General features: G+C 40.2%; 8 protein-coding genes across 12 annotated transcripts; 6 read left to right on the forward strand and 2 right to left on the reverse strand.

Annotated features, from left to right (window-relative positions):
- Window positions 1–32,854: 32,854 nt before the first annotated feature.
- PIKFYVE (phosphoinositide kinase, FYVE-type zinc finger containing) lies at window positions 32,855–110,396 on the reverse strand. Of its 3 annotated transcripts, none has more exons than XM_022567543.2 (43): window positions 110,353–110,396; window positions 106,610–106,790; window positions 104,675–104,824; window positions 104,389–104,424; window positions 101,563–101,681; window positions 100,511–100,682; window positions 94,110–94,317; window positions 92,216–92,305; window positions 85,257–85,395; window positions 83,953–84,110; window positions 82,708–82,819; window positions 81,591–81,738; window positions 80,882–81,049; window positions 75,191–75,250; window positions 73,445–73,574; window positions 72,839–73,019; window positions 72,160–72,234; window positions 68,975–69,082; window positions 65,442–65,582; window positions 64,644–64,770; window positions 63,252–64,411; window positions 61,190–61,290; window positions 59,927–59,998; window positions 59,089–59,260; window positions 56,892–57,070; window positions 55,146–55,259; window positions 54,648–54,756; window positions 54,389–54,543; window positions 53,406–53,496; window positions 49,921–49,981; window positions 48,903–49,040; window positions 47,965–48,085; window positions 47,086–47,181; window positions 45,457–45,540; window positions 44,596–44,693; window positions 42,790–42,954; window positions 41,336–41,395; window positions 40,475–40,651; window positions 39,590–39,693; window positions 38,560–38,688; window positions 37,211–37,472; window positions 36,714–36,788; window positions 32,855–36,141 (listed from the first exon to the last, which is right to left on the reverse strand). In XM_022567543.2, exons 2-43 carry the CDS (start codon window positions 106,779–106,781, stop codon window positions 36,026–36,028), a joined length of 6,333 nt encoding a protein of 2,110 aa, XP_022423251.2. In that variant the 5' UTR covers window positions 106,782–106,790; window positions 110,353–110,396; the 3' UTR covers window positions 32,855–36,025. The 3 variants fall into 3 exon arrangements, with proteins under 3 accessions (XP_022423251.2, XP_089772562.1, XP_089772561.1); XM_089916436.1 differs by lacking the exon at window positions 110,353–110,396 and adding an exon at window positions 110,210–110,339 and having other exon boundaries at window positions 49,921–50,005; XM_089916435.1 differs by lacking the exon at window positions 110,353–110,396 and adding an exon at window positions 109,207–110,174 and having other exon boundaries at window positions 49,921–50,005.
- Window positions 110,397–110,593: 197 nt separating this feature from the next.
- On the reverse strand, window positions 110,594–115,772 carry LOC111172080 (uncharacterized). Its single transcript, XM_089916439.1, has 3 exons — window positions 113,751–115,772; window positions 113,009–113,116; window positions 110,594–111,901 (listed from the first exon to the last, which is right to left on the reverse strand). The coding sequence occupies exon 1, from the start codon at window positions 114,467–114,469 to the stop codon at window positions 114,053–114,055; it is 417 nt and encodes a 138-aa protein (XP_089772565.1). The 5' UTR covers window positions 114,470–115,772; the 3' UTR covers window positions 110,594–111,901; window positions 113,009–113,116; window positions 113,751–114,052.
- IDH1 (isocitrate dehydrogenase (NADP(+)) 1) lies at window positions 114,323–133,966 on the forward strand. 2 transcript variants are annotated; one of them, XM_089916438.1, is made up of 10 exons: window positions 114,323–114,492; window positions 115,511–115,576; window positions 117,917–118,054; window positions 121,440–121,731; window positions 124,354–124,459; window positions 125,753–125,930; window positions 127,273–127,424; window positions 129,845–129,926; window positions 130,373–130,513; window positions 131,214–131,370. In XM_089916438.1, exons 3-10 carry the CDS (start codon window positions 117,933–117,935, stop codon window positions 131,254–131,256), a joined length of 1,116 nt encoding a protein of 371 aa, XP_089772564.1. In that variant the 5' UTR covers window positions 114,323–114,492; window positions 115,511–115,576; window positions 117,917–117,932; the 3' UTR covers window positions 131,257–131,370. The 2 variants fall into 2 exon arrangements, with proteins under 2 accessions (XP_089772564.1, XP_022423248.1); XM_022567540.2 differs by lacking the exon at window positions 129,845–129,926 and adding an exon at window positions 133,029–133,966 and having other exon boundaries at window positions 114,325–114,492; window positions 131,214–131,376.
- A 19,674-nt stretch (window positions 133,967–153,640) lies between these two features.
- Window positions 153,641–164,672, forward strand: C8H2orf80 (chromosome 8 C2orf80 homolog). The gene is given in 6 exon segments (XM_089916440.1): window positions 153,641–154,062; window positions 156,119–156,201; window positions 157,527–157,614; window positions 158,001–158,072; window positions 163,962–164,049; window positions 164,338–164,672. Coding segments are annotated over 6 exon segments (735 nt in total). The 5' UTR covers window positions 153,641–153,813; the 3' UTR covers window positions 164,493–164,672.
- Window positions 164,673–172,318: 7,646 nt separating this feature from the next.
- Window positions 172,319–174,503, forward strand: LOC111172078 (gamma-crystallin A-like). The gene is made up of 2 exons (XM_089915911.1): window positions 172,319–172,612; window positions 174,303–174,503. The coding sequence occupies exons 1-2, from the start codon at window positions 172,319–172,321 to the stop codon at window positions 174,501–174,503; spliced, it is 495 nt and encodes a 164-aa protein (XP_089772037.1).
- Window positions 174,504–202,703: 28,200 nt separating this feature from the next.
- Window positions 202,704–204,912, forward strand: LOC111172076 (gamma-crystallin C). Of its 2 annotated transcripts, none has more exons than XM_022568290.3 (3): window positions 202,704–203,269; window positions 203,376–203,618; window positions 204,555–204,912. In XM_022568290.3, the coding sequence occupies exons 1-3, from the start codon at window positions 203,261–203,263 to the stop codon at window positions 204,825–204,827; spliced, it is 525 nt and encodes a 174-aa protein (XP_022423998.1). In that variant the 5' UTR covers window positions 202,704–203,260; the 3' UTR covers window positions 204,828–204,912. The 2 variants fall into 2 exon arrangements, with proteins under 2 accessions (XP_022423998.1, XP_022423997.1); XM_022568289.2 differs by having other exon boundaries at window positions 203,261–203,269; window positions 204,552–204,912.
- A 15,817-nt stretch (window positions 204,913–220,729) lies between these two features.
- LOC111172075 (gamma-crystallin D) lies at window positions 220,730–222,906 on the forward strand. The gene is made up of 3 exons (XM_089915912.1): window positions 220,730–220,906; window positions 220,981–221,229; window positions 222,343–222,906. Exons 1-3 carry the CDS (start codon window positions 220,730–220,732, stop codon window positions 222,613–222,615), a joined length of 699 nt encoding a protein of 232 aa, XP_089772038.1. The 3' UTR covers window positions 222,616–222,906.
- A 6,283-nt stretch (window positions 222,907–229,189) lies between these two features.
- On the forward strand, window positions 229,190–232,446 carry LOC111172074 (gamma-crystallin F). Its single transcript, XM_022568287.2, has 4 exons — window positions 229,190–229,301; window positions 229,788–229,930; window positions 230,011–230,253; window positions 232,039–232,446. The coding sequence occupies exons 1-4, from the start codon at window positions 229,190–229,192 to the stop codon at window positions 232,309–232,311; spliced, it is 771 nt and encodes a 256-aa protein (XP_022423995.2). The 3' UTR covers window positions 232,312–232,446.
- Window positions 232,447–260,177: the final 27,731 nt, after the last annotated feature.

Consider the following 260,177-nt stretch of genomic DNA (forward strand, 5'->3'; position numbering starts at 1 on the left):
CCTGATTCCTCCAACTCTGTTTTTCGTTCTCAAGATTGCTTTGGTTATTTGGGGTCTTTTGTGTTTCCATAAGAATTATAAAATTTTTTGTTCTGATTCTATGAAGAATGCCATTGGTAGCTTAATAGGGATTGCATTGAATCTGTAGATTGCTTTGTGTGGTATAGTCATTTTCACAATATCGATTCTTCCAATCCAGGAACATGGTATATTTCTCCATCTGTTTATGTCATCTTTGATTTCTTTCATCAGTGTTTTATAGTTTTCTGACTGCAAGTCTTTTGCCTCCTTAAGCAAGTTTATTCCTAGGTAATGTATTCTTTTTGTTACAGTGGTAAATGGGAGTGTTTTCTTAATTTCTCTTTCTGATTTTTCATTGTTGATATATAGGAATGTCAGAGATTTCTGTGCATTAATTTTGTATCCTGCAACCTTACCAAATTCATTGATTAGTTCTAGTAGTTTTCTGGTGACATCTTTAGGATTCTCTATGTATAGTATTATGTCATCAGCAGTGACAGTTTTACTTCTTATTTTCCAATTTGTATTCCTTTTATTTCTTTTTCTCCTCTGATTGCTGTGGCTAGGACTTCCAAAACTATGTTGAATACGAGTGGATAGAGTGGACATCCTTGTCTTGTTCCTGATCTCAGTGGAAATGCTTTAAGTTTTTCACCATTGAGTATGATGCTTGCTGTAGGTTTGTCATATATGACCTTTATTATGTTGAGGTAAGTTCCCTCTATGCCCATTTTCTGGAGAGTTTTTATTATAAATGTGTGTTGAATTTTGTTAAAAGCTTTTCTGCATCTATTGAGATGATCATATGGTTTTTATTCCTTAATTTGTTAAAGTGCTGTATCACATTGATTGATTTGTGTATATTGAAGAATCTTTGCATCCCTGAGATAAATCCTGCTTGATCATGGTGTATGATCCTTTTAATGTATTGTTGGATTCTGTTTGCTAGTATTTTGTTCAGGATTTTTGCATCTATGTTCATCAGTGATATTGGTCTATATTTTCTTTTTCTGTGATATCTTTTTCTGGTATGGGCATCAGGGTGATGGTGGCTTCACAGAATGAATTTGGGAGTGTTTCTCCCTCTGCAATTTTTTGGAAGAGTTTGAGAAGTATGGGTGTTAGCTCTTCTCTAAATGTTTGATAGAATTCACCTGTGAAGCATCTGTTCCTGGACTTTTGTTTGTTGGAAGATTTTAAATTATGGTTTCAATTTCATTACTTGTGATAGGTCTGTTTATATTTTCTAATTCTTCCTGGTTCAGGAAGAATTGTACCTTTCCAAGAATTTCTCCATTTCTTCGTGGTTGCCCATTTTATTGGTATATAGTTGCTTGTAGTAGTCTCTTATAATCCTTTGTATTTCTGCAGTGTCAGTTGTGATTTCTCCTTTCCATTTCTAATTTTATTGATTTGAGTCCTCTCCCTTTTTTTCTTGATGACTCTGGCTAAGGGTTTATGAATTGTGTTTACCTTCTGAAAGAACAAACTTTTAGTTTTGTTGATCTCTGCTATTGTTTTCTTCATTTCTATTTCACTCATTTCTGCTCTGATCTTTATGATTTCTGCTCTGATCTTTATGAACTTTATGATTTCTTTCCTTCTACTGACTTTGGGTTTTCTTTGTTCTTCTTTCTCTAGCTGTGTTAAGTGTAGGGTTAGATTGTTTATTTGAGATTTTTCTTGTTTCTTGAGGTGAGATTGAATTGCTATAAACTTCCCTCTTAGAACTGCTTTTGCTGTGTCCCATAGGTTTTGGGTCATTGTGTTTTCATTGTCATTTTTTTCTATGTATTTTTTTAAATTTCTTCTTTGATTTCTTCAGTGATCTCTTGGCTAAAATCTTCTGAGTCTTGATTTGTGACCCAAGATGTGATCTATCCTGGAGAATGTTGCAGGTGCACTTGAGAAGAAAGTGTATTCTGCCACTTTGGGGTGAAATGTTCTATAAATATCAATTAAATCTATATTGTCTATTGTGCCATTTAAAGCTTGTCCTTCCTTACTTATTTTCTGTTTGGATGATCTGTCTATTGATGTAAGTGGGGTGTTAAAGTCCCCTACTATTATTGTGTTACTGTCGATTTCTCCTTTCATGGTTGTTAGCATCTGCCTTATGTAATGAGGTGCTCCTCTTTTGGGTGCATAAACATTTATAATTTTTGTATCTTCTTCTTGGATTGATCCTTTGATTATTATGTAGTGTTCCTCCTTATCTCTTGTGACAGTCTTTACGTTAAAGTCTATTTTATCTGATATGAGTATTGCTACTCCAGCTTTCTTTTGATTTCCATTTTCATGGAATATCTTTTTCCACCCCTTCACTTTCAGTCTGTATGTGTCCCTAGGTCTGAAGTGGGTCTCTTGTAGACAGCATATATATGGGTCTTGTTTTTGTATCCATTCAGCTAGTCTGTGTCTTTTGGTTGGGTCATTTAATCCATTTACATTTAAGGTTATTATCGATATGTATATTCCTATTACCATTTTCTTAATTGTTTTGGGTTTGTTTTTGTGGGTCTTTTTCATCTCTTGTGTTTCCCGCCTAGAGAAGTTTCTTTAGCGTTTGTTGTAAAGCTGGTTTGGTGGTGCTGAATTCTCTTAGCTTTTGCTTGTCTGCAAAGCTTTTGACTTCCCCATCAAATCTGAATGAGATCCTTGCTAGGTAGAGTAATCTTGATTGTAGTTTTTTTCTCTTTCATCACTTTAAGTATATCCTGACACTCCCTTCTGGCCTGCAGACTTTCAGCAGAAAAATCAGCTGATAACCTTATGGGGATCCCTTTGTATGTTATTTTTTGGTTTTCCCTTGCTTCTTTTAATATTTTTTCTTTGAATTTAATTTTTGTTAGTTTGATTAATATGTATCTTGGTGTATTTTTCCTAGGGTTTATCCTGTATTGGACTCTCTGTGCTTCCCGGACTTGGGTGACTATTTCCTTTCCCATGTTAGGGAATTTTCAACTATAATCTCTTCAAATATTTTCTTAGACCCTTTCTTTTTCTCTTCTTCCTGTGGGACCCCTATAATTTGAATGTTGGTGCATTTAGTGTTGTCCCAGTGGTCTCTGAGATTGTCTTCAATTCGTTTCATTCTTTCTTCTGCTCCTTGGCAGTTATTTCCACCATTTTGTCTTCCACCTCACTTATTCATTCTTCTGCCTCAGTTATTCTGTTATTGATTCCTTCTAGTGTATTTTTCATTTCAGTTGTTGTGTTGTTCATCTCTGTTTGTTTGTCCTTTAGTTCTTCTAGATCTTTGTTAAACATTTCTTGTATTTTCTCAGTCCATGTCTCCATTTAGTTCTTCTAGATCTTTGTTAAACATTTCTTGTATTTTCTCAGTCCATGTCTCGATTCTATTTCCATGGGTGGTGGGCAGGGCCTATGCTTAGGACCCACAGGGCTGGAAAATGCCCTGGGGGGCTGGGGGGAGGGGGAGTTAGTCTCAAGGAACAGAAGGGGCCCAGGCATGCCCCCTACCCCTGGTCTCAGAGGGCAGGGGACCTCACCTGGGAGCCCAGCAGGCTTCCTGGGCTCAAGTGGGCAGGGCAAATGCCCTCCTCTCCTCTCCTTCTCCTCCCAGAGGGCGCCTTCAACCTGCCTCTCCTGATCTCCCCGGCCTCCCTCCTATACCCCCAGGACCAATGCGGCCAGGGAGGAGGGGCGGCCTTGGAGGGCAGGGGAATGGCCTGGGAGCTCAGCAGGCTCCCCGTGCTGGAGTGGGCAGGGCAAATGCCCTCTGCTCCTCTCCAGCTTTTCCCAGAGAGTCCCTCCCGCCTGCCTCTCCTGATCTCCCCAGCCTCAGTGGCGCCAATCCTGTCTGACCTCCACTTCTCCTCCCCTCTCTGTCCCCCCACAACCTACCTGTTCACTTTGGGGTTCCTCCCATCTCCAGGTGCCCTAGTTGTGGGGAGACACTAACTCTGCATCTTTCCATACCACCATCTTGACTCCTTGTACATAACATTTTTTTTTTTAAAGGTTTTATTTTATTTTATTTTATTTTGCAGTACGCGGGCCTCTCACTGTTTTGCCCTCTCCCGTTGCGGAGCACAGGCTCCGGACGCGCAGGCTCAGCGGCCATGGCTCACAGGCCTAGCCGCTCTGCGGCATGTGGAATCTTCCCGGACCAGGGCACGAACCCGTGTCCCCTGCATCGGCAGGCGGACTCTCAACCACCGCGCCACCAGGGAAGCCCTACATAACATTTTTTAAAGAATGAAAAACAGACTCAATAAGAATGTTCAGTTGGGTGGCTTTTGTTATTTAATTTTCTATACTTTCTATGTATTATATGATAAAACATTCTGGAAACAAAAAGTTATTAAATATTCTAGAAACAACAAAACAACTGGGATGACTATCCTTGAACATGTATTTTTATGTACATCATTGAATATTGTCTTAAATTTTTAAATCAAAAATTTTGTAAAAAGATATGCTCAACTTTAAGGCTTATTGTAGATATTTATAAACTGAACTTGTTTATGGTCATTGTGAAGCATTTCCTTACTCTCTTGCTTTCACTGGTATCATTTTTTTAGAATCTTGTCCATTTCACAAAGATGACATGTCCTTATTCTTTTTTTATAAATTTATTTATTTATTTATTTTTGGCTGTGTTGGGTCTTTGTTGCTGCACTCAGGCTTTCTCTAGTTGCAGTGAGTGGGGGCTGCTCTTCGTGTGGTGCGTGAGTTTCTCATTTTTGTGGCTTCTCGTGTTGCAAAGCATGGGTTCTATGTGCATGAGCTTCAGTAGTTGTGGCATGCAGGCTCAGTAGTTGTGGTTCACGGGCTCTAGAGTGCAGGCTCAGTAGTTGTGGCACATGGGCTTAGTTGCTCCACAGCATGTGAGATCTCCCCGACCAGGGCTCGAACCCGTGTCCCCTGTATTGGTAGGCGGATTCTTAACCACTGCACCACCAGGGAATTCCCGACGTGTCCTTATTGTTTTACTTTCATTTTTTAGTTTATTAATAAGGTTGAGTATTGCATACATTTATTGGCCAATTGTGTCACTTCTTTTCAAAACTTATTCTTGCCTCTTGAGGGAAGAAATGAAGTGGCACACAGCTCGAAGGCAGAAAGCCTGGGTTTGAATTCTATCTCTGCCACTTCCTAGCTGTGTAACCCTGGGGAGATTACATAATGTCCTTCCTTTTTCTTAATCTCCTCAATTGTAAAATGGAGAAAATAAGAGTACCTCCCTCAAAAGTTTGTTGGAAAAGTTAAGTGAGTTAACAAACATAAGCACTAAGAACATATCTGGTTCAGCGGAAATGCTCAATAAATGTTAGCTATTGTAATTAGTATTGTTTTATTTACTATTACTATTATTAATGATTTTAGTCTTGTGACCATACTGTGTGAATGGGCAAAGGACTGTGGTGAGTTTGAGTGATTCTTACTTATGTAGAAAAGTATTATCTCTATTTAGAATATTAAGTCTTTTTCTGTTATAAATACCAAAATGTCTTTTCAATTTTGTTTCTGGCTTAATTTAAAACGTCTTAATCAGTGCAGAAGTTTTTTTTTTTTAATTTTATGGATCTAAATCTATCAATCTTTTATAGTCTCTTTCTTAGTTTTTAAGCCAAGAAAGAAATTGCATTCTAAAAATTAGAACATCTTTTCATCAGATATTTTTCTAACTGTTTTTTTACTATTTCGTAGTTTTACATTTAACATTTTAAAGTATTGACTTTTTTAAAATGGTGATTTAACCATTTTCCCAAGTACCTAACCAGTTAACACAGCATCATTTATTAAAGAATCCATCCATTTAATGAGGAAGATATTTTGAAGAAAGGTGGAGAATGAACTTTGCTGATGGCTCTAAAATCACAACTTCGGCTCCACATAAGGCCGCTATGCTAGAAGACGTTTAGAAATTACAGCAAGGTTTGATAGAGCATCTGTCCATTTTATCCAGGGTGGAACCCCATTCATCAAATCCAGATGTCAAAAGCCCCTACCAAACAGTTGGCAATGTTTCTTCTGAGTATCTGACTGTTAGATTTGGAGAGCTATAAGAAATTAGCCCTCTGAAGGCCCAGTCTTGAAGGCTTTCTGGCTGGAACTCAGGAAGCAGGCAGATAGCAGCAGGAAAAAGCCTGGCCATTTAAACACAGTTATTGGTCAGTTACCCCAGAAGAGAAAATGTGCTCCACAAGGAAAGGGCTTCTGTCTGGACCCCAGAATGATGTTCAGTGGTTCGTATGCAAGTGGTTTCCTGTGTGTTTCATCTGGGAAGGTTGTTATTAGTAATAACGACTCGCCTTACAATGTTTGTGTGAGAATTAAACGAGATAATGACAACAAGAAAGTTTTACCAGTTGCACAGAATTACACATATGATAGTAAGTTTGGTATTTACAGAGTACTTTCATGTACACTGTCACACTCAACTTGTAATTGTTAATATGCAAAGCCTATTATAAAATACTTAGTAATTAATTGGTAGCTTAAGAGAAAATAATGAAAAGGAAGCAACAGCAAATTCTAAAATTTTCCTACTGAGAATTAAAGAAAACAATTAATTAATTCAGAGCCCACCTTAGTCAAGATAAAGCCAAAGAAAATTAAGAATTTGAACACTTATGTGCCTGTCCACTTCCTCTCTCTTTTCTTTTAATTTTTTTAAATTTTATTGACGTATAGTTGATTTACAATGTTGTGTTAATTTCTGCTGTACAGCAAAGTGACTCAGTTATATATAGGTATTCTTCTTCATATTCTTTTCCATTATGGTTTATCACAGGATATTGAATATAGTTCCCTGTGCTGTACAGTAAGACCTTGTTGTTTATCTGTCCTATATCTAATAGTCTGCATCTGCTAATCCAAAGCTCCCAGTCCTTCCCTCCCCAACCCCCTCCCCCTTGGCAACCACAAGTCTGTTCTCTATACCTGTGAGTCTGTTTTTGCTTTATAGATATGTTGATTTATGTCATATTTTAGATTCCACAGATAAGAGATATCAGAATGGCCATCGTTAAAAAGTCTACAAATAACAAATGCTGGAGAGAGTGTGGAGAAAAGAGAACCCTTTTACACTGTTGGTGGGAATGTAAATTTGTGCAGCCACTATGGAAAAACAGTATGGATTTTTCTCAAAAAACTAAGAATAGAGTTGCCATATGATCCAGCAATCCTACTGCTGCGTATATATCCAGACAAAACCCTAATTGGAAAAGATATATGCACCCCTATGTTCATAGCAGCACTATTTACAATAGCCAAGACATAGAAACAACCTAAATGTCCATTGACAGATGAGTGGATAAAGAAGATGTGGTACGGGCTTCCCTGGTGGCACAGTGGTTGAGAGTCCGCCTGCCAATGCAGGGGACACGGGTTTGTGCCCCAGTCTGGGAAGATCCCACATGCCGCAGAGCAGCTGGGCCGGTGAGCCATGGCTGCTGAGCCTGCATGTCCGGAGCCTGTGCTCCGCAATGGGAGAGGCCACAGCAGTGAGAGGCCCACGTACTGCAAAAAAAAAAAAAAGATGTGGTACATATATGTAGTGGAATATTACTCAGCCATCAAAAAGAATGAAATAATGCCCTTTCCATCAACATGCGTGGACCTAGAGATTATCATACTAAGCAAAGTAAGTCAGAAAGAGACAGACAAATACCACTTCCTCTCTGTTAAATCTACATTTGCCCTGGCTTGTTAAATACCCAATATTTTTCTTTCATTTCTTGAATTATTAAATGAGAATGTCTTTCCCAATAGCTAACTAACGGCTCAACTCAACCTTCCCTCCAAGACTTCTGCCCTCTGTTCCCTCTTTGTATTCTCTATCTATAGAGGTTTTAAAACTTGTCCCCAAAATTCTTTGAAACTCTTCCCTTCTTGCGGGAAGTGAGGGATAGTCTCTGTCTCCTCCCCTTGATTCTGTGACTGCTCAACCTATAAAATACAGTGGAAGTAAACCTTAGCTTTAAGAAACTGGCAGCTTCCACTTCTAAGGACTCAATTTCACTCTTGGAATTTAGCCTCCATGCTCTGTGGAAGTCCAAGAAGCCCACAGAGAAACTCACATGGAGACAACTAAGGATCTTAGCTCTCAACCCTAACTGATATTCCAGGCAACAGCCAATGCCAAGGCAGCCATATGAGTGAGCCATGTCAGAAATGGATCGTCTAGCCCAAGTTGAGGTTCCTCAGCTAATGCTGTGGGGAGCAGAGATGAGCCCTGCCCAAGTTACAGATTTCTGAGCTAATGAATGGTTATAGTTACTTTAAGTCATTACGTTTGGGGTTGGCAGGTTATGCCGTAGTCATAACCAAACACTACCATGCCATCTAACTGCTACTCCTGTGGTCTCGCGAGCTCACCTACCAAAGTTTATATGGAAGGCAAAAGACCCAGAATAGTCTACACAATATTGAAGGAGGAAAAAAGCCGGAGGACTAATGCTATCCGATTTTAAAACTTACTAAAAAGCTATAGTAATCAAGACAGTGTGGTAATGGTGAAAGAACAGACAAATATATCAACAGAACAGAATAGAGAGCCCAGAAACAGACCCACATAAATACAGTCAACTGATCTTTGACAAAGGAGTAAAGGCAATACAATAGAGCAGAGACAGCGTCTTCAACAAATGATGCTGAAACAATGAGACATCCACACACAGAAAAAAATGAATCTAGACACAGGCTTTACACCCTTTACAAAAATTAACTCAAAATGGATTACAGTCCTAAATGTAAAATGCAAAACTATAGAACTCCTAGAAGATAACATAGGAGAAAACCTGATGACCTTGGGTATGGTGATATCTTTTTAGATACAACACCAAACATCCATGAAAGAAATAATTGGTAAGCTGGACTTTATTAAAATTTAAGAACTCTGCACTGCAAAAGACAATATCAAGAGAATTAGAAGAGGGAAAAAATATTTCAAACGACACATTTGATGCAGGACTGTTACCCAAAATATACAAAGAAGTCTTAAAACTCAGCAATAAAGAACAAACAACCCAATTTAAAAATGGGCCAAAGACCTTGACAGTTACCTCACAATGGCAAATAAGCAAATGAGAAGGTGCTCCACAGCATCATTAAGGAAATGCAAATTAAAAGAACAAAGAGATGCCACTACATACCTCTAGAATGGCCAAAATCTGGAACACAAAATTGAAGCCATGCATGTGTGGGATAGGAGGTATAAGAGAAATCTCCATACCTTTTTCTCAAGTTTGTTGTATACCTAAAACTACTCTTTAAAAAATTAAATCTTGAAAAAAATCTTATCTAGCTGATGGCATAAGATATGAGAATAATTTGGTTCCATTGTTAGTTCACTCGTGACCAGAATTCAATCCTGACCAAGTATTGACTGGTCAGGTGACCTCCTCTGTCCTTTTAACTCTATTTTTGTCTTTCCAAAATCTACTGGCTTTCTCAGAGTTGTCTTCTGTCCAGAATTTATAAGAACTATGATTCTTCTCTAGAAATGACACAGAATATTGGAATTTGAAAAACCTTTCAACTTCTTCCCAATACTTAAATTGCCCCTACAAATCTAAAGCTATATTTCCTCAATAAGAATAATTCAAGTGATGAAAATCTTACTAATTCAGTAGGTAGTGAGATTTACACGGAAAACAACTGATTGGACTAGCCAATACCATGGATTAAATGGCTAAAGATGGCTGACTATAACAATAACTCATATTTTATAGTGTATAAAATTTTTACAAACTTTACAAATTCCCTTCAAAAATTCATACCTTGCAAAATATTTGTGTCAGCAAAATATCCTGGTCCTTCAAACAAGCAAATAGTTAGGTAAACTAAGGGGCCCATTTTAATGATGGTACCCATTTAGATGAGGAAACTGCAACTCGAAAGAAGCTAAGTGACTTGCAGAAGAATACACAGCAGCAAATAAGGACTTAAGCTTTGGTCTTCTATTTTCACATTTATCACTTTTCGTACTATCCTATCCTACCTTTATATGACGCACCATTTAGCATTCGTATAGAACTTCACAGATCTACTAAGTGCCTTCTCCTTCATTTTCTCATTTCTCCCACAAATATAATTTCCTATTAGAATCACATTTTTAAAGATATTCTTCTTAAACTGCAGGATTAGTCACATCTCAGACGGTATGACATATCTCTGACTGATTTATTTTGAGTCTTTCAACACAGGAAGCCATATGCTCCCAAGAATGTACCAAATACCACTAAAAAGAGAAATTTAACCTAGATAAGAAAATGAATGATCCTTTAACTTGGGGATAGATTAGGAAAGAACATTGAAAACTTCGAACTAGTTATTCCTCTAGTTCTTAAAAAGAAAAGGTGCAAAAACCCTTGAAAAAGATAATTTGGCTAAGATTTTTAAGACTTAGGGAGCATAACAGTTTGTTAGCAGTTTATACTCAGTACTTTCTAGACATAGAAGCTCACTGTAAGAAGTAAATGTTGATAAAAACAAAGAAGGAGGACATATTGTTTGTGTCCTAAAGAATTTATATGACAAAGCAAAATATCAACATAGACAAAATAAAGTATTATAAAAGTAGCTACAGGCGGCAGAGTGAGGGAATGATCACTCTGAGGTTTAAAAGGCTGAGGTTACTTTAAAGGTTCTAGGAGGCGGGAAGATATGCAAAGCTCCTTACGTGATATGACGGATGGAGAAGGTGTTTTATGTGGCATGAGCTTACCAAGAAGCTGGATGTATTACATATTATATATTATAAATTTCTAATCTGTATAAGAAACCACGAAGAAAACTGCCTTGTTGGTAAGAATGGGAAGGTGAGAAGCAGCAGGGGCTGGGAGTCCCTCCTTCCGGGCTAAGATATGGAATGTGGAATGGCATGGCAGCCAGTCATACACCACTGCAAAGTTGAGACATGAAAATGTCTTTATAGGAAAAGCATTTTGTTCGCTTTGTGTAGAGCAGTGAGGAGTAGCCAGGGTATTGTGTAAGAGGTCCACGTGCAATAATAACAACACACCAAGCACTGTGTTAAGTACTAGAGCTTCAGACAGAACAATCTCGTCCTGTCTCTGATGTGGTCCGAAGAGGGAGCAGCGGACGCAGTGGAAGCCCACTGCACCCTGTGTGGGTGAGAGAAGGTTTCTAGGGGAAACATGGGAACTGAGTGTGAAGAGTGGCTACGTATGAGTCAACACAGGGGAGGGATGCTGAAGAGGACATTCAAGGCAGGGAGCAAAGTCTGCTCAAAGGGAAGGAGATCGGGGAGAGCGTGATGGAACATGAGTGTGAGAAGGAAGGGGAAATGCAGCTGCAAGTCCTGAGGATGAAAATGACAAGCAGGAAAATACAGAAGAAAGGGCAGAGCTGAGAGAAAACTTGAAAGAAAATATTAACAGGACTTGGTCACCGACTGGCACTGGAAGATAAAAGGGATGATGGGGTTTTAAAAAGTCCCAAGTTTTGCAAGTCTTGGGGACGTAAAGAATGGGCATAGTGTTGGCTGTAATGGAAAGGTAGGAAGGGTACTGTTTTGAGAGGGAAGAGAAGCTAATCCTGACTTTCCTCGTATTAAATTTCAGGTAATATTAGAAATAGAGGTGGCAGATGGGGAAGAATTTGGGGATTGAAGAGAATATGAAATTGGAGAGTGGGGCTAAGATGAGCGCTAGAGCCACATTTAGGAATCGTCCAGATACAGGTGGAAGCCAAGACCACCTGTGCAGGAATTACTTGAAGAAACTCAAAGTGATGAGAATATAAATTATTTTCTCATAGAACTTGTACACACACATCTAATATATAGAGTATAGCATAATCCTGTTGTATGCCTCCTTCAGACGTTTGGAGTATAATTAACAAATGAGCAGGATGTTGGTAAACTAGCTCTACTGACTCACGTATCAATATCCAGTTGGTTTCTAATCTGGAACTATGAGGTCAACACTTGTCAAACATTTATTAAGATGCACTATGAAATGTGCGTTTATTCTCTCCACAAAACTTTTTTGCTTGTATGGAAAAGTTCAAGAGATACAAATATCTGTGTAGACGTCAAATATCTTTTGATAAAAGACTATCTTGATTAGTTGAATTATAATACGCATACACTGTATTTCCAATAAGACATAAATAGGCTTTAGAAATTAAAGAAACTTAATAGAGCCATTATATACTGAACTCTAGCTGACCTGATTTGAAAAATGTTTAAAGTTAAGTTATTGTCTAATCTTTTCAGATCTAATAATTTTCCCTAAATTAAAATAAATCAATGGGATCTGTATAAAAAGTTATAGATAATGTAATAAACCTAATACCAAAATAACGACTAACATAAGTTATTCTGAACCATCCATTAGTGACCTGGGTAATGCTATTTTTAATAGGTTACCAGGTTAAACTAGACATCTAAAAAATAAGGAGGTTTTAATGAGAAATTCAAATTGCTCTTGCCATTCCTGAAAGTAAAAGAATATCCCTTCACAGAGTAAATAGCCATAGCCTTTCATTTTAGGTGGTCCCAAGGATAGGTACTGATGACTAACCCAATAACTGGGCAGATTTTTTTGGCAGGTACTTCTCAGGATATTATAATATTACGAAAGAGAAACGTCTACTAAAGTCAATTCTACCACTTACCTTTTAAGGAATTTGGACCTCACTAGTTAGAATTCATATTTTGTTTTATTTGCAATAAACAAGTACTGTACTAGCCTCTGGACATACAACTGCTATAATACAATATTTATTTTCGTAAGCTATAAAAAGCAACATTGGGCTTCCCTGGTGGCACAGTGGTTGAGAATCCTCCTGCCGATGCAGGGGACGCGGGTTCGAGTCCCGGTCTGGGAAGATCCCACATGCCGCGGAGCGGCTGGGCCCGTGAGCCATGGCTGCTGAGCCTGCATGTCCAGAGCCTGTGCTCCGCAACGGGAGAGGCCACAGCAGTGAGAGGCCCGCGTACCGCAAAAAAAAAAAAAAAAGCAGCATTATCTGCAAAGACAAAATAGGTCAAGTAACTCAAGGAAGCAGTCTGAGATTTAGAAAGAGATTAATTTTCCAGATGATTTAACTGAAGACCTGTTGAAATAAAGTTTTATTTTCTATGAGGTAATTAATGAAGGTTTAAGGCTCCAGAAAAAGTGAGTGTCATTATAAAGGGCTGGAGGAATATTAACACAGAGGTTTGCATCTCTACTTCAGATGCTGGAAAGGAAAAGGTAAGCAGCAAGCCTGCAAACTTTTCTCTGTCAGAGGGAGAAAAAACCCTCAAATCTCTTTGTGAAGATGCTGTATTGGAGGGGGGGACGGGGAATCCCACAATCTTCACTCTGGATGAATTGCTAGAAGGACTCCTAGGACACAGAAGCTATTATATGTGTGGTTACAATTCATTACAAAGAAAGCATACAGATTAAATTCAACATAGGGAAAAGGCACATGGGGTAAAATTCAGAAGCCAAGCACAAGCTTCCAGGTGTCTTCTCCCAGTGGAGTTGCACAGACTTTAATTCTCTCAGCAGTGATGCATGCAAAGCACTGCCAGCCAGGGAAGCTCACCCAAGCATTAGTGTCCAGGGTTTTTACTGACCTCATCTACTCCATCCTCCCCCTAACTCAAGCCAAAACAGATGCTCAAACATAGATCCCTTTTTTAGCATAAACCATCTGGTCAAGTCAGCAAGGTCTCAGGCATACAAAAATACTTTCATCCAGCAGAATATTGCCAGGGCTCAGAGCTTATCTCTCACTAATCACCCAAGGGCCAATCCTGAAGACTTGGCCTTTTGCGGGAATGTGAAGGAAGAGATCCACCCAGCCCTGCTGAGCTAACCCCCTCCTGCACACGTGTTAATGACCAGACTTCCCAATAAAGATACAAATGGTATTTATTAGGAATGGAAAGATAATGGGGAGAGATCTATATCTGTAAAATGTTGTTAGGAGGTTGTATCTTGACTATGTATGCTGCTTATTATAAATAAACTTAGAATTTACAGATTTATGGGTGATATAGTTTGCTACAAAATGAGATGACCATGCAAAGTTAATCAACAGGGTGTGAAGAAGAGATGTTTCATAGCCAGAATTACACCCTTTGTTTGAACAATGTCTCTGCATACATTGCTTAGAAAGAAACCTGTCTGTTTAATCTAAAACCAAAGCTCATTCTACTGCAGGAGAATAGGGACATTTTCAGAGGGACATTTGCTGAGAGGTATCAGACTTCTCGAAGAAAAGACTATTTTATTTGTGCCTGGTGTTTGCCTGATCTTTTGAATCATTAGTCAAGTTTGGTGCTGGTTAAGAGCTAGAATTCAAGAGAGTCTAATTTGAAAATTCAAGCCTCTGCTGTGTTATCACCAGGACATGGGTCAATGAGACAACTCTTCTCTGCTTTAAGACACATTGTTCTAGGCATGAATCAAATGGCACAAGATCAAAATAGCAAATAAATTGGTAATATAACAACTTTGGGAAAGACAGAAGTCCCTTTAAATACTGTTAGCGGAATGTTCTCATCGCATTCCCAAACCACATCCATACACATCCATACACCCAATGTATGGGCTCTAAAATGACTCTCTCTAAATAAAAATATGTCCCTAAAGAAGCTTTTCCTTTTGAACCCAAGAGTGTGATTGTCTTCCTTCTCCCTTTTTCTGTGTCTAAGATTCTGTGCCTAAGATTCTATGTCTAAGGACACACATTTAACTCCTCCACTAAATCACAACGGTAATTGGAAATGGGTGAAGCACTGATGGCAGCTGCTACAAAAAACTAAACACTTCCAACCAACCATCACTATGAGTCCACGGTGAGCTTGTTGTTCCATTTCTTGCATAAAACATGTGTGTGCCTTTCACGGCCATTCCGGCATCAGATCCTTGAAGAGAATTCCAAGGAGTACTAAGTGTGACGTGGACTCTGTATATTGAAAATTAAGAAGCATCACTATTTCGTTACAGATAATGAAGATACATCTGTTATGGGACTTAAAATATTTCATTCTGAGAGAAAAAGAAACTAATATTTTTGAACAAAATGCCTAGGGTAGTAAATTCATTTTTGGCCATGATTTCTGTGGCTTACAGAATATTAAAAATCCAAAAAAACTAATTTTCTATTCTTTGTCTTTATTTTTAGGCTGGATGATAAATTGCTTTCTACTAATAAATCACATGTATTATTACTACTATTATTCATTGAATAATAAATACTTTCAATTAATATCTTCTGATATGTGGTATTTGGAAACCAAGAAAAATATGACTACACTCTCAAAGACAGGACTAAAAGCACATTGTTTATCTTTCCAAAAAATATTTATTGAACACCTACTGTGTGCCAGATGCCTTTAGGTTGTGGCAATACCATAGTTTTTTGGGTTTTGGTTTTTGTTTTTTAACATCTTTATTGGTTTACAATGGTGTATTTGTTTCTGCTTTATAACAAAGTGAATCAGCTATACGTATACATATATCCCCATATCTCCTCCCTCTTGCGTCTCCCTCCCACCCTCCCTATCCCACCCCTCTAGGTGGTCACAAAGCACCGAGCTGATCTCCCTGTGCTATGCGGCTGCTTCCCACTAGCTATCTATTTTACATTTGGTAGTGTATATATGTCCACGCCACCCATAGTTTTTTAGAATCAGGAAAAAGTCTTTCTTCAAGGATCTTAAAATTTTTCTCATTGATAGTCTGCAATAAAACATCAGTGTTTGGCGCACTGTGTTAGAGGTAATAGCAGAGCCAGTTTAACCGTGATTCACGACTTCCCCTTCTGGGTCATGTACAGCCTAGACTTGGCAAGAAGGTGCTATTCCAGGTCTACATACCCACAGCAACCTGCAAACTAACAGGAGCTAAATCCTATTTGCATGCTAGAAATTAAAAGATGCCTTTCATCATCAGTCCTCCAGTGCTTCTGTTATCTTTTGACATTTATGAGAGTTAATAAACTGCCATGGTTTCTGCAAATACAACTGGCAGTAATCCACAATTGATTGAGTTAATTACGCAGAACAGTTGTCAAGAGCTAAAAATAATGTGAAGGAAGAATTTTAATGAAACGGTGCATAATGCTATAGAGCTGCACAAAAGGGTGTAGACAGTTTATTTGCAAATTTTCCCTAATAAACCGCGCGTGTGTGTGTGTGTGCTTGTTTTTAATGTATCATTCTATAAAGTATAGCATATTCCTAACATTCAGAGTAATGGAAAATAAATTTTTAGAAATTCAGTCTTTTCCAATAGCTTGACTGTATAATACTTTCTGATGTTTAAATTCTGATACAATGAAAGCATCTTCTCATGATGAATGCCCATTTATTATTAATCATAATCTTTTTTAAATTTATTTATTTATTTTTGGCTGCATTGTGTCTTCATTGCTACGTGCAGGCTTTCTCTAGCTGCGGCGAGTGGGGGACTACTCTTCATTGCGGTGTACCTGCTTCTCGTTGCGGTGACTTCTCTTGTTGCGGAGCACAGGCTCTAAGTGTGTGGGCTTCAGTAGTTGTGGCACGCAGGCTCAGTAGTTGTGGCTCGAGGGCTCTAGAGCACATACTCAGTAGTTGTGGCACACAGGCTTAGTTGCTCCACGGCATGTGGGATCTTCCCGGACCAGGGCTCGAACCCGTGTCCCCTGCATTGGCAGGTGGATTCTTAACCACTGCGCTACCAGGGAAGTCCATAATCATAATCTTTTGATTCTAAGATAAAGGGGGCAAAGATGTTGATGCTAAGGTTATTTTATTCAAGTCAACATATTCATTAAATGTTCAAATATTCTTTCGTTGCTTTCTTATTATGTGTGCGCAACGCTGCAAGGAACCTGGGCTACAGGATATTCACTGCTTACATCCACGAGTTCTTACCAGGTATCAGACCCTGGGTGGGTAGAAGGATAACCAAACACCAGAAGAAGCAGAGTTTCAGGGATTTGGGCAGTGAATTTGTGTGTGTCGTATTCTAATAGTTTGACCATCATTTTTGACAGTTTTCTTTCTAAAGTCGTGTTTATTTCACCACTTCTACTTTGTCTATTCCAGAGCAGTTACTCTTACTTGATATTTCAAATCACACAATCTGTAAACATGTATTTCATTCAAAGATAGAGGATTTCAGGAGTTGCAATAGCTAGGTACCAACACAGAGTAGGCAGATAGATAAATATGACCTAACAGTTTACCCCAAGTCTTGATGGAACGGGGCTCATGAGTGGACACAACAGAAGAAAGAGATCTCATGGCAGTGTTGAGGAATGGCATGAAATGTTACCCAAGATGAGACCTTCCTGAAAGTATGTATGAAATTCTAACTTTAGTGGTGTTAGGTCCAATGCAATTGGTCTTAAGCTGTTGCAAGTTCATCCTGACCTCATCTACTACTATGTAGCCTATCTCCTCAAGGAGTTTGTGAACTGGCTTTGAGTGCAAGAGCCCTGCACCCAAATCCAGGTTCTGTCAGTGCCAGAATCATCTGTGATCCTAGAATAAGTTATTTAACCCTTAAGCACCAGTTTCCTGCTTTTTGTAAAGCAAAGCAGAGAACAATACCTATATCAGAGACTTGTTGCAATGATGGAATCCGTGACTGAGACAGATGTGGTCACTCCCCTTCAGAGAATAGTCAAGTAAAAAGATTACAATACCTCTAAGTATACTAGTATGATGGTAGAATAAAAAAGCAAAATCTCCCCAATGTCATTTTGACTCAGTCATTTTCATTATGGAAAATGATCTAATTGCAAAGAACAGAGCCACACTTTTAAAAGGGGATAAAATTCTAATATGATTAAGTGGCTCTCATTTCTGAAGCCCCAGGCGTTTGTCCTATAGGAATCAAAGCAGCGGAGTCAGGAGCTCCAGCGATTGGGAAGGCAGGGACAGAGAATGTACCGGCGGGAGACTTTTAGGAGGGTGCGTAGTGTTGTAAGTCAGGAACTGCTTGTTGGATTAACGTTTTAACTTAAAATTCTACCAATTATTAATTAGGCTTTAAATATAGAATATAAATTCTTAAAATTTTTACCTTACTTGTTATGGGCTGAATGTTTGTGTACCCCCAAAATTCATATGTTGAAGTCCTAACCCCCAATGTGATGGTATTTGGAGGTGGAGTTTGGAGCTCTCTTTCTGCCATGTGAGGGTACTGCAAGAACCCTAACCTTGAACTTCCCAGCCTCCAGAACTGTGAGAAATAAATGTCTGTTATGTAAGCAACCCAGCCTGTGGTATTTTGTTACAGCAGCCTGAACTAAAACATTATACAAATAAATTGTTATGCTTCTTAGCAGGTTCTCTTTTTCTGTGACTCTCTCTGCTTGTCTGCCTCCAACTGTCTCACTAAATATTGATTGATGGCAGTGTGCCAAGTGCTCAGAGCTTCACAAGTATCAATTTATTTAAGCCTCACAACTCATTATTGTATTGATGTGGATACAGTCCAGATGTATATGAAATATAGATGTAATTATACAGCTGTCTGTATCTATGTCAATACTGTATCTACAGCCATCTGTAGCATCTGGGTGTATCTACATTTAAATCCATGGATCACAACACAGACTCAATGTGTTACACATACACAATGTATACACACATTGTTGTGAGTTATATGAGCACAGCTCATCAGGGATTAACCTATGATGTCCAGAAGATGAATACGATGAAGGATGTAAGTCTAAATCTCACTTTCTCTTAAATGAGGTAACTGGGACACCTTCTTTGCCAGAATTATGAAACAAATGAAAGATTTGATGATTCAGATCTTTTCAAGGATTCTGTATTTGAAGAGACATAGTAAAATCAAGAGTGGAGAACAGTACATAGTAAAATCAAGAGTGGAGAACAGTAATCTAGCTACTTAAAATGATTACTAACAGAACATGGTAGAAATGAATGCCCAGATTTCTGGGTCTCTGAGTCAGTGTAGGCGTGGTGAGTTTTTTCGTATGTGTGTTTCAGGAGGGAAACACTTGTTTGGTTTAATATGAAAAAACTTCTTTTTCTTACAGAAGAACTTTTTTCTCAGTTTAACTCTATTGTCCTGGTAGTTGGTAATTTTGGCAGTAATTTATCGGTCAAATTTGTTTCTTTATCTTCCGGGTCTAGGTCTTCATAGGTCTTTTACTATGAAGTTGGGAGAATTCACATCAAGGCTGAAAGCCTGATTCCATTTCAAATCCAGAGCCCTACAAATAAATTTGACCCTGGAGATTGACTGGTAATATGTGGTTGAAAATTAGAGAATGAACCACTGCAAAAAAGATTACAGCCCAGGAGAGAGTTGCAGTGTTTCCCGATCTCTACATTACCCTGACACCTCTTAACCTCACCAGGGTTTCTTTCATTGACCACAGAGCTTTATGGAGCAAAGCCTAGAAGTGGAAATGCTGGGTCAAAACATAAAAATATTTTAAAAGTTTCTATTATGTGCATCAATTTGTGCTCCCAAAATGTGTGTTGATTTGCAACCCTATCCATAAAATGTACACAACAATTTTAAAAGTATTAATTTGAGAGGCACAATCGCATTTTAACTTGCATTTCTTTGAATATTAATGAGGGAACATTTTTGACGTGTTTATTAACCACTTTTACTGCTTGTTTTTTAAATGACCTGTTCATGTCCTTTACCTAACAGGCCACCTGAAAATAATCATAGCACATGTCCAAATAAAGAACATGGTTTCTTGGGACAGATTGTTTCTCTGTATTTTTTAAAGAAAGGTATTAAATGAAAGCGTTATTATCACTATCAGGTTAACAATTGTAACTTGGAGAATGACAAGTACACATAAAATTTTTCTATCCAATATTTTAAAGCAAAGGCTTTTATTTCCTTTCTAAGAAGGGAGTGCAGGATGGGATGATTCCCTGAGTCTCAGCACAAAATTGATAGTGAACTGTTTTCATTGTGGATCATGACCACCATCCCTCACACCCAGACTTTAAGTTCAAGCTATTAGCAATCGACATGTTCCCCATTCATTACTTCAACCAAATGTTGTATTTCTAGATTGTTTTCCTGGGACCGTTTACAGTCCAGAAGAAATTTAGATAAAGAAGCCAAAAATAATCACATTTTTCTATGCTGCACAATATGGCCAGAATATATAACATTTTAGAGAGATGTTAGTGTTGTCACTGAATATTGTCTGAGTTTCACAAGGACATTTCAACATTTAAGCAATTCTACCTTTTGCAACAATTCTACCAGGAAATTTAAGGAATTCCTTACACCTTCTAAAGTGCCTTGGGGTCCGTGACAATGTTATTATTTCTCCTTGGCCGTATATACCGCTCCCCTTGTAAACTTCTGCCTTGTAGCTACACGAGAGCAGTTAAGCAGGGATGCCCGATTGTTGGAGGAGGTCATCAAGAGGACGTGACCGATACCTGACATATGAGCTGCACCTGGACAATCGGAGGCTCCCCACCCTCTGCCCACTGTTCCCATAGCCGGAGCCATTTTCAAGGACACAACCTTGAGAGAGCAATGTGTTATTGAGACCATCTGGACACTGAACTCAGATAAAACCTCTATATCAACTTTTAAGATTCTGGCAGGCAGGTGCAGAGATCTACTTCTCGTGGCCTCCCAAGACAAGCTTCATATGTAAGTTCCTTTGCTAATTAAACCGGCCACCTACCAATCTTTGGTCTCTCGTTGCCCTCCATGTCCACGGGCCAGTTTCAGATTTCACCCAGGGAGCGCCTAAGGTTCTGAAGCAACACAGATACACCCTTACTTCATATCCATGATCTTTAAAAAATTTCTGCCCAAAGTTTAAGTATCAATTGGTATATGCTGTACAAATAATAAAAGGAAAATCATCCTTGCTTTATATCCAAATTACACTTAAAAAGAAAGAAAAATATTTAGCACCTTACAATCTCTAACTACTTCCCCTGGAGCAGTTTTCTCACTGATGAATTTCTAGAGAAGATAACAGTGTGCCTGTAAAACAGTCTTGGCACAGGAATTGAGGGTTTGGGCCAGCCCTAGATCTACCCGTTAGTGTGAAACAGAAAGAGTAAACTGGTTAGTGCCCAGGTGCAGCTCTTAGGCAGACTAGACTAATAATGAGTCAGAGCCCCAGGTCTCCCAAGGGGACAGTAATGGGAAGGCAGAGCAAGGAGCTTAGAGCGGAATCAATGCTGAAGGTCCAGCTTTAGGATCCAGGGCACACTAACAGCACAGAGTGAACCTCAGAGAATAACAGAGCGTACTGGTCAATGCTGGGCTGATAAACCCCAGGATGAGTTGGCAGCTGGGGGTGACCTGTATGGCCAACCAGAGATCCGTAAGTACAGAGTAATATCAAAATTTCCTTGAAATAGCTTAAGTTCTTCCTGCCTCTGTCTGATGGTTCAGTAACTAGAGCGGAAAAAGGCCTAAAGTCTGAAGACTGCCTCTAAAGGTGAGGGGTTCAGGAGATCAGACTCAACAGTGAGATGGGATGGGCAGTTTTCCAAGCCAAGTTTCCCATGTACCTGCTCCATCCACATTCTCCGTGTATTACCTGGACAATTCCTGCATTGATGGGGAAGCTTTTTGATTCTCTAAGTTGGTGGATATATAGCATCCAAAGAGCTATCCTATTTCTTCTTTTAAAAATCAAGTATGGTAAAAGCATTTTGGAAAACAGTTGGGCAATTTATCATCTTAAACATATGTTTATCATAGGACCTAGCAATTCTACGACTATGTATTTAGTTAATAAGGTAGCTATCATCACCCCCATTTTATAAACAAGCCTCCATGAAGGGTAAGTGATTTGCCCAAAGTCACAGAGTTAATGAGTGATGGGAGCTGAAATTGATATTTAGGGGCATGTCCCCTCTACCAAGCCTGGCATTCCATTATACATGGCACCTCCTCAAAAAAAAGAAAGAAAGATTTTTATTCCAAGTTTGGTTTAGGAGAAAAGTAGTCAAAAAATGAAACACTTTTTAAAAAATAACTCATTATTAAGCAAACTATTTTTCTGAATATTTCCATCATAGTGATTTTAATAATACCATTCACATGTTTCTTGTTTTATTAAAATATATGAATATTTACGGCTTCCCTGGTGGCGCAGTGGTTAAGAGTCCACCTGCCGATGCAGGGGACACGGGTTCGTGCCCTGGTCCAGGAAGATTCCACATGCCGTGGAAAGGCTGGGCCCGTGAGTCATGGCCGCTGAGCCTGCGCATCCGGAGCCTGTGCTCCGCAACGGGAGAGGCCACGGCAGTGAGAGGCCCGCGTACCGCAAAAAAAAAAAAAATATATATATATATATATATATATATGAATATTTAATATGTCCAATCAATTGTTTATGGTACTGACTTCATAAAAATGGGGCCTATATGATTATTATTAAAAATAGTTCGCTAGAGTTTTTATGGAAATCAATTTCTCATTTCAAGGCTGATTTGGGAAAGAATGAAACATGCCCACTTGGTTAAATATCATGAGTTAAACGAGACTATTATTTTCCTGGAAAACAATTTTACATTCATTTCCAATTTGTTTACTAGCATAGAATATAGGTCTGTAGAACTTATCTTTAGTAATTTCTCTATTCTCTGGATATAAACATGAACCTGATTAGAGAATAAAGAAACCTAAATAGAATAAAGAATAAAGAAAGAATAAAGAAATTACTAAAGATAGGTTCTATGGATCTATAATATTATTCAGCAAACAAATTGGAAATGAATATAAAATTTGTTTTTCTGGGGGAAAAATCAAAACGATTATACACTTTGATTAATATAAATAGGCCAGAATTTTACCTCTAATGTAAGACGGAACCACACAGGGCTTGTGAGGGCTGGCAGTGTATCAGAATAAAAATCATGACTGCACCAAAGAAACTCTTTTATGTCCTTTGTAGTAACAACTAGTTAGACTCCAAAGAGCATAGCTGAGAGGTAGTGTAAGGTACCTCTGAGAGCTGTAAGGTACTGCTGGCAATACTCCTGTTTGAGAGGAAGTAGTTATTATTGAATTTTATTGAAACAGAAATAACTTTTCACCAGAATAAAGGTTATTCTTTATATGTGAGTTATTATTTTCAGTAAGTGAAGATCTGCCAGTGAAATGAGTCAAAAAAGAAAACTAACAAAGAAAAACTACCAAAATTTATAGAATGATAGGTCAGGCTCTGTTTAGAACTTCCATGATCTTAATTTAGCAATAAATGCTTGCCTGTGAATTCAGGCTTAAATTAAATTCATAGGAGCCTAATACAAATCCAGCAACAATCCTTAAATAATCTGGCTACTTTCTTGCCTTCCTGTATTTTTCCATGTCCTTATGAAATTCTTGAGCTTTCATTAAGAGGCCATTATATTTCCCGCATGTATACTTATAGTTTTTTACTAGTTATAACATTTATTCATATGAAAGGTCTGGGTTAATCATTTAAAAATATTTACTAAATGCTTTTAAATAGGAACTGGGAAAAAACCCATATTGTCAGCTGCCCTATAAATTCAGTGCCACCTGGAAACTCCTGAATGGCCCACTGAGTTGGCTTGATAACTTAATTAAATTAAACCAAAACAGATCTGGATTCTGTTAAGAGCTCAAGTCAGTCTTAGGCACTAAGGAAGGATACCAGCTATGCCTATGAGACCAAACATGTCTGAATAACAGTTTTTCCCCCATTTGAATCTGAATTCCTGATTTTATGTGTGCAGACAGACCATTTTTTAAAAAAAGGGGAAAAAAAGCACATGTTCTCAAGCCCCTGAGGAAAGGGGATGCATTAGGTGCTGAAGACAATCATCTGTCAAATGTACCTTAGACACTTGAAAGAGGCATCTTCCATTACAGGGCTGGGAATGGGAGCACATAATAAGGAAAGATGGAAGGGGGACTGGGTACTGCAGAGAACAGAGCTCGTATATGTGAATATGACCAAGGCATGTGCTAAATATTATGAATGAAGAAATAAAATGCTACGTCACGGAGTGGAACCTAGATTTTAATTGATGATGCAGATTTCTTTTTTCTTATTCTTACTTAATTGCCTGTGTGGGCTGGGGAGCAAGTCCAAAAATAATAGCAAAACCCTGTGGGTCCTCTTACGAATCAATTTACAGATTGTAAATGAGCTTCTGCTGATCAATTCTCGCGGTAACATGAAATTTCGACTTCAAACAAGGACAAGTTTTACAACCATATTTAATCTTCAATCAAACAAAACCTATCTGATGAAAATCACATATTTGGAGTCCTAATTTTATTTGTATGTACAAAATGCGTTAAAATCTAACAGCAGGTATTTGGATTTAAATAAGAACTAGTCTAAAATAATACGGATAATAAAATTTCTTCTCAAGCTTGCCGGGTAGGTTTTCTTTGTACTACTTTCTAGAGTGCTCATTTACATTAAAAAGCATAGTAGTTCAAGTTATGCCATTTAACACTATATTATTTTGGCAAAAATGCAAGCATTACTGACTGAAAAACATAAAACAACATGGTGAATTTGGCATGCTGCTACAATGTGTGATATGGCAATGGAGGTATTAATAATTCCTTCTAGAATTATTAGCGCCTAATAATTAGGCATTAGACTCTCACAAGCTGTAAGGAGCCGGCTACTCCCAGGTCACCCAACAGGCATTTGTTACATATGCGCAGGAAAAAAGTGGGAAACCCTCAGACCTATTTGGGCTTCACGGAGAGCTAGAAAAGTCATTCTTATTCACGAGGAAGTGTCAACTCTCACAACTCAAAGGTGTGCCGGAGACATGAACGTCTAGTCATCCCACCAGAAGCCAGCTCTCTCTAACTCCTTCTGCTGAGCCCACAACACTCACGACTCAGCTCCCTCTCAGTTTCTCCCTCTGACGTCCCATCCCGGCTGACACACACAATCCCAGGTTCTACTGCCTTCCCCGGGACATCAAAACGACCAACAGAGAGAATTTGGCTGGATCCATTAGACACTATCCAACATGGAGCATCTCTATTGGACTGAGTCCTCAAATCAGATCACCTCATTGGCTGGTGGGCTCTATGCTTCTAACCTATGTGGCGAGTTGCTTTGGGCGTAAAGAAGGGTTCGATCCATCAGTAAGAGTCATGATAACCAAGTCACATGACAAAAAAACTGAAGAAACTACAGCTAAAAATAGTAGCACTCTGTCCCTAGAGTGCCCTGGCCTTGTCTCTAGTTGAACTATGCAAAGAACTGTTACCGAGGACACAAAAGTGAGTAAGGAGAGATACCTACCTTCCTAGAGCAGTTTCAAACTATTAATATGTTTTTAGGTGGGATTTCATGTTGATCATTTTCCCTGTGAATTAGAATATACATACACACAGCAATTTGGGAAAATGTTGCAAAATCACACAAGAATTGAGAACCAAAATAACATGAAGCAAAATAGCCATGGGTTGATTTATTCCAGGGAAACCCTCTATTCACTCAGTGATTTATTACCACCAGGATAGAGCAGAAAGTGTTGCTGATATAGTATGAAGAATAGCACATGCCATGTTGCTGAGAAGTAGCAGACAAAAATCCCACTCCTGTGGCAGCCAGACTGAATGTGCCAGATAGCATCTTCCCAACTTGGATTAAGGCAGTGAGTATCCACCTTCCAACATAACCAAAGAGCTTGGATTTCTCAGTCATCTCATCCAGTTTCTCCAGTGTCACCGATAATTATATTCACTTCTAATGGACAGAAGGAAAGCACAATCCTCTTAAAGTAAGAAAAATCCTTATCATTTCCACCTCTGGGCATTTATAGATGAACACAGAAAAGAAACAACAGGAGCCCTGTGCAGTACAGATGAGACCAGTCAAAATATAGAATTTACTAAAGGAATCATTTCCAGGATGCTGAGGTGTAGGCTTCTGGAAGCAGCTTGAACTGCATTCCCCTAAGGAGTAGCTCTTTAGTAATATCATGTTGTCGTTTGGCCCTTTAAGTGATATTACTAGAGGGGATGATGACCGTCAGTCTGGGGGGTTGCAGCTGCCAGATGCGTTTTTCCTGGATGAAGTGGCAAGTTAGCAGCAGAAATGACAATCAAATTCTATGTGGAAAAGTCTAGAAGAAGCTGCCAAGTTCTGCTGCCGATAAGCTAAAGGGCAATTAATTATACCTAGACATTCTTGAGCAATCTCGATGTGCAGCAGCGCTTTCAAGATGAGAAGCTAAAAGGTAAAGATGGTGGCAACACCAGGAGTCTGGCTCACGCGTTGTGTCTCCCTGGAGTGTGCTCTGTCCAGGAGATGACATGTGTCTGTGGATAGGGTCACAAACATGCTCAAGGCATATTTTCCCATATTGAGCTAATTAAAAATTTCTCTTCCTAAAAAAAAAATTTCTCTTCCTGGTATGCTATTGTCTACTCTGATTTGTTGCAGATAACAGGACTTCAATTAGGAGAAGAGACTGGATTTTTAAAAAACATTTTTAAAACAGTAATGAATAGAGAACTACCTTTTACTTTGGACAGAGAAAACATTGTATCAATGATCCAACACAGCATTTAGATATAATCGTTATAAAATTTCGTCTGACTTGGCCTTCTGCTTCTGGGCAAGGTGAGATAATAGGGACCAGATTTACCCTCCTGCTTGAAACAATCAAGAAAACCAGGCAAAATATACAAAACAGCAGTTTTCCAGAGGGCAGAAGATACTAGCCAATAAAGGACAGTAATCCTGGAGAAAGAGGAAACAAGTCAGGTGAGCCCTGTTTGTCTCGTTATGCCTGGAAGGATCCTGTTCTACTCCCTGGGGTCAGGAGACAGAGCTGAGAATCCAGGGAGACCAAGACCCTGAGTTTGAAGGGCAGAGTACTAGAGGAGAGAGCTGCAGAGAGAGAGAGCCTCAGAGATCTGCAGAGGATGGGTATCCAGCAGGGCACTGATCTGACATACATGAAGAAACTACCCAAGGCCAGGGAGAGAGCCATCAGAAATGGCTCTACAGTCATCCCTCATTATCTGTGAGGAATTGGTTCCAGGCCCCCCACAGATACCAAAAGCCATAGTTGCTCAAGTCCCTTGCAGTTGGCCATCCATATCCACAGATGCAGAACCCAACTGTGTATCTTCATTTCACTTGCTTAGCTTCAAAATGTAGAGCAATTGGTTCTTTGGATTGGGGAAAGAAAAAATATTTTAATAGGACAGTAAGAACAAAAAAGACCTTCTAACTTAATCTCACTAAAATCAACGTCTCTAAGGTAGGGCTCTTCCTATCCACTGTAGAATCACTCATTTTATTGTTTTTGTTTTGTTTGTTGGTTACAGAAGAATAGCAAAGATAGTATAGACACTTTCCATCTACTACTATTTCTGTACCCTGTTTCTCCTGTACCCTGTTTCTCCTACTATTGATGTCTTACATTAAGTAAAGTACAACTGTCACAATTAATGAATCAATGTTGAAACATTATTATTACTTCAAGTCCACACTTTATTGAGATTTCTCTAGTTTTTCCTAATGTCCTTTTTCTGATAGTCACTCATTTGTACAGTCTTGACTCTACTATTTCAGGGATGCGTGGACAACAAATTTATCAAGCATGTGCTCTGTCAAATGAAAAGCTTTTAGTGTTACCTTCATCTGAAAAAAGAATTACACTCAGTAAAAAATATTAAGCTATTTCCAACTTAAACCTCCATATGAAAACGACATATTCTAAGATTTAACGCACTCTTGTAAAAGAATAACTTAGGACTCTGGCAAAGATTTGGGGGACTTGGGTTCCCCCAGTCCCACTGGTCCCTCTAACGGCTTCATACTGCTCTGCCAAGCAGATCTGTAAATCTTAAGATCAAGTAGTGATACTTCAGAGCCCTCCACTGGCCACTGCTCACTACTACAACCTCATTTTGGTCCATTCTTGACCCTAGCAATCTCCCTGAAAACATCCTCCTCCACCAACACGAGCGAGGTCAGCTTTTATGGCACCTTGCTAAAAGCCACATAAGTGCAAACAATGTCTTAAAGGTGAAAATTTATACAGTTAAAAGTTTACACCCCGCCACACATATTGTGGCAAATTTGAAAAATTTTAAAGTAATAGCAAACAACAACCAATCAGGGCCAAATTCAAGACACCTAACTCCAAAGATGCATTAAAGGGCATTGACTACAGTAAAATTATCTTTTCATAAATTTTATTTTCAATTTAACAAATCAGGAGAAGATATAAAGTTAAAAAAATTTCTTAATTAAAAAAAATTTTAACTTCTTTCAGTAAGGTGAAGACATCAGAAAAAATTCCTAGGGCAGCAACTGGTGATTTGCTCATATATCTCACTCATGACTATCAGTTTCAAATCACTTTACTTTGATCTCTGCCTCATCTTTCTTTTGTTTTGGCCTAAGACATCAGTATACATGTTCTGGAACAAAAATTTTCTTCGGGGGCATAAATTGTTAACAAGAATGAAATCATACCAAGTATCTTTACCAACCACAATGGAATGAAATGACAAACCAGTAACAGTAGGAAAACTAGAAATTTCACAAATATATGAAAATTAAACAACACATTCTTGACCAACCAAAAGATCAAAGAAGAAATCACAAGAGATTAGAAAAAAATCTCAAGATAAGTGAAAATGTAAACACAACATACCAAAACTTAAGGGATGCAGTAAAAGAAGAACTAAGAGGGAAGTTCACAGGTGTAAATATGTACATTAAAAAAGAAAGAAATCAATAACCTAACTTTATACCTCAAGGAACTAGAAAAAGGAGAACAAACTAAACCCAAAGTTAGCAGATGGAATGATAAAATAAAGATTAGAGCAGAGATAAACAAAATAGAGAATAGAAACACAATAGGAAAAAAATCCAAGAAACTAACAGTTGGTTTTTTGGAAAGATCAACAAAATTAACAATCCCTTAGCTAGATTAACTAAGAAAAAGAAAAGAGAAGACTCAAATAAGTAAAATCACAAATGAAAGAGGGGACATTACAACTGATGCCACAGAAATAAAAAGGATCATAAGAGAATACTACAAACAACTATAGGCCAACAAATTGGATAACCTGGAAGAAATGGATAAATTCCTAGAAACATACAACCTACCAAGACTGAATCATGAAGTAATAGAAAGTCTGAACAGATCTATAACTAGTAAGGAGATTGAATCAGTAATTGAAAACCTCCCAACAAAGAAAAATCAGGACCAGGTGGCTTAACTGGTGAATTCTACCAAACGTTTAAAGAAGAATTAATGCTAATCCCACCAAAAAATTGAAGAGATGGAAATACTCCCAAACTCATTTTATGAAGGCAGCATTACCCTGACCTCAAAGCTAGAGAAGGACACTACAAGAAAAGAAAATTATAGGCCAATATTCCTAACGCATACAGTTGCAAAAATCCACAGCGCAGTGGTTGAGAGTCCGCCTGCCGATGCAGGGGACACTGGCTCGTGCCCTGGTCCCGGTGGGTCCCACATGCCGCGGAGCAGCTAGGCCCGTGAGCCATGGCCGCTGAGCCTGTGCGTCCGGAGCCTGTGCTCTGCAACGGGAAAGGCCACAACAGTGAGAGGCCCGCGTACCGCAAGAAAAAAAGAAAAATCCACAGCAAAATACTAGCAAACTGAATTCAACAGCATGTTAAAAGGATCAGACAACCATGATGAAGTGGGATTTATCCCTTGGATGCAAGGATGGTTCAGCATATGAAAATCAATCAGTGTAATATACCACATTAACTGAAGGACAAAAAACACCTGATCATCTCAATCAGTGCAGAAAAAGCACCTGACAATAGTGAATACAGCTTCATGATAAAAATACTCAGTAAACTGGGAATACATGAAAACTACTTCAACATAATAAAGGTCATATATGAAAAGTCCACAGCTAACATCAGTCTCAATGGTGAAAACAGAGCTTTTGCTGTAAAGACAGGAACAAGGCAAGAATGCCCACACTTGTCACTTCCATTCAAAATAGTATTAGAAGTCCTAGCCAGAACAATTAGGCAAGAAAACAAAAGGCACAAAAACTGAAAAGGAAGAAGTAAAATGATCTCTGTTTGCAAATGAAATGTATACAAAAAACCTTAAAGAGTACACACAAAATAGTTAGAAGTAATAAATTCAGCAAAGTTGCAGATACAGAATCAACACAGAAAAATCAGTTGTGTTTCTATACACTAATAATGAACAATCCAAAAAGAAAATTAACAAAACAATTCAATTTATAATAGCATCAAAAAGAATAAAATACTTAGGAATAAACCTAACCAAAAGGTGAAAGACTTGTACTCTGAAAACTACAAAACATTGCTGAAAGAAATTAAAGAAAGAGCAAAAATGGAAAAGCATCTTGTGTTCATGAATTGGAAAATTTAATATTGTTAGTATGTCCATATTACTCAACACAATCTACAGATTAAACACAATCCCTATCAACATGCCAAAGGCATTTTTTGCAGAGATAGAAAAATTCACCCTAAAACACCTCTAGAGTCTCAAAGGACCCAAAATAGCCAAAACAATTTTGGAAAAGAAAAATGAAGTTGGAGAGAGATCTCACACTTCCTTATTTTAAAACATACTACAAAGCTATAATAATCAAAATAACATGGTACTGGCATAAAGACAGATATATAGACCAATGGGATAGAATACAGAGCTCAGAAATAAACCCTTGTTTATAGTCAAATGATCTTTGATAAGGACCACTCAACTGGGAAAGGACAGTATCTTTACCAAATGGTGTTAGGAAAACTGGATATCCAAGTGCCAAAGAATGAATTTGGACCCTTATTTTATACCACATACAAAAATTAGCTCAAAATGGGATAAAGACCTAAATGTAAGACCTAAAACTATAAAATTCCTAGAAGAAAACAGGGGAAAAGTTTCAAGACATGAGATTTGGCAATGATTTCTGGATATGACACCAAAAGCACAGGCAACAAAAATAAAAGTAGACCAATGGCACTACATCAAACTTAAAAACGTTTGTGCATCAGAGGATACAATCAATAGAATCAAAAGGCAACCAATGGAATGAGAGAAAATATCAGCAAATCATATACCTGATAAGGTGTTAATATCAAGAATATATAAAGAACTCCTACAATTCAGCAACAAAAAAATCAAGTAACCCGATTAAAAAGTGGCCAAAACATTTGGACATTTCTCCAAAGATAATATTTAAATGACCAACAAGCATACGAAAATACACTCAACGTCACTAGTCATCAGAGAAATGCAAATCAATACCACAATATTATGTCACACTCATCAGGATGCCTACCATCAAAATAAATAGATAAGCATTGGAGAGGATGTGGAGAAACTGGAACACTTGTGCACTGTTGATGGGATTGTAAAATAGTGCAACTACTGTGGAAAACAGTATGAAGTTTCCTCAAAACGTTAAAAAATAGAACCACCATATGATCCAGCAATCCCACTTCTCTGTATTTACCCAAAAGAATTTTTAAAGGAATTTGAAGACATATTTGCACTACCATGTTCATAGAAGCATTATTCATAATAGCCAGGAGGTGGAAGTAATCTAAATGTCCATTGATGAATAAATAAAGAAAATGTAGCAACATACACACAACGGAATACCTTTCAACCTTAAAAAAAAGTAAGGAAATGCTACAACGTGGATGAACGTTGAGGACATTATGCTAAGGGGCCAAATCCAGCTACAAAAAGACAAATACTGCATGATTTCACTTATAAGGACGAATCTAAAGTAGTCAAATTCATGGTAATGGAAAGTAGACTGTGGTGGTTACCACGAGCTAGGGTGAGGGGGAAAAAGAGTTAATGGGTATAGTTTCAGTGTTTGCCAGAAGAAAAAGTTCTGGAGATGTATTGTGCCATGTAACAGTTCTGAAGTATATGCTTAAAAACAAGATGATAATTTTTAATTTCTTTTCTGTAATTAAAAAAAATAGGTTTAGGGACTTCCCTGGTGGCACAGTGGTTAAGAATCCACCTGCCAACGCAGGGGATGTTCAAGCCCTGGTTCGGGAGGATCCCACATGCTGCGGAGCAACTAAGCCCGTGCGCCACAACTACTGAGCCCGCGCACCTAGAGCCCGCGCTCTGCAACAAGAGAAACCACCGCAATGAGAAGCCTTAGCACCGCAATGAAGAGTAGCCCCCACTCGCCGCAACTAGAGAAAGCCTGCGTGCAGCAACGAAGACCCAACGCAGCCAAAAATAAATTAATTAATTTTTAAAAAATAGTTTTAAAAACAGTCTCTTTTAGCGTTAACCCAGGAATTTTATAAGTAATTAATTTCTGACACGAGACGTCAAGATAGTGGGGACAGAAAACTGGTACTATGCATACACCTTTTCCACCACTGTTGGGGGTTGAGAGGGAGCAGAGCCAGGACGCCTGGGCATCCCTGGGCACAGGGGCCATCCCCTCTGTCCAGCGGTTCTCACTTTCGCCCTGTGAGTCTGGGCATGGTGAGTGGGAGTCGCTGTGCTTACAGCTGCGGATTGCAGCACATTGGATCCACTTCAGGGATCCTGTGAAGGGTGGGAACAACTAACAGTGGAGGCTGCCCTCCAGGTGGACTCAGCCATTCCCCGATGGGCAAGGCCAAGCTTTCTAGAGCGCCCCATAAGGAAAGCAGAAACAGAATTGAAGAGAGGCGGGAGGACAGAAAAGGCCAGGCCCGTACGGGGCAAAGTGAACCCAAGGATTTAGCACCCCCTTTCTGAGACCTAAAGAGGAGGGTTATTTACTGGAGAAAGAGTTCAATTCTCCCGTCGGAAGGGGGAAAGAATGAACAGAAGACAACACTGCTGGGCCGGGGGCACCAACTCCATCTCCTCTTAATTTCCTCAAGCAGATTCAAAACAAAGTGAAGTTGATTCTCAGTTTATTGTAAGTCCTCTTTTTACAGTATAAGTCTCCAAAAGGTCAAGGCAGTTTTATCTCATAAATAACATGTCAATCATATAAAACAGCGGAACCAAAGTAGAGAAATATATACAATATAATACATTAAGTGTTTTCAATATTGTTAATTGAATTTTTCATGTTAAAAGAGGCTATTTTGATTTACAATGTCATTTCTCTAGTTAAAATTAAACCTGTCAAAGACGTAATATACATTTCTTACAAAACAAGCAGAGCAGCATTAATAAAACTGCTCATGATTGTAATTTTTATTTTTCTATAATACAACTGCACCCGTGTTACAAAAACAAACAAAAAAGGCATTGCACTAGATGGTTTGAATACTGCTTAAGTCAGTATGTTAACACTTGAGGAATAATGAATGGCCTGATCTGTTTCACCACCAGGCTCATTTGCAAGGGTTTTCACTCCACCAGCTAAGCAAACTTTCTATACAGGTAGATTATTTTCCTCAGCAGTTTTATGCAAGCCCACGACACTAATGGGTAAAAAGCCAAGGAGAAGCTGATGCCACAAAAAACAATACAACCCTACTATTTACAATACCCAATAAAGGCCAAAGCTAGAAAACCACTCACTGCTGGATCCAGGAAAAAATTATAAGTAGGACATTCTGTAGGAAAATTTGAATATCTATAAATTTAAAATAGTCAATAGACTACAAAAGGGCTTGCAACAGCTTATTCCCCTTATTTTTCTTAGGCTTGGGTAAGAAAAAAGTGAATCTTTTTTTTTTTAAATAAAGTTTTGATGGCATCAAAACACTCACATTTATAAATAAGATTTTTATACAATGCGACATGTCCACATAGCTTTCTTGTGCTATCAATTATTCTCAGAATTCATTTTTTTATTCTAAAGAAGAAAGTATTAAGATTTCTTCCTCGTTCTTAACTTATCATCATCAAGGTTCTCCAGGCCTCAATGGGGAATTCAAGAGAGGTAAACAGCCATTCGTGCCTGACACTGAGTACATAGTATTTGAAAAGCCTTATGTATCTGGTAGTGGCCTAAACAAGAGCAGCAAGAGGCCGGGTGTATAGTTCTACCACTCAAAACAAATTAAATTTTATATTTCCCCTCCATTAAGACAGTTTTAAAAGGACAGATCACCCTTGCAAGGCAACAAGTATTGTTTCAGATTATATCATATTGGAATTTTTTTTAGCCACAAAATTACCTAAGCAGCAGCAGTACTTTAAAAAAAAATCGGTTCTTCAAGTCATGGGCAAGGAAAACAAAATCAACATGACACATTATTGTCAAGAGCTATTCCAATGGAGCATTCAAGCTATACACGTGGTACTGAGACTGAAACAAAGAAACAACGTGATTACAGCTGCCGGAAGACACCTGCCCCTGGAAGTGCTCCTGACTGGGGTGAGGGAAATGGACAGGATAAATAACCCCAAGCCTCCTGACAGAAAAAATAAACAGATGCAAAATATGTTTGCATTCAATATGAGATGCAAAATCCATGTTCCTGACACATGAGAAGTGAATAATGTTCCACATCTTTCAGCCCTGTACAACTCCTTTACTGGCCTTTGATATCAAAACTAAAATCGTCATTGTTTTGTACGTTTTCAAAAGGCACATCACATGTTAAAAAAGAAAAAAGTGCTTATCATCAGATCAGTAGTAAGTCCTTGGTCAGTTTGTTTCTAGTACAGAACAAATCATGTTTCTAAATAAGCACCAAACACCAAACTAATGCTTTCGTTTTCTCGAGCAAACTTTCCATAATGTTCCTATTTTACATACTTAGTCTCTGTAATTGGAATGTAACCAGATTTTTTTCTTATTATGTGAAAGGTGCAATAGAAACGTGCTACTATAGGAAGCCTGAAAAGAGTGGAACCCTTAAAACTTTACAAACCCCAAATTATCCTTATTACGGGAAAGAAACCAAGAGAAAATATTCGGGGTTGTGTTATTTCCTCAAAGACAGTTTAGTACACTTCTGATCACTTTTTAAATAAACAAAAACTCTAGTAAACAATAAGTTTCTCACTAAGAATATCTTAACTGTTAACATTTCTCAAGAGTCAGAACTGGCCTAGAAACTGGTACAGAAAGTTAGAAAACAGGGATGTCCATACTGGAAACTTCTTAATTTTATAGATGCCACATAAATTGCTAGTTATATTGAAAAGGATACTTTACCTTTATAAAAAATAAAGCAAGTGCTTCCCTCACCCAATTTATTGGATCAGGCCTAATTTATTTTTTATATTAAAAAAAAACCCTTCATTAATAATTATCCCTTTGGGGATTTAGTCACTGTAGACTAATTTACTGTTTCCCTGAAAGTGGGAGAAAAATCTAGAGTATGAGCATGTGTAGACAAGTGCAGTTGGGCATATTACTTGCACAAAAGCTGTAAATAAGCTTAAAAAAACAGCTCCAGGAAAAGGCTTAAAGTTAATGGCTGTAGCCTCCCGTCACCCACAGAGAAGTAGAGACAGAACTTGAAAAATATCAAACACACTTGAAAACAGGGAAAGATACAGAACATGACAGGATTCTCAATTTAAGTCAAATTCCTCAGTAAAACAAGAATAGATTGTATCAATCTGTTTAACTGGCCATTAATAAAATAATTCAGAATTTTTTTAAGGTTTCAGAAATTCTGATAAGAGGTAACATTCAATTGTTACATAAGAAACACAAAACAAATTCACCAGCTCTACAAATGCTTTCTAGGTAAAGAATCTGTCCAATATGATGCCAGGAGAGTCATCATCTATGAGACACTGTTTTCTCAACAGGATTGTTAGCAAATATGACAACCCATTTTTTCACCGTATCTCATCTCTAACCATACATTTGTCCTCAGCCCTTTGAAATGTGCCTAGATTTCAGCTTAAGTGAACAAAATGTTCATGCAACGTCCCAGCCTACGGATAGCTCATTTGTAGGTTTCAAAAACCAAAGTGCAAATCCATAGAGTTTTAACCCTTCAGGCTACAGATGGCCTCCACAGCCGCAGAACTGAAAGGGCTTTGCATACAGTGGTGAATGTGATGAAGGAATAAAACATGTAGCTTATTTTTGGTCCTTGGTTCCAGGCCCCTTTTCTTCCTGGTCCATTTCAAAATATGTGCTTTGTTTCAGCAGTTCAGACCCAAGCCTGTCCAGTGGTCTGGTACCATCAGGAAATACTTGTCCATTGCTTCACAAAATCTGGTCCTATACAACTCTGGAGAGACCACAGTCGGCATTTTACCTAGGGTTATGAAAGAGAAGAGGGAAAAGGAAGCCGTTACATAATTGATAAGACAACTGACTTCAACGGCTATGTTCTTTCATGTCAACAGACATAAAATGCCATGGTCTGTAAACAAACACACCACGGCGGGTTCAGAAAGGAGGGAGGGTGTTCACTGTGCCACATGACAAGGGACAGGTCCTTCTTGGTAGGAGTTTTTTTTTTTTTATTTTAAAAGACGCTCTTGCTTAGAGATGAGAGATGTCTAAAAGCACAAATGGCACTGGCAGCTCTCAGAGAACTTAGAGGATTTCAAGTGTTAATTCAGAACAACCTCCTGTTCAGAACTTCTGGCCTTTTTAACTTATCATTTTGAGAACCTCTGGCATCTTAACACAAATTTAAAACCCCATATTTCCCCACCTAAACAATTCCCCTTATTATTTGATCACCTTGGAAATGATGATAAAATCAAAGATAACCACTTATGTTTTAGAATTTTTTTTAAAGTATCCATTTAGTATATGTTAACTGATGAGGAAGATAATGACAACAGTTTAAAGAGTAAACAGAACAAAAATTCTGCTCACCTTGTCCTCCTAAAATTCCTGTTGATTTCACAACCATCTCAAGCTTTTTGTCCCATGTAAATGTTCGGATATAATCTGTTGCAGGGGGCGAGATTAGTAGTAAAGGTTCTCTTAATAAATATAAGCAGATGACAACCGCAATTACCATTACTATTACTTCTACAATAGTTATTGAGTGCTGGCAATACTGCAGGTGCGGACAATATGCCAGGGACTGTCCTAAGGGTTTTTACCATATTAATTCATTTAATCCTCATAACAACCTCATAGGGCTTCATCTTCAAGTGACTTTTGAATACAGATATTTTTGGTAAAAATAATGAAAATGGAAATGAGGAACCTGAATAAAAGGTACCAGAACAGAAAAACTATTATTTTTAAAATTTCAAATGAAAGTTTGTGAAATTATTCAATAAGCTATTACTACACCAGATAGTCTTCAAATTTTACTCTGGCTTAAATCATGAACTATACATAAGGCATGCTCATCAACTTACCTATAATTCCAACTACCAGCTCATTGCTGGTATCATCTTGCCCAACCAGCAAAGAATAATCTATAATGAGGTGGCTAGAAAGGAAGTGGGAGTCGCTACGGATTGAGGCTCTCAGCACAGCTTTGGAATGAGAACGGATATACAGAGGGTTGTCTCGAACCATTTTTAAGAGATTTTCATCCAGCAGGACTACATCACAACTCTCTTTCCCGGTATCGGTTTTTACATTTCGATTCCTAAGTGAACCCTTCAAATCAAAAACCTAGCAGAAAGAAAACTCTCTGTCATTTATGTGTGAGCTGTTACAAATGGTTAATTAAATTAAAAAGGCAGAAAGCTTCCTTGTAGCCACTACAGTTATAAACACTTTAAAATGTAATTTTAAAACCTAATAGCTTATGTAAGTCACTAAATGCATACATTGTAATTGTATAATACATAAAACACATGGTGATGTAATTGTATCATGAAATTAATAGCTAGGTACTCATTTATTGAAATATACTGACCCATTTAATCAGCTCTAAGAAACATTAACAAGTAACTCCAAAAATATATTGTTGAATCATAAAGCAGTTTAAAAAACAGATGCAAACATTCAGAGGAAACTTTTAAGTACTGATACCAAAACTGTGCAATTACTTAGGACAATGTAGAAGCAACAGCATATCTCTAGGAATTTCTGGGCATTAGGAAAAGCAACGCACTCAAAGGTCAGGGACCTGGGTACTAGACCAGTGCGACCTGAAGTGTTATTCAACAGACCACTGCTAGACAGGCTTTCCTGGTTCATGATGACAGAGAGGCTAGTGCCAGAATGTAAATCAATTACATCATTAAACCCACAATTTAGTACAGCAGATGCTTCTGCCATAGCAAGACATTCTCGATGAAGAAAGCAGTGCATTAAATTACATTCTATTGATTAGTACAAGCTCTTATCTCACCACGGACTGGAAACAGCTCAAGGACCAGCACATTGAAGAGTACTGTTCTAGAATCTAGACCAACCTGAGTTCTAGGCATAGCTGTGTGACTTTGATAAAGTACTCAATGTCTCTGAGCCTCAGTTTCTTCATCTTTAAAACTGTTATGTTGCATCTGCCTTCTTTTTCTATAATTCTGTGTTTCTAGGATGTTGGATATGTTAAATTTTAGGACCAGTCCACAATATTCCTCTTTATTCTTTCCTACAGGGTTCAATAACTCAAAAGTTAAATTTTGCCTAGTAACCAAAGTGTAATATTTACTCTCAAATATCATGTTACTCTCTGACTCATTATGTTCAGGAAGCAGAAATACAAAGGGTAAATGCTAGCTAGATGCTTTGCATAGTCCAGTATCCTTACCTGTGCCATCTTTCTCCCATAGAAAAGATTTTCCATGACAAGGAGATCTAGCTTCTTCTCAGTGTTGTTCTGGGAATTCTTATAACCAATTCTGTAAACTCCAAGAATCTTCGCCAATGCAGTGGGCCTCTAATCAAGAAAATAGTAAACTCTTATCAAAAAGGACTATGTATGAATAGTATGCTTAGTGAAATAAGTCAGTGAAAGATAAATACTGTATGATATCACTTATATGTGGAATCTAAAAGTAATACAAATGAATGTACATGCAAAACAGAAACAGACTTAGATATAGAAAACAAGCTTGTGGTTACCAAAAGGGAAAGGGAATGGGGGAGAGACAAATTTTTTGTATGAGATTAATAAACTACTCTGTATCAAACAGATAAGCAATAAGGGTATATTATATACACAGGGAATTATAGCCATTATCTTGTAACAACTTACAATGAAGTATAATCTGCAAAAACACCAAATCACTATGCCGTACACTTGAAACTAATATTGTAAATCAACTATACTTCAATTTTTCAAAAGGATTATTTATAATTTAATACCAATATCTGGATTATTCGTGTATTACCCAAACATGATTTTCTATTAATATGATCAGTCAGAGGACCTTAAAACAAACTCAAACCTTTGAATCTATGAAGTAAAGCACCAATGCCAACAAAATTATTAGATCTTTAACATTCTCCCAAGGGGTAATCGTTCTCAATTTCTCAAACTCACAAATTTTATTATGACATAATTCCTCCAATAATAGGCAATAAACCCATAAATGGAAAAAAAATCTATGTGACTCTTTCATACTCACGGGAGGCTCACTGCTTCATGACAAGTGGGTAATCTCTCTATATATATGTAGGAAAAAGAGTTTGAAATCCCTGCATTCTACCACACCTCAATAGCACAGCAGAGATCTAGTCATGTTCTGTTCACATATTACCACGGAGAAAACTGCCATTAGGACTCTCAGGATGTGAAAAAGCCCAGTAAACTTACAGATCAAGGTTTGGGTTTCTACCTTTTGTTGAACGGCATTTGTAATATAATTGAAGTAGTGTGGTGCAAAGTCAAGGAAAGACTGGACTTCCAGACGAGGCATTTGCTTCAAAATGAATCTATCATCTAAAAGGCAAAAATTTCATGTTTATTCAATTGTAATATTTACTGAGGTATTCCAAAATAAATCATTCTAAAAATCCCAAATGATCTGTTTGCTTCACATTTTTAAGGGATATTTTCTGACACCACTGAGAAGATTTTGATCAGAACACAGTTCTCAAGTAATTGAAGGTTTGGAAGGGCTTCTGAGGATTTATATAGTCAAGAAACCTCTACTTGCGACAGTACCACACCTGAAGTCATAGCTAAATGATCTATTTTTTTTTAACTACCAAGTAAAATGTTATAAATTCCTTTGTTAACAATCCAATAAGTAACAGTTATGAAAGTTCTTATCTAGCACATCTTTCCTGATGTATTTTCTCAAATAATTTCGCTTTCAGTGAGTATGGAAAATGGAATGTGAAATAAAAATGGTCATGATCTTCTGTAAAACTTTGTAGGTTAAGAACTTGGCCTTCTGGTTTTCAGGTCAAATGTTTCTATTTTTATCTTTCTCTCATGAGCTCTGAGGTACCTTTTGAGTCTTCTAGAAGTTCTCTGTTATTATTTACATTTGGAAAACTCAGGACTAGAAAGAATTTAATAAGGATTTGATCAATATTTGTCTCTCATTACACACCATATATTCTTTTAAATATGCTTCTTTCATCCTCTCAAGCATAAAAAGAAAAACATGTTTGCAAAAAGACAGTATCATATTACCTCAGTTCAAGGGGTTCATAAATTATCCGAGGGAAAAAGATGGATACCGCTTAATTAGTAAATGATTAAAAAGACTTACCTTCAGTCGCGTAAAAGGCAGCTCCTGATTTGCCTCCTCGGGCCTGCCACGGAGAAGAGTGAGAAAGGGAACGAATGAAATCTTCTTCGCTGCTGCCCAGAATCACTTCTCGCATCTTATGAAACTCTCCCGCATAGTAGAGACGACAGTAAAACTTGGCGTTGGCATCGGAAAATTCTATAAACAGAAGTGTTTTTTTAAAAAAAAGCTCCTCTGGATCAGAAATACCTTTTCCTTTTCCTTCTTGCTCACTCCCCACCCCCACCAAATGCAATCATTTAAGTTTCTCCACGATAGCATTTTTCACATTAAGTCTACTACATCCCTGTTTATCACAATTCAGTTAAAGTTATCTTCAGGAAGGATTAAAGAGCATCTTATGACCACCCTTCATATTTCTAGAAAAATCAAACAGAAAATAAGACCCATTTCTAATTTTATGCTGGTCACTGTATTTTCATCATTGTACTTTTACATCTTAAATTTTTCTATAGTGTTATAATGCTGGATAATAAATTTTGGCACTCACACGTACACACACAATTCTAGATGCCTTACTAAGGCTCTTTGGCTCTAGATTACACAAAAAGTAATTATTTAAACATCAGACATTGCATTAAATTATAATTTATAAATTAATTGTAATTTTGATTAAATTTATAAATAAATTTCCTTCTAAATTAAATAATGTATATTTTATAAACTAAATTTAGACTAAACAAATGTTCATCAGTACACAGACTTAATATTCATTTCAAGAAGTAGAATATTTATCTAGTGAGAAGCTGGAAGCTTCAAATAATGGAGTTTGCTCAATTATAGTCCTGGTCCCCAAACCAAAGGTATTTATCTCATACTTACGGAGCTCCACGTGAGGATTTGTGAGTTGTTTCTTCTGTGTATCTCCTCCATCTACTTCATCTAAAAGATTTAACATCATTAGTAAAGCCAAAGTTTTAGATAGTTATCAGGTCATTTTGTCTGTTCTTTTTCCCCTGATATAATACTAAAAACAAGTCAATTCATGTTATCCTAGTCAAGTCACTCTCAAGCAAGCATCATGTATACAATTAACTGTGTAAATTACAATAAAAATCTATGTACCTTTTGAAAGATTAATTTTTAGATTAAAATCAGAGAATTCAGATTGAAGAATAATTTTTCTTATAGTTAAGTAATCTCTATGATAGCAATAAAATAACTCAGCTCTAACATCACGACTTTCTGTGGCTTCTTTACCAGAGTTTATGACCAGTTTTCCCTGTGTATGGAATAATGCTTCCCCAATAGTCTGAGATGCTTTCTTTATCATACACTAAGATATATGTACAATATAGAAAATATACTAGTGTCTACTTCAGAGCTTTTTTTTTTATTTGACTGATTTGTCTGGCAAACCTACTGCCAGATCCACTCTAATTATTGCAGAGTTGCGATACATTTTAATATCTAGAAGAACAAGTCATCCACTAAGTTTCACATTTCAAAATTACTTTTTTCAAAGCACCAACGCCTTCCAAGGATCACAGCCCAATAGCAGCCTATAGAATACTTAACGCATATCTTAATTACTGATGAAAACTTACCATGCAGTTCCTATTTTTTAAACTAATAATTCATGATCTAACCCAGGGGTTGCCAAACTATTCCTGTAAAGGGCCAGATGGTAACTATTTTACTCAGTTGCAACTACTCAACTTGCCAATATAATGCAAAACCAGCCAGACAGTAAGTAAATGAAAGGGTGTGCCTGTGTTCCAACAAAACTTTATTAACAAAGACAGGTCAGCATAGTTTGCCAACTCCTGGTCTAATAACCCTGTATTCAAACACAATCAGGTAGATATATTTTTTAAATATCCAAATGAAGGTGGGTATCAACAGCTTCCACCTTACAGAGACTGGAAAAGAAAGGAAACGTCTGAGGGGGTAGTGGGATGAAAACATTTGAATATATACTGTGAGCTACATAGTGAGACACATGTTTTACATGTATAATGTCACTTAGTCCTCAGTAAACCTTAGTCCTCAGTAAACCCAGTAAACCTTGGAAGACACTGCTTTTCCAGTTTACGAGTACAGAAAGTAAGGATTTCTAATTCCACCACACAGTAAGTGATAGCAATGACATCTGAAACCAGTTGGATCCTCCAAGCGCCATGCTTTTCCCACTCTACCCCCACCAAGGTGTGAGAAGAGAGGGAATGCCCTGGTCTCAGCAACAGAAGCATCTACTTCAAGCTATAAGGAACATAACCAACTGAAATAAGTAAATCAAAACCTAGAATAAGCACATTTGGTCTCCTTTAACACACCTTGAGGCTCAATGCCTTGATTCTCCGTTCCCTCCTTGCCCGTCTGCCCAACCTGGTAGTAAGCACTATCTGCTCCACGTAAGGTCTCTCTCTTCTGGGAAGAGAGATCAGGGCTTTTCCCTGCTGTCCCTCGGAAGAAGGACAACATTCCAGAAGCCTTTTTGGCTAAAAATAAGAGGTAACATATTAAGTACAGGTCACTGCAAGTAGAAAAATAAAAATTTTCAACTCATTCCTTTGTTAGCAGTAACCATTATATGAGAGTAATAAATATGAGTAACACTGATAGTCTTATTTGCACAGATTATTATTCCACATGTTTCATGGGATCTTTAGGGGGGCAGTCAAGCACTCTTATTATCAGAAACATGAAAGAAAAGCAATGTTCAGATAGCTATATATCAAAATGTGAGAAATTATATAGAAAGCCTTTTAAAAATATATTTCTAAGGCTGTCAGAATATCTTAAGCAACAAGATTAAGTTAAGGCTGGGTTCTTACAGTATCACAGTATAGTTAATTAAACTAATACAAAACAGTATTCCAAGCTACAATGCGTCAAAGTTAAAGGTTTTTATATCATCTGTCTTCCTACACTTCAACAGAGCAAAATATACAATTTTAGTTTTAGCATTTTTCAGAAATAAGTAGTACAGGATGACCAAAACTATCACTAAAGCTTGCTCTATACTTTTCTTCTTAGTTTTGAGCTTCATCATATCACTAATACATATGATCCTAATCTTGTACATTTACCATTAACAAAACCCACATCAAATGTCGATCATGAAGTGCTTACTTAGGGCAGCAGACACCATTATGGCCTTAATATCCTTAATATCCAATCCCACCTTGTTCCTTGCTAACAGAACTCCAATTTTGTTTGAGGCAGCAATGTGTAGAGTCCCAGGAAATGAATCATGATTTATGTAAGCCAACCAGGACAATGCCGCTTATCACTTTATAAGTCTCCTTTGCAGGAAAGGGTGGCCATGAGACTCACTTCTAACCAATGAGATTGAAGGGGGAAGGGAATTTCCCAATAAAACAGAACAGTTGCAGCTTGTACCTCCCTTCCTTCTGCCTCAAATGCAGGCATTAAGTGGGACGTTTTTGACCATGAGTAAAACAAGAGAATCAAAGAGAAACTACCCCTATGTTGTCATTACAATGCTGAGTAGCTGAACCAATGCTAGCAACTGTCTACCTGCAGTTGCTATCTTAGAAAAATAAACTGTCATTCAAGACCCAATAGTCACTTGAGTTTTCTGCTCCTCGTAGTGAATATTCCTGACTGACAAAGTCAAAGAGATCCAAGTTCAAATCCCAGCTCCCCATTACTTGTGTAACCTTCAGCAAATTGCATTATCTAAGTCTTAACTTACTTTCTGAAAAATGGAGATATGTCAAATAACTCTTATGGGGTTATTATGGGAATTAAAGGAGACAATACATGAAAAGTTCTTTTCACAATGCCAACAATGCTGCAAAAACAAACAAGCAAAAACTGCTGTTATATTTCTTCAGTTATATGCTTTAAACTGAAAGCTCTAGCCAGGAAGGCAGATTTTTTGCATAGACCTATGAGTTTCTAGGAGTTTCAAACTCAATAAACTTAAGGTAAGAATCAAAGAAAAGTGAAATATGTACAAAAGAAGATATACAAAAAATTTTACATCCATACTGTATTTCAAAGACCAGAAGTAATATATCCTTGCCAGATGGCATTTCTTATTTAATGTGTTTTCTTCTTCAAACCACAATTACAAACAAAACTAGGAATTACTTCTCCATTTGTAATCTTACTTGGTTGTGGTTCTACTTCTGCTGTACGGTTTGTCTGTCCTCCACTGATCTCAGGTAATCTAATAGGGCTGCTACTCTTTGGTCTGCTGTCTAAAGTACTAAAATGAAAAACAAAAGGAAAGTTGGTTTTATATGATTCAGACACAAAATAGCAAGTACTCTAATTCCTATATTAATCTACCCCCCACCTAACCCCACCCACAATATCAGAAATCTGATTCATAATTTATATAAACACAGGTTAGCATGGAAGAAAAAGGCTTGAAATGTCTACTGGGCTTAAGAAAAAGCAAAATGATAAAGCTATAAAAGCGTATGGAAAAATATATGAAAGTATATAGGCTCTTGTAATATTTTTCACAAGTCTATCAGAGCTATATTAGCATCCATAAGTCCAACAATGACGACAATTTCTGTCTCAAATGTCTAAAATACTGAACACACTTAAAGAACTGGTTTGGTGGGGGGTTGTTTTATTTTTTAACTGTTAAGATCTTTAATTATTATGGAAATTTCATAAATACTTTAAATTACAAAATCAAGCAGTAGTTTACTAATTTCAGAGTTATTATTTTTTAAATGAAAACAATAAAGAGAACTTAAAATGTTGAAAGTTTAAATCTGCAATACACAATGAACTTCTATGACAAATTATCAGAAAACTGTATCCTAAGAGACTTCTTAAGGTCTTTTGCTATACCTGAATTTTGTTCTATCAACTATTGGCTAAAGGATGAGTGCCACTGACTATATTCTAGAAACTTTTATATTGACAATAAGCTAAAATAAAATTGGAGTAGGAGAACCTAGAAAATGATGACGTAGCTCAATGAAAATAGATTTTAATCAATCGCAGATCACCTGTTTGTTGAAAGCCCTTCTTCAGCACTGTTCCGCAGAGTCACTTTGGACAATTCTTCTAAGGCATTCCGGTATTCTTTACAACTTAGGGTAGAAATAGGTTGAAAAACGTTAAACATTATGGTCTTCTTTTAAAGTAAATCATATGCTTTAGAATAAGCTTTGCATTGTAGAAACACAATCATTGTAAGCATCCATAATTAAACAAACACAAGTTAACTAACAAAAGTTATCAAGTACAAGCTTCATGAAGAAGGTCAATGTCTTCACAAAAATAATACAAAATATGACCCAACACACCAACCAGGCTCAATATCCTAAGTATGATTGTCAAGGCCTCCACACTAACATTTAGATCAAATGCCTTCAGGGGTTGAACAGCTAACTGAAGAGCACGAAACTTCACTGTTTAGTATAATAGAGAGGAAAGGAACTTAGAGTACTTTTCAACTTAAAGGTATTGAACTTTAAGAAAAAGCATATTTTTTTAGTTTGCATTGGCCAAAAACATCCAACTCTTGGACTAGCAGTCTGGAAGCACTGATTTAGATAAATCAGATGTTAGGGAACAAGGGAAGCATCTTAGCATGTATTATTTTTCCAAGACATTAGAAAAAGGTGACCTCAGCTAGAAAACTTGCTTCCTCATAGTACAAAATATATGTTTTTCTTGGTTGACTTTCTTGCCTTTCTTATCTATTAATGTAGTATGTCTAAACCAATAAAAGGAGAAGCAAATACTATTTTCATAAACGTCAAAAGGCAAAGATAAAAAATTTATCATATGGAATCTTCTAAAGGAAAAAAATTCTTCATTATCCAAATAGTAACTCTAAACTACATAAATGCTGAAGCCTATAAATCCATCTTGTTTACCCCTGTATACCCAGTACCTAGTATACCACACATTGCAGACATTCAAATATTTGTTGATAAATGGACAACTTGTAACCAATATTAAAAATAAAATTTTAATTTCAATGTCTTCCAAGAGGAAAAAAATTTTTATTAAACATCTTAGATTCTACTTAAACTAGGTTCTACCACTACCAAGATACCATTAAGATTAAAAAGCTTTATTCTTTTAGACATGATATATAAATATTTTTAAAGAGGGGTCCTTCTTTAAGACACATGATAACTGTGGGCATGTAAATGGGTTAAGGCATAGGAACAGCATTACTCTAAGTAAGGAAACTTTACCTGCTATGTGTGGGAAGCAGGAAGGAAATGAATGAAGAATACAAAAAAGACATTCAGATGATATAAGGCAGATATGTTCCAAGTATTATGTCAATAAATAAAGCAAAGGAAAGGATACAATGGATACATATTATAATACAGAGAATGGTTAAAGGATATTAAGGATTAGTAAATAACTTGCCTAGTTAATTTAATTATTAGGAGCTTAAGAATCATCCTGTTATTATTTGGGTAAAGCGTACATTATCAGATACAAAAAGAATAAGCTGTCACATCCAAAGATATATTCTTTTACTTATATTTAATATTTTACATTTACTTATATTTTGCTCTACTCTATGTAACAGAACTCAAAATACAGCGATTAATAAATACACACAAAATATAAAGATACAACAATAGGTGAAAAAGCCCCATGAATAATACCTGAGAGCAAAAGCAATGATGGAGCTGGGCTCCTTCTCACAGACTGCAATGGGCACTCGTTCATGTTCATACATTAAGTAGTGTTTATCTGGATCACTGTTCAAAATTTTTAAATACATAAATCAGAACAAAATTAGCAGAAAATCACATATACAAACCATTAGCACTACTACAAGTAAATCTCAGGACAATTTTAAGTTAACTAAATAATGCACAATTACAAGAATATAATTAAGCCAAAATGTATGCAGAACTTGAACAAACAGCCAAGGAAAATACATCAATAGAAAGTTTTTGAAGACAACTGAAAATTATCAGAATTCTTTTTCAAATCAGAGAGTTCTGGAATCATCACTCCAAACAAAGCTTTCCACACTGGCAGTGTAGAAAGCCAGCCCTATGTTTTTCCCCACTCTGAGTAAGTCCAGTACAAACAAAATCACACGAAAACTTGTATAGCCATTGCAATTCATCATCACTATTAAAAAAGCATCACGTCCCAGTAAATTACTGGGTCAGTAATATCCTCATATACAATCAGCAATATGTTTTTATGAGATCAATGGATGTAGCAGTATATCTTAATAATATAGATATATAAGCAATTCTTTTCAGAATCAGTACTCTTAAGTATTAAGTAATATTAGTTAATGCTTTTTTAATCCACTCATTTACTATATAATGATTACATGTTCTACAAATTATATTATACCAAAAGACATCTTTTTTACTATGATGAAGTATAATTTTGGATTGAGAAATACATATATGCAGTTAAATAAACATATTTAAGTATGTAGAGAGTATATCTATAGAAAGATTTTTTAAATGAAGTAAAAATAAAACCACCCAACAGCCACTGGCTTTTATAATACTTACAAAGGAAACGGAATAGGGTTATAGCTGTTTCCTGGAAGCAAATTTGCAAAGATGGCTTTCATGGTTGATTTTTCCTTCACCTGGCTGTCTGTGGATCCCAGCAAATGTCCATCAAATACATCTAGAATGAAAAATATTCTACTTATACGTTAATATTCAGAAAGAGTAAAAGAAAGTATAAAGCGTCAACTATATTTCATTTCCTCTTTGGAACACAGACATGTGCACACCATAATTACCAATTATGGTGTAAAATTTTTGATCTAGGAATAATGACTATCAAACAGGAAGCAATAGTGAAGCATACATAGCACTGACCCCAAGTGGCTTGTTTTTTTTTTTTTTACATTTCAACATGTTTGAAGTTGAGATCATCCTGCAACCGATGGCCTCTTATCATCACAGGGCCAGGCGGCAGCCGTGACATAATTACTGGCCGAGCATGCGTGAACTCAGTCACAGCTGTTCCTGTTGCCACTTCAACTCAGTTATGCACACTGTGGCTATTACATCTGAGTTTAATTGCAATTTAAAAGATATTTTTAAAGTTTACGCTACAATTAAGTAGTTGGTGCTTAAACAGAAAGCAAGGAAAGAAAGAAAAAAGGTATAAATTTGCTATTAGTGAAACAAATATTTGTTGTTAGACAAAGGCTGCAATTTCTCTTTCCTTCTTACAAGGCAAAAATCATGGGCTTTAATGAGACTTAAGAAATATCCCCAGAAAGTAGATGAAGCTGAAATAACATTTTGTTACTGAGATATTCACATGTCAAGCAGTGCAACTGAAGAAGGGATATGGTAAAAAGCTACATCTGAAACAGCCCTTTCAATAGTAAAAACTTTAAATCCTAAAGGGCTAAGAAAGAATTGTGTCACAGCACTCAGAGTGTTTGTCTCTATTGGACGAAGTACAGTAAAAGTGACTTGACCTGTACCTTCGGAACTGCTGGTGGTATCAAGTTCTGGGGGTCCTCCCACGGCCTGCTCAGGCACGCCTTCGGGAGGAGTGGGCAGCTGGAGGTGGGGGGAACTGGTGGAGCTCTGACTGGACAGGGTAGCTAAGAAGCGGTCCTCTAAAGAAAAACAGAGTGCAAATGAGTCACTTTAAAACATTAAGTCCATTTCTATCCAACAGCAATGTTTTTAAAATGCCAACTCCTATTTCTACTTCATAAACCAAAGAATTTTAGCTTCTTAAAAGTTACATAGGCCATTTCAGTGCATATTTTAGAAATGGATACAAAAATCCAGACAGGTTATATGACTTGACCCCAAGCAGATCTTAGTGACAGCACTGTGACTGGTAACCAATTTTGGCTCCTATGCCATATTCTTTGCACTAGACCATAATGCCTACCTAAATATTAGTTCATTCAATTTAATAGAGAATGCAATTATGACACTACTGGGGGAAAAAAAATCACATGCTTATTCTCAGGGGGGAAATTCACTTACTTATGATAGAAAAATGCCAAGAATTCTGAGCTGAGCTCTTGTTCTACAAAGATAGTCTAAGTAAATTTCCCTACCAATTTTCTAGGGTAGCACCTAGAAAAGTTATTCTATGAAATACTGAGGAAAAATTAAGTCTGGAAAGGATTTTAGTGATATAAAAAGATAAATTAAACTTTATAAGATTTTTTTCCATGAAACCTGGCAGTTGACTTTATAACAATCCAGACAGAAATTCAGTTTCCTTTTGTCTTTTTGTTCTTTCCCTAAAAGCAATCTTCTCTATTTATCATGTATTTCTATATCCTAACTTATCTTATGCAATGTACTTTATGATAATCTTAAACTTAGAGTGCTACAAACGTTTTAAAGGAAGGAAAAAAAAGTCTATGTCCAATTGCATCAGAAAAAAATTCTCAATATTTAGTAGTTAAAAACAACTTATAGACTAAGAAATGTCTTAAATTCAATGACAGGTGATCACCAGACTCAAGGACCAACCTTTTTCCCCATTTTGAAGTCCTGGAGAAGCATTCCGTGGAGATGCATCCATTGCACTTATCTGTAGAGAACAAAATACTTTGTTCTTAAGGAAACATTAAATTTAAAATTTTAAATTAAAAAAAAAATTTTTTTAACCCAGTGAATCTTAACCATTTTGTCCTCAAGACCCTTTCAACCTCTTAAGAATCATTAAGACACTCAGATAGCTTTTGTTTATGTGGGTTATATCTTCCAATTTTTCCTTATTAGAAAATCAAAACTGAAAAAGTTATAGAACGTACATTTATTAATTCATTTAAAAATAACAATAATAAACCCATTACATATTAACATAAAAAACATATTTTAATTAAAAATAGATTTTTTTTTAAAAAATTAAGAGTGGCATTGTTTTACACTTTTACAATTACTTTAATGCCTAGCTTAATAGAAGACAGTTAAATTCCTCTCCGACTTCTGCATTTAACCTGTTGAGCTATATTATTATGATTGAAGTATATAAAGAAAATCTAGCCTCACACAGATATACAGTTGAAAAAGGGAAGGCTTCCCTGGTGGCACAGTGGTTAAGAATCCTCCTGCCAATGCAGGGGACACGGGTTCGATCCCTGGTCCGGGAAGATCTCACATGCTGCGGAGCAACTAAGCCCATGAGCCACAACTACTGAGCCCGCGTGCCACAACTACTGAAGCCCGTGCGCCCAAAGCCCATGCTCTGCAACAAGAAGCCACAGCAATGAGAAGCCCGTGCACCGCAGCAAAGAGTAGCCCATGCTCGCCACAACTAGAGAAAGCCGGTGCGCAGCAACAAAGACCCAACACAGCCATAAATAAATTAATTAATTAATTAATTAATTAAAAAAGAGAAACCTTGTGGAGCTCTTGAAAGGGTCTTGGACCCCCAGGATCCTTGAACCATACTTTGAGAATACTGTTCTAAACAATAGCTCACAGACCCATTAAAGCATCTAGGAACTACTTATGATTATCCATTAAGCCTAGTAATCTTTGATTACCCACTGGACTTTCACAAGTCCCATTATTCATAGATAAGATACATTTTAAATGACTATCAGCCCTGTGTACAATTTCATTACAAAGTCATTTCTTAGACTGCTACTTAAAATGTTCTTTGATTTGTTCACCATACCAGAGAGACCTCCCTGGGCACCCTATGTAAAATAACTCACCATCACCTACTCCCCTAGCAATACTCTCCATTTCTTTTAATTTTTTTCTTCATAGCCTTGTTTCCATTTGTTTTTTAAATGTTTATTGGTTCATCTGTTTATTGTCAGTCTCATTAGATGAACGTTCCATAGGGACAATAACTATGGCCTTCATTCACAAACATGAATTCCTTGCACTCAGAACAGTGCCTAAAAGCACTCAAGAACTATTTATCAAATGAATGAATACAAAGGCAGTGCTACAGATTTTCAAATCAACTTTTGATCTTTCAAAAAGATAATCATTGGGGCTTCCCTGGTGGCACAGTGGTTGAGGGTCTGGCTGCTGATGCAGGGGACACAGGTTCGTGCCCCGGTCCGGGAAGATCCCACATGCCGCGGAGTGGCTGGGCCCGTGAGCCATGGCCGCTAAGCCTGCGCGTCTGGACCCTGTGCTCCGCAACGGGAGAGGCCACAACAGTGAGAGGCCCGCGTATCGCACAAGAAAAAAAAAAAAAAAAAGATAATCATCTACTGACTGATTTTGTATTTTCAATTCTATGTCTCAATATTATAATTGGAGGTCTTACACCACTAGCTTCACTGTTTCATCAGTAGGCAAACAGGCCACTAGCAGTTTGTGATAGCCGTTAATTGTCCTTAACTACTTGGCAAATACTAATAAATCATCTTCAGTAATTCTTATTCTTACTCTCACCTAAACTTTAAGGAAAAGTGATTCCTACACAGTTATTTATGAGACAAAAAGGAGGAATACAGTTACACAGTGTTACTAAATAACACCAAGATCCAAGGCACTTGAACCCATCATTCCATGAAAATACTCTGCTACAAATACTACACACTTGTACAAAAAGATATTCTCTCAAAAGCCCTCATGATAACAGAATATTAAGCCCTTATAATATATTGACATTAATTCATCTGTTCATGGTTAGCATGGTAAGTAGAATTCTGTGATGGCCCCCAAGAACTCCACCCCCTGGCATACACACACACAATTATTCAACCAAACATTAATCCAGATACTGTTGTGAAGGGATTTTACCATGTATGTAAGGTCCCAAATCAGTTAACCTTAAACTACAGAGATTAACCAGGTAGGCCTGACCTAATCACATGTGTCCTTTAAATCTGTGTCCAGAGGTCAGACACAGCAGAAAAATTCAGAGATTTGAAACATGAAAAGGATTCAATCCACTGCTGTAGGCTTTGAAGATGAACAGAGCCACATGCAAGGAATCAGGCAGCCTCTAGGAGTTGAGAATCGCCTCTAGTCAACTGCCAGCAACAAATGGGGGACCTCAGTCCTATAACCACTAGGAATTGAACTCTGCCAACAACCTAGATGAGCTTGGAAGAAGATCCTGAGCCTCAGGTAACAGCCCTGGCCAAAGCCTTCATCTCAGTTCTGTGAGCAGAGAACCCAGCCACACTGTGCCAGAGTCCTGACACACTGTGAGATAATAAATTTATGTTTTAGGTCACTAAGTTTGGGGTTAATGTGCTGTGCAGCAAGAGAAAACTAATACAGTTAGGAAAGGTTAATTAACTCAACATGCAGAACTAACCTGGTGCAGACCCCTTAAGAAAAGCTTCTCACTTAAGCACAGAGATAAGAACACCCAAAACTCACAGTAAAGTAAATTAGGACTCTATTATACACTCAGCACATCCACACCTTCTCCTTTATAGCATTTACTGCCTCTGTGATACTATCCTCAGTGATGCCAGGAGACAGTAGCTTTTGATAAATGTTTCCAATAAATGAATTATAATGTATTTTATTTCAGGCTAAGATAAAAAAAATTCATCCAGGTCACATCACCAAGAAACCTCATAACTTCAAAACTAAAAACTCCAACTATTATTAATAAAGTATATATTAAGCTACCACTTTATTTTTTTTTGGCTGCATTGGGTCTTCATTGCTGCATGTGGGCTTTTCTAGTTGCAACGAGCGGGGGCTACTCTTCGTTGTTGTGCGCAGGCTTCTCACTGCGGTGGCTTCTCTTGTTGTGGAGCACGGGCTCTAGGGGCGCGGGCTTCAGTAGTCGTGGCTCGTGGGCTCTAGAGCACAGGCTCAGTAGTTGTGGCACACGGGCTTAGTTGCTCCGTGGCATGTGGGATCTTCCCGGACCAGGGATCGAACCCGTGTCCCTTGCGTTGGCAGGTGGATTCTTAACCAATGCACCACCAGGGAAGTCCCTAAACTACCACTTCTAAGTGTCATAAATTAATTATATCTATAACAATACATATAGGCTCAAAGACAAAACTACATTTCATTACCTTGCTTTCTTCCCCTTGCCTCAGTCTTCCAGGACTTGGAGGAACTGAAGGCCGCTTTCTACCCTTTTCTTGCTGGAAAAGGTCCTGCAACCTATAGTTAATGAAAAAAAGGAAAAGAGAAAAGAAGAATATGATTTTCCTTCCAATATCCTGAATAATGTTTATACATATTCTCCTTATAGCTTTGAAACCCCAAGAATTAGATTTTCCTATTTCGAATGCAATAGATTTTAAAGCTGTACATAACTAAGACTAAATTTTTGTTTTCTTTCTAATCAATTAATCACTTGTTACTGATATGACTATAGTAATAAAAGAATAGCAAGTTATAATGAGACAATACAACATAACATAAAAAATACGGGTGTTAAAGACCAACAGACCTGGGCTCAAAGCCAAGCTCTGACAATTAACAGCTCTATAACTTGGGCAAATCCCTTAGTCTCGTACAGCCACAGTTTCCTCTGTAAAATGGAATCAGTATACATACATTGTAGGACTCAAAATCAAATAAAAGAGTGCATGTCCATCTACTGCCTTACTTAGTGCCTAGCATGGTCCAAGTGCTCAATAAATGCTATAATAATCTAACTGAACTTTTCAATAAGCATTAAAGGGAAATATTTCCCCAAATAAATATTTAAATAAAGGTACAAGATACACAAAATAATAGAGTTGAAAGTAATGGCCTAAAACCCAATAATCACTCCATGACATACTAATACAGATAAATTAGGTTCATTAAGCACACACACTGTATTTGCAACAGCAATGAAGGCTATTCTCATCTTTGTTTTTATCTTCACAACCTACACATTAAAGGATGAAAGAGGTGAAGGGTGGTAGTGGCAATAAAAATAAAGCTCCTACAACTTGAGAGTAAAAGGAAACATCCAAATTAATAAGGACATTTACATCAAAAACATGATAGCAGAGCAAATTTTGCAATAATGTAAAAGAAACACCGGACTGCAAAGTCACACCTGTTATTCCAAGCCTGCAGCACTTCGCAGAGGCTTTGTTTCTTGGCGATGAGTGACTCAAAGACCGACTGCAGTTGCTGAGGGGTCTCCACAGAGGAAGACAGGAGCCGTGCTTGCATCTTCTCAGTCCAGCTCTTGAACTCGCTTTCTTCCATCTACAAGGAACAGAAACCACTCCAGCAATCTGAGACACACCCCAAAAGGAACCTCTAACAAGTTCACAGCTAACATTTGGGTTTCTGTCAGAAAAATGAATTACCTCTTTTTGTGCAAAGATATCTTCCATTTTCTCCTCTCTTGTTTTGCTAAATGTATCAGTTTTCAAAGATGCGAGTCTTTCATCCACAGCAAGATATACCTGTGAAACTCTAACAATATAAACATAAACAATATTAAGCACTTTAGAAAAGTCAGAATCAAATTGTCTAATCTCACACAAGTAGAAAAAAGATGTACACACAAAACTTTAACTAGGTCTTATCTAATTAAGAATCACATACAATTTTGCAGAACAAAAAAGGACGTATATCAAAATTTTAATAGTTGTTATGCCTGAGAGCGTTTGACTTCTTTGTTAGTACTTTTATGAACTGTCTACACTTTTCCTTTTTTACATCAGGCATATATAATATACAATTAGAAAAACAGGTTATTTCTGTTTTCGAAGAAAGCTAAAGGAACAAACATGATATTTAAAATAGTTTAGATTTCAGGCAGTACTAAACAAAAACAGATGACCAAAGAAAATAAAACTTACTTTTGAAAGAAGTCCTTCAGATCCTGAAGAAGGGCCACTTTTAGTGGGACCTGACGTTTAATGAATATTTTGGGAAGTGGAACACACACTTCAAGAAGCCGAATGGGAGAATAACTGAGAGGAAAAAATACAAGTAATAGTAGAAAAGTGAAAAATATTTTAATATTTTGAGTAGAGGTGCCAACTAAGTCCTATGAGGTGCAAGAGATCATAAAGTTTCTATGAAATGGCATTTTTAAAACAATCAAAAATACTGAAGGCAACTTTCAGCCATTACAAATACCCTCCCCAGTTTTAAAAAGATTTTGTTTTATTTTTCCCCTGCATTGGGATGTCATCGTTTATCCCCCGAGGCCATCCTCATGTGCTTTAAAAACAAATGACTGGGATATAAACCTCCATGAATGAGCAGAGGGACTCCTTCCTACAATTAGCTTGGACACAGGTATTCACTACCTTCTCAGTTCCCAGGGATTCTTTGTGAGTTTCCTTTCCACCTGAAGTTCATGATGTCTAGTAAATGCTACATCTCACCTAGGCCCTAGGTTCATGGTTAATAGCTCTTGCTTAAAAAAGGAAATAGGGTTCAATTACAAGTATTTCCTATTTGTGTACCTATTTGTGCCTATTATGTGTCAGATGCTGTTTTAGGTGCTGAGATACAGCATGGAGTAAGGGCCAAAATTCTTGCTCTCGTGATTCAGGAATAATAAGGCTTGGGCGATAAACAAAAACAAATACTTAAAACATATCTTACGCCGGACAGTAGGTGCTACAGGGCAAAATAAAGCAGGAAAGGGAAGCAAGGAGTGCCGGGGTGAGAGGGAGTCAGGGCAGGTGAAATCTGAACAAAGACCTGCAGGAAATAAGGAAAAGTAGGCAGATATCTGGGAGCAGGCAGCTCAGAGATGAAGAGCAAGTGCAGGGCTCCCAGGTAGGAGCCTACCTGACATAGCTGAGGTCCAGCCAGGAGGCCAGTGAGGCTGAAGTACAGTGAGCGAGGGGGGGTGTAGTAGGGGGTGAGAAGCCAGAGCATGTAGGGGCTCACAGGCTCGTAAATGGCCTCTGGCCTTCACTCAGGGTGAAACAGACGCCCACTGGAGGCTCTAGAGCACATGAGTGGCCTGAGTTGATTTTCATATAACAGGACCACTGTGACTGCTGTGTTGAGAACAGGCTGCAGCGGGTAAGGCCAAAAGGAAACTGATTGAGGTTAGTGCAATAATCTAGTAAAAGACAACAGAGGTTCAGCCCAGAGTGGTAGTGGTGGAGGTGGTGAGACATGTTCTGGGCATATTCTGAAGGCACAGCCCGAAGGCTTTCTCAAATCATTTAAGAACAAGTGTAAACACCCATTCTTTGAACTAGTGATTTTAGCTCTATCCGGAATATCCGATTACCCTTATGGCTAAGTAATGTCTTAGCAAAAATTCTGATAAGCTCTCAGATGCAAAAACAATGGTTAAGAGTAACACCTGCAGTAGCAAGAATCATGGATCATGACTTGCTAGCTCTATTTGTCAGCTATAAGCTCTCTAAGTTAGGGTGATAATAATACATATTTCTTAAAGGATTAAATAAAATAATAACACTGAAAGCTCTTCACAGAGTATGGCCCTCTGCCTTTGCAAGAGTGGGAATGGGGAACAACACACACCAAAAATTAATTCAATCTAGTAATACTGGAAATGTTATAAAGCCTTCCAGGGAGTATGTGATTGTGACAAGGTCGCTCAGACTTCTTACCTGAAAGATGCCACCATCTGGTTATAGGAGAAATACTGGTGATAATCATGGTGGATGGAGTGACCACACGGCTCAGCATTGGCTCTACGGGTGTACTGGTGCCCATAAAACCTAAGTTCAAGGTATTTTGCAAATGACATGGACCAGGACTCATTGGAAAGAGCAACAACTGGTGTTACCTGAAATTCAGCATAAATTGTTATCTAATCACATATTGAGAATCTCTTTTTTAAAAAACAATGTATTTTCTTCTCTAGTACAAATCTAGTATATTCTGACTACAGAAAACTAGAAGAAGAAAAAAATGCTTCGAGGTGGGTGGAGTTAGGGATGGCTGGGGAAAACTCTCTTGCCAGTAATCCCACTACCACCATCAATATGCTAGTATGTTTGCTTTCTTTCTATACATGAATACATATATGCTTAGCTGGGATGTTTATAAATAAAAATTGTTCCCTATAATTAGCTTCATAACCTTTTTTTATTAGCAATATATCATATTTTCCCACATAGAATATTCTTATACAATTTGATTTTTAATGGCTGCAGAGTATCCCATAATATGGAATTATTTAACCAATCCCTATTGATGTGCATTTAAGACATTACAAGTTTTTCACTATTTTGATGAACTTCCCTGTTGTGTGTGTGTGTGTATGTATGTATATATATACATATATATATATATATATATATATACACTTATAAATATCCATAATTATTATTTCCTTGAAATAAATTAATGAAAATGGAAATTGGTAGGTCAAAGGGCATGGACATTTATATGGTCTTTGATACTTTCTGCCACATTGTGTAAACCAGTACACCTGTTTTGGGAGACAATCTCCAACAGTATCTGAGAATATCAATTTCCCTACTTTCTTACCAATCTCAGGAATTATAAATCTTTGAAATGTAACTTCTTTAAAAACTAAATAAATAAAAACACATTCCATTTATTTTATTTATTTATACTTCTTTGATTATTACTAATGAGTAAAATGTATTTGCACATGTCTACTGGCCATTTGTATTAAATTGCTTTGTCACACCCCTTGCCCATTTTTCTATTATCATGGCTTACAGAAATTTAATAGTAAGTATACTAATATTTGGTCATATATAACTTTTTTGGACACCTAAAAGTTTTCATTTCTGTGTAACAAAAACTGTTTACCTTTTCCTTTCTAACATAACCCCAAAGGCAGAAGTTTTTGTTTTAAAATAAAGTGCATACAACAAACATGCAAGATATAAAGATCGAATTTAAGTTATTCATTTAGTTCACTGGTCAATCTACAGAAGTTCACATATTCTACAACAAGATATTGCCAGCTGTCTAACAGCAACTAAAGGCCTAGAAGAACAAGTATAAGAAGACCAATCATTGCAAGAAATGATCTCATGGCTCTTTGTTCCTACCGAAGAAGGCACTACCTTTGACTTTGCCCTCCTCAACCTCTGATACTGAAATGGGTTGCACTATTATTTTATCTATAATTCCCAAAACATACACTCCAAAATAAGCCAATTAAGATAACAATGAAGTTAAATTTGGCATATGCTCACTGTTAACAATTTGAATAAAAAGTATATATTAAAAACATAATATTGGCACCAAATATTCCCTGCAGAGTTAGAAAAACACACAGAAGAAATAAAACACACGGTTCTTTCCTGCAGAATGTATATGAAAACCAGCAGAGATGAATTAAACATGGTCTCTCATCCGTATGTCTTAAGACAGAAATGCTGACATAGACTTAAACTTACACAAGCAATCTGGCATACTGTAATCACTGTAAGTCTGTCTCCCCCGCTAGAGGACAGGAGCCTGACCTTGTTCTTCCTTCTTTCCTAGGGCCTAGCACAGTACCTGGCACCTAGGTGGTGCTCAATAAGCATTTACTGAATGAATAAACAAACATAATGGAGAACTGTCAAGATAAAACCTCCATCTATTTTACTGGGCATGGTACCCTATGTTTTATATGATGACTGATAAATCCTAAAATGGAATCTTTAGGAAACAAACATTAAAGGGAACATACAGCACTAGAAGGTAAAATAAATAAGAGCCCAAAGACAAATACTAAATCCAAAAAAACAGAGGCCACCCTCCCCCCTAAAAAAGAACTATACTAATACAGAAATAAAAGATACTATGTGATATATTATAGCAACAGGGTACACTTACCTGTTTGCAGATTCTGCACCAGGAATAGGTGAGAATTGTATGCTGATATCCAGGTACTGGAGAATCCAACTCCTTCAGGATTATCTGCACACAGCCTTGGCCATGGACAAAGCGTCGAATGTGATGCACCATGGGGGTATCACAGAACATGCTAGGACACTGATAGGAAGGCCTTTGACAAAAAGAAAGTCCTCACATTAACCACGAAACTGAGGAGCAGTGTATAGTGAATCCTGGCTAAACAGGACCACTGCAGAGAAAGTGCAGCATCCTCTCAAGAGTAAGGACGACTGGTGGATGATCTGCTCGGAGTACCATTCATCCTGCTCAGAGCCTGCAGCTGAACATCCTGCCTTCAACCACATCACAGTGATAGGTTCCACTTGTTAAGCACCTTCTATTTGCCAAGTATTTCTAAAACGTCATCTCATTTTACCTATTAAAACTCCTGACATTTGTGGAGTTTGTTAATACCTATAAAGGGGGCTGGTAAAGATTAAACTACTTGTTCTTTGTCATATTAAGTGGCAGGTGATAGCTCTAAGACTTAAACTGAGGTCCTTAGCTTCTCTTGCCTCTCATTTGAATCACTGTAAAAACAGACATCCTAAAAAAAGTCTGTGGGATTGCAGGGCAATTAGATGGGCAAAGATCTGAGGAATGAACTGGAGAAGACATGCTGGGTTGAAATATGAAAGGATTACTTCTCTGCAAACCCTGGCATGTGGCATGAACAGGAAGGTCACACAACAGTGCTCCAACTCATGTTTATATTTAGGTTGAAATTCTGGGCATCAAAAAAGCATAAATGGAACATAAGGAGAAAATTGGTTCTTACCGGAAACAGTATCTCTCTAAAAATATTCCTAATGTAAGATCATTTTTTCCATAAAATTCCATTGTTACAATCCTAAAAGAAAAGATTTCTTAGAAACATATCATATGAATTACCAGCCAGCAAAAGATATTTCATGAGACTCCAAACTGATACCTGTTAGATCTGCTTATAATACAGTATTAAAACAGGTACTATTCTTTTGTTGTTACAGAACAGGTTTTACCTCATCTGATAAAACAGGTTTGTACTAGCCACACTATAGCATCGTATCCATTCCCAGTCCATTAGTATCCTATGAAACTATTTAATCAGGATGCACAAACTGTAATATTAAATGAGTAAAACTGATTTGAGTTAGGAAGAAGTAGAAGTTTCCTTTACAAAGCCTTAAGCCCGGTCAGTATAAAATGGGACTCCTGTCTCTGCTCTCTAGTCCACACCATTACTGAGCACAAAGAGCAGCAGCTCACATTCCTCCAGGAAAGCCAATTCTTAACTTTATACCCAACTTATAAATGCCCACAAATAAGAGAGTTCAGCTATACATACCCTGTCGAAACCCACATCTTGTATCAAGCCTTGACCTAAACTCCCAGAGAAAATTCCCATGGGCTCGCCCAGCCCCAAGTCAGACTGCTAGAGCTCTACTGATGCTGGAAGAATTCCTGATCTCACTGGTAGAAATAAGTGTTTCTGGTGTCCAAAATTAAAATACGGAACACATTTTGTCATGGAAAGTACTCCAAAAACAAGCAGTTATGTTCTTTAGTACTTTTAAAACTAAACTATGTAATAACTAGGCTTTTGTGACTACCACTGGAAATAAATTATAACATTATAAAATGTGTTTCTATCAATCTACTTAGAATTAAGTTTTAGAATAAAACTTAAGACAAAAGACTGACTGCTTTTATGAAAGCGATGCCTAAAGAAAACCTGCCTGATTTGTACATGTTATCAAAATGCTTAAAACTAGCTTTTATGTATCAACTTTCTCACTTTTATAACTACAAATTTCTCTTCCATCCCTCACATACGTTTTCACTCTCACTAAAGGTACTTTCATTTACTTCTACCCATGAACAAATACAAATTTCATATGTAATTCACAAGTTCAAAAGTTCCATCAATTCACATATGACCAGCAGCATGCCATGCACCTAAAAACAGAGCCTAATGGCTGAATTGTTTTCAGACTTGCTGGAATTCTATCCTCAAGTACAATAGTGGGGGGGTGCAGGGGGGGCGGGCAAGGAATCCTACCACGGACTGACACAGGCACTGGGAGCGTTGCTGGACTGGGCAGAAGAGCTGCTGAAGAGCACGCACAGTCTCTGGTGGTTGGCAGGATTCAGACAGTCCACCTGGAAGAGAAGGAACATCCAGATGAGCACCCGCAAGTCATAACGCACTCCAACCTCAGGCCCGGCTCCAACATCCAACACACTCCACTCGATCTGTAAAGCCTCTGTCATCACTACAGGGGTTTCAGTGAAGATTCAAAACTACAAGACACTAAATATAAGGAAGAAGAGCAGTTAGTTTTTGAGGTAAAACAATCCAAAAGGTTTAAGTGAAACGTAAAAATACCAATAGATGTCTAAACAGCTTGTTTTCTTAAATACTCTTATTTTTACAAAACTATATTAAATTATCTTGGAAGTAAATAGTTAATTAAATATGAAATAGTCTGAATTGATAGCTGGATATAACATCAACCTGTGATACCCAGAAATCTAAATCCTGAGGTATTTATTTATTTGTACTTTATACCTGTTTTTGATCATTACAAAGGTAACACCTGTCTCTGCTGAAATTCAAACAGTACAGAGGTATATGAAGAAGTTCATGAAGTACTTAAAGCCTCTCCTCCTTTGATGCTGCCCTACCTCCCAAATTGACAAATTTGACTGTATGGTTAAAAACCATGTACTTTCGCTAGCTCATACATATAAACACACAAAAACACTCACTTAAGTATACACAGGTGATTTTGGTTTTTTACAAAAATGGTTTGATGCTACGTATATTAAAACACAATTTGCTTTTTTTTTCTTTTTTTTTTTTTGTGGTACGCGGGCCTCTCCCGTAGGGAGCACAGGCTCCGGAGGCGCAGGCCCAGCGGCCATGGCCCACGGGCCAAGCCACTCCGCGGCATGCGGGATCCTCCCGGACCGGTGCACGAACCCGTGTCCCCTGCATCGGCAGGTGGACTCCCAACCACTGCGCCACCAGGGAAGCCCCAATTTGCTTTTTAACACTAGAAAATATATCATGGGTTCTCTCTGGGTCATTAAACGAGATCCAACTCATCCTTTTAACAGCAAACAATTAGAAATAATGCTTCAGTAAACACCCTTGTACATATATTATAATAAAATGTAAGCATCCTTATACCAAATGCTTACTTACCTGCAGAAATAAGTTATAAAAGATGGGAATCCTAAATCAAAAATATATATGTACTCATGTAAATTTAAAAGACCACCCTATCACTTTTAATAAGTTTACATAAATGTATATAAACATAAATTTATTTAGTTTATTATAAGTATTTTTCCATACCTCATTAGTCATGGCTCTTATCACATTCTTTTTTGCCAATTTCATGTATTAAAAACGGTGTACCATTACTAATCATTCCCAGACTTGTGAAAGCAAACATCTTTTTGTTTTATTAAAAAACTGTATTTCCTCATCTAGAGATAAATTTGTTCATTAGTTTTATTACCACCATTATCAATAATGTATCCATGAATAAATCTTCCTTATTTTTTTAAAACACATCCATTTCCTACAATAAACTTCCAACCCTTACTGTCCTGCTCACTGCCATTAAAAGGATCAAGGACACATCACACTAAACCCGAGTCATCATGCCAGAAATTTTAAGCAGCTCCACGCTGCCGCCCTACCTCAGAGCTCCTCCTGAGTTTACTGTGAACTTAGCCTGAAACCCTCAAAATCCAGTTTCATTACATTACACTCCTATTTCATACTTTAAAGCAACACATAAGCCGAAAGACCTAGACAAAAAAAGCATAGAGGAAATATTTAATAAATCTGCATGCAATTTGTCATATTTGATTATTTTTACCCTGCCATAGCAGAGATTTTCAACACATTTTTTTTAAAGACATGTATGTTACGTAGATTTATTTATTTATTTGGCCGCACCTCAAGGCATGTGAGATCTTAAGTTACCCGACCAGGGATAGAACCTGCGCCCCCTGCAGTGGGAGCGCAAAGTCTTAACCACTGGACGACCAGGGAAGTCCCCAACACATTTTAAATTTACACAAGCACAAAAAGTGGACTTGCTCACCTTTGTTGACCACACTGCATCACTTGTAATCAACCCTTTCTCTTCGTCACCTTCACTTTTGCTTCCAGATTTGCCACTTGAAGTACCCGATGCATCCTTAGAATAAGCGAAAGGGTCTGAATTTTTTTGCTGAATTCTTCCTCCTCTGGCCCGATAATCGGCCAGCATTCTCCCCAGGCTCTGGCTATCACCCAGGTGCTCGGCAATTCTGGTGCTCACTAGCTCGTGTGAGGGCAGGACTTGAATAGACTTGGCCTGAACACTTCCATTCATGCCCTGAAGGCCAGAGAGATCCCTGAGCATCTGTTTCTTCCGCCTGCTCTCCATTTCTTTGAACTCTTTATTGAGGAGAGGAGACCAGTAAACCTGCTCCGCAAAATAATCTCGGGTAGAGCATCTCATCCCCTTTTCAGTTAAAAGGAAGGGCTCCCGGAATGTGATTACTGGGGAGATACAGAGGATCACATCTTTCAATTCCTGTTTAAAGGTCAAAGAATAAGTCTTTCGTTTATCTTCAGAGGAGGTAACTTCCTCAGTAATATACAGGCCAGTGTCATCCTGTAGAGGGTCTCTAAAGGCTCTCATCTGGCTTTTGCGATCCTGTAGCTCCTCTGTTTGCTGCAAAGCCTCTGGCTGCTCACTGCCTATGGCATCCTGTTGGTCATCTATATGGAGCGGCAGCAATGATTCTGGTACCGATGGAAAGAGAGCACAGGGGGCACCTGCTGGGCAAGCTGCTGTGGCATGCTCTTGATGCTTTGAAGAGGCAACATCCTGTGGCACACTTTTAGTTTCCTGATCACCCTTCTCAAACAGAATCCTTGATTCCAGCAAACTGCTATCATCAGAGGGCAGAAAGTCCGGAGGGAAGTCAGGCTCCCGGGGGAGGGGACTTCCGCTGAATGGCTCTTGTGCAGCCCCTTCATCCTCCTGTCCCTCAATCAGAGAATGGAAGGAGGGGTTTGGTGTTAATGTAGGAGGCATAGCAAATTCATCCATGAGGAAGGAGATTTCTAGTTGAGAATGATAAGCTACACAGATCATAAATATTAGGATCTCCTTAACTCGAGCCAGCTCGTAATCAGAGCCTCCTCTAAGCTTGATTGTACAGCCCAAGTGCTGTGGACAGCCTTCAAAAAACATCAGTGTTTTGGTTTGTTCTACAAATAAACACAAGGTTAAGAAGGCTTAGGTGGCAATCCAGAAGTCCAGACAGAATTCACCATCTTAACATCAACCAGAGAAAAACCCTTAAGTAAAACAACAGTTGCCTGTCCTCATTTAACCACTGCTAATAGCTATTTCCTACTAAGTCACCCTTGTAGTACTGATGAATTTACTCATGTCCTCAGGTCCCCAATTACAGGTAAATCTATACTAGAGATCACTCACCATTAGGCAACTGAAACATCTGCATGTAAAATTTGTGACAGGTGCCCAGGTGAGGTTTTGTAAGCAGCTGGTCCATCGACATCACCAAATCACCTTGGGTCATCCGACTGATTCGTTCTAAAACTTGCTAGAACACAGAACAACATTATATTACGAAATTTGACACAGAAGAATAAAATTCTTAGAAAATTTAATATGAAAAAATAATAGGAACATATGAAAATGCCCTCGCAATGAATTTCCTTGATTTTAATAATTAAATGACTTCTACTGACTCTAGATTAGTCTACACTTAGAAATCAATATGAGCCTACTAAAATAAACCATACTCATATTAATGACATTATCAAAAGACATTTAAGCATCATGCACTGGCAAAAGGTACTGATTCAGGAGCGGAGGGTGGGAAGCTTCCAGGAGGGTGGGAAACCTCCAGAACTGACCTCTGTTCTGAAGAGGGTAACTTTTCAAGGGAGAGAACATTTTCTGCTACAAAATGAAGTCTCCACAAATACTACTTATTAACTAATGTCTATTACACCTTTGGTCTTGTAGAACCTATGATGAGCATTATATAACTCGTATGAGTGCTATATGAATCGTACTTTCTTCCAGCCTGAGTTCCTCCAGTCTTATAAATAATGAAATCACTGCCATGCCTGTCCTACTTTCAATATATATGGCACAGCAAAAAAATAAATAATTAAAGATCCCTGCATATCTACTACACATGCATATAAATTTACAAGCCGTGATTATTTTTAAATGATATAAAAATAGAAAAATAAGAACACTCACTGATTTTACATTAATGACCAAAGTAATGCCATGTTCCAGTAACATATCCTGGGCAATTCGAGATACCGTTTTCTCAACTAAAACCAATGTGGGCCGAACATCAACTATTCGCTGAACGTAGTTCTTCAAGAATTCCCTTTCCTAAGTAAGATAAATCAAAAATATTATGTGTGGTACAATTCAAGATCTAGACATGTAAGAATATCAGGATAGTTTGACTATTAATATCAAACTCAGCCTAAGTTTTCTTTGCCCACAAACCACTACTAATAAATATTTCCTACTAAGTAAACACTGTAGTACTGATATGTTAACTCATTTCTCAGGTCCCCAATCTCAGGTGAAACTATGCTAAAGATCACTCACCATTGCTATAAGCAAATTAACTCAAACACAACCGAGAATATTTTTCATCATTCTAATCTGCCGATTATGCTGAAGAGTTTCAGGAGAAATTTCATTCTCCAACTCACTACCTTTACTTTGAAGGATTTTGAATTCTTAATAACCTATGACATAAAAGCCAAGAATCCAATTAGCTAGCTCTCAAAGGTTATAAATAAATTAATTAATTAAAAACCCTAACCCTAAATGAAAGCAATTTCTAAACGTTTTTAATATAGTTATGAATTCCCCCTTTTACATTCTGAAACTAACCAGAATAGCTCTTCTTTTGGGTATCTGAATAAATAACTCTCTAACAGATGCTATTTCAGCTACTTCCTAATTTCAATCTCCGAACAGATAATATTCCACCTAGAACAGCTATAGTTAAAAATTAAAACATTTTTAATACAATTTCATGACAAAGGCTTACTCTCAAAGCAAATGAATATTGTAAATAACAACCAGAGTTAAAACAATATAATTCATTAATTGTTTCATAAAATTTCTGGGCTCAGAGAGGTGACAATGGAATGCGGGAGCACGTCTGTCACTTCTGCTCCCTATGCCCAGTGCTTTCTGAGTAAGACTGTATTCATGGTCAGTGCCACCAGCAATGGACGAGCCTATCCCCTGCAATGAACCTGCCCTGTTAGATGGAGTATATTTCTTCTCACCCTTCTCTGTTTTACTGATAGAAATTGTACATTTTCAAATTCTCCCATTATTAACAAAATGGAATTTTTTTCCTTGAAATGTGTTAATTTCCTTCTCTGCTTACTAAATTGTTATTTAATGACATTTTAAATGATTTTATTTGTGCAGCTCTAATAAAGAATAACTAAAATAGGGCTTCCCTGGTGACTTAGTGGTTGAGAGTCCGCCTGCCGATGCAGGGGACACGGATTCGTGCCCCGGTCCGGGAAGATCCCACATGCCACGGAGCGGCTGGGCCCGTGAGCCATGGCTGCTGAGCCTGCGTGTCCGGAGCCTGTGCTCCGCAACAGGAGAGGCCACAACAGTGAGAGGCCCACATATCGCAAAAAAATAAATAAATAAAAAAAAAAGAATAACTAAAATAAGTTGATTTTTTTTTTTTAAGTTTCTGGCCTCTGATATAGGGATAGCAAATACATTTCCTCTCAGTTCCAGCTCCAGTCAACTATTACGATTACACATGAAGCACCATGCTAAAAAGGGGTCCTGGGAGAGGCTCAGCAAGGAAAGAGTATCAGAAGGTAGGCCAGGAACACAATGGAGCAGTGGCAGACCAACAGATCTTGAGGGCTGACCTTGTGAAGACAGTATGGCACCACAGGCTAATTATCTCTTTGCCCACTGTTTCTCATCCTCCTTTTTTATTTACCTTTCAGCTTGTTCTTTGATTGGTTATTCCACAATGAGTGGACCAAAAAAAAAGGATTAAAAAAAAGTCATATCAATTGATACTTTCTATCAATTCAAACTAAAAACTTTAATAGGTCACTTAAAGATATAATAAACTATGTTTTATAGCACTGATGAACCAGATGCTTTAAATTATATGAATTAAATTTAATGTTTACTAATATACATTGCCCAGAGCATACTTCTCTAACATAAAGTTTTTAGTCTGTTAACCTGGTCGTAAGGATGGAGTTAAAATAGAGCAGATAAATTTAAGTATAACTTTTTTGTAACTAAGTATCTGTTGATTCTGATTATTAGTTCATCAACTCCAAGACATAAAATTGTACACATTTTAACATCTCTGCAATTAGGATGCATCTTGCAATCCATGTGGTTGTGATCTAAACCTAGAAAAGTCTTTCACTGACATCTTCAGTGAGATCAAGAAAAGTCCCAGCATCACAGTACCTTAGATTCCACGAACGATAATTGTTTCCCCTTTTTCCTTATTTCAGTTGTCATTGAAAAGTCATAGTAAATAAGAGCTAGAAGGAATGGTATAAATCTAGCTGAAACCCCTCACTTTTACTGATACATAGCTGAATTCCAAAAAGGAAACAGTCCCAGTTAACAGAGTTCCTTAAGCAAGAGAGCAGAGTTTCATGACCCGTGGTGCCTTTCACCACAATTAAGTTTTTTCTGTTGCTGTCTATGAATTCAGAACAAAAGTGATTGCTCTTACCACTCTTGAGAAAATGTACCTATCACCTAAGAATTTTCAAGCAATGCTTTTCCTAAATGTTTCTGGAACTGAATGTAAGTGTTTCTGCTATAATAGGAATACACATTCCTGAAAACTTTGCATTTTGAACAACTACAAATTAATTAATAGCATTTATGGGAGAAAAGAGGTTGGGGCAGACAACTTTTAAAACCTATGTAACTTCATATTCAGAGCACTAACAAGAATAAAAATTGGTACCTTGACAGAGAACTTGGACGGCCCAGACAGGCAGCTCAGTGTAGCTGGAGGTGGCCTCAAGGGAAATTTAAAACGTACAAAAGCAAGTGCAACAGTACAATTGGAAATGGAACTCTGAACAGTGAACGCCTAAGAGCCATCCAGGACCAGGGGCGGCATCTCTCTAGGGAGAGAACTCTTGGAAGAGGAGCTCACTTCTAATTTCTTAAAATAGAACTAAAAGGGTTCCTGCCTTTATAGGAGCTGAGCTGAGGCTGATTTTCTTTCCAGCTGAGGGTTATAATCCTACCACAGTTATTCTGGGCCTCCACACTTAAGCAAAACCAGGCAGAAACTGACACAACTTCCATAGGATGTTATTGCCTTTTACCAACTGTGTGTAAGCTACTCAGTGTTCTAGAAACACGTGTTTTAGTAGAACAGACCTATTAAAAAATCAGGTATTATCATTGGGAACCTGATTAAGTTAGAGAAATCCTTAAAGTAAATCCATGACCCAGGTGGGAAGGAAAAACAGGATTTGGATTGTCACATTTTCTTCATATATTCTCAAAAAGTCATGTGTTGCCTTTAACACTTTGAAACTAAAAATAGTGACAGAGGTTTTGGTAAGCTTCTAAAGTGTGATACATAAAAGCACCTTTTATAATAAATTTTTTTAAATGAAACAGCAGCAATTAAGTTTGTCAAATTTAACCAGCTGGAATGCGTTATAAGAGCTGGCAAGCATCATAGCACACAAACATCCCTCCAGATTACTGTTTCAGTAAGTTCTTACCTGAAGCACAATAGGATCAATGCAAGTAAATTTAGTTTCTTCTCTGTAGAGATACTCAATGGAACACTTCAACAGAAGAATTTTGGGGTTTTTAATAGAAGAATTCATCTAAAAAATAAATGAACAGTTTGTTAAAACTCTGAAGTTTGCACCTTATAGTCCTCCTTTAAGCACAACTTTAAATTCACACTGTTCATAATTCCTCTTAAATAGATGATCTCATTATATTCATATTAAAATACTCTCATTTAGTTCTTTTGTGGTATTCTCTTACTTTTTTTCAAAGCAAATTATTAGTTTAGGGCTATGCAAAATTCTTCAAAAGTTGGCTTCTTTTCTACTAATGCTATTTTACCTAATCTTCTATACTCTTCACTTTTTTTTTTTTTTTAATTTCTAATGTTGCAAGAAAAGCTATCCAGCCCTGGGTAGGGCAGAGAGGGGCTTAAAGACAGTCTACTCCACAAACTCCCACAAATCAGCAACTCTGAAGGCAGAATTTAACTTTTCTGAAATTCAAGAAGGGTAGATGAGGGAGAAAAGATTTAAAACACCTGCTGAATATATTTTTAATGGAGTAAATTTCCAAGCAGTCATAAATTTGCAAGCCAAATTGGGTAATAAGAAGTTAAAACAGAAAACCTTAAAGCATATCCTGAAGCAGTGACTCAAACAATATATCCTAACCACGCAACTAAAGCCACAAGCAGAATAGCCAGGGTCCTGCAATCGAAGTTTCTGACTGACCAAGCTTATCAGGGCCAAACCGGTAAATGGTCCTGAAAACAGTGACTCATCAGCTGGGAAACTACATTCAGGGCTCTTTTAGCAACTACAAATTAAAGACTACCTCTAAATATGGTCAGTGGAGCAAGATAGTCATTCATGCATATGTGTCTACCACACCCACATAGCAGTTTTTAATTCCGGAGATGAGCACAACATACCTACCTCTGAATTCAACAAAGACCCTTTAATTTGATTTAAAGTACTACTTTGGGGACTTCCCTGGTGGTCCAGTGGTAAAGAATCCACCTTGCAATACAGGTGACTTGATCCCTGGTTAGGGAACTAAGATCCCACGTGCCGCAGGGCAACTAAGCCTGCGCACCACAACTACTGAGTTTGCCGCCTCAACTAGAGCCCGAGTGCCGCAAACTACAGAGCCCACGTGCTCTGGAGCCCACGCACCACAACTAGAGAAGAGAAAACCCGCATGACACAACAAAGATCCCGTGTGCTGCAACTAAGACCTGACACAGCCAAAAATTAAAAAAAAAACTTTAAAAAAAAAATAAATAAAATAAAAAATAAATAAATCTTTAAAAAACTAAAGTACTACTTTGATGGGTAAAATGTTTTAATAAGACTCTATGTAGAAATATGAACTCTGGATCATTGCTATAATATCAAATCCAAACATACTTTTATTTCTCTTTGGTCACTAACAACTTTCAGGAGGCTTAATGACTTACAAAAAAAAAATTATTAGACTCTGCTTAGAAAAGAGTGAAAACAGGACTGCAGTTTCTCCATCTAGTTGTTCAGGCTTGAGATCTGCCTGAGGTCTCACTGTAACCAAATCAGGTGGGGCCAGGGTGTCTCTATGTTTAATAAGTTCCCTTAGTGATTCTGAAGCACAGCAAGGTTTGAGAACACTGTACAGATCAATGGCTTCTCAAAATGTGAGAACCCATAAACGATACTGGAAACACCCAGAGTGCCTCCATTAAAAGCAGTCCCAGATGAATGGGAATTGGTGCAGCCACTACGGAAAGCAGTATGGAGGTTCCTTAAAAAAATAAAAACAGAGTTACCACATGATCCGCAATCCCAGTCCTGAGGATACATCCAGAGAAAACTCTAATTTGAAAAGATACATGCACCCCAATGTTCATAGCAGCACTATTTACAATAGCCAAGACACGGAAGCCGTCTAAACGTCTATCGACAGATGAATGGATAAAGAAAATGTGGTACATATATACACAATGGAGTACTACTCAGCCATAAAAAGGAATGAAATAATGCCATTTGCAACAACGAGGATGGATCTAGAGATTACCACACTAAGTGAAGACAGACAGAGAAAGACAAATATTACATAATATCACTTATATGTGGAATCTAAAATATATGACACAAATGAACTTATATAGAAAACAGAAACAGACTCACAGACATAGAAAACAAACTTATGGTTACCAAAGGGGAAAGGAGTGCAGGGAGGGATAAATTGGGAGTTTGGGAATGGTAGATGCAAGCCACTGTGTATAAAATAAATAAACAACAAGGTCCTACTGTACAGCACAGGGAACTATATTCAATATCCTGTAATAAACTATAATGGAAAAGAATATGAAAAATATATATATGTGTATAAAAAACTAAATCACTTTGTTGTACACTGGAAACTAACATAACATTGTAAATTAACTATACTTCCTTAAAAAAAATTTTTTTTAAGTAGTCCCACCCTTCCCGTACTCACCCCCCAATTCCCACCCCCCTAAACCTACTGAATGAGAATTTCCAGGGTTTGGACTTAGGGATCTACATTTTTAACAAGGTCCACAGGTGATCCTGATGCACACTACACTTTGCTAATCAGTAGCCTTCAGAATAAAGTGAGATACAAAGCCCCTGCCTGCTTCCTCCAGCCCCATCTCCTGCCATTTCCCATCTTGCACCTTAGGATCTCAGAGTTTCCTTAGTCCACCAGGTTATTTCACCCTACTCTCTGTGCTAGTGCTAGAAAGAGCCTCAGGGTTGACGGTAGAGATAAAAGGGAAGAAGGATAACAGAATTCCAGTGATAATTCTGAGCTCAGCCCTATGAGGAAGAACAAAGTTGTCAAATGGTAGGCCTCTGGAAGGACTCCAGTCTGTTAGAAAATCCTGTCTCCCTGAGATGCAGTGGGGTGAAGGCAGAAATGATACCAGTGTCCTGTCAGCCTGCTGGTTGGGAAGCCTTCTTCTGTCTGATGAGTTCCCACTGTACAAGTCCCAATCATCATCGGCTCTGGGAGACTCTCCCTCAACCCCCAACTCTCCCTACGGGAGACACTGCTAGTCACCCCTCAATGTCCAATCTCCTTTTCTTCCATGATTAAGGTACCCCCAGCTTGTTAGCTTGGCACACAGTCATAGTTTGCTGAACTTCACTGTTGAACTGAATCACATTACCTTTTTATGTGCAATATTCTTGGTACAAACAAACCCATTGACAACCACAGAATCAAACTTCTTTCCACCTGGGATCTAATGAAACAATTAAGAAAACAATAAAATTCAATGATACATCCTTAGAATCCAGTCAAATGAATTCTATTATTTATTTCCAAATAAGTACAAAAAGTTCCAGGATGCATTTCTTCCTTTCAACCAATAATGAAAGGCCTCTTAGCATGATCATCAACACTCTAACATACTACCTGGTACTTGATGCCAGATGTCAATTAAGACCACTATTAAGTTACATATCATAGGCAAAAAATACAGGCAAAACTCCACTACTCTCTAAATAAAGCAATTACCCACTGCTTTTACTCAGAACAGTGACAGTAATCTGTAGGAAGAGGACTTCTCATAGATGACCCATCAAGAAGAGGAAGCAAGAAAGTTTGGGTTCCCAACTCATTGCAAGCCCAACTTACCCCCCACCCCCATTCGCCTCTCACTTCCTAACAGTGGCTTCTATGACCCTTAAGTGCACTGCTAACAAATAGAGCAGGCAGAAAAACTTCCCCCTCCTCACCTAGCACCCCTCCTGGTAATGACCCTTTCAGATTACCATTAAGAGACAAATTATTATCAGGCCCATCTCATCAATTCCTAGCATTAGGAAAGCATTAGCAGAGCTCACTTTTTTGATGTGGACAAACTGACGGACATCCATGTCATCATCCCGGTTCTTGACATCAGGTCGGACTGTCTGAACAACCTGGCAGACTAGTGATACAATGATGTCCCTCCAAGATGGTGACAATGACTCACTGTGGAGCAACTGCTGGAGTAGTGCCATCATGTGGTTGTGATTAGCTGAGCTACAAAAATGTTACAGGAAAGAAGTCTGCATAGTTAATACTGCCAGAGACAACAGTTTTGAAGATACAACACAGTCTACAAAGAAATAAGCACACTAATTATGGCTCACAGATGAGATTTTCTCGGTCAATTTTATTCTTTCTGCATATCTGCACCTTAATGATTTCTCACATAAAGAAAATCTGTGAATATCCTCAACTAAGATGACCCATTTAATATGATTAAACTTTAACACATAAATGACAATGGGGACAGACAAGGACAATTTAGGACACTTTTTTATAAGAAATTTCATCAGAACAGGCTTTATTTCCTAAGTAATGTTAGTATTTTTGACTCTCTAAGGAAGAACTATGCACATGCCTATCAAGTCACTGAAGATTATAAAAATGGAGAATTAAAATTAAAAAGCTCACTGCCTTACAGCAACCTCTCCATGGCTTGTTTCTCTCCATTCTCCTCCCTCAGCAGCTCCAGGTTGTTATGATGCCAACCCAAAGGTGTGAAAGGCAGCTCTTTGGATTTTTCCTCAACTCGACGGTTAAATAAGGATTCTAAGTGTAAAATAAGAAATTATACTTCATTGTCACGTTTTATACCATCCACTCGTAGATTTAGAAATTGCCAACTTAACGTTTTTACATTTTTTAAGTTAGCCAATTCAATTGTTGGTGTAAAAAAAGCAAGGACATGTTTAAATTCGTAAATAAAAAAATGAACTCTGAGTTAGATCATCAATATTCTCAACAGACAAAATCAGAGACAGAAGTGTGAAAAGTAAATTTACATAAGCAACCAGGACTCTCAAGAAAATAATTATAAATACAGCTTCTGAAAAGCAAATGAGATTTTTTTTACACTCTTTTTACTTATTTGGGGACATTAACAAAACGAGGTGCTTTATTTTTCCTATAAAATCACAAACTGAAAACTGCATTCAATAGAAGTCAGAATGCAAGCAGAACATGTGATAGTGTGGGTGCTGAACTTTAAAGAGAAAAGCTCAGCCCTTATATGTCTGAACTAGTACATGACAGTATAGAAAGTCTACTCAGACAATCTTTTTAGTGTTTCTTTTTCAATACAGGAACAAAAGGCTTTCTTTTTAATTGGCAAAACTTTTACAAGTCAGACCTAAAAATTAACTGTAAAGAAATTAAAACACGGTAAATAGCAATTTATGTAAAATTTTGTTAATGGATCAAGACCAAAAAAATAACAGATAATACTACATGCTTTGCAAAAAAAGATGCTCACTAAATGTTGAAAAATGTGATTGAATAAATGGAAAGAAAAGAGGTGAGAAATGCTTACAAAAATTGTCAAATCTTTCCCCTCTTAAAGCAAACTAGACAAACAAAAAAACTTTCAACTAAACATTCCAGCAGCTTACACAGTAAAGCAAGTGTCCATGACAAGTGAAGTACAAAAATGGCACATTTCAATTATTTAAACCCCTGGTCTATAAACATCTAGTTGAACCAGATGCTTGGAGGTGAATTTAGAAACACTGCTAAGTTATGACACCAGCTGCAAGTGGCTGCCTTTGTACCAGTTTGCCCTACCTTCTCTCTTTTATGTGAAACCCTCCCATTATCTGAGGCCTAAGCTGTAGAGTGTTATGGACCAATTAAGTAAGTGTGTCTTCACTCCACAGCAAGCTAAGTAGGGTCACAGTTAGAAAAGGCTTGTACTTCCTCTTGTCTCCAGGGAAATGATCAGCATTATCTCTTTATCTCTTCTGTCCACTTGTCTTCCCAACTCCCCAGGGCAAGCAGCATCCTCAATTGGATGAGATCTGCCTATAGGCTTTTTGATAAGCTTGACAATCACTGATGATACGTATATCAATACTTAATACTATACTCATGATATAGGAAAGCATAAGCTATTCATGCCTTTAAATGAATAAAATTCAAAATCTATTTAAAAGCTTTTAAACAATTACTTTTCAGATCAGAGACCTTCTTTCAAACCAAGTCCAAGTTTACATTTTTGGTTCTCAACACTCTCAAAGTTACTACACATATTAAAACCTGTGTTCCCATGATACTACAATAATCAAATACATTGTCAGTACCTAGTCTGCACCTATCAATGTGCTAAGCCCCAAGTATATCCCCATGAACAAAAGAGACACCATCCCATGTATAGCTTTTGATAAAATTACCTTTGATGAAGGCGTCACTTATTGAGAGCTGTTGTCCTCCATTGTCAGAAATCAAATACTCTGCATAGCAGGGAGAGAGGAGAGAGAGGAGGAAGGAAAGGAGAAGCTTATGACTATAACATGCCAGCATAATTATACAGAAAACACACCCACACACAAAGTATTACCCATACTAAACCCATCAGTACACAGCCAAGTCACGAAAACTTTGGGCTAAAATGATGCTTTATAACTTGTTCTGCACACTTCATACTAAACTTGACAGACTTAAATTAATAACTCAACAGAACCTTGAAACAGTAATGACAGATAATCTTTAACAGATCATTTTTCCCTTATCAAAACTGAACTTGTTTATGAAAACTGAGATTGTCAGTAATTTTCATGACAAGCCTAAAAAGTTACTTTTTCTCATGTACAACTGTATTATTTAACAATGAGTTCAGATAGAGAAGCCACCTCATAACACAATATAAGGTGGGGTTTTTTAAATTTCAGAATATAAGCTATAAAATAAATTAATACAAAAGTGACAATGGCAGGGAATAAAGATGTAACTCGTAAGGATTTATATTAGTTTTTAGAGTTTTAATTTTCAAAAATTCTAACCAAATACTTCCAAATAGTTGCTGAAAGATAACTTCTGAACACACTGTGAATGTGTTCTTTTAGAACTTTTAGAATAGTAAATATTTTTCTTACAAGTGAAACTTACTCTTTACTTCCCCATGACCTTTTCTCTAGGTCTGTGACCAAGCATAGCTCAAATGAGGTTCTTTCTACCGTGCAAATTTAACCACAATGCATTTTAAGCCCTTTAAGGTAAAGGTTCTCCACAAAATTCTTTGCAGGTAGAGTTTATTTATAAACAAATAGGCTTCAAAAGTCAATGTGTCTATAAGCCAATATGCTCATTCTTCAAACAAGAAAGTGGAGGAAAAAATTTAGAAAGTTCAAGTGTGCCATGTCAGATACAATAAAATCAAGTATTATATGGACCAGTGAAAACAGATGTTATACTTTATTCCTATACCTCCCGCACAGAAATTAATAATGTCTACCCCATTCGTTCAACTAATGTAGAGGCTTTACAAGCTTTACTCTTCATACTAAAGGATATATATACATATATATATAAAATTCCAGAAGCGATGGATTTTCCCCATTTTATTATGAAAAAATTTCAAACATACAGAAAATCCTGTATACCCTCCACCTAGACTGAACAATTGTTAATGATTTGCCATATCTGATTTCTCTCTATATGTGTGCTTTTTTCCAGACCATTTGAAATTATACATATCATGACATTTTACCACTAATACTTCAGCATGCATCTCTTAAAAATAAGGGCATTCTCCTCTATAGCCGTAATATTTACACACTTAAGAAAACTGACAATTTCTTAATATCATTGAGTTAGTCCATATTCAAATTTATCTATTCCCAAAATGCTTTAATAAATGTTTTTTTCCCCCTCAAACCTGGATCCATTAAGGTTCATACATTACATTCTCTTTATTCTCTTTTAGTCCAAAGTAGACTTCCTACTTTTTTTTTTCATGATATTGAATTTTGAAAGAACCCAGGCCAAATGTCCTGGTGAACATCCCACATTCTGGATTTGATGGATTGTTTCCTCATGGTGCTGTTTAAATTGCTCTTATACCCCGTTTCCCTATAAATCGGAAATTAGGTCTAGAGGTTTGCGGAAGCCACGATTTTCACCTTCTTCTCTAGGTTCTACTTGCTAACTTTCCAAGAATGGTTCAGAATCCTGCGTCCAACACAGAATAAAATATATTTTAATTGCATAACTCTCCAAGACCAATAATGAAAAATTAATCAAACCAGAAGATCGCATTGTCTCAGTTTTACAAGTTTCTGAAAATGAGGGGTTTGCTTATGTAACATAAAAAACATGACCAGTTTTCTGTTTGTTTGTTTTTGTGGTACACGGGCCTCTCACTGCTGCAGCCCCTCCCACCGCGGAGCACAGGCTCCGGACGCACAGGCCCAGCGGCCATGGCTCACGGGCCCAGCCACTCCGCGGCATGTGGGATCCTCCTGGACCGGGGCACGAACCCGTGTCCCCTGCATCAGCAGGCGGACTCCCAACCACTGCACCACCAGGGAAGCCCGACCAGTTTTTTTTTAAGTATAGCTATTTCAATCAATTTTATAAATTCAAATTTCCTCAGCCTTAAAAGCTAGCAGATGATCCCAAAGAAAAGATTTAATAAGTATTACCTTTAACTTTAATGGAAAGATAAAAAGCACCCATTCTCATTTTTATTTAAGAGAAATGAAAACCAGAAGCAGAGGAAGTCTTTCACTTCCCTAACTAGGTCACTCTGACGACCTTTATTTTCTGGTAACCAGAGTTCCTTGTAATTACAGTGAAGAAAAAAATAATTTATTGTATCTCAACTTCACAAGAAAAATAGAAAAAAGAAAAATTCCTGTTAGTATGCTAAAAACTAACAAGAGAGAACTGTGAAAGCCAGAAATGTTTATTAAGGGATTTATACGGTCCTCAAATACAGGCTCTCAAGGTTGCAAATGACCTAAGAGGTCAATCTAATAATTACCTTCTTTCTGGGGTAGGTGGGTGTGTGAGTGTGAGTGTGTGTGTGTGTGTGTACACATATACAACGTAATATTACTCAGCCACAAGAAAGAATAAAATCTTGCCATTTCTGAAAACATGGGTGGAACTAGAGGGTATTATGTTAGGTGAAATGAGTCAGAGAAAGACAAATTCTGTATGATTTCACTTATTTGTGCAATCTCAAAAACAAAACAAATGAAGAAACAGAACAGAAAAGAAAGAGAGTTACAGATACAGAGAACAAACAGGGGTTGCCAGAGGGGAGGGGGGTGGAAGGAGAAAAGAAATAGGTAAGGAAGATTAGGGATACAAACTTTCAGTTGCAAAATAACTAAGTCATGGGTGTAAAATATACAAGGTGGGGCATATAGTCAATAACTATGTAATATCTTTGTACGGTGACATACTGTAACTAGGCTTAACTGGTGATCATTTCAAAATGTATAGAAATATGGAATCACTATGATGTGTAACAGTTGGAGGTCAATTATACTTCAAAAACAAACTCAGAAAAAGAGATCAGATTGGCAGTTACTAGAGGAAGGGGGTGGGGAAGGGGAAATTAGACGAAGGCAGTCAAAAGGTAGAAACTTCCAGTACTAGGGACGGATGTACAACACAATAAATACAATTAACACTGCTGTATGTCATATATGAAAGTTGTCAAGAGAGTAAATTCTAAGAGTTCTCATCACAAAGAAAAGAATTTTTTCTATTTCTTTAATCTTCTATCTATGTGAGACGATGGATGTTCACTAAACTTATGCTGCACACGTTAAACTTACACAGTGCTTTATGTCAATTATATCTCAGTAAAACTAGAAGGGAAAAAAAACAACAACGAGGCATCCTCTAACTCTTCATTATTTTGGACTTCACGTCCTCTTAACAGAGAGTGTTCTTTCCTGGTTAAGATTATCTTGACAGAGGTTAAAAAAAAAAAAAAAAGGTCAATTAATATTGTATCAACTTCTCCAAATAACTGGCCTAATTTTTCTTTCTTTGCATCACAATTTTAAAAATCTTTCCCAAGATATCCTTGGCATTTCCTCCAATCTTCAGTGCAGTCTGGACTTCTGCTATCCTGCCACTTTTCTAAAAGCACTGGGCCCTCTTTCAGACTGATCCTCATATGAAGGTTTCCTCTCACAATTTTTCTAGAAAAAAATTTTTAAAGGTTGAGATCAGAAAGTTGCCAGAGGAGTCATGATGGGTTTTTTTTTCAACTGCAGGTGCTGCCCCTTTAATTTTCCTTATAAATGCAGTTTGAGGTTGTACTGTAAAAACGTCATATCGGAGCCTTCTATTCCCATTCTTCCCCCAGCATTATGAAGTTAGGTTTCCTAAAGCAAGTGCCTGACTGTGCTCAGCAGTCCACCTTTTGCTATTATCAGTTGCGCGATGACAGGTCACTTTCTTCATGACTTTCAAAAGTTCCTTAACTTTGCAAGAGATGAAATCACCAGCAAGTCAAAAATGTATTTCACACTCTTCTTTCAGCACAATGAGATTGCCAACAGAAGTGTCCAGAGAACAGATACCCTCCACAGATCATCCCACCTCTGAACCACATGGCATTTATGTTACAAAAATCCAATATCCTCCATGTGACCACAGTCTACAGTTAATTCTCCCACAAGTGCCACGTCTGCTTCACTGTCCTTTCATACTCACCCAAATGTCTGCCATCATTTTTCCAATTTCTGCTTTGAGGATTCCTATAAAGATGTGTATCTTACTTGTGCTCAATGCTAGTCAGGTCTCCTCTTTTCTCACACCCTCTCTAAGTTTCTATTCTTAAATAAGATATACCTATTACTATAACCCTTAAATGCCATTTTACCACATCTTGATGATAGTGGCTAATATCGACAATTATGAGAAATCTGTTGTAGAAATGTGAATTTGTTTCCAATTATTTTAGCACAGATGTTTACATTCAAAAGCTTCTATCTTCTGATAATATTCTGAGGCTCAAAGTAGGCAGCAGCAAAGAATTAGGCAGGAATTTCACATCTAAGTAAGGAGACAATTCAAATTTAGAGTGCTAAATATTAAAAATTCAAAGTACAGGTGAAATCATGGAATAAATTGCTTCATCTGTAGAATAATGATTTTTCAGTTACTGTAACATAATGAAATGCCACAGTTACTTATTACTTATGTTTTTTTTCCTTTTCTTGGCCACACAGCATGTGGGACCTTAGTTCCCTGACCAGGGATCGAACCCGTGCCACCTGCGGTGAAGTGCGGGGTCCTAACCACTGGACCGCCAAGGAATTCCCAATTATGTATTTTTTATTTATTTACCTTTACTAATGCCACTTTAGAGCTAAAATTTAAATTTCCTTTTAATTATATCCAACAAAGTAAACATCATCATCGATTTTTAAAGAAAGCATTTCATTTCTATGTACTGCTATGTTAGATTTTAGTAATGGTTTACCTTATTTTTCCTTTTATACCGAATTTCTTTGAATTATTATTTTTCAGTAGACTAAAGCCTCAAATAAGACATCTAAAAGAATGAATGTGTTTTGTATTAAAGAAGAAGCCTTTTTATAAATAGAGCATATGCACAATAAGCATTTTAGATTAGAGTAGAAAGATGTTTTGGAATGTGTGAATGCTTTTCACCAATCTAGTTCAAGCATCTGGAAAGGTTTAGTGGAATACTATGCTACTGGGTAATAGCATAAGCAAATAAGCTTTAAAATATTAAATGAAGAAAGAGAAATGAATAGAGCAGAACATCCATGTTATAAATGCAAAGAAATGCCACCTTGGAAGTTGCACATTATGCTAAGGGAAAAGCAGTCAGATGTAGTTTCCTTTTAAAGACTACAAGCTTTAAACTGGGTGTGGTGGTACTGAGGTAGAAAACAAGAAATAAAAGGAACCAGAACCAACCAAAAAAAAAAACAAACATGTGGGGAAGAGGTGTGGGGAAAATGAGAAGGGGTGGACCAAAACCCATACCAAATCCCCTCAGCCATAGGGGTCAGAGGAAGCCAGAAGGACAAGCTGGCTTGAGATCTCTCCAGCCTGTGTTTGGATTGCAGATGGTGACTACCTCCTACCTTTTTGGTCAGCAGGGTGAGGGGGCACATGTGGGTACTTGGAGGGCTTCTTGATATGGAAGTTCACGTTGTCCAGCTCCACGTTCAGGCTGATAGAAGCGGCTGAGTCACTGTCCACTGTGGACTGGAAACTGCTTACTGATGTGCGCTTGCTAGGACTGGCAGAATCTTTTAGTGTTGGGGAGGGGAAAGAAATATAGGGAGAGGAGGGGAGTAAAAATGGGTTTCATCAGGGTATTGGAGGAAAGGAGAAAAATGTTTTTTTTAATATACAAGCCCAATGTGCAATACCAAAATGGATACAGTATTTTCATGTACTTCTGTGCAGACTTAATAAAATTTGAGCAAGTTAAATATAAAATGAATTTTTAAAATGAAGAAATATGTTGGAGGTTCTGCAGAGAGAAGGTCTGATATCATAGTGAAGAGGTGAGAAAGTTGTCTACTGCAATATTAGCTCGGAGTTATTTTTAAGCTGCTGCAAACTAAAGACTATGGCGAAATCTGAAAACACCAGTAGCCTAACAAGTTGGTTTCTTAAGAAAATACTGTATCTAGGACAAGGATTGCTGTCAGATGTTGTTACATTTAGTTGGAGCCATAAATCTTAAAAGTAGGACTGTTTCAACTACATAAACAAAACACTCATTTTATCATACGTACACAGTAATGATTCATAAAAACTAAAATGTCAGAAAGTGAAACTCACTGGTCAAATTATCGTCACCTTCTTCAGCTATCTGCTCTGTGTCGCTGTCATCAAACTTTATGTCTTTAAACCAGGATGGCTCAGAGTGTCCTTCCACAGAGTTCACTGAGTCACTGTCCGGAGAAGGGGTCTCGGAAAATTCTGTACTCTGAAAGGGTCAAGACAGGATCCAAGCAATTGACCCTCAATGGCAACAATGTTGAGGCTGTCACACTACAAATAAATTCTAGCCCAATATTTGTACAAGGCTAACCACTAAGTAAATTTATGTAAAAATAAGCAAATTAATAGAAGCTAAGTTGTAAACCAGCATCATGCTGGCAACTCCACTCTTACAATTATAATATTTATGAATCAGTAAGCTTAAAGGCAGCATATTACGAACAAAACATAATATACAGATTTTATAGTGTTTCATTTCATCTTTTATTCCTGAGAGTAAAGACAGCTTAGAATTTATCCTAACCCTGTGCCAACATCCTGGAAAACAACTGTTAGATTTTAACACATAACACCACACTAGTGTTTTGGGTCATTTGTCTTTTCTAATCAATCATTGATTTTTCAATTTTAGTTCACAAAGGTGTTACTGAATATTATTTATATCAAATTAACATAAACCAAAAGTGAAAGTATATCTTTTTTAAAAGTTCTACCTTCAAGTAATTTCCAATTTCCTAAGTAAAAAAAAAAAACCAGAAAAGAGAATATTCACCGTTTTACCATTACTATACAGTTGAATACTGCTATAGAGTCAAAATCTATTGCAATGGTACCATTAAGTTTTTTCAATTGTTTTACTATATATCCTCCCTCTTAGTCCTAAAAATACAGACATAGTAAAACTGAAAAGCACTGAAGATAAATGACAAGCAACTACAATATCACAAAGCCAAGCTTAAGAGAAGCCACACCAACTGAACAGTGTTTGATTCCAATGGGTTTTTTAATCACCACTACCTATCAAGTAAAAATGTTTAACTTTCCTCAAATGGCAGGGAAAACATGTTAGAAAAGTGTATCTTTGGGTAATTCAACTAGTTTTTATTCCCACTGATGAAGAAGACTTGGCAACAAAGCTCACTATACTCTCATTGGCGGTACCACTGAACACTACCTGCAGCGGTCTGTACAGCGCATACTCATCCCTGAAGAGCTGGTCGTGATGACTGACACAATCCAGCCAACGTCCATCCACCATTGCCTGTCCAATTGCTATAGCTTGTGCCCTGAATCAAGACCAAGAGAAAAGAAAACTTTTAAAAGTCAGTCAGAATAATTTTACAAGTACAAGATGAGACACAAACTGAATTTTTTTTCCATTCTAATCAGAGTTGGAATTTCAAATGGTCCTTGGATAGGTGAGGGATAAAACAAGAGAGACTTGAAGCTAAATTAAAAGATCTTCCCATGTACCATAGTAAAGGAGAACTAGTCCCAAGAAAACCTAATTTCAATTACACAAACATTTACAAGTACTCAGTGCATGCATACCCCTGTACTTACTAGGAGTAAAAAGTGTTGAGAATAGCATGGCTCCTGTCCTCAAGGAGCTTACAGTCTTTGATGAGAAGACAATACCAAATATTATAAATATAGATATAAAATGTATATCTATATATATACATGAAATAGACACTTATTAACACATTACATTTATATGGCAATGTACCAAACACATTAGCCCATATTATTTCATTCTCACAGCTTCTTCATAGGATCACAAATTGTCCTCATATTAGAGCTGAGAGGTCAAGTCTCTAAGAGATTGAATAACTTGACGAAGGGCACAAAACTAAAAAGAGATACAACCCAAACTGGAACCCAGGGCTTCACTGCTTACAGCTGTTTCTTCTCTTCCTACATACTTGTTTCTTCTAAGCAAGCAGAAAAGCCAGGTGACGCATTACCCTGAAAGGCAACAAGACCTGTCTGTCTCTTTCTCACAAATGATTTGTGAGGCAGGGTAGGACACTCCAGGTGTGGTTAATGGACCCAATTCTCAAGACAGGTTGAAAGTTCAGATTAGGGAGCAGTAGCAGGAGAATCTACTGTGGCCTTAGGATCTAGCTGCATTCCCCAATCCAGCTTAACTAGAGAGCTCTGGGCTTTGGGAATTAACTGCACATTTCTGCTTTTAATAAATAATGTGAACTGTGACCCCATTTGGCTCCTTGCATCTATTCTTTACTCATTACAACTCAGAAGGGAGGAGGGTTGAGTAATTAGCACCCCAAACACCAAATGCAGAAAACAAGCAGCACCCCACTCACAAGAAATTTGCTCCCTTTATATCTACATGATATGTCATTAAAAATAAATTCATAAATAATATCAAAAAGTCTTTCTTAAGCTCCATTACCTTGTAGCAATGTGTCCATTTCGGATTAACCAGTTGACTAACTCCTTTCCTACAATGCAGTTGGGATGAGTTCTCAGCCAGTAGCGGTGATCCTGAAACTCCATTCCGCTACTGTGATGGCAAATTTTTTTCCACAGATCTTTTAACTGAACACTGTCCTGAAATCACATTATGAGGAAGTAATTACTCCTGAGAGGATGCTATATACCTTTTCAGACTGCTTCTTGTGATTTTTAGATTCATAAAAGGAAACTCAATTCAGATTTTTTTGTCATAGCTAACTTACATGATTTAATAGAAATGACACATGCATGGGGAACAGCTTGAACTCAGCTCATCTAATTGCAAACACAACTTTTTCTCTTGAGGAAAAAAAAAACAAAACTATCCCAAATAATTTTTTTTTTCAGTCAATGGCACATACTACAGTCTCCTGATTATCTAAACACAGAATGTCACACCCCTCTTTGGAGACAGAACAAAAGAGAAGGCGGGAACAGTGAATCACATTAATCTAAAGTAACTTTCTGTAGCTTTTACCCCACCCAGATTCTTACCATTCTCTCATATACCCAACTGCCAGGTGAATTTCCTAGAGAAAGGCCATCAGGGAATTACTCCCTGCTCAAAAAAACCTCAACACTGCTCAGCACCTACAGGTTCAAATCTAAAACTTATAGAGACTGAATTCACCACCTTCCACCAAGTAGCCCCAAATAACTTTCCATTCTCATTGCCCACAGAATTGAACTTAATATCCCTCCCAACATCTCCCAATTAATAGACCTCACTTCAGTCCACAAAAAATGCCATGCTTATTCTCATCTCTATACCTTCTGAATTATAAACCTGAGGACAGAAGCCATATCTTCCATTTCTTTGAGTCACTCTTATGATTGAGCACAGTATTTTACAAAGATAAATTCAATAAACAACTGATTACTACCTACTTAAACATATAATATTAAATGTCTGAAAAGTATTCCATGTATATAAGAAACATGTTCCAAAGTTTAAACAGCGATCTGGGACCTAACTCAAAGTTAAGCTCTAGTATTATGTAAGCATCTGAATTCTGATTTTGCCAGATGAAAGCAGTCAAGAAAATATTAATGTAGCATATGAGCATGGAATGCTTGACCAATTTCAGGTCATCCTAAGAAAAACTTAAGCAAATTATTTCCTCTATTTAATTTATATGATAACTGGCTATTTCATTTGTATTTGTCTTAAAAAAATAATTAGTGAGATAAACATTCTTTATGCTCAAAAGTTGCAATGGGTCAAAGACACTAGACCAGTACCAGAAGAATTTTGCGTTCATCCTCAGTGGTCTCTGTCCTAACATATGTTCGGTTAGCCTGGGGACTGACAGATGTCTCATATGATGGTACCATGGGAGACCCAGATCGATCCAGTGACAGGTTAGTAATGCTGGCTGATCTGGAAATAAAAACAGAAAGTGAAAACACAGTTGTAAGTTCTTCATCAATAAACAGGATTACAATGAAAGTTCATTTTTAAATAAATGGTTACTTGCCAATGTTAAGGGCACTTTTAAAAGTAGTTATGATAGTTATGTATGATACTATCATTGGGGAAGCTGGGACAAGAGTATCCAGAAATTCTCTGCACTATTATTTCCAACTTCTATGTTAGTCTGTAATTATTTCAAATTAAGTTTAAAAGAAAGTCATTATGGACCTAAGTGTCCATCGACAGATGAATGGATAAAGAAGATGTGGCATATATATACAATGGAATATTACTCAGCCACAAAAAGAAACAAAATTGAGTTATTTGTAGTGAGGTGGATGGACCTAGAGTCTGTCATATGGAGTGAAGTAAGTCAGAAAGAGAAAAACAAACACCATATGCTAACACATATATACGGAATCTAAAAAAAAAAAAAAAAATGGTTCTGAAGAACCTAGGGGCAGGACAGGAATAAAGACGCAGACGTAGAGGATGGACTTGAGGATGTGGGGAGGGGGAAGGGTAAGCTGGGACGAAGTGAGAGAGTGGCATGGACATATATACACTACCAAATGTAAAATAGATAGCTAGTGGGAAGCAGCTGCATAGCACAGGGAGATCAGCTCAGTGCTTTGTGACCACCTAGAGGGGTGGGATAAGGAGGGTGGGAGGGAGATGCAAGAGGGAGGAGATATAGGGATATATGTATATGTACAGCTGATTCACTTTGTTATAAAGCAGAAACTAACACATCATTCTAAAGCAATTATATCCCAATAAAGATGTTTAAAAAAAAAGTCATTATGAAAAAACTACAGGAAAAAAATTATAGATTTAGTTCATACAGCAGTAATATCTCAAATGAAATAAATACAAACTCTTCTTAAAATGCTGAAAATTAGGGTGTTTTCTTTTTTTTAATTGATGAATACAAAGCATCACAGTCTAAATGCAGAAAAAATCTTGCAGATCAGGCATGGGAAATTATGGCCCACAATCCAAAAACTTTTTGCATAACCACTGAACTAACGAGTTTTTTTTTGGTTGAACATCTATAATATTCTGATGACAAGAAACCCCCTAATTTTCAACCCCAACTCAGCAAAATCACCCCCCGAAAAAGAATTCCTTTCTTCTTATTAGTAGACCTATGTTAAAAATATTGTCCTCAATTATTATTATATTTTGAATTTGATCAATAGAAAAAGTAGTGAAAATTTATTTCCTCTCTTGGTATATAAGTACTTACAAAATATCCTTTTTTTTTTTAACACAGGAAAAAATTGTATTTCTAAGTTCACAGTCAATCATTAGGTAAGTGTAATATCAATAAGTTACCAGATAAGTGACTTGCAAATGAAATATCAATAGCAGCAAGCAAGCTTTTACTTATAAATAAATTTTAACTAGAAATTTAGTTAGCTTCTACACAGAAAAAATGAAACTCAATTTTAGCTTCTATATAAAGGATAAAAGGCAGAAGCATCTACAATGTGTTCAAGTCCCTCCCAGGATGTATTTTCCCTCATTTGGTCTCACAGAATCCTACTGAATATGTACAACTAGATCCATTCTACAGATAAAGAAATCAAGAGTCAGAGATTAAGGAATTTGTCTAACTCAGCTAATAAATAACAGGACTGCCATTCAAACCAGGTCTCAGTTGAAAACCTATGTTCTCCTAGCATAAAAATACTCATAAAATAATTTAAGAAATTATTCACAGGTCTGTAACAGGTTTAGGCAAAAAAAAATCATTCTTAATAAGAAACCCTGATATCAAATAAATATAGTCTATAAACAAGGCTTTTTAAATAACCAGTTCTTCATGGGTTTTTTTTCCTCTTTTTTTTTTTTCTTCTTCATGACTTGGCATGTTCTTTTAGTGAAAAGTTGCCACTATGTCTTATTCAACCAATTAAAGTCTCTTGTCCAATATGTGCTTTATCCATGCATTCTTCTTCTCTAAAAGTCCATCATCCCTACACATATTCTGATATAGTGGCAATGAAAGTAAAAGAAAATTAGTCAATTTTGTTGTCAAATATTCAAATAAGTAGCCTAGTGGTAAGAATGCTAGCTAAAATTTTATTTAGAGACAGTACTCACTGACTAAATTACATCTTTCCTAAAGACATACATCAATATTAGCACTAATTCAAAACACACAGAGATATACTGTAAACTAGCACAGCTATCTCTACATTTGTATATGTGCCAACAGGAATCTTGGAAATTGTCCCATCTTTTAAAAAACTGTCTTGACTTCACATTCTTCTAGTGCATTCCCCTGCTTCAGTATAACAAAACTCGTCTCCAATTCTTCTTCCACTTTCGCCAGATCCTCGAACAACCCACTGAAATGGTCTATACCACTGTTATTGTTAAATCCCATAATCAGTTTTTACTCCTCATCTCATTTGACATATCAGCAGGATAACTCCCTCTTCCCTGAAATACAATACTTTCTTCACTTGGCTACTAAGACAACACACTCTCCTGACTCCCTTTCACCTTATCACTAGTCTCTCCTTCTCAGTCTCCTTTTCTGGTTCCTCTTCAGTTCCCCAGTCTCAGTCCCTGGTCCATACTTCCTCACTTTCCACACTCACTCTTTTGATGATCTCCACACAGGTTCATAGTTTTAAATACCATCCACATGATAACAACACCCAAGTTTATATCTCCGACTTGTACCCCTCTCCTGAACTCTATATGTATACCTCCAACTATTTGATATCTCAGTTGGATGTCTAGAAGGTATATCAAATTCAACATGTCTAAATGTTCCTCCCCTCTTCCCCATATCAATAAATGGCAACTCTGTCAAATGCTCAGGCAGGAACAAGGCAAGGATGTCCTCTCTTAACACTTATTTTCAAAATCATACTGGAAGCACTAGCTACTGTAATAAGAAAAGGAAATAAAAGGAATACAGAATGGGAAGGAAGAATTAAAACTGTCTTTCTTCACAGATGGCATGGTCATCTATGTAAAAATCTGAAAGAATCAACCAAAAAAAACTCCCAGAACTATAGCAAGGTTGCATGATGCAAAGTTAATATACAAAAGTCAGTCACTTTCCTATATAACAGCAATGAATAAGTGAAGTTAAAAATTAAAACACAGGGCTTCCCTGGTGGCGCAGTGGTTGAGAGTCCGCCTGCCGATGTAGGGGACGCGGGTTTGTGCCCCGGTCTGGGAGGATCCCACATGCCGCAGAGCGGCTGGGCCTGTGAGCCATGGCCGCTGGGCCTGCACGTCCGGGGCCTGTGCTCCGCGGCGGGAGAGGCCGCAGCAGTGAGAGGCCCGCGTACCGCAAAAAAAAAAAAAAATTAAAACACATTGCCATTTACATCAGCACCCAAAAAAATGAAATACTTAGGTATAAATCTCACAAAATATATACAAGATCTGAATGAGGAAAACCACAAAACTCTGATGAAAGATATCAAAGAACTAAATTAATGGAGAAATAGTCATTGTTCATGGATAGGAAGACTCAATATTGTGAAGGTGTCAGTTCTTCTCAACCTGATCTACAGAGTCAATACAATCTCAATCAAAATCCCAGCAAGTTATTCTGTGGATACTGACAAACTGATTCTAAGGTTTATATGTTGAGGCAAAAGACCCAGAATAGCCAGCATAATACTGAAGGAGAAGAACAAAGTCGGAGGACTGACACAATCCAACTTTAAGACTTACCATAAAGCTACAGTAACCAAGACAATGTGGTACTGGTAAAAGAACAAATAGATCAATGGAACAAAACAGAGAGCCCAGAAACAGATCCACATAAATATAGTCACTAATCTTTGATGAAGGAGAAAAGGCAATACAATGGAGCAAAGACAGTCTTTTCAACAAATGGTGCTGGAACAACTGGACATCCACATGCAAAAAAATTAACCTAGACACATACCTTCTACCTTTCTAAAAAATTAACTCCAAATGAATCACAGACCTAAATGTAAAACGTAAAACTAACTCCAGAAAATTACATAGGAGAAAATCTAGATGACCTAGGGTATGGAGATGACTTTTTGGATACAACACGAAAGCATAATCCATGAAAAATTGATAAGCTGTACTTCATTAAAATTAAAAACTTATGCTCTGCAAAAGACAACAGCAAGAGAGTTAGCAGACAAGCCAGAGACTGGGAGAAAATATCTGCGAAAGACCCATTTGACGAAGGACGGTTATCCAAAATATACAAAGAACTCTTAAAACTCAACAATAAGGAAACTCAGTTAAAAAATGGGCCAAAGCCTAGACAGACACGTCACCAAAGAAGGTATACAGATGGAAAGGATGGAAGCATATGAAAAGATGTTCAACATCACATCGTTAGGTAAACGCAAATTATGAGACAGCATTATACACCTATTAGAATGGCCAAAATCCAGAATACAGATGACACCAAATACTGCCAAGGATATGTAACAACAGAACTCCCATTCATTGCTGGTGGGAATGCAAAATAGTACAGCCATTTTAGAAGAGAGTTTGGCAGTTTCTCACAAAACTAAACATACTCTTAACCACAGGATCCAGTGATCACAATCCTTGGTATTTACCCAAATGAATAAAAAACATATCCATACGAAAACCCGCACATGGATGTTTATGAAGCCTTATTCATAGTTGCCAAAACTTGGGAGCAACCAAGATGTCCTTCAATAGGTGAGTGGATAAATATAACCGTGGTACTTCCAGACAATGGAATATTCTTCATTGCTAAAAAGAAATGAGTTATCGAGCCATAAAAACACAAGAAGGAAACTAAAATGCATATTACTAAGTGAAAGGAATCAACCTGAAAAGATTATATACTGTATGACTCCAACTATATAACATTCTGGAAAAGGCAAAACTATGAAGACAGTAAAAAGATCAGTGGTTGCCACGGGTTGAGGCAGGGAGGGAGGGATCAATAAGCAGAGCACAGAGGATTTTTAAAACACGGAAACTATTCTGTACTTTACTATAATGGTGAATATATGTCGTTATATATTTGTTTATACCCACAAAATGTACAACACCAAGAGTGAACCCTAATGTAAGCTACAGACTTGGGTGATAATGCTGTGTCATTGCAGGTTCGTCAGCTTTAACAACATGCCTCTCTAGTGTGAGATGGTTATAGTGAGGGAGGCTGTGGGGAGCAGGGGGATATGGGAACTCTCTGTACTTTCCCGTCAATCCTGCTGTGAACCTAAAACTGCTCTACAAAGTGAAGTTTATAAATTTTTTTGAAGTAAAGGATGATGTCTGCAACTTACTCTCAAATAGTCTAGAAAAAAAAAGTAACAAAGCAAATGGGCAAAATGTAAGTTAGTGAACCTTAATGAAGAATATATGAAAACTTATTTAACTCTATTACTTGCGACTTTTTTGCAAGTATAAAATATTTTCAAAATAAATAAAAAATGAAACTCGCCAACGGCTTCCCATCTCACTCATTAAACGACAAAGTCCTTACAATGAATTGTAAGAAGGTTCTACTCCTGGCATACAGGACTCTTTGTTATTCCCTGCCAGGCATGTTCCCTATCAGGAATTAGCGATTCCCTGTTTGCCTGGTAAACTCTTCTACAAAATTTCCACGTGGCTTACTCCCTCACTTCCTCAAGTCTTTGCTTAAACATCACCATCTCTGAGGTCTTCACTGACCACACTATTCAAAATTCCAACCTTGGGACTTCCCTGGTGGTCCAATGGTTAAGACGTCGCCTTCTAATGCCAGGTGGCGGTGGGGGGGGCGGGGGTTCAACCCCTGGTCGAGGAGCTAAGATCCCACACACCTCACCACCAAAAATCCAAAACATAAAACAGAAGCAATATTGTAACAAATTCAAAGACTTTAAAAATGGTCCACATCAAAAAAAAATCTAAAAAAAACACAAAAATTCCAACCTCCTCCCCTATTCCTTATGTTTTCATATGCTTTAAATTTTTGTTTATTTGATTCACTGTTATACAAGTACCTAGTTCGTAGGTACTTATTAATTACTTGTTGAAGAATAAATTCAAAGTATGTTAAACCATGGTGAGTCAGATATCTAGTTCTTCAGGTTTATAACCACTTACCAATTGATTTTGTAATGACTATTTTTGGTGGGGAGGTGTGGATGTTAGTAACACTCTAGTAAGTTGAAAAGGAGAAGGAAGTGTGCAGGTATAGAACAGTTATGGGCTATTATTTCAAGGAATTTGCCTAAGAAAATAAATTGAGACTACAGATAACTAGAGGTAAAACACAAAGGAGGGGTTTTGTTTGTTTGTTTTTAATAGGTAAGACATGAGTTTAAATGCAGACAGTAAGGAGTCAGCAGAGAAAAATGAAAGATAAGGAACACTAATAGGGTAACTAGTAAAAACTAGTAAGGGATGAGAACCAAAACACAAGTGGAGAACCAGAAGTAAAGAGAAAGGATGAGCTGCAACTATAATCAAGTTGGTAAGTGATGTTAAGAGTTGAGGACATCCTCGTCTGTTATCTCCCCTCTTCGTTGTGTAACTGAAAGAGAGGTCACCTGTTAAGCGTGAAGAAAGAAGGAATGAAGTTTCCGAGATCTGAAGCCAATAGAGAATAGTAGAAAACGGCCACTGAGAGAATGCAAGTGACAGCTAACTAGCAAAAAGGAAACGATAGTTTAGTTCAGCTTTTAGACCTAAGAAAGTGTATAACAATCAATCCCCTCCATTTTATGTCTGTTCTTCTCATTACTATAAAAAAGAAAAACCAGACACAGAACAGTGTTTTCATTTGGCAGTTTACCTATTTCGAGCAGGAGATTTCCCAGCGTCCTCTTGAACAGATACAAGTCTTGTTGAAAGAGCATTATTTGAGGAGTCTGGATGAATCAAACTATAAAGAAAATAAGAAAATACTGAGATGATTTAAGAGAGTTACAGGCAAATCCAATTTCAATAAAATGCTTTAACATTTAAAAGCAGGTTGTTTTTCTGCAATAATGAGCTTATGGGTCATTTTTGTTCTCTTCTTTTAGTTGAAGTGGAAATAGGATGGGTTTTGTCTTAAGGATATCAAATACCAAAAGAGCGATAAAGAGAGTTATATTAAGTATAATGGGTGTCAATAAAATAATAAAATTGGCTGGATGAGTGACTTGTAGAACTCCTTCTCACATCACATATACAAAACTGAAGTGCTTTGAGGGGGGCCGGAATCCTGAGTTCAAATATTTTATTCTCAGTCCCCATAACTAGGTGGAATAGCACTGCAGAGTCACACAAACCTAGGTCCAAGTGCAGGCTCTACCTCTTACTAGTTGTGTGACCTTGGGCACGTTACTTAATCTCTCTGAACTTCAGCACCCACATCTGTCAAAAGGAGAAAGTAGTGCCTACCACAGAGATATGATGGCTAAAAGAGAATGAACATTAAACTATTAGCACAGAACCTAAAGTTATTCTGCCTTTGACATCTATCCGGCATCTCCCAGGAAGCTTTCAAACCTGGTTTGTTTTATTAAATCACACTTGCCAATTCTGGGCTCACACAACAGGGCCAGGCATCCACATGGCATTGCTTACTGAAGTAAGAAGTGAAGAATCCCTCTCCTTTCTTTCTTGTTCATTAAATGCAGAGTCAATCTTTAAAACTTATAGAATATATGTAAGGTATAAAGAATCAGGATGCCACAAACACCAATGCACCCATGGAGCAATTTAAGAAAAAGAACATTACCGTCGACTTTGAAGTGCTTGTTCGCCTGACCCAATCCCATTCCCTTCCCTGCCCTCAATGAAACTACTGTTGTAAATTTTATATTTATCATTCTCCTCCTTTTCTTTAAGTTTACCATGTTTGTATCCCTAGATAGTGTATTCATTTGTATATTTTTGAACTTTCTATAAATAATCACTGGCTATATCATATGTGACTTTCTTTTCTCCTCCACATTATATCCCCGAGATTCATACATGTTGAATGTAGGTATAATTCATTCATTTTTTACTTTTGTCTAAATTCATTGGTTACCTATTAATTCCTCACTCCATTAAGAGGTAACTGAGAAAATAACAGAAAGATGCTACTTAAAACTTCAAGCACTTTGATGTGGCCATATTTGGTACAATGCATGAGAAAATTATTTAGCTAACGAAAAACAACCAGAAACTGATGAATCTAGGATTCTAATTCAAACAGCTCCAGGTAAAGAAAGAGTAACATCCTCCACAACCAGACAGTGTAGCATATTTAGACATACAAGAAAAGATGAAATGTTCCTCAGGAAGGAAAAAAATCTAATTTCATTTGCAAATATTATGAACACAAATCTTATGAGCATCCTCCTTCTCAAAGAAGGCTACGTTAGAAATTATTAATGGAAATAACTTCTGTTGTTTATTAAACAAATATTATCAGGATCATATATACGCCACACACTGTTCTTGGTGCCAGGTGTAGAAGAGCAAACAAGAAAAAGTCTCTCCTCTTGTGGAGCTAACATTCTAATTAGTCAACATTATCACTATCCACAAACATCTTCTGTGATCCTTCCTAAGGCAAGCTGAGAAAAAAGGAGAAAATGGTGTATTTCCAGGAAACAATTCAAAGAAGTTAAATGTTAACTTAAAGCACCCTTAGGTCACAAGACTATCAGTATTTATCAAATATAAATAAAATTACATGTAAGTGACAGTACCTTTGCCAGGCAAAATCATCCTCTAAAAATATGTTGCGGCTGGCTTTTCTACTCCCTACAGGTGTTCGGGGTTCACTCGGATCAAGTACAGACACAGAGGAAGCAGAATCTGAAAGAGCATTCAAGTCTTCACCAATGGAATTACTGTCTGTGGAATAAGCATAACTTAAGGCTATTTTTCTACAGTATGTACAGGCTCGGAGGTCCCCTAGGAGGAAAAAAAAAAAGAAAATTAAGTAAAAGATAACTAACATATTACTTACCAGAACACATTAAACCCTTGGGTTACTAGTTAATCTAATAACAGGAACCATCCTCAAGTAAAGACTACCAAAAAAGACATCTTTTAAAAGTAAAGTAACTTTGTTAGCTCTGTTATATATTTTAAAAACCATCATTATGCAAAATCCATCAAGGTATCCAAATTACCTCAAATATTTATAACAAGAAAATATGACTCAAGGTACTAGAAAACTCTGCTAAAAGAATATTCCTCAAGGTTCTAAAAATGAAGTAAGGGATCTATCAGAGACAGAATGTTCAAGAAAAAAAATTTTTTTAATTGAGTATATAAACCAATACAAATAGAAGTAACACTTTTTCCCTGAATAACAAGTAAGGAGGAAAATGTTATTTAGCTATCTATATGAAGCCATGAAGAGTGGTCTCCACAAGGGGGCACAGTTTTAAAAACAAACTAACAAAATTGGCTTACAAGCAATATGAAATATAGGGGGGGAAGTATAAAGGAAATTCTTATAGTGAAAGTAAGGGTGGAAATGAAATATTCTTGGGAAGACAAACAATAAGGCTATTTAATAATTTTAAATGCATCTTTTTTCAGGATGCAGTCCTGCCCAAATGTAAGTTTTCATTTCTACCCTTTTTCTGTTACAATTTTTTGTGTGATTCTATAACAATTTAGTGTACTAAAAAAGGAGATAATTAAACTTTACTAATAACATGTTATGTAACAATTCTACTGTAATTCTTTTTACCATTAACATTAGAGAACTGAAGTGACATGAACAAAAGACTTCTGAAAGTCAACTGTACTGTGTTTTTACCATAATTACTACCAAGTACAATAAAGGGTCTTTTATTTTTCATTTTAAGAAAACTATTACATAGTACTCAGCTTTATTAAATTATGCATGTATTTTAAGCAAAGTTAAATATCACTTGTTGTGTTACTCATTTTTAACACCATGATTCAACAGATGAATCTAAAGAACGATATCTCTAATCAAGAGCCCCCCCAAAAAAATTGAATTCCAGTCCAGGATAAATGAGAGTGCTAGGACATACTACCACCAGCTGACCAAAGTAGAATTGTAGTAAGGAGATGAAATTACTTCCTGCAGAAAGGTTCTTAAGTTGACATAACAAAGGCTTGGTTCTTACACTGTAAAGGAAATCTCCCTTCGTCGTTCAGCTGTTAGAATGAAAATGATCAGATCAATAAAGGGAGCCAACCCAGACCAGAAAAGTTCTCATTTCCTGAAGAATCCTCACCAGCAAGGGCCTACTGAGCGCATGCCTAAATTAAAGGATGTGGTAAAAAGGTCGATGAGACACAGCCCTGCCATCAAAGAACTGGGGACAGGAGACACATATAATCAGAAAGTTGCACAGCAGATACAGAGATAGCACTGCTACACCACTATAACTTAACATTCATTGATCTGTTTCTATGTGCCTAGGTATTCTAGGTATTTATTCGCAGCCTGGATATACAATTGTGCCCAGAATTCATTGTCCCATCTGCAACGGTTAATTTTATGTGTCAACTTGGCAAGGCTGATTATTTGGTCCAACAATGGTCTAGTTGTTACTGTGAAGGTTTTTTTTTTTAAGACATGATTAATATTTACCATCTGTTGACTTTAACCAGATTACCCTCCATAATGTGGATGGATCTCATCCAATCATTTGAAGGCCTTATGATCAAAGACTGAGGATTCTTAAAAAAAGGAAAAAATTCTGTCTCAAGTCTTATTTATTATTTTTGGCTGCGTTGGGTCTTCGTTGCTGTGCACGGGCTTTCTCTAGTTGTGGCGAGCAGGGGCTACTCTTTGTTGCGGTGCACGGGCTTCTCGTTGTGGTGGCTTCTCTTGTTGCAGAGCACGGGCTCTAGGCACATGGGCTTCAGTAGCTGTGGCTCGCAGGCTCTAGAGCGCAGGCTCAGTAGTTGTGGTGCACGGGCTTAGTTGCTCCATGGCATGTGGGACCTTCCCAGACCAGGGATCGAACCCGTGTCCCCTGAATTGGCAAGAGGATTCTTAACCACTGCGCCACCAGGGAAGCCCTGTCTAGAGTCTTTAAGACAGAAATTCTGCCTGAGTTTCCAGCCCGCTGTCCTATCCTAAGAATTTCAGACTTGCCAGCTCCCTTAATCACTTGAGCCAGTTCCTTAAAATAAATCTTTCTTTCTATATAAATGTGTGTGTGCTGGGCGGGTGGCAGGGAGGGGCGTAAATACCCTATTAGTTCTGTTTCTCTGGAGAACCCTAATACAAATTTTGGTACCAAGAGAAGTTCTAGAGCAACAAAATCTTAAGGTTGAATTTTCTGAATTGGTTTTTGGGTTTCTGGAATTGGTTCTCTAAGTAGATTTAAAGGCAATAAGGACTCTATTCCCAGTAGTAAAGAGAATGCTGATAGTCCACGGTGTGATGGGGCAACAGAGTCACGTAAGTATCACCTATGGATACTCCTAATCAAATACTTATAAGAGGCAAAGACCTGACTTACCATGTACTGCACATCTTAGAGCATTTTTGTCAAACTAATGAGTATGAGATTAGCTGCTCCTAATTGCACTGGACAAAAAGGGAAAAGAATGACATCAGGAATTCAGATTCCCAGCTCAAGAACTGTACAACGTACCTCAAAGTGTCTATGTCTTCCCTGAAAGAACCATATACAGCTGCAGAACTGAGATTGCTGAAAATCAAACCAAGAGTCTCATCATGCAAGTGACTGAACCACAACACACACTGAATCACTTAACCTTACGGTGTGTCTATTAAAGTTAGGGCATTGATTAGAAAGGAATGAAATCCTGAAAACTGGAAGGGGATATTTGGGGAAGCTGGGAACACTGAACTGCCAACTTCTACTTAGTCTTCTTTGCAAGTAGAAGTAGCCTTTCCACCCTGTCTGAGATTAACCCTGCTTTGCCTGAGAAATTCACAATGGCCTCCCATGAGTTAGCTGCCTTGCAAGACCCTGCTTATTCTCCTCAGGACCCACTCCCACTACCCTCTTTGCTTCTAGGCCTATAAGACTCAGGTCCCCTGAAAGGAGAGTTACAAAGTGTGACCCATGAGGAAGTACACTACACTCCAAAAGAACTACATGATTTTTCCAATTTAGACAAACAGAAATCCAGGGAATATGTGTGGGAATGGCTACCAAGGGTATAGAATAATACTGGAAAGAACATAAAGTCAGATCAAACTGGATCTATTGATATGGACCCACTAAGCAGAGATTCTGGATTTAATGTTATAGCTCAAGGTGTTCAAAGGGGCTCTAACAGTCTGGTTAATTGGTTGGTTGGCTAAAACATGGACCAAAAGTGTCCTATACTAAATGAAGTTGAAATGCCAGAATTACCCTGGAATGCTATAAAGGAAGGGATCCAAAAGCTTAGGGAGACTGTTAAGAGCAGATTTACCATGTAAGATCTGCTCGCTTGCCCCAGGAGGATCCAGGGGACATACCTTTCACCATGACTATGAGAAAAAAAATTTGTGAGGGGAGCCCCAGCATCCCTGTAGATCTTTGCAGTCACCCATTATAGTGGGAACTGCTGGTGCTAAACTGGGAAATCTAAATGCACTGGGGACCACTGGATCCCAGGTTGGCAGGGGCAGAGTGGTGGCATTTAATCGACAAAGACAAGGTAGGCATGTTACCAGAACAGACATCAGTGTCAAAGCTGTAAGCAGAATAGTGTAACATATACAGAGATCTATGACACATCTGATCATGGTGTTCCTAAAAGTAAATGGGCAGTCTTCTAAACTCTTACTGGATTTGTATAAGAAAAAGAGTTCTAGATCAAGTGAACAAAACTCAAACTTGAATCAAAAAGAGTCATGACCCCTCAACCAATTCTCAGACTTAAGCCATTTACAGACCCAGAATTCCTTGAATGAAGGGAGGCTGGGTCACCTTGAGGAAGGGCCCCACTACACTGCCAAAAAATGTATACTGTTTATCTTCCTAAAAGGCTTCCCCAAAGGACCTAGAGCCTTTCACCAGAGTGACAGTGCATTGAGAAAAAGGTAATAGTCAAACGTTTAGGAGATGACTGGACTTTGGCACTGAATTAACACTAATTCCAAGAGGCACAAAATGTTACTATGGTTTCAAGTCAGAGCAGGGGCTTACAGAGGTCAGGTGATCAACAGAGTTCCAGCTTAGGTCCATCTTACAGTGGGTTCAGTGAGTCCCCGAACCCATTTGTGGTTATCCCTCAGTTCTAGAATATATAACTGGAATAAACATACTCAGCAAATGACAAATCCCTACATTTGTTCCTGACTGGTGGAATGAGGGCTATTATGGTAGTTCTGGCCTCCAGAACTGTGAGACAACAAATTTCTGTTTGTCCTAACCCATTCAGTTTGTGGTATTTTGTTAAGAAAGCCCTAGGGAATCCATACACCAACCATATTAACAAGATAGGATTTTACCCTATAGGTAATGAGAACTCTGAAAGGGTTTTATGCAAGGGAATTTGACATGATCAAATTAGCATTTAATAGGATACTGACTAGAGTATGAAAAATGAATTCGAGATAGGGAAAAACTAAAGGTAAAAAAATCTTTTAAAAGCTGCAGCCATAATCTGGATGAAAGATAACTGGGGTCTGAACTCTGAAGAAGTTTAGGTTAAAAAAAAAAATCTTTTTTTTTAAGTGAGTAAGGCCAAAAGGAAGATCTACATGATAATAAAAATAACATGAGAGAGATACTAACAGTGTTCTCAGAAGTCCCTGGTAGTTCAGTGGCTAAGACTCTGTGCTCCCAATGCAGGGGGCCTGGATTCAATCCCTGGTCAGGGAACTAGATTCCACGTGCTGCAACTCAGAGTTCACATGCCACAGCTAAAGATCCCACATGCCGCAACTAAAAGATTCCCACATGCTGCAACTAAAGACCTGGTGCAGCCAACATAAATAAATATTTTTTTAATTATATACACACATACACACACACACACACATATATATATATATATACTTTAACAAAAAAGAAGTGTTCTCTTTTTGGTAACTTCTGCCCACCTTCCACTTCCACGCCCTAATCACTACACACACCGTTTAGTTTTTTTCTGCTTCAACAAATAATTTTAAATCTCTGTATTACTAAAATTTAGGGAAGAATATGAGTAAATGCAATTTGCTAAAGCACAGTGTCATGTAACTCAAGGGATATCTGTATTTTGTAAAATAAAAACCCTCATAGGGCTTCCCTGGTGGCGCAGTGGTTGAGAGTCCACCTGCCGATGCAGGGGACATGGGTTCGTGCCCCGGTCTGGGAAGATCCCACATGCCGCGGAGCGGCTGGGCCCGTGAGCCATGGCCGCTGAGCCTGAGCGTCCGGAGCCTGTGCTCCGCAACGGGAGAGGCCACAGCAGTGAGAGGCCCGTGTACCGCAAAAAAAAAAAAAAAACAAAAACAAAAACTCTCATAATAATATAAATTAGTGATCACTCCAACCAACTTGTCTAATAAACATTAACGGGGCTTACCTGGTGGCGCAGTGGTTAAGAATCCGCCTGTCAATGCAGAGGACACGGGTTCGAGCCCTGGCCCAGGAAGATCCCACATGCTATGGAGCAACTAAGCCCGTGCGCCACAACTACTGAGCTTGCGCTCTAGAGCCCACGAGCCACAACTACTGAGCCCACGTGCCACAACTACTGAAGCCTGCGCGCCGAGAGCCCATGCTCCGCAACAAGAGAAGCCACGACAATGAGAAGCCTGCGCACCGCAACAAACAGTAGCCCCCACTCACTGCAACTAGAGAAAGCCCGCGCACAGCAACGAAGACCCAACATAGCCAAAAATAAATAAATAAATAAATTTATTTTTTAAAAAATTTAAAGAAAAAAAACAACAAAAAAAATTAACGGTCCCATGGTTTTTTGGTAGCATCTATGATACACTGTCTTTTACTCATGTTATTCATGAATATCCCCATCTACTTTATTATTTGACTATAAGGTCCTTAAAAGCAAAGCCATGTCTCCCTCATATTTGTGCACCCCATAATTCACACATGATGTCCAAAATTTAAAAATGACTTAACATGGGTCCTGTATTATAACTATCTTATTGTTATGATCTTTAAAAATTGTAAACTTGTCAATACAGCTCATTTACCTGTATAACCCATAAATTTTCCAGGGATTTCTTGATTGCAGCAACGACTGCAGAAAATCTGCCCACATAGTCGGCAGTGGTGTCTGCGTCTAAAAGTGGTAAATTTCTCATTACAGTCATAGCACTCTTTACACTGGCTATCTGGCATCCAATATTGCTTCAGGTCACTATCCTGTAACAATAAAAATGTGTGAAGGCTTCTTGAAACTATTGATTATTAAAATGCAATGGCAAATGCAATGCTAATCAAAATCCTAGAAAATTTCTTTTGCAGAAATTAACAAGCTATTTCTAAAATTTATATGGGAACGCAAAAGGTCAAAATGACCAAGACAATCTTGAAGCAGAATAAACTGAAGGACGTATAATGTCAGCCATTAAGATTTATTCCAAAGCTACAGTAATTTTAGACAGAGTATTAGTGGGAGGAAAACACGGAGCTGTGGAAGAAAAAGGAGAGCCCTGGACATATATGGACCCACCCTCACACTTATAAATGGATTTCTGACAAGATCTGTAATGCAGTCAGTGAAGGGTTGTCTTTAAAAAAAAATGGTGCTGGGATTTCCCCGGTGGTCCAGTGGTTAAGACTCTGAGCTTCCGCTGCAGGGGGCACGGGTTTGATCCATGGTCCAGGAACTAAGAACCCGCATGCCATGTGGCGCAGCCAATAAATAAATAAATAAATAAATAAATTTTAAAAATTTTAAAAATGATACTGGGTCCAACTGGACATCCATGGGGAAAAAAGTGAATCTTTATCCGTATACTTCACACAAATAATAAAGCTTCTTAAAGAAACCATGGGAGAATATTTACTACCCCGGGCTAGAAAAACATTTCTTAAACAGAACACAAAAAGCGCAATCCATAAAATGAAAAAAATTGATAAACTAAAATTAGGAACTTATAAGTAAAAAATATGGTGTCCACAGGTGAAGTTAGTATTAACTGAACTTTCTTTCAAGTGGCATTGTACCATTTTTAGTGAGTCCCACATGGTCCCCAGGTAAGTGCTTAATAAGTAATCTTCTAAAGCCTCTAGACAGTACCTGGCTCTTCCCCTCCATGATTTCCTTGAGGCGTTTTAATACTGTGCTGAGGCTTCGGAGCTGAACAGCTGTACGAGGGTCATGACCTCCAAAGGCAGGTTCTGCCTTCCTTCTGGTATCTGAGTCAGATTTACAAAACAAAAAACAAAAAACACTACCTTAATAGTCTCTAGTATCAATGCAAAGTTCCTCCTATTTTTAGCATATATCAATGCTTACATTCTCCCAGCCAGTGACACAGACTGAGAGTTAAAACTAGGCTTTATAAGGGTAAGAGGCTGTTGGAAGTGTTTCTTATTACCATGTGAAACACTGCTTCACAAGCAAATGAGGGCTACCTGAGACAAACACTGTCTGTGACCACTGATGATTTTAAGGCCTGGATGGGAGCATCACTTAACATGGCCCAAAATTCATTAATGATTTCTTGGGCCCTTCGGTCCTGCTAGAAATTCCTGCGAGAAATTTAACAGAAGGAAAATCAATCCCTGTGTGTTACCTAGCCCAGTCTCTACAGTCAAACAGGTCAGCGACAGGGTTGAACAGTTCAGTTCAGTCTGCAGACCACAAACCCAAAGGCTCGTGGAGTAGATCATCAGAAAGGAATTTAATAGCCAACCCCAGAGTCTGACAGACTTCAGAACATCCAGGATGGTAATTTATCCACAAACTTCCCTTCACCGATGTCCAAGCAGACTTCTCTTCCCCAAAGAATTGCTAGAACCCCAATGCAACCCTTCCCTGCCACCTCCCTACTCCTACAGTTCCAAACTAGATGGGATCACTTGCTCTTGAAACAGCAATACTGAAGCCAGTCCTCTCAATAATAAAACACACCCATGTTCCAGCTTTGTGTCCACCAAAGCTGTCATGTATCATTTCCTTATTTTAGAGCAAGATTACAACTGAAGTTTCTACCTATTCCTGGCTCCAGCAGTTATTAAAACTAAGGATGAAGTAGAGGTGGCTTGACAAAAAGGATGAACATCCTTATTAGCTTAAACTCATTACCCTAATAACCTATGGTAAAGCAAGATGGAAAACAGCTCTCTCTATATCCTTCCCAAACTCACTTGTTTGCTAGATTAGATTTAGGTGTTCTTTGTTTTGGTTGAGTGGGAAAGAAAAGATTACAAAAAAATGTGAAGTTGGTATAAATTGATGAAGAATTTTCCAAGATATTAATTACGGAAATAATTATCTAAACAGCACCTATGTTAGAAAACTTTATTTCTATAAATAATATCTTAATTTCAGCAGATACCTCACTGTTATTACTAGAATAAAAATGTATGTGTATTAGAATGAGCAAATTGTTCTTGAGTCTCTGTGATAAACCAACGCTCCATGATTTACAAATTGAAAAAGGAGACAGATGAAGCTGTTAGAACAGTAAGGCTGTGCTCCCAAGCACAGGCAACAATTAGTTGTGAAGCCCCTTGCATTTAGCCACTTAGGAGTATGAGAAAGTAAAAACAGCATCATCCACAGAAAAAGCAGGAGCAAGACTGTTCCTGGAACCAACAGATGATGGTTTCATCATGGATGAAGATGAAAGAAACATGAGAGAAAATCTGGTCTAGCACTCTGTCCTCAAGCAAATCATCTTAGTTGCTTCTCTTGTAAAATGAATATTAGAAAATTAAATAACTTCCCAAGGTCACAGAGCTAGTAGACTGTGGAATCACAGCCTTTTAGTAGGAAAAGATGGGTAAAACAGTCCCAGGCTTGTGAAACTCAAATGCCTCCAGCAGCTAAGGCAAAATCAAAGAATCAAGTGGACTTGATAAAAGACAGTAAAGAATGGTGGGGATTGCAGCAAACTAGACATTACAAGCTCCACCTAGTGATATTTAAATTCAAGTTTATCAAAACATCAAGCCAAGGTTTGGTAGGCTGTCAGTTTGTAACCCCTAAATGATTAGACTCTAGTCCAACTCCTCAATTTTATAAACAAATAAATCCTATGCTTGACTCAGTATAGGATTTAGTCAAAAGAGCTCCCTTAACAAAAATAGGAGTGTTGCCACAGGCCAGGTTCAAGACCTAAGGAGAGTTTAAGGTTAAAAGTGGGGATGGTCTCTTCCTTCCATCCATTTGGAGTAAAGAGCTCATTTCTCTCTTCCTACCTTCTGATTCTTCCTTCCAAACAGCTGATATGACGCAGGCTGAGTCCCTTTGCCCTGGGAAACCTACAGAGGTGATACAGCCAGCTCCACTCCAGTCCTTAGCGTGAAACTCTTCTTCTGCTTGGTTTCTCCTTCTCCTCTGACCCACCAGAAGAAGGTTCTGAGCCAAGTCTCAACTAGCAATAAAATATCCTTCTGCCAACAACCATTACCTATGCCCGCCTGCTTTTCACTCGAAGACCTCATGGGGAAGACTAGCCAGACAAGGCAGGATCTGACATTCACGGACACCTGATTTCCAATGCTACATCCCTTTCCCTCTCTTATGCCACCTCTCATTGCCTTTCTCCTGCCACCTTGAGTTGGGCAAACCACTGCACTGAGTTTAATAATCTAACAGAAATAAAACATAAAACAACTCACTTTATCTAGTCTGTGGATTCAGGCTGATCCCAATACAGCATGAAAATGAAGGACATGACCACGTAGCAGACCAGGATGGAGAACAAACAGGCAAGAGGAGCTCAGCTTATCCAGCCACAATGACAGCTTGCACCCCGACAAGGACAGAAGGCCAAGAGCAAGTGGCAGCCCGCTAATGGAACTGAGAGACTTCTGCAGCCAGAGGCATGCACATCACATTACACTGGCCACCCCAAGAACAGATGCAGCAGCCAGTCACAAAGTTGAAACTAACCTGTGTTCTCCTGGGGGTGTCGCAAACTGTCCTCTGCTGAAACCCAAGCAAGTAATTAATCAAAAAACAGTCAAAGAAAGCTCTGCTTTGCCTAAAGTTCAATGAAATGTTTAAGAACTCTTGTTTAGGTATCAACAGTTATCCAGGTAACAGTTTCATTAATTCTCAAGAGTACCTGACTATCCCAAATAGAAAACAAGTTAAGTCAATAAACAACCTGCAAAACACAATGACTATGGGAAAAGTCTAATACACAGAGAGGAATGAAATGAGAACAGTGTCATACCTAACACTGAAGATCGCCGCTGAAGCTCCTCATTAAGCTGTTTTTTATAAGGTGTAGGTGATCTCACAGATTGTGTCCTTGAAGGGAGCTGGGGGCTGGTCCAACTTCCACTCAGAGATGGTTGCTCTCCCTGACCCCCTTCTCCTCTCTCTGCAGCGAACAAAAGCTTGGAATTATTGGAAAAACTAAGACTCAGAGTTCAGCAAAGAGAAGGAAATAGATGAGAATTTTTTAGGAAAGAATGTGTACTTGTATTACATGCCTAAGTAAACATTAGGGTTTTCTTAAAGAAAAAAGAGAGAGAAATTCAAAGAAGGTGGCAAAATTACATCCTTGGTATATATGACCTTCACTTTGTTTCACTTTTTTTTTTTTTTTTTTAATATTTATTTGGCTGAGCCGGGTCTTAGTTGCAACATGTGGGATCTAGTTCCCTAACCAGGAATCGAACCCGGGCCCCCTGCACTGGGATCACAGAGTCTTAACCACTGGACCACCAGGGAAGTCCCTGTTTTACTTTTCATTAGAAATTTCTTGAGCATATTTAAGGAAACAGAATGCAAGCTCTACACAAAGGCAGTGATTTTTTTGTTGTTCTGCTTTATTTATGGGATAGATCCCTTGTACTATTAAAATAGTGCCCAGTGGATAGTAGGTGCTCAATAAACATATGCTAAATAGAAAGACTACTGTCATTTAATGGCTAAATGTAACATATCCTAGACAGGATCCTGGAAAAGAAAAAGGACATTAGGTAAAAACTGAAGAAATATGAATAAAATACTTACTTCAGTTACTAATAATGTATCAATAATAGTTCATTAATTGTAATAAACGTACTCTACCAATGTAAGATGTTAATAACACAGGAAACTGGGTGTAGGGGTATATGAAAACTTCCTGTATTATTTTCCTAATTTTTCCATAAATCCAAAACTATTCTAAAAAATAAGATTGTTGTGGTTTCTTTAAAAAAAAAATTATTGTCTTCAAAATGGACTAACAGGTTTTACAGAGCTTTCAACATGTCTGTTAATAAAAGTCAGTTAATACTATTAAAATTTCTACTGAGTTAATTAAACTATTAACCCCCAAATTCGTTACAACTAGAGGGATTACTTTCTAACACATTTCAAACAATACAGCTAAATATAAAGCAAAAGATGTAGGCCATGTTTTTTTTTTTTTTAATTCTTCTAACAAGTAAAAAATATATTACTTAAAAAGAGCTCATTTTAAAATTATCTTTTCACTTGGTGTCATTAAATGTATACCTTAACAGGTCAACAACAAGCCTGCTGACAGCTTTCAATTTTTGAAAAATATGAACCCTTCCTCCCATGTGCTGGTCCTTTAGTTTCACTGCTTTAATTAAAATCTTTTGGGGGCTTCCCTGGTGGCGCAGTGGTTGAGAGTCCGCCTGCAGATGCAGGGGACACGGGTTTGTGCCCCGGTCCGGGAAGATCCCACATGCCGCGGAGTGGCTGGACCCATGAGCCATGGTTGCTGAGCCTGCGTGTCCGGAGCCTGTGCTCCGCAACGGGAGAGGCCACAACAGTGAGAGGTCCGCATACCGCAAAAAAAAAAAATTTTTTGGCTATTAACCCCTAAAAGAGAAAAGTCCATTCTATGAACTTAAGAAAACTGAGATATATTAAGAAAGGAAAAAAAAAAGAATGCTAACTTCTCTTTAAAAAGAGACCTCCTTGTAACATTTAGTTTTCAATTCTGATCTTCAGTTGCCAATAATTAATAAGATTAAAGTGAAAATTCTAGCTTTCTCTTCTTATGCAGTTAACTCCAGTGACCTATGATTATAAAGCTACCTCCTTGTTAATATTTCACTTTCTTGCAAAGACACAGCATGAAAGTTGAACAAGAGAATTTCAGAGAATCAAGATGGTAGGGTCTCTGATCTTTAAGAATAAGTCTTACCTTTGTTAAATCGAAAGAGATTTACAAAAGAACTATAGGCGGATTTAAAAGGAGGTTCGTCCTGATCAGGAGTCAAAGGTTTAAAGTGTGTGAGGTGAGAAGGACTAGTAGGAGATCGAGGCAAATCATCAGCAGAGTCCAATGTAGGGGACGTCTTATCATCTGTGGCCATTTCATGAGTCTAATAAACAAAAGAAATAAGCAAAAGTAAGTTCCTCAGGAAGCCCAAAGGTTGATTCCAAACAGCATCCAAATATCTAGAAATCTGACTTCAAACATTCAAATCTAGCTCAGCATACACTCCAAGTTAAGACTTGAAAACACTGAAGTCTAGATCATAAGGAAGAGTCTCAGTTATCTAAAACTAGGAACATATAGTCAATCTCATTTTCAAAATTACTATTCAAATACAGAAAAATACCAAAATTATTAAAAATTTGAAGGTAAGGCATAAATGTGAGCAGGCAAAAAGGAAAAAAGAGGATTTTCACATGATTTATATAGTTTTCATTTTAAGACTTTTTTGGAAAAATAGCTTTTTAAAGAGGAAAACTGGTTTTACACAAGCATACAAATTCCTCAAAGTTTTATTTTACTTATTTCAATGTTTTCTTTCAAAAAAATATAAAAAACGAGTATTTCCAAGAACAGGAAACGAAATAGTCATCCCTTAACGACATTTCTGTATAACCTCAAAAGTTACCTCAAACTATGCCTCATCACCTATAAGAACTATCCAAATCCACAAGCTGACTGATCCCCATCATATGTCTTCCTAGGCACAGGAGCCTGGTTTTTCTCCTTTTAAGCCTCAATTCATATAGGCATTAAAATGAAGATCTTAACAGGCTTTTCTTTTTAACAACCAAAAATTATAATTCAACCAAAGCTGTAAAGCTAACCACATCACCAGATGCAGGTAACAGAAAAGCACTGATGTCTATTTTCTGCCATATTGATTAATACTTCAAAGAGAAGACCATGAATTATGCATAACTCATTAAAATGCTATAGCTTGTAATCTAATTTATATTTACAAGGAGGACACTACACTCTTACAAAATGCTTTTTTCACTTTCAAAATCCTATCTACCATCTCATTTCATTTTTCTAAAAGCCTGAAAGATACAGAGCTGGGCTTATTACTACATTTTACCTCTGAAGCAACCAATGTACACTGAACCCAAAACAACTTTCTCGAGGGGCACGTAGCTAGTCAGTGGTAGAGCTGTAACTAGATGCCAAGTTTTACCCCAGAATTACTCTTTATTTTTTCCTGCGGGCAGCATTTTATTTAATTATTTCTTCTTTTAATTAAAGAGATATTTCGAGCTTGCATTGGTTTTGAAGGCAGACACTCTTGGTTTCAAATTCTGACTCTGAAATATCTTCGTTGAGTAAACTTGGGTAAGAGCCCTGTGAGATATGTATTACCATCTTCATTTTACATAGTGGAAACTGAATCTTAGTGTGATTAAGTGGGACAGTATATGTGAAGCACTTTTAGCAAAGTGCTTGCCCATAAGAGGCACAGAATTAGTCTTTAGAGCAAAATTATCTTGTAGCTCTTCCCAGACTTTCAATTCTGGTCTACCTGAATTCTAACTACTCAGGACACTGCCAAATTAAAACGTTAATTGATTATTAATTAAACAAAGCAAAAATAAAACCACTGATGAGGAGAATTTCGGCAACAAATGTTTATTGGAATGGAGGGAGGGGGAAGAAAAAGAGGAAGGAGAAGAGGAAGAAGAGGAGGAAGGGGGGGGGGAGAAGAGGAAGAAGGAAAGAGGGAAAGGACACGTCCTTCTAAAGTGTCTTGACAACCCATATTCCAGCATAAGGGACTGGGAAATCAGCTGGTGATTGATCAAGTGTAAATTCAAAAAGGTAAAAAGAGGAAAAAAAAAAAAGAGGGTCCTGGAGAGAAAGAATAATGTGATAGCAGTAACAACCTGAAGGCCTCAGAGAACATCCTACATTCTACTTTGACGCAAGTAATGTGAGAGTTAGCAACCTTCCTAAAGAGTCTTAGCATCACACCTAAGGGTCACCCATGTAGAAACTTTTATTAGGTTTTGAAGACGTGAGGATAAAAATTACCAAGAAAACACCCACCAGTGTAGTTTCTAAAACAATACAATCACACAGTTAATAACTACATAATAATACCAGGACTCTGAAAAAACTACCTTACAACTCTTATTCTGTGGTAGCTTAATAACTAACTGTCTGTGATATAAACTAGGATTCTTTCCTATCTGAGAGGTAATTAGAAGCATTCACTTACTCATTCAAAGACCTCTCATATATCACCAGCACTCTGCCTCTTCTCACTTGAATGCGACTAGTATACGCAGACCCACTCAGCACTATCAAAAGCCCTGTCAAGAACTGAAATTTAGAAAATAAGCCTGCTCTACCAGCCAAACCAAAATTTTAGCAAACAGAAAAATGCAAGTATCAGTTCAGTCATTTCTAAGTACAGTGTTTTTTTTAATACTCAAAATATATCTAACAATGCAGGACAGCTGAATACTAGAAATGTTAGTTTCCATCTACAAAGATTTTTTTTGTTCAATTTTTGATCAACGTACCAACAGATGGAGGTTTTCTAAAGGAAAACCATATGATCCATATTATTCTTCCCAGAAAGAAGAAAAAGAGAAGACACAGGAAAGTAGTCTTGCTCTGCAAAAGAAACTTAACCTGCCCTTCTTTGTCACAAACTCGAATCTAACGGAAAGAAACTAAGAACTTTTTTGTAACAATCCTGATAGTGGGAGTGCCAAAAAACAAGATTCAAATAAATCAGAAATAAGACACTACAATATACCAAGAGACCACCTCTACTGTCAAGGATGCACTGAATCAGTACGGGATAATATAATAAATACACCAGATAAACAGGAATAACTTGACTAAAACAGAATTCCAGCATTTCTCATATTTCTTGAATGCCTTAACAGTGACTTCTACATAGAACATAAGACCCCTAATTCCTAAAAATATTCCACTCTCATCCTTTTGTTGGGAACGTTCTAAACAAGGGGAAAATACTAACTGGGAAATCAAGTCTTCTCAAGAGACTTTTAAACATAGGTACAAATGGAATAGCCTCAAAGAGCAGAGGCAAGCATTTAAGGAAGTATATAAACCCTACTACCGGTACCGTTTCTGCAGATGAGCAACTTTCTTGTCCCGTCTATGTATACACCTCTGAAACACAGGCTCGGAGCTTATCCATCAGAGGGAGGAGGAACTGGACTATGCACCTCCGAAATAAGTTCAAGTACACGGGACAAGAGAGGACCAAGAGAACTTCAAATGCTTCCAAGGAAACCTCTTCCAGAACAGCCCTACCCGGCTCCCTTCCCCACTCGCCAGACAAGGGGCAGCCGGGGAATCAAGGGAGCCGCCTGAATGCGGGCACAGGTTCTCTGCCCTTCCTTGCCCAGCCTCGGCCGCAGCCGCGGTTGCGAAGCCCCAGCTCTCGCCTTCACTTCAGACTTCCCCTCCGCTCCGGCCCCAAACCTTCCTAAACCCGCCTTCTTCCCCACTCTCAGGCCCAGCCGGCCGCGCGCCAGCCCCCTCCCTTACCTGCGCCTCCCGCCGCGGCCCCGCCGGCCACCCTCCACCCCAGCCCCCGCTTCACCGGGCCCAAGCACAGGAAGGAAGCTTCAGAGCCCAGCACCGCGATTCTCAGGCAGCCGGCGGTTGCGGCAGGAAGCAAAGCTGCTTACATGGTTGCTGCGGCTTCTCTCGTCCGCCCCCCCCAGGATCCGCCCTCTGTTCCTCCTCCCCTCCAATCCGTAACTCTCCCGGGCGCCGGCTCCGCCCTCCCTGCTCCGCCCGCACGACGTTCGGATCAGACGCTCAGGCAGAAGGAGTCCAACCCAGATAGAGTCGTGCTCAACACCTTGACCGAGATTAGGCCGCCTCAGCCTTCCTAGAGGAAGCCACGGCGACTGCGCGCGTGAGCGTCAAGTGTGCGGGGTCACCGGATGGGTGCTGGCTGGACTGCGGTTACCGTATGTGTCCGATGATATGGGCACTCATAATATGTTACCGCGCTCAGCGTTCTTACGGACTGATACTCGCTTGCATAACACTTGTGCCTAAAGCGAATGTTGTTATCAGACTTGGGTGACTACGCCAATAACTAGCCAAGTTACCTTAAATTACCAATTTCTTTAGGCTCCAGGCCTCTAATCTGTAAAACGGAGCTAATGATAGTACCCTTCACAGATAGTTTTTTGAAGATTAAGTAAAACATTGTACGTAAATGTTTGTAGACATTTGGCACAATGTCTAATCCGGAATAAGTGATGTTAGCTCTATAGCTATTTTTTTCACTCAAGTTTTGTGTTGCAAAGACTGGCGCAAATAAAGTTACCAAGCCCCGTATTGCTCAGCCTGGCTAGCATTAGCCATCATTTTGTCCTGCTAGAGTGTTTTGCCATTAGCTGAAGAGAACATACCAAAACCTGCTGACAGGATTGTGGGACTTGGCAGGGGCAGTCAGAAAGGAAGTGAAACCCAAAGTGAGGTGCTGTTTTAGTTAAATTCTGCAGACCCATTTCCCCCAAGAGTTTTGGCAAGTTCCTACCCATTTCTCCTTGAGCTGGGTCTTTTCAGCCACTGGAGAGTAGCATCGAAGCCTGAAGGCTGATAGCAGTATCAATGCCAGTCACCACTCTTAGCTGAGACCCTCAGCAATCTCCCTAGGAGTCAGCAGTCAACTTCCTCTTCCATTCTTCACTACTGCTATTCCGCACCAACACCATCTTTACTATCATTCTCAGCAAGAGAATCTCATCTACCTGAGTGAAATAGCCGAGGTGCTGGGTGCGATCCCTAACTACCTAACCACCCCAATCACATTTACCTGCATTCACATCCACCCTGGCCTGACTCCTGCCCTCATTTCTGGGAGAAAAGAGCCTCTTCTGCTCAATCTTCCCAGCTCTCAATCCAGTCTCTCCTCTCTTCCCTGGGAGTGTCACCAAGTCCAAGCTCCAACTGCTGGCAGCGCGACAGGCCAATAAATCGAGAGACGAGGTGTTGGGGCAAGCGACTTTATTCAGAAACCCAGCAAACCAAGAAGATGGTGAACTCGTGCCCCCAAAGAACCATCTTGCCTGAGTTAGAATTCAGGCTTCTTTTATACTAAAAGGGGAGGGAGTGAAGTCAAACATTTCCTGGTTCCAGTCAGCCTCCATAAAAGATGTGTTAATTTCTTCCTCCCTGCAGTCATCCACAGGTCCGCCTGGTCAGGATGTCTCCTGTGAGCTAAACAAAGGTATTTTAGCTTAATGCTCATTACCTGGGAGGCAGGATTCCCAGAGATGGGCCATTATGTATAATTTAAGCTTACAGGCGACATTTCTTTAGTGATTAACTCATAATAGAGTACAAAGTGTCTTTAACTCATAATAGAGTACAAAGCGTCTTCCCTATTACAGAAGTTTGTGCCCTCTCTTCAACCTCTCTTTTTCCAATGACTCCTTCCTCCTTAACCCGTGAACGTGCTCAAGTCTATGCCTTCCAGAAACAAAGACAAGCAAAAAAATTCCCCCCTCTTGTAGTTAGCCTGGTGATGTTAATATTTCATAAACATACAATAAAGTATAAATTAGACCAAGGGATCACATGAACAGAATAGATAGCCCAGTAAAGATCGCCCACTGTACAGCAAAGTGATTCAGTTATACAGGTGTATACATTCTTATTTATATTCTTTTCTAATCTGTTTTATCACAGGATATTGAATATAGTTCCCTGAGATATACAGTAGGACCTGGCTGTTTATCCATCCTATACATGATAGTTTGCATGTGCTAACCCGAAATTCCCAATCCCTTCCAACCCCACCCACTCTCCCCCTTGGCAACCACAGGTCTGTTCTCTATGTCTGTGAGTCTGGAAGACTGGTGTTCTAAATGAATCCTCACATGGCATCCAGTGGAAAAGCCAAGCTAAATTCAAAAGAACCAGAATGTAAGCAGTGAGTTTTATATTCAAATTGCAAGCAGTAATTTAATTTCAGCCAAACATCGTTTGTTACATTTAATTAATGTTGACAATGGTAATATATTTTTTATAGTTTTGCTTCTAGTCATTTTGTCTATAAGTTTGTTATTTTATAGTTGTATGAGAGCTATCAGCATAAGGAGCATATATCTGTATATATTAATATAAGTCACTGCTCGGGATCTACAAAAAAACTTTTCAGTTGAAAAGTACTTCCTACATTACTGACTTAGGAAACGCTTTTTTAGATTTTTAGAAAGGTAACGCTGTTACCTTTCCTCCCACATTGGCTTAGAGCCAAATTTGTAGCCCCCCCTTTCGGCACTGTTTGGGATTTGATGGAATACATTTTGTGATTAAACTCACCTTGGTTCTGTACAATTTCCTGTATTTATTCTGTCTTTTCCTCACCTATATTCAATGTCCTTTGTCGTGCTATACTGTATGTATCTTGAAGGTTGCTCTAAATCCTTTCTGGAACAAGAATGAATATAAATAATTTTAGCAGTGGACAAGGGGTAATAACGTGAGCCTGATATAATATACAGTAAATTTACAATCTCAGGTGATTTGGAGTCTCAAATTAGAGATGAAAATACAAGACCATATACCTCTATAATCAGTTCTATAGGAATAAATGGAAGTGACCGCTACTTTCAGTTAATCCATCTCAATAATCAACAAGCGCGAGGCTGCGTATGCTTTCCTTCTTCCTTTTCTCTTGGGAAAAATACCAGTGCCCTCTAGTGACCAAAATGCACCTCGCATAGTACCCTTCATAAGAGTAATAATAATAACCCGATATTAGAGATAATTTTAAAAACTAAACTTGGGGGCATTGAATCCTGGACCAAGCATGCGATTATCCTACAAATCACGATCTAAAATACTTCTCCCCCGCCTTGCATGTTTTCAAGAGTAAGGAATACACAAAAAATAATCCCCTGCAGAGGACAGAATTTTTTTTTAATCCACTGTTCTCTAAGACTTCCGATCTTTATTTGAACTTCTCTGGAACCCAGATAATAATCTCATTATCCTTATCTTCTAATGCAAATGACGACAGCGTTTATTTATAGTACTCAGTAGTAATTGAAATTATAGATACCGAAGCTCTAAAGACTTAGTCATCGGCGGTGGCGGAAATTTACTGTACCATGCCTGCTTGTGCAACTGTTCAACCCTTTGCAGTCCAGCTGCGCGAAGCCCCCAAAGCGATGTCACGCTTGCCCAGGGCACTTTTCCTTCTGTCCAAGCGCGTTCCAGTCTACCACACAGCCGGGGCGCGCAGGGAAGGGGATCGGTCCGAGCCGCGCCGTCCCCGGTTTGCCTTTATTGCAGACGTGGAAACTCACTCCGCCGGGCCCTAGGTTGTTACAAAGCCCGGGGGGCCCCTTCGCGGCGGAGGATTCAGAAGACCAGCCCAGGCGTGCCCTGCTCCCCAGCCTGCAGGTGGCAATCTCGTCCTTCTGCCGTAGAGCAGTGGCGGCCGACTCCAAAGGCGCTGCAAGCCCTTCCCCACCTCGAGCGCTTGGAATTCGCCGCGGAATTCGACCTAGTCTTCCGGGACCCGCCCCTGGCCCCTGGCCCCGCCCATCTCAGCGGGTCAGCGCGCGGCGATTGGCGACGGGGCAGGGGCGGAGCTCCGGGAGGTGGACTGAGGGGGCCGGGCCTGGGTCTGGACAAAAGCCTGGAAGCGCGACCGTTCCAGCTCTCGGTTTCTGCAGAGGCCGTGTCAGAGGCCGAAACAGCTGGAGCACAGCTGGGATTGCCAGAGTGTGCGCTTGTGGGGTTAACCGTGTGAGGGCTGTGGCGTTCCCGGGTCATCGCCAGCGTACCTTCTCCTGCAGGTAACCGCAGGCTTCGAAGGGCGTCTCCGGCCCCTGGCTTTTGTGGGGAGGCTCTGTCAATAGCTGGAGTGGGAAAAAGGAAGGAAGCTCAGATCTTGGGTATGGTAGGGGCAACTTAGCGGCGAGTCGTGGTCGCAAGGCAGGGGAAAGAAATCCAGGTATTGGGCGTGGTTTTGGAAATGGGGAGGAAGAAGGTGCTGGATGCCTGGATGTGTAGAAGGCCCGCTCTTAGGAAAGGGAGGACGAAAACCGGGCGGCGGAAGGTTGCATGCCATGACAGACGGAAGGCCAAGTCTGCAACAGAAAGGAAAATCGGGGTGGGAGGATGCAGGGACGCGTGGAAGTCGAAGTCTTGCGTTTACGGGGAAGAAAACGTGCGGCCTCGGGAGCTGGAGGACTTGGGAGTGTGCATCGACCTTGGGCTGCTGGGACTGGCGGTGCGGCGAGCTGGATGCGTCCGCCTGGGGAGCCTGAAGGGGGGCGGCGAGGGGCGTTCGCTAGGCCACCTGGTGGCGGTCGGGGGCGGAGTGAGAGTGGAGGAAACCACGCCGCCGCCAGCTTCTCCAGTTCTGGAGGAGGCGTCCTTCGGCCTGTTCCTGGCGCCCGGGTTTTAAAGGTCCCGGCACCTGGGAGGGAAGAGGCGGACGTGGAGACCTGGAAGGAGAAACCGAGCCAGCTTCGGATGCAGCCCTCTTGCACAGTGGCCACAAGGACGCATGCAGGCCATGAGCCCGCTGGTCACAGCGTCCCCTAAGGACGTGCAAAACCCCAAGACTAGCTAACGGACGACGAACCCGGGACTCCCCACGGACGCACCCTCCAGTGTGTGCAGAGATATTTACTTTATTTGAAAGGTGCCTGCGGACCTAAAACTGCCCTTTGCCCCGCCTGGTACACTCAGCACTGTACTTTAAACCAGACAAACCGGGTTGCCTGGCCCGTATTGAAATCAGCTAAATTCTCCTGACAGGAGTGCCTTGTACCTTACCTTTCTCTTCCCTTTTTTGATTTGTTTTAGGAGATAAACTGCACTCAGCTGAGTCTGCAAGATTGAGAGGAGTTGGGGTGATTAGAAATTGTAAAGGTGAGAATTAGCAATTTCTCCCATTCTTTAATATGGCAATACTGAGTTTAATTGGTCTTGGAGGTCTTGGAAGTGGTCAGAGCCACTGCAAGAGTGAGTCAGGAATATTTCCAACAATAAATTGCACTTGCTTCCTTGTTTCTTTCAGTCTAGACTTCTCTGCAAGAGACTTTGGTTTTTTGGGGGGGTTGCCCAGAAATTAATGTAGTTTATGAACTCAGCCCCCCAAAAAATGTGGCTAAAATTTTGGGAATAATGAAAATAAAATTAAACAGGGTGAGCAGCTCTTTTTTCTTAAACTACTTTGTATTAGTCCAGGTTTACTTTCTAGCATTGCACATGTGTATCAGGAGATTGGAATTCAGCTGCTTTCAGAATAAATGAACTGGCTTGTTGGAAAAGGCCTTCCTTCTGAAGCCAGGGTTTGGGTGGAGACAGAAAATCTGAGGGACTAGGGTAGAAAGTGAATTCAGTGGTGTCTAATGCTCACTGCATGGAATTCAAATCTAGGAGAAATAAAATAGTGTCCTACATTGTAGTAAGCCAGGGTCTACAATAAAGCTTCACTTTTTTAGTGAAAAGATAGTAAAAATGTAATGGATAAGTAACGTGAAGAAAACATGAAATGTTTCAGTTATGCATTATGAAATATAGAAAGATTACTGCAGAAAGTGTTTGTTTCAATTGAGAAGAAAATAATTAACTAAAAAACATTGTCACTCATTATTGAAATTTCAAGTATGATGTATGACCTTTTATTAACTGTATTTGCCGTCAAAGAAAATTAGCCATCATAGCCCTTGCATAATACTATGTAGGAGTATGGCCTCAGAAATGTATCAAAACTAAGATAAGTTTGCTGCCTCTTTTTGTTTTGTTTTAAATACAAGGACAGATGTGACAGTGGGATCAGCATGACTAAATCATACACTTTAAGCTGTACTTTAAATTATACTTGAAATTACAAATGGGAAGTAGCTGACTCATTCACACCAGTTTGTTCACTTTTTTATTCTAGTTGAGTTCCAGATGGTTCCCCAGTAATGGTCTAGGGAACCTCCTAAATACTAATAAGCAGGATCCCAGAGTTAGAAATTGGGAAGTGAAAATGGGCCTAGGGGTTAGGAATATGTCCTGGCTTGTGGTGAGGAACTGAAGCTCACAGTCTACTAATCATTACGTTTTAAAATTTAAAGACCAAGTTACTTTCGCTTAACTTTTTAAGAAATACTGTTTACAGGCCTCTTACTTCATATTTTTTTTAGTCAGTTCTCCTGACTTCCAGTCCTCAGCCATAACTTAAAAGAATAAAAGCAATCTGCAGTTATGTTGCTAGGGAGAAAAAAAGTTTCCATTAGAGCACCATGAAAGGGAACCTTTAGCAGGCTCAGGGCCTCCTCTGCCTCTCAGGAAACACGCCTTTCTTTAAGCCTCATCCAAAGGGTGTACCCCTGCCCTCTCTGGGAATCAGATTGACTTGAATCTGGCATCCCCCCACATCCCAAGAAGACACCTCTTCCTGGAACAATTCCAATCCCCTGTCCCACCCACTGGCAGCTTTGCCCACTAACCGCCAGAAGAAGAGTCCAGGAGTTGGGATACCGAGGACAGAACAGGGGCGTGTCCTGGACAGTAGTCCTTCTCTATACGTACAGATTTCTCTGAGAAATCACTTTGTATTCAGTGTGACATCCCCAATATCCGTTATTGTCTCTAGGAAAATATAGTTCCACCTGGAATTCTTCATATTTCACTTTTAAAAGGACTTAAAGTTTCTTTAAAATGGGTCGCTGGAACTTGTTGAATCTCCTCAAGGATAGTTGTTTTAACCAAAACAGCCTCTTAAAAGAGGGGAAATAGTAGCACACATCATTCTGCTCCTCTTGAGGGCCCAGTAGAATGAGGAGTTGGATAGAGGTTTTCAAATAAACATGATATTGTGGAAATAATCTCATTTTATAGGACAAACCAACAGTCAAGAATAATGATTACATTATTAAGGGCATGTGACCGGCTCAGGCTCCCCGACCTTCCAGCCGACCCTCCAGCCGGATGGCCTTGCGAAAGCTTTTTTTCTTTTAGCAAAGTAGAATGGAAAAATAATTTCCATCTTACAGGGTTGTTGTGAGTGTTGATTCAGAAACCACACAAGAAGCATGTAACACAATGCTTTATACAGCAAACGTATTCGATTCTAATGGTTAATGTAATTGTTATTAGCTTTTTATGCAGTCATGCTGTTATGAGTTGTTCTTTTAGAAGTCACCAAATTGTATTTTGTTTTTACATGGTAATGAGGCAAATGATGAGCTATGTGTCTTATCATTTTTCCTCTTGAAGGTTTATTGAAGTCAAAATGTCTCAAAAAATCCAAGGCGGTTCTGTAGTAGAGATGCAAGGAGATGAAATGACACGAATCATTTGGGAGTTGATTAAAGAGAAACTTATTTTTCCCTATGTGGAATTGGACCTGCACAGGTAAATGAATCACTCTGCCAAGCAGCAAAGTCAGAAAGCATGTGTGATTTCAGGTTATAAGTCACTTTTTTACATAGATACCACTGTACCTTGTGTATAAAGCTTTTGGTGAGCTTATAAGCAAATGAATGTGTAACTGGTGTGCCCCTGGTGCAGAAAGCCAAACTCTTGACAGTAGGTGTTTGCAGCAAAGTAAGGGGTTATTTGCAGGGCGCCAAGAAGGGAGTGGGAGACAAGTCTCAGATCCACTCCAAATTGGTCTTTGAGTTGGGGTTGTTTTTAAAGGGGAAGAACTGAAGAACTGAGAAGCTTGTGAAATTTCTGTGACATTTCTTAAATGTTAGTTTCAGTGGGTCAGGATGTGTCCTGTTTACCTTCTCTGGCCAGGTGGTTCATGGCTTGGGGGTCTGTTAGCTCATCTTGACCTGGAGAAACATTCCTTTTCATTCCTTGTCTTTTTCATTCCTTGTCTTTTACCCTTTTCATACAATTGTAGCACAGAAAGAATTCTTGACGTTATCTAATACAACCCTGACCTTTCAGAAGTTCCGTAAACCATTTGTGTCCTGGAGATTGGAGCCTTTACCCTGTATTAAAAGTATTTGGGGGGCTTCCCTGGTGGCACAGTGGTTGAGAGTCCGCCTGCCAGTGCAGGGGACACAGGTTCGTGCCCCGGTCTAGGAAGATCCCACATGCCGCAGAGCGGCTGGGCCCGTGAGACATGGCCGCTGATCCTGCACGTCCGGAGCCTGTGCTCCACAACGGGAGAGGCCACAACAGTGAGAGGCCCGTGTACCGCAAAAAAAAAAAAAAAAAAAAGTATTTGGGGACAGATATGAAAATCTCTGGCATTCTTTCATTTTTCTTCCCCCTATGTTTTTCATACATTTGCTCATGCTCTTTGTACATTTGGACTAGGTAGAGACAGAATTTTCACAGGGGTGGAGAGGCTGAAGACTGGCAGGGTAATATGTTGAACAACACATTTCAGCCAAACTATTGGCAACTGTAAGCGTGTTTGCCTTGACCCAGAATTATTCCTCAGACTGTCCTGAGGACCTGTTATTTGCTTGGGTGTAGACATTTAATTCACATGTTGTCATTAAATGCCCTTTTTAATTATTCTAAGCCTAAGGTGTGGATAATATCTATATTGCAGCCATGAGAGGGAGGGAGCAAATATCTGCAGAGGTCCACCAAACACACAGGAAATGACACTATAAAAACATCATCCAGGGACTTCCCTGGTGGTGCAGTGGTTAGGAATCCGCCTGCCAATGCAGGGGACACAGGTTCAATCCCTGGTCTGCGAAGAACCCACATGCCGCGGAGCAAATAAACCCGTGCGCCACAACTACTGAAGCCTGCGTGCCTAGAGCCCGTGCTCGCAACGAGAGAAGCCACTGCAATGAGAAGCCCCCGCACTGCAACTAAGCGGAACTAGAGAAAGCCCAGCCAGGAAGACTCAATGCAGCCCTAATTAATTAATTAATTAAAGTTAAAAAAAAAAAATCATCCAAGTGGTTAAAGAAGCATTTTACAAACACTTTACATGATAATAGGTGAATTTGCAGAGCTCTTCCCAGTATAGTAGCTGCAAAGGTGCTTTTGAGCTGCTTTAGTATAGAGGCATAAGGAGGTTTAAAGGACAGTCATTATGCCTAGAAGGCAAAGAGTCACTGGCTGAAGACTAAAGAATTTTTGGAGACTTAAACAAGTGTAAGTTGTTCCAAAATTGCTATTATTATTACATGATTGGCTCTTTTTGAGGGGAGTGGAGTGACTCATTTGTTTTATTTTCTGTTGGCTAGGCAGTAATCGAGGCCATTTATTCATTCTTTTCGCTTAGAAATGTTAAGAAGAGAAGCAAAAAATCCACTAATTTGCTGGCAGGTTCTTCTGATGAAAAATGTTTCCTACGAACATAAATACTGCTGACCACATTGCTTGTTTGAGTTAGGAGTAGACATTTATAGATATTGAGCACTCCCTAAACCATAAGATAAGAAAGTCAGTGGCTTTGTAAGTGTCCATGAAAAAAAAATTAACCAATAATCGATCTAAGAAAGAAATGGAAAATTTTATTCATGCCAACTTGAGGACTATAACCCAGGAGACAGTCTTTCAGAAAGCTCTGAGGACTGTTCTGCCCGCTAGAGGTGAAAGAGCAGTTAAGGAAGTTTTTGAGTAAAGGGTTGTATTGACCCAAATGATGTATTGACAGTTTACACACAATCCACATCTGCGTGTACAAAGCAAGTAGTGGGTCATCATGACCCCTTACAAGACTAAGAAGGAAGGGTATCTCCTAAGGAGGCCTGGTTAATGCAAATGCACGATACACCATCAAGGGGAGGGAGGAAGCCAAAACAGTCAAGGCAGTTTGGAATTATTATTTGGAAATACATTGTAAGATTGGATTCCCTTTTGCATTTCCATCACAAGTTGGGATATCTAAGGAAAGGAAAATACAGGAACTGAAGCGAGAAATCTAGAGGCTTAATGGTTCAGCAAGTTTTGAAGGGTGAAAAAATTTGGAAAACTTTTAAAGCCTTGGCGAACAAAATAAACTGTTCATTACTGTTTTGTTTTTCCTGCTTTTGGCAAACTATTACATACTTTAAATAAAGCTTTACAGTCTTTTTCTATACTTCATGGACAACCAGCATTCTTTCCTGCTCTGAATAACCTGCAGTCTGGGTGTTGGTGTGTATTAAGCTATAATTCACTGGGGTCTATAAAACCACTGCTGGATTCCATTACTTATTCTATAAACTGCAGGCTTGTTTCCAGAAGAAAGAGATTTGCCCAAGATTTAGGGAAAGCTTCTTCATATGACTAACTGTCATTAATGAAGGGGTCATTAGCTTTTTTTGGCAGTGTCCGTCTCATCTGTAACTCCAACACTTCAGTGCCAAAATACTAGAAACCCTCTGACCCCTTTATTTGTAGAGCACAATATTTACTAAGGGAAAATTAATGTTTGGGCTTGCATTCTTATGTTAATCGTGCGGAAGGCAGTCTGCAGAAAGGTTGCTGGTGTGCTATTATTATTGCCTCTATGGTGAAGAGCAGGCAGCCCGGCAGAGCGCAGTGGTTTCCATTTAGTTTCCTTCTAGACAGCTTCCCACACACGGGGAGGCATGCGTGGCCTAGCAGTCCAGCCTTTCTTGGTGCTTTTTTAGTTGGCAGCCATCTTCTGTGTCTAGGATACACTAATGCTAAAACTTGGCAGATTTGGGTACATACGGAGTCTTCACTTTCTGCAGGGCAGGCCCTGCATGCCATCACCATGCACAGAGTGGTGCATGGGGATAGAATAGGAGTACCCTCAATCTCCTGTCGGTTTGCCTGGAAAGTTACGCTTACAATTTTTCCCTCCCAGCTATGATTTAGGCATAGAGAATCGCGATGCCACCAATGACCAGGTCACCAAGGACGCTGCAGAAGCTATAAAGAAATACAACGTTGGTGTCAAGTGTGCCACCATCACCCCCGATGAGAAGAGGGTAGAGGAGTTCAAGTTGAAACAAATGTGGAAATCACCAAATGGCACCATCCGAAATATTCTGGGTGGCACTGTGTTCAGAGAAGCTATTATCTGCAAAAATATCCCCCGGCTTGTGAGTGGATGGGTAAAACCCATCATCATAGGTCGTCATGCTTATGGCGATCAAGTAAGTGGTGTTGGCATAACTTGATTTTCCATATTCTTTTTTTTTTTTTACATCTTTATTGGAGTATAATTGCTTTACAATGGTGTGTTTCTGCTTTATAACAAAGTGTATCAGTTATACATATACATATGTTCCCATATCTCTTCCCTCTTGCGTCTCCCTCCCACCCTCCCTATCCCACCCCTCCAGGCGGTCACAAAGCATTAATCATTAGAGAAATGCAGATCAAAACTACAATGAGATATCATCTCACACCAGTCAGAATGGCCATCATCAAAAAATCCATATTATTTTTTCACGGGCTTTGACTGCCCAGCAGTTCTGATTTATATGTGCTTTATTCTTATCTTTATTTTATCTTATCTACTCCCATTAAGTGAGGTACAGAATTGAGAAATGAATGTATGTATACATTTAGATAAAAGTAAATACAGATAAACTTAAAGATGGGTACCTGTCTCAACACAAATGATGTTTTTCAGGCATGTTTTTTTCTTCCTTATCTTTTTATTAGATTAAACCATATGATGTAGACATTTTTATTTAGATAATTTCCTGTGGTTCGGCCAAATCAGTGGCTCAGCCAAACCCTGTGGCTGTACAGTAAGGTCCCTTTACAGGTTTTTTGGTGTTTGTTTTATTTTGCTTCGCGTTTTAAAAAAATTTTGTTTGTTTTAATTCCAGTGCCTGAGTCCCACCCTATACCAGCTAAATCTGAATTCCATGGCATTTTAAAGCTCCCCAGGTGATTCTAATGTGCAGACAGAGTTGAGAACTACCAAAGATTATATTAAACATGATCGTTTCATGCATAAAAGGAAAAACTGACTCAGTAGTTGAAAACAGTCTCTTTAAAACATTCACTTCCTGCTTGGGAAAAAAAAAAGTACAGTTTCTGTACTTCTATACAAGTAGGCTTGTTGCCAAATTAAACAAAAATTGCCAGCTAAACAAAATAAAAGTTCTGTGTTGAAACTGAAGTTTTAGACTTTCATAGAAAGCAGCTTATGTATTAAAAGAGCCTTAAAAACAAGTCTCCCTGATGCTGACACCCAGAGGCTTTGATGTAGCCGTCCTTAAAAATAGTATGGGTAGAGCAGACCACTCTCCGTTCCTGGGGGCAGGGTCACCAGGTCGTCCTTGAGGGGTAGTTCACTTTGTTCTACCGTGTGGCTCAGACTATCCCTTCATCCTGGCCAGTCCCTTCACAGATACCTCTCAGAGGCCCAGGAGAGGGGATGTAGATGGGAGTGCTACAAGCTCGCTAATCCTGGGAACACCACTCTTAAGTTCTTACGAGTTCAATGATGTCCTTTTCCTTTTTTTTTTTAAATTATTATTTTGGCATCAATCACCTGGAAGAATGGTCATTCTATTTATTAAAGTCTAGATTGAAAATTCCAAACCTCTAGAAAGCATTTATTGTACTTTGGTGCCTCGGTTTCTGCCTTTTGAGAAATGGGAATCAATTACCACCCATAGTGAAGGACTTTATATGTCAGAAATATTCTGCATAGAGTAGATATTTAATCTGTATCGTTATCTGACAGCTTTTCTGCCAGCTGTTATTAGTATTATTCTACACAAAACAGACAAATAGATTTGGCTGGCATCGGCTGGTACCTGACCCTGAAAGTATTCTAATCTAAGCCATTGAAGAAGATACAAGGCAGCAAAGATTGACATAAGCCTAGTGTGGGCTGGGCACATTTTCCATACCAAAGGTAGCAGTCCTCCACAGGCCCTTTCCTAAGGGTCGTCAGCCTGTTGCAGCTGCTTTCAGAATGATTGCTTCCTGTGGACAGGTCCTGGGCTGGGCATTAGTAGCAGTGATTACCATGAAGAGACCGAGTCCTGAAGGTCCAAGGACCAGATCCCGAGTCTTTTGACCCTAGATGCATTATTTCCACTACATCACAGTTCCTCCCTTGTAAGATTGATGGAAGAATCAGATGAGGTAATAAGGGATACAAGTTAATCACTTAAAGTATGTCATATAGTGAGAACCAGGCAGCATTCTCATCATCATGTTCAGTGCTACAGCTAGTATATTATCTCCCTATAGGAAGGCTTCCTTGACCTCCAGGTTATAGTCATTCCTCTTCCTCTGTCTTCCAATAGCATTTTTTTTTTTTTTTTTTTTTTTTTTTGTCGTACACGGGCCTCTCACTGTTGTGGCCTCTCCCGTTGCGGAGCACAGCCTCCGGACACGCAGGCTCAGCGGCCATGGCTCACGGGCCCAGCCGCTCTGCGGCATGTGGGATCTTCCCGGACCGGGGCACGAACCCGCGTCCCCTGCATCGGCAGGTGGACTCTCAACCACTGCGCCACCAGGGAAACCCTCCAATAGCATTTTTTATCTGTGCCCCCTTTTGACATTTGAAAGCTCTAATGTTACTTCTTTTTTTGTCTTTGTTAGGTCTTAAGCTTCATAAGGGGAAATACTTTGTTATTCTCTTTCATACCCATATCTGTACTCAGAAAACTGCCCCATGCATGGTAGGCCCCTGATAAATATTGATTTCTAATGTGTACTACCACTAACTAGCTAGGACAGTTTTGGGTTTTTGTGGGGGGTTTTTTGTTTTTGTTTTTTTAATATAACTTTTTTCCCCCATACAGTACAGAGCAACTGATTTTGTTGTCCCAGGGCCTGGAAAAGTAGAGATATCCTACACGCCAAGCGATGGATCCCCCAAAACGACATTCCTGGTACATAACTTCACAGGTATGTGTAAGTCCACCATGAGCTACATCTTTCATTTTTTTAGCAGATCGTTTAGACAGCGTTATTACTGGTTTTTTTTAAAGTTCTGTGAAAATTGTGTGGCTGCCTAAAAATACAACCTGAATCTACAGCATTTCCATAGGACTCAAAATCAATGCCATGGCTTCCTGTGGCATTGCTAAAGGCATAAAAAGAACTAGCCACTTAATTGGAAATGCATATAGATAATTGGAAATGCAAGTAGATAATTATGCGTCTCTCTTAAAACATGGAGGGAAGGTTGACAGGAGTCTGTTGTGCACAAATTAAACATTAATAGCCCCAAATCGCCTGTCATGTAATCCTGCCCTTTGGCTCTGGTAGGGTTTGTATTTGAAAATGGCTGCATTATTTATTTGCTGAAGTTTTCTTCTTGTCCTTCTGAGTATTTGTTCTGTGAAAGTGGAAAGTTTGTTTTTTTTGCCTCTTCTTTCCCCCCCCCCACCCCGTCCTGCTGCTTCTAAGGTCCATTATGGCAAATCCCTCCCAAAAGCTGTTGAAAGAACAGAGGACCCTCTTTCTCCACTGTTAAGGTTGTTAAAAGCACTCACACAAACAAAACCTCAGAACTTACCTAGCTGTTGTTTTCCTTGACTCCTCTAAATCATATCATTTTAATGGACTCTAGTTCTGCCAGTTTCAGCAGCTCTAACATCCTCAGCCCAAGCTGGCTCTGGGCAGTGGCACAGATTCAAGTTCTAGCTTTCAGTAATAACAAAGTTCAAACACTGAGAGCTGTGAAACACCAGTGATTACATGGAGTGTAATTATTTCTACCAATGACAGAATGAACTTTCAGTATCCTCCAGGAAATTACAAGAATTTTCATCCAGTATTTGAAATGCAAAGTTTTCTCAGTAGCTAAGGATTGAGTTCACACTTAGAGTTTAGAAAACATGCTTGAAATTTTTAAAGTATGAAAGGAGACTTTAAAAATTATTCAACTCTTGAGTATATTTCTGGTTCGTTTCAGTAGCTTTTGGTATTTCAAGAACTTTAGGATCCTGAAGACCATGTTTTTCTCTTTGTTGCCCTTTCATGTTGCCCTTTCAGAACAAGTTAGAATGTCCTTACCTAGAACTGACTTTCCTCTGATTATGTGTCTCAGGAGCTCATGGAATATTGAAGTTTGAAGCCTGGACTCAGACATGAGAGCTGGGAATTGAGTGTTTTGGGGGTGGTGGGTGTATATAGACTTGTTACAACTATACCCTGTTTACCTTTCTTTTTTCCCTCATTGTTGTCCCCCCACAGAGGGTGGTGGTGTTGCCATGGGGATGTACAATCAAGATAAGGCAATCAAAGATTTTGCACACAGTTCCTTCCTGATGGCTCTGTCTAAGAATTGGCCTTTGTATCTGAGCACCAAAAACACTATTCTAAAGAAATATGATGGACGTTTTAAAGACATCTTTCAGGAGATATATGACAAGTAACTACAGTTCTTTTTCTTTTTTGTCACATAAGCTGGCATTTATAATATAGAATTTGTATGCTTATCCCTTTGATTGTGGGACAAATTGAGTGAAAACCATCACTATCCCATTCAGATAAGGACAAAACTGAGATTTAACAGGAGTGAAACGAAACTCTTGAATTGCTTTTAGAAGGGAAGTGTGTTCTCAGATAAAATCCCGACGTTTATTTTCTTCAGGGCCAGAGTTATTTAATGTGTGAGTAAAGGTACCCTGTTAGTGATAGAAAGTTCTGATTTTTCATGGGTGTGAGTTTGAGTTTGGGCCCATTTCCATTCTTTCTGAAGCCCACTGTTAAGATTTAAAACTGCTTTTGGGGGCTTCCCTGGTGGCGCAGTGGTTGAGAGTCCGCCTGCCGATGCAGGGGACACGGGTTCGTGCCCCGGTCCGGGAAGATCCCACGTGCCGCGGAGCGGCTGGGCCCGTGAGCCATGGCCGCTGAGCCTGCGCGTCCGGAGCCTGTGCTCCGCAACAGGAGAGGCCACAACAGTGAGAGGCCCACGTACAGCAAACAAACAAACAAATAAACAAACAAACAAACAAACTCTGCTTTTGGGAATTCCCTGGTGGTCCAGTGGTTAGTCCACGCTTTTACTGCTGAGGGCATGGGTTCAATCCCTAGTCCAGGGAATTAAGATCCCATAAGCCGTGGGCCAAAAAGTTTAAATTAATTAATTGATTGATTTTATTAAAAATAAATAAATAAAACTCTGCTTTAGTGGAGTCATTTGAACTTAAGTCTACATTTATAACAACCTTGAGTTCAACAATACCTGAGCACTTGTTGACTTTTAAGATGGCGTCCCTCCCGTTTAGATACAAGCATTCAGGCCACGGCTAGGATTTTAGGTATCTTTCCTGAGACATTTTAATTCCTCCTTCTACTACCTATCTATATCAAACCTAGAAGCTGTCCTGGTTTCCTGAATGATATTGAGCAGTAAAGTAGTCTTTTTCTCCCCAATTACATTCTTAAAGAAAGCTGAATCTCATGAATCTCATTAGTGGTGTATTGAAAACTGTAAAAGTAGTACTTGGAACACTCCACCGCCTTGTTTAATTCTCACATCTCTGCAGAGTGGATGAAATCACCCTTACAGAAGGGGAAATTGGGGTTTCACAACTAGAAAATGAGCGGGCAGAGATTTGAGCCCATGTCTGTCTGGTTCTCAAATTTGTGTTGCTTCAACTAAAATGTGCTGCTTCCAACCCCACCCCGACTCCTTTGGAGAGGCACATGGTATCCCAACAAAACCAGTTTTCTTTGTCTGTTGTTCTCTTTTCTTTCTTGTTTCTTAGGCAGTACAAATCTCAGTTTGAAGCTCAGAATATCTGGTATGAGCACAGGCTCATCGATGACATGGTGGCCCAAGCTATGAAATCAGAAGGAGGCTTCATCTGGGCCTGTAAAAACTATGATGGGGATGTGCAGTCGGACTCCGTGGCCCAAGGTAAGGAGCTGGAGAACCAAGTGGAGGTGGGCTTGGCCTGCAGCAGACAGGTCGTGCCCTGCTAGCTCTCTGGTACAGGAAGGGGGATTCTGTAGCCCTTTGCTGCTAAAAGTCATGAAATGCTAATGCCGCAAGGCATCCAGGTCCATCTTCTTAGCTGACAGATGAGGAGATTAAGCTCAGACTGGGTAGGCGACTTCTGGCAGGGACGCACAGGAATTAACTCGTGGGTTGAGACTCCCGGCTCCAGCCTCAGAGGCTGACATAGCTTATGTCTCAGCCCTTTCCCCGCTTGAAGCTTCCCTGCCTCCAATGGTAGCCCAGCGGCCCGATCTGAAAACCACCCCCCACCCTTATCTGCCTTCTGATGAGAACCTGAAAAGCTAGGGGACTCGGGCAAGGAGGGCCCAGGGTTGTCTCCTAAGCGAGGGGCCTCCCTCCGAGAGCCCATTCATCTGGAGACAGTTACAGATCGTGCCCCTTTTGCCAGCCTTGACGGCTCTTCTGTCACCCTGTAAGACACATGTGTTTACTGCTTAGCTTGAAACACACAGAATTGAGCAAAGAAGCCCCGGGCTCTTCACAGAAATTCCAGGAACCAGGAGCTTCATGCCAGAGATAAGGACCAAATGAGCAAAAATGCTCCCTTCCCTGATTTCCTCGGCACCAAGTTGCCCTCGAACTTCAGTTACTCAGGGTAGCTGTGTAAACTGAATTTCCCCCGATGAATGTTTGTGGTAGCTTTAATTATGTTTGCTTTTCCCCAGGAAGTACTACTTTTTCTTTCTCTTATGAAAAGTTAATCATCTATCAGTTTGAAAATCAGTAAATCTGCCTGGTTAAAGATAACTTTTATGTCAGATAAATGAGTTACCCAGTTCTCCTTCTTTACCCTCCTTCTGTTTCTCTTACGTCCTCACAATCGTTTATATTGAATGCAGCAGAGGAAGGAGTGTTGCTTTGTGGTGATTCTGTGGTGCGTAAAAAAGCTTCCTGGTAATCAGAGTTCTTAGAAAGGGACCCAAATCATTCCATCATTTCTAAATGTCCTCATGGCAATAAGAAGAGGGTAAAAAAAAAAAAAGAAGAGGGTATCTGGAGGGATATCTCCAATGTAATTGTCAAGTTATGGAGGTTCAAAGGATTTCAAAATAGGAATGTGGAATTGCAGTGTCCAGCAGTGCACCGATAAGATGCCTGGAACCAAGGCTCTGTGAGCAGCACCTGTAGATAAAGGTGACCTCAACGCTCAACGTAGCTAAACAGATTAAAAGGCAGCCGAGCTGTTCTTTTTTTTTTTTTTTTTTTTGGCGGTACGCGGGCCTCTCACTGTTGTGGCCTCTCCCGTTGCGGAGCACAGGCTCAGCAGCCACGGCTCATGGGCCCAGCCGCTCCGCGGCATGTGGGATCCTCCCAGACCGGGGCACGAACCCGTGTCCCCTGCATCGACAGGCGGACTCTCAACCATTGCACCACCAGGGAAGCCCCCAGCCGAGCTGTTCTTACGTTCATTCTTCTCTAGAGGCATGAACTACTTTAGACTCACACCAAACATTTTATTTCTGTCCTCAGTTTTGACAGTGGTACCAACTAGTGTCTCCTAATATAAATAGATAGACACATTCACCGTGGATATGGCCCTAAACGTCTCCAATCAATGAATATTTGAGACTCTACTAAAGCCTCATACCAACACAGTGATAGGAAAGGAGCTGCTACTTCAGCACAGAAATTGCCATTGTACTCAAAGATGAGTTTAAAAAGGGTTTATTTACCAACTCTCAAACAAACAAAGTAGCAGCCTATTATAAATTTGCATTATTAACTCCACAGGTGTTATTGGGAGGTAGCAAAAATGGAGAAAAGTGTTCTTGGAATTCGAGTGTAAAAAAAGAAAAAAGAAGAAAAACCAATTGTATGGACTTAAAAGTTGTAATGTGGTTCTCTGAATAGGAAACCACAGAATAGAGTCGTTCTGGGGAGGCTGTGAAAGAGAGCAGGGGCGAGTGGGAGGTGCTTGGACCCATCCCATTCTGTGTTTTTTGTTGTTGCTTTTTTAAAATTTATTTAATTTATTTATTTTTGGCTGCGTTGGGTCTTTGTTGCTGCGTGCAGGCTTTCTTTAGCTGTGGCAAGCGGGGGCTACTCTTCGTTGTGGTGCGCAGGCTTCTCATTGCGGTGGCTTCTCTTGTTGCGGAGCACGGGCTGTAGGTGCGCAGGCTTCAGGAGTTGTGGCTCACGGGCTCTGGAGCGCAGGCTCAGTAGTTGTGGCACATGGGCTTAGTTGCTCCACAGCATGTGGAATCTTCCCAGACCAGGGCTTGAACCCGTGTCCCCTGCATTGGCAGGCGGATTCTTAACCACTGTGCCACTAGGGAAGCCCCATCCCACTCTGTTTTTAATCAGCTTTCTCTTCCCAGTCCCACATGAGCCTGTGAGCAGCTTGATGGCAGGAGACAACTCATTAATCTTTATTTTCCTGGAACAGCAGAGTATCTGCACGTAAGCATGACAGTAATATATTGAGCTCTTACTCTGTGGTGGGTACTAGTCTAAGGAATAGGAATATGTATTCTTTTCATATATATTCACGAACATATGCATATTCATCTCGTTCTCACAACAACCCTATGAAATAGGTGTTTCTACTATTCTCATTTTACAGGTAAGAAAACTGAGCCACAGTAGTTAGGGAGTCACGGAACTAGGGTGGAATGCAGGCAGTCAGACCATGAGTTCTTCATCATGGAGCAGGTGCCTCTGAGGTAGATAAGTGAAGTAAAAGCACAGCCTTTTCTGAAAGGCAGAAGAATTATTGGTGACTCCATGTGCTCATGTTTATTTTGCTCACTGAGACCTGTCAAGACGAAGTCATTTTCTCTCATCTCTGGGAGACCCAGTGCTCTTCATGCAGTTGAATCCCATACTTCATGTTCTGCCACTCATAGGTTATGGCTCTCTTGGCATGATGACCAGTGTGCTGGTTTGTCCAGATGGCAAGACAGTAGAAGCAGAGGCTGCCCATGGGACTGTAACACGTCACTACCGAATGTACCAGAAAGGACAGGAGACATCCACCAATCCCATTGGTAAGATATTGTTTGCTGCTACATTGATTTCCAACCAGAGTAGAAATCTCCAAAGGGGCTCAGATGTGTTCCTTTGGCTGCCCAGTGCCTTGTGTATAAAATCATCACCAAACAGCTGATTTGCTCTACTCATAAGAACTGTTTTAATATGTTTCTTAAAATACACACAATATATGCTTTTCCAGTTTGTGGGAGAATATTCATTACAGAGAAGAATGTTATCAACAAGCATTTTCCTTTTCCTCTGCTGCAGTGAAATGTCACATGTAGCTAAGAATCTAAAGCCACATTGTTAGATCCTTTTAACTAGGTTTTAGGGATAGCACTTTAAAACAGATTATAGCCTGGAAAGAGGAGAAGAGACCAATATAGACAAGAGGTAGAAGAGATTGTGACCTTTTCCAAATTCATAAATGCCTTAAGCGTCATGTATTCCTACCCTGAATATGTGCTTTCTTAAAGGTCTAACAAAATCCAAAACATTTCCTCTACAAAAGTGCAGGTTTTTTGAAAAGTTTCAATTTGGTAAAATGTTTCCAACTTTCCTAAAACTTACAGCTCATGCAGATAGCATCCAATGAAGTCAGTTACCTAAACAAACAAACAAAAAAAATGTTCTATTTTGGGGAACTGAGGCACTTGGGAATATTTCTAACCAGTGTGATTGAAGTGTGCTTTTTTTTTTCTCCCTCTCTTTTAGCTTCCATTTTTGCCTGGACCAGAGGCTTAGCCCACAGAGCTAAACTTGATAACAATAAAGACCTCAGCTTCTTTGCAAAGGTTTTGGAAGAAGTCTGTATTGAGACCATTGAGGCTGGCTTCATGACCAAGGACTTGGCTGCTTGTATTAAAGGTTTACCCAAGTAAGTATAAGATGCCCTAAGCTCTGTGGTCAAATTACCATTTATCCTCACTGGACTCAAAATATCAAGTGCTTTTTGGAGTTGCATGAATTAGTATTTGTCATCTGGTTCAGGAGTCAGCAGACATCTGTAAATTGTCAGATAATAAACATTTCAGGCTTTGTGGAACATACGGCAATTATTAAACTTTGCCTCCATGGCAGGAAAGCAGTCAGTGGTGACACAAAAGCTAATGGGTGTGGCAGTGTTCCAATCAAACCCTGTGTACAGAACTGGGCTGCAGCCCAGACTGGGTTCATGGGCCAAGCTGTAGTTTGCTCACCCCTGATCTAGTTACAGTCAAGTGGGTGGCAAGGTTCTGCTTAATTTAACAAGAAAATTATAGGCATTTAGAAACAAAGGGACCCCCAAGACTATTTTATTCTACCTCTTTATTTTCTTCAATTTACAGTAAGAAAAGTAAGCAGTGCAGGTATAAGATGTCCGGTTTATCATAGTCCCTTCCTTAAGTATCTGTAACCAGCAGTCAGATACTTGAGGGCCCATGTATCGCCCAGGACTTTTTTGAGAACGTGGTAGCCTGTATCCCAGCTGGGTCAGCTGCTGCTCAGGGATTCCTCCCTCAATCAAAGTTGGCTACTATGACTCACATCAAGAAACAATACTAAAATTTAACACCAATCCCATGTCCCATCCATGTGTCCTCAGAGATCTCTGTTAGGGTCAGTATACCTCAGTAATGGGGATACACTCCATCACTACATCTTTCTTATCTTAAATTTCCAGCAAGAATACAGTGTTTGAAATGTTCCTATGGGTGTGTTACTTCCAAGCCGATTTGGGTAGGCACCTATTAGCAGGATTAGATAGCCAGTCCATTGTCTTTTGCTTTTTAAGTAAGACAAAGGTAGAAATAAGAGCACTAAAGCTTTTCTTTTTAATGTGAAAAGAAGTGATGAAATTGTCTTTATTTTCAGGTTATAAATTATATATCTATAAAATTCAAACAATTCAACAACAAAAGGCTAAGGTAGCCGGATACTAGATAAATAAGCAACAACAAAGTAGCTTTTCCCTACACCACCAATAAACAAAAATGGAAATGGAAGAACCATCACATTCACAGTGGGAGCAAAACTATTTTTTTTGAAATATTTGAAAAACATATTTGAAATATTCTATTTATGATAGCATCAAAAAGAATAAAATACTTAGGAATAAATTTTTTACTAAAGGTTTTTTTTGAGGACATGTGACATTTTGTGGGGATATGAGTAAAAGCATGACTATACCTGGATATGTTCTATTATTTTTAAGAATGAGGAATAAGAAGTGGGATGATTTCAGTGTCCCAGGCATTAGTCTGAATGAAGCTCTGGGGCAGTTTCACCCTCAAAGCTACATGGCCAGGAACCTCCTGTGAGTGTGTGTGTGGCCCAGCCTCTGCTCAGACTGCCTTGTAACCTGGGTTAGCCCCTTGAACCTTGAACGCAGTCATCGGCCATAAACTTATAGCTTGTTCACATTAATCAGTTTTCTTCTAGAAATAAATAGAATGTTACTTTAAGTAGCATTTCTAGGACTTTTCCTCTACCTGCCACCAGATCAAAGACAAACTAAATTTCCTTCTTTTCTTTTTCCTCTGCTATTAGTGTGCAGCGTTCTGACTACTTGAATACATTTGAGTTCATGGATAAACTCGGAGAAAACTTGAAGACAAAACTAGCTCAGGCCAAACTTTAAGGTCATCCCTTGTCTTTGGAGGATGTGTGTTTTTGGTAACTACGTCCACTGGTTTACAGTTTTCTCTATAACACTCAAGAGTAAAGGCAAAATCAATTCTGTAATTTGTTTAGAAGCCAGAGTTTATCTTTTCTATAAGTTTACAGCCTTTTTCTTATCCATACAGTTATGCCACCTTTGTGAATGTGGCAGGGGACTTTTTTAAAATTTTATTTTACTTTCTACTAGTAGCCTAGGAATTACTTTTAGTGTCCATTTGTACTCACTGTCACTTTTCTTCATGTTCTGATATAAATGACCAAAATGAAGAGTGCTTGAAAGGGTAAACTATAGCCACAGTACTATTCCCTAAAATTGTATCAAGTAGAAATTCATTCCCTTTCCCACTTTTCATGGCCTGTGGCTCTGGGTGGTTTTGATTTAACAGATGTCCCATTATGTGAGGTAGAAGCTGTACGTTAAACTCGTGTATGATTTGGAATGAAAAGCATGGCTGTAACTAAAAGGTGTTGAAGACACAGTCATCCTTGTAAAGAGCTCTAGCTGAATGTTTCAAAAATACTACATATTTTTGAGCTCACTGAGGAATCCAGAATAAATACTAACTAGGGGTTTGTCCTCTGTATTTGTCTCCTCCTCCTTGCCTTGTGAGGCCTAAGTATTATGCTACCCTGAGCAGCATATTTCATCCACGTGCAATACTACAAGCTGCACCTTGCTTGGACTTCTGCTGACCTGTTTTATTTCCTTTATATAAATGTGATTTTTCAGAAGTTGATTGTAAACACTATTCTAGTCCTGTTCTTAATCGAAACTATCAATTTTAATTAAAATTAAGTGCTAATGACTAGTGTTCTGAGTTTTTATTTATCAAGTATACTTCAGTTGCCAGGCTAGGTCTTAACCATAGGAATTTGATTTTAAAAAGTCTCTGTCGGGCTTCCCTGGTGGCGCAGTGGTTGAGAGTCCGCCTGCCGATGCAGGGGACACGGGTTCGTGCCCCGGTCCGGGAGGATCCCACATGCCGCGGAGCGGCTGGGCCCATGAGCCATGGCCGCTGGGCCTGCGCGTCTGGAGCCTGTGCTCCACAGCGGGAGGGGCCGCAGCGGTGAGAGGCCCGCGTACCGCAAAAAAAATAAACTATCCATTTTAATTAAAATTAAATGCTGATGACTAGTCTTCTGAGTTTTTATTTATCAAGTATACTTCAGTTGCCAGGCTAGGTCCTAGCCATAGGAATTTGATTTTAAAAAGTCTCTGTCAGGCTTCCCTGGTGGCGCAGTGGTTGAGAGTCCGCCTGCTGATGCAGGGGACACGGGTTTGTGCCCCGGTCGGAGCGGCTGGGCCCGTGAGCCATGGCCGCTGAGCCTGCGCGTCCAGAGCCTGTGCTCCGCAAGGAGAGAGGCCACAACAGTGAGAGGCCGGCGTACCGCAAAAAATAAATAAATAAAATAAAGCCTTCATAAAAAATTTTTTTTAAATAAAGAGGAGGAGGATGATGAATGGCGAGCAATCCCTAACAGGTGCAATTTAAGGTGTATTACTTACTTTATGCCCCTTGTATTATTTACTTGAATTACTTGTATTATTTATGCCCCTTGTGTTATTTACTTTATGCCCCATCGGCAATTTTCATTTATAGAAACTTTCTCTGAGGTTCACCATCCAACCTGTTGTTTTCAACTTCCTTTCTTCCATTTCGGAACCCATAGGCTTTATCAAATACTTAAGCTAGGGTTGGTGTCACTGTCATTCTTTTAAGAACTCCCAGTGGTGAGGTCAGGAGAGTGTCAGGGCCAGCTGTGGTACTTTGTAAAACAGGTCATTTGTAAAGCAGGAGTTCTTGATTCTCTAGCTATTGAGATATTTGTCCTAGTTTTCAGGCAACTCTATGATATCTTCCCCAACATCTCCTGGATAAAATGCACATTTGCATTCAAAGCCACCTTGTATGTGAAAACCTTAATGATAAAGGCCATTAATCACAGATACATCAGGAGAGATGCTATCACAACATTGTTACAACTGCAGCAGGGAAATATAGCTCAGGTTTTATATATATATATATATATATATATTTTTTTTTTTTTTTTTTGCGTTACGCGGGCCTCTCACTGTTGTGGCCTCTCCCGTTGCGGAGCACAGGCTCCGGACGCGCAGGCTCAGCGGCCATGGCTCACGGGCCCAGCCGCTCCGCGTCATGTGGGATCTTCCCGGACCGAGGCACGAACCCGCGTCCCCTGCATTGGCAGGCGGACTCTCAACCAGTGCGCCACAAGGAAAGCCCTCAGGTTATATTTTAATGGTGTTTTGTGATAACTCAGATAAAGAGTTCAAATTGATGATGCAGAAACTGTTCCGTCGTCTGTGTGGGTGTGGGTGTGGGTGTGTCCCCAGCACCCCTACCCTCCTCCCCCTGTCCCACACATCGTTTTTTTCCTCTCTCATTTTTTTCTTTCTGTGTAGGGATTAAGTATTACAGACAAGGTTGACTGGGCTGAGTTAGTCATAGTGAATCCAGATTTCAGGGCAACCTCCAAAAACACCCGTACAGATCACAGGCAAGGACTAAAACCTAAGGGTTAATGATTCGGCATTTTCCAAAGTCTGAAGTTCTAAGTATTTATCCAGATGCTGCCCAAGGGCTTTATTGCTGCAGTGCCTCCCTGCTCTGCCAGGCAGCTATAGTCAGCACTTTTGGGTGAAATGGCCCCTCCTTGGTTTCCGACCAGGCACTAACTCTGGAGGGAAATTCAGACTCCTTGGGGGTGACCTCAGGACACCATGCTCCTCCGAATCAATTCTGCCTCCCCTTCTGTCAATTCTTCCTTCCAAAGGTTGTCTGCTGTCCTGACCTGTAGGTGCAATAACTATGTGGTCAGGAGGTAGGAGTAGGGTGGGAATTATAATTTTTTGTTTAATGGTGCACAGTGAAAAGAGGGCTTTGATTTAGCACACTGTGTGCTCAAATTGGGGAAAGGGAGAAGGCCTTTTTTAATGCTGTGTATTACAAAGTGGGCTTCCAACTAGCTGAAATGTTGTTCAAGCAACAGACATTTTCCATAAAAGAATGTTCTTCGTCCCAAGGAGCAGATTAGCACCCACAAATACTTTTAACCCATATAGAACAAATAAGTTACTCCCTCTGGGGTTGAGGTAGAGGGGGGGTAACTTAATAGAACCATCATTTATTTTTAGAATGTACACTTACCCCACAGGCAAACCACAGGGTAGAGGTCATACAAGGATGTGCTCAAGATAGAAGCCACTCCATTGCCAAGTTCTTGTGGCTTGCTCTCAGTCTCTGGGGATAAGTGGGTACAAGTCATTTAGTGTCATTCTGGAATTGACCCAGAGCTAAATGGGCTATTTAATATCTTGCTTGTCCTTTTGTTATAATTTGGATACACAGTAATAATAACTGGAGCTAACATTTATGAACCTCATTAAGCACTGCCCTAGATTCTTTACTCGATTACTTGTTTCATGCTTGCAATAAACTGTCGTGCAGTCACTATTACTTTTTCATAAGTAAATAAAAAACCTGGGGCACAGAGGTGCCCAGGTCACATTGATGGTATTCTGGTCATCTTTTGTCGCCTAATGAGTTATCTCAAACCCTAGTGGCTTAAAGCAATAATATTACTTTACTGTTACCTCGCTGGAGGTTGACTAGGCTCAGCTGGGCAGTTCTTATTTAGAGATTCTCACCTGGGGTCTCACACGTGGTTGCAGTCAGATGGCAGCTGTGGCTGTTTCCCCACTCATGTGTCTATTGACTGGGACCCCAGATGGGGCTGTCATGCAGAACCCCACAATAACCTCTCCATGTGGCCTGGACATACCTATAGCATCGCAGCTGGGCTCCAAAAACAAGCATCCCGAAAGGACCGATGAAACCTGTACGGCCTAAAAAAACAAACAAAAAAAACCTTTTTATATTGAGTTAATTATAGACTAACAGGAAGTTGCAAATATAGTAATAGAGTCCCGTGAACCCATCACTCAGCTTCCCCCAGTAGTGATCTTCTGTAACTGTAGGCCAATATCATAACCAGGAAATTAACAATACAATTAACTAGACTGTGAACTTACTCCATTTTACCAGTTATTATATGCCCTCATTTGTGTATGTGTGTGCCTGCACGTGTGTTCTGTGCAATTCGATTTCACGTTAAGATGCATGTAATTGCCACCACAATCAACATACAAAACTGTTCCATCCAGGGACTCCCTTGTGCTATTTCTTTATAGTCACGCCCACTCCTCCCCACCCTGATACCTGTCCCTTGGCAACAGCACACCTGTTCTTCAACTCTATAGCTTTATCATTTCAAGAATGTTACATAAATGGAATCGCACAGTACGTAACCTTTTAAGATTGGCTTTTTTTCACTACACATAATGCCCTTCAGATCCATCCACTTGTGCATGTATCAATTGTTAGTTCCTTGTGTTGCTGTGTAATGGTCCACATATGCCTTTTAAGACCTAGTCTTCAAAGTCACATAGTTTTACTTCTATGATAATTAGAGACCTGTCCAGATTCAAGGGGATAAATCTGCCCCCTTCCTTGATAGGTAGCCCCCTTGAGCATGAGGGGGCTTCCCTGGTGGCGCAGTGGTTAAGAATCCACCTGCCAAAGCAGGGGACACTGGTTTGAGCCCTGGTCCGGGAAGATCCCACATGCCACGGAGCAACTAAGCCTGTGTGCTACAACTACTGAGCCTGCGCTCTAGAGTCCGTGAGCCACAACTACTGAGCCCGCGTGCCACAACTACTGAAGCCTGTGCACCTAGAGCCGGTGCTCCGCAACAAGAGAAGCCACCGCAATGAGAAGCCTGTGCACCACAATGAAGAGTTGCCCCCGCTCTCCGCAACTAGAGAAAGCCCGGGCGCAGCAAAAAGACCCAACACAGCCAAAAATAAATATATAAGGAAAAAAAAAAAAAGAAGAAGAAGAGCAAGAGGAACAGGAGGACTGTGTGTCCATCTGGGAAAATGTAACCTGCCACAGATGGTAAGTGGCAAAGATGGGATTCAAACCCAGGTAGTTTGACTCCAGGTCCCATATTTTTAGGGTGACAACATGGCCATTCTTGCCGCAACAAAGGGAATGAAATCATTACAAACTTAATTGAAGAACAGGCTGATAAGCATATTTTAAATATGCAACATTCGTTATATTTAAAGAATTCGGAGACAATTAGGAAAGGCTTAGCAACATTAGAATCCTATATGTTTGCTGAAAAAAAAAATGATGATAAGAAACACTTAGGTAAGCATCCTGGAAGTAAAAAGACATATATTATAATTCCTTTTTCATTTTACAGAACTTCTGATCTCTTAGCTTTCTGTTGACTGGAAATACTCCATGAATGTTTACTACTTAGGAAGATCTCTAACTGAAGTTGGAACCTAAAAAGCCCTATCTTAGAGGTAGATTGTCCAGAATACTTTTCTGAGAGGAAAGAATTCTGGAACCACAGCACAGTTACTGCCCCAAATAAGTTAATCTTCTGTCCTCTCTAGGACTATCACTAGCCTATAGGCACCTTTGAGTGAATTAGGAGAAGACAACCCTTCCTCTGGGCAGATGCAGCCTGGCACCAACTCTCATAGCTTAGCCTTTGTTGATGTGAGATAATAGAAAATGTATATATTCATCTCTGCTCCCAGTTCCTGGCACAGAGCTCCTAAAACCCTTGTAATTTTCTAAATAGATACACCAGGAGCATCTTTTATTCTAATATGGGTCTTTGACCCTGCATCCTGACACGAAGCTCCTAAATCCCTTGGAATTTCCTGGATAATAGGAATGTATTTTGTTCTAATGAGGTGACTCTTGGTGGGCTTCTGGATGGGACTGGTCATCAGAAAGACCAAGCCATGATTAGAAGCTTGAAACTTTCTCCTCCACCCACCCACCCAGTTCTCTGAAGAAGGGCTGGAAATTCAGTTAATGTTCAATCATGCCTATGTGATGAAACTTCCATAAAAATCCCCAGTTGGCACTTTTATGCTCTGAATAAACATAGCAATCAGTTGAGCTCTACCTCCTGCCCTGCAGTGGTAAAGGGTAAACCTAGGATGATAATTCAAATCTCTGTTATTCCAGGGTTTGGGTTCATCACTAAGCTGCATCCATTTCTCTCTCCAAAAGACAAATAAAAGTACTCTCATTTTTATGGCTAAGTAATATTCCATTGTATATATGTACCACATGTTCTTCATCCATTCCTCTGTTGATGGACATTCATGTTGCTTCCATGTCTTGGCAATTGTAAATAGTACTGTAGTGAACATTGGGTTGCATGTATCAATATCTTTTCCAATTAGGGTTTTCTCTGGATATATCCCATTTGCAGCAACATGGATTGACCTAGAGATTATCATACTAAATGAAGTAAGTCAGACAGAGAAACACAAATATCATATGATATTGTTTATATGTGGAATCTAAAAAAAGATACAAATGAACTTATTTACAAAACAGAAAGACTCAGAGACTTCAATAACAAATTTATGGTTACCAAAGGGGAAAGGTGGCAGGAGAGGGATAAATTAGGAGTTTGGGGATTAACATACACACACTACTATATATAAAATAGATAATCAACAAGGACCTACTATATAGCACAGGAAACTCTACTCAATAATCTTTAATAACCTATATGGGAAAAGAATCTGAAAAGAATGGATATATGTATATGTATAACTGAATCACTTTGCTGTACACCTGAAACAAACACAACATTGTAAATCAACTATACTTTAACATAAAAAAAATTAAATTTAAGAAAGTACTCTTAAAAACAATCTACAGAACCTACCAACTTTTCACTTTAAGTTAGAACCTTGGAAGGAATGAGACTAAGCTCTGTTCAAATATGGTAACAAAAAAGTTGGATTTAATCAAGCAAATAAATCAGAGAAAGTAAGGAATTAGAAGTGAAAAGGAAAGTTAGAGAAAAAAGCCTTTCACTGATTTTTTTGGATTTCCCCTCAGATTGTCACTTGTATACTACTATGTTATACTGATTACAATAGTGGGTTCATTTATTCCAAATTCCGAGGTGAAGAGTTTACAGTACAGTATTTGTCATCTTTGTCATCTTTCTGAATGACGTTCTTTATAGAACCCCCTTTCAGAGCATTTCTCAGCATAGTACATGCCTTTAGAATGTAGCATAAATTCTAAAAGAAATTGAGGAGGCAGGAATAGACTGGGATAGGACTCCTCATTATATAGAAAGACTTGTTTAAGCAACTATCGTCACTCAAAACCTAGAGCCCCTGTCCAGTCATTTACTCTAGCAAATCCCATGCTGAAGAACATTCTCAGCACTGGCAGGGTGTCTGGGCACCCAGTCCCCCACTCCACCAAGCTAGACAAGGCTACAGCAACACTCCCAATCACCCCTGAGTTACGGTGAGTAGATGCAGAGTCCCTGGGCCCTCCTGGACCTTGGGTGCTACCAGGCTAAGAGCAGCCAGAAGTAAACCTGGCCAGGCAATCACAGAGGTTTCTTTTATGCTGAGGTGAATGCTAAAGAGGAACAGCTTCAATAACAGCTCTGTTTGACACCCATATGACATTCCTGGCCTGATCCCGTGAGTCTGTGGCATCACCACTTCTATACATCCAGAGCCGCCATTTAAAAATGTCCCAGTCTTGATGGTACGCCAGTGGCATACAGATGGGTGTCCACAGATGTCCTCAAACTTTTTTTTTTTTTTTTGCGGTACACGGGCCTCTCACTGTTGTGGCCTCTCCCATTGGGGAGCACAGGCTCCGGACGCGCTGGCTTAGCGGCCATGGCTCACGGGCCCAGCCGCTCCGCGGCACGTGGGATCTTCCCGGACCGGGGCACGAACCCATGTCCCCTGCATCGGCAGGCGGACTCTCAACCACTGCGCCACCAGGGAAGCCCTTTTTTTCTTTTCTTAATTAATTTTTATTGGAGTATAGTTGCTTTACAGATGTCCTCAAACTTTGTAAAAGCTCCATTTCCAAACATATTTCTCTATTAGTGCCTTTATCTTATCCTCAAGAATAGGAGGTTATCTTTGAATTCTGCAGAGAACCAAACAGTGCTTGTTATGAGGTAGCAAGTTTTGGCTGATTTACAACCCCAGTAGAACAAATTCTATATCTAATCACGGCTGGGCATGATTGCCTCCCCACCACCTTGCATATCCTTCCTTTAGAATAATTTTTGTACCTTCCGAGCTAACATCTGACAACTTTAAAACTAAGGAACATCTTCTTTGCATTATCTAAAACAAGATTGGCAATCTTTAACCTTGGTGTCCAAATTGGCCCATTGATTTAGGACACAGGTCATCAAAAACAGTCACATTGGGCTTCCCTGGTGGCGCAGTGGTTGAGAGTCTGCCTGCTAGTGCAGGGGACACGGGTTCGAGCCCTGGTCTGGGAGGATCCCACATGCCACGGAGCAACTAGGCCCGTGAGCCACAACTACTGAGCCTGCACGTCTGGAGCCTGTGCTCCGCAACAAGAGAGGCCACAATAGTGAGAGGCCCGCACACCGCAAAGAAGAGAGGCCCCCGCTTGCTGCAACTAGAGAAAGCCCTCGCACAGAAATGAAGACCCAACACAGCAAAAATAAATAAATAAATTACTAAACTCCTACCCCCAACATCTTCTAAAAAAAAAAAAAAAAAAAGAAAGAAAGTCACATTCTCTCTAGAAACTACTATCAAAATCTAGGGCATATGTGAGAATATCACCGGGTGTGGGTCATGCTACCTTGAGAGAAGCAGGGAAAGAGCTATAAAGAGAACCCAGAAACAAGGAAATGAACAATGGATAAGAGGGAGAGAGATTTTCACCTTTTCCTCTCCTCCACCCCTGCTCTTGGCTCTACTAGGTTAGGGAGTCTTCTGTTGCCAGATTTAATAAATAAAAATACAGTCTGTCTAGTTAAATTTCAGATAAATGATGAATAATTTTATAGTATAAGTATAACTCTGTGGAATATTTGGGACATACTTATGCTAAACAAAATTATTTACTCTAACTGAAATTCACATTTGACTGGAGCAAACTGTACTATGGTGAGAACAGCAAAGATTTTGAAACAAGGCGAACATAGATTTGAATTCTGCAAAATTGCTTATTATTCGTGAGCCTCTGGCCATGTCATGTAGCTACTTTGAGCCTCAGTCTCCACATCTTCAGATGAAGAAACGACATTACTTCATAGAGTTGTCATGGGGATCAGAAACAAGCAAATGCTGCAGCTAGCGAGTGCTCAGCAAGATGATGTCCTCTGGTTAATCCTCTTAAATTGTTGTTATACCTTCTGCTTCATTCTTCTTTCTACTTCTGATCTAAAATACATCTAAAATCCAAATATTTTTACAGCCTTCTTCTCCCCCCACCCATTACCACTCCACTTCATGTAATATGGAGAACACATATTAATTTTCCACAGCTTTTTTCCCCCACTACAGATAATTTATTGTCATAGGAGCCATAAAGTGTCCTAAAACTATGGCATTTTCATTTGCAGCAACATACTAAGTGAAGTAAGTCAGACAGAGAAAGACAAATACCATATGATATCACTTACATGTGGAATCTAAAATATGACACAAATGAACTTATCTACGAAACAGACTCACAGACAGAGAACGACTTGTGGTTGCCAAGGGGGAGGGAGGTGGGGGAGGGAAGGAGTGGGATTTCGGGGTTAGCAGATGCAAACTCTTATATACAGAATGGATAAGCAACAAGGCCCTATAGGGAACTATATTCAGTATCCTGGGATAAACCATAATGGAAAAGAATGTGAAAAATAATGTATATTTATGTGTAACAGAATCTCTTTGCTGTACAGCAGAAATGAACACAACATTGTAAATCGACTGTACATCAATAAAATAAACTAAAAAAAAAGACAACTATGGCATTGTAATTCCCTGGCTCAAGATAGGCCTGGAGGGTCCTGCAAAGTTGAGAGCTGGGACTATTGCAGGGACAAGAGAGCACAGTGTGTTTAGAGGGGGTTACAGCACAGAATACCAGCTATCCGTGTTATTCCTTAACCACCGAACAATAAACGAAGCTATTCACTGGAGAGAAGCTACGAGTTTAGTAGGTCTCTCTTCCTACGTAAGCTCTGGAAAAGCCAAAGGGAATGATTTTTAGGGTTAAAAAATGGTTTTGGCTTCTCCCCCCTGAGTCGTTTAGGAGGACAGACAGGGTTGCAATCCAGATCAGATAATTACAACTGACCTACTGACAGCTGTAACCACACTTAGAACACAAACTGCTGCTGAGGGGAGGAAGTGTGCTTGGAAAGTTTTATTAATAAAGCATAGCATTACGAAAGAAACCTCACAGACATGAAAAGAAATGCTTACCTCAGAAACCACAAGCGTACAAATCCTGTCCTCCATTACCTACTGGAGCAAACTCTACAGCCCAGGAATTGAAGGACTGCTTTCAATAGCTGAGGGGTCCAACGTACTCTGGAAATTTTGCCAAAATCTCTGTCTGCTCACACAAAATCCTGGTGATGCCCCATCATACAGGGAGACTCAGCTGACAGTGAGACTGATGACTCCACACAATGTTGGGGGAAAGTAAATGGACACAGCCATTCTATCAGCTTCTGTCAATATTTAAATGCACCCGTCCCTTAATTCAACAATTCCACTCCGAAAGATCTCTCTTAAGGACATGCTTATTCACAAAGTTAAATATGTATTTTTAGAAAACTGTCTCTGCGAAATTGCTTATTGTAGCAAACAATTAGAAATATCCTAAATGTCTCTCAATAGAGGAACAAGTGAATGTACGACAGTGTAGTTTTACTGTGAAATATACGCCGCGGTTAAAAAGAATGAGATATGTTTATATATCCTAATAAGGAGAGCTTTCTAAGGCATATTTTAAGAAGGTGGGAGAACTGCAAAAAATATCAGTATAATCCAATTATATTAAAATAAACAAGTGTTTCTGTATTTACCTGTGTATGTAAATGCTTAGTGTAGTGTCTTGAGGGATGTGATAGCACTGACAACTAGAGAAAAAAGATTACTGGGGGAAATGGAGGGACGTCCCCACACATTGATTCAGTATACCTCTGTGCCATTTGAGTTTTTAACAAGGTGTATTTGAGAATTAGTTGTATCATTTTAACTACTCACTCTTAAAAAGAAACGTAAAAAAATTAAATTCACTACTTTGAATATTCTCCCCAAATCTTATTTACTTACCTAAAAGCTCTACTTTTTGAAACGAATCGCAGAGAAAATCTAAATTGTGTACCTGCGGCAAATTCACATGTATCTAGGATTTCCTGAGCATATTCGCCCAGGATTCTGGCATTTAATTGCTCCAGAGGTGGAGGAGACTCAGAGAAAGAATTCACACCCTGGATCAAGTAAAAATACTCGGGCTTTGGTCAAGAATTCTGCAGAACCACCCAAAAAGAGGAGAGGGGTCGTTTGTGAGTACACATGGATAATCACGAGGGTCCTCAGATTGCCCTCAAACACAGGGAATTATAACAAAGTCGTAGAGGAAGAAGGCTATTTAAAACACTAACCAGGGCTTCCCTGGTGGTGCAGTGGTTGAGAGTCCGCCTGCCGATGCAGGGGACACGGGTTCATGCCCCGGTCCGGGAAGATCCCACATGCCGCGGAGTGGCTAGGCCCATGAGCCATGGCCGCTTGGACCTGCACGTCCGTTGCTCCACAACGGGAGAGGCCACAACAGTGAGAGGCCCGCGTACCACAAAAAAAAAAAAAAAAAAAAGTCTCCCTCAGATTAAAGGTTAGTGTAACTGCAATAATGGAGCATTACCTAGGATGTCCCTAGGTCTTTCACATGTCAGTGTTTCCCAACCTCATCTGCATATTGGAACCCCTGGAGAAATGTAAAGAATATGGATGGCTGAGTTCTACTCTCAAAGATTCTGAGTTAATTGTTCTGGGGAGTTTTAGAGGCGCCTCAGGTGATTCTAAAGTACAGCCAATGTTGAGAACCACTGATGCAAATAGAATCTTGGTCTAATTCTGCAATCCCAGGTCCTCCAGACTTGCCCAGATATGCTCAGGCTTGTCAAAATCCTAGGGTGAGCATAGTCATAGCTTTGTTACCCTTCAATGTCTGGTCTCTTGTGTTCACAGAGAGGATTACTAAAACTCATCTTATTTATTTATTTATTTATTTATTTGGCTGCACCGGGTCTTAGTTGCGGCACGTTGGAGCTTCGTTGCGGCATGTGGGATCTGTAGTTGCGGCATGCGAACTCTTCTTAGTGGAGGCATGCGGACTCTTAGTTGCAGCGTGTAGGATCTTGTTCCCTAACCCAGGCCCCCTGCTTTGGGAGCGCGGTGCCTTAGCCACTGGACCACCAGGGAAGTCCCTTTTCTTTTTTTTTTTTCATGTAAAACCTGTGAGCTATGCTCACATATGCTGGCTTACCATACACTATCTAGATGTGCACGCAGGGATTTTTTCCCCTACCAAATGCAAATGCTAAAAACACTACCATCTGGTCAACCCCTGCTGACCCCCTAATTGTTCAACCAATAAGGGCAAGAACATTCTTAAAAATGAGAGCAGAGATTTTATCTGTTAAATGTGTTCAGAGTTCTCATTACCTTCAGAACATAAAACAATTTCCCATTCCAGATAATGTTTAGTGAATGCATGATAAGCACAAAGCGTTATTATGCATCTTATTTGAGAAGCACAAAGATATTGATAGAAAACACGATGTTTACACTGTAGGAGCTTACCACTGAAATAAGGAGATTCAACATAAACCACTAAGAGAGTACTTTTAAAGAGCAAAGGATGAATAAATACAATTAAGATGCAAACACTATGATATTAATGACTACCATCTGTGAAAGACCTCTAAGTGTCTCAGGTCAAAATATTTTTTATATATAGAAAGTTTTTCTAATGTTTGGAACAACCTGTGAGATAGATTCTCCCTGTGCTTTAAAGAACAGAGAAATAAAGTGCAGAAGTTAAGTAACTTACCCCAAATCACAGAGTTACTATTCCATTATCATACTATGTAGTAGTATTATTCTTCAGTAATTTAAATATACATTTTGATGAAGACAAAAACTTCATACCAACATTCTGTGAAAATGTAATTCCATTTCCACAGTATCAAGTCAATATATTACATGCAGCTATCATGACTATTTTAGGAATTTTAGAAAGTTTAAAGAAGACATTAAAATGTCCAGTGAAGATGCAGGGCTTGGGAAGTCAGAGCTGATAAAATGACTTCCCCCAGCAAACCATCCCCCTTTCCATCCGTGGTTTCCTTATGTATAAAACATGGATACTATTTTTACACCTGCCTCAAGGACATGCCATGAGAACAGAGAATTTCCTCACTGAGGTGTAAGAGTGGTTTTGTTTTGATTTTAATGTCCTGAGATGAAGAAGTTTGAGAGGTGGGTTTTCTCCCAAAGCTAAAGCAGCCAAGGTGGAGGGTCTCACATTTTCCTGGGTTCTTCCAAGGCTGAATGTGTCCTCCATAGGGGTTGCGAGGAGGGGGCAGCAGCCTGGCCCCAGCCAGAGGCCACCCTCCGTGCCCGGCAGGTGGTCCTGGCATTGTGGCAGGACAGGCACACTGCTAGCATTGCCTTCACCAATGAGTCTTTTTTTTTTTTTTAGAAGTAAAGAATATCTGGGCTTTTTAAAATTATTATTTATTTTATCTATTTATTTTTGGCTGTGTTGGGTCTTTGTTGCTGTGCACGGGCTTTCTCTAGTTGCAGCGAGCAGGGGCTCCTCTTCACTGCAGTGCCTGGGCTTCTCATTGCGGTGGCTTCTCTTGTTGCAGAGCACGGGCTCTAGGCACGTGAGCTTCAGTAGTTGTGGCACGAGGGCTCAGTAGTTGTGGCTCATAGGCTTAGTTGCTTTGCGGCATGTGGAATCATCCTGGGCCAGGGATCGAACGTGTGTCCTGTGCATTGGCAGGCAGATTCTTAACCACTGCGCCACCAGGGAAGTCCCACCAATGAGTCTTGGCAACAAGCAGCCACCAGGGAAGTCCCACCAATGAGTCTTGGCAACAAGCAGCCCCTGACGGACCACTGAGCACCCGAACCTTCTCTCTGTCTCCAAGGACCAGAGCCGGGGAGGGGAACACTGAAGTTGACGAGTACTTGGCTGAGTTGGACAAGCTTCAGCAACCTCAGCTGGGGGGTCGGGGAATGGAGGTGGGTGTGGGTGTAGGGTTGAGGGGAGGGGGAGCGCAGGGGTGAAGAAGCCTAGCAAGGTCAAGGCTAAAATCTTCCAGGAGTTGCCCTGAGGAAGGAGCATCTCCTGAGAAGGAAATTGTGGAAAACGTAATGAAGGAGACATTACCAACATGGAATCAATAAGCTGAAAAATAACTTTTAGTTTATTCTAATACTTTATTTATAATTTCAAATAAATTGTAAACAACTACACTAGAGGAAAGACAATTTTCTTTCCAATCTCTCTATAGAAAATAATTATTACAAAATCTTTGTCACATCAAGAGGTAATCAAAGAATATGCAAGAAAAAAAGATTTTAGGGTATGTTGGTGAGCTAATAAAGATAATACTGAGTTTTTTTCTTTATTTTTAATGTTTGTGGTATTTGTTAGCTCTTTCAAATGTGTAACTTGTGGTGATTAATAGTTCTAAATAAACATTCAATCTTGTATTCACATTTTTGCATTCCTTGTCTTAAAGAGCGTCCCCAAATTGTATAAACTTCAGGCTCACAAAACCTGGAACGTCTGAGTGCAATATAAATTCAATGTGGAGTGAACAACTAGTCTATAAAAATCCAAATCTAGAGTGTTACTGTCACTGATAGAACACCTGAGATATCAGGTAGATGAGAGACTTGGACGGTGGAGAGGGGTGGAAAAGAGAGTTAAGTGGTAATGATAACAGACACTCAGGACTAGATGGGGCAGAGTGACAGTCTGCCCCTGTCCAAGGGCATAGAGGACACTCACTCACAGGCCACTGTTAGGAGTTTAGATCTTACTCTAAGAGCAATGGGAAATCATCAGCAAGCTTTAAGCAAGGGAGGAAGCAAGTGTGTGTGCAGGGAGACCACTTAACAGGAGAGAAATGGTGACAGTTGTTCAGGATTTCCCCTGCCCCATGTCTATGGTCACCAAGTAGAATCAGCCTACCTGTGAGGAGCCCGAGGTTCACTGGCTCCCCCAGAAATCCTCGCTTGGTCAGTTGACTCCTGAGTCTGCAGCCGAGCACTACAAAAACCCCTGGGGGAGGTGGACGGCTCACATGCTCTCAGCTTTCCATGAATCATTTAGATGGGAAATTGAAGCCTGCTCAGATAAAAAAGATCTGTGAACTTCAGGTCGGGATCATACTCCTGTCCCAAATCTATGACTTTTTCTCCCCCTTCAGGGAGTGTGGGTGTATTTAAAAAACAAACTATTTTCATTCAGTCACCGTTTCCTAGCAACCAAAATAAAAGCATCTATTTTCCGGATGCCTGTGAGCCCCAGCCCAGTGGATGCTCAAGTAAGCCTCCAGAAGCACGGAGAGAACAGAAGCATTGGGATCACTCGGTTGGTGAGAGATTCTGAAAGGGGAATCTGTTAATAGAACACGGTCTGAAGGACCGGTACCATAGATGCCGGGGTGCAGAGCGGGGACCTGTAGGGAGTGTACAGATTTTCTTCAGGGCATGATATTCCTATAGAAAATGGGGGCTGTGACTTCTGGGGGGGGTTGGTTTCTATGAAACAGCTAATGCATGAGGCAGCTGACATCTTTCCAGCAGCTCTTTTATGTGTATTTCCAGCCAGAGTCTTGTTTTCATTAAAATTCTATAGACAGAAAAGAGGGGCAACTGGCTGAATTCAAATCTAAGCTGAACAGAGTCTGTGCAAATGGTCCTCTTTCAACCAGGCACAGAGACTCGATGCATGGAAATCACTGAACTGGACAGCTGGCAGAAACCTCTTCAATCATTCAGTGCTTTTTTTTACAGAGGAGGAAACATGAAAACACAGAGAGGAAAATGAACTTGTCCAAGGTAGTCTCAACAGGGTCTCCTAACCTCCAGCCTAGTGGGAATGGAAGATGCTCATATTTTAAAAATCTTTATGAGAATTCCCTGGCAGTCCCGTGGTTAGGACTCTGTGCTTTCACTGCTGAGGGTGCGGGTTCATTTGCTGGTCAGGGAACTAAGATCCCGCAAGCCGTGTGGTATGGCCGGAAAAAAAAAAAAATCTTTGCATATTATGCCACATTGAGTGGTAAGGGGGAGGAAGAATGGGTCTAAGAGGAAGCTGTCCCAACAACCAAGAGACTCACATTTTATAATTGGTGTTTCTGAAATTCAAAGGACTGGCTCAGAATTACAAAACAAGAATAGGTTAGAGCAAACGCTAAATCTTTTGCTTTTTAAAAAGGAATCTTGGGCTTCCCTGGTGGCGCAGTGGTTGAGAGTCCGCCTGCCGATGCAGGGGACACGGGTTTGTGTCCCGGTCCGGGAAGATCCCACGTGCCGCGGAGCGGCTGGGCCCGTGAGCCATGGCCGCTGAGCCTGTGCGTCCGGAGCCTGTGCTCCACACGGGAGAGGCCACAACAGTGAGAGGCCTGCATACCGCAAAAAAAAAAAAAAAAGGCATCTAAGCTAAGGAAGTGCCACTCCCCCACCCCAGTCAAGGAATTGAGGTAGGACAAATGTTCTACCAACAAATGTTTTTTAAATTTTTGAGTTAGAAGAATGATAACACATGCCAGCCTTTATGGAGTTGTGGAATGTTAGGGTGAAAGGTGCTCTGGGTGCTGTTAACCAGGCGCATCACATTTTAGATGACACCTGAGACTGGGGTGCAGAAGAGCCAGGAGGCTTGGCCACAGCCATGGCCACAGCAGTCAGTGGTGGAGTGGACTCCACATTCTGACATCTGGCCTCCCCAGGTGCAGCACTTTTCCTTGTCTAGGCCACCAGGCAACCTTTCTGGCTTGTGGTGTCCTCTCCCAACTGATTCTCCTGTAGGGCGCAGCATTACTCTCTTTATAGTTAATCCATTCCTATGGAATGCTCTGACTTTATTCCCTTTTTTACGTCCCATCCAAGGCATTAGCAGATGCAGCCACAGCAAGAATGGTCCAAAATAATTAAACCAATTCGGTGAAGAATTTATTTAAATCAGTGGCATCCTGTTTCCTCTCTGATTATTGTTGGAGAGCTGAATCGAATGAAGTTTAATGTTTATAAGCTACAATTTAAAGAAAGTTTCTAAGGCTTCCCTGGTGGCGCAGTGGTTGAGAGTCCACCTGCCGATGCAGGGGACATGGGTTCGTGCCCCGGTCCGGGGAGATCCCACATGCCGCGGAGCGGCTGGGCCGCTGAGCCTGCGGGTCCTGAGCCTGTGCTCCGCAATGGGAGAGGCCACAACAGTGAGAGGCCCGTGTACCGCAAAAAAAAAAAAAAAAAAAAAAGTTTCTAAAGTTTTTTTTCCCAACCATTTCAGAGTAGTGATTTAAAAACATGTGCATAATTTCAAAAGTATAGAAGGTAATATAATGAACATCTATGGACCTATCATCCCAGCGACAACAAATGTTAATAATTTTCTTATATGTGTATTAGGGTTCTCCAGAGAAACAGAAACAACAGGAAGTGGATATATACATAAAGAGAAAATTAATTTACTGAATAGGCTCATGTGATTGCGGTGGCTTGACCAGTCCAAAATCTGATGGGGTAGGCTGGCAGGACTGAGACTCAAGGAAGAGTTGCAATTCAAGTCTGAAGGCGGTCTGCTGGCAGAATTCCCTCCTGCTCAGGAAAGGTCAGCCTTTGTTCTTTTAAGGCCTTCAGCTAATTGGATGAGGTCCACCCACATAATGGAGAGTAATCTGCTTTACTCAAAGACTACTCATTTAAATGCTGATCTCATCCAGAAAATACCTTCCCAAAAAGAATCAGAATAATGTTGGACCAAATATCTGGGCACAGTGGCCCAGCCAAGTTGACACATAAAATTAATTAACCATTACAACTTGCTTTAAATCTTTTTTAAGAAACAAAACATTGCAGGTAAAGTTGATATCCCGTTTATACCTCTCCCTGGGCACTCCATTCAATAGCGATGATTTCTAAAATTAAGTCCTTTTTGTGACTCCAGGCCCCCTTTGACCCCATCACCTGAACTTCAATTTCTGGTTCAATGTGGGGTTGAGAATTGAAGGTATGGCCTCACCTTTGCCATCACCACACGTTCTTACCGGGACCTGCTGGCCATAGGAAGTTGTACCTGGGTTCTATAGAAACCTCCATCATGAGCCAGGAACCAGGTAGGTTCACGGAGAGTCACTATGTTGAATGCACACAGAACTCAAACATAATCAGATCACAAGCCATCTTTGCTTGGATTTTTCTGTATAGCTAGTCTCATCCACGATTACATGAGCTGTGTCTGTTTTATTGACACTTGCAAGGTTATGGCAAGAATAAGCAAATGATGAATATTGGAAAAGTGTGGAAGGAATAAGAGGTGTCAGATCAACTCAAGGTACAGTGTGCTGGCCTCCAGACAGCTTTCTGACCTGGAACCTGCTGGATAAGAGGCCTGCACACTCTCGGATCCCTTCCAGAGCCTAGGACTCCATGACTGGTATTAGGAGTGATAGCATCCCTAACTCAAATTCTCTCTGATTTGCTGCTGTAGCTTCTAGGTTCAGAGAGGCTGGGTCTTTCCAAAGGAAAACAGGTGCAGTGTAGCTGCAGATCCCTGCTCAGCTGGATAAGCCTTTAATCATGGAAAGAAGGCTACTAAAGAAGGAAATGAGAAAACTCCTGTAAGTCTGATTGAGAATAACTTACATTTACTGCACTGAGCATTTGGTGGGGTTTATGTCATAGATGGTCTGGATATTGGCAGTGGGGTAAAAAACCTAAGGAAGAATCTGCTCCTGGGCTATAGGAGAAAGCCGGATGATCTGGCCTCTGTCTCCTGCCCAAGAGGCCTCACATGTGGTGCAAAGCAGGATGCTGAACCTCTTGGGAGGATGTGTCTGCCAGCAGCGTGCACATCTGAGGCATCCCCATTCTAGAGTCTAAGATCTGAGCCCACAGTCCCCGCCTGTGCTGGGCAGGGTATGCCTTTGAAAGGGCCCGACTGGTAAAAGATATAGGAGAGATTTCTGGAAAAATGTACCCAAGGGCCCAGCATTTAAATTGCAGACTCTGCTTCTTCTATTGTCAGGCTTATTGATTAAATAATTTATCTCCATTTTCTGCCCTCCGAACTTTGTTTTAAACACATAAAGAAAACATTAAGTTTTCCCATGGAAATTTTTTTCCTCCTGTGGTAGCTTTTCTTTGACTTGGTACTTTGTTAAGAGGTTGGTGAAAATCACAGATCATATAAAAAGAGGAGAAAAAGGTTATTATGTTCTATTTCATGATTATAGGCACAACAATAATACCCTTTTATTAGAGATCTTATCATAGTCTCCATTAAATGTCCTTTCTCTGCCTACTAAGGTAATTATCTTTTAACAAGTTCTTTAAGAAATGCTGCAATAGGGGCTTCCCTGGTGGCACAGTGGTTGAGAGTCTGCCTGCCGATGCAGGGGACACGGGTTCGTGCCCTGGTCTGGGAGGATCCCACACGCCGCGGAGCGGCTGGGCCCGTGGGCCGCTGAGCCTGCGCGTCTGGAGCCTGTGCTCCACAACGGGAGAGGCCACAACAGTGAGAGGCCCGCGAACCGCAAAAAAAAAAAAAAAGAAATGCTGCAATAAACTATGTATGAATTCACACATGTTTACACGTATGTGTTTGGAGGTCAACATAATAAAGAACAAGCCATGATTAGGAATGCCAGTTCCTCTACATATCTCATCCAAAGAACTGGAATTTCAAAACTGATATAAATATAATTTTTTATGTACATATAGTTTAATTTTACCCAAAGAATCTGTTTAGGCTACTTTAAATAAAGTGTCTTGGAATTACAAAGCAAAATTTCAAGAATTTTTATCCATCTAGAATAGCTTAATGACTCAGAAGAAGGGCTCTTAGAACCCCAAAGCAAATTTATTCCCAGCATAGGAACTTGCCCAAAGTGTTTGGTAAAGACCTTGACAAACAGAACTGTCCTTATGTAACATTGTGAGATCGACCTTGGAGACCCCAGAGTCCTTTTGCCTATATCCATTCCCTCTTCTTGACTTTCCCAGAGTAGTACTCCTTTCTGTTCACCTCCCAGGGCCCTTATTCTACCCTCCCCTTATTAAAAGTCTGTTAGGAAAGGATCTGATAAGGATACACTAAAGTGGAATCACTAATATGTTTTTACACATAACTCCTCCTAACGGTATTTGCATTCTAATGGGCAAAAAGCCTTCAGGCAAAAGAACACATCTGTATGGAATATCATATATCTGGAAGTTATCAACTTTGGACATCCTGCCTGAATTTAGCAAGGGCAGCAAGGGAATCTTTCTTTTAAATAGTGGGTCTCAATCCTTTCGGTTTTGTAATATCTGTTCTGCCTTTGGGGATTTATCATACTCCCTGCTTTCCTAGAAATTCGGTTCTATGTGAGTTTAATTTTACAATAAATGTGATTTGTTCATGATGGTTAGACACTTTAAACCTGCAAGGTAGCAGAATTTAAATAGCAGATTTAAATATTCATTTAAATCAAAATGAATATTAACTCAGCTACCAGAGCCATCGGTGACTTTGCTTGTATTTGGTGGAGGAGGGAGGGATGGGGAAGGAATGTTCTTCTGCAGACCGTGCTCCCATGTCTTTCCCTCTGGTTCAATCCTGCTCTCTTGCTTTTAAGGGGAGATTATATTGGCATCAGACTTCGGGAAAATGAATTTGACCCAAAAGGAAGAAGGCAACTCACCTTTCTAGATGATATGGTAAAGAAAGGCATGCTGCCACGAGTCACATCTGTGTCATACGTGTATTATGGGGACAGAACGGGGATCTAATATCTATCACAAGCAAGGCTAATCTTGATCCCCCCAGAATGTCCTCTTCCTCATCTTCTCAACCTAGGATTCTCCATGTGGTCTCTTCAACTCATTAAACTGAAAGCAAGAAGAATGAGAAAATTAAAGTCATGAGACTTTTGCTCTTTATTTACTATTAGGAGAGAAAAGATTTAAAAGCAAAACGAGTACAAGATTAAATGTGACAGACATGATGTTAAAAGCTTGTTGACAAGATTAACTGTTGTGTAGTTCTCAAATATAATTTTTTACCATTTATGGAGAAAACCAAATAATTGAATAATCCTAAAATCCTTTCTTATTATATTATACATGTTGAAACTCAGATTCATACTATGTAATCAAAGTTCACTTCACATAAATTAAGGAAGCTATGTAAAGATCTAATCCAAAAGAGATTAGTAAACCCTCAGCTTTTTTATGCTACCCATTTACTATTCTCGCACTAATGAGGAAGAAGAAATCACCTGTCTCTCCCTGCCCCCTCCCCTTCCCTCTCTGATTTCTCTGGAGCGGAGTGAGCAGTTAAGGCTTGGTGTTCTAAACTACTTCTCTGTGCACGTATTAAGTGGAGAAATTAAATTAATTAGATAAGTGCTTCTCAAACTTTAATGAGGTCTTATTACAAGACCGTTTTGATTAAGGGGTTCAGGGGTGGGGCTGGAAATTTGCATTTCTAATGAACAAACAGGTGATGTCAGTGCTGCTGGTCCAGGCATCAATCTTTGTATTAGGCTTCAACAAGTGAGCACGGTCCTTCCTTCCTTCCTTCCTTCCTTCCTTCCTTCCTTCCTTCCTTCCTTCCTACCTTCCTTCTTCCTTTCCTCCTTTCTTTCCTTCCTTCCTTCTTTCCTCCCTTCCTTCCTTCCTTCCTTCGTTCCTTCCTTCTTTCTTTCCTTCTTTCTTTCCTTCTTTCCTTCCTTCCTTCCTTCTTTCCTTCCTTCTTTCTTTCCTTTTCTTTCTTTCTTTCTTGCTTGCTTGCTTGCTTTCTTGTTTTCTTGCTTTCTTGCTTTCTCTCCTTCCTCCCTCCCTCCCTCCCTCCCTTACTCCCTTCCTTCCTTCCTTTTCACTTTGGTTCAGTCCCTGAAAGAAATAATTACATTGTTTACACAATGTTAGAGTTACATAGAACCTTAGAACCCATCTACAAACACAGAAACAAAACTGACCTTCCTTTTACTGGGGCTGGGGGTGGGGAGAAGAAAAGGAATGTTTTGATAGACAAATGGCAAAGACGCTTAGAAATTATCAGGAAAAGGTAGTGGGGAGGATAGGAATGAACATGGAATTGGTCCTCAGCTTTTTACTGCATATAAGACTCTTAGAAAGTCACTTGGTCTACCTCCAGTTCTCTGCTTCCGCTGGACCCTCCTCCTGGGAGGTCCTTCTCCACCTGCAGACATTCTCCTCATGCCCCAAGCCCCAGCTCCACTGACACCTCCTCTCTGAAGCCTCCCGGGATTCCCCCAGCTCCTCAGATGGACACTCCACCTCCCCTGCGACCCTGGGCACTCAGTTCTGATGTTCCACAGAATTAGAAATTGTTCTCTGTGTCCCTCTTCCTCTATCTTCCCCTTTTCCTATTTTAAAATTCAAGGAAACTGTGGCCCAGAGAACAGCAATTGCTCACCCAAGGATATGGTACCATGAGTTGTTGGCAATACCTAGATTTGAACCCAGGTTCCCTGATTCCTAGTTTAGTATTCCATGAATCTATCTTTTCATTTCTGGCTCGTGTGCGCGTGCACGCACACACACACACACACACACACACACACAGCTCTACTGTGAGGTAAATGTAATGCCTGAAGAACACTAGTTATTTCTGCCTGAGCATCAGGTTACTGGACACAGCTGGTGATCCTCACCTTTGTGGACATGACAAACGAGTAGAATAGGCTTAGCAATGCCATTGTCATTGTGCCTAGCACGTGCTTCGGCCAATTTCTCAGCCCATTCCTTTGCTGTCTGTGCTTCCTGCTTCCAGGCACACTATGACTTGGCCATCAATGTTGCTCTGCAGTGGCTGGATCACTCAGAAGACTTAACTTGGCTGGAGTGGGAGAAAGTGTAAGTTGAATAGTTTTTTTTCTTTTTCTTTTTTTTTTTAACTGTGAGTAATGACAGAGGAAGTTCACCACAAGGCACTCAGATTTGAAAATACTATGGGGTACGTATCCCCTCTAACTAGAAACCTGAAGAAACCCTCACAGTTGTCGATTCGAGGAAGTCATATACATGCTTACATATTTTGCATCTCTGTGAGCTGGTTTCTGTCAGATGCAGATCTTTCTTGCATAGAAGGTTCTGCCTTAGAAATAAAACTGTGCTTTATTGTGTACGTGCCTTGACTTTTTTTTAAAAAAAAAAGATCAGTTCTGTGGGTAAGGCTGCAATCTTTTCCTAAGAACTATTAAACACAACTTCTTAAGCATTTAACCAGATGTGCACCTGAGCTGAGTGGCTTGAATCACCACAGTTTGAATCTTTGCCGGGATTATTGGCATCTTCTCCCATGTGTGCCGAGCAGGCCCACTCAGTTAGGAAGAACATGAAACTAACGAGGCCAGGATTGAATCGCTTGTTCTGGAGGCCAGCTGTTTTTTCTGCTCTGTGACTTTAGAACACACACCTGGTGCTGAATGGTTGTATCAGTATTTAGTTGTAATAAGCAGAAAATCCGGTTTAAACGGACTTAAGCAAAAAAATAAATAAATTTAAAAAAGGAGAGAGGGAGGAGAGATTTATTGCCTCTGTATCTGGAAAGTCCACGGCTAGGTCCTCATTAGGCATGGCTTAATTCAAAACTCAAACCAGGTCATCAGGCTCTACCTCTTGGCTATTTCCTCCGGATGGACGCTATTCCTAGTTTCAGCCCACTTTATCACGACATTCAGGCCAGGGGAGAATGGACTTTTTAAAAATCACAGAATTGTGTCTCAATGGCTCTGTTTGCTCTGACCTATCTGGGGGTGCTAGCTAATTTAGGCCACAGTGTGTTTTCCATCCTTGGAATCTAGGGATGTCATCAGCTTTCCTGGAAGCTTACAGGCTTGCAGGAGGTTAAGGCAGTCACCCCCAAGCAAACTGCCACAAGAAGGGGAAAGGATATAGGTTGGTGAAACCACAATTTTCCACCATAGTGGCCAGTCCACCAGGATTGGATAGCTGCGGAAATGTGGATAGATGAGGGCAAATCCGTCACACTGTTGGAAGATTCAAAATTCAAAGTGTACACTTTACTGATGTTGGATTAATCATATCAATTTTGTGAATAGCATAGCACACAGCCATTGGTAATTACTTATTACTTATGATTATTGTCACAACCTTAGCAGGTGTCAAACAAAACAAGAATAAACCCTCCATTCTTATTTATTCATATTCCCCCTTAGGAAACTGCCATTTCGGGGTAGACCCATATATCCAAACCACAGAGAACGAGAAGCAATGATTTTATCGTCTTATGCTGGAATCTTAATGGTAAGGAAAAGAACATTATTTGCATACATGGAGATTTTGTATCTACAATGTGCATTTTCATATTAATGAATATTTATTTTACTTTTTCAACCAATGTTTCTAAATATGTAGAATTTACTAATTAAATTTTTATTTTTAAAGATTAATAAAAAGACTGACTTCTATATTGTATTGTGAAAACATTTATTTAAGGGGAAAAAATAACACATGGATAATTGGTATTAGGATACTCTGATTTATCCATTTGTTTAGAAGACATTTATTTGGTGCCCACGGTCTCCAGGCATGGTACTGGATATATGGGAGCTATAATAGCTTTGTTTTATAATAAAAGAAAAGCCATGGTATGATAATACATTTTTGTTATTATCGTTGTTGTTTAACAGAACAGCATCCCAATTGAGGAAGTCTTTAAAATTTATGGAGCTGATTCTTCTACCAATTCTGGTGCTACCAAGGTAGGGACGACCTGAGACTATCAATATAAGGGATTTTTAGAGAGAATTTCTTTATTTTATGAATTCATAATGTTGCATTTCCAGGCATGAAATAACAGTTTTATATCATGATGGATAAAACCAGATGTAGCCATATCTTACTTGGGTAATAAATGTAAGATGCTTTCCTTAGGTAGAGGACTATATTCATAATACCAAATGCATTTTATGGAAGGCCAAAGAGGCAGCCAATAGAGCACCAGGCTTAGAGTCTAGATTCTGCCTCTGTCTCTGATTAACAGAATTTCTCATTTACACCTTTCATAATGTGGATCTGGTAAGTCCAAGCGCTCCTCTTGTATGATGTACTATAACTTCTAGCACTAGGACAAGATCTACAACATTCGCTCTCATGAGAAATTATCTAGTTTACTGCTGCCACATTTCTCCTGCCCACAAGACTACTTGGAAGTCAGTCTAATAGAAGCACTAACGATCTGGGAGTCCAGAGACCCAGGGTGAGTTCTGACTGGGTCCCTTTCCCTCTTTGGGCTTCCATATACTAATCTTAAAAAAACAAAAACAGAAACGGAGTATTCTGAATGATCTTTACAGTCAGTTCAGGTTTTGCTGTTTATGAATGTATGAACCTTTAGTAAACATTTAACATATGGGCTTCTATTTAGAGGTGAACTACCGATCCCTTTAGATACTTCTAGAAAAGGGAAGAAGAAAGGGCAGATGGGGTGGGGTTGGCAGGGATGTGTAGTGGGAGGGAGTCAGGGAGGGAAGCAGGGAGAACCCACACCCTCACATGAGGACTTCTACTCACACAGCAACTTTCAATGCCCCCCACCAGGATTTGGAAGGGAGGCGAGGTCAGGGGCAGGGCTACAGCCATAGGAATGCCTGCATCCTTTGTTCTCTTACCTGCAGACCATACTGCAGACAGTGGGATCCTATAAAGTAAAAAGTCCACCAGGGCCAGCTTAGGAGTCGAGCATTTCCTCAGAAGTGTTGTAACTGAATCCAGTGGCCCTCTCACCTTAATCCGTATGTAAGCTGGCCTGGTCCTGAGACTCAAGTTCCCTTGATTACAGAGGAAATCAGCACCTCCTCTCTGATCACTCTGGTTTCAACTCTATCCATTCATTCATTCATTCATTCACTCACTCATTCATTCAATATAGTTGTAGGTGCAGGGATACAAGGGTGGGTGAGTCAGAAAAGATGACTTTCTCATGGATCTCATATCTCGGAGCTGACATTCTACCTTGGCTGAGGTATAAGCCACACCAGACTCAGTGCTCCTCAGAGACCCAAGCTGTTCTTGGCTTTTAAAGAAATCCCAGCTCTTCTGTGTTCTTACAGAGACAAGCAAACCATGCTGCTTCATTCCTGTTCGTTTTTTCTGCAGCTTTCTCCCTTCCAGGCTGCCCCCTTCTCCCCTTTCCTCAAACCCTCCCCGCCAACACATACATATAAATATCTGAGCCCAAGCTCCTCTGCTTCAGACATTGTGTTTTCTCCCCCTTCATCTTCTGTGCCTGGGAGAGGTCTAGAGCAGGCCGTAGGCACCTCTGGTTGGTTGGTCTCAGCTCAAGTGGCCAGAGAGCAAATACAGAAAATCACATCCTGGAGGGAATGGCACTGTGAACCCCTCCAGTCCTAGCTGGGTTATCCATCAAGAAGGTTTGCAAACATGGGTGTCAGAGTAGCTCAGATGAGCCAGGTTCATTAAAGGGGCCAGAACAGGAAGCCATACTGTTCAGAGCGGGCTGGCCCGTCTCTATCCATCCATCCGGCCTTTCATTCATTCATTAAAGAGCCTTTATTCAGCACCTTCTCTGTTCTTCACAGTCTCTGTCTTCACAATCAGTTACCAATAACAAAAAGTCCAGATGTACAGGTAGACTACATAATGACCAGTTCTGCAGGGAAATAAATCGTACCCTCAGAGAGGGGGTGTTGTCGAACTCAAGTTCACGTGCCTGGTGCACAGTGAGACCAAATGACCGAAACATCTAAGTTTGGAGCAGAGCAAGGTTTATTGCAGGGCTGAGCAAAGAGAACGGGGCAGCTTAGGCTCAAAAGACCTGAACTCCCTGATGGGTTTCAGGGAAGACGTTTCTATAGGCAAAGTTTGGGGGGAGGGCTACAGAGTATGTAACCCTCCTCTGATTGGTTGGTGATGAGGTAACTGGGTGGTGTTCTGGGAATCTCAATCATCAGCCTTCTGGTTCCAACCAGTCTGGGGTCCGTGTGCTTGTGCTCAGCCTGAAGTGACCTCCTCCACCTGGGTGGGAGCCTTAGTTCCCATAGAAGAACTCAGAGATACGTATCAGATTGCCATGCCCATCCCCTGAAGAGGAACCAGGACCAGCCCCCATCTCTGCACTACTGCTCTCTCTCTCTGCGTTCAGTCACTCCCCTAATTGGTAACTGTTTGAATCTGCCCTTTGGAACTCAGGGAATGTCTGATGCTTTTTTTCTACAAACAAAAAATGGGGGACATGGAAAGGCTTTGGCCACAGGGTCCTGCTCGGTTTCAGCCCCCCCCCTTTTCTTTGATACTCCTCAATCTTGAGGGGAACAGGTGTTGGACAAGAAACGGAATAATGTTTTGGATAGAGAGGTTAATCATAACTCAGCAGAGGATCTCGGTTTTAGGGGGACTGGGTTTCAGGGGCTTTCCTTCAAAGACCTGAGTTTGTTTATTGTTACAGAATATGAGTGTCCTATACTTGAAAGGCCATTTGTGTAAGGGTTAAGCATGAGAATCCTAGAGCCAGGTAGCCTGGGTTCGAACCCCAGCTCTACCAGCTATCAGCAGATTAATCCTGGGCAAGTCTTCGAAGCTTTATCGGCCTTGATTTCATTTGTAAAAACAGGGACCAGAAGATGAGTTTCTGTGGGAAATGAGGTGAGTTGTATCAGTAAAGCCCTTAGTGGTTGGCACATGGTAACCTCAAAATAATAGCTATGGTTATGGTTAAGGTTCTGGTACCCAGGGGGAAGGGGGTGTATCTAATTTCCTCTATATTCCTCTAAATCAGGGTTTCTCAACATTTTGGGTCAGATAATTCTTTGTTGTGTGTGTAGGGGGTGGAGTCGGGGCTGTCCAGTGCATTGTGGGATGTTTAGCAGCATCCCTGGCCTCTACCCATTAGATGACAATAGCTTCGCACTCCTGCCCCGTGATGTGACAACTAAAAATGTCTTTCAACGTTGCCAGATGTCCACTAAGAGGCAAATTCACAACTAGTTAAGAACCACTTCTCTAAATATTCAAAAATTAAATAGCTCATCAAGCATCCATTGTGTTATTAATACATTATAAACCTTGCCTATTTTAGATAACAAATTCTCACAAAGGGTATGAGATGATGTGAGATACAGACATAAGCATCTGAGGATCATCTACCCCTGTGGACCTCACAAGCTCCTCACTGATTCAAGGATGCCAGCTCAGGTCTTTCTCTTGTGGCTACACGTCGGCTCTACTCAGGCACCCCCTCCACATCTTAAATTAGCAGGACCTCTTAATGGAAACGGAGCATTTCAAAGATTAAATTGTAAGAGCTATTTTAAAACAGTCCTTTGGGATTTAACATAACTTCAAAAAAATGGTTTTAACTAGGAGGTGTGGTTGTTCAAAAAAAAAAAAGTTATTGACAAAGGTTCCTCTCTAACTGCTTCATGTATATATGAATCACTTTTGATTCCTTCGGATAAAATGTCTCCTAAGCAACAGCTAAAATCCTTCCCACTCAAGAGCTTAAAGCCCTGTTGAATACTAATCAGATTATGTAGAATTTCTGGCCTCTGGAATTGGCCACTTTGGTACCACATGGGTACTGTGTGTGGGCTTGATGGCTTTCTTCAGGACTATTTGCTGCCACCTAGTGACAGAAAGGCCTCCTGGACTCAGAATTGTTCAATTCTGTTAAGCTTCGCGTTCTGCTCCCGATAAGGGAGCTGGTTTTGGCTGACAGGGAGCCATTTTTCTGCTGAGGAACATGGACCCATAGGGAAAAAAAATTTAACTAAGAACTTCACACAAGTGAGGGTAAAAGGGGCATAAGTGAAGTAAAAGGAGCATAAATCTTCCTTCAACAAATAAAGCAAACAATAAAAATATTCTTCAGCTCCCTTTGACACAGAAAGAGGGGAAAAGGAAAGGGGGGCAGAGAGAGTGAAAACTGGTGTAACAGAGAGAGGAAAAAGACCAAGGCAGGTAACTAGAGAACATCAGAATCTCTTCTTTCCACACCCTAGTGTCTGACCATCCATCATTTCACTCTATCCAGACTTACATCCAAAGCAAGCTCTTCAGAGGCCAACAGACTGGCGTCTAGTCCCAGCTCTGTCACTTGCTAGCTGTGTGGTACGCTGAAGATCTCAGTAAGTAACTTTGAAGTAAAAAAAGAGCACATGATTAACTCCAGCTTTAGGATTTCAATGTCATCCTACTTGAAAAATAATTTTTCTTGTAAACCACCCAGGAAGCCATATTAATTGCTTGCATGAATCATCAGATTATCAGGAGTCATAGATATGTGAGCTGGAAGTGACTTTAAAATCCTCAGGTTCTCTCTTCTCCAGTGGACAGGGAAAAGCCTGTCTTTTTTTTTTTTTTTTTTTTTTTTTGGCCATGCCACGCGGCTTGCGGGATCTTAGTTCCCTGGAACCCAGGCCACAGCAGTGAAAGTGCCAAGTCCTAACCACTGGACCACCAGGGAGTTCCCTGCAAAAGCCTGTCTTGAGTCTTCTAAGGGTAGAAAATGCATCAGGGATGCCATACGAGCTGGTTCTCTTTCTTACACGTGGCATGTATCACGCTGCAGGGCTGTTATCATAGCCCCACCCTTGCTCCACACAGATACAAAGCCTCCTTGTAATTACTTTCTGTGTTTTAGGGTCATCTTTCTGAATAGATTACATGCTTCTTGAGGTCAGAAGCCATCATTCATGCTTATGTTTAATTCTTTACAATGCTGGATATGACACAAACTCTCAATAAATATGTTTGCCATTTGAATAAAAGGCTGAGGTCAAATCTAGACGTGCCCTGCTGAGGTGGCTATAAGCTGTCCTGTCTATAAAGACAGCACGACTTCATTTATTGTTTAATCCAAATTTTCTGTCCTTTCTGTGTGAGGTGGCGGTGGCCCAGTAACTTGCTAGCACGTTCTCTGGTTTAGTTGATTAAACTTATCACAGTGTGTGGGTACCCTGATTGCCTGATAGTTTATTGGTTTTTTCTCCTCACTCAGCCCTGGAAAGGCAGGAACCTTGTCTGTCTTACCAACCACAGCTCCTAAAACAGGGCCTGACCCACAGCAGTGCTCACTGGAAACTTGCTGAATGAATGAAAGGCTGAAGGACAGACAGTCCTAACCTTGAGGAAGTTTCCAGTGCAATGCAGCAGACAGCGGGTTATAACTATTGCACACTGGGGGTGTTCTACGTGACGACGTGTTTTGAATTCACAGAGGAGTGAGTCAATAATTTGGCCTTAGGATGGGATTGGGGGGTGGGATGCCAGCGCCCGAGAGGGGAGGTGGGGAGACATCGGGGTCAGTTTCTCAGAAAAGGTGATGTCTGAGCCACATCTTAAAGGAAAAGTAGGAGCCTCTAGGCAGAAGAGGAGGAAAAAGCTATTCCAGGTAAAGGGAACCATGTGAAGAGCATCATTGTGTGAAAGAACATTCTAGGCAAAGCATGGCAACAAAAGGCAGCGTGGGAAAGTGCATGACCCATGAAACATGATCCTCAACTGCTAGTAATGTGTCAGGACGGCGGGTTGGGGAAACAGGCCGAGCCCTGAAACAAGTGCTATAACCAGCAGCTGTGGACAGCACGAAGTGGGTGCAGCTTTTAAAAGTAGAACTGTTTTTTTTTTTTCAGGTTCCCAGAGCTCCACCCTTCCACCTCTCCTTGCACCCTTTTGCCATGTTAACAGCACCCAAAGCAGCAGAATATGCCCGCAAACAGAGTAAGCCTGTTTACCTCCATTGCTTAGAAAAATTTAAGTAAAACTAGGAGATGTACTTACAAAGTAAGGTCAAAGTTGTTATGGTAACATCTTTCTGTCTGGTGGAATTTAAAAGAATCAGGAGCATTTATGACTTGATTTCCCTCCATCATTGAAATCAGGGAAATCATTTCTCAGAAATTTTGGTGATGGAAGCAAAGCACCCTAGAAGGGAAGGATGTAAAACTGAGGTGGACTCATTTTAAAAAATGTTTTTTATACAGACATGATGACTACGTGTGTCTCTAGGTGTCAAGTTAAGAAGGGGAGCAACGAATCAAAATGCCACCAGCAGCTCTACAAAGGAAGCAAATGTCACAGAATGGAAACCATAAAATAATTTATCTTTGGACACACAGCCAAAGAACAAAGTAGGTCTAAAAATGCAAACTGAACCAAACTGATACCAGGTGTTTGGGGAGTACTTTACTTATATTGTGGCTAAAAGTCTAGCCTTTGGGAGTTAGATACTCTGGGTTTGAAACTAAAGCCCACTGTATAATATACCAGCTGTATGATTTTGGGCAAGTTGCTTAACCTCTCCTCCTCTGCAAAATGGGAAGAATAATGGTACTTATCTCTTAAGGTCGTTGAAATGATTAACTGATATTATGCATGTTAAGAGATTAGAACAAAAAAAAAAAAAGAGGGCTTCCCTGGTGGCACAGTGGTTGAGAGTCCGCCTGCCGATGCAGGGGACACGGGTTCGTGCCCCGGTCCGGGAAGATCCCACATGCTGCGGAGTGGCTGGGCCCGTGAGCCATGGCCGCAGAGCCTGTGCGTCGGGAGCCTGTGCTCTGCAACGGGAGAGGCCACAACAGTGAGAGGCCCGCGTACGGCAAAAAAAAAAAAAAAAAAAAAGAGAGAGATTAGAACAGAGTAAATCCTAAATAAATACTGACCATTATTACCTTCTTAGCATTTGAGAAATACTATCCACAGTTAATCAGCTATTATTCTGTTGATTCAAATAAGTGTGTTGAGGAGAGGATTTGTATTAATATCTGTGTCAAATGTTCCTATTCTCGGTCCCTTTCTCACTAATGAAAATTTTATCTTTGCCTGCTTTGCATCTCTGCTGCTTCTGCCCTGCCCATCTAATTCCTTTGACGTTTATGCTTCAGAATTCAGAGAATGGTCAGAGATGGACAGGGCTGGAAAGTAAGGAAAAAGAAAGGAGGGTTCTTTGCCGTTCCAGCTCTGCGTTCTCAATTGCAATGTGCAAAGTGAAAAGGAAATTTTAAAAGTCAGAGAGACCAAAGCTGAGCAGGGAAAGAATCAGAAAAGTGGTACAGACTGGCTGGCTGGGATGTTTTAGGGTTTTGTTGAATGAGAGACTCTGGGTCAGCTGGAGGGTTGTAAGGTAGGAAAGGGAAAGGGGAATTTTGAAAACAGAACCACTGGGTTATGAATTGGGTTTGCTTCAAGAAACACAAGTGAAAACTGAAATTCCTTTTTATGTAGTTCGGTTGCAATACTATGCATTTTTAAAATGTGAATCTCTGAATAGACTGGGTCACACAGGGCTCAGGGTTTATTCAGATTTTCTGAGGCAAACTATTGACTGATTAGAAATGTAACCTTATCATAGCAAATGCTTTAAGAACTGCCTGAAATCTTTAGTCACATCAGGGCTTTAATACGTGTTATTCTAGTAACAAAAATCATGCTATTAGGAAATATTTATGATATTGAGTTTTCTTTTAAAGGTCTTTGTTATAATGAGATTTGAAGGTATAGCTTTTCTAGAACTATATCTTTGTTACTTAAGATCCTTTTGAGTAAGATGATGTTACTTTTTAAGATGTCAGTTTGGGGATAGCAAGCTTTAGAAAGTAAAACAGACAACAGAAAATCAAAAAACAGTAATAACTCCAGAAATAACATACACGTACATGCACACACATACACACATACACTGATAATCTAGACCTTAAACTTAATCATGAAAAAATAGATCTGTGAGACAGGGGTTCATAGCCCCCTGAGGCTCATCTATGCACCTATGTACTGAAAATCTGGCTCTCAAGATTACTCATTGGTATGTTATTTTGAATGTATAATTTCATTCCTTGTATGTTTTTTTCCATAACCGTTGAAGACTGTTGGCTTCTTGATGGAAGCAGATCTTTTATTTCCTTATTATTTCCTATATGTGTATAAAGTGCTTTGCAGGCAGTAATATTCAGTAATTATTACTGATTAGTGAATTGGCAGTAAGTGAATGGTCCTTAGGTGAGTGCTTTCAAACCACTGTGCCCTACCCATACTGCCTGAGAGGCTCGTTTTAGGGACCAACCATTTCTATAGGCTAATCGATGCTTGTAAGCCCAGGAGTGTCAAAAGAATAAGTGCCCATTTTGCAGTAGGATCAGATCCTGACATGAATTCCTCTCATAAGGCCCCTTCTTGACAATCAAACAGCAGAAACCACATTCGTGAGGGTTTTTCATGCTTTATTATTTGTGTACTTTAGGCATCTCTTCCAACTCTTGGGTAATGTACTTAATAGTTTTTTTTTCTTTTTTTAAAATTTTTATTGGGGTATAGTTGCTTTACAATGTTGTGTTAGTTTCTATTGTACAGCAAAGTGAATCAGCCATATATATACATATATCCCCTCTTTTTTTGGATTTCCTTCCCATTTAGGTCACCAAAGAGCACTGAATAGAGTTCCCTGCGCTACACAGCAGGTTCTCATTAACTATCTATTATATACATATTAGTATGTATATGTCAATCCCAATCTCCCAATTCATCCCATACCTCCTTTCCCTGCTTGGTGTCCATACGTTTGTTCTCTATGTCTGTGTCTCTATTTCTGCCTTGCAAACCGGTTCATCTGTACCATTTTTCTAGATTCCACATATATGCGTTAATATATGATATTTGTCTTTCTCTTTCTGACTTACTTCACTCTGTATGACAGTCTCTAGGTCCATCCACATCTCTACAAGTGACCCAATTTCATTCCTTTTTATGGCTGAGTAATATGCCATTGTATATATGTACCACATCTTCTTTATCCATTCATCAGTCTACGGACACCTAGGTTGCTTCCATGACCTGGCTATTGTAAATAGTGCTGCAATGAACATTGGGGTGCATGTGTCTTTTTGAATTATGGTTTTCTCCAGGTATATGCCCAGTAGTGGGATTGCTGGGTTATTTGGTAATTCTATTTTCAGTTTTTTTAAGGAACCTCCATACTGTTCTCCATAGTGGCTGTATCAATTTACATTCCTATCAACAGTCCAAGAGGGTTCCCTTTTCTTTGCATCCTCTCCAGCATTTATTGTTCGTAGATTTTTTGATGATGGCCATTCTGACCGGTGTTAGGTGATACCTCATTGTAGTTTTGATTTGCATTTCTCTAATAATAAGTGATGTTGAGCATCCTTTCATGTGCCTCTTGGCCATCTGTATGATGTCTTCTTTGGAGACATGTCTATTTAGTTCTTCCACCCATTTTTTGATCAGGTTGTAGTTTTTCAACTATAATAGTAATACATGCTTACTGTAAAAATTTCAAAAGTACAAAATATAGATAATGAAAAGTAAAAGAATCCTCACTTTCCCATATCCTTGTCCTACTCCTCAGAAGTAACAACTGTTAATAATTTTCAATTCAAATATTTGCCATACATGTACATATACATATACATACACGCACACCTATCTAGTTTGTTAGAAATAACAAATAAATAAATAGTTTATTAAATGTATGAAAAATACGCTTTCACAGTTTATTGTTTGAAGAAATTTTTCATGTATATGTTTAAGCTTCTTAGTCTTTTCTTTTGTGGCTTATGGATACTGTATCATGTCTTTTAGCTGATGAACATTTTTTTTAACTGCAAGATATCAATGCCTTATTCAGAAATTTCGATTCCAGTCACTGAATTTCTTCAATAAGGGAAAAAGAGAAATTATTTTTTAAAAATCCAGGTATTCTAGAAAACAGTTTTCAAGATTTCTTTTGTACTGTATTGGTATTAGTAGCTTATTTATTAGTCAAAATGGGTATGAGCAATGCCATATCCTTGGAAAGGCAGAAAAAGAGTGAAAGACAAATAAGAACAAAGAACAAGGGCAACAAATAGAAAACATTAACAAATAAGATAGATATTAATTCAACTATATCAATAATCATTTTGATCATCAAAGGTCTAAATGCACCAATTAAAAGACAGAACTCAATAGCCACAGACTACTGTATCTGGAAAGCACAGAGCATTCCCATCACTGCAGATGTGTTAAAGATGTATGTTAAAGAAAATATAGCAAATATGGCAAACTTTTTTTTTAATTGAAGTACAGCTGATTTACAATATTGTGTTAGTTTTAGGTGTACAGCAAAGAGATTCAGTTATACATAAATGTAGCAAACTCTTAACTGCAGAATCCAGGTGGTGGGCATATGTATCTTCATTGTACAATTCTTTCAATGTTTCTGTATGAAAATTTTCATAATACAATTATGAAGAAGAAAAAAAGAAATTGTCAGAGTGGATCAAAAAACAAGACCCAATTATATGGTGCCTATAAGGCACCCTCTTAACATAAAGACATATATAGATTAAAAGTAAATGGATGTAGGGAATTCCCTGGCAGTCCAGTGGTTAGGATTTGGTGCTTTGACTGAGGTGGCTTGGGTTCAATTCCTGGTCAGGGAACTAAGATCTTGCAAGCTGCACAGCACAGCAAAAAAAAAAAAAAAAAAAGTAAATGGATGGAGAACAATAAATCACGCTAGAACTAATTAAAAAAAAGAAAAGTAGCTATATTAATTTCAGACAAAGCTGACTTAGAAGCTAGGAAAGTTATTAGGGATAAAGAAGGGCATTACATAATGATAAAGGGGTCAATTCTCCAAGAAGACATAACAATCCTTAACATGTGCGCGTCGAACAAGAGAACATCCAACTATGTGAGGTAAAAACTATTAGAATTGCAGAGAGAAATCAATGATTCCATTTTCATAGTTGGAGACTAACACTTCTCTATCAGAAATGGAAAGAGGGCAATGTAAGTTTAAATTCAAAGCAATATATAAGAAATTCAAAATAGTATGGTGCAGGCACAATACACAACTGCTGAGGGGCAAAGAAATGATTTGCTTTGGTCATGGTTAGTGAAAAGAAGTATTATTTTTATTATTTTTTTTAATTTGGAAATAAATTTTCAAGCTTAGAGAAAAGTTGCAAAAATAGTACAAAGAGCTCTCATATACATTTTACTCACATTTGCTAATTGTTACCATAATATTTTGCTTCATTATCTTTACCATTTTTCTCTCTCTGTCTCTGTCCCACTCTTTTATTCTCTTCTCTCTTTGTTTCTCTTTCCCTCAGTATATATTTTATTTTATTTTTTTTTTTTTTTGCGGTACGCGGGCCTCTCACTGTTGTGGCCTCTCCCATTGTGGAGCACAGGCTCCCGACGTGCAGGCTTAGCGGCCATGGCTCACGGGCCCAGCTGCTCCGCGGCATGTGGGATCTTCCCAGACCGGGGCACGAACCCATGTTCCCTGCATCGGCAGGCCGACTCTCAACCACTGTGCCACCAGGGAAGCCCCTCAGTATATATTTTATACTGAGTATATACAACTTTTTCTAAGCCATCTGAAGTTATATACACCATATCACTCTACCCCTATATACTTCAGAGTGTATTTCCTAAGAATAAAGTCACTCTCTTAAATAACTACAGGATGGTTATCAACTTCAGAAAATTTAACATTGATACTTTACCATATAGGTATCAATTTTGTCAATTGACCAATACTGTCCTTTTTTATATATTTTTCCCTGTGTGGGATCATATATTGTATTTAATTGAGAAATATAACTCAATTTCCAAATGTCTGAGAAAAATTCCATGGAAATTCTTTTGCACCCACTTTTATTTTAATTCATCTTTGTCAGTAATTTGGTATCTGATATTTGACCTTAACTTCTATAGATTGAAAGTTAATATCTGTGTCCATGTTAAATTGATGTGCTTGATATGAAAATTATCTTTTTATTCTACAGGTCACTTAGAAACTTGGAATTGCACCATGGGAGTTCGTAATAAAGTCTCTGGGAGAAGAAAAGTCTCTGCATCATCTTAAAATTGCAACTCTTGCTGGCATATTTTTCTTTGCAATTAGCTTTTGATACAAAGTGCATTGAAGTGTTATTTCGGGTGTTGAGCTTTCTTAGAATCACATTGTTTGGCCATATTGTGGTTAAAAAAACAAGTATGTATCTTATGCTACTTCATTATGACTAGAAGATTGTTGGTTGGAGGATTTGGAGAATATATACTATTTCTGTGTCAGAGCAGACTGGCTTTGTAGGACATTTTACAAATGTTTAGCACTGAACATTTCAGAATGGTGGAGTAGGAGGCAATTTTCCAAAGTTTCAATCCAAATTAAATTAACCTGTCATCGATTGCCCTTACTATGTTCTCACATGGAAATATTTTAACTCATTTCAATAAAGCCTTAAAAGAAAAACAGGTCCAGGCTTTCTTTCAGTAGAATATAAGGAATACTAGGAAATGAGAATGATCTGGTCTTTCAACATATTTCCAAAATTCTGATTTGGCACATAGTTGAGCTTATAAATACATGTAGTAACAATCTGACCAAATGAATGTAAGTATAAATTATACCACCTTATGGTTTTGATGTGTCACCTTTCTGCAGAACAGTTTTCTTTAACATGTGCCAAAACTGGTGTGTGATCTGTTGACTTTTGCTGGAAATGGTGGTGTATTCCGGTGTGGTTTGTAGCTGGGGAGCCCAATGCAGCCTTTCCCACACTGGTTCAATTACAGCTGTAACTGAAGTTTACAGTACACCTGCCACATTAGGTATATCCTCTGGTCCCTGGGTATACTGTCTAACTTCATAGGACTCTGCCCAGTTTTCTTTTGTCTAGCTCTGCTACTTGCAGGGGAACACTTTTTCTTTGTGGCTATTAGTTTCTCTCCTCTTAGCATCTGCACATTTTCTTTACATGCTGCCTGAGGACTTTTACAAATGCATTGCGGACACATTGCCAGCTGTAGGTGGATGTCCCTCCATGGGTCATGAACCATGAAGGTGTTTGATTTCATCTTTCTACATACACACGGGATGACAAAAGAGTTGGGGATTGGGGTCATCCTCTACCCCTGAATATCTGAAGAGCGCTTCTAAATGAATAGGTTGGCAGCAATGGGAAAAGCTTTCAAGCAGTCACCTGGGTCCTATGAAACAGTGTTGCTTCAGGGAGGGAAAACTCAGGAAAATCACGATGCTAGTTTTTTTTTTTTTTAACATCTTTATTGAAGCATAATTGCTTTATAATGGTGTGTTAGTTTCTGCTGTATAACGAAGTGAATCAGCTATACATATACATATATCCCCATATCCCCTCCCTCTTGTGTCTCCCTCCCACCCTCCCTACCCCACCCCTCTAGGTGGTCACAAAGCACCGAGCTGATCTCCCTGTGCTATGTGGCTGCTTCCCACTAGCTATCTGTTTTACATTTGGTAGTGTATATATGTCCATGCCTCTCTCTCACTTTGTCCCAGTTTACCCTTCTCCCCCGACACTGTGTCCTCAAGTCCATTCTCTATGTCTGCGTCTTTATTCCTGTCCTGCCCCTAGGTTCTTCAGAACGATTTTTTTCTCTTCTTTTTCTTTTTTTTAGATTCCATATATATGTGTTAGCATACGGTATTTGTTTTTCTTTTTCTGACTTACTTCACTCTGTATGACAGACTCTAGGTCCACATGATGCTAGTTTGGAAAACAAAAAGCATCCCTAGAAGCTGGGCTGAGAGGAGAGGGGAATGGGAGGATTCTGTATATTTTCCTACTCCTGGAGCGTCTCAGAGAGTCTTGGGAGACCTCTTGCTTTTTAGCCCAAGGAGAAGTGTTTAATCTCAAGAAAAATTTTGCTATTTACAAAATTTGCTGCTTTTCACCAGTAACTCAAAGTTATACATTTACAAATTGATTTTATTTTTTCAACTCATGAAAGTAATATATATTTATATAACAACAAATTAAAGCAATTGAAAACAACAAAAAGGAGAAATAAAAACATAAAATTAAGACCTATAATCTTGCCATTCATTGATAACCATGATTGACATTTGGGCTTATACATACACTGTCATAATCTTTTTTTTCCTACATAAACATACGTCACAGCGTGCCTGCTGGGTGTCTACTGTGGGGTGAGGGGGATGTACCTCCCAGCTGACTCCCTGCTGTCACCTTGCTTTCCATCTGCAGATCACCTTCTACGAGGACCGGGGCTTCCAGGGCCGCCGCTAGGAGTAGAGCAGCGACTGCCCCAACCTGCAGCCCCCTACTTCAGCCGCCGCAACTCCATCCGGGTGGACAGCGGCTGCTGGATGCTCTATGAGCGCCCCAACTACCAGGGCCACCAGTACTTCCTGCGGCGCGGCGACTACCCCGACTACCAGCAGTGGATGGGCCTCAACGACTCCGTCCGCCCCTGCCACACAGCTCCTTACGTGAGTCTTAGTTCAACACAACTCATGTGAAAGCATCGCTGATCCATGGCCATAAATTCCTGTTTATAAAAGTCAGTTTGTTTCAACTCAGGACTAGTGTTCACGGTGAAATAGCAAAGCCCAAGTCTCAAGCATTTAACAAAAAATTGATTGCCTTTACTACGCTCTCATATGGAAACATTAAAACTCATTTCAATAAAGCAGTAAAAATGGGCAGATTGTTTTTAGGCACAAGAAATCACAACAATATAGCTTCTAAAGTTGAATTTGGAAGTGTCTAGCTGATCCCTAATTTCTAAATAAAAACTACCTTGTTCAGTAAAGAAAAAAATCTATCTAGATCATTATTTCTTAATGAACACTGACAGACTATGGGAGAACAACATAAGTATAATGTATTCTGACTGTATTGGAGATTATTTTCAATACCTTCTTTATGACCTACGGGTCTAGAAACTAGAACAATATGTTTCACTTGCAGGTGGCTCCTTGTATTCAGTAGTCATTATCAACTAGTTTTTTACAAGGGTCAGAAAAAGATCATTAATTAGGATTTCATGGGACATGGTCCTCACCAAAATGCTGCTTAATGTTTTTTAATCATGTGGAATTTGTATTTCTACATTCTGATCACACCAAATTATGTGTTATGACAAGCAGATTCAAGAAGTGAAACCAAAATTCGGCTGCAAGAAATTTGCAGATGCAAAAAGAGGTACAAATAAGATAGAAATTTCTTTGAGGCAAGAAACTCAACTTACAAGTGACTTGGCAAAATGTTGGACATGTGGACTCAGAGTAAATATGAATTGTTGTAAATGATGAGTGCAAAAGTGACTTAAAAACAAGCTTGAGGGGCTTCCCTGGTGGCACAGTGGTTGAGAATCTGCCTGCCAATGCAGGGGACACGGGTTCTAGCCCTGGTCCGGGAAGATCCCACATGCTGCAGTGCCATTAAACCCATGCGCCACCACTACTGAGCCTGCGCTCTAGAGCCCTTGAGCCACAACTACTGAGCCCACGTGCCACAACTACTGAAGCCCGCATGCCTAGAGGTGCCCCTGCTCACCGCAACTAGAGAAAGCCCTCGCACAGCAACGAAGACCCAACACAGCCAAAAATAAATAAATTCCAAAATAAAAATATTTAAAAACAAGCTTGAGGAGCTCAGCTCAGTGCTCTGTGATGACCTAGAGGGGTGGGATGGCGGGGGGAGAGAGGTTCAGGAGGGAGGGGATATATGTATACATATAGTTGATTCACTTTTTTCTACAGCAGAAACTAACACAACGTTGTAAAGCAATTATACTCCAATTAAAAAAAAAATACAAAAAAACAAACAAAAACCAAGCTTGATAGGATTCAGTGATACACAGTCATAATGGTAAAGGGAGTTAAAATCCTCTCTGCAGACTCAACTAAATACAGTTGTTTTTTTTTTTAGAAAGGAATCCCTTTTATTGACTTTATTTCAATTCTTGTTTCTTCCGCAGGATAGACCCCTGGTCAGGTCAGTTTTATTTTAATACTCTCCCTAATTTGTTAGAACAACCATGTAAGGAAAGGATACATATATGACAGGATGGTTTGAAAATCCTGCTTCATGAAGCTGCAGGCTGATTGAGTCACTTTTACTGACATCAAGGATGCCCACAACTTATTTTTCATCTTTGGTTTATTGTCACAACAGACTAGCTCTCACAGGATAAAGCTGTATGAGAGACATGGCTACGGAGGCCTGGTGTCCGAGCTCACAGAGGACTGCTCCTGCATGCATGACCACTTCCAGCTCAATGAGCTCCACTCACTCCACATGCTGGAGGGCTGGTGGGGCCTCTGCGAGATGCCCAACTACCAGGGGTGGCAGTACTTGCTGAGGCCAGAGGACTAAAGGAGCTACCACGACCGGGGAGGCCTGGATGCCAAAGTCGGCTCTCTGAGATGCGTAATCAATTTGTACTAGGCTGTGTTTTCCTTATTATAATCCACATAGAGTTGCACTAAATATACAGATTGTGTTCCTGGCACTAAGTGATTCTTGTTCATCTTAAATGATAACTGAATTTTAATAAATGGTGACCCTTGGCAACTTATCTGACCCTGAAGGTCAAGTGTCTTGAATGTCTACTTACTTCCTGCTGGTCAGGCAGCAGTAATTATGAAGTCCCCACTCATGTCACGGGAAGGAGGGAGAAACACTGTCTGCCTCTATGACCCACGATCTGAGGGAGAGAGGAAAGAAACAAAATGAAAAACTATGAAACCCATATACAGGAGAAAATATAGAACCAGTTGTGGCTGGGATACCAAAGACAAAGGATTGCTGGAGAGGTTAGGGCAGCTGAAGTTTCAGATAAGATTAGTCAAGAAAAGCTGAGTGAAAAGAGAAGTTTTAAGTGGAATTCCCAAAGTAGAGAAGGTCAAGTACGCATGATGAGGTCATCTGGGAGGAGAAGTGTTAAATTAAGAGTTAAAGGACCTGGGGCTCGTTGCAACCAGAGAAAGCCCGTGCACAGCAACAAAGACCCAACTCAGCCAAAAATTAATTAATTAATTAATTTTAAAAAAAAAGAGTTAAAGGGCCTGAGTTGTTATCCTGCCTCCGCTACTTACTAATAAAATGCCCCTCAGTCTCAGGTAAACTAGGACGGTTGGTTACTCCACTTCCTAGCTTATCTCTTCGAGCAAGTCATTTCTCATTCTCTGTACCTAAATTGCCTTATTGAAAACTACAGGCGATAATAAATTCCTGTCTCACTAATTTCCAGGATAACTATGATGAAAAGCTGGGGAAAGATTGTGAACACACTTTGTTATCTTTAAATGTTTGTACAAATATAAATGTAAGAAATTAATGTATTCTCAGGGTTTCCTCAAATTCAACAGTACAGTATAGTCATCTTTATTTTGGACTCCAGTATGAACTTTTATCAAGATTCAATTATGGAAGACTCAACTATGCAGAGTGAAGTAAGAATATTTATTATCCTGCATACCTCTGACATTTCTTTCCACTAGAGTAGAGCTGCTCTCCCAGAATGCTAATTCTTTTCACAAATTTACATAAGCAAAAATAGTGCTCTGTCTCAGTTAACTTCTTTATAGAAATTGAGAAGCTAATTTTAAAATTCATATGGAATTGCAAGGGACCCAGAATAGCCAAAACATTCTTGAAAAAAGAACAGAGTAGGAGTACTCACACTTCTTAATTTCAAAACTTACGACAAAGCAACAGTAATCAAGACAGCAGGGTACTGGCACAGGGTAGACATAGAGATGAATGGAATAGACTTGAGAGTCTAGAAATAAACCCATATGTCTATGCTCAACTGATTTTTGACAAGGGTGCTAAGACCATTCAATGGGGAAAGAATAGCTTTTCAACAAATGGTGCTGGGACTACTGGATATCCAAATGCAAAAGAATAAAGTTAGACCTCCATTTCATACCACATATAAAACTTAACTCAAAATAAATCAAAGAACTCAAACTATAAAACTCTTAGAAGAAAACAGAGACATACATCTTTTTTTTTTTCTTTTGGCGGTATGTGGGCCTCTCACAGTTGTGGCCTCTCCCATTGCGGAGCACAGGCTCCGGACGCGCAGGCCCATCGGCCATGGCTCACGGGCCCAGCCACTCCGCGGCATGTGGGATCTTCCCGGACCGGGGCACAAACCCGCGTCCCCTGCATCAGCAAGCAGACTCTCAACCACTGTGCCACCAGGGAAGCCCCATCTTTGTGATCTTTTATGAGGCAATGATATCTTAAATATGACCAAAAGCACAAGCAACAACAATAAAAATACTAAATTGGACTTCATCAAAATTAAAACCTTTTATGAATCAAAGGATACTATCAAGAAAGTGAAAAGACAGCCCACTGAATGGGAGAAAATATTTACAAACTTTTTATCTGGTAAGAGTCTAGTATCCAGAATATATAAAAACTCTTAAAACAACAACAGAAAGATAAACAACATAATTTAAAAATGGGCAAAGGATTTGAATATACATCTTTATGAAGAAGATATACAAATAGCCAAGAAGCTACTGAAGATGTTCAGCATTATTAGTCATTAGGGAAATTCAAATCAAACCACAGTAGGGTAGCACTTAATACCCACTAGGATGGTTATAATAATTTAAGGGGAAAAAAAACAGAAAATAACAAATGTTAGTAAGGACGTGGAGAGATTGGAACTCTCATAAATAGCTGGTGGGAATGGAAAATGTTGCAGCCACCTTGGAAAACGGTTTGGTATTTCCTCAAATAGTTAAATAGAGTTATATGACTCAGCAATTCCACTCTGGTGTTTATACTCCAAAGAATTGAAAATGGGTGTTCAAACAAAAACGTACACATGGGGACTTCCCTGGTGGTGCAATGGTTAAGAATCTGCCTGCTAATGCAGGGGACACGGGTTCAAGCCCTGATTCAGGAAGATCCCACTTGCCGTGGAGCAACTAAGCCCGTGCGCCACCACTACTGAGCCTGCACTCTAGAGCTGACGAGCCACAACTACTGAGTCCGTGTGCCACAACTACTGAAGCCCGCATGCCTTGAGCTCATGCTCTGCAACAAGAGAAGCCACCACAACGAGAAGCGTGCACACTGCAACGAAGATTAGCCCCCGCTCGCCGCAACTAGAGAAAGCCCGCGCCCAGCAATGAAAACCCAAAGCAGCCAATAAATAAATAAATTTATTTTTAAAAAAAGTATACATGAATGTTCATAGCAGCACTATTCACGGTGGCCAGAAGGTGAAAACAACCCAAATGTCTATCAGTGGATGATTGGACAAATGAAATGTGATATATCCAAACAATGGAATATTATTTGGCCATAAAAAGGAATGATGTACTGATACATGCTACAACATGAATGAACCTTGAAAACATTAGGCTAAGTGAAAGAAGCCAGTCACATAAGACCACATATTATAGGATTCATTTATATGAAATAACCTGAATAGGCAAATCTAGAGACAGTAAGTGGATTCATGGGTTGCTTAGGTATGGGGGATGGGTGGATAAAGGAATGAAAACTAAAGGGTACAGGACTTCTCACTGTCGGATGAGCATGCTCTAAAATTCACTGTGGTGATGGCTGCACATAACTGTGAATATACTAAAACCATTAATTATACACTTTAAATGGGTAAACTATATGGTATGTGAATTATATCTCAACAAAGCTGTTTAAAAATAATAATGCCTGGCACAGACCCTTAAGTAATAAATAATCGTTTAGAATAAGATTCCTTCTTGCTGAAGGAACATATGGTATAAATTATAAATATGAAGATACACATATTACTAAACTGCTGTGGCTCTTACCAATACCAAATATACAGAAGGATTTGTTTTGCCGCTAGCTTAGTTAAACCATAGTGTGTTGTCCTTTGTTGGGTGACTAATGAAATATGAGCTCTGCTTTTTTTTAAAAAAATGTAAAACCCAGGTGAGATGTCTCACTGAAAATAATTTTAAACTGAGGTTTTGTTTTGTTTTGCTTTAATCTAGTGAACTTAAGGGTTTAGAGAACAGCCTTTTATCTAAGAAAGCTCGGTGTGCCACAAGTTTTCTTCTCTATAAAATAAGGGGTGTGGACAAGAGGAGCTCCATGTTTCCTTCCAGCTCTGATTCTTTATAAGACTGTATTAGGTTTCAACGTAGAGCATCTCAATGGTTACCAATGTAGGCCTTGAGGTCTATGGACATGGTTTCTGGCTTGACCACCTAATGGCTGTGTGACCTTGAGCAAGTTACTTATGCTCCCTAAGCCTCAGTTTTCCCACTTGCATGTTCTTATGAGGAATAAATGAGATGCCTCCTGTAAAGAAGCTCAATAAGTAGTAGTCATCCCTCCATCAGTTTTACCTTGTTATGCTATATACATGGACTTCATAAAAAAGGGAGGGGGGCAAAGTAAATTAGCTATTTTCTAAAAAAAATTCTCTAATTCAAGGAAATGTGAACATCCTCAATGTCCTTTTAATAGTCACCCATTACTGCTGTCTTAGAAGGCTGCACATAAATCAGTGACTCAGGGATTAAGGAACCCTTTGCAGTCAGTTAATGCTGAGATCCTAGAGCCAGGCTGAAGAAATCAGCCTGGCAGCAATCAGTCAACTGAAGAATCCACTAGAATTTACCAGAATTCCTGTTAAAGCCAAATATTTTCAAGGTTGGTAGGGAGAACAGGCTACTTTGGTGCTAGGCCCTTTACAAAGTAAAAAAAAAAAAAAGAACGACATTTAACCTACTATGAGAAGTGTATAATTAGGGAGAATATAAGCTATGCACATCTGGAAGCATAACCTCTAAAACAAGTCATTGTTATATGCAGAAACAATCAGTTTAGGCCTTCAAGGCTGACAGACCTGAGTTCAGTTCCCAGTGCCTCTACTTACTAGCTGTGTGTACCTTTTTGAATTTGTTTCTCATAGTGATCAGTACGTGATTAGACTTGGTCGGCTGGGGACCCTGGCTTGGAATGGGTGTTCAGAGAGCCTCCTCTGGCCTCCTCCAGATACAATCTTCCCCACAGGACAGGAATGTGTGGAACAACAGGGACATGCCCACACGTCTTCTAGACCACACTCCTTATACCTGGAGCTCCAGAATTTCCTCCATTTACACCCTTGCTTCCAAAATCTAAGAGAGAGTCTTCACTCACCCACCCAAGGACACTGGTACTCAAAGGGCAGCTGTTTGGGGGGCATGGTCGGGATGCGGGGGTGGAGCTTGGACATGTGAGGGAGTGAGAAGGGAGGAGGGCGGTCCATGGGGTGGTGGAGGGGGCCTCTATTTATGCTCTTGCCCTGGATCTCTCAAATATTTGGGGAAGTACTGATAATAATTGTGCTGTGTTAGCTACATGATGTACTCTATATAAGATTCCTGGTACAATGTCTAGAACACACTAAACACTCTTCATACAGTAGGCTATCATTATTAACTATTATTATTTCCATCATCATGAGCCAAGTGAGTGCTGTAAAGTTTGCTACAGGTTCAATCCTACCTACTTAAGTGAGAGCAGATGTGGCTTCCTTCAGCAGGGTCATGTCAATGATGTGCTGATGAACTCAAGAGGTTTCATCTGGGAGACACATAAGTGGTTACCAGAGAAAGAAGTCTGCAAACGCTTCAGGAAAACCCAGCTGACAAACTAAAACATTGGTATGGGGGAAGGCAGGCAGGGAGGGTAATGAACTATTTCCACAGAGCCTTCTAACAGGCCCCAGGTAACTTTAATGGCTCTTTTTTTTAAAAGATTTATTTATTTATTATTTATTTTTGGCTCTGTTGGGTCTTAGTTGAGGCACGAGAGAGCTCTTCGTTGCAGCACGCAGGCTTCTCTCTAGTTGTGGGTTTTTCTCTCTCTAGTTGTGGCACACAGGCGCCAGGGCACGTGGGCTCTGTAGTTGTGGCACACGAGCTCTCTAGTTGAGGCACACGAGCTCAGTAGTTGTAGCACGTGGGCTTTGTTGCCCCGCGGCATGTGGGATCTTAGTTCCCTAACCAGGGATCAAACCCACGTCCCCTGCATTGTAAGGCGGATTCTTTACCACTGGACCACCAGGGAAGTCCCTTAATGGCTCTTAAACGAAACTTTTTGATTTTGGAAGAAACCAGGGTTATATTAGATCCATTCAAATATTTTGACATGCAAGTCTATGTATTTTGATATATGAGTTTGTTTAACCATGAGTTCCTAAAGAACTTTAAATGGTTTATTTTTTTTTAATTTTTTAAAATTTAAATAAGACCTGTCTTTTTTAAAACAAGTTTTGCAGTTCTTTTTAAAGGAAAAAGAAAAAACTTGTATATAACTTTAAACTTGGTATTCAAATATTTGTGCTAAAAGGCTCATTGGCTCAGTCCCTTAATCTCCCACATATTTTAGACTGGGGTGTTGGCTGATACTACAAAGAGACAGAACAAAGCATGTCTTGCAGCATCCGGGACCCAATGTCTTATTCCATTGACCCATCCATCTTCTAAAATGCAAGGAAGTGGCTGGGAATCTCATTATTTTTCTTCGCAAAAATGTTGCTCATCACCTTTTCTTTCATTTTTGTTCTCTTTCTCAGGCCATCTCTCCTTTAGCAGTTAAAGGTAAGTTCTGAGACCTTCACGGGAGAGCTCTAGTGGTGCTCTAAACACCTCCCCTCCCCTCAGGAAGGCCTCCCTGCTGCCAGCCTACACCAGCCTGCCCAATTTCTGGGCCATTTTTACCTCCCTTCAAGTTTTCCCAGGTCACCAAGGACCAGACAGGAGTGGAGGCTATCAGAATCAGGGGACGTGGTAGAGGACTGAGTGGGAGAGAATGATAGCTGTGTCTCTGAACATCCACATAGGTGACCTCATGTGGGCGAGTTATTGTTTTCCAAAATAAAATCAGAATCATTTGCAATAAAATGGGCATCACTTGCTTAACTGTTTTTCTTGTTTCCAGGACTCTATCCATATAATTAATTAGTAAATAATCATAAGGGATAGAGAAGTGTGACATGGCCCTTACCCTTAAGCTTATTACCTTGTTGAAGACACTAAACCAGGCTGGGAAAACTGGACAGCTACATATAAATGAATGAAATTAGAACACTCCCTAACACCATACACAAAAAATAAACTCAAAATGGATTACAGACCTAAATGTAAGGCCAGACACTATCAAACTCTTAGAGGAAAACATAGGCAGAACACTCTATGACCTAAATCACAGCAAGATCCTTTCTGACCCACCTCCTAGAGAAATGGAAATAAAAACAAATGGGACCTAATGAAACTTCAAAGCTTTTGCACAGCAAAGGAAACCACAAACAAGACGAAAAGGCAACCCTCAGAATGGGAGAAAATATTTGCAAACGAAGCAACTGACAAAGGATTAACTCCAAAATATACAAGCAGCTCATGCAGCTCAATATCAAAAAAACAAGCAACCCAATCCAAAAATGGGCAGAAGACCTAAATAGACATTTCTCACAAGAAGAGATACAGATTGCCAACAAACACATGAAAGGATGCTCAACATCACTAATCATTAGAGAAATGCAAAACAAAACTACAATGAGGTATCACCTCACACCAGTCAGAATGGCCATCATCAAAAAATCTACAGACAATAAATGCTGGAGAGGGTGTGGAGAAAAGGGAACTCTCTTGCACTGTTGGTGGGAATGTAAATTGATACAGCCACTGTGGAGAACAGTATGGAGGTTCCTTAAAAAACTACAAATAGAACTACCATACGACCCAGCAATCCCACTACTGGGTACATACCCTGAGAAAACCGTAATTCAAAAAGAGTCATGTACCACAATGTTCATTGCAGCTCTATTTACAATAGCCAGGACATGGAAGCAAGCTAAATGTCCATCAACAGATGAATGGATAAAGAAGGTGTAGCACATATATACAATGGAATATTACTCAGCCATAAAAAGAAACGAAATTGAGTTATTTGTAGTGAGGTGGATGGACCTAGAGTCTGTCGTAAAGAGTGAAGTAAGTCAGAAGGAGAAAAACAAATACGTATGCTAACACATATATATGGAATCTGGAAAAAAAAAAAAAAGGTTCTGAAGAACCTAGGAGCAGGATGGGAATAAAGACGCAGACATAGAGAATGGACTTGAGGACACGGGGAGGGGGAAGGGTACGCTGGGACGGAGTGAGAGAGTGGCATGGACATATACACACTACCAAATGTAAAATACATAGCTTGTGGGAAGCAGCCGCATAGCACAGGGAGATCAGCTCGGTGCTTTGGGACCACCTAGAGGGTGGCAACTATTTACATATCATTTACACTGTATTCACAAGTACTTACGCAGCATTTACGCTGTAGTAGGTATTATAAGTAATCTAGAGATGATTTAAAGTATATGGGAAGATTGTGTAGGCTATATGCAAATACTGCTCCATTTTGTATACGGGACTTGAGCATCTGCAGATTTTGGTATCCACAGGAGTTCTGGAAGCAATCCCACGGATACCAAGGGACGGCCTGCTTTATTGCTAGTATTTTATTTGATCCCTAAAATGTGTTAATATAATTGTTTGCCTCAGGGCTCTGTTACTGCTGCCACCAGTTTTGCAAGAGGTCAGGATGAATTCTACAATGTCACATGACATAGGCTATGAAATAGACTGGGGCCAGCCTGTAGCCACCTATACTCTTTATCGTCCCATGGAGGGTCATGTCAGGGCCTGGGTATCTGCTGGATACTGTGTTGGTTCTATTCCGATAGAGGGACTCCTACTCACTGTGGGTTCCCCTTTTTATAGGAAGAGCCTTAGGTAGTAAACCTATTACATGTTAACATAAATAACATATTTTATGAATAATAACCATATTTTCCAAAGCAAAAACAATGAAAAGACTGGAATTGCTTTACATTTTACCAAATCTCTTTAATGACATATAGCCTCTGGAAAAACTCCACTGTACACTTGTGAAGGAATAAGAGTGAAAAGGGCAAATAACATCTTGGTATTGTTATGAAAACTGTTCTGACCATATGAACCCCTTGAAAGTGTCTTGGGGACCTTAGAGGTCCCCATATCACACTGTGAAATCCATACTATCAAGATACCCTGTTGTCTGGCCTGGTATCAAGATGCTCTGTTGTCTGGTGCTGTCTAGCATCTCAAAAGTCTGAGGAAGTAGAGGGTGTTGTACCTTGAGGGTTTCTACATCACTCCTTACACTAACTCAAATCACCCTTACCAAGTGAACAAGAGTTTATCAGGGTGAAGAGAAAAGATAGATCTTAGGACATTAGAAGGAGGCCAGGGACCCCAAAGAGCGAGCAAGCCTCTGGGCAGCCACCAGCAGAAGGAAGGATGTAGGCTCCAAGGGAGATGTGAGAAAGGAAGGCCACAACAATCTGCTTTCAATCACAGAATCTTGAATTAGAATTATGCTTTATGCTTTTCAAAGCATTTTCACAGATTACTTGATTCCCTCTTCCTTAAGATTTCTTATTATTTAAATTCTGGTTTTCAAGAAGTATTTTTGTTTTGTTTCGTTTTTAAACACCAGTCCCTGAGCAGAACACATGGTTTAGTTTAATTACCTTTAAGGAGTCAATTAAGCAGACTAGGCTATAAAATAAAAGCATGAGGATAGAATTTCGCTCATCCTTCTACGTTAAAGACTTTTCATTTTGGTGGCAACAACAGCTTTTGTGAATTAGAACAACCCGAACCTACCAGAAAGAATAAGAGTAAACATTCAGCTAACCGCAGTGACCAGGGGGAGGGAGGGCGGAGAGCTTGCAAATCCCCTTACTCACCGAAATGGGCTCCTTTTGTGTGATTTCCTGCGGAGGCAGCAGTCAGGGCTGCTATTTATACAGCGGCCCTCCCCCTAGTCACACACAGCATCCAGCGAACACCTCCTGCTTCCTCTCTCCAGAATGGGAAAGGTAAGTGCTGGGTACCTGATGCTCAACCTTTGCCGGGTCGCGGCATCTTCAGCGGGGCTGCAAATCGCTTCATGCTTCCACATCTTCCATTTTGCAGATCACCTTCTATGAGGACCGGGGCTTCCAGGGCCGCTGCTACGAGTGCAGCAGCGACTGCCCCAACCTGCAGCCCTACTTCAGCCGCTGCAACTCCATCCGGGTGGACAGCGGCTGCTGGATGCTCTATGAGCGCCCCAACTACCAGGGCCACCAGTACTTCCTGCGGCGCGGCGACTACCCCGACTACCAGCAGTGGATGGGCTTCAACGACTCCGTCCGCTCCTGCCGCCTCGTCCCCACAGTGAGTGTGGCTCTGTCTTTGCCTTCCTCTCTTTGGAAATCAAAGCCATTAAAAACTGTCATCCTTCAACCAAACGGTTCCAACTGGAGAGCAGAAAGGGGGAGTGAGCCCAGTGCATGCAGTCCATTCTAGAAGGGTGTCCCAGATAACAAGCCATTCTTCATGAACTCTGGTGGTTTTTTTAAAATCACATATTCCCAGTTTTTCATGTTTTAAACGGAATCAAAAATGAAAAGACTCATTAACAAAAAGCAGAACATAGAAGAGACTGAAGTTATCATCTGTTCGAGATATAATTTCATTTTTTTTGTATTGAAGTATAGTTGATTTACAGTGTTCTGTTAATGTCTGCTGTACAGCAAAGTGATTCAGGTATACATACAGACATTCTTTTTTTTATATTTTTTTCCATTATGGTTTTTCACCAGACAGTGATTATGGTTCTCTGGGCTATACAGTAGGACCTTGTTGTTTATCCATCCTATATATAACAGTTTGTCTCTGCTAACCCTAAACTCCCACTCCAAGATATAATTTCTAAAAGTGGTCATTGCAAGCCATATCAACTCAGAAATCCAATATATCACAACTTATAAATACAATCTGGTTCTGTTTAATTGGTAAAAATACTTTTGTTTGCTTTGGCTTACTTTTCTAATTGATTATCCTCCTAGAGAAGACAGGCACCCTGGCTTCTATTCTGATTTTGTAGCCCTATTAGCTCACCTAGAGGTAGAAATTAGAGGAAAGGCCACATCCAAAACTAAAGTTTGAGATTCAGTCTTTCCTAGAGAGTTCTTAGAAGAATGTGTAGAAGTGCGGGAGCATGAGATATGGTGTCATCCAAACAGAGCTGCAAGAAGACCATTCCTGCTGCTGAGGGAATGAGGAAGTGAAGGGTAGGAGGCCAGAAAGGAAGCTTAAGAGTCACATAGGTGGAAATTTGAACTGAAAATGAAGTTATGAAAATGGAGGTAGGGAAGATATGTCATCTTACTTTTATGCAAGAGCTTAATAATCCATAGTATGCATGAAAACCAAAACATTAGTCTTACAGAAAATAGCTAAATGTTGATTCCTTTATAACAAAGGTAATATATCAAATGAGGATTCACTTTCCAATGATGCTCACTTTTCTCCTTTGAGAGGGATGTTCTCTAATAAGAAGCACTAAAATGATCAATTTTATTGTAGACAAACCTAAATTCCCAAGGACACAGACTGGTGCATAGCAGTTGAAGAGCTGCTAAGTTCTGTTCCTAGCTTAGCCCATCCACCATGAGATTCACGGGTGGGCGTTGGAGACCAGGAAGGCTCCTTAACTCTGCGACATGGTTGTGGTGAAAGCAGACTTGGACTAAGGGAACTTTAATTTCTCTCTATTTGTGTTCACTTACTTTTTCTTCTCTGTCTTCCACCCTAGCACTCCGGCACTTTCAGAATGAGAATCTATGAGAGAGATGACTTCAGAGGACAAATGTCAGAGATCGCAGACGATTGTCTCTCTCTTCAGGACCGCTTCCACCTCAATGAGATCCACTCCCTCAATGTGCTGGAGGGCTCCTGGGTCCTTTACGAGCTGCCCAACTACAGGGGAAGGCAGTACCTCCTGAGGCCAGGGGAGTACAGGAGATATCTTGACTGGGGGGCGATGAATGCCAAAGCTGGTTCTCTAAGACGGGTGACAGATTTTTACTGAAGTATTTTCATTCTCCACTTTTCTCCTTTAGAATCTAATAAAAGATTTAGCTTGTGTTTCTGGCACTAATAGAGTCCTGCCTTTCTTTTTAATCTATTAGGCCTTCAAAAGCAATAATGGCACTTGACCAGACATGATAACATATGTTTTCAAGATGGGGAACAACCTCTTATAAGGGGAAGTGAGTAGAGGATATTATTGCCAGCATTTTTTTAAAGGCTAGGCCATGTGGGCTCAAAGTTCAGTTCAACTGGGCTCAACCCATTTGTGGTTAATCTTACAAGTTACAATAATAAACAAGTTACATAAATAAAGTTACAATAATAAAGAAGTACTTATTGAAACACCTCAAGTTATCCCTCCAGGTTATCCCCACCATCTTCCCTATATAGTCCAAGTCTTAATTGATAAGGAAAGCCATTCTCATCTAGACTCTTACTTTAGCTCCATAAACAAACAAATAAATGAACTGGTCCTCTCACCTACTGCACTCCTTATCCTTCTAACAGCCTCCATCCCTTTTCTCCCATTTCCAATACCTCATACCTCCATGAGATTTTCCAATAGAATTCACTGTCTCTTTGCTGTATGTGCTTTGTACAAAATTTTCAGGATTTTTACCATAAACCATATGCACATAGGAAAACTCTGCCTCCTATCTTTTTTTTTTTTTTTTTCTGGCCACGCTGCATGTGGGCCTTAGTTCCCCTACCAGGGATGGAAACCACACCCCCTGCAGTGGCAGCATGGAGTCTTAACTCCTAGAATGTCAGGGAAGTCCCTGCCTCCCATCATTTTAATAGGAGTAAAGTACTGTGACCATATAAGAAAAATAAGGGACTTCCCTGGTGGTGCAGTGGTGAAGAATCCTCCTGCCAATGCAGGGGATACGGGTTCAATCCCTGGGGTGATAAGATCACACGTGCCACGGAGTAACTAAACCCATGCACCACAATTACTGAGCCTGAGCTCTAGAGCCCGCATGCCACAAGTACTGAAGCTTGCACGCTCTAGGGCCCGCATCATGCAACAACTGAGCCTGCATGCTGCAACTACTGAAGCCCATGTGCATAGAGCACGTCCTCTGCAACAAGAGAAGCCACTGCAATGAGAATCCTGGGGACCACAATGAGAAGTAGCCCCTGCTGGCCACAACTAGGGAAAGCCCGCGTGCAGCAATGAAGACCCAATGCAGCCAAAATAATAATAATAATAAAGAAAAATAATACTAAATCAAAAAAGGGCATTAAAATTTTCTGGAGAAGTTTGCTTGTTTGATTGAGTTGTTTTCTTTTTTAAAAAAACATAGATTAAGGTCACTAATAAAAAATTACAACATAATAAATTAAAGAAATTAAAAATAGGTGAATGAAATAATTGGGTTGGAAGAAATGCAAGACTGAGAGGGAGAGATGGAGCCAGGAGTGAAGTTTGAGCCCAAACTGGGTGCTATAAAGGCACTTTGGTGGCTGAAGTTAGAACCAGATTTGGATCCAGCAGCCAAGACATAGAAGGAAACATGATCAGTTCCATGACTGACAGAGTCCATAAGACAAATAAATTAATTATTCAAGACTAGCCTAACCATTCCCAGTACTGAAACCTAAAAGAAAATTTTCTTGTGGGTCCTAGTAAAGAAGATACTGAGAAACAACGTCCTCAGTAACATCCTGCGATAATTAAATATGGTTCTTAGGACTGTTTCTTATAAATTTCCCCAGTGAAGCTGACAGCTTCAGGTCAAAATTCATCTGAAGTACCCTATCTTTTGAGATTTTAATAAATGGCTCAAAGCTCATCTCACAGCAGGTGGGAGACTTATGTACCCACTTCTTCCAACACACATATACCCAATGTTTCTTGGAATTCTGGAGAGGAGACGAGTTGTTTATGCTTTTGCCAGTTACTCTCCACTCTGAACTCCTGCCTTGTCATTGAGTGGATCCACACTGACCCAAAGTGGGGACATAGTGCCTTTTCCTTGAACTCCTGAACCATTTCTCACATAAAGCATTAATGTGTGCAGCCAGCTTTGCTAAAGAGGTTGTGAGGGGAGAGATGCAAGTTTAGATCACAATAGCACAACAATATCAAGTTTAATATTGGATGACCCTGCTCTAGTCTGCAAGCTCCAACCTGCTGCTGGGTGGCCTGGTCTTTCCCTTCCTTGCTCCTCTCTTCTCTGTCCTTAGATGTACCCACATGTTTGTTCATTCTCTGTAGAGTCTCCTTCCATCTCACACATCAAGGGCTCCATATCCACCACCCAAATGGCTTATTACCAGGACAAGCATATAATTTGTTGCTTATCCTGAGTCATTTTTGAGAGTGAGTGTGTTCTATTAAGGATTACACTGGAGCAAGAGGCATGAAGCAGGACCATTCAAGGCAAATTGGGGCACATGGTAAGGCTCTTTATAAAGGCTCCTTCCCTGGAAAATAGATTCTTGTATTATTTGATATTAAGTGTTCCTAAATCTCAGTTCTTTAACTTTTAAACTCCCAAAACTAGTGTTGGCTTCCTGGAGACATTGGCTAGGGTCCTCTGTTTGCCAATAATAATACAGCAAACATGAATGAGAAAGCCAAAAGCTTCTTGGAGTGCCAAGTTTTACATTATTTGTCTAGTAGGCATAAACTCACAGGCATCAGACATGGAAATTATGTGAAACACCTGAACTGAAGGCACATACAACTAGAGACCCTGGATCTCATTGATCAAGTTTGCAAGTTGCTTCCCTTCCTGGGGCACAGGCAAAGAGAATGCTATCCACCCTCTAATCCCAACTTAAAGAAAAGGTCAACAGTGGGGAGTGGCTGGGCGAAGACATTATGCCCAAACTAACTCCTAATCTATCCTTCCTCCTTCTCTCTATCCTCTTTCTAAACACTGGGACCTTGAAGAGATGAGTGTCTGAGGTGAAAGCAGGGAAGGGATACCCTACAGGATCCCACTAACCTTCTCCCCATGAAGATGAACCAACAATTCAAGATAACCCTGGTATCATCCTACATGCCCTACACACGCTAGTATTTCCTATATATCCTAGCTTGTTATAAGTCCAGATTTTAAAGCTATTTCTTCCTTTTTTTTCCTCTTTTCTCCCTTTGAATCCACAGTGTCTTCTGGACTAACCTTATAAAAGTTCCACCAAGCACAGAAACTGAAGTAGCAGCTATTCCATAAAAGTGTCAAGACCACACTCTATTGAGCTACACCCTCAAAATATTCTCCTCGCTATGGGTTCCCTCTCCAGTTTCCCTTCCCCATTTTCAAGGGGTAGGTCCTGATGTAAGCAGGTGTCTTATTCTATTCCCTCTGGACTTTTGGAGTTCAAATTCTTCTTTGTGGGTTTGTTAAAACAAAACTGACAATCACAACCACCTTTTGCTTAAACAAGAAGGCGTATTGTTTTTGTTTTGTTTTAATTTTTATTTTTGTTTATTTATTTGGGGCTGTGCAGGGTCTTAGTTACAGCACGTGGGATGTTTGTTGCAGCATGCAGACTTCTTTGTAGCAGCATGCGAACTCTTAGTTGCAACATGCATGTGGGATCTAGTTCCCCGACCACGGATCAAGCTCTGGCCCCCAGCATTGGAAGCGTGCGGTCTTAGCCATTGGACCACTAGGGAAGTCCTGAGACGTATTGTTCTTGTTGATGAAAAATTAATCAGTCAATTTAAGAAAGAATTGGAAAATTTTATTCGAGCCAAACTTGAGGATTATAACCTGGGAAGAGCACCTCAGGAAGCTCTGAGAACTGTTCTGCCTGTTAGAAGTCAAGACACAGTGTATATATAAGTTACTGAGACAGAGGGATGTACATTAAATGACATATTATTGCCAGTTTACATAATCCAGATTTAAGCGCCATCATGGTGGGTCACGTGACCCTTTACAAGCTCTAGAAGGAATGTTGGACTTCTCTGGTGGCACAGTGGTTAAGAATCCACCTGCCAATGCAGGGGACACAGGTTCGAGCCTTGGTCCAGGAAGATCCCACATGGCACAGAGTAAATAAGCCTGTGTGCTACAACTACTGAGCGTACGCTCTAGAGTCCTCCAGCCACAAATACTGAAGCCCACAAGCCACAACTACTGAAGCCCGCGCGCCTAGAGCCCGTGCTCCACAACAAGAGAGGCCACAGCGATGAGAAGCCCGCACACCATAATGAAGAGTAGACACCGCTCGCCACAACTAGAGAAAGCCTGCACACAGCAAGGAAAACCCAACACAGCCAAAAATAAATAAATAAATATTTAAAATGGAAAACCAAAAAGAGGGAATATTATCTTTTAAGGAGTTGCCTTTTTGGTGCTAGGAGAATGTTGCTGTTTATGGTTGAGCAGGCATTCTTGATGATGGGGGAGGTCTGGTTGATGTATAATGCAGAATCATTATGGGGGGGAGGGGGGGGGAGAGGGGAGGCCAAAGGGCAGAAAAGAATTTTTATCCTGAAATTTTTCTTGCTTTACCATAAAATATGAATTTTATTTCACATTTTTAACATGAAAATTCATTTGTTCCAAGAGGAATGCCATAGGAGTTAAGCAGAGGTGGGTCAATGATTGCCTCCTGTTTTCACGTCAGTTACTGAATGGCCATCAAAGACAAGCCGAGAAAGAGAACCAGAGGCTGGTGCTATGATGGTGATCTCCGGGTCCTTACCCAGTCTCCTTGTTTGGGAGAGTTTGGTCTACATGGCCGCCAACCAAATGACCTCTTCTCATTTAACCAAGCACGTATATGATACAAATGCTACGTTAATTATTAATACTAGGAAGCAAGCATGTGGGTAGTAAGGTGGACAGTTGATTGGACCTCAGACACTAGCAAAACTCTGGAATTGGACACTGCTGTTGTAACAGTAATTTGGCATCTCAGGAGACATAAAATTAGAATTACGAAGGAGCAGAGGGCTTAGGGGACAGCACAGTTCTGTTTTCTCTCTTTTGCTTACTCATCTCGCCTATTATAAATGCCCATTAAATAGATCAAATGCAGGGTGCTTATGTCATCCTACACATTGAAAGTTGCAAATGCTGAACTTTGATGCGAGTGTGTAGGCCTGTTTTGCTGAGCCTTTGAAAGAGGTCCCGTGGACTATTACAACGATGAATTTCAGACGAGGGAATAACGTTCATATCCCCCAGACACTTATTGAGTAAACTTTACGGGCCAGTTCATTTTTCCAGTTAGTGAGAATACAAAAGTAAAGATGGATGGCAGGGCGGAGGGGCGGGGAGATAAATTAGGAGTTTGGGATTAACATATACACATTACTATACATAAAATAGTAAACAACAAGGACCTCATATATAGCACAGGGGACTATACTCAATAACCCATAAGGGAAAAGCATCTGAAAAAGAATAGATATAAATATATGTATAACTGAATCGCTACACCTGAAACTAACAAAACACTGTAAATCAGCTACACACACACACACACACACACACACACACACACACAAGGAAAAGAATGGAAAAGAAAAGAAGAAGGAATAAATCAGAGTAGTGTTTTTCAAAGTTTGGTCAAGAACGACCTGCTGCTGCCAGATAACAATACAGATTCCTAGAGTCCTTTCCAGATCTAACGATGCAGCATCTCAGAAGAGGGTAGAGCCTGGCAATTAGCATTTTTAATAAGCACAGGTGATTCTTAATGCACCCTGGAGTTTGAAGAACACTAGATGATTTCTAAAGTTCATTCCAAATCTACATTTTTACCACAAAACAGCTTTGTGGTGGAGACATTTTTCAGGCATCTTTGAGAGGACTGAACATTTTTGAGAGAGACAATTGGGCTGAAGTCATCCTTAATAATGTCTCACTATTACTAATATCAAACGTTTATTCAGGGCTCATTTGTGCCAGGTATGTGCCAAACACATTAAACACATAATCCCACTTATTCAGGTCAATGTCCTTTAGCCAAAAGCCACCAGACACACCTGTTGTGAAACAAAGGGGTTTGTTACTGGTTACAGTGACGGAGAGAACATACACCATGGGGAAGCATGGACTGTCTCCGTAAGAGGGTTAGAAAGAACTATGATAGGACTTGTACTTTGGTTGGGTGACTTGGGGAAGTGCCTAAAAAGGCAGATGTTGGACTTCCCTAGTGGTACAGTGGTTAGGACTCCGCACTTCCACCGCAGGGGGTACGGGTTCAATCCCTGGTCAGGGAACTAAGACCCCACATGCTGCGTGGTGCGGCCAAAAAAACATAAAATAAACAATAAAATAAAAAGCAGGAGTTCACTAAATTGGATGTTGTCAGACAGCAAGGGTAATTTTATAATTGGATATCTTAATAGTTCTACTCATGGGGAAGGGAGCAAAGAACAAGGATTAAGCTGCAATTGATATAGAAGTAGCAGTTAATCATTTTTGCTGAGAGAGGGCCTGTGTCTGGTGTTTTGTGGGTGGCACATTCGCTTTGTTTTTGCCTATGCTGAGACAAAATTACAAAATCGCCTTATTTTGTCTCATTTCATCATGGTCTCAGGGTAACCTGGCCTCAGTTGGTATTTTGTGAGATTGTTTATGTCTAATAGGGAAATATGGCCTAGCTCTGAGGGCCAGACCAGCTTTCAAATATTAGAGGCTGCAGGCCCTTTCTTTCTTTCTTTGTTTCTTTCTTTCTTTCTCTCTTTCTTTCTTTCTCTCTTTCTTTCTTTCTTTCTCTCTCTCATTCAACATACTATATCCCATGAGATAAGTATTATAAAATAACTCCTGCTCTGAGAGGTTGTGTGGCTTGCCAAGTTCATGTGGCTACTAAGTGGACATTCTGAGTCCACGAGGCTTTACTGCCTTCCCCTGGTAAAGTGAAAGCAATCTATAAAGCAATATACTTCTCAGTCTTGAACCCAATGGTCATAAAAACCTTTCTTTTGGTTCTTATCACAAGTCGGCTACAATGGGCTGGTTTCCAGTTATATGAAGCGTACTCACCAAAGAGGAAGTTAAAAGCTATGCCTTAAAGCATTGTCAAAACTAGCAAAAATGAGAATCCAGATTTGTGTCCTGTACTGGATTGACAAGTCCTGTGAAGAAAGCAGTTTTAAGATAGAGTGGTCTCCGTGGTCCAGGAAAATCAGTGCTTGTGGCATTCTGCTTCACCCACAGCCTCTCTGGAATTCTGGGGCACTTCCATAAAGACATGGATTTTTTCCCCCAAAATACACAGGGCATAAACGAATCATATGTATAGAGATGTGAGTTTCAGGTCAAAAGTTCACACTGATGTGCTGATAAATTTATAAAACACTAAGAATCCAAATAAAAGCAACTCTAGGGACTCATCCAGAGCCCGAACAGACAGCGTTAGAATATACCAGAGAATGAGGGCAGACTAGACAGGCATTTCCACTGAATGCAGCATGCAAAAGGGATCCATAAAACCCCCTTACTCACCCCCAGGGCCCCTTTTGTGTTGTTCTTGCCAACACAGCAGCCGTCCTGCTATATAGACCCGCTGCGCTGCCGGGGCCCCATCACACTGAACTCACATCATCGTGTCAACCAGCCATGGGGAAGGTAAACGGAACACAAGTGAAATAAAATGGAGCGGGGAAAAATGCCTCTATACAAGATGCATTATGGGGAGCAAATGATTTAATTTTGAATTATACTTCCTTTGCAGATCACCTTCTACGAGGACCGGGGCTTCCAGGGCCGCTGCTACGAGTGCAGCAGCGACTGCCCCAACCTGCAGCCCTACTTCAGCCGCTGCAACTCCATCCGGGTGGACAGCGGCTGCTGGATGCTCTATGAGCGCCCCAACTACCAGGGCCACCAGTACTTCCTGCGGCGCGGCGACTACCCCGACTACCAGCAGTGGATGGGCTTCAACGACTCCGTCCGCTCCTGCCGCCTCATCCCCACAGTGAGTGTGGCTCTGTCTTTGCCTTCCTCTCTTTGGAAATCAAAGCCATTAAAAACTGTCATCCTTCAACCAAACAGTTCCAACTGGAGAACAGAAAGGGGGAGTGAGCCCAGTGCATGCAGTCCATTCTAGAAGGGTGTCCCAGATAGCAAGCCATTCTTCATGAACTCTGGTGGTTTTTTTAAAATCACATATTCCCAGTTTTTCATGTTTTAAACGGAATCAAAAATGAAAAGACTCATTAACAAAAAGCAGAACACAGAAGAGACTGAGGTTATCATCTGCTCGAGATATAATTTCTTTTTTTTGTATTGAAGTATAGTTGATTTACAGTGTTCTGTTAATGTCTGCTGTACAGCAAAGTGATTCAGGTATACATACAGACATTCTTTTTTTTATATTCTTTTCCATTACAGTTTTTCACCAGAAAGTGATTATGGTTCTCTGGGCTATACAGTAGGACCTTGTTGTTTATCCATCCTATATATAACAGTTTGTCTCTGCTAACCCTAAACTCCCACTCCAAGATATAATTTCTAAAAGTGGTCATTGCAAGTCATATCAACTCAGAAATCCAATATATCACAACTTATAAATACAATCTGGTTCTGTTTAATTGATAAAAATACTTTTGCTTGCTTTGGCTTACTTTTCTAATTGATTATCCTCCTAGAGAAGACAGGCACCCTGACTTCTATTCTGATTTTGTAGGCAGTAGCTATTAGCTCACCTAGAGGTAGAAATTAGAGGAAAGGCCACATCCAAAACTACAGTTTGAGATTCAGTCTTTCCTAGAGAGTGATGGCAGAGTTCTTAGAAGAATGTGTAGAAGTGCGGGAGCATGAGATATGGTGTCATCCAAACAGAGCTGCAAGAAGACCATTCCTGCTGCTGAGGGAATGAGGAAGTGAAGGGTAGGAGGCCAGAAAGGAAGCTTAAGAGTCACATAGGTGGAAATTTGAACTGAAAATGAAGTTATGAAAATGGAGGTAGGGAAGATGTGTCATCTTACTTTTTTGCAAGGGCTTAATAATCCATAGTATGCATGAAAACCAAAACATTAGTCTTACAGAAAATAGCTAAATGTTGATTCCTTTATAACAAGGGTAATATATCAAATGAGGATTCACTTTCCAATGATGCTCACTTTTCTCCTTTGAGAGGGACGTTCTCTAATAAGAAGCACTAAAATGATCAATTTTATTGTAGACAAACCTAAATTCCCAAGGACACAGACTGGTGCATAGCAGTTGAAGAGCTGCTAAGTTCTGTTCCTAGCTTAGCCCATCCACCATGAGATTCACGGGTGGGCGTTGGAGACCAGGAAGGCTCCTTAACTCTGTGACATGGTTGTGGTGAAAGCAGACTTGGACTAAGGGAACTTTAATTTCTCTCTATTTGTGTTCACTTACTTTTTCTTCTCTGTCTTCCACCCTAGCACTCCGGCACTTTCAGAATGAGAATCTATGAGAGAGATGACTTCAGAGGACAAATGTCAGAGATCACAGATGATTGTCTCTCTCTTCAGGACCGCTTCCACCTCAATGAGATCCACTCCCTCAATGTGCTGGAGGGCTCCTGGGTCCTTTACGAGCTGCCCAACTACAGGGGAAGGCAGTACCTCCTGAGGCCAGGGGAGTACAGGAGATATCTTGACTGGGGGGCGATGAATGCCAAAGCTGGTTCTCTAAGACGGGTGACAGATTTTTACTGAAGTATTTTCATTCTCCACTTTTCTCCTTTAGAATCTAATAAAAGATTTAGCTTGTGTTTCTGGCACTAATAGAGTCCTGCCTTTCTTTTAATCTATTAGGCCTTCAAAAGCAATAATGGCACTTGACCAGACATGATAACATATGTTTTCAAGATGGGGAACAACCTCTTATAAGGGGAAGTGAGTAGAGGATATTATTGCCAGCATTTTTTTAAAGGCTAGGCCATGTGGGCTCAAAGTTCAGTTCAACTGGGCTCAACCCATTTGTGGTTAATCTTACAAGTTACAATAATAAACAAGTTACATAAATAAACAGTTACAATAATAAACAAGTACTTATTGAAACACCTCAAGTTACCCCTCCAGGTTATCCCCACCATCTTCCCTATATAGTCCAAGTCTTAATTGATAAGGAAAGCCATTCTCATCTAGACTCTTACTTTAGCTCCATAAACAAACAAATAAATGAACTGGTCCTCTCACCTACTGCACTCCTTATCCTTCTAACAGCCTCCATCCCTTTTCTCCCATTTCCAATACCTCATACCTCCATGAGATTTCCCAATAGAATTCACTGTCTCTTTGCTGTATGTGCTTTGTACAAAATTTTCAGGATTTTTACCAAAAACCATATGCACATAGGAAAACTCTGCCTCCTATCATTTTTTTCTTTTTTCTGGCCACACTGCATGTGGGCCTTAGTTCCCCTTCAAGGGATCGAACCCACACCCCCTGCAGTGGAAGCACGGAGTCTTAACGACTGGATGGCCAGGGAAGTCTCTGCCTCCCATCATTTTAATGGGAGTAAAGTACTGTGACCATACATGAAAAATAAGGGACTTTCCTGGTGGCGCAGTGGTTAAGAATCCTCCTGCCAATGCAGGGGATATAAGTTCAATCCCTGGGCTGATAAGATCACATGTGCCACGAAGCAACTAAGTCCGTGCACCATAACTACTGAGCCTGAGCTCTAATGCCCGCATGCCACAAGTACTGAAGCCCATGTGCCTAGAGCCCATGCTCCGCAACAAGAGAAGCCACCGCAATGAGAAGCCGGGGCACCACAATGAAGAGTAGCCCCTGCTGGCCACAACTAGAGAAAGCCTACATGCAGCAATGAAGACCAATGCAGCAAAAAGAAAAATAATAATAAAGAAAAATAATACTAAATCAAAAATAGGGCACTAAAATTTTCTGGAGAAGTTTGCTTGTTTGATTGAGTTGTTTTCTTTATTTTAAAAACATAGATTAAGGTCACTAATAAAGAATTACAACATAATAAATTAAAGAAATTAAAAATAGGTGAATGAAATAATTGGGTTGGAAGAAATGCAAGACTGAGAGGGAGAGATGGAGCCAGGAGTGAAGTTTGAGCCCAAACTGGGTGCTATAAAGGCACTTTGGTGGCTGAAGTTAGAACCAGATTTGGATCCAGCAGCCAAGACATAGAAGGAAACATGATCAGTTCCATGACTGACAGAGTCCATAAGACAAATTAATTATTCAAGACTAGCCTAACCATTCCCAGTACTGAAACCTAAAAGAAAATTTTCTTGTGGGTCCTAGTAAAGAAGATACTGAGAAACAACGTCCTCAGTAACATCCTGCGATAATTAAATATGGTTCTTAGGACTGTTTCTTATAAAGTTCCCCAGTGAAGCTGACAGCTTCAGGTCAAAATTCATCTGAAGTACCCCATCCTTTGAGATTCTAATAAATGGCTCAAAGCTCATCTCACGGCAGGTGGGAGACTTATGTACCCACTTCTTCCAACACACATATACCCAATGTTTTTTGAAATTCTGGACAGGAGACGGGTTGTTTATGCTTTTGCTAGTTACTCTCCACTCTGAACTCCTGCCTTGTCATTGAGTGGATCCACACTGACCCAAAGTGGAGACATAGTGCCTTTTCCTTGAACTCCTGAACCATTTCTCACATAAAGCATTAATGTGTGCAGCCAGCTTTGCTAAAGAGGTTGTGAGGGGAGAGATGCAAGTTTAGATCACAATAGCACAACAATATCAAGTTTAATATTGGATGACCCTGCTCTAGTCTGCAAGCTCCAACCTGCTGCTGGGTGGCCTGGTCTTTCCCTTCCTTGCTCCTCTCTTCTCTGTCCTTAGATGTACCCACATGTTTGTTCATTCTCTGTAGAGTCTCCTTCCATCTCACACATCAAGGGCTCCATATCCACCACCCAAATGGCTTATTACCAGGACAAGCATATAATTTGTTGCTTATCCTGAGTCATTTTTGAGAGTGAGTGTGTTCTATTAAGGATTACACTGGAGCAAGAGGCATGAAGCAGGACCATTCAAGGCAAATTGGGGCACATGGTAAGGCTCTTTATAAAGGCTCCTTCCCTGGAAAATAGATTCTTGTATTATTTGATATTAAGTGTTCCTAAATCTCAGTTCTTTAACCTTTAAATTCCCAAAACTAGTGTTGGCTTCCTGGAGACATTGGCTAGGGTCCTCTGTTTGCCAATAATAATACAGCAAACATGAATGAGAAAGCCAAAAGCTTCTTGGAGTGCCAAGTTTTACATTATTTGCCTAGTAGGCATAAACTCACAGGCATCAGACATGGAAATTATGTGAAACACCTGAACTGAAGGCACATACAACTAGAGACCCTGGATCTCATTGATCAAGTTTGCAAGTTGCTTCCCTTCCTGGGGCACAGGCAAAGAGAATGCTATCCACCCTCTAATCCCAACTTAAAGAAAAGGTCAACAGTGGGGAGTGGCTGGGCGAAGATATTATGCCCAAACTAACTCCTAATCTATCCTTCCTCCTTCTCTCTATCCTCTTTCTAAACACTGGGACCTTGAAGAGATGAGTGTCTGAGGTGAAAGCAGGGAAGGGATACCCTACAGGATCCCACTAACCTTCTCCCCATGAAGATGAACCAACAATTCGATAACCCTGGTATCAGCCTACATACCCTACACACGCTAGTAGTTCCTATATATCCTAGCTTGTTATAAGTCCAGATTTTAAAGCTATTTCTTCCTTTTTTTTCCTCTTTTCTCCCTTTGAATCCACAGTGTCTTCTGGACTAACCTTATAAAAGTTCCACCAAGCACAGAAACTGAAGTAGCAGCTATTCCATAAAAGTGTCAAGACCACACTCTATTGAGCTACACCCTCAAAATGTTCTCCTCGCTATGGGTTCCCTCTCCAGTTTCCCTTCCCCATTTTCAAGGGGTAGGTCCTGATGTAAGCAGGTGTCTTATTCTATTCCCTCTGGACTTTTGGAGTTCAAATTTTCTTCTTTGTGGGTTTATTAAAGCAAAACTGACAGTCACAACCTCCTGTTGCTTAAACAAGAAGGCATATAGTTTTTGTTTCTTTTTTTCAAATACTTATTTTATTTTTGTTTATTTATTTTGGACTGCGCCAGATCTTAGTTATGGCACGCAGGATGTTCATTGCAGCATGTGAACTCTTAGTTGCAGCGTGCATGTGGGATCTAGTTCCCCGACCACGGATCGAACTCTGGCCCCCAGCATTGGGAGCATGGAGTCTTAGTCATTGGACCACCGGGGAAGTCCCGAGACGTATTGTTATTGTCGATGAAAAATTAATCAGTCAATTTAAGAAAGAATTGGAAAATTTTATTCGAGCCAAATTTGAGGATTATAACCTGGGAAGAGCACCTCAGGAAGCTCTGAGAACTGTTCTGCCTGTTAGAAGTCAAGACACAGTGTATATATAAGTTTTCTGAGACAGAGGGATGTACATTAAATGACATATTATTGCCAGTTTACATAATCCAGATTTAAGCGCCATCATGGTGGGTCACGTGACCCTTTACAAGCTCTAGAAGGAATGTTGGACTTCTCTGGTGGCACAGTGGTTAAGAATCCACCTGCCAATGCAGGGGACACAGGTTCGAGCCTTGGTCCAGGAAGATCCCACATGGCACAGAGTAAATAAGCCTGTGTGCTACAACTACTGAGCGTACGCTCTAGAGTCCTCCAGCCACAAATACTGAAGCCCACAAGCCACAACTACTGAAGCCCGCGCGCCTAGAGCCCGTGCTCCACAACAAGAGAGGCCACAGCGATGAGAAGCCCGCACACCGTAATGAAGAGTAGCCCCCGCTCGCCACAACTAGAGAAAGCCTGCGCACAGCAAGGAAGACCCAACACAGCCAAAAATAAAAAAAAATTTATTTAAAAAAGAAAACCAAAAAGAAGGAATGTTATTTTTTAAGGAGTTGCCTTTTTGGTGCTAGGAGAATATTGCTGTTTATGGTTGAGCAGGCATTCTTGATGATGGGGGAGGTCTGGTTGATGTATAATGCAGATACACAATGCGGGGGGGGGGGAGGCCAAAGGGCAGAAAAGAATTTTTATGTTGATATTTTTCTTGCCTTACCATAAAATATGAATTTTATTTCACATTTTTAACATGAAAATTCATTTGTTCCAAGAGGAATGCCATAGGAGTTAAGCAGAGGTGGGTCAATGATTGCCTCCTGTCTTCACGTCAGTTACTGAATGGCCATCAAAGACAAGCCGAGAAAGAGAACCAGAGGCTGGTGCTATGATGGTGATCTCCGGGTCCTTACCCAGTCTCCTTGTTTGGGAGAGTTTGGTCTACATGGCCGCCAACCAAATGACCTCTTCTCATTTAACCAAGCACGTATATGATACAAATGCTACGTTAATTATTAATACTAGGAAGCAAGCATGTGGGTAGTAAGGTGGACAGTTGATTGGACCTCAGACACTAGCAAAACTCTGGAATTGGACACTGCTGTTGTAACAGTAATTTGGCATCTCAGGAGACATAAAATTAGAATTACGAAGGAGCAGAGGGCTTAGGGGACAGCACAGTTCTGTTTTCTCTCTTTTGCTTACTCATCTCGCCTATTATAAATGCCCATTAAATAGATCAAATGCAGGGTGCTTATGTCATCCTACACATTGAAAGTTGCAAATGCTGAACTTTGATGCGAGTGTGTAGGCCTGTTTTGCTGAGCCTTTGAAAGAGGTCCCGTGGACTATTACAACGATGAATTTCAGACGAGGGAATAACGTTCATATCCCCCAGACACTTATTGAGTAAACTTTACGGGCCAGTTCATTTTTCCAGTTAGTGAGAATACAAAAGTAAAGATGGATGGCAGGGCGGAGGGGCGGGGAGATAAATTAGGAGTTTGGGATTAACATATACACATTACTATACATAAAATAGTAAACAACAAGGACCTCATATATAGCACAGGGGACTATACTCAATAACCCATAAGGGAAAAGCATCTGAAAAAGAATAGATATAAATATATGTATAACTGAATCGCTACACCTGAAACTAACAAAACACTGTAAATCAGCTACACACACACACACACACACACACACACACACACACACAAGGAAAAGAATGGAAAAGAAAAGAAGAAGGAATAAATCAGAGTAGTGTTTTTCAAAGTTTGGTCAAGAACGACCTGCTGCTGCCAGATAACAATACAGATTCCTAGAGTCCTTTCCAGATCTAACGATGCAGCATCTCAGAAGAGGGTAGAGCCTGGCAATTAGCATTTTTAATAAGCACAGGTGATTCTTAATGCACCCTGGAGTTTGAAGAACACTAGATGATTTCTAAAGTTCATTCCAAATCTACATTTTTACCACAAAACAGCTTTGTGGTGGAGACATTTTTCAGGCATCTTTGAGAGGACTGAACATTTTTGAGAGAGACAATTGGGCTGAAGTCATCCTTAATAATGTCTCACTATTACTAATATCAAACGTTTATTCAGGGCTCATTTGTGCCAGGTATGTGCCAAACACATTAAACACATAATCCCACTTATTCAGGTCAATGTCCTTTAGCCAAAAGCCACCAGACACACCTGTTGTGAAACAAAGGGGTTTGTTACTGGTTACAGTGACGGAGAGAACATACACCATGGGGAAGCATGGACTGTCTCCGTAAGAGGGTTAGAAAGAACTATGATAGGACTTGTACTTTGGTTGGGTGACTTGGGGAAGTGCCTAAAAAGGCAGATGTTGGACTTCCCTAGTGGTACAGTGGTTAGGACTCCGCACTTCCACCGCAGGGGGTACGGGTTCAATCCCTGGTCAGGGAACTAAGACCCCACATGCTGCGTGGTGCGGCCAAAAAAACATAAAATAAACAATAAAATAAAAAGCAGGAGTTCACTAAATTGGATGTTGTCAGACAGCAAGGGTAATTTTATAATTGGATATCTTAATAGTTCTACTCATGGGGAAGGGAGCAAAGAACAAGGATTAAGCTGCAATTGATATAGAAGTAGCAGTTAATCATTTTTGCTGAGAGAGGGCCTGTGTCTGGTGTTTTGTGGGTGGCACATTCGCTTTGTTTTTGCCTATGCTGAGACAAAATTACAAAATCGCCTTATTTTGTCTCATTTCATCATGGTCTCAGGGTAACCTGGCCTCAGTTGGTATTTTGTGAGATTGTTTATGTCTAATAGGGAAATATGGCCTAGCTCTGAGGGCCAGACCAGCTTTCAAATATTAGAGGCTGCAGGCCCCTTCTTTCTTTTCTTCCTTCCTTCCTTCCTCCCTCCCTCCCTCCCTCCCTCCCTCCCTCCCTCCCTTCCTCCCTCCCTTCCTCCCTCCCTCCCTTCCTCCCTTCCTTCCTTCCTTTCTCTTTCTTTGTCTTTCTTTTCTCTCTCTCTCTCTCTCTTTCTTTCTCTCTCTCTCTCTCTCTGTCTCTCATTCAACATACTATATCCCATGAGATAAGTAACTCCTGCTCTGAGAGGTTGTGTGGCTTGCCAAGTTCATGTGGCTACTAAGTGGACATTCTGAGTCCACGAGGCTTTACTGCCTTCCCCTGGTGAAGGGAAAGCAATCTATAAAGCAATATACTTCTCAGTCTTGAACCCAATGGTCATAAAAACCTTTCTTTTGGTTCTTATCACAAGTCAGCTACAAGGGGCTGGTTTCCAGTTATATGAAGCGTACTCACCAAAGAGGAAGTTAAAAGCTATGCCTTAAAGCATTGTCAAAACTAGCAAAAATGAGAATCCAGATTTGTGTCCTGTACTGGATTGACAAGTCCTGTGAAGAAAGCAGTTTTAAGATAGAGTGGTCTCCGTGGTCCAGGAAAATCAGTGCTTGTGGCATTCTGCTTCACCCACAGCCTCTCTGGAATTCTGGGGCACTTCCATAAAGACATGGATTTTTTCCCCCAAAATACACAGGGCATAAACGAATCATATGTATAGAGATGTGAGTTTCAGGTCAAAAGTTCACACTGATGTGCTGATAAATTTATAAAACACTAAGAATCCAAATAAAAGCAACTCTAGGGACTCATCCAGAGCCCGAACAGACAGCGTTAGAATATACCAGAGAATGAGGGCAGACTAGACAGGCATTTCCACTGAATGCAGCATGCAAAAGGGATCCATAAAACCCCCTTACTCACCCCCGGGGCCCCTTTTGTGTTGTTCTTGCCAACACAGCAGCCGTCCTGCTATATAGACCCGCTGCGCTGCCGGGGCCCCATCACACTGAACTCACATCATCGTGTCAACCAGCCATGGGGAAGGTAAACGGAACACAAGTGAAATAAAATGGAGCGGGGAAAAATGCCTCTATACAAGATGCATTATGGGGAGCAAATGATTTAATTTTGAATTATACTTCCTTTGCAGATCACCTTCTACGAGGACCGGGGCTTCCAGGGCCGCTGCTACGAGTGCAGCAGCGACTGCCCCAACCTGCAGCCCTACTTCAGCCGCTGCAACTCCATCCGGGTGGACAGCGGCTGCTGGATGCTCTATGAGCGCCCCAACTACCAGGGCCACCAGTACTTCCTGCGGCGCGGCGACTACCCCGACTACCAGCAGTGGATGGGCTTCAACGACTCCATCCGCTCCTGCTGTCTCATCCCCCAAGTGAGTTCAGCTTGATTTCAGTCATGCCACCTGAGTGTCCTCACTCTGTTAGTGACGGGTGTTAGAGCGAGGAAAGTTTTCCTTTAAATACGCCTTAAGGTTAAGTGGGCTTTGGGTAGCTGCCAAAGCCCAGATAGATCCCGGCACAAAAACAGCAGAGAATATAAGGAAGAATTCACTTAGGGAAAGAGTCAGTTTTGTTTTTAATCTTTGCTGCCATTAGGTCAGTCAAAGCTTGTGTGTGACAAATGTAATATCACAATGGGATATAAAAAAAACTTGCAAGTGGGAAGCTGTTTAGGCATAAGAAGGCAGTATTTCTAACAAATTAACTTTTACCTATAGTAAAGGAATTGATAATGAACAAATTAGATAGTTTCCACTGCAGACTAGTAAAAATGGAAAACTCTGTTGTTAATATAGGCTATTCAAAGCTATCTTCCAATTTTGGAAAAGGTAATTTTTCTTAATTTGGAAAATCAGTTGAATTCTGGTTTCAGACTATTTATATAAATTTTCCACCAAAGGATGTGATTTTTTAAAATTCTGTTTTAGTGGTAAATTTATGTGTATATGTATATAACTTTTGGAGATAATACTCATATTAAAATATAGGCAAAATACTTATCGTTTTCCCCCAAAATGTAGGTTTATCACCTAGGAATCGAGAAATTATGGAATTAAGAATTAGGAATCAAGATATTTGAGCTTGTGATGGATTCTAACCCAGACCTTGAACTTCTTAAAAATTCCACCTCTCACACAAGAAGTAGAAAATGAGCATTTGTTAAATGCTAGTAGAACACAGATCCATACGAAGCATTCACAGCAATTTCAGAGTCTCAGTTTTGACACTGACAACCTCATGCCCCAACCTGCCAAGTTCATCTCTTCTTTGGTTGCTTTTTCTGCTCTTTCTCTTTGTGGACCAAGCAGACAAGCTCCCACAGGCTGCGGCTGTATGAGAGAGAGGATCACAAAGGCCTCATGGTGGAGCTGAGCGAGGACTGCTCCTGTATCCAGGACCGCTTCCACCTGAATGAGGTCCGCTCCCTCCACGTGCTGGAGGGCTGCTGGGTCCTCTATGAGATGCCCAACTACTGCGGCCGGCAGTACCTACTGCGACCCCAAGAGTACAGGCGCTACCACGACTGGGGGGCCATGGATGCTAAGGCCGGCTCTTTGCGGAGGGTGGTGGATTTATACTAAAATAGTTTCACACTACCATTTTCTCATTTGGAACCTAATAAAGTATTTAGTCTGTATTGTTGGCAATCGTTGGCTTCTGTTTTTCTTTCATTGCGTGCCAATTAATTCACCTGTAAATACTCCCTCTTAAAGGTTGAGGAGTGGATAAGAGGAGGTGGGGTCTGTTCTAGAAGAGCATCAAGGTAGAATGAATTTTGAACAAGGCTCAGAAGTGGGGGTGGAGAAAGGAGAGAGCCTGTCTGAGAAATAAAGGCAGATCAAAGCGAGAGAAATGGGAGAGGGTAACTGGTGAGAAGGGAGGCATTCAGCTGAGGGCCTAAGGAAGAGCATTCCAGGAGTTTCCATTGGACCCAAGAAGTAGTTGTAAGCCACAGAGTCACAGATGAGTGGTGAGGGCAGCTCATTTGGAAAAAGCCTGATTCGACTCTATAAGGAATTATACTTCTGTTTTCTTTCAAGCACAGTAATATATAACTAATGCCAGGGCTGCCATCAGCCATTGCCATACTTTTGGACTCAGCTGAAGACCCTCCTTCTTATTCTAAAACAGCTCCCGACCAGGGTGCACCTCTTGGCCAGTATAGCTGCTGGACCAAACACTGAGTGAATTTTAGAAACTGCACAGCTGTTCACAGTGCTCAGCTAATGCAAATAAATTAATGAGATACACATTAATATTTAAAATAGATTTGCCTGATATAGTGTACCACAAACAATAAAAAGTTCTTTGCTACAAAAAAGCAGCCTCAAATTTAAAGGCACATTGAAGAAAGACATAATTTCTAAAGCCCTCTGATTGAAGTAAAATCTGCTTGCTCACAAGGGAAGCCCTGCATATTAAAAAAAAAAAAATTGAAAATTCTTTCATCAGTAGAAAATTAGTTTATTTTTAACTTGAAGTGTTCCCTCCAAAGTGATAGTCGCCCATAATCTTACTACTTTACATATCCTATAAAGAAAGAAGTGGAGGGGTCCCTCTGATCCCACACTTCATCGCTAGCCCTTCTGCACATTTGGTGGGTACGCTTCTTGAATTTTCCCTCATTTATATAGATATCTCATGAAACACATATTTTTATTTCTTTACAAAAATGAAATCATGCTGTACATATTAGTCTGCAACTTGCTTTTATCAATAAAATGTAATGTGGTATGGACATCTATCTAGGTCAGTACCTTATTCTGTTAATGGCTGCATTGTGTTCCATTGTTGGAGGTTCCCTAGATTATTTAACCATTTATTCACTGGTGATTGGGCTTTTCCAATTTTGCTTTTCCAAACAAGGCTGCAACGAATATCGTCATACATGTACCTTTAGCGACACATGCCATAGTTTCTGGAAGATAGAGACCTAGAAGTGAGACTGCCCACTCATAGTGCAAGTTATTTTTTCTTTTAATGGACTGCCCAATTATTAGCCACCAAGGAGTTAGTTATGTTTACACTTCTTTGAGTTAGGGGCATCACCATTTACTGAGCACCTACCATAGGCTTGCCGTGTACAGCACTGGGGATGAAAAAACAAACAAAACAAACAAACAGAAGGCATTGTCCCTACCGCCACAGAACTCTACACAGAAATAATACTAAATACTGACACTAAACAATAAATACATAATCACTTTTTTTGGTCAAGTACTTCCCAAGTGCTAAATAATACATATGTAATCACTTGCTTATCAAGTACTGTTGCTAAGAAGTTTTAAGGCATCCCATGACGCATTTCTAGGGGGAAAAATGGAGCAATATTTATTGACATATTTCTCATGAGATGTGTTTTTATTCCTTAACATTTGGGGAGGGAAAGTGTTTTCTTGGCATGACATACACATTTAGAACTTAATTACATACCTTACCTTTCTGTGACATTTTTTTTTTCCTGTTTTGGAACAACACCGCCAATGAAAACAGTTTCCTGTGAATAGGAAAAAAACTGTTTTTGACACAGCAGACAAAATGTTGCATCGCAGGAGTAGCCAGTTCCAGCCTTTGGCCTTTTGGCTGGGGAACGGGAGACCAGGAAGGCACAGGTCACTGTTTCTCTACCATGACCTCCTCCAGCTGACCTCCTTTTTTCTCGCCCCTCCTCCCACCTCACCCCCACCTCCACCCCCTAAATTTCTGCCCCTTTATTCCTTTCTCGAGCCCACTGGTCTTGAGGTACAAGCCTCCATTGGAATCCTCCAACGTCTCTCCTGTCCTTCAGGAGAAATTTTAACAATCCAGAACTACAAAATCTGCCTTTTTCTTATGCTAAACACGCTTAAGACGCACATATAGCAATTCTAATAACAATCCAAACATTTTATAAATGTCTTATTTTCTCTCTCTTTTTTTCTGTCACACAAAATCACAGGGAGCTTGCAACCCAACAAGAAGTGGACTTTTTCTTCTTTAGAATTCCAAAAGAGAAATATTGAGGAACCAGGTTCCAATCACTTTTACAGTCAGTTTTGTGCCTTTACTGGTGAATCATACATCTTTAGTAAAGGATTCTGAGAAGAATAAAGATTCATTATAGTTAATGATAGTGGTAGCAGACAGGGATGAAAATGCTTGAGTAATTCTACTTTACTTAAAATGAAAATGTCATGTGACACAAGAAGAGTATGATAGTTTTCTAGTATAAGCTCCATTTGATGGACATTATCTTGAAGTTGAAAAAAAATCAGCTCAATCACATTAAAAGCTTATATATTGGACAAATTAAGCCTTTTATTTACAACACTTATGAAAAAATGGGGGCTAAATTAAACTTAGTAACACATCCAGGGGGATGGGATGAATTGGGAGATTGGGATTGACATATATACACAATTGATACTATGTATAAAATAGATAGCCAATGAGAACCTACTGTATAGCTCAGGGAACTCTACTCAATGCTCTGTGGTGACCTAAATGGGAAGGAAATCCAAAAAAAGAGGCACATATGTGTACGTATAGCTGATTCACTTTGCTGTATGGTAGAAACTAACACAACCTTGTAAAGCAACTATACTCCAATAAAAATTTATTTAAAAAACACCCACATCCAGTGTCCCACAGTAAGAAGCAAGGATGGGACTGTAGCATGTCCTTTACTGCTATGCTTATCCTAATGTGGGAAGTTCTACGCAGGGATAACTTTCTTTCTTTCTTTCTTTCTTTTTTTGTTAGATCTATTTTACTGAAGAATAGTTGATTTACCATATTAGTTTTAGGTGTACAACATAGTGATTCAGTATTTTTACAGATTATAGTCCTTGAAAACTTATTACAAGATAATATCTATAATTCCCTGTGTCGTACAATATATCGTAGTTTCTTATCTATTTTATACATAGTAGTTTGTATCTCTTAATCCCATACCCCTAATTTGTCCCTCCACCTTTGGAGGGATAATTTCTGGAATAACTCTAGGATAAGATTTTGAAGTATCAATATTATTAAAAAACAAGACCCCCCTAAAACTTGCTCATATTTTCACATTTTTAAAATCGAGGGGTTCTTAATAATTTAGATTTCCCAGACCAATTTTCTTTAAATAGGACTGCCGATTTTTATTTTGCCAAGCAAGGACATTTGAAATTAAAAACAAAACAAAAATTCAAACCTAAGCATTATCCATTATTACATCATTTTATATTTTTTAAAAATACATTTAAAAAAGAATATTTCAATCCTCTCAAATACACAAGTTTCTAATAAAATGTGGTTCAGAGCAAGAAAGAATTCTTGAGAATATTGCTTTGATTCATAGGCTTTTTTATTTGGCAAAAACTAGTAGAAACTGAGCAGAGTTTGAAGACTCTTGTCTGAGGTTGCAACTCAATACCTTCAAGCGTCAGGGAGATGATATAAATACAGGCATACCTCACAAACACTGTGGGTTCAGTTCCAGACCATGACAATAATGCAAATATCACAATAAAATGGGTTACATGAAATTTTGGTTTCCCAGTGCATATAAAAGTTATGTTTAGGGCTTCCCTGGTGGCGCAATGGTTGAGAGTCCGCCTGCTGATGCAGGGGACACAGGTTCGTGCCCCGGTCCGGGAAGATCCCACATGCCGCGGAGCGGCTGGGCCGGTGAGCCATGGCCGCTGAGCCTCCGCGTCCGGAGCCTGTGCTCCGCAACGGGAGAGGCCACAACAGTGAGAGGCCCGCGTACCGCAAAAAAAAAATAAATAAAAAAAATAAAAAATACTTTATTGCTAAAAGAGGCTAACCATCATCTGAGCCTTTAGCAAGCCATAATCTTTTGGCCTGTGGAGGGTCTTGCCTCGTGCTGATGGCTGCTGACTGATCAGGGTGATGGTTGCTGAAGGCTGGGCTGGCTGCGGCAGTTTCTTAAAATAAGACAATGAAGTTTGTCATATTGATTGACAGCTCCTCCTTTCACAAACAATTTCTCTGTAGCATGCAATGCTCTTTGATAGCATTTTACCTACAGTAGAGCTTCTTTCAAAATTGGAGTCAATCCTCTCAACCCCTACCACTGCTTTATCAAGTTCATGTTACCAAGTTCATGTAATATTCTAAATCCTTTGTTGTCATTTCAACAATCTTCACAGCATTTTCACCAGGAATAGATTCCATCTCAAGAAATCACTTTCTTTGCTCATCCATAAGAAACAACTCCTCATCCATTAAAGTTTTATCATGAGATTGCAGCAAATCAGTCCCATCCTCAGGCCCACTTCTAATTCTAGTTCTTTTGCTATTTCCACCATATCTGTGGTTACTTCCTCCACTGAAGTCTTGAATCCCTCAAAGTCATCCAGGAGGGTTGGAATCAACTTCTTCCAAACTCCTGTTATTGTTGATATTTTGATTTTTTCCCACGGATCATGAATGCTCTTCATGGCATCTAGAATGGTAAATTCTTTCCAGAAGGTTTTTAATTGACTTTGCCCAGATCCATCAGTGGAATCACTATTTATGGTAGCTATAGCCTTATGAAATATATTTCCTAAATAATATGACTTTAAAGTCGAAATTACTCCTTGATCCATGGGCTGCAGAATGGATGTTGTATGAGCAGGCATGAGAATAACATTAATTTCATTGTACATCTCTATCAGAGCTCCAGGGTGACCAGGTGCATTGTTATTGACAGTAATATTTTGAAAAGAATCTTTTCATGGAACAGTAGGTCTCAACTGTGAGCTTAAAGTATTCAGTAAACCATGTTGTAAAAAGATGTTCTGTCACCCAGGCTTTGTTGTTCCATTTATAGAGCACAGGCAGAGTAAATTTAGCATAATTATAAAAGACTAGGATTTTCAAAACGGTAAAGGAGAACTGGCTTCAATTTAAAGTCACCAGCTGCATTAGCTCCTATAAAGAAACTCATCCTGTCCTTTGAAGCTTTGAAGCCAGACATTGACTTCTCTTGTCTAGCTATAAAAGTGCTAGATGGCATCTTCTTCCAATATAAGGCTGTTTCATCTACACTGAAAATCTGTTGGTTAGTGTAGCCACCTTCATTAATTATCTGAGCTAGGTCTTCTGGATAACTTGCTGCAATTTTTACAACAGCACTTGCTGCTTCACCTTGTACTTTTATGTTATGGAGACAGCTTCTTTCCTTAAGCCTCATGAACAACCTCTGCTAACTTCAAACTTTTCTTCTGCAGTTTCCTCGCCTCTCTCAATCTTCATAGCATTGAAGACAGTTAGGTTCTCCTTGCTCTGGTTTAGGCTTTGGCTTAAGGGAATGTAGTGGTTGGTCTGATCTTCTATCCAGACCACTCAAACTTTATCCATATAGGCAATAAGGCTGTTTCAGTTTCTTCATTAGTGTGTTCACTGGAGTAGCACTTTTAATTTCCTTCAGTAACTTTCCCACTACATTCACAACTTGGCTAACTGTTTGGGGCAAGAGGCCTAGCTTTCAGCCTGTTTTACCTTTCAACTAGCACATGCCTTCCTCACTAAGCATAATCATTTCTAGCTTTTGATTAAAAATGAGATACACGTGACTCTTCCTTTCACTTGAGCACTTAGAGCCTACTGTAGGGTTATTAACTGACCTAATTTCAATACTACCGTGTCTCAGGGAATAAGGAGGCCCAAGGCGGGGAGAGAGATGGGGAATAGTCTGTCGGTGGAGCAGTCAGGACACACAACATTTATGGATTAAGTTCTCTGTCTTATATAGGTGCAGTTCATGGTGCCCCCAATTACAATAATAACATCAAAGATCACTGATCACAGTTCACCATAACAAATATAATAATGATGAAAAAGTTTGAAATATTGTGAGATTACCAAAATGTGATACAGAGACTCTAAATGAGCAAATGCCGTTGGAAAAATGACCCTGCTAGACTTGCTCAATGCAGGGCTGCCACAAATGTTCAATTTGTAAAAAACACAGTATCTGCATAACTCATCAAAGCAAAGCACAAAAAAATGAGGTATGCCTGTAAGTGAAACAACCTTCTTTAAGATGACAAGGAGTAAGGCTTCCTGGAAGATGACGGAAGAGTAAGACACGGAGATCACCTTCCTTCCCACAGATACACCAGAAATACATCTACACGTGGAACAACTCCTACGGAGCACCTACTGACCGCTGGCAGAAGACCTCAGACCTCCCAAAAGGCAAGAAACCCCCCACGTACCTGGGTAGGGCAAAAGAAAAAGCAGAGACAAAAGAATAGGGACGGGACCTGCACCAGTGGGAGGGAGCCGTGAAGGAGGAAATGTTTCCACACACTAGGAAGCCCCTTCGCGGGCGGAGGCTGCAGGTGGCGGAGGCGGAAAGCTTAAGAGCCGCGGAGGAGAGCACAGCAACAGGGGTGCGGGGGGCAAAGCAGAGAGATTCCCGCACAGAGGATCAGGGCCGACCGGCACTCACCAGCGCGAGAGGCTTGTCTGCTCACCCGCCGGGTCGGGCAAGGCTGCGAGCTGAGGCTCGGGCTTCGGTCGGAGCACCAGGAGAGGACTGGGGTTGGCGGCGTGAACACAGCCTGAAGGGGCTAGTGCGCCACAACTGGCCGGGAGGGAGTCCGGGAAAAAGTCTGGACCTGCCGAAGAGGCAAGAGACTTTTTCTTCCCTCTTTGTTTTCTGGTGCGCGAGGAGAGGGGATTAAGAACGCTGCTTAAAGGAGCTCCAGAGACGGGCGCGAGCCGCGGCTAAAAGCGCGGACCCCAGAGACGGGCATGAGACGCTAAGGCTGCTGCTGCCGCCATCAAGAAGACTGTGTGAGCACAGGTCACTATCCACACCCCCCTTCCGGAGAGTCTGTGCAGCCCGCCACTGCCAGGGTCCCATGATCCACGGACAACTCCCCCGGGAGAACGCACGGCGCGCCTCAGGCTGGTGCAACGTCACGCCGGCCTCTGCCACCTCAGGCTCCGCCCTGCACTCCGTGCCCCTCCCTCCCCCCAGCCTGAGTGAGCCAGAGCCCCCGAGTGAGCGGCTCCTTTAACCCCGTCCTGTCAGAGCGAAGAACAGACGCCCTCAGGCGACCTACACGCATAGGCGGGGCCAAATCCAAAGCTGAGCCCCTGGGAGCTGTGAGAACAAAGAAGAGAAAGGGAAATCTCTCCCAGCAGCCTCAGGAGCAGCGGATTAAATCTCCACAATCAACTTGATGTACCCTGCATCCTTGGAATACATGAATAGACAACGAATCATCCCAAATTGAGGTGGACTTTGAGAGCAAGATTTATGATTTTTTCCCCTTTTCCTCTTTTTGTGAGTGTGTAAGAGTATGCTTCTGTGTGAGATTATGTCTGTATAGCTTTGCTTCCACCATTTGTCCTAGGGTTCTATCCATCCGTTTTATTTTTTTTCTTTCTTAATAATTATTTGTTTATTTTAATAACTTTATTATATTTTATCTTACTTTATTTTATTTTAGTTATCTTCTTTCTTTTTATCCTTCCTTCCCTCCTTCCTTCCTTCCTCCCTCCCTCCCTCCTTTCTTTCTTTCTTTCTTTCTACTTCTACTAATTCTTTCTGTCTCCTTTTTCTCCCTTTTATTCTGAGCCGTGTGGATGAAAGGCTCTTGGTGCTGCAGTCAGGAGTCAGTGCTGTGCCTCTGAGGTGGGAGAGCCAACTTCAGGACACTGGTCCACAAGGGACCTCCCAGCTCCACATAATATCAAACGGCAAAAATCTCCCAGAGATCTCCATCTCAACACCAACACCCAGCTTCACTCAAGCTACAGTGCTGGACATCCTATGCCAAACAACTAGCAAGACAGGAACACAACCCCACCCATTAGCAGAGAGGCTGCCTAAACTCATAATAAGTCCACAGACACCCCAAAACACACCACCGGACGTGGACCTGCCCACCAGAAACACAAGATCCAGCCTCATCCACCAGAACACAGGCACTAGCCCCCTCCCCCAGGAAGCCTACACAACCCACTGAACTAACCTTAGCCACTGGGGACAGACACCAAAAACAACGGGAACTACGAACCTGCAGCCTGCAAAAAGGAGATCCCAAACACAGTAAGATAAGCAAAATGAGAAGACAGAGAAACACACAGCAGATGAAGGAGCAAGATAAAAACCCACCAGACCTAACAAATGAAGAGGAAATAGGCAGTCTACCTGAAAAAAAATTCAAAATAATGATAGTAAAGATGATCCAAAATCTTGGAAATAGAATGGACAAAATGCAAGAAACATTTAACAAGGAGCTAGAAGAACTAAAGATGAAACAAGCAACGATGAACAACACAATAAATGAAATTAAAAATACTCTAGATGGGATCAATAGCAGAATAACTGAGGCAGAAGAACGGATAAGTGACCTGGAAGATAAAATAGTGGAAATAACTACTGCAGAGCAGAATAAAGAAAAAAGAATGAAAAGAACTGAGGACAGTCTCAGAGACCTCTGGGACAACATTAAATGCACCAACATTCGAATTATAGGGGTTCCAGAAGAAGAAGAGAAAAAGAAAGGGACTGAGAAAATATTTGAAGAGATTATAGTTGAAAACTTCCCTAATGTGGGAAAGGAAATAGTTAATCAAGTCCAGAAAGCACAGAGAGTCCCATACAGGATAAATGCAAGGAGAAATACGCCAAGACACATATTAATCAAACTGTCAAAAATTAAATACAAAGAAAACATATTAAAAGCAGCAAGGGATAAACAACAAATAAAACACAAGGGAATCCCCATAAGGTTAACAGCTGATCTTTCAGCAGAAAGTCTGCAAGCCAGAAGGGACTGGCAGGACATATTTAAAGTGATGAAGGAGAAAAACCTGCAACCAAGATTATTCTACCCAGCAAGGATCTCATTCAGATTTGATGGAGAAATTAAAACCTTTACAGACAAGCAAAAGCTGAGAGAGTTCAGCACCACCAAACCAGCTTTACAACAACTGCTAAAGGAACTTCTCTAGGCAAGAAACACTAGAGAAGGAAAAGACCTACAATAACGAACCCAAAACAATTAAGAAAATGGGAATAGGAACATACATATTGATAATTACCTTAAATGTAAATGGACTAAATGCTCCCACCAAAAGACACAGATTGGCTGAATGGATACAAAAACAAGACCCATATATTTGCTGTCTACAAGAGACCCACTTCAGACCTAGAGACACATACAGACTGAAAGTAAAGGGATGGAAAAAGATATTTCATGGAAATGGAAACCAAAAGAAAGATGGAGTAGCAATTCTCATATCAGACAAAATAGACTTTAAAATAAAGACTATTACAAGAGACAAAGAAGGACACTACATAATGATCAAGGGATCGATCCAAGAAGAAGATATAACAATTGTAAATATTTCTGCACCCAACATAGGAGCACCTCAATACATAAGGCAAATACTAACAGCCATAAAAGGGGAAATCGACGGTAACACATTCATAGTAGGGTACTTTAACACCCCACTTTCACCAATGGACAGATCATCCAAAATGAAAATAAATAAGGAAACACAAGCTCTAAATGATACATTAAACAAGATGGACTTAATTGATATTTATAGGACACTCCATCCAAAAACAACAGAATACACATTTTTCTCAAGTGCTCATGGAACATTCTCCAGGATAGATCATATCTTGGGTCACAAATCAAGCCTTGGTAAATTTAAGAAAATTGAAATTGTATCAAGTATCTTTTCCGACCACAACACTATGAGACTAGATATCAATTACAGGAAAAGATCTGTAAAAAATACAAACCCATGGAGGCTAAACAATATAATACTTAATAACGAAGTAATCACTGAAGAAATCAAAGAGGAAATAAAAAAATACCTAGAAACAAATGACAGTGGAGACACAGCTACCCAAAATCTATGGGATGCAGCAAAAGCAGTTCTAAGAGGGAAGTTTATAGCAATACAATCCTACCTTAAGAAACAGGAAATATCTCGAATAAAAAGCAAAACCTTGCACCTAAAGCAATTAGAGAAAGAAGAACAAAAAAACCCCAAAGTTAGCAGAAGGAAAGAAATCATAAAAATCAGATCAGAAATAAATGAAAAAGAAATGAAGGAAACGATAGCAAAGATCAATAAACCTAAAAGCTGGTTCTTTGAGAAGATAAACAAAATTGATAAACCATTAGCCAGCCTTATCAAGAAAAAAAGGGAGAAGACTCAAATCAATAGAATTAGAAATGAAAAAGGAGAAGTAACAACCGACACTGCAGAAATACAAAAGATCATGAGAGATTACTACAAGCAACTCTATGCCAATAAAATGGACAACCTGAAAGAAATGGACAAATTCTTAGAAATGCACAACCTGCCAAGACTGAATCAGGAAGAAATAGAAAATATGAACAGACCAATCACAAGCACTGAGATTGAAACTGTGATTAAAAATCTTCCAACAAACAAAAGCCCAGGACCAGATGGCTTCACAGGTGAATTCTATCAAACTTTTAGAGAAGAGCTAACACCTATCCTTCTCAAACTCTTCCAAAATATAGCAGAGGGAGGAACACTCCCAAACTCATTCTACGAGGCCACCATTACCCTGACACCAAAACCAGACAAGGATGTCACAAAGAAAGAAAACTACAGGCCAATATCACTGATGAACATAGATGCAAAAATCCTCAACAAAATACTAGCAAACAGAATTCAACAGCACGTTAAACAGATCATACACCATGATCAAGTGGGGTTTATTCCAGGAATGCAAGGATTCTTCAATATACACAAATCAATGAATGTGATACACCATATTAACAAATTGAAGGAGAAAAACCATATGATCATCTCAATAGATGCAGAGAAATCTTTCGACAAAATTCAACACCGATTTATGATAAAAAACCCTGCAGAAAGTAGGCATAGAGGGAACTTTCCTCAACATAATAAAGGGCATATATGACAAACGCACAGCCAACATCGTCCTCAATGGTGAAAAACTGAAAACATTTCCACTAAGATCAGGAACAAGACAAGGCTGTCCACTCTCACTACTATTATTCAACATAGTTATGGAAGTGTTAGCCACAGCAATCAGAGAAGAAAAAGAAATGAAAGGAATCCAAACCGGAAAAGAAGAAGTAAAGCTGTCATTTGCAAATGACATGATACTATACATACAGAATCCTAAAGACGCTACCAGAAAACTTCTAGAGCTAATCAATGAATTTGGTAAAGTTTCAGGATACAAAATTAATGCACAGAAATTTCTTGCATTCCTATACACTGATGATGAAAAATCTGAAAGAGAAATTAAGGAAACACTTTACCATTGCAACAAAAAGAAAAAAATACCTAGGAATAAACCTACCTAAGGAGACAAAAGACCTGTATGCAGAAAATTATGAGACACTGATGAAAGAAATTAAAGATGATACAAACAGATGGAGAGATATACCATGTTCTTGGATTGGAAGAATCAACATTGTGAAAATGACTCTACTACCCAAAGCAATCTACAGATTCAATGCAATCCCTATCAAACTACCAATAGCATTTTTCACAGAACTAGAACAAAAAATTTCACAATTTGTATGGAAACACAAAAGACCCCGAATAGCCAAAGCAATCTTGAGAATGAAAAACGGAGCTGGAGGAATCAGGCTCCCTGACTTCAGACTATACTAGAAAGCTATAGTAATCAAGACAGTATGGTACTGGCACAAAAACAGAAAGATAGCTCAATGGAACAGGATAGAAAGCCCAGAGATAAACCCACGCACATATGGTCACCTTATCTTTGATAAAGGAGGCAGGAATGTACAGTGGAGAAAGGACAGCCTCTTCAATAAGTGGTGCTGGGAAAACTGGACAGGTACATGTAAAAGTATGAAATTAGATCACTCCCTAACACCATACACAAAAATAAGCTCAAAATGGATTAAAGACCTAAATGTAAGGCCAGAAACTATCAAACTCTTAGAGGAAAACATAGGCAGAACACTGTATGACATAAATCACAGCAAGATCCTTTTTGACCCACCTCCTAGAGAAATGGAAATAAAAACAAAAATAAACAAATGGGACCTAGTGAAACTTAAAAGCTTTTGCACAGCAAAGGAAACCATAAACAAGACCAAAAGACAACCCTCAGAATGGGAGAAAATATTTGCAAATGAAGCAACTGACAAAGGATTAATCTCCAAAATTTATAAGCAGCTCATGCAGCTCAATAACAAAAAAACAAACAACCCAATCCAAAAATGGGCAGAAGACCTAAATAGACATTTCTCCAAAGAAGATATACAGACTGCCAACAAACACATGAAAGAATGCTCAACATCATTAATCATTAGAGAAACGGAAATCAAAACTACAATGAAATATCATCTCACACCAGTCAGATGGCCATCATCAAGAAATCTACAAACAGTCAATGCTGGAGAGGGTGTGGAGAAAAGGGAACCCTCTTGCACTGTTGGTGAGAATGTAAATTGATACAGCCACTGTGGAGAACAGTATGGAGGTTCCTTAAAAAACTACAAATAGAACTACCTTATGACCCAGCAATCCCACTACTGGGCATATACTCTGAGAAAACCATAATTCAAAAAGAGTCATGTACCAAAATGTTCATTGCAGCTCTATTTATAATAGCCCGGAGATGGAAACAACCTAAGTGTTCATCATCAGATGAATGGATAAAGAAGATGTGGCACATATATACAATGGAATATTACTCAGCCATAAAAAGAAACGAAATTGAGCTATTTGTAATGAGGTGGATAGACCTAGAGTCTGTCATACAGAGTGAAGTAAGTCAGAAAGAGAAAGACAAATAGCGTATGCTAACACATATATATGGAATTTAAGAAAAAAAAATGTCATGAAGAACCTAGGGGTAAGACAGACCTACTAGAGAATGGACTTGAGGATATGGGGAGGGGGAAGGGTAAGCTGTGACAAAGCGAGAGAGAGGCATGGACATATATACACTACCAAACGTAAGGTAGATAGCTAGTGGGAAGCAGCCGCATAGCACAGGGAGATCAGCTTGGTTCTTTGTGACCGCCTGGAGGGGTGGGATAGGGAGGGTGGGAGGGAGGGAGACGCAAGAGGGAAGAGATATGGGAACATATGTTTATGTATAGCTGATTCACTTTGTTATAAAGCAGAAACTAACACACCATTGTAAAGCAATTATACTCCAATAAAGATGTAAAAAAAAAAAGATGACAAGGAGTAATGGGTAGTATGGTGAACTGTGGAAAGAATGAACCAACCTAAAGCATTACCAAAAACATCTAAACACTGTGTCAGCCAAGCGAAATACATCTCCAAGTCCACAGCCCTCAAGGCTGTTCTTATTTCCACATTGGTGTGAAAACTGGGGAGATCCACCAACAATGGACATCACAGTAGTTTCCAGTGAATCCTCCCCCACCATGAAACGCCTTGGTACCATGTAATCCCTCGAAACCCAACCATAGAGCCTGGGTAAGTGAGGAGAGGAAATCCCAACAATGAGTAAAGTTAAATTTTCTCTCCATCCCAGTGGAATGAGACTTAGATTCATAAAATATTCTGAGTTACAGAAAATAAGGAAAGTGGTATTTCTTATACACTTCATTTTGTAGACTATTTACACTAGCTACACAAATCATTAACCCTGCGTGCAGCAAAATCTGAACCTGAACTAGTCTCTTTTTTCTTCACTTTTGTTTGAAACCATGTGAATATTTATAGAGTGACAAAGGGTTACTTCCTGGACCAGAGCTCAGGACAACAGGGTGTTTCTTCTCTCTTGTTCTCCCTGCAAAGACAGTTGCCATCATTCATTCCAGGCAACTGGTGTAGAGCGCTGCTTCTGTGCCACAGGTGCAAGGAGTGTCAGGTCTCAACCTACGTTCACTTAGCACACTAAGTACAATTTGGGACTTAGGTTTTATACACATTTGTCACTCCCAGAATTTTCTGTAGAGCACTGAAATTAAGCCACATTTTGGCCCACAGCATTCACATTTCAATTCTATGAGAAGAGTAGGGGGTTTTCCCGATTTCTGTCTCCAGGCTGAAATAAAGCCTTCCCTCTTCCCGGTTAATGAAAAAGCCAAGCCCAAAGTGCCCTTGTTTTGGTCCTCCAGTTGGATCCTAAATTTCGGCTGTAGCTGCATGTCAGCTGAAGTGGTGGTCCCCACTGGCACCCCCATGCTGCTCCTCTAGACGCTCTCTGGGACTCTGCATTAGGGTTCTCATGTTCTACTGTTTTCACCCATGAACACACTCCCCACAGAAACAGCTCTGAGCAAAATGATGGTTTTTTTAAAATTTATTATTATTTTTCATTCTTTTTTTTTCATTTTTAATTAAAATGATTTTTATTCTTTAGATTCTGGCTGCATATATTCCACTAGGCTAACATAAGTAACTCTGCAAATACATGCCTTTATATACTGGATAACAAGAACTGAAACACCATATTATACATAGTTGGTGTCTAATTGATAAACATCAACTTACAAAGATTTATGACCCAAAGGAAAGACAAAGTATTTCAATGAGTCAACATAGGACTGTGACTAATTCTTTGAACATCAAAGAGGCTAAAGGCATAGGTCATCTTCCCCTCCAGCGCTCTTTCCAGTCCATCAGACTATCCTCTTCCAGGCTGATAAATACTTTCTGAAGTCTTCCTAGAGTCCAAGCTTCTAGATGTTTATTCCTCCCTCTCGCTACACCATTCCAGCTACAGCTCCTCTTTGTGTTCGTGCAATTAATTTCCTCTAAGTCAAAAGCTTTGTGTACTCTTGTTCCCCATAGAACAAACGTGTATCTAGATCCTGCCAGAAATGCGTTTCTTAGGAATTTGGTTTTCTTTTATAAATAACCTAAGAGGTAATCTGATTTTGTATTTTAAAAGTATTACTTTTTCTTATTTCCATAAGCTTTTAGAAATTTCCCTTTTCGTTCTTCTTTCTGAGATTAATCATCTTAAAACTATTCTCCCTTTTGAATTACAAGTAACCAAGATAAAACCTCCAATCTTCAGTCTACTTCCACGTATGACTGCAACAAAATCAAACCAAACACTAAAGATCTGCGTTTACTGTTTTTTTTTTCTTTTTTACCACCCTGAAAGTTTGAAATTTTGTGAACCTTCTTGGTAAAACATTCCAATTTCTTGCACCCTTTAATGAGGAAGCTCTCTTAAAAGACTAATTTGAAATTTTCAGTATTCAGTACAGGTCATTTCCTTCTTATTAACCATTAGTATTCAATATTATGGCACATACTTCTTACAGATCAATTTATATTTGCCGTATTAAGACTCTGACTTTTTTGCTCCACCGCTTTTTTTTTGTTTTGTTTTTCCCTAACCCATACAAATAAAAGAGTGGACTATATATGAAATGGCTGAAGTTCTACTTCTATTATTAAATAGACAATGTCCCAAATTACTTTTTTTTTTTTTTCCAAACTGTCTCAATAGCATCAGCTAGAGATAGAAACTCCAGAGAGAATGGGACCAAAACCCACAATGAGCCCCATGGACTCTGACAGCAAAGAGAAAAAACAGTACACGAAAATCCCCTCCTCATCCAGGGGCCCCTTTTGTGTCGTTCCTGCCAACGCAGCAGCCCTCCTGCTATATAGACCCGCGCGCCCGCCCCACCGCACTGAACTCGCATCCCCGCATCCAGCAGCCATGGGGAAGGTGAGCCCCGCGCCGGCGGGAGGGGCCCGCAGCCGGGCTGGAGGCCAGGCCTCTGAGCCCTGTCCTTCCCTTCCCTGCAGATCACCTTCTACGAGGACCGGGGCTTCCAGGGCCGCTGCTACGAGTGCAGCAGCGACCACGCCAACCTGCAGCCTTACTTGGGCCGCTGCAACTCAGTGCGTGTGGACAGCGGCAGCTGGATGATCTATGAGCAGCCCAACTACCTGGGCTGCCAGTACTTCCTGCGGCGCGGCGACTACCCCGACTACCAGCAGTGGATGGGCCTCAACGACTCCGTCCGCTCCTGCCGCCTCATCCCCCACGTGAGTCCAGTTCCATATCATTCTGGTTCACTTTGGACCCAGAATGGATAGTTTCAAGCAAAGGTTAAACGTTTGGAGTAGTGATCATTTAGAATAATTGAGAGTTTGGGGAAAAGGTAAGCTATGGTATATTAGTTAAATATAATTTGCCTTGAACAGAAGTAAATTGTTGCCCAGGTACCAGTTAATCAACAAATATTTATTGAGTAAGAATGTATCCGCTGCCCCGGGCATGTATAAAATAGAGGTCCTGACCTGGAATCATTTACAATGGAGTTGTAGAAAAAACACTAATATCCAACAGAAGAATAATTAGGTGCTAGTTAGTTTCTGAGCTGACAGGAGTTGAAAAGGAAAATTTTACAAGGGTTCATTCTTGTAAGACTCTTTCTCCTTTTTGCCTCCCAATTGCATGTTTTGGTTTTCCCCACCTGTACAAATAAAAGTACTTTTTCTCAGTAGAGAGCAATGCAGAGATTTTATACACAGGCTACATATAATTCATAGGTGTCTTAAAACACTAAGGTTTTTTAAAAATTAGTCCTTGGGCTTACTCATTTTTCTTTCCCATTTTTCCTCATTCTATTCATAAATTACTAAATGAAAATCAAGTATGTAACTGAGAGATTTCAGATGTTTCACTTTGCTTTCCACAGAAACAAAAGCATCTAAGCCCTTGGTGATTTTTCCAAGATTTATTTTAAACTCAATGTAGAGTAATTCATTTCATAAACGGACTTTACTGTTCAAAGACACATGCTTGAAAATTTTAAATAATTCTTCAAAATGGCAAAAATAGTAATAAGCTGTTAAAGATTTGGGTTTCTCTATGGTACAGTGTCCTCAGCGTGATTAACAGTTCATCCTGGGAAATATCTGAATATATTAAAGAGTGAGATTTCCTTCTTAATTTTTAGTCACACTTTATGATCTTGGAAAGGTACTGAATCTCCACCTTTGAAAATGAAGAGTATACAAAGATTCAGAAATAATTCATTTTTACCATATATTTGAAAATGGCTTGAGCTGGTCCTCACCAAACTGAATGGCATGAATGTGTTGGAATCATTTCATGGTTTGCTTTTCTCCTCTTTCCACCTCCGGATGGGCCAGGCTGGCCCTCACAGGATCAGACTTTACGAGAGGGAAGATTACAGAGGCCAGATGATAGAGATCACTGAGGACTGCTCCTCTCTTCAGGACCGCTTCCACTTCAATGAGATTTACTCTCTCAACGTGCTGGAGGGCTCCTGGGTCCTCTATGAGTTGCCCAGCTACCGGGGAAGGCAGTATCTGCTGAGGCCGGGGGACCACAGGCGCTACCATGACTGGGGGGCTGTGAATGCTAAAGTGGGCTCCTTGAGGAGAGTCATAGATTTCTACTAAAATAAGTGCATCATTTCTCAATCTGGAAAGTAATAAAATATTTTCTGTTTTCCTGGCAATGGTTTGCTTGTGTTTTTCCTTTTGTCCTACATTTATTATTTTATTTATACACTCACACACACACACACGCACATACACACGAGGTGCACGTGGAAATCAAGGTGTATGATCTACGGGTAACAAAGAAAATTCTCACAATAGAACTATGCTTTCAAATGAAGCAGAGCTTTACAGTTTACAAAACACTTCATAATACATTATCTTATTTGATTCTCTGGCCTTTAAACACATTGCTTCTTCAAACTAGAGAGTGAGATATCTCTTCAGTTTTTCTTTGAGGAGTGAGGATCTGAAAGCTGAGGTTCAGAGATAGTGTGACCCACTTCTTAAATCAGGGATTCTGAAGCTGGCTACAATGGGCTTTAGAAGATTTTTTAATTCCCTAAATTGTATGCAAAATTGAGTTCACAAATCTCTGGCAGGCGGACTTTTTTTTTTTTTTCTTTCCCGTTTGATTTTGATGCTGAACTGGTCTCTTGACACTCTCCGGACATTGAAACATTCAGTGGAGGAATGCTGATGGGGAGAGAGGAGATGGTTCTGGAAAAATTCTTGCCTTCCTAATGAAAGGGAGCAGCTGCCCTGGTGCCACAATTCCCTCTTATTTCAGACATGTTACACTCAAGAGCTGACAAGTACGAGGGAAATGTCACAGTTTCAGAAATGCTGGCCTTGATGTGGTCAAGCCCCTGAATCAATGTTTATTAGTCAGGGCTCTCCAGAGAAACAGAACCCATAGGATCTATATAGATATAGATGAGGAGATTTATTATAGGAATTGGCTCATGTGATTATAGAAATTGAGAAGTCCCATTATCTGCAAGCTAGAGCATCAGAAAAGCTGGTGGAATAATTCAGTCTGAGTCCAGAGGCCTGAGAGCCAGGAATGCTGATGTCTGAGGGCAGAAGGAAGAGGGAGTTCATCCTTCCTTCTCCTTTTTGTTCTATTCAGGCCCTCAACAGATTGGATGGTCTTCTCTACTCAGTATACTGACCCAAATCCTAATCTCTCCCGGAAATACCCTCACAGACACACCTAGAAATAATGTTTTACCAGCTATCTGGGCATCCCTTAGCCCAGTCAAGTTGACATAAAATTAACCATCACACAATGCCAGCAACCCTTTACCTTGAGACTTCTTGTAATGGGAGTAAAATAAACCCACATTTGATTATGGCACCACCATTGGGTGTTCTTTTATTTGTAGTTCAATACACATTTCTAGCTGACACAGAGTATATGTGACTTTTTCCGAGGTGACTGTTTAGGACTTTATTCAGAGTCTCAAAGAAATTCCTAATGGAAAATGCCCCCCGCCAAGAAGAAGGGAGGGAGGGAGGGAGGGAGGAAAGCAAGTCACTACAGCACAACGAAGTGATGTGGTGTTTAACATATTTCAGACCTGGAGGTCATCTAACCTAGATCACTCATTTTATGTAAGGTAAACTAAGGTTCAATTCTAATTTCAAACAGTTAATAATAGAAGTGGCATCAGAATTCAGAACTCACAGCTCAGAAAATCAGTGCTTTTCCATTGTGGAATCAGGAAGATGCTTGTCAAAATAACGACAGCACCAGCTTACAGATTCTTACCATGAGGTAAGCAACCAACCAACACGGAACTGAATTAAATATATAGGATAATCCAAAGCTGCATTCTCTGTCTATATAAATGCACACATGATACACACACAGTTATATATATTTATATAACTGTATACATATACTCTCCATATGTGTGTATATCTGTGTGTTAGTATATTGCCTGTGTAAGGTTATAGGGAAGTATAACACTATATTCACTTACATTAGTTCTTCTACTGCTTGTTTTCTTACTTGCACTCTCATTGCTAGAATCTTAGAAAGGAGTGGCGACTACGTTTGTACTCAAAGACTGATCTGATCAAGTCATTTCCCTGAATAAAAACCTTTGATATTGCTCCACTGCCCACAGGGAAAAATTCTACCTTTTTCAAGAAACTGGCCCCAGCCTACCTACTTCCTCTCTTATTACCTGACCCCAGTTGTCCTTTACTCCATCTCATCCAAGTCATCCAATCACGTTAAGTAATCCAATCACATCCAATCTCATCCAAGTCATCCAATCACATCCAATCTCTGAGTTTGCTCACATCTTTTCCTCACCCGGATTACTTTTCCCCACCTTCTACCCAGTAAGCTACTCATCTCCAAAGCTTGATCAGAATTCACCCCAATCACTTGGCCAAAAATGGATCTGAATCAGTTAGCATACATTAGACTGAAAGTAGCCAAAACATCATAGCAATGGATAAACAATGTGGAAATCTATTAGCTCACATGATAGGAAGTCCTAGGGTAGCACGGAATTTAGGAATGGTTAGTTCAGCAGCTCAACAATATCGTCAGGGCCCCAAGTTTTGTCCATCTCCCACCATATCATCAACCTGAAGCTGGTGTCCCTGGAAACCATAGCTGCTAGCTGCAAGCAGGGCAATACACAAGGAAGGTTGGGTGAAGGAAATCAACCGACAAGCTTTGCCTACAGCACAACTGTGCCCAGAGCACCAATTCCCAAGATTAAAGAGGACCTTGAAATATTATCCATTCTTGTATGTAAGCTTTGGTGGTGTAAGATAGTCAGAATGGAATGAATAAAGGGAGAAAGAGGAAGAAAGCCCAAGAAGGGAAATGTAAAAAAAATTTTAAGACATTAATTATATTAATTATTCCCTTCTTAGAAAGTAAGAGGACTATAAGTAAGTTAAAATAAACTCTGTTTTAAATGCTTTTTAATTCCCTTTCAACCACGAGGAGTTATCCGATTTTAATGTTTTCTTACAACCACAGTAGATTTTGTGTGTGTGTGTGTGTGTGTGTGCTGCACTGTGCGGCTGGTGAGATCTTACTTCCCCAACCAGGGATTGAACCTGGGCTCTTGGCAGTGAGAGTGTGGAGTCCTAACCCACAGTAGCATTACTGAAATCAAGAAATTAATATTGAAAAAATTCATACTGATTCCCTTCTTTTCTTGTTGCTCATGGAAGATGCTTTAAATTGTAGTAAAATATACATAACATAAAATTTACCATTATAACCATTTTAAGTGTACAATTCAGTGGCATAAAGCACACTCACATCATTGTGCAACCACCAGCACTATTCATCTTCAGAAATTTTTCATCATCCCAAACTGAAACTCTGTACTCATTAAACAATAACTCCCCATTCCCACCTGCCCCCAACCCCTGGTAACCACCCTTCTACTTTCCTTCTTTATAAATCTGACTATTCTAGGTATCTCAAATGCATTGAACCATATAATATTTGTCCTGTGTCTGGCTCATTTCACTTAGCATAGTGTTTTCAAGGTTTGTTCACGTTGTGGCATTTATCAAAATTTCATTCCTTTTTAATCCTGATTAATATTCCATTCTATGCATATACCACATTTTGTGTACCTATCCGTTCTTAAATGGGCATTTGAATTGCTTCTTCCTTTTGGGTGTAATAAAGAATGCTGCTATGATCATTGGGGTACAAAGAGCTGTTCAAGTCCCTGCTACCAATTCTTTCGGGTATATGCCTAGAAGTGGAATTGCTAAATCATATGGTAATTTGATGTTTAATCTTTAAGGAACTACCATACAGTCTTCCACAGTGGCTGTACCAATTTACATGCCCATCAGCAATGCACAAGCTTTCCAATTTCTCCACATCCTCTCTAAGACTTGTTGTTTTCTGTTTTGATTTTGCTTTTTATACTAGCCATCCTAATGGGTGTGGAGTAGTATCTCATTGTAGTTTTGATTGCATATCCCTAATGATTAGTGATGTTGAGCATCTTTCCATGTGCTTATTTGCCATTGTATTATTTTCTTTGGAGAAGTGTCTATTCAAGCCTTGTTTTTCAATTGGGTTGTTTTTTTGGAGGTGGGTGTTTTATTGTTGTTGAGTTACAGCAGTTCTTTATACATTTTGAATATCAATCCTTTATCATATATGATTTGCAAATACTTTCTCACATCCTATTGGCGTCCTCTTCACTCTGTTGATAGTCTCCTTTGATGCACAAAAGTTTTTATTTTGATGAACTCCAATTTGTCTATTGCCTATGCTTTGGTGTTATATCCAAGAAATCACTGCCAATTCTAATCTCATGAAGATTTTCCTCTATGTTTTCTTCTAAGAGTTTTATAGTTTTAGTTCTTTAACCCATTTTGAGTTAGTTTTTGTGGTGTAAGGTAAGGGTCCAACATCATTCTTCCGCATGTGGATATCCAGTTTTCCCAGTACCATTGTTGAAAAGATTGTCTTTTCTCCATTGAATGGTCCTGACAACCTTCTCAAAAATCATTTGACCATATGTGTAAAGGTTTGTGTCTGTGTTCTCTATTCTATTCCATTTGTCTGTATGTCTATTTTTATGCCAGTACCACACTGTTTTGATTACTGTAAATTATGTAGTAAGTTTTGAAATGAGAAAGTGTGAGTTCTCCAGCTTTGTTCTTCTTTTTCAAGATTGTTTTGGGGGAGTCCACTGGTGGTCTAGTGGTTAGGCTTCAGCGCTTTCACTGTGGTGGTCTGGGTTCAATCCCTGATCCAGGAAATGAGATCCTGCAAACCTCTCGGTGAGGCCAAAATTAAATAAATAAATAAAAATTAAAAATGGCTTCACACACACAAAGATAGATTGTTTGAGGTATTTGGGATCCTTTGAGATTCTATATAAATTTTAGAGTGGGTTTTTCTACTGCCACAGAAAATAACATTAGAATTTTATAGGGATTGCATTATATCTGTAGACCACTTTTGGAAGTATTCATATCTGAACAATATTAAATCTTCCAATCCATGAACACAAGATGTTTTTCCATTTATTTATATCTTCTTTTCTTTTTTTTGTTGTTTTTTTTTGTTTTTTGTTTTTTGGCGGTACGCGGGCCTCTCACTGTTGTGGCCTCTCCCGTTGCGGAGCACAGGCTCCGGACGCGCAGGCTCAGCGGCCACGGCTCACGGGCCCAGCCGCTCCGCGGCATGTGGGATCTTCCCGGACCGGGGCACGAACCCGTGTCCCCCGCATCGGCAGGCAGACTCTCAACCACTGCGTCACCAGGGAAGCCCCTATATCTTCTTTTCTTCAGCAATGTTTTGTAGTTTTCAGTGTATAATATACTCATGTTAAAATTTTAACATATGGTGAGCATTTTCCATATCATTAAATAAATTCTTTGAGAACATGATTTTTGGTAGCTGTGTAGCATCTCATCAAAGAGATGTTCTATAACTTACCTAATTAATGCCTTATGTAGACATTTTATTTGTATCTAATTTTTTATATTATAAACAGTGGTCTGATAAAACGCCACTGTGCATACTATTTTCATGTACCTTTAGCTATTTCCTTTGGACAAATTCTTAGAAATGAAAGTATTAGATCAAAGAAGTGAAAATTAAGAAGGTTTTTTTTGCAGGGGAGGAAGGAGGTGTCTTTTTTATTGTGACAAAAAACACATAACAGGGCTTCCCTCGTGGCGCAGTGGTTGAGAGTCTGCCTGCCGATGAGGGGGATGCGGGTTCGTGCCCCGGTCCGGGAGGATCCCGCATGCCGCGGAGCAGCTGGGCCCGTGGGCTGTGGCCACTGGGCCTGCGCATCCGGGGCCTGTGCTCCACAGCGGGAGAGGCCACGGCGGTGAGAGGCCCGCGTACCACAAAACAAAACAAACAAAAAAAACCACGTAACATTAAATTTACCATCTTAACCATTTTTTAACCACAGTACAGTAGTGTTAACTACATGGATGTCCTTGTGCAAAGATCTCTAGAACTTTTTCATCTTGCAGAACTGAAAGGAGGTTTTAAAATATTCATCCACAGTGATCTTTAAAATACAGTACTATGGTTTGAATGTTTTCCTCCTTTCTACTTCTCTGTAGTTTCCAATTTTCTATAAAATTAGAATTTTTAAAAGAAAGAATGTGAATCAGGCTTATTAAATTTATGTGTTTCAAATAAAATTGTTCAGGGCAAACAATTTATTAGCATTAGACTTAAATAGCAAGAATCCACACTAAGGAACGAGACAGGTGTATCACGGTTACATCTGTTTGAGGACCAGCTCCTCCTAAAGCAGTGGTTTGCAACCAGGGTTGATTTCACTCCCCCAGGGGACATTTGGCAATGTCTGGAAATATTTTTTGGTTGTCATAACCTTGAGAGTAATGCAAATAGTATGAGGTTGTGAAATCCTGTTCTAAAGAGTGGAGCACCAGAAGCTGCTGGGGGGATGGGGGGTGGGTGGTAAGGAAGGAAGACTCTAGCGCCTGGAACCAGAGCATTAACTAGGGAGCAACCAGGCTTGCCCAGGGCTGGGGAAGGTAGAGAAGGCAGAGTCTTCCCAAGATTGTAGGATTTTAAATCTGTTACATTTGCATGTTAACTTGAATTTTCAGCAGCTAGAACTAATTAACCTTAGCACCTGGTTTGCAAAATTATTGGTTAAATAAAAAGTTACAGTGTGACTAACAACCACCCATGAGTCCCCTCATGAACTCCAAAGTTGCGGGCTTCCTGCCGGTGGGCCGGAGGCAGCAGCTGAGTCTGGAGGCGGCCCTGGTCCAGTCTTCAGGGAGCAGAGCCGAGCCAGGTGCTTAAAGAGGGCTTCCTCGGGGTCCAACCCCCGTCACCTTTCCTCCGGTGTGTTGCCTGCCGCACCCGCTCATCAGCGGGGAGTCTGGTAGGAGCTTCTCTTAGAGGAGAATCCCATCCTCCTTCAGACGTCCTGCGGAGAAGGCAGGTGCCTCCCACGTCCCACGTCCTCACACCAAGGAAATGCTCTCTTATCTAAACGCCTCCCGCTGGAGCCCATCCTGACCGCTGACCCGGTCACTACCCGGTGTTGTTCCTCAAAAAGAGATCATTTCGAAATTCAAAAAGGTGAAAAAATGTTTCATTACAAGCATTAACCCCGTTAGGCGCTTTTGCTCGCTTCCAGTCTCCTGAATAGGCTTCATTTAAAGGCCCCAGAGGCACCAAGTGACAGTTTTACGCGGGTCATCAGTTCGAAAGCTCTGGAGAGACTAAGAGAAAACATACAATAAGTCCCCCGTCCACCCCCGCCGTCATTATATAGAAGAGAGAGAGAGGAAATCCTCCTCACGCGGGGGCCCCTTTTGTGTCGTTCCTGCCAACGCAGCAGCCCTCCTGCTATATAGACCCGCGCGCCCGCCCCACCGCACTGAACTCGCATCCCCGCATCCAGCAGCCATGGGGAAGGTGAGCCCCGCGCCGGCGGGAGGGGCCCGCAGCCAGGCTGGAGCCCAGGCCTCTGAGCCCTGTCCTTTCCTTCCCTGCAGATCACCTTCTACGAGGACCGGGGCTTCCAGGGCCGCCACTACGAGTGCAGCAGCGACCACGCCAACCTGCAGCCCTGCTTCGGCCGCTGCAACTCCATCCGGGTGGACAGCGGATGCTGGATGCTCTATGAGCAGCCCAACTACCAGGGCCAACAGTACTTCCTGCGGCGCGGCGACTACCCCGACTACCAGCAGTGGATGGGCCTCAATGACTCCGTCCGCTCCTGCCGCCTCATCCCCCACGTGAGTCCGGTTCCCCTGGGCCTGCTGTGCCCTCGGGTCACACCAGTGCTCCAGACACAGTGGTCAGGCTGCAGGACGGTGGCCTTCTTTTGCTGGCTCTAACCGGGTTCTCTTTCCCTTTATTAATGTCTTTAAGGTTTCTTTCCACCGAAAAATTGAGTGATGCAATGCTCTTAATTGAAATTGTATTCTCCTTTGCTAAAATTAAGCTCACCTCTACTGGGCAAAAGTGGTGCACGGCATTAGTTTAGAGCGTCTGTGCCACCGCTGAGGAATAAGCAACAGGTGAACTCCTCACACCCAGGTGCCCTTAGGCTAGTTACTGGGCTACTTCTCTCCTTCTTCATCTGTAAAGCGGGGTTAATAAGGGCAGTTGGTTCATCGAACTGTGATGAGGTCAAAAGGAGATTGCCCAGCACATGGCAAACTACCCCCTCCTCCAAATATTAACCATTATGAATATCAAGGGTCCCTCAAGTTCTGCTTTTTGATTAGGCAAAACAAATAACCAACAATGTGATTCTAGTAGCACCTGCAAAGCCCACTGCTACCCAAGTAAAGCCCGAGCAGCCTGGAATTCCACAGTTAGGGAGACTTTAATTTGCCTATGACAGAGTCCTGTGGAAAATGTACCACTCGGGAAATTTGAAATCCCCTCAGAGGGTTGAAAGCCTTGATAGGACCCAGACTGGCATTAGGAGCCTGGAAATCTGGGCTTTTACTTTCCAGCCCTCTTTGATTACAGCCTGAAAGCTCTAGTCATTAGTTTCTCTTAAAAGAAGAAGAGACTTAGAATGGTTGCTCCACGTGTGTCAGGCTGTTGTGAAGATCAAATTAGATAACGCACACGTGAGTCTTTTGCAAACCATGGAAGATACCTTATTAGCAGTTTTTTATACCTCAGAATGAATTGCTTATGAGAACCTTTCCTAACGAGGATTCAATGGTGGAAGAAAGAAGAAGGAATTGAGTGGGTACCTGCTGCGAAGGAATAAGCAGATAAAAGAACAAGTGCTCAGGAAGAGACAGACAGGATTTGCCCAGGACTGACAGCCTGCCCTTACATTTTTCTAAAGGTTTTATAATCTATTGATCTAGACAGGCCTCCTTCATGATCTTGAGCTTCTATTTTTATTAATTACCTAAAAGTGTTTTGCCAGACCATATATTAGAGGTGAGAACTGAAACCTAATCGTTACGATGGCTCTTGCTTCTCAGGATTTTAGAATAGCAGGACTCAAAGCAGAAAGGAAGGGATTAAGGAGTTGCCTGGGCTGGACTGCCACCACCTGTGCTTCACTTTGGGGAAAGCAATTCGACTTCCTCTCTTCCCAGCCTCTTCTAATGCTATCGAGATTGAAAATAATGCCTTTTGCCAGGGATATATTTGTCTTTTTATTTTAATATCTAATTATTTTTATATCCTCCAAGGAGAGCTCCAGACCACCGTTTAAGTCTATAAAGGAGAGAGCACAAATTATATATAAAAATTGTCACTTAAGAATGGTACTAAGTAGGTACTAAATATGATTCATGTAGGTTGTGGCCCTAGAAAACTATGGAGCACCATGAATATCTTGATCTGTGTGAATGGCACCCTCTTCAGTTTTGCAGTGTGCAATCTACCCAACTATACCCAGTGGCCCTGGTGTTGGTTGTCTTTTTAATTTGTCATCTTTGATATAGAAAAGATTTAAAAAATGCCCATTCCCCCAGCAGTGTGAGTGATTGGTTGCTAAAGCCTAGGTTTTCTGACCCTTCCCATCTGCTGATTGCTGAACCCAGACCAGCTCCCACCGGCTGAGGATGTACGAGCGAGAGGACTACCGAGGCCAGATGGCGGAGCTCACGGAAGACTGCTCCTCGCTCCGCGACCGCTTCCACTTCAATGAGATCCGCTCCCTTCACGTGCTGGAGGGCTGGTGGGTCCTCTATGAGATGCCCAACTACTGCGGGCGGCAGTACCTAGTGAGGCCGGGGGACTACAGGAGCTACCACGACTGGGGGGCCCTGGATGCCAGAGTGGGCTCCCTGAGGAGGGCCGTGGATTTCTACTGAAATATTTTTACTCTACCGTTTTCTCCATCTGGAAGCTAATAAAATATTTCCTGTGTGTCTCCTGCAGTTATGTAGCTTTCTTTTCCTTTCAGATTCCTTGGAAAGAAAGGCTCAGCAAAAATAAAGCTGGGGATAACGTGGATTTTCTTACATGTATCAGCGGAAAGGGTGGTGTGGGGAAGCAGTTAAGAGGACAGGCTCTGGAGCCAGAATGCCTGGGTCCACATCCACTTACTAGCTATAGGCAATGGAGCAAGTTAGCACTTTTAACACTTTTGTGTCTCAGTTTTCTAATTTGTAAAAAAGGGGGTAATAATACTTTTCTCTTCATAGAAGTTAAATGTGGCTTAATTAAGTTAATAGCCATAATTCTCTTACAACGATGGCAGGCACAAAGCAACTGATATATAATAAGAACTTACAACATAAGTGTTCCTTAGTTATTACTGAGTATCTGGACCTTGTACATTAGTGTTTTCAAAGTATCAGTAATGGGTTGAGGATCACCTGCGACACCAGTTAAAAGACAGAATCCTAAACCCCACCCCACAGGTGATTCATATGCAAATGAAATTTAAGAACTGCAGTTCTAAATCTAGTTTCCTGTACTACAGAATTACATCCGAAAAGACTGAACACCTCCATTTTTAGACACTGGGCTCTGTACCAGGAAACAATGAGCAGAAGTGGGTCCTTGTCTCCAAGAGCTTACAGTCTAGTGAGGGAGCAGAATATCCAACAGAATTTTTAAACTAATTATCCCAGGAGCATGGTTGTTGCATGTATGTCTACACGACTGCGGGAGCATTGAGGAGGAAGAAGCCCAAGATACTTGTCAGAGTATCTGAGATGCTCCTACTGCAACTTCATCCATCCCTAAGAAGGACTTTGAATTCCCACCACCACACTGAGAATTATCAAAGACGCGGCTTATAATCAAGTATCAAAGACCCGGCTCCAAAATTCTTCTGGTAAAATTTCTAACAGAATGCTAGGAAAAAGAGATTGAAACAGATGATCATACCGACATGACAGGCAATATAACAAAGGGATTAGAACTCTAAAATATGACTGCAGTTAGACTGCATTAGTTCGAATCTCAACTATATCTTGTATGAGCCAGGCAAGAGTCTCAGATCGGGTTCCCCCAGACACAGATCATGAACCAAGGATTCAGGAAAAGTGACTTATGGAGAAGTGCTCCCACAAGGAAAGGTGAGGGAGTTGAAGAAGCAAGATGGGGAAGAAAATGCCAACTTAGCCAGATCCCTTGGAGAGCCTCAGAGCATGGATCATACCTCCAAGTTTCTCCCGCCTGGAGACAAAGGATCTGGGGGCTGGTTATCTGACAACAGTCCCCTTTGCCATTGAACACAGGGCAAGGGAGACACAAAACTCCCAGAGCCTTTGGACTCTCCTCACTGGCTGGTAAGGGGCAGTCATCAGAAGGTTGCAGGGCAAGCGTTAGCAGCAAAGCCTGCCGAAGCTGGGCACTCAGAGCTGCAAAGAAGGCCTGAAAGGATCTGGGCAGAGTGTACCTCGTCAGTATAATAGGGATAGTAAAAGTCCCTCCCTTGCATGGTGTGAGGTTAAAATGATATAAAGCCTGTAAACACCAAGTACAGTGCCTGGCACATGGTAAGTGCTCACCAACCGTCTACAATTATTATCATCAGCAGCATCATTATTATTATTAAGTTCTATGGATTTGGGAGAAATGCATATAAATGTTGTGGAAACACCATAAACTAATCTTGTCCCACAGGGAAGAAAGCATGGCACATACGAGGGAAACAATGAGTAATTTGAGTTGACCAAAATATGAAGAGCCCAGAGAAGTAAGAGAGAAGGTGGTCTGATAGTTAAGGCCAGACCTGGGAGGGAAACAGCATTAGTCATCAGACCTTGGCTGAGACAGAAGTGATATTGTCAGTAGGCTCAGAACCAGCATCTAGAACCTGAGCTCTAAAGTCAAAAGCATTTTAAAAAATAAAAGGAGAGCAATGGAACAAGCAAAATTATTTCAAATCCACATAAGCAAAAACCAGTAAAGGAGAAGCATTAGTACAGAACACTAACACTGCTTCTTCCTCCACAAGCAACGTGACCCCATTCTCCTCCAAGAGGCCGAAGCTAGCTGCCTACTCAGACCTGTGAACTGGAAAATGTGATTGTGTAGGGGCTTCCCTGGTGGCACAGGGAGCACGTGTTTGAGCCCTGGTCAGAGAAGATCCCACATGCCGCAGAGCAACTAAGCCCATGCGCCACAACTACTGAGCCTGCGCTCTAGAGCCCATGAGCCACAACTACTGAGCCCGTGTGCTACAACTACTGAAGCCCACATGCCTAGAGCCCATGCTCCGCAATAAGAGAAGCCACCGCAATGAGAAGCCCGCACCGCACAACAAAGGGTAGCCTCCACTCACCGCAACTAGAGAAAGTCCACACACAAGCAACGAAGACCCAACGCAGCCAAAAATAAATAAATTTTTTTTAAAAAAGAAAAGGTGGTTGTGTAATAATCAACACAAGCTATTTAAAACCTTTACATTTTCACTGCCACTCCTTCTCACATTACCTTTCATCAAAACTATTCCAATAACTTCTTAACTTAGTTACTTTCTCCTCGGCCCTTCCAGCTCTCGTTAAAAAACAACTTTTTTCTCTAAGAACAAAACTAGTATATTGAATACATTGTTTGGGCATATGTGTTGCTTCTGTTAGGATTAATTGCTAAGGTTATTTGAAGAAACTTGAAAATAAAAAGAAAGAGGAAGGGGAGAGGAAGAAAACAGAGAGATACTAGCGGTGAGAGAATGGTGTCTCAGGACAGGTTGTGGCATTTATGGAGGTGAAAAGTGGTGAGATTCTGAACATATTCTGAAGGCGGGGCCAACAAAAACTCTTGCTGGATTCAATGTGGAGGTGAGAGAGAGGTTTGGTCTGAGCAACTGGAAGGAAGGAGTTGCAGTCAACCCAAACAGGGAGAACTGCTGAGGAGCAGGTTTGTGGAGGAAAACCAGGAGGTCCCATTTTGGACAAGATGAGTTTGAGGTGTCCGTGAACATCTAAGTGGAATTGTTAACCAGGCAACTGGTTATACTAACCTGGAGTTCAGGAGAGAGGCTGGGCTGGAGATCTACTTTTGTAAGTCATTGGTGGGTAGATGGTATTGAAAGTTATAAGCCTGAACAGGATGTCCAAGGGAGTGTGTGTAGGTGGAGAAGCCTGGGGTGCACTCCAGCTTTAAGAGCACAAGACAAAGAAGAATGTATGGGTCAGGGAAAGCTAAATGCTGTAACAAAGAGCACCAACAGTTCAGTGACTTACACAATGAAAGTTTTATCTTTCATTTAAAAAAATAATAAAATAAAATGTTAAACAATAAACAGAGGTTTTTTGGTTTTGTTTTTAACATAATGACTTTTTAGCTAGTTCTTCAGACCAGATACATCCAGAAACATTGAAGTCAGCAGGAACAATGCCAATATAATTAGAGAAGTGGAATCTAATTGTTTTATATCACTTTTAATTTTTTGCCCATTATACTAAAAAGCACTACATACAGATTCTTCAAGGAAATTTGGAAAATTGTAATGAATACTTAAAAATACCAGGATGCCCTGTATACATCTATAAATCTCCTTCAGTTTGAACATAAATGTGATTATGAATAAAGCTGTTATAAACAAACAAACAAAAAATACCAGGGTGCCTATGCACCCACATTTAGAATTACTAAGAGAGAGAGATTAAGGACTTCGAAGCTGTGGTAGGCAGAGCGACAGAGGCCTGGCGCACAACTGCCTAGATTTACTTCCTCTTAGATGAGAGCACCACCCAGTGCTCACCAGAAGGAAGGCAGTTATGGTTTAAAAGTTTGTCGCAACATCACAATTACTAAGAGATTATTTTGCACCTTTTAAGTATACTGTTATGCCCTGTAGGCAAGATAAACTTATAACTTAGCCGAAGAGCTTATTAAGTAAGTGTAAATTGTACTCAAATAGCAGTGTTTGAGAGCTTTGTGACACAGCATAGGTATTTCCTAAGAGAAGGTGAAGAAAGTCACGTTGGTTGGTCTGTGTTCACCGGAGCAGCTGTGGCCCTTCGGAGAAGGGAATCCAGCATTTGTTTGTGCCTTTTCACAGAGCTTATGTCTTCTCCTCCATCTCCCAACATCTGACAGATCCATTTCTAATTTATGAAACTTTGAGTTCATGGGTAAGATAGATCCCATACCCTTGTTCAAATACTTCCTTCACTTTTACCTTCAAGCTCAACACCTATTTACTTATGATTTCTCAACCAACTCTTTTTTACATCCTTTACATTTTTTCTTACCATTGTATATGAGTAGTTCTTTTACCAGAATATTGATTCATCTCTTTTAGAAAACAGGGACAGCTATGCCACATGTCATTGGCTGACTTCCTGTGTCTCTATCCCTCTCTCAGTGTCTACAGACATATATGGTTGTTCATAATCCACTGGTCTTAAAATGTCTCAGATCAATCTAGGTGTATTCAGAGATGATGAACAGCGTGTAGGGCAGCTCCTCTGCCCATCCTTGCATTTGAAAGCCACGACCTTGGCTCTTTAGAATAACACCCAAGCTGGCGTCTTGAGGCTGCTTTGAGCAGTATCCTCCAAACGATGTTTGTCTTTCTGCCTGAATCATCCCACTGCCAGCTTATGCTGGTCTCAAAGGTGGGAATTGGGAACTGTTGATAGAGTGCATAAATATAGCTCCTGTTCTCATAGCCTTTGGGCTTTGTTAAGAGTTCCAGAAAACTTTCACCACACGTACCACATGAAAGGGGACCGCTGCAAATCAGCCCAGATCCCAGAGACCCACCAGGGTCTACCACACTCCCACTTGGAAACTTCCCTGTTCCCACTGACTCAGACTTTGTGGCCACCTGCCTCACCCTCTCAGGGTCCTGGCTTGGAAAATAAGATAAACCCTGTTGTACCTCATCATCTTTTCTTTCCTTGAAATCAGACTAGTCCATTCTAAACTAAGTCTCACCAGATTCTTCACCATGGTTTCCAGGTCCTACAGCTCACTTTTTGCACCTCTTTTGTTCTTGAAAACTCTTCCTCTTTAATACTTACTTAATCTGGTTTTTTTTTTTTTTAAAGAACTTTCCTTTTATTTATTTTTATTTTTTTGGTCGCACCACATGACATGTGGGATATTAGTTCCCCAACCAGGGATCGAACCCGCACCCCCTGCACTGGAAGGGCAGAGTCTTAACCACTGGACCGCCAGGCAAGTCCCTTAATCAGGCTTTATTTAAAATGTTTCTTTTCCCCCTTCATCCTGCATTATAATCCTCCATTCAAGGATTCACAGTACTCAATTTTGCCTTTAAGAAGCATCAGCACTAAAAAAAAAAAAAGCGGCAGCAGCACCAGAATTCAACTCAACAAATTTAAATTAACTAATAATCATTACAACTTTTAAAATGTTTCAGCTTTCACAGTTAACAGTTCACCATAACCCTCTAGCTGGTTTTCTGTTAGAAGCATTGCTCCTGAATTCTCTAGAGCTAATTTTGGGAATCAGACTTAGATACTAACATTACCATCCACTAGTTGTGAGACATCAGGCAAGCACTTAACCTCTCAACTGTAATGGGGCTAATCATAGAAGCCACATCATGGGGCGTTTGTAAGATGTAAATAATAACATAATGCTATAAAATGCCTGACATATAGTAACTCATTAAATGTTAACTATTGTTGTTACATTTTATTTATCTTTTTATTGTCCTAAGTATTGTATTTTGTACTTGTTGTGGACTTTAAAAAATTATCAAGAAGCCCAAAGCTTGGCTAAAAATAATGTAATTATAAGAGTATGTAAGGGAGCTATAGTACCTAGAATACAGGAAATAATAGATCTACTGTTCTCCAAACTAGTCAAATAAATTTCTCATTTCTAGGCAATACATTGTAAAGGTATCATTACTAACATCACATTTTCTAAAGAGGATACCAGAATTGTGAAGAGTTTAAAAACCATCTCCTAAGAGTAAAGAGACTGGGACTACTGAAACTGTAGAGAAAAAGTATTTTCAGATATTTAAAAGGATCCCATATGAAAAAGAGCCCAGACTAATTTTCTGAGTCCAGTACAGAAGCAACACCAATGGGTATAATTTATGGGGAGACTGCTATCAGTCTCACAAAAAAGACTTTAAAGTAGGTAGAAATAGCGGCAATGTAATAGGCACAGGGTAGTGACTACCCTGTTCCTTGAGGGGCTCAGGCATCCACCGAATAATAGAGTGTTTCTGTGCAGGTGGGAATTGAACTTAACTCTGAGCATCCCTTCTTACTCATGGGAGTTTATTTATCCAATTCTAGGGAGGTGGAGTAGATGCCTTCTGTTGCAAGTGACAGATTGTCAACTCAAAAGAGTTTAAACTGGGCTTCCCTGGTGGCGCAGTGGTTGAGAGTCCGCCTGCCGATGCAGGGAACACGGGTTCGTGCCCCGGTCCGGGAAGATCCCACATGCCGCAGAGCAGCTAGGCCCGTGAGCCGTGGCCGCTGAGCCTGCGCGTCCGGAGCCTGTGCTCTGCAGCAGGAGAGGTCACAACAGCGAGAGGCCTGCGTACCGCAAAAAAAAAAAAAAGAGTTTAAACTGAAACAGGATTAGAACTAGGAAGTCACAGCTGTTTCATGCCGAAATGTATTCAAGGGTTCAAGCAATGATATCCTTTCCTTCGTGTGGGCTTCATCCTTAAACAGGCTTTCCAATGAGATAGTTCACAGGAATCCAGGATTACCAGATCACTAGTGTTCAAAATCCCCATCTCTCTCCCTGAACATTTAGATCAAGTCTCTTAAAAGGATTCCTGTTAGTCCTGCAGGGGTGAGTTGCCAGCCCTGAACTATGAGTGCTTCCTAGAGGGTGGCATGTTCTAATTGGCCAGGCTTGGTCACATGACCACCATGTGTTGGGGAGACAGGACCTTGGGATTACTAGCTCTACCTGTGGAGGAGCAGTTCTCAAAGAGAAGAGATGTAGGGCTGACAAGAATAACAGATATCTGCTACAACGGGAGGCTTGAATACGTAGATGTGAACATTTATGCCTCCAAAGTCCCTGGATGATCCCAAGAAATCCTCTTCTTCTGTAAGGTATTATCCATTATTCACAGATGTAAAGTATGGACAAAACCTTATTTTCCCTTTTGTAAACGTTTTTCTTTATAGGTCCATATTTTTCTTCTCTAAGAGGTTTATAAGAATAAATGACTATAATTACCAAAGTAATCTAGAAATTCTTTCCAGGAATAACTATTGGAAAGTAGGAGTCAGTTGGGTTCAATTTGGTGCAAATGAACCACAGATGGAAATATGAGTTTACATAGGCTTAATTTGACCTTTCTTTACAAATTCAGATTAGTGGAGGAAACCATTTATAAGAATTAGTTCTTTGAATTGTGACTGTCGTGAATTTGGTTTGGGGCTACCCATTGGTTATTGATTCTTTCCTTCCCAGGAACAACTATTGCTTTCCTGTTTGTCTCATTTTGTGTCCTGGGAACTTTGTTGACTTTTGGAAAGTCCATAATGATGGGGACTGATAGCCAGGGGGACCAACCTGTAATTAGAAGTTTGAAACATCCAGCCCCACTGCCACCAGCCACCTGTGGGGAAGGGAGAGGTGGTCAGTAATTTCACCAACCATGTCTATGTAATGAAGCCTACTTAACACCCAAAAGGACGAGGTTTGGAGAGCTTCCAGGTTGGTGAACATGTGGAGGTGCTGGGAGGGTTATGCACCAGGCAAGGGCATGGATGCTCTGAGCCCATTTCCCCACACCTTGCCCTATGCAGCTCTTCCATCTGGCTGTTCTGCCCAAGATTTTTAAGTGACAACAAATGACATATATATAACTTTAGACTCTTTAGAATACTAAATCTTTCCTAAGAAATTTTCAGAAACAAAAGAGTAGCCACTTCCTGTGAAAGAAACGAGTTTAATAGCCATGATCTTATCACCAGCTATTTTTAGCAAAAGTCTTTTCTTTAAACCACTACTTATACTCCTTAAACAAATTAAAACTAAAACCTCTTAAAAGTCCTTTTATTAAAAAATATCCTTTCCTAATAAACCTGTAATCTAGTAAATAAACTGTTTCTCTGAGTTCTCTGAGCCAGTCTAGCAAATTAACGAAATTCAGGGAGGAGGTTGTGGGAACCTCCAATTTATAGCCAGTAGGTCAGAAGCACAGTTGATAACCTGGATGCGATTGGCATCTGAAGAGGATGCAGGCAGTCTTGTAAGACTGAGCCCTTAACCCACGGGATCTGATGCTATCTCTGGGTAGATAGTGTCAAAATTGAGTTATATCATATGACACCCAGTTAGTGCTGCAGAACTGCTTGATGTGGAGGATGGGGGGAACCTCCACACGTTTGGAGACCAGAGTGCAGAGCATTTGGAGTATTGTGTGTGGTGTAGGGAAAACAATAGCGTGTTTTTTCTTTATATCTAAGCACCTTTCTCCAATAAAAGGAACCACGGCTCCTAGGAGAAGTGGTTAATTCCAAGACAGGAGCAGGGAAAATAAATATGAGTATGGAACATTTTGTGGTACGAGAAAATAAGAAAATACTAAAAAAATCAAAGGGAGAGACACAGGCGCCAACCCAATGGTGATCCTAATGACAGAAGCTGGAACCATTTAAACCATTATGTCTCAGCTTGTCCTGGGCTAGTGAGGATTCATTGTAACTGCTGCCCTACAGGGAGCTTTTTAACATGGTGACATGGTGGGAAGCAGCCTCTTCTCTACCCACTTCCTCATTGGACGTATCAGTTTTAATATCTCCATTAGCTCAGAAGCAAACAAAAAAATTCCCCATGAGGTATAATACACATTATTATAATTTTAGAGATAAGACTTAATTGGCACTGTTCAGACGAGTCTCTGCTGATGCTTTATGACAGGAAAATATTGAAATTCTTTAAACATCTGGAATACACATCCAGACATGGACAGCTGACTTGGTGGCACTGTGTAATGTAACTCCCGCATCAGTGACCAGGGATCAAGCACCTGCTGAAAGGACAACAGCGTTGGAAGGCTGTCCTGCTACTTTGACAATGTCTCTCTCTGCCATGTAGCCAATAATAATTGACAACATTTACAGCGTTTCCAGTGTGGCAGGCACAGTGCCAATCACTTCACATCCATTTGCTTGTTCCAATCTTTTCACAACAGCCATATGAGTTAGGTACTGGCAGTATCTGCATTTAACAAGGATACCAGTTCATAACAGTTAAATGATGAATCCAGCGCCACATACAACTGGAAGGAGCAGAGCCAGGATTGGAAGCCAGATTTCTCTGACTCCGGAATCCTCGCGGTTCACCATTAGGTTATACACCTCTGCCTCCGGCAAGATAAGGACAGGCTTTGACAAAGGAAGACTTGGCGGGGGGGGGGGGTTGGAAGGGTCAGAAACATGTACAGTTGATCCCCAGTATCTGCAGGGGATGGGTTGCAGGAGTCCCTGGGGATACCAAGATGACCAGATGCTCAAGTCCCTTCTGTAAAAAGGCTGGCACGGTCGGCCGACCTCATCCGCGGGTTTGGCATCTGAAGACTCAACCAGCTGCTGGTTGAAATTGGATGCCCTGGATGCAGAACCTGTGGATGTAGATGGCCAATTGTAGGTTTACGGAAAAACATCGATGTAGAAGTGGACTCAAGCAGTTCAAAACTGTGTCGGTCAAGGGGCGACTGTATACTATTGCCTGGACGTGCCATTTGTAGCAATAATTTACTTAAAGGTTGTAATCTCATCCTAAATGAGGAGAAAAGAGGCAGAGGGAGAGGCGGGAAAAGGGTCCCACCTAGAGGACTGGAAACAGGAAAAAGGGATCTTTGAAACTCAAAAGCAACACTCATGAAACCAGACTGGCCATAGTAGCTTCCGTCATTTTAGACAAGGTCGCCAGCAAGACCATAAAGAAGGGTGTGACTGGGGGGCTCCCTGCTGCCAACGGGCCCCACAGTGAAAGGGAGTTCGCAGGCCTCATAGTGAAACGGAGCAGGACCCTGTGGTCTAGCCCCCCGTGTCCTCAGCCTGCCTTTTGTCTGTGGAAAAGCTTCAGCCAACGAATAAGTTTAATCAGAGAAATGAGAAAGTACAGAAACAAAGGAAAACAGTCCAACAAGACTGAATAATCATAGTTCAGTCAGCAAACACAGTCAAGGACCTTCAGCTCCTCCTCAAGGGCTATAGAGAATATTCTGAGCCATATCCTGTGAGCTTGTGAGCTCTTATAGATACTAAAAGCCCCACCAGGTGGAAGAAGTTAACTACGTGATGACCAGATTGTAGTCAAGACATAAACTGCCACAATTCTGAGAATTAACCTCAAGAAAATGGGAACAAACCAACCCTGGAACTGAAGATTAACTGTACTTAAAACAATCAAGATGATGCTGGTCAGATCACTGCATTTCCAACTTCAACGTGACGGTCAGAGCTGACTGTGCTGTTTCTACATGTAGCCTCCTCCCTCCGTCTATAAAGGCTCTTGCCCCCTGCTTGTCTGGGGGGACGCGGTGGGGAGTCGGCCTTTGGACAAGAGTCCGCCCTCCCCCGCGGTTGCCGGCATCCAAAACAAAGCAAACTTTCCTTTCCACCAATCTTGCCTCTTTATTGGCTTTTGAGCGGCTAGCAGCCAGACCCCCACTTCCAGTTACAATAGTGGTTTGTCCTCCATGACAATCCTGCCTTCATTTGGGGAGGAAGGGGTTTGATAAACCACCACAGATCTAGGGCACGATACCATAAGTCACTGGCAGGCTCTTCTCAAAAAAGACTATTTGTACAAATTAAACAAGGAAGAGAATGAAAGCATGGAAAGTGCTGCAACATGCCGGTAAGTGGCTCTCCATCAGGAAACATGAAGGATGCTCTCCAGGAGGGAGATCAAGATGGCAGAATAGAAGAATGTGGAACTTACCTCCTCCCACAAAAGGATCAAAAATACATCTACGGGCTTCCCTGGTGGCGCAGTGGTTGAGAGTCCGCCTGCAGGGGACGCGGGTTCGTGCCCCGGTCTGGGAGGATCCCACACGCCTCGGAGCGGCTGGGCCCGTGAGCCATGGCCGCTGAGCCTGCGCGTCCGGAGCCTGTGCTCCGCAGTGGGAGGGGCCGCAACAGTGAGAGGCCCGCGTACCGCAAAAAAAAAAAAAAAAAAATACATCTACGTGTGGAATAATTCTCACAGAGCACCTAAGGGTGCTTCCCAGTGTTCCTGTTAGGGAGCAGAGGAAACCTGTCTCCCTGGGCTGCTGATCAGAAAAGGAAAACGAACGCAGGATGGCACTTCAGTCAAGCATCCTATTAGTAACAAGGGACTTGAGTCACTTTACCGCTTTAGAAGAAGCAACGGGACTAGCTCATATCTGTGAAAGTGGCCTTAGACCCCTTCTGCAATACGGAGATTTAGAGATGGGGGTGGTTTCCCTGTGAAACTTTAAAAAAAAAAAAAAAGGAAAAGAAAAGATCTTATCGGCCCAGGACTGAAAACCCGTCTGGGTAGCACGTGATTATTATTCATTCCCTTGAGTTGAAAATAAAAAGGGCTTTTTTTTTGCTTTTTAATAGAAGGGCAAGTGTACCTAGATAGGTGCAGGAAGGACTGGGAAATCCAAGATCAATCTTTAGCAGACAGAAAACAAAAGGAAAAAGATCAACTTGGAAGTAGAGCCTGAGAAGACACAGGGGCAGAGCTGACACCACTCTGGAGGGCCGGCTGAGCTCAGGCTGGAGCAGGTAGCCTGGAGCTGGCCGCAGTCACGAGGACAGGAGCAGGGAAGGGTGCCCCACTCCAAGGGAAGGCTTACTGCATATGCCACCAGGTTCCAGAGGGAAGAACAAATGCTAGTGGGTTCTCATCTGTGTTCCCAGAAACCAGACAAGAACATGGAGGCAGAACTTTCGGAGCAGTGCCTGATGCTGCGTCAATAAAAGGGATGATGGGAGCAAAGAAGATGGACGCTGAGAATTCGGCTAGGTGCCAGGAACCCACAGCCCCGAGGATGCTGCTTCGATCCGGGTTTCTGTCCCGGAAGGAAACTCAGACAAGAAGTGAGGCCAGTCAAGCCCTACTTCCCACTAGAGGGACAGACAGACTGGTGGGCAGAAGTAGCCTGAGGTCGGGTGGAAAGCTGGGATTTTGTTCACCACTATTGCTTCTGAAACTACTGGCCATAACACCTGTTGGCTCCTGAGTAGTCAAGCTTCCTAACGTCTTAGCTTGCCGACCTCCTCATTGGCTTAATGATTAGAAGGGCAGAGCCTGCAGGTCACAGGTATTGCTGGCAGCTGGGGAAATTAACTAAGAGGGATACTGAGAAGGCTAAGGTCAATATGGGGTCAGACACAGGTTGAGACCTGCCGTGCCAGCCACAGAGTTAATGGATAGTTCAAAACAGGTTAATTGAGCGCTTTTTATGTCCCGGGTCCCAGTGCTGCTGAGTTAAGCAGAGAAATTTTGGAGATGGTAAGACAGTCACTGCCATCAAGGAGACAGGGGGAAGGAGCTAAGGTTGCTGGAGTCCCCGCTCTGTGCCAATCACTGTATCAGGTTCTGGGAATACAGAGGACCAAGACGGGGCCTTTCCCCTTCAGGAGCTCAGAGTCTAGTAGGAAAGCCAGACCCACAATTAATTTGATGCAGTAAAATGTGGTTAACTGGGTAGGAGCTGAGGATGTGAAGGGCTACAGAGGCACAGAAGAAGAAATATGTGAGTTCTTCCTGGGTAAGTAAGGAGAATTCCCGAGGAGGATTCTCTGTCTCCTGGGGAGATAACATTGGAGATGGGTTTTAAATTATAAGTAAGAATTTAACCATTGAGAAAGAGCAGACGGACATGATAGCAGCAGAACAGCACGAGAAAGGCGTGAACACACAGAGGCGTGACAGGGCACGGTGTGTTGGGTGGACAGTGAGAAACCCAGCATGGCCAGAGGACAGAATATAAGGAGTGGGTGGAGACAAAGGCCAGAGAAGACACTAAAACGGTGGAGTGGGATTGCTGGGTCATATGGTAGTTCTATTTGTAGTTTTTTAAGGACCCTCCATACTGTTCTCCATAGTGGCTGTACCAATTCACATTCCCACCAGCAGTGCAGGAGTGTTCCCTTTTCTCCACACCCTCTCCAGCATTTATTGTTTCTAGATTTTTTGATGATGGCCATTCTGACTGGTGTGAGATGATACCTCATTGTAGTTTTGATTTGCATTTCCCTAATGATTAATGATGTTGAGCATTCTTTCATGTGTTTGTTGGCAATCTGTATATCTTCTTTGGAGAAATGTCTATTTAGGTCCTCTGCCCATTTTTGGATTGGGTTGTTTGTTTTTTTGTTATTGAGCTGCATGAGCTGCTTGTAAATTTTGGAAATTAATCCTTTGTCAGTTGCTTCATTCGCAAATATTTTCTCCCATTCTGAGGGTTGTCTTTTGGTCTTCTGGAGGGGTGTGATAGGGAGGGTGGGAGGGAGGGAGATGCAAGAGGGAAGAGATATGGGTACATATGTATATGTATAACTGATTCACTTTGTTATAAAGCAGACACTAACACACCATTGTAAAGCAATTATACCCCAATAAAGATGTTAAAAAAAAAACACAAAAACGGTGGGGTGGAGCAGGGTATGAAGTGCTTTCAGGTAATTGGAGACACTGGAAGGCATTCAGCAGGCTTCATGCAATTGGACCTGCATTTCCTTAAAGACAAAGGACAGGCAATTGGGAGGAGGGATGGAAGCAGGAAAGCCGGGGAGCCGCAAAGAGCATTTACAGAGAACTGGGCCAGCTCGGAGTGGAACTGCCCCATCAACAGCAGGCAGCTGGACATAATCCCTGCCTCCCTCCTTGGGAAAAGGAGGGGCCGGGTGGCCAGAACTTCCAAGTTTTCGTGAAAATCTAAAACTGTACATTCTGATGTTAACAATCCACCCACCACACCAATTTGTAATACTGATTTAAAATTTTATAAATCATGACAATCAGGCAAGCAAAACACCCTCAGTTAAATTTATGCACATTTAGGAACAAAGAAAGGATTGGAAATCCAGGTAGTATAGTTTGGTAATTAAGCCCTGCAGTCAGACAGCCCTGGGTTTGAATTCAGGTTTTCCCAATAAGCAACCAAGAGGCCAGGGCTAAGTTATTGAATATTTAGCCACTCTGTGCCTCATTACACAAGATGGTTGATGGGGTTGTTGTGAGGCATAAATTAAATAATGCATGTTGAGCCTTTAGCACAGGACTGGGCATATAATAAACGCTCAACATATGTAAGCTTCTATTGCTGTTATATCTATTGTATTATCATTATTGTATATTGTGTTATTGTGTGGTTAAAGCGTTACTCGCATTTTCATAATTTGAGTTTCTTTAAGATTCAAAGCACCACAAATAACCACTATAATCTTTAAAAAGATTAACTTGGGGGCTTCCCTGGTGGCGCAGTGGTTGAGAGTCCGCCTGCCGATGCAGGGAACACGGGTTTGTGCCCCGGTCCGGGAGGATCCCACATGCCGCGGAGCGGCTGGGCCCGTGAGCCATGGCCGCTGGGCCTGCGCGTCAGGAGCCTGTGCTCCGCAAAGGGAGAGGCCACAACAGTGAGAGGCCCGCGTACTGCAAAAAATATAAATAAATAAATAAAATAAAAAGATTAACTTGGGAATTCCCTGGCAATCCAGTGGTTAGGACTCAGAGCTTTCACTGTCGGGGCCCGTGTTCGATCCCTGGTTGGGGAACTAAGATCCTGCATGCCGTGCAGTGCTGCCAAATTTAAAAATTTTTTATTGTTAATTTAAAAAATTATTTTTAATTAAAATTTTTTTCCGTTAATTAAAAAATTTTTAATTAAAAATTTTTAATTAAAAATTATTTTTAAATTTAAAAAATTAACTCATATTTCTCTAGTTTTGATACCCATAGTAGTAAGAAAGTAAAAAATTAACTGGCATTATTTATCCTCAAACCAGAAAATATGAACCTGAAATTCATTGAGCCTTTTCCTCAAGAATAGAAGGCTCATTTTGTAATGAGCTGCATTTCTCTCCCTTCCTTTAAAGTCTTGCAAATAAGTTTTTAACTTAGCAGACGTTTTCAAGCCTACATTTTCAACAATGGAGATTTGTAGACATTTAAAAAACCTAACCTAAACTTAAAATTAGAGATAAAGCTGACCGTTTAAAGAAGCCTGTATGAACAAATATCTCACTTGCTAAAGATAAGTGTTTAATGATTTACACTTAATCTCCCAAACATCCTGGATCCAACTTTGCTCAGAGAGCCTTCAGTAGAAGATTAGCAGCAGGGCTTCCCTGGTGGCATAGCAGCTAAGAATCCGCCCCCAATGCAGGAGACACGGGTTCGAGCCCTGGTCCGGGAAGACCCCACATACCACGGAGCAACTAAGCCCGTGCGCCACAGCTACTGAGCCTGCACTCTAGAGCCTGCGAGCCACAACTACTGAGCCCATGTGCCACAAATACTGAAGCCTGCGTGCCTAGAGTCCGTGCTCCACAGCAAGAGAAGCCACCGCAATGAGAAGCCCACACACCACAACAAAGACCCAACGCAGCCAAAAATAAGTAAATTATTTATTTATTTATTTTAAAAAAAGAAGGATTCTGAAATCAAGATGTCGCTTTTTAGATCGATGGTTCTCCACGTGGAATCCAGGGATCTCTGGTGGGTCGGCAAAGATTCTTCTAATCGTTCTGTGGGCTCTCTGGGACGCCCCCTGGTTCTTGAATGTTTCAGCTAAGGATTCCCTCTTCCAAAGTCTGCAGAAGCTCAAGGACCCACAGCTTCCAACAGTAGCCAAGAAGAAGAACCTTTCTCTCTATCAGATTTTTCATTTCCCCTCCCATCCAAGAAAATACCAAAAAAGATACCCCACACCCAAAGACAAAGTAGAAGCTGCTAATGTTGGAGGGTCTCCTGCAGAGGCGGGGGGCGGCTGTGGCTCACCGTGGGGACAAGGACACCGGCAGCAGAAGTTCCGGGAAGTACTCCTTGGTGTGAGTCCTCCCAGAGTCCGCCACCAGCCCCACCAAAGAGCCAGGTAGGCTCTAAATACATAAATTCTTTAAAAAAAAAAAAAAAAAGATTAGCAGCAGCTGTTATGTCTGACTGATACTTGGGTTACATTTCTGTCTTCTTGCAAAATAGGAAAGGAAAGATCAGCCTGCATGGGGTCAGAATGCAGATAACTCTGAACTGAGATCACTTATATTGCACTGGGCAGGACTCTTCCAATTGCAAGTGACTGCAAACTCACCCACAGAAGCTTTAACAGAAAGGATGTGTGGGTGCACATGATCAACAAGCCTTGGGCATGACTGCATGCAGGCATTCAAGTGAGATCATCAGAAGTCATTCTGTCTTCCTCAGCTCTGTTTTCCTCTGTGTTGGCTTTGCTCTCAACAGGCTCTTTCCACGAGGTGGACCTGCACAGCTCCAGGCACACAGCATACTGTAGATCAGAATCCCGAAGGGGAGTTCTTACAAAGTCTTTGCTTTGAGTCTCACTGGCCAGGTCTGATTTAATTTCCCTCTTCCTGACCTGGTCACTGTGGCCCGTAGAATAGAATATTCTAAGTGGCTGAAATGAAGCCCGAGCGTATCCCTGGAGTTGGGGATAAAATGAGCAAGACCACAGGGTTTGAGAATGAGGAAGTGCTCACCTAAGCAAAGAGGGATACTGGAAAGTGGAATGGATTCCAAGCAGGAAAAAAACACAGATGCCTGCCCCCCAGGTGCCAGTGCCACCCACTACAAAATTCAGAGAAAACTGGTAACTTAATTTGTGGCACAGCATGTAGCAAACAGCCCTGCTAACAAATGCGCAAACTAGCTACCAGCTCCATCATTACTAGGAAGACAAGCTGAGAGTGGAGTCTATTGCTAGCACCTTTGCTTTCTCAGGTCAGCATTGTCAACTTTGACTTTATGAAGCAAAATGTGATTTTTTTTCTTCCTTGGAATTTAGAATGCTTTTTTTTTTTTTTTGAACTTGCTATTGGGAGGATTTAGGATTAGGTACAAACTATCCTGTTGATAAAAGTGAGTAGACCCTGGAATGGAATTATTGGGTAAAGTTAAGATTGTTGTACCATGAACTGTCTAAAAAATAGGGGCAATGAACTTGCTGATCTCCTAAGGGCAAGTCTTAGAGTGAGCTGCCAAATAATCGCATTCCTTTGACTGGCCAGGTCTCCCCATAACCATAACACCTAATATGGTCCTTTAGTTTATTACGTCATTTTGAAAACCAGACTTTGAACTTCTGTAAATTTCTTAAACCAAAGCTTTGTAAAGCTCCTGCTTGTAACGGTAGGATTATGCAGCAAGAAAAGGTTTAGATTTGGGATCAAAAATCTTTGAATTCAAACTTCCAGTGTCCTTTTCTTTTTTGGTCTCATATGTGCTTTATTTTAGTTTTTATTGAGATATAATTGACATAGACCATTATGTTAGTTTCAGGTGCACAACGTAATTATTTGATATTTGTATATATTGTGAAAAGATCACCACAAATCTAGTCCATCACCACACACAGTTACAACGTTGTTTTTTTTTTTTATTGTGGTGAGAACTCTTAAGGTCTACTCTCTTAGCACCTCTCAAATACACAATATGGTGTTATTATCTGTAGCCACCGTGCTGTCCATTACCTCCCCATCCAATGTGCTTCTTGTTAGTTGCATGGCTTTATGCTCTGTGAGCCTGTTTCCTTTTCTCTCAAATACCTATAAGAATTCCTGCCCTATCTACCTCACCAGACTTTTGTGAGAAGCAAATATGAGCATGTTCAGGAAGGCAATATTTAAACTATCAAGTGTTCTACTTTATTGTAAGGTAGACACATGGAGTTATTCTAGAATAACACTGCTGCTTACAGAGCCACTCAACTTCAAACACATTCCTAGGCTCTCCCCCAAGTGGCAGCTATTCGTATTTGAATATTTTCATAAATGTGGATAGAAGTTCGTTCATTGAAGGCTTAGGCTGCCTTCCTTTGAGAGAAACGAAATCTTATTTTTTCCTTTAATAGTTATGGCTTATTTAGTGGATTTTTATTCCTTTGTAATTAATCTATTTTTCCTTCAGATTATGGAAGTATTTCTTGAGACAATATTTGCTTCATCTTCAGATTATGGAAGTATTTCTTGAGACAATATTTGTTTCATCTGTATGTCATTTCTGGCTTCCATTTTTTCCATCCTGGATCCCTTTTCACTTCTTTATGTCCAACACTAAGGTTCACAGTTCCCACTTCAATCCTCCATCCACCATCAAGCAGGAAATGGGGGACACACACACACACACACACACACACACACACACACACACACGAGAAGAAGCATACAGGTCAAAAAACAGGAAGAAAGGAAAAAAATTCAGGGGACTCAGAGAAGGGTGTGGACATTAGTCCAAGCATTTGAACTAGGAGAAAAATTGCCTTAAAAGTTGGAATAAAATGAATTGAGGGGAGGAACAGAGGGTTCTAAGTCATTGCTTTAAAAACCTGGATCTCATTTTTATCGCTTGTTTCTTTGGCTGCCCAAGTGTTTGCGGGGACTGTGCTCAGCTTAAGAGACATGGCTGTGTCACTTAGGGTCATTTAAGCAGTCTTTTGGAATTTTTTCGGAAGTGTCATTTTTGATCTTTGGAGTGTATTTTCAAAAAGTAACATGGATGAAACTCACAAATGTAATATGGTGTAAAAGAAGCCAGATACAAAATGTCCATAGTGTATGATTCCATTTTTATAAACTAGGAAAACAGGCAAAATGATTCGATGATGTTACCCTATATGTTGGGTAGGGTAGTGATGAGAAGAGGCACAGGTGTGTCTCTGGGTTTCCGGTAATGTTCTGTTTCTTGATCCGGGGACTGGTTACATGGGTATGATCAGTTTGTGAAAAATCATTGAACTGTATACTTACAATTTGTGTACTGTTTGGCATATATGTTATACTTTAATTTTTAAAAACATTTAAATAACATCAGGTGCTTTAGGTAAATGTCCAGCACAGAAGCCTTGAACTTATATTTTTTCGTAATGACTGCAGCCGGCTGGAGTGAAGACGTATGAAAGGCTCTTGACATTCAAGCCCTGCTCAGTTATTCATTCAATTAACACATGTGTATTGAAGAATGGGGTCAGGCACTAAAGTCTAGTTAGAGGGGGGAGGAGATGGATGTCAATCAAATAATCACACAAATCAATTTATAAGAGACGGTGAGGAGGGAGGGGTAACGCTGGCAAAGGCCCCTCTGAGACCGGAAGGGTGAGTAGCTGTTGGTAGATGAGGATATTAGAAAAGATTGATTGTCAGGTGGCGTTTAAATGTTAGGCTTAACTGGACCACTAGAGGGCGACCACAGACAGGCATCTGCGACAATTCCAGAACCGAGGCTGAAAAGTTCTCATAGCTTTTGCTCAACTTTAACTCTACAGTGTTAGGGGAACACAAAATATCTAACAGAAACTAACAGTCAAGTGTCAATTTACATATGTAAATGTTGCTGTGTAGTCTTGCCTAACAGTATAAGCAGATTCCTACCAAATGTCTAATGGCCTTAAAAAGAAAAAAGATAAAAAGTCGAAAAGCAACGGTTAAAAGAATCTTTCTCAGCTTTTACATATCCTGAAAGAGCTGCCCACAAGTCACAGATATGCTATTACTATTGCTTATTCATTAGTACCTTCCACACCCAAGTCCCTCACATCTGCTGTACCTCAGGCCCCTACAGAAAGTACTCCACTGAGGATCTGCTACATGATATTGCCTGTTTCTCACTGAGGCAGCTAATGAACAAAAAGAAGTTTACCTGTTGCTTCCAACACACAAAGGCAGAATAAGCAATAATTTGTCACGTCCTATTAAATGATCAGTGATGAAATCAGAACCAAGACATTTCCAGTGTATTAATGAGTAAGGTTTCTTTAGCACCCAAGCATTCCAGTAAGCATTTAAGGCATGGCACTCCTTTCCTTTAAAAGTAATTTCCAGGGCAATTAAAATCTTTTTAATTTTTTTTTAAATGAAGCAAATCTCTCCTGGCAACAGGTGAAGGCCTGTATGGTCCAGCCGTTGTCTGTCTCTGGGACTCCTCTCCTCTCCTCCTTTCCTTACTGCTCTCCAGTCTCACTCCACTCGTTTCCATGAAGTCACCAAACATTCCGCACTTCCCATAACTTCATTTTTTCATTTGCTGTTTCCCTTGCCTGAGATGTCCTGCTCCATCCTCTAACAAGAGGCTTTTTGTCCTTCAAGTTCCAGATGAATTGGCACTTCCTAGGAGAAGACTTCCTGAACCTTGCACTCCTGGCTGCCCTTCCCCACAGAACCCCAATCTTTAGCTGGGCCATCTGATGCCCAGTAAACTGGTCCATATTTCCTAGCCAGTGCTGGCAGCTGGATGTGGCCATGTGTCTTGTTAATGGGCTGTAAGTGGAAATGTTGAGTGAGACTTCCTAGAAGGGGAAGCAAAGAAGCCCTTCTTATTTTCTTATTTTCTTCTCTCATACTGTCTGGAATGCAGATGTAATAACTGCAGCTTCTGGAAACATCTTGGATGCTGAGATGGCAGTGAGGATGGGAAGCAGGGCAGATAGGGGCCTGGAAAGCTAATGGCGCTGTGGGGTGGGAAAGGGGCATGCAGTACCAGCCTCTAGGTATCTTTTTTTTTTAAAGATGATCTTTCTTTCCTCCTTTCTTCCTTTCTTCCTTTCTTCCTTTCTTCCTTTCTTTCTTTCTTTCTTTCTTTCTTTCTTTCTTTCTTTCTTTCTTTCTTTCTTCCTTCCTGCCTTCCTGCCTGCGCTGGGTCCCCGCTGCTGCGCGCGGGCCCTCTCCAGTTGCAGTGAGAGGGGGCCTCTCGTGGGCTCTAGGCACGCAGTCCTGAGCAGTTGTGGCACTTCTGTCTCAGCAATCGTGGCTCACGGGATCCACAGCGCAGGCCCAACAGTTGTGGCACATGGACCCAACCGCTCTGCAGCATGTGGGACCCTCCTGGACCAGGGTCCGAACCTGTGTCCCCCGCATTGGCACGCTGACTCTCAACCACTGCACCACCAGGGAAGTCCCCTAGGTATCTTTTATATGAGAGAGAAACAAACTTATTTGCACCACTGCTCCTTGTAGCTTTACCATTACATAGCGCCACACCTCAATACTAACATACCACACCCACCCCCAGACACGCCACCCTATTGTCTTCAGTGCCCTTTTACTACCTGAAATAGCTCATTCGTTTGTGTTTACATAAGAGCAGGGACCTGGTCAGTCTTGTTCACTGCAGTAACCCCAGCACCTGGAGCAGTGTAGTGTTTCCATTCTTTTCCAGAAATTCTTGGAGCATTGATATTTTTCTGAATTCTGAGAAAAATCCATTGAGAAATCAGGGGAAAATATTATAATTCTTCCTACAATAAATAAAGTTTAATAATCTGCATGGAGATGTTACTGGTTTGAAGGAATCCACCAATATCAAAAACTAGTGATGCCGTGGCAGTAATGGAAATATCTGGAAAGTTTCCAGCAATTGTGCTACTGCACTTGGCTGTAACAAAAGTGTTTTAGTTAAAGCCTTGAAAGGTGAAAGCATCAAAAACAACGAGCAGAGGAAGCATACACAGTGCAGATTCTGAACATGAGAAAGATGAAAGCAATTAGCACAGATCCAGATGACGTAGCTGGAGTTAATCAGTATGATCTGCAAGCTGATGTCCTTCTGACAGTTTTTAGAATAAGAAAAATTATAATACTGTTTACATTTTCTCCAATGAGAAATTCTCTTTTGCAACAAGAGTGGGGAAGAAAAAAAAACCAACTTACAGGTCATTTTGGACTGCAAAACACTCTGGAACACACACACAAAAAAATAATAATCAAGAGATTTTTAAAAACCCTAAATCGGAAAAATGATTTTAGGCCCACTGAAGTTAGAATGCTTATTTGCAAAGAGAAATATTATGAAATTGTGAGAGGGATATTAAATTGCTTGAAACTGGCTTGATTAGCAGTTGAAGCATTAAGTAACCATGGTGCAACACTTCTAAGCAGAAACAGAATTCTGCTTAAAAAAAAATTAGAATCAAATTGCTTAATTCAGAAAAAGAGATCTAATACCCCTCATTAAACATTTAAGCAATGTTAGTAGTTTATATTAGGTGGACAGATTTTTGCTTTGGCAAACAAGAACAAAATCGCTCAATTAGCAAAATCGTTCCTGGAAAGACTTTTGTGAAGGAGAATATGCCTTCTCAGAAGAAATGCAAAGAAGAGTATATATTTTTGTGGACTAACCATCCATGAAGTCTGAAACTGGTCTAAAATCTGAATTAGCAAAAATAATATGAACTTCAAGGGCAAAAATCAAAATCAGAGAAAGACAATATATTAATCATTTAAAAAGGGAATGAATTTATAATAAACAACATGCACCTTAACAACCAACTTGAAGACGCTTCTAGACATACTCTCAGCGATTCAACTGTCAACACAAAAGGAAAGAACATTCAATATCTGGAATATTTGTCATAAAACAAAGACCAAGACAATCAGGGCAATTCATGCTTTATGTGTTTTTAAAATTTCATTTTTAACAGAAACAGTTTTATAGACATAGAAAACAAACTTATGGTTACCAAAGGGGAAAGGGGATGGGGGATACAGACTACTATATACAAAATAGATAAACAACAAGGTCCTGCTGTATATCACAGGGAAGTATACTCAGTATCTTTTATAAACCATAATGGAAAAGAATATGAAAAAGAATATATATACATGTATAACTGAATCACTTTGCTGTACACCACAAACTAACACAACATTGTAAATCAACTATACTTCAATTTAAAAGAAGAATGGGACTTCCCTGGTGGTCCAGTGGTTAAGAATCCTTCTGCCAATGCGGGGGACACGGGTTCAAGCCCTGGTCCGGGAAGATCCCACATGCCGCGGAGCAACTAAGCCCATGCACCACAACTACTGAGCCTGCGCTCTAGAGCCTGCAAGCCACAACTACCGAGCCCGTGCGCCTAGAGCCCGTGCTCTGCAACAAGAGGAGCCACTGCAATGAGAAGCCTATGCACCTCAAGGAAGAGTAGCCCCCGCTCGCCACAACTAGAGAAAGCACATGGGCAGCAGTGAAGACCCAACACAGCCAAAAATAAATAGAATTTTTTTAAAAATTAAAAGAAGAATGATAAGTCTTAAAATTTAAATGTTTGTGGTATTATTTTTCAAATTCGAAAATCACTTTATTTGGCATTTGTTTTGTAGTGATATTCCCTTCTTTTAATGTTTTCTATTATCAAATGTCTATATCAGGTAGAGATCATTTTTACATGTCACTAAAATTGTTGACTTAAAACAAATAGACTGCAGTTATACCTCCAACAAAAATAGGTTTATTTGAAGTCAGCAAAGAATTGTAATTTGGGGTCTGCAACCACGGTGCACATACCGGTCCGCAGCAAAAGTGGAGTGGAGAGCTGTTTTAAAGAAGGAAAAGGAAGCTGGTGGGAAGGGGGGAGGGGTGATAGTAAACAAAGAGTTCATTGGAGGAATTGAGAGTTTGAAGTCTAGTGGCTTTTCATTGGCTGAGTTGTGACAGTCTCTCACTGGCTGAGCTCTTGCCAGGAAAAAGAGAGGAGTCTTTCTTCCTCTTGTTGGGCTCAGCTATCATCTATGGCATGACAGCTGTCCCTTCTTGTCTCCTGACTCTATTTTGTTTGTTTGTTTGTTTTGTGGTACACGGGCCTCTCACTGTTGTGGCCTCTCCCGTTGCGGAGCACAGGCTCCAGACACGCAGGCTCAGCAGCCATGGCTCACGGGCCCAGCCGCTACGCGGCATGTGGGATCTTCCCGGACCGGGGCACGAACCCGTGTTCCCTGCATCGGCAGGCGGACCCTCAACCACTGCGCCACCAGGGAAGCCCCCTGACTGTTTTAATTGAGGTTTCTGTTTATTAATTTTTTTTACAAAATGTAGTATAATCTTGCATCAATATATATGTCCATAATAATAAACCATGCATTTATTATTACATTTTTCTTTTTTGCAGAAAACTTCAGAAACTTTTAGTATAACCCTGTCACAGAAAAATGGTTCACTGTTTACTATAGAGTCATTCATTATTTAAAAACGTGTAAAGAAGGTATTATGGAAAAATACAGAATAATTTATGATTTTGATTCCCAAGAATTCCTGGGAATTCCAATTTCTTCTTCCAGAATCCTGAAGATTAGTATCTATCAGGAATTTGCAAACCCTAGTACAGTACCTGGCACAGAGTAGACACTCAGCATACATTTCAAATGAATTAATGTTATTTTGTTCAATAGTCCTAGCAGTCCTGTGAGGTAGAGTGTTGTCCATTTACACTCAAGAAATCCAGGGCCTTCTTTGAGGCTGGTATGGGCCTTCTTTGAGGCCCTTAAAATTCCTGAAACCTCCATGGTTTACTGAGATGGCCTATGAGACATGCTCTTAAGATTCTTAGAGGTACTCCCAGGCCTGCCCTGAATTTCTCTGACAAAGCATCTTATAGGCACACTCTGGATTTGATCTTAGCCCTGAAGGCATTTCTTGTTTAAGAATCTTTTAATGGGAGTGACTGGGGATGAAAGACAGTTTTATTTCAGAACCCAGTGAATCTTAGTTTCTTTGTGTTTCCTTCCAATTCTGCCAAAAACGTGAATGATTTCTTCATTAGATCATCTCTCCCATCTTGTATTTTATCATAGGCCACCAGGAAAAGCCAGTTTGCACTTTCTACATTCCACTTGGACATCTCCCCCACCGACCCCATGAGTTAATTAAGCAGCCTTTGTATTTTTCACCTTCCTACAGGTGACAGTGTTGCCACACTTTGTGCCACTACATTTAAAGGGTCCTCTGTTTTCCAGCCTCCATCGTCCTTCACCCCCTCACCAGAGTCTCCTCATGGCCTTTCCTTCTTCTTCCTGACACCCTGTCCCAAAGCCAGTGTCATATGGTTTAGGTGTTTGTTAGGACAGCATCCACTTCCAAGGAGCAAATTCTTTTTTTCTTCTTCTTCTTTTTTTTGTTTTTTTTTGGCTGTGCCACATGGCTTGTGGGATCTTAGTTCCCCAACCAGGGATCAAACCTGGGCCCCGGCAGTGGAAGCACAGAGTCCTAACCACCAGACCACCAGGAAATTCCCCCAAGGACCAAATTCTGTTCAAGTTATCTATTGCTGCACAGTAAACTTAGTGGCTTGAAACAACAACTTATTTTTACTATATTTGAACAGGGCACGGTAAGGGACAGCCCATTTCTACTCCAGAATGCCTGGGACCTCACCTGCAGTGAGTTGAATATCTGGGAGGCTAGAGCAACTGGAAGCTGGTCAGGTATCTCTTTTTCTCTCTTGATCCCTCTTTCCTTCTCCAGGGGGTTTCTTCATGTGGCTAGCTTAGGCTTCCTTATTTGATGGCAGCCTCTGGACAGTTAGTCTTCTTACATGGCAGCTCAGGGCTCCAGTCAATGTCCCAAGAGACAGGAATGGAAGTTGCCAGTCTCTTAAGGGCACACCTGGAAACTGCCATTTCCACAATACTCTTCTGATCAAAGCAGTCAGAACTCACCTGAAATCAAGGGGAGCAGACACAGGTTCCATTTCTCAATGAGAATAGTGTCAAAAATCTCTAGATATCTTCCATCTACCACACTTTTATTCCTAGGGTGATAATAATATAGTAAAAGCTTCATGATAACAGAAATTCAAGTGTAACTTAACTCCTGCCTAGTCCATGTTCTTGAAGGGGAGTAGCCTCAGGTTCTTACATGCTACAGAGGGTCGTCCTGGGAGCGTTTGAGACCCTTCGTTCTGAATGTGGTACACACTGTGCTTGAAATAATTGGTGTTCTGAACATTCCCCATTCATCTCTCCATATAATGTCTTCATCTTTCTTCACCTGCTCTGTGCCCCAGGAGACTTCTGGTTGAGTCAAGCCACTAGGTGATAGCAGCAAGAGATCCATGGCTGGGGTGGGGGTAGTGAATGAAGTCACAGTATTTACTCCTCGAGCTCCCTCCCCGCTGAGTCATTGTGGTTTGGCTCTGTGGCTCCCCAGGCAGCCTCCTCCATTCAGCTGACCTAGGGTAGTAATGGCTCCCTAGCTCTTGCTAGCTCCAGGGTACTGCACCATAAGGTTTTAGTTTCCCTTCATCCTGACTCTTTATTAAATTCTCCTCAGTTGTTCTATTTGGGTCTTCTGTTTGCTGATGGAGATTGGTATAGATGGTCTATTTCTTATAAAACTAATAGACTAAAACTTCCCCCTCTTTTCTTACCAGAATTGTCTATCAATGTATTTTTCCCATTTTCCTATCAGGTTTTTGGTCCTTGTCCCTCACCTTTTAGAGTTCCTTATGTATTAAGAATATTAGCTCATTATCTGTAATATAGCTTACAAACATTTTCTCCCAATCTGTTAGCTGTTTAAGCCATGCAAAAACAATTTTTTAATGTTTTATATATTCAGATATATTTAAATGTATTCTTTCATTGCTTTTAGATTTTGAGTCTTTTCCTGCACCAAGGTTAAAGAATTCACTCCTATTGTCTTCTAGTACTTGTATGATTTAGTATTCTACGTTTAGATCCCTGACCATTTTGAAATGATTCTTGACTCTGGTGTGAGGTATGGGTTTAATTTTATCTTTCTCCAAATAGTCCCAGCACCATTTATTAAAAAGTCTGATCACTTCAAAATAGGTGTTTTTGTTTTGAATGGGAACACACACATATACATACGCACACACACACACCAGAATCTAAAAAGTGATCAGACTTGGGAGATATGCAGTTCTCTAAAAATTTATGCCAGATGTGGAAAGGACTTCATTCAGATCAGCAAGTATTTACACATTACCTACTATTTGCAATAAAATATAGGGAGATGAGCAAGCCATGGTCTCTACCCTCAGGAACAAAACCACCTGAAGGGGGCGATAAACACATATAAAAGACAGCAGTGAGCCTTACATAGCATTTAATACAGTGTATCTGTTGGGTTAGCACCTCTCTGAGCCACAGAAATCTACAGCCCAAATACCCATGTTAAGTGCTTACATATATCTACGGTGATCCATGGTAGAAACGCATTTTGTTTGCTCGTGTATACACTGCATGCTGATTCCGTATTCTCCAGGTATCCTGATCACCTCTAACATTGATCTTCATCCCCATAATGGCCTCTTTCATAGGAGAAGAATTAAGATGAGACCATTTATTCATTCTAAAGTTACTTACTGAGTGCCTTCTATATGTGAGGAACTGCTCTTGGAGCTGAGATCATAGTAGAGAGCAAGAAAGACCACATCCCTCTTGTGATGATTTCGTCCTAGAGGCAGAGGCAAAAAACAAACACTTAAGATATAATGTCAAGTAGTGATAGGAGTTATGAGGAAGAGTAAGGCAAGTCAGGGAGATGAAGAGCAAAGTACCATCTTAGATAGGATAGTGAGGGAAAGCCCTCCTTGGGAGGAGAAAGCAACTGGGCAGAGTCTTGAATGACATGAATGGGGAAATCACGTGAAGGTCCTTGGAGATGAGCCTTCTGGGGACATGGGAGCAACTGCAGAGCTAGGGACATCATGGGGGCCAACACAGCCAGAGGAGAGAGCAAGGGAGAGACTAGGAGAAAAAGTATGAGGTAGGCAGTGCCTAGATCAGGTAGGAACTCTAGGCAAAAATGAGTTTGGATTTTGTTCCATGAGACGGGATGCTTTTGGCAGAGGCATGACATG

This window comes from Delphinapterus leucas, chromosome 8 (genome assembly GCF_059928025.1).
Source record: "Delphinapterus leucas isolate spDelLeu-1000000601 "Yukka" chromosome 8, BTC_Dleu_Yukka2, whole genome shotgun sequence".
NCBI lineage: Eukaryota > Metazoa > Chordata > Mammalia > Artiodactyla > Monodontidae > Delphinapterus > Delphinapterus leucas.

Excerpts from the sequence above, each read along its gene's own strand:
- PIKFYVE (XM_089916436.1), bottom strand. The coding sequence starts at position 106,781 with ATGGCCACAGATGATAAGACGTCCCCTACATTGGACTCTGCTGATGAT. Across the intron at positions 54,544-54,647 it reads ATATCTTTGCACAAAAAGAG|ATGGAAGAAAGCGAGTTCAA; the intron begins GTAATTCATTTT and ends TGTTCCTTGTAG. Across the intron at positions 49,041-49,920 it reads ACTTCAAAATGGGGAAAAAG|AGGACCGCTTCTTAGCTACC; the intron begins GTTGGTCCTTGA and ends GTTTTTCTTTAG.
- LOC111172080 (XM_089916439.1), bottom strand. The coding sequence starts at position 114,469 with ATGACCCGGGAACGCCACAGCCCTCACACGGTTAACCCCACAAGCGCA.
- IDH1 (XM_022567540.2), top strand. The coding sequence starts at position 117,933 with ATGTCTCAAAAAATCCAAGGCGGTTCTGTAGTAGAGATGCAAGGAGAT. Across the intron at positions 121,732-124,353 it reads GTCATGCTTATGGCGATCAA|TACAGAGCAACTGATTTTGT; the intron begins GTAAGTGGTGTT and ends TCCCCCATACAG. Across the intron at positions 130,514-131,213 it reads GACATCCACCAATCCCATTG|CTTCCATTTTTGCCTGGACC; the intron begins GTAAGATATTGT and ends CCTCTCTTTTAG.
- LOC111172078 (XM_089915911.1), top strand. The coding sequence starts at position 172,319 with ATGTACCTCCCAGCTGACTCCCTGCTGTCACCTTGCTTTCCATCTGCA. Across the intron at positions 172,613-174,302 it reads CCTGCCACACAGCTCCTTAC|ACTAGCTCTCACAGGATAAA; the intron begins GTGAGTCTTAGT and ends TTGTCACAACAG.
- LOC111172076 (XM_022568289.2), top strand. Across the intron at positions 203,619-204,551 it reads CCTGCTGTCTCATCCCCCAA|CAGACAAGCTCCCACAGGCT; the intron begins GTGAGTTCAGCT and ends TTGTGGACCAAG.
- LOC111172075 (XM_089915912.1), top strand. The coding sequence starts at position 220,730 with ATGAGCCCCATGGACTCTGACAGCAAAGAGAAAAAACAGTACACGAAA. Across the intron at positions 220,907-220,980 it reads ATCCAGCAGCCATGGGGAAG|CTGCAGATCACCTTCTACGA; the intron begins GTGAGCCCCGCG and ends TCCTTCCCTTCC. Across the intron at positions 221,230-222,342 it reads CCTGCCGCCTCATCCCCCAC|GCTGGCCCTCACAGGATCAG; the intron begins GTGAGTCCAGTT and ends CGGATGGGCCAG.
- LOC111172074 (XM_022568287.2), top strand. The coding sequence starts at position 229,190 with ATGAGTCCCCTCATGAACTCCAAAGTTGCGGGCTTCCTGCCGGTGGGC. Across the intron at positions 229,931-230,010 it reads ATCCAGCAGCCATGGGGAAG|ATCACCTTCTACGAGGACCG; the intron begins GTGAGCCCCGCG and ends CCTTCCCTGCAG. Across the intron at positions 230,254-232,038 it reads CCTGCCGCCTCATCCCCCAC|ACCAGCTCCCACCGGCTGAG; the intron begins GTGAGTCCGGTT and ends TGCTGAACCCAG.